Genomic DNA, 225,796 nt, shown 5'->3' with positions numbered 1-225,796 from the left:
GCAGTGCTGAGCCGGCCCAGGAAGCCCGGCGGCGGCCTCCGCCGCGGATACGCGCGGTGGGGCATCGACTTTGGGTGTGGCTGTTTGCACCGGAATTTGCCGGTGGTATTTTGCTATTTGGTCTGAAATTACTGACTCTAATGCTAAATGATATCATGAAAAATGCTAAATGACATTAAAAAAAAAAAGGCAAAACAGAAAATTAACACTAAGAGGCCAAATTGCCAACCCGCGGCGTGGACAGGAGGAGTTTGTATGACTCAGCTGGACTTCAGCTCTCACCTAAACCCCCGTTTTCCTACATTCTGCCAAGAATTACGTTCTCTCAGTACGGTCTTGGCCGTTTTAAGCTGGGTGAGTAAACCTGAAGTGTCTGCTTGAACTCGAATTCTTGTAGAGAGCACTAATACTGACACTGCGTGAGCAAGGGGCTGTAAAGAAAAAAAAAAATCTGAGATCCATTTTAGCACCGCTTGAGAGGGCAGAGATTGCAGCTTTAACCAGAGCCTGAGGAAGATGCCGCTGTCCGGATTCCAAATCGAAGCTGTCCTTTTCCTCCTCGAGATTTAAAACACAGACAGGCCCTGGCCGTGAGGTCGTTGTGGGGATGATTTAGCCGCGGGAGCAGGTGCCCGCGCTGACGGGAGAGAAAGCCCTGGCCCTGGTTATGGAGCGTGTTCTTTTCTTTGGCAGAGATGAGGATGATTTCCAGTCTGCTCGGAGAGAGTTCTTTGCTTTTAGTCACAGGGATTTGTCACACTACAGAACATTTTCTTCAAAATAAAAAAAAAAAAAAAAAGATGGGAGGGGATTTGGTGGGGTTTTTTTCTTTTTATTCCCCCCCCCCCCTTTTTTCCCACTTCTCCCCGCCCCCTTTCTCCCCCTCCTTTTTTTTTTTCCTTTGTTTTTTTTTTAATCGCAAACAGCTACTGTGCATTTCACGGACAAACACCGGGATTACTCAGTCCCCGGGGGGGAAGCTTCTTGGGATCTCGTGAGGGCCATTTCTTGTGGGGCCGAGCCAAACTCACTTACCAGGGATGCTTCCAGCGCTTGGAGCCGGACGCGGTTTCAGAAAAATTCGACTGGCCTCACGGCAAGCAGACAGGGTGGCGGGGTGCCGCAAACCCGAATCCGCGGGACAGGAGCGAGCTGGGACGCCGGCGGCGCTGCTGAAGGAGACACGGTCATGCGGGGCGAGTCGCAGCCTTTCCTGTTTGGCCCTTGGTATTTGTGTCACCGGGGTTTATGTGTTTTCTTTTGGGCACCGTGCATGACATTTTGGCCTGTTAGTTTTATTCTTGTTCCACAAGAAGTGCACAATCCGGACGTCTGCACCTGTAAAAGAACAGAACAGCGAGTTACTCCGCAGGGAAGAGCCCCAGCTGCCCCTTTCCCTCCTGCTTTGCATCGAACAGCAAGGTGGTGCGGGTATTCACAAAATCAAAATTAAACGTTACATGTAAATAAATTAATCTCACGTGTTTCAAGGGATGTGGGTCCTGGACTTTCTCTCCCCTGAAATAAAAACCGTGCCGGAAAGGCCAAAAGCACCTTTACAGGAGCCTCAGCCTTTGCTTTTTAGACAGTGCGAAAATAAGAAGCAAACGGCTCCACCTGTCTCCAGATCCCTTCCCGAATTTTCCTCCCCAGCACGAGCCTGAGCCCACCGCAAGGGCAGTGCTGGGTTTGGAAGCGCTCCTTCCAGGATCCCGGACACAGACGGAGGATGACCGGGGCGAGGATGGGTTTTCCTGCCGCCTCGCTCCCTCCCCGCGCTTCAACACTTCCCCTGAGGCTCGATCCCGGTTGCGGGTTTTTAGGGAGCGTGTTAGTTTCCACAGAAAAATATGTATGGAAACCATCCCATAATATTTACTGTTACAAAGCACTCAAAACACACTTAGAAGAACCTTACCTGAAAATACCCCTGACGCTGTGCAGCCACAGCGTCGAGCTGCTCGGTCCGTCTCTGGACAAACGGTTTAAGGAAGAGCGCGTGTCCCCCTCCCAGCGCGTGCACCCTCTCCGGGGCACAAATCCAGCGGCTCCCGGCACCCATGCGGGACCCCCACCTCGGGGTCCGATCCTGCGACCGCCGACCCCAGGGTGCTTGGCGCAGAGGTAACGCGTGCGGCACCCGCACGACCCGTCCCCCACCTCCGGGCGCCCGCGGCTCCGTTGTTTGGTTTGTTTTCGGTGCCCCCTTCGCTTTGCAGCGCGGTGCGGTGAGGAAATAAACTGCTGGCGCAGCCACGCCGCCGCAGCTTTGCCTTGCCGGGCTGCGGGAACCCAAGCCGATAGGAAAACCAGGCAGCGCGAGCGGTGGCTCCCGAAATCTCCTCTCTTCTGGGCTGGGAACGGGTGCTATCGTGCAGTTTCTTGTGACCGGCGCCTGTTTTGGCCGGTTTTTCGCCTAAAAACACGCTCTGGGAAATAAACCAGCGCACAAAGCGCTGGGCAGAGCAGAACCCGTGCCAGCTGGGTGAAAAAACGAAGAAACCCCGCGCCGACCGAGCACGGCGAGCGGGGATGTGGGGCACAAGCCGCCCCTCGCCCACCTCGGGCCTCTCCCGCTCCTGGGCCGCCCATCTCCCACGATGAGGAGGAGGAGGAGACCACCTACCCAGAGACCCCCACACCCCGCGGGCAGCCCAGCCCACGACCGACTCCTGGCACCGCGTTCCCGCCTCACCCAGTCGCCACAAGTGGCCCAGAAGCCCCAGCCGTGGCCGGTGGGTGTCCCCACGGCCTGGCTCTGACCAGGCCCTGGCGTGCTCAGCGGCGTGGGAGGGACGGGTGCGTTTTTTTGGCACACACACACACATTTTCCTCTGCTGAGGAAACTTTGACAGAAATCTTGAGCGCAGGGCACAGAGAGGGAGGAAAAAAAAAAAAAACCCAAATCCCACGCACGCAAGGACGGGGCCTTGGTTTTCCTTCTCAAGGGAGAAGTGGGATGGGGCTCGGGGATGGGGATGCTCGAGCAGGGGTTCGGCTTCTCCCTGGGACGGGACGGAGCGAGGAGGGGAGGAAGCCAGGGCCGGCGCAGGGAGCAGGCCGGGGTGTGCCCTAAATCCGACCCCCCCGGTCACACAGTCTGTGCCGCTGCCGAATTTCCTGGGGTTTGGGGTTTCTGACTCAGTTTGGGCCCTTTGGTTCAACACAAATGGGAATGGCGACGGAAGAAACGGGAAGGGTGGTGCAGCTGGCGACAGAGCAGCTGCAGATAAACCCTCTCCGGAGGCAGCCGCCGCGCCAACTGCAACCGGCGTCGGGATCCAGAGGGGAAAACGGGATGAAATCCCCTTCCCGCCCAGCCGCCAAGCGGGCTCTTCCTCGGGCAAGGGCTCGGCGCGAAGGCTGGCGCCTCCGGGACGCCTGGGCTCCCCTCAGCCCCGCCGCGGGGCTTCGTTCCCTCGCCCGAAGCCCGTTTCCCAATTTCCGCGGCGTCTCCGACGCCGGTGCAGTGGAGCAGCCACACGTGTCTCCGTCACCGCAGCGCAGTCGATGGGGGCCGTGACCCACCCGGCCACGGCGTGAAGCCGGCGCTGAGGCCGGCCGTCGGCACTGCGACGCCGGGCCCCTTCACCGGGCGCAGCTCTGCGCCCTCGTTTCCCCAAAAAATAACGGAACCCCCGGCTCGGGCCGGACGGCCCCAGGCCCCCGAGAAACCTCCCCTCGGGGGGACGCGGCCAGGGCCACCGTGGGGCTGGGGGCTGGAGCCAGGCCGTGCGGCACTTCAGAGCAGCACAGTGCGGTTTGCTGCTGGCTCCGCTGGCCTTTGGGGGTTTTGTTGTTTTTCTCTTTTCTTTTTTCTTTTCTTTTCTTTTTTTTTTTTTTTTTTTTTTTTTCTCCCAGGCTGGGGCTTTCTGGTGGGACCATTTTTGGCGCTGCAGGGGCTTTTCCCCCTCACCGGCCATGGGGCAGGGCGGGCAGCGCTTCTGCTCACTGCGCTCCCTCTGCACCGCTACTGTTTATCAGTGCGCTTTTTAATTGTATTTTTAATTTTTTTTTTATTTTTTTATCTTTTCTAGTTTTTTTTTCTTTCTTTTTAACTGTTTTTTTTTTTTTTTAGGTGGGGTGCTTATTTACTTTTTTTTTTCCCCCTGCTTTTTAAACTTTTGTCTCTTTTTTAAACTGTTTTTCCTTTAGTCTTTATTTTGTCCTTTTTTTCCCCATCGTTCTATTTTTAAATAATCTTTTTCCTTTTTTATCCCGTATTTGCTTTTTTATTTTAATTTTTTTTCCTTTTTATTTCTTTTGTCTTTTCTCCTGTTTTTTTTTCCCTTTTTCCTCTTGTTTTTCTTTGTTCATCTGTTTTTTCCTATTTTTTTCCTTTTTCCTCTTTTTTTTATTAATTGGGTTTTTCTTTTTTTTTCCTTTTGTTTTTCTTTATTAAATTGTTTTTTTTTCTTTTTTTTTTCCTTTTTCTTTTGTTTTTCTTTATTAAATTGGGTTTTTCCTGTGTTTTTTTTTCTTTTTCTTCTTGTTTTTCTTTATTAATTTGGGTTTTTTCCAGTTTTTTTTTTTCCTTTTCCCTCCTGTTTTTCTTTATTATTGTGTTTTTTCCTGTTTTTTTTTCCTCTTCTCTTTTTTTTTTTTTTTTTTTTTGGCAGCCCGCAGGTGCGCGCACGCCGCCGCTGATGCGAAAGGGCCCGCAGCTGCGGGGGGCGGGGCTGGGCCGCGCTGGGGTCCCACTCCCGGCCGCCCCCCCGCTCCCTCGCCCCCCGCCCCGGGGGTCGCTGGCACCGCCCGCGGCCGCGTTCCCCGGTGGCGGCGGCGGCTCCGTGCCCGCGCCCTGCGGAGCGGGGGCTGCGCGGCGTCCCGGGCCGGTGGGGAGCGGCGCGGAGCGGCGCGGCGGGGACGGTGCGGGGGCGCTGGGTGCGGGGGCGCTCGCGGGGCGCAGGAAAGCGGCAAAACTTGTATTTTACTCTGGTTTTTGCCTGTTTCGTGTTCTTTTTTTGTCCATTTTTACTGTTTTTTCGCCTTACTCTCGGTCTCTTCCAGCCCTGCGCTACGGGTGCCGGCAGTGACGCCACGAATGCGCTTTCCCGTCCCCGCTGCCCCGGCCGGTGCCAGCCGCGGGGAAACCGCCCCTGGCGCTCATTTTGCTGTTACTTTCTGTGATTTTGGGGTTTTTGTTTCTTTGTTTTCTTTCCTTTTCCCCCGGCCACGCCGCTCTCCCGCGGGGCGGGGCCGCCCCGCCTGGGCTCCGCGCCGCCTCGCACCCGGGAGTGACGTCACGGCCCGCAGCCAACCAGGGAGAGGTGGTTTTTTGACGCTCCAGTGACGCCGATGAGGCGGCGGGCGGCGGGACCCTGGGCGGCGCCTGTCACAGGAGTGGGCGGGGCGCACGGCGCGGCGCCGTCTTTAAAAGACGCCGGGCGATGTCTATAAAAGGAGTGGGCGGGGCGGTGGGCGGGGCGCGGCGCACGCAGTGGCGGCAGCGCGGGGTCCCGTCCGGTCCCGGGGGCCGAAGCCCGCGGTCCCGCGCCCCGCCCCGCCCCGGGACAGCGGCTGCGGAGGAACCGAGCACCGGAACCGCGCTGAGAGGCGCGGGGAGCAGACGGGACCGGTACCGGGGAGCGGGCGGAAACCGGGCTGGGGGGCAGGCGGAGCGGGGCGCTGGCGGCTCACCCGGTGCGGGGGCCGGACGCGGGCCGGTTTGGCCGGGGCGGGGCTGGGAGCGGGGTCTTGGGCCGGATTTGGGCTCGGCAGCGGAGACCCGGTGCTGCGTTTGGGGGCTGGAAGCGGGGCTGGTGCGGCCGGCGGGGGTCACGGGGATGGGGGGCTGCGTGTCTGCGCTCGCGGACGGGCTCGGCCCGGTTTGGGGGCTGGAGCCCGGCGTCGCTCGGCCGGTGCTGGGGTCACGCAGACCCAGCCCTGGGTTTTGGGGGCTGGAGCCCGGCGTCGCTCGGCCGGTGCTGGGGTCACGCAGACCCAGCCCTGGGTTTTGGGGGCTGGAGCCCAGCGTCGCTCGGCCGGTGCTGGGTCACGCAGACCCAGCCCTGGGTTTTGGGGGCTGGAAACCGGGCTCACGGGGTCAGTTTGGGGCTCACAAAGAGAGACCGAGCCCTGCGTTTTGGGAGGCTCTAAACCAGGTCCGTCTGGCCAGATTTAGGACTGAGGAACAGACCAAGTCCTGTGTTTGGGAGACTCTGAGCAAGGCTCTTAAGGCCAGGTCTGGGGCTGGGAAGTGGAGACTCAGTCCTGCATTTTGGGGGCTTGAAACCAGGCTCGTTTGTCTGGGTTCAGAGCTCGGAACCACAGACCAAGTCCTGTGTTCTGCAGCTCCAAACCAGAAACGCGTCCTGGGCCTTGAAATGGGGGTCGCTCGGCCAATTTTCAGGTTCACAGAGACAGATTGTGTACGTCCTGCATTTTGGAGTCTTCAAACCAGGCTCACACAGCCAGATCCAGGGCTCAGAAGTGGAGACCGAGTCTGGAGTTCTGGGGGCTTGAAACCAGGCTCACGTGGCCAGTGAGGGCTCGGAAGTGGGGACCAGGTGCTGCGCGTTTGGGCTCAGAAACACAGACCCAGTCCTGCCTGTTCCGGGCCTGAAGCCAGGCTCAGCCACAGAGACCAGGTCCTGAAACCAGAGCCACTGGGCCAGCTTTTAGGCTCACACACAGAGAACAAGTCCTGCGTTTTAAGGGCTTGAAACCAGGCTCATGCGGCCAGTTTGGGGGCTCACCAAGAGAGACCACGTCCTGTGGGCTTGAAACCGGAGTCACTGGGCCAGTTTTTCAGTTCGCACACAGAAACTCCAAGTCCTGCGTTGTGGGGGCTCACAGCCAGGCTCACTGGGCCAGTCCAGAGCTCGGAGACCCAGTCCTGCGTTTTGGGCCGTGACACCCGAGTCACTGGGCCAGTTTTTATGTTCACACACAGAGACTAAGTCCTGCGTTTTGGCGGGTCACAGCCAGGGTCACTTGCCCAGTTTTGGGCTGAGAAACAGAGACTAAGTCCTGCGTTTTGAGGGCCTAAAACCAGAGTCACGAGGCCAGTTTTTATGTTCACAAACAAAAACTAAGTCCTGCATTTTGGAATGCAGGCTCATGGGACCATATTGTCTCTGTTTCCAAGCTAAGTCCTGCGTTTTGGAGCATGAAACGGGGCTCACAAGGCCAGCTGTAGGGCTCACAAAAAAAAAAACCTAAGTGCTGTGTTCTGGGGATTAGAGTCACTAAGCCAGTTTCACAGCTCACCAAGGCAGACTAAGTCCTGCGTTTTGGGGGCTGGAAACCAGGCTCATTCGGCCAGTTTGTGGGCTCAGCAAGAGACTAAGTGCTGCATTGTGGTGCGTTGAAACCAGGCTCATGTGGGCAGGGCTGGGGCTTGGAAGTGGAGACTCAATCCTCTGTGTTTGGTGCTTGAAACCAGTTTCAGAAGTGTGGATTAAGGCCTGCCTTCTGTAGCTCAAAACCAGAAACTGCCCTGTGTTTAGGGGGCTGGAAAGGAAGCCCACTTGGCCAGGGTCACAGCTTCAAAACAGAGACCAAGTCCTGTGTTTCGGGGGCTTGAAGCAGAGCCCCAGACTGTGTTTTGGCAGCTCCCAACCAGGCTCGTGGCCGGGGTCAGAGCTCAGCAGCCGAGCCCAGCGCTGTGTTTTGGGGCTCACAGCCAGGTTTGGCTGGTCGAGGCCCGAGAGATGCAGAGCCCGCCCCGAGTTTGGGGGCCTGAGGCAGAGCCCAGCCCCGCGGCTGCTTCCGGGCCCAAACCCGGCCGAGAGCGAGGGGCCGGGCCCCGGGGCCGAGCAGCCGCGCCGCCGTTGCCGGTCTTTCTTGAACGCCTGCACGGAGCCTTTTCGGCCTTTTTTCTGCTGAGCCTCGGCTGCCCCGCGGCCGCAGCGGGACCGTACCCGGAGCCCCGGCCCCGCGCTGGCAGCGCCCGCCGGACTTAGGCTCCCGCCGCCGCTCCCCGCCCGGGGCCCAGCTCCGGCTCCTCCTGCTCCGGGCCGGCGGGGCCGGGCTTCGGGGCTCCATGCACTCGGTGCAGGCCGGGCCCAGCCGCGCTCCTCCAGCCCCAGCACCCACCCCGCGCCCGCCCGGGGAGAGGCGGCCATCGCCGGAACCAGCACGGCCCGCGCTCCAGCGCCGCGCGCCCGCGAGGCCCCGGCCCGACCGAAACCCGAACCCCGGCCCGGCCTCACCGCCGTCCCCGGGCTCCGCGCAGCCCCCGGAGGAGCCCTCGAGCCCGGCCGGCGCCGCGCCCCGAGCCCCGGATCCCGCCCGGCGCCTCCCGAACCGGTTCCCGCCTCCGCCACGAGCGCTGCCGGCGCCGCTCCCGCGGCAGAAGAAGCGGCGCGTGCGCAGGGCGGGCCGGAAGGGGCGGGGCCGCGGGGAGCGCATGCGCGGGGCGGGGCCGGCACGGGTGCGGGGAAGCGGGCGCGGGGGCGCGGGGCGGGGCCTGGCGCAGGTGCGCGGGGCGGGGCGGTGCCGCGGGGCGCGGGCGCGGGGCGGGCCCGAGGCCATTTGAGCCCCGGCGGCCGCCGGCGCCGCCTTTTCTCCGTTCCGCGCCGGTGGCGCCGCTTGCGGCCCCGGGGCGGCAGCGGCCGGGCCGCGCTCCCCCGGCGGGGCCCAGGTGAGGCGCGGGGGGCTCGGCCCGCGGCCGGCAGCGGTGCCGGGGCCGCTGCGGCGGGGAGGGGGCCGCGGCCGAGCCGGGGGGCGGCGGGGCGCGGGCGGGCGGGAGAGCGAGCGAGCGAACACCGGCCCCGGGCGGCCGCGCTGGCGGCGGGGCTCGGGGCGCCGGGGAATAAAGCCCGGAGGGCCGGAGCCCGGCGCCCCCGGCCTGTCCCGAGCCGCCCGGGGCCCCCCCGGCCCGTTCCCAAGCACCGCCCGGGCTCCCGGGGCCGCCCCGACACCGCAGGCAGAGCAGGGGCGCTGGGGCTGGGCGGGGGCTCCGTCCCTGGGGAGCCGGGGCTCCGCAGCACCGGGCGGAGCGAGCCGGGCCTTTCCTGGCGGGAGAAGGGAGCTGGAGCCCGGCTTCCCAGGGCAGGGGCCGAGCCCCGCGGGCTTGGGGTCAGGAACGGAGCCCCGGGCGGGTGTTCCTGGGCCAAACCCCGGGGCTGGGGGCAGAGGGGCGGCGGGAGGGCGCTGGGGCTTGGGGGGCCGGGAGGGGGGAGGGCGCTGGGGTTTGGGGGGCCGGGAGGGGGCAGGGCAGGGTGCGTGGGCCCTCACCGGAGGTGGGGGCCCGGTCGCGTTGGTCCCCGCAGTGAGGGAGGCCGGCATGCACCAGGCCGAATTAAGCGCAGGAGATAGTCTCTGGGCGAAAAGGCCCTTTTCCCCCGTCCAGGCCTGCACGGCGCCCGCAATCGGCACTCCCCAATAAACGCCAGCTCGTCAGTGTGCGCGCAGTCATGACATTTATTATTCATGTGTGAGTCGTGACAGTGATTGATTTACGACCTGGCCAAAAGCCAAGATCGTTTCACAAGCACAAGCTGGAAAGGGTGGGGGGTGAGCTGGGGCTGGAAGCCTCCATGAACTGGAACCAAACTGGAACTGGAGAGCAGCTGGGGCCGGAGCAGCCCATGGAGCTGCAGCCCAAACTGCACTGGAGGTGGAACCGAGCTGCAGCCAGAGCTCAACTGGAGCCGTCCACGCGCTGGACCTGAAAAACACAGGGGCACAAACAAGGAGCTGGAGCGGCGCACAAGCGGCACCAGACACAAAATGGAGCCAGAGCTGCGCTGGAGCTGTCCAGGAGCAGGCCCTGAAACAAACGGGGCCCAAACCAACACACAAACCGAACAAATGAACACAAACAGGGGCCAAACCGCCCACCTGAGCTCGCAGCCCAGTGGAGCTGCGCAGTCCCCGCAGCATCGGCCTGGGCGCAGGCAGCCCGGCTCCTCCTGGGGCTCCTCCGTCCGTCCCTGCGCAGGGAGAGGTGGGACAGGCAGCTCCCGGCCCAAAGAGCCCCTCACCTGCTGAACAGCGAACACAAACGCACGAGTGCGCGTGCGCAGCGCTGACAGCTCCCCCCCTGCACCAGTCACGGCAGCGATGGATTTCTGACCTTGGCAGCGGGCGCTGGTCCTTGGAACGAGCTCAGGCTGTCCTGGGCCGGAGAGGAGCTGGACACCAAGTGGAGACGAAACCGAGCTGGAACGGGAGTCGGCAGGCGGCTGGAGGAGATGAGTCTGGGCTGGAGTCTAAACCCTGCTGGAAGCTGGGGCCGTCCGTGAGCTGGACCTGAAACAAACGGGAGCCCAAACCAGCAAACACAACAAAACAAAAAAACACAACAAAACAAAACGAACGGGGCCCCAAACAACTGACCTGAACTCCCAGCCGAGCTGGAGCTGCGCAGCCCCGACAGCGCCACCGGGCAGGCAGGGCCGAGCGGGCGGCAGCATCGCTTTCGGTGCGGGCAGCCCGGCTCCCGGGGCTCCGTCCGTCCGTCCGTGGGCACGGGGCCAGGCAGCTCCCGGCAGCGCAGCGCGGCCCCGAGAGCCCCGGAGCTGCCGCCCGGCCGACCCCGCTGGCTCCCGGGCACGGGCAGCTCTGCCCGGCCCCTCGGCAGCAGCGCCCAGCTCCGCAGCCCCGGGCCGGGAGGGGAGGGGGAGCCGGGGCCGCCGCACCGCACGCGTCCCGGTTCTGGGTCGGCCCCCCGCCCCCCAAGCCCGCCGCCGCGGGGCTCTCACCTCACCGGGCGCCGCCTCCCCGCCGGGGTCCTCCGGTGCTCCTGGCCCGGGCGGCGGCACAGCCCCGCGGCATCGCCCGGGGAGCGGCCCCTGCTCCCCCGCCGCGCGTCCCGGGCTGGAAAAGAAGGAGTTCGGTCCCGGAGGGCCGGCCCCGGGAGGAGACGGGGGAGCAGCCACCGCCTGCGGGGAGCTGCGGTGGGGCTCACACCGGCCGCCGGCAGCCGCCTGCGGGCGGGGCGCGGACCGGAGCCCTGGCCCAGCTCGGCCCCCGGAGAGCTGCGGCCGCAGCCCCCCCGGAGGAGCCCCGGGACACCGGGGCCCGCCGCGGCAGCAGTCGGTGCCAGGCACCGCCGTCCGCTCGGCCCCGAGCCCCGCAGGGACCCCGCCGCCCAGAACCCAGAGCCCCCGCGACCGGTACCGGGATCCCGCCGCCGCCGCCGCCGCTCCGGCTCCTCCCGCCGCTGCCGCTGCCGCTCCGGCTCCTCCCGCCGCTGCCGCTGCTCCCGCCATGGCGGCGCCCCCTGGCGGCCGCGCTGGGGGTTTTGAAGCCTCGGCGATTCCCGCGCACCTGCCGCCGCCGAGGCACGTGACTGCGGGGGCGGGCTGCGTGGCCGCAGTGCGCCTGCGCGGGGCACCACCCTCAGCGGTTTGGCCCCGCCCGGCCGCCGTTTGTCTTCCCGCCTTTTTTTTCTTCCCGCCGTTCCCGCTGTCGCGTGCCCTGTGGAGGCAGGCCCCGGTGCACTGTGGGATTCGAACAGCCTCGGCCGCGCCCCCCAGTGTTTGTCGAATCCTTAAAGCAGTTTTTATCTCACTGACAGCTATTAGCTAGCGAGTTAAGAGTCACTGGTAGTGAAGTACCATACTCATACCCAGGTTATGGCCGTGACCAATTCACCGCCTGTCCCGCACCCAGCGGCCATTAATGGGCAGCCGGTGCCGCCAGCTCCTGGAGCGGCGCAGAGCTTCACCCTCCTCCCTTTCCAGCCTTTTTTCCACGTTTGTACCACGCTTTCTGCGTTTATCAGCTAAATATTCCCCATGTGTTCAGCATTAAAGCCAAATATTAATTTTCAAGGGGTGGCAGCGATTGGTTTTCCCCCTCACGTTGCACGGTTGGTACCGTGCCCCCGCCCCGGGCGATCAGCCAGCCCCCGCGGTGAGACCCCCCCGCCCCTCCCCATCCCAGCCCCGAGGGCCCCCCGCCGCGCTCCCCGCCGGGGTCGAGGGAGGGGAGGCGCAGGGAAGGACACCCCGCTCACGCTCCGTGTCAGGTTTAGAGTCAAACTTTACTGTGGCGCGCGGCGAGACGCGACAGTGAGCACCCCGCGTGACAATCCGTGTTCCTGCCGCCCCCCACAGCCAGCACCGCCCCAAAAAGAACCCCCAAATATTGAGCACCAGGGTTGCAGTTTGGTTTGCTGCAGGGTTTTGCCTCAAACAAGGCCTCTCTCCTCGCGTACGAAACAAGATGTCGCTTTTCTTGCTTTAGGACTCCTTCTTGCAGACGGTCCCTGCTGCTGCCCGCCGGCTGACGCAGAGCCACCCCTCCGTGCCGGGACGGACGCTCACAGTGTCCCCACGCTGCCCCGCCGCAGGCCTGGGCCTCCTCTCTGCCCCGCCGAGGGAGGTGCCGGGCGCCCTGGGCCACCCTTTGGGAAGCAGCAGAGCCGGAGAAGCGTGGTGGAGGCAGGGATGGAGGATGCCGCAGCGCCTGCCCGGCCCGGCTCCAGCAGGAGCAGAGGTGAGCTGGAACCGTTCCTCCTTCTCTCAAGAGTATAAAAATACCAGCGTAACTTTTCTTAGCTTTTCTTTTCTTTCTCTTTTTTTTTTTTTTTAAATTTATAAAAAGCTTTTTACCAAACCAGAGCGTGTGCTCCATTAAACTTCCGTTCCGTCGTGCAAATCGCTGTGGACTTTGACTTCCAAGTTCACCTGCTTCACCTTCCTGCCTTTCCCCTGGCAGACGCCCCCGCTTCCCCCGCTCTCCCTCAAGATATTGATGTTCCTCACGGTGCAGTACCGGCTGTCCAGGTCCCTGCCTCTGGGCAGCTCCACCTTGCTGTTCAGGGGATGCTCCTCCGGGGCGGCTCTGGCAGCCTCTCGTTTCCTCCGCAGCTTTCGACACTTTCTGGCGAGGAGGCAAATTCCGGAAAGGACCAGCAGCAGCAGGCTGACGGCAGCGAAGGCGCTCCCCAGGGAAGCGCCCGTTTGAGATAAGGAGGCTGCGACGGCGCCTTCGTCCCTCTCCAAGATCAGCGACTTCATGTTGGTGCCGTTCTTCAGCTGGTCGCCTTCGTTGTCGTAGATTAAGGAGTCGTCCAGCATCAGCCTCCCCTCGCTGTCGACCAGGTCCCTGCGGCCGCGTCCCCAGCGGCGAGCGAGGGATCGCTGAACGCGAGGCCCTGCCATGCTCTCGGGGCCGATAACGTAGATGACCTGGAGGTACCACTGGTGCCCAGCTTCCACCTTGAAGAAAGGGAAGGCAGGCACACAGGACATTTTAACTAAGATCAAGCGATTTTGTTACGTAACGGCAGAGCTGTGAGCGTTTTGTGTCCTGTTCCTTGACTCGTGCAAATATCAACAAAAACGCTCAGTGTGTTTTTAGGAGGGCCTGCACATTTATCACCAAGGGAGGTGTTCCGTTTTGTTGCCTGTCTTTGTCAAATGCAATAATTAATTCAGGAACTTTAATAACGTGTTTTTAAAGAGCTTATTTCCTGGGTGCTTTGGGGACAAAGGAAAAATAAAAAAATTAGTCACCATAATAAATTCCTTATCTCCATTTTCCGTGCTGGAGTTTGCTGCTTAACTGGCTCCGTCTTTAATTTATGGTACAATCCCAGCAATGCCAACAAGCCCTTTAAGCAGGGGTCACTGAGTTAGAGAGGGCCGGGCCTCTCTGGGGAGGGACAAAAAAGCCCAGAAATGAGGATATAAAATTCTGCCCTCAATCAAGAGCTTCCTCTGCGTCCCTCCGCGGTCTGCTCGGCTCCGAGTGCGTACTCGCCAGCCTCTGCGCACAGAGAGGAACCGCAACCGGAGGTCGCCCGCCCCTGTAATTGGGAAGGGGCGCGGAGAGCTCTGAGCTGCGGCTCCCTTCAGAGGACGGGACAGCACTGTCACGCGCTCTGCTGCCGAACAGAGGCTCTGCTCTCTCTCACCTCGCATTTACACCCCGCCAAACCAAGGAGCGGGCGGCTGGGGTACGATCCGCAGATGCAGATCATCGTGTGTACGTGAGGCCACCTGGCACCCCCGTGTTGTGGGAGGGCGTGGAGCAGCACCTCCCGCTGTGCCACCAGAAAAATTGGCTGAGGGTTGCCCTTAAACCGCGAAACAACTACCCTAGTGTAATTTGGTTTCTCTGGGCAGTGCCAGGCCTACAATTCACAAAGAATTCGGGACATCCCGGACAGAGAAGTGAGTTTTGGGCTACCCGTATCACGTGGTACGCACCTTGTAAAGAGCATCCACCTTGAGGGTAAATCCATCAACTCCAGGCATGCTGCTCACCGAGTGGAACTCGGACAGCTCCGAGGCGAAGTGGGCGTCGAAAGGCACGTCCTGGAAATACTTATCCGTCACTTCTGGTTGGTTTCGGTCCTGGAAATCAGAGAAGCCAGGTCACTAAATAACCCCTGCCAGCTGCTGCTGAAATCGAACCCAGATGTCCCGTCTCCACACCTACAGGTGGGCACGGACATTTAACACAGAGCTCACTGCATTTATGACCTCTATGATCTGTAGACACTGACAGCGTTGGTATTAGGTTCCCTTTGCGGTCAGAACCTGTTTGTAGTCAGGGAAAAAAACCCAAACCGAAAGCAGAAGCAGAGGACGGGTTTGCAATCAGTACTTCAGACCCCTCCCAGAGGAGGGAAGCCGGGTTCTGCCGGGGGACGCTGCAGGACTTCGTGGGGTTTGGGGGTGCCTGGCAAGTCAAACGAGGCCATTTAGTTCCCAGGTCTGTTGGGTCGGCAAGAGGCTGAGAGACCAGACTTCTCCGGACACGATCACACACAATACTCCACGCCGCGGTTTCGTCCACAGCAGAAGACTCACCAAGAGGAGAAATCGGTGTTTGAGGTGTTTGTTGGGTTGAATGCAGCCATACTGAGGCCCCTCGTTATAGACGGTGCCCGTCGGGTCAAAGAAAGGCACGTAGCCGTCCCTGCCCGTGCACAGATAGACCTTCTCCAACTGCAGTTTGTACGCGGCATTTAGGTTCTGTTCGGGGTTCCAGAGCACACGGCCATACAGGATTTGCCCTGAGGAGGTTGGGAGAAAAACGGCCAGGATAAATTCTCCGATTCAACAAGAGAACCGTTGTTAAGAGTCAAATGCACCAGACTGCACATGGCTCTGGGTTTTGATTTGTGTGTGCAGGGGACAAAACACCACACCAGAGCACGTTCTTGTCTTGTTATGCTGTTACGGGGCCGTAACGTGCTCATAATGCCATTTCTTGCTGTAAAAGAGGCAAACCGAATCTGCGCTTTACGCTTCTCTTTCAGAAGAATGAATTGTCAAGACAGAAATATTAGGTACAGGCAGAGCAGGGGAAAAAAAAAAAAAAAGGAAATAAATCCTACCCTTTGAAAAAGCCCCTTTGTAATCCATTTCTGCCAGAGACATCTCGGATTTGGTGGGGTCCATCAGGAACACCTTCTCGTTGTTACAGAGCTGAAACTCCGTGTTTAGGGAGTAGACGACAGGAACCGGGCGGTTCGTCTGCTGGAAGGCAATCGGGATCAAAAATCTAAAATTGGGAGAGGAAAGGAAAAAAGAGAGGTTTAGTTTGGCCACATCTGAAGTTACACGCTGGTGACCTATGCAATCTGCTTCACCTTTCCTCCCTCCCACTTTATATTATAAATATATATATTATTATCTATATATTATTTTATATATATCCTATTTGTAGTCCAGCAGCCCGTACTACGGTGGTATTTGACCCTAGATGACTTGTGGCCCCTCAGCCTGCCCCAGTTTTCCAGTAACGGCGCAGAGCTCTGCACCCCTCCTCCCAACAGGTTTGATTTTCCTTCTGTCTGGGGACAACCGAGGGCAACGCGGGCCTGAAAGCCGCCGGCCGGGAGGGACGACAGCCCGGGGCAGCCCCTGCTCTGGGAGACCACAGTCTCGCCAGGAGCGACAGAGGAAACGCGGGCAGCCCTGAGGGGGTACGGTCTGGGTTGCAGGGGGACCTGAGCCCAAAGGGAGGTTCCTCCCCTCCGCTTTTCCCTTCCTGCTGCTGTCCTGGCGCGTCCCACGCCTGCTGGGACCATGCAAACAGCCCAAACAGGCTGAAGCCGTCCGGCTGCCACGATGTCGGGGACTCCTTACCGCTCGGGAGCGTGAGCCGTACAGGGCAGGGGCTTGTCTCCAGGCTCCACCCAGGGCTGCGTGGGCTGCACGGTACAGGGGATTAAGAAGATGGTGTACTCTCCAGAGTAGTCCTTCCTGGGAACACACAGGAGACACTGCGCTCGCCAAACGAGACCCCTAGCTCTTCGCCCAGCTGACGTGTTTGCCTAACATCCCCAATTTTCTAATTAGTGTAAGCAGGCGAGACTAAGTTCACAGCAGGACCTCTCCCTTGCCCCAAGAAATGTCCATCTACTCCAGCAGCCACAGGAGGGACAAATTTGACCCACGGTGTTTAATTTGACCCTTTGTGCAAGGAACACAGACTGTAAGAATAAACAGTCACAGACAGAACTAATAAAATGATTCTTTTCAAAAAGTGAACCAAACATCCTATGTCAATGCCAGGCCTGGGATTGAAACGGCTGTGCCGCTGCTGTTAACTACACACGCGCTCGTTGCTTAAGAGGAACATCGTGCCGTGGGAAGCTGCTGGAGGTGTCCTCACCTGTTGTAGGAGCTGGTGGCTCTCCAGAGCTGGTAGGGAGAGTCGAAAGTCTGAGCGCTCCACAGGAGCTGCAGGTCAAATTCGATCCCTCCCAGGTGCTCTGGAGTCATTAGAAAAGACTTGACGTCTGGCAGGCTGTGGTGCTCCATCACAAAAAGCCCTGCGGTGAGGACAAGGAGGTGACGGGTAAGGCAGAGTATGGGGAGAGCTCCTCGTGGGAAGAGGGACTCCTCTTGCTACCTGTGTTTTCGGAACAGATCTGGTTCTGTTCCTTGATTTCTTGCTCTGTCAGGAATAGCGCTCTCACCTCTGAACTTGGCCTGTGTCTTGAACTCGATAACCAGCCGGCCATCCTCGCGGATGTAGATCCTGATTATCTGCAGCCGGGCCGAGAGAACGCTGTCCGTCTGAATCCCTGCACGGTGCAGCAAGAACAGCGTCACTGGGGAGGGCCAGACGGCACAGCTGCTCCTCAGGTGGGCTCCATCGGTCCCACGCAGCCCCAGAAGCATTTGAGGGAGCTCCAAAAAGGCACGGTTTAACTGGGAACAGCCTCCAGGGAGTCAGATAAACGCTTTCTCCGTTATCCACACGCGCTGCTAAGTCTCACTCAGGCACAAAGGAAGTAAATATACTGAGTCCCCCCCAGCCTGTGAACGCAACTTATTTGACATAAAAAAGTTGCAGATGGTTCTTTCTGGGTACTCCTGGCGATAATTCCTGAGAGCCCTCCGTGACCAAAGCTCTACGAGTCCCTCCTCTACAACACTTCGTGTCCACTGCCTGCTCCTCGGAGCCCTGCTCAAGGCTGCAGGCACTGCTTCCCAGCACACACAGGCTCCAAATACTGTGGGAAAGGAAAATCAACCAGCTGGAAACAGAAGCCTCGCAGGCACAGGATAAATCACACACAGACACACGGATGTTAGCTCTTGGATGCGACCAGCAGCAGAGGGTAGGAATTATCTAGGGCTCGCTGCTGGGACTGTCGCTGTTTTAACAAACGAGGGTTTTAATGAGAACAAACCAATTCTCCCGTACCCCTCCAGTCCCTCGCACCTACCCGTCCGCCAGAGAACAGTGTCGTAGAAAAAGGAGAACTCCATCTCCGTGTGATGCTCCAGAGAAGCCCAGCCTCTCGGTGCTGTCACGTAGATGTAGGACACGTAGAGCGGGACATGGACTGTTAAGAAGGACTGAGCGGAGTCCCGTACCTGTCAGTAAAACCCAAAACCAGCGGTTACGCACTTTCCGAAGGAGAGACACCGGCCCAGACTCACGGCCCCCGCTGCATTCACCCTCTGCTCTGCAAATGTGGGGGAAAAAGCCAGAGTACCTGCAACGGGAGACTCGTTTCAGTTCTGGACTGTGGATGGACTTTAAACTCAGGTGCATTTTCAGTAAGTGCTAAAGCACACCGGTATTGTGGTACAAAAGGAGCTGCGGTCGCTTCACCTCAAAAACCTCTCAGTTCCTAGTTCGGTGAATTAAAAATAAGCAATTCTGCTTGCTCAGGACTGGCCCAAGAGTACGCGGACCACCGCAGCTCCCCGGCTGTACAGACACCAGTTACCATCTGCGGGGCGCGGCTGCCCTCTGCCAGCCCCGCGAGAGCGCACAGACATTCCAGAGCGGCTGGTGCCAGCCTCCACGCGCTGAACGACGCAGTTGTTTGGTTTAAGTAGCTTCTCTGGGTTTGTGCAAACAATTGGAGCTATAAAAGGAAAGTTCACCAAGTATTCCAGACTGGCGGGGATGAAAAGGGACGATGCTGGCCATCCCATTCTGACTGGGAATTGAATACAAGAATCCAACATCTGAGCGAGATGTGTGTGTGCAATCCATCCATGAGAGGGCAGCGAGCCACATCTGGTAGCAAAAGCTGCTGTTTCGTAGAAGAACGTGTCTGGCTTTTGGTCTGCCAGCTGGGTAATCAAAAATTTACCTAAAAATCCCCATGACCTCGCTCCACTGAGGAGTACGAGCTGACATGCTTCTGCTCTGTTCTTTGCTCATTTATTTTGTCTAAAAATACAGTTAAAATTGTAAACAAACAGAGCAGAAGCGAGAAGATTTTGTACTTTCAGTACGTCCTTATATTTAAAAAAAAAATTTTACTGGTGCTGTGAAGATTAAGAGAATAAAACCTATGTTACCCCAACCAAAATAAACGCATTAAATGCATTCCACAAAGCACGGTTCTTTCCCAGGTAAAAGGAGGAAAAAGCCCCACACTCCAGTTGTACTGAGCAGAGCAGCCCACACACCTAGCTCGTGTTCATCAACACTACGTGGAGCTTTCCCTAAGAACTGAGAAAGACCTGGATTACCTGGAAGAGTTCTGGATGCAGCATCTCACCTGGAAGTCAGCGGTGACGGAGCCTCCGCAGACGTCAATTAATTCAGTCATGTCGTAATACGCATCAAAAGTCCAAATGCAGCTCTTCAGGTTGAGGTGCTTGTAGAGCTGGATAGTCTTCGGCTCCCTCACTGCGGGGTCGAACTGGTAAGGGCGGTCATAGCCAGGACCGAGAACGATGCTGCCGTAGGTCACTTCATCCAGAAACCCCGCCTCTGGGATCGACAGACATCAGGACACCCATCACCCCAGGTTTTAAAGAGCTTGAGGACAAGTACTGAGGTCCCATTTTCACTCCCAAATCATGTCAGTGACTTTGCTGCCGCACGGGACACCTCAGTGACACAGATCCACTTCCTGTAGATCCCTCCTTATCCGCACGGATACCGCACGGCACATTTTAAACAGCAGAAAACCACCAGCGTGGTGTGAACCTACATCCTCCTCAACCAGAGTAACGCTGCTTAACCCCGTTGTCTTTTAAACATTCCCGTGCCTCACATCTCATCTTTAACAGTCACTGCTGTTAGTACAGGAAGATTCATTGTTATTGGCATAACATCACGAGACTCCAGGGGAAGACAGAGCTTTCTCTGCATTTCTTTACTGGTTTCTCCCTACCCCCAAGTTCAGAAAGCAAAAGTCGCCTTTAAAAATTACCTGAGATGCCTCTCAGGTCTCTGACGGTGACCAGGTTTGAGCAGACGTGCTGGTGCCTGTAGATGGACTCGGAGAGAAGGAAATGCAGGTTGTGCAGCGGCAGGGTGGAGATGAGGGGCAGCATGCCGTCCTGATGGGGGATCTGCACCGAGATGTGGATTCTGGAACAAACAGCGGATGAGACAGCAGGGAACAGCAGCCCTGGCAGGCGCGGGAGCCTTGCGCGCTACCCCGCGCCCCACAGCAGCGCGCACAGACAGGGTGAGCCTGCTAGCGGCAGCTTGATCTTTAATTTCAGCTCCATTTCCCACATTTTTTTACACATCTGCTGCGTAAGCAGTCCCGACTTCCATTTCTGGCGGGGAAGGGCACCTCCCCAACAGAGCAGGGCGTGAGGAAGAGTGGGAGCGCTACCCTCAGCACCCTGCGCTGCAGGGAGGGTTGCGATTCAGACACACCTTCGCCTCTTGACCCAAACCAGCTCTGTAGCCCCCGGGGGCTCGGCGAAGGACCGCGCGCTCCCCTTCCCCAGGCTCATACCTGTTGGGGTGCTCCTTGTGCTTGACATCCAGGTACTTCAGAGTGGCGATGAAGGACTGCGCCTGGAACCCTCGGGCCGTCCCCGCCACCACGGGAGTGTGACAAATGGCACTGTCGGTGCCTATGGTAACCACGTTGCTCCGCAGGGGCGTCCCCACATGGCCAGCCTTGTCCACAGCCTTGGCCACGCAGCGCACGTGGAACCGCCGGCTGAAGTAAATGCTGTCCAGCACCTGCAGGGAACGAGGAGGGAGAAACACGCACGTGGGTCAGGCACACCAACGTTCGCAACATCTGAGCGCGTAGCAAAAATCCCTTGGTGCTGGTGTTCTGAGGCAGTGGGGAGGCGAGGCACACGCAAACGCAAACCAGAGGCACGCGCGTGCCAACGTCTGCTTGGCCACCTGGGCACGCCGGTGCGGTTGGCCTCTTGTCACCTACGCTGCAGCAGATGTTGGGTGCGTTACAGCTTCCTAACTCTGCCCACACACTGAGGGGAGGGGAAGAGGGAGCCTGAGCTGTTGTGATCCGCCAGGCTCCATCTGTCTCCTGCCACCAGGGATCTACTGAAGTGTCTGAGTGCTGACAGCTACTTCCCACTTCAACAGAAGTGATGCTTTTAGCAGGCTCAGTGAAGAACAGCGCTATCATTTCTGAAGCCAAAAGAAAAAAGACAATCCCCAAAGAAGCGCCCATATGTCTCACGTCAATTCCCAAATCCGAGGAGAGCAAATCGGGAGCAATGCAGCAAAGCGAGTGCCTGACGGAACAGCGGTTCCTAACTTGAGCTATGCTCTCCCTGCGGCTCGAGCAGGACAGAAGGCAGGCAGACAATCCCACAGCCAAACCTCGGTGACACAGGTCACATCAGCGTGCTGAGCTCTTCTTCAGGCACAGCCACTTTTGCAGGTGCCTGGCTTTTTAGCTGGAGGAACGCAACCAAACTTCAGGTGCGAGCTATCACAGAGTACACAGCCTGACAGAGGTGCCCCAAGCCCTCACTGACTTATGCCGCGCGCGCTCTTGCAGCTTCGCCACGCCGCTACCTAGCCCCGTACCTTGTGGTTGACGCTAGTGAAGGGTGTGTTGTCAGTGATGGTTTCAAAAGGTGATCTGGCTCCGTTCCCGTCCGTGGGGGTTGCTACCTCCCAGCTGAACTGTATGGAAGACTGGTTGATGCCAGCCTCGCTGCAGCGTTCCTTCGTGACCGCGTACTTGGGGAAGTGAGGGTCACAAGGAGTGACGCAGATGAGCGGGTAGCCTGGGGAAGGGGATTTCTTAGCGCCGTCCTTGGTCACTTCTTCAACACGGTCGTAATCAGCCAGGGTGACGACCTGTACGGATGCAAGACGGCAGCATTTGCCTGGGGCTGAGGGCAGGGGCAGGAAAGGCAACCTTCCCCCACACTCCAAGCCTGCTACGCCACTGCAACTCTTCATTTTATTTCAGAAACCCCACTGGGGTTTTCAGTCCGTACTTGAAGGGTACTAAATCACACCCACTGCAGCGGGCAACTTACCACGGGAGGTGCTGGGAGAATCAGGCTCCCTGCTGCCTCCTGATCCAAAATAGTCACTATTGCCGTGCTGGTGTCTCCAAGAACAGCTTCCACCGGGTCATCGGGACCCAGCACCAGAGAAAAGGACTCGTGCCACTCCCGGTCTTCATTGGACATGATCTCCACCTTAAAGATGATGTGGTCCACACCTGTGGGAGGAGATGCAAGAGAAACAGAGAGAACTTAATTCACCATCAAGTATTGCTCTGAAGTTCTCAGAAAAAACCTGCACAGCTGGTCTAGTCTATGGCCATGGAAACATTATGATAAAATCACATTTTAAATTTGATTTCCACTCATTGCTACTAAGAATTTAGCCCCATGCACACAGGAGTCTACTCTATACAGAGAACTCCAGCTATGATCCAACTGATCAGGTGATAGATTTGCTAGCCGACGCCTTCTGAGGCAACCCCCAGACAAACCAAACCCCAGATACATCTCATCCAGTGTGGCACTGCGAAGGGACGGAATGTTCTACACCAGAGAAAACACGGCAAGATGTGGGATGGCCTTGCCAGCGAGCAGAAAGTCTCAGCCATCTTGCTGTCTCCTTAGGCATTTACAGTCTGCCCAGTAAAGAGGACACCAAGTCCGGGCTTTCATTCCCTCCTCCTTTTCACTGCCCCTCTGCTTGGGCAGCAGCTTGGCACTTTGCTTATCAAGCGGAGAGCGCTGGTGCTCAGAACACCAGTGGGTTTGAACAGGGAATGATCAGGCAGCCAGAAGGGGAGAGGGAGGAGGACATGTCTAATGCAAGGAAAGGGGAAACATCTTCCATCCCAGCTGTAACACACTGAAGAGCTGGATACTCCTTTCCGATACACACAAAATGTCACTGGTGACACCACCACCTCTAACCCTCCCCACAAAGACCCTTTACCTGGGCTGAATTTGAGCATCCGACTCTTGGGATAGTAATCCACTCCGGCCTGAGCCGAGCCATCGCGGGTGCTACAGCGGACTTTGGAGGTCCTGTTCTGGTCCCCTCTCCGGACCACCTTGATATTTAAAACAGCAACACCCTCTGGGCCAGGCGGCTCCCGTACTTGGTAGGCAGCTTCTTCAAACTCAATGGTGGGTGCTAAAGAAACAGCAGTGGAGAAAAAGCCCCAGGTAAATGAAGGGCATTCAGCAACCGGGGTGAGCGAAGCTTGGCTCCTTTCAGACTCTACCTACACATTTTCAGAGCACGGGGCTCCTCAAAGAGCAGCCAAAACTGCGGCTGTAAGGGTTGGATGCAGATTAGGGCAAGGGGTGAGGCAAAAATCCAACACGTGCATTGGGCTACAGAGGATGGCAAGTGATTCTCCCATTCCCTGCCTCCCACTGAACCCCACGCCCTCAAATCCCAACCTCGTGATGGTGCTACAGCCCCCACTGGCAGAGGGACCTGGCGTCCCCGTTCCTCCCCACAGATCTCTCCAGGCTGTGACACTGTGGAGGGAAGGCGACATCTCCCAGGAGAAGCACAGCAACTCCCTGTGCGACTACAGGGGAACGGGAAATGGGACAAACGGTGGGTTCAAGCCACTGCTATTCAATCGCTCCCTGAAGACCAGTTCAGTGTGCGAAGCCACCACGTCAGTGACCTGCACACAGAGCTGACACCATGTGCTGACTACCTTGAGACTGCATCCAGCACTACAACCCCTACGTTCTTGTGGAGTCCCGTCGCTTACCATCTTCGTCATTGGTGACAGTTACGGTTGCCATGTCCATCTTCCCAACCCGAGCTCCGCTCCAATGGTTTCCAAGCGGGCTGCCCAGATAGACCTGGAACTGCTCTTCTGGTTCGAAGGCAGAGTCATCGCTGATATAAACACTGCAGTTCTTCACCTAAAGCAAAGTAAGCAGGAGAAAACAGCAAACATTCACAAATCCCCTGAAGCCAGTTAAAGGCCACACTGGGGTTTAATGGGGGCACTGGGGTTTAATGTCTGAGTGCTGTCAACCCTGGAAGAACCACTTCTATTTTTAAGGCTGCTACTTCAGCGTGGACAAACCACAGGTACGTGACGCGACACAGCAGTGAAGACATCTACTTCCACAAACTGACTGCTCTCTGCTACAACAATCCTGAGTCCTACTGACACAGGGGGTTTGCACTTCATGTATTAACCAGTTTTATTGTGAAACAAACCACCCCGTCAGAGTCCAGGACTAGAAGAATTTGTGACTTTAAACATCTACAAAAACAGTTCGGACAGCCTCTGTCACGCCCTCTGACTGCAGGGTCGAGGAGGAGGAGTGAACCTCTCCCATCAATGGTTCCTCATTCTCCCTCTAAGCCAGCTTCAGCTCACCTTCTCCCCTTTCAAGAAAGTGATGCGAGACTCCTCCGCGTTTCTCCTTTCTGCAAAGTCCTCCATGACCTCTGCGGTCTGGCTCTGCGTGTAGCACCTGACCGAGGACTCATAGCTCAGGTCCCCGGTGCGGAAGATGGGGATGTGCAGGGCACCCTCCTTCTCCTTCACTGTGTACGCATCCTTGGTGAACTGCATGCTTGGTACTGCGGGAGGCAATGAAGAGTCAAGTGTTCAAGCTCCACAGAGAGACAGGAGCTAACTGAGGCACACGCACCCTAGAACTGCTGCACGGAGTCTGACAACCAGAGAGTAAGATGAAACAAGGACTGAGGTCCGAGCAGAGGAGTCCAAGCATGGCTGAAAGTGAGGGAACGCTAAGACTCCAAGCTCTCGCGGACAGTGAAGCATGGAAAGGAACAGGGCGGCCAAATGGAACGGGAATATCCCAGAAAAAAACAGGCCAAATCCAGCCTAGAAATAACCTAGCTTGGACTTGCCTCCTGCTGCGTGGGAGTGTGAAGGAAGAGGCCAGGATGGAAGGGACAGAGCCGCCACGGGTAACTTACCGTCCTGAAAGATGTCATTAATGGCCACGATGGCTTGGAACGGCTTTGTCAGCTCCGCTCCGTGGGGTGAGCTGAGATAAACAACAAAGGTCTCCAGCCCTTCTATCACCGGGTACTGCGCATCGTCCAGGATTGTCAGAGTGCAGAACTAGAAGGAAAGCAGAAGTCTTGTTGCTTTCAGAGGTGGAAGGCTGTCGTCCTTCCCAGCACTCCCATTTGGGTGTCTAATGTGAAGCCATTAATCTGAATTCATTAATCAATGGAAACAATGTTCTAGATAAATCCGGCGTATCATTTCAGATAACAGGCAGAGACCTTTAAGCTGGGAGAAGTGGCCTGACCACTGAATCTCTTCTGGCTGTACTGCTGATCAGACGTGAATCTGTGCCTAGCAGATTCCTTACCAATTCTCAAGTGGCCGTGAGATGATTTTTAAAACAAGCAAACGGCAGATACGAATGGCAAATGGCAGATACGAATGGCAAATGGCAAGTACGCACACAAACAAGAGACAAGTGTCACCAGAGAGCAGACTCATCAGGAGTCAAAGTGGCTCCTCACCTCTTCTGTCTTGCCTGGCCTGAACTCGATTTTTCTGGAGCTGGGGACATAATCGATTCCCGGGCTGGCAGACGGAGGGTCTGACGTCCGAGTGGCACACCACACCGAGACGGGGGTTGAGAGATCAGGTCCCTGTCGGAGGACTGGAATCTCAACGTTTCCTGCATCACCAGTTGCACATGAGAGAGAACCAAGATGAGAAAGCAGCCACATAGCACAAAGCCACTCCTTTCCCTTCAGCATGCCCTTCTCCCTTCACTGCTCCTGCACTCAGCACAGGCTGGCGCAGAGAACAACCCCCAGCCTTCCCCACAGGGGCAGAGGGAAGAACAGAAACCCTCTGCAGATCTTTTACAATTCTGCTGCTGTGCCCTAAATTGCTCCTTCTGACACCTCTTCCTGGTGAAAGCATGCTTTCATGGCAAGCACGGTGCAGAACAGCCCTGAGGGAGCCCCCTGCTACTCTTCACCTGCAGCCTCGCTGACGGTAAAAGTCGCGTTCCCCAGGAACACTGTAGAGGCATCGTTGGGTCCGCTGATGAAGACGCTGGCCGAAGCCCGGCTGCCAATGCGTGCGTTATCCGAGGCATCGGCCAATACGATCTCAAACTCCTCCTCTTCTTCGTATTCACTGTCATCGACCAGCGTGATGTCACACGTCGACACGGTGACACCCGGCCCAAAAACAATGCGGCTGTCATCCGTCATCCCCCGGGACTTGAAGTCGGAGACGGATTCCAGCATATAAAGGCTGCTTCCCTTGGCTGACTTGGGGACAGTGTAGCAGATGGCAGACACGGTACTGCTGGTATCCCCTAAGGCGCAAAAGAAAAGAACCGTAACTCCATGGAAATACTTTTATTCTATTTGGTGGAGACACCATTCACTTAAATAATAAAGCAGCATTCAGAAAAGAGGGTGAGGAGTAAGAAAGGACACCATCCCTGCTCCTAAGCTTGAAAAAAAAGAAGCCATCTGCCTCGCTTTGTTGCTTTTCATTTGAGTTGTGCCACAAAATTAAAAAAAAAAAAAAAAATCCAAGAATCACCGCAAAATCACAGACAAGCAAACCCCAAGGAACACCACTTGTTCCGGGGGTCACTGTTATTTGCCTGTCGTTGGCCGGAGCCTGGTGAAGAGATGTACCGCAAACAGTCCTTGGCAGCTTTGCGGCAATCCTAGTTCTGCGATGAAAGACTGCAGGGTACAGGCACTAAACCGCTTGTATTATCCATAAAGCACAGAATTAAAATCCAAGCTCTTCACAGTCTGTCCACAGCTGCTTCACTTGTCTCTGGTCCCAGTTTATTGTCGGGCACACTCTCCAGGGCCCCCCACCCACCCTCTGCCGTGCGGGCTCAGGCTCTGCACGTCTCACCCGCGGCAGTGCCTGCGGAGCCGCTTTCCCTCCCGAGCGGCAGAGCCCCACGGGAGCGCGGAACGTCTTTCTGCTTGGCTCGACCCACCTTTCCTTTCAACAGGAGCCGAGAGAAAACCAGCGCTCTCGCTGACGTGGTACGCCTTCCTGTCAAACTGCAGGGTGGGCTCGTCCTCTGCGTCCGTGATGGTGACCGTGGCCCGAGTGACGTTCCCCAGCAGAGCGTAGGCCGGCATGCTGAGCTCCACAGCGAAGCTCTCTGCGCTCTCGAAGACGCTGTCATCGTTAATGACGATGGTGCAGGCCTTGGTGTCCTCCCGCTCCTCAAACTGCACCTGGAAGGCAGCAAGCGGGCTGCTCTCTTCGCAGCGGGCTCTCTGACTTTCTGTCCCTGCCTTACCCTCGCCTGAGCCACACACGCTGCGCATGGGCGGCAGCACCCACCTTAACCAAGGGAAAATGGCTAGTGGAGAGCAGAGGCGGCAGCAAATGCAGCGTAGGCCCCTACCCCTTCTGATCTCAGTCATGGTTTTTAGCTTTTGCATGATCAGGAGTGACATTCCTGCTCAGGCAAGCCTCTAACATTTGTGGGCTGTCAGAACACTGCTGCAAAGCCTATCTGCCAACATAAAAACCCCATGAAAAAAGAGACCCTCTTCTGAAAGCAAATAAACCACAACTTTTGAGAAAGGAAATTCAGACTCCTTTGTGCTTTTATCGTTTTTTTATCAGTTCTTTCATCCAGGCTTGATGGTGTGCATGGTCAGACCTTCCCCTCCCTGGTGTCCCCAACCTACCTGCCCTGCGTACTCCACGTAGTCCTGCTCTCCCAGCTGCGAACCGGAGCCGGAGGTGGCTGTTCCCTGCTCTGTGCGGCACAAGACAATCGCGTACTGGTTGAGGTTCCCAGTCCGCCTCACAGTCACGCTCACAGAGCCTGCGCTCTCCCCGACATGGTAGCTGGAAATGGATCAAGCAGAGGTAAGTAACAGGCTGGGGAGCAAACCCTCTGTGTTTACACTGACACCGAGCTCCACCGACTCAGGCTGCCTCCACGGAAAATCTGAGGGCAGCTATTGAGCAGAGGGTGGCTATTCAGCAACCCTGCTCCATGGCTTAACCCAGCAGGGAATTCTCACTGACACACACATGAGTTCCCACTTCCCCACTGGCTGCTGTTGGCTCACCCCCCGTCTCCCTAGGAATCGAAATCCTTAATTCAACAGGAATGCCACGTGTGGTGCACAGCAGTGAGACCTCAGTCCTGACACGGACTGTGAAACACAGGCAGAAACGATGGTACCTGCCCCAGAATTTCATTTCCGTGCTGTAGGTCCAGTCGTGTATGGCAGAGCTCACCCTGCCCTGCTCCACATAAGACCCCGTCTGTCAGAAGCGTGCTGTAAACCCCGCGCCATTTACCTGGGGTACATAAAGCTAAGCAGAGACCACCGGATGTGGAAGATGTTGCCACTGATGACATTGGGTTTGCTGTCCTTCACTAGGAACTGAAAGCTGTCCATGGTCTCCTGAACCTTCTCCTCATGCATCACGTACTGAATGAGGCCCTGGTTCACATCCTCTGCGGGGAGGAGACATCCAGTGAGCCAACCCAGAAATTCAGCAGCAGTTTTACAGATGAGCGGTGAGGAGACAAGCATCCGCATGGCTGCGGGGATCGGGTTCTCCACACACCCTTTATGCTGCAGTGGCTGCGAGTCACGCTCAGCCTGCCTAGGGGAGTCTGGAGGGAGCAGCAATCGGCAGGAGCACAGCGGCGTAGGAAGCGGTTATTTCCTCAGCTCCCCTTCCTAACGGAGAGCCCTCAGTCCTGCAAGAGTGAACCTTCCACACGTTGTTCACTCTGCACTGCTGGCTAAACATCTACCGGATCTTGTGGTTACCAGATCCACGTGCAATATCTACAACTCCTCTTCACTGTTCCAAGTCAGATCTCCAGCTCTAACAAGCCTGGAGAAGCTGGGCGTGCTACAGCACACAGCTTGGCATCTATAGGAAATCAGGGGATTTCTGCAACTGAGAGCAAAGTTCAATTCTTATTTTTGACACACCTTTGAGATTTGCCCCTTATCTTCTCCCCTCTCACCTTTTTTTTTCCCCACACATAAGGGATCTCAACAAACTGAAGCAGCTGAAAGAAAAAAGCAACAGCATGCAGCCCAGCGTCCATACCCTGTGTGAAGGTGGCCACAGCTGTCCCTGGTTTCAGCTTGTTCTCCACATGACCATTTCTGGGACCAGTGGTTATCTCATAGATCAGCTGCTTGTCATCTGTGTCAGGATCTGTCGTCAATAATTCCTTCTTAGTGATTAGATTAGTTGCCTGGATTAAAGCCAAACCAAGGGAGTATTAACTCTGGAGATCCAGCACTGCAAATCTGATTGACCGTTCATCCAAAAAGCCCAGCCACCCCTCTGCCAAACAGTGCTCCGCAAGGGAAAAACTAGGGGATGTAAAAGCACAGGGCACGCAGAGCGGCCTTCAACAGCCCAAGGTGTTTGACAGCACAGGAAGGATTCCAATTCTGCCTAACATCTGGTTTGTTTAATAAAAAACCATTGTGGCTCAAGGAAAAGCAAATTCAGAACAAACTGCCCAGATCTGTCTAGCTGAGGCTAAAAGCTGGGACCTCTTTCAAACGATCTCATACGGATGTGCCTCAGTTCTGCCAGGTTTTGCTTTCTCTTTAAAAAGAAAACACCTTTAGCAGCAGGAGAGAAAGAGAGAATTGAATTGCCTGAGTCTGCAGGAGGGCTTTTTCTGAAGTCAGGAATTTGAGCTGAGATAGCCGCTTCCTAATACAATTTCTTACTACAGGGTCTTCCAATCCTTTTTCCTGGGAAGAACCCAAGTACTTCTTTGCAGATAATGCTGGGTCCTCAAAAATAAGAAGGAGAGAGAGTTCCTGGGTTTTTTTTTTTATTTCACCAAAACAAAGGCATGTCACAGCAAGAAATCCCTATATGACATTTTTTTGAAAGCCACGTATCTCTACCATGGCTGCTGCGGCACACAATCGAGACTTCTCTGCCTCCAGCAAAGCTGAAAATATAGCGCCCTGGGGAGGAGGGCCAAGGGCAGGAGCTGTACTGCACTGCGCAGCTCCTGCAAGAGCCAAGAACCACCAGGCTTGGCTGTCCTGCTGATCTAAAGGCCCAGGAAGCAATTCAGTGCCCTGAAGCCACAGTGCCCAGTTTTGCTACTGGAGCTGCAGCGCAGGCATCCCTGCACACCTCTGCCTTTTCCAAGACACGTCATGGGCACAGAGGGACAGCTGTTCTCCGTCACAAAAATAAAAATGCTGAAGGATCAGGACGTTCTCCTGTGAAGCTCCTTCCCGTGGAACAGCTCGAGAAAAAAAATCTAAGCTGAACCCAGGCAGGCGGTTACCTTGTCATCCACGTACTCCAGCCACTGCAAGCCCAGATTGGTGACAACCCTGGGTGTCCCATCATCCACAGAGAGGATGTCCACTTTGAAGCGCTGCGGTGCTGCTGTCACAACCTGGCAAAAGTTCAGCGAGACGGCTGTTACTTTGGGAGTCAGATCCTTACCCACCGTATTACCGACTTTGCTTCCTTCGGCTCCATCGGGATCAAGGTCCTGGGGGGAGTTTGCACACACAAAGGCTGGTACATGAGGGAAGAAGCACATGGCATCACGTAACTGAGAACACTCAGCTCTTATCTTCAGTGGAGCGACAGCAGCTGAGTCTCCCCTTCTCTGAGAGGAGGTAGCTATAGAAGGACTCCCTCGCATCCCTTCTCCTCCCCTTACCTTCTTCCCCCCATCCTCCATAACGAATAAGGGATTGGTCCCATCGGAGACAGTGAAAGTGAAGCGATCCTTCAGCGAGTTGCTGCCATCATGGCTGTAGCTGATGCGGTTCTGGTAGATGTCGTCCATCGTGAAGGTGGTGGCTTGGTGGTAACGCTGCCCATTGCTGGTGCGTTCAATCAGGCCGTGCCGAGGGGGCTGCACGACTGTGAAGGTAATGGACTCAGCCTGCACCAAGGAGACAGAGTGGCAAAGCTGACAATGTGACCCCAAGGACTGGGACAGGCAAGTCCTTGCAGCTCGAGATACCTGGAGAGGGACTCCACGGCCAGACAGCTTTCCTAGCGCAGTGTTTCCAACCAGGGGCTGAAACGCAGCACCGCACGCTGAACCGATTCACCCTGAGCCCTGCCCTGTCACTACCCCTCTCCCAGGGTGGCTACCTACAAAGCAATCCCAATTAGGAGAGCTAGGCTAGACACATCACACCAAACGGTTCAGCTGGTCTGAGATGGCTCCTGCCTTCATGACCACCTCTCGAACGCAAGAGCAGTCCCTCGTTCTGCAGCCATTCCAGGCAACGTGCCCCTTGTCACTGCTGTCGGCGTGGAAGCAGCGCTAACCTTTGGGGCAGGACCTTTGGCTCAGGGCAATAACAGGCAGCCAGGGGCTCTCCTGCTGCAGGGAAACCGTGGTGCAGTGAGGCAGAACCAGTGTGACTCCGCTTCACCTCTCGACAGACCCAGGAAGAGGAAGAGGAAATGTCTTTTTCATCTGCGATAGGCATAAACTCAGCTTCAGGGGTATGCATGAGCTCAGTTCAAACCCACAATGTTCAGAGAGAAGGTGGGACAGGGCAAGGATTAGCTCTGATCACAACTTTTTAATGTTTTCCGTGCAGGTTTGTTGCTTACGTGTCTGAGAGACACCCTGGATGAAACCATTTCTGAACCAGGGCTCTGCTTTGCTCAAACATTCATTCATCTATTTATACACAAAGTGGGCCTCCCACAAGCTGTTTGATGCTGTGATCAGACAGGGTATGATCAAAGGGCGAGACGACACTCACTACAATGTCTGTCTTGGAACACAAGCCAGATTCTCTGATAGCCCAGATGTGCAGCAGAGGAGGGGAGCGAAGAGGCGAGGGGGAGTCCTGCCTTACCTCCGTGTCAGCATCTGTTGCTTTAAGCTCAAACTCTGTGATGGTTTTTCTCAAGCCTTCCTGAACGGTCATCCCGAGGCTCTGCACTACGGGTAAGGAGTCATCCACAGGGTTTATGGTGATGTCAAAGGTCTGGCTCACCTGGAACAGGAGGAAAAGCCTCTCTTGATGAACTCAGCCTGCCAAGAGCGCAGCTCCATTGAAACAGCAACGCTTTAAGGAGTGATCCACTGCGTCTGGGTCACTTCATTTTGGCCTTGTGTAGTGAGTAAACAAGAGCTTCTAAGCTCAGACCTTGTGAACATGACCTCTTCTATCCCTCCCCACTAATTTATTCTTCGTCTTTCTGTGCTATTTATGGACGCCCACTTTTCCCTCCCTCCCTCCTTCTACTTTGTTCCTCTCCCTCTATTTGCGGCTATTCTTCCCTTTCAGGAAGGAGAGAGTATTACTGTGCTTCTGTCAGTGCACTGGATCAAAGCCGAGCTCCAGGAGACACTGAAATCTTGGTAAAGCAGTCTCATGAGGCTACATCTCGGGTGGCTCCCCCTTACCTTCGCAGGGCTCGCTCCCTTCCCTGGGGTACGGAAGATCTCTCACAGTGGGGGAAATACGAGCACCCACCGCTGCCAAATGACAAGCCCACATGCGGCTTGTTTCATTTCCTTTGCTACGTGTAGCACGCCAAGGGAAAACGGACTCCCATCACACCCTACAGAACCAACGGTCCGCTTTGACTCAGGTGAAAAAACCTGCAGGGACTTACTTCATTTGTTCCATCCGAAACGGAAAAGGTGAACGCGTCCGTATGCTTCTCAATGTCACTGGTGTGGACGTACCGGATGCTGCGAGAGGCCAGGTCTGCCTGGCTGAAGGAACTAATTCTTGTCCCTAGAAAGAGAACGATAAGGGAAAACGTGCCATAGAAAGAGCGTGGCAGGGGAAAATATAGGGAGCTAGCTGGATATCTCTAACCGATGATCGTCTGATCTAACAGGGCATCACTGAGTATGGGCCAAAGGCTTCCTGGCCTCACAGCAGTTTTCAAAAATGCCTTCCAAGGCTCTGCTCTCTTTTCCCCTCCTTGGACCCCTGCATTTAGGAGAGACCAAGCCCCATTTTCAACACTGGCTTACAGTGACATCTTTACAGGTCATCAGGTGTGACACAGACACAGAAAGGTACCCAACAAACATTTCAAAAACCACTTCAGCCTCGAATCTCACCACTGCGTTTGACAATTTTACTGCTTGTAACGACAAAAACCCTGACAAAAAGTTTTTCATCAGCCAATCATGTTAAATGGCAACTGACAACTATCGGCCACACGACAAAAGACACTGGGATCTGAGATAAATGAATGAGCCCAAACTGGACGATTAGCTAAGGTTTGCGCTCACTAGCCTTAAAGGTTTGTGTTCTCTTTTGACCACTCCAGTACTCTCTTCTCTAGGCTTAGGTCACTTAAATCACGAGAACAACTCTTCCACAGTGTGCGACTCTGTATCTTTCCTAGTCCATCACAGACACGAAAAAGCACAGAAATCAGAACCATCACATTTTGAATAACAGGAGAAATAAAATCCTTAATCCAGCCCTTTCAGGTCTCCAGAGTACAAGATTCACTGTTCAGTTTGCAGTTTAGACAAAAATATTGCAAGTTTTTAATTTTCTCTCAGCAGGGGGTTTGCTTATTACAACTTTCATTCATTATTCCCACCCTCCCAACGCGTTTGCCAGACATCTCACACTGGGAGAAGATGAGGCAAACCACACGCTAAAACTGAGCTGTACTGGGACTGTCCGCATCTTGAAAACACGCAGCAGTTATTTCCATTTTAACCTCACGTTAACGAAAAATTTAATTCTAACGAGAAATATAATCTCGGATGAGTATAATGTAAATTAGAAGAGTATGTTATACGAGAGTATAGATTTAGATTAATTCAATCGGAGAGGGGCAGGACACTTGTAGGAACGGCAGGCAACTCTCAAATTCAGATCACGTTTGCAGGTAATTATTTTCTGAGTTTCCCAGGACTGACCAATCCCTCCTCTCCGAACTACCAGAATTCATTACCCAGCAAATCCATCACACCACAACGGAGCTTTCTTTTAAACTAACGCGGTGGTTCCTTCCCTTGCTCTCTCCAAAGCACGGCTGGGACACGAGGCTGGTGTTTAGGGATCAGGGGACATACTGGCCAAGAGGGGGACTGAAAGCAAGCTGTCTGTCCACCGAGGTGGGCTCTGCTACCACGGACATTAGGAGATGGATTCTTTTGGGCGTTGCACTGTATGTGGTTACAGAAAGGCTGAAGGTTTGCCCGTCACGGAGATGCAACAAGTGGTCCTGAAAGAGCAGATTCACAAGCTGGACTGATCTGCAGAGTCCACCAGGCAACGTTACCCAGAGGCTGAATAAATCCTCACCTGTGATTATCGGGCTGCCTGGCCTCCACTCACTCTACTCTCCAAATCTCTGTGCTAATGACCATTTGATTTCTAACGGGAAACATAATTCTGTGCTGCTGCCTCCAAGCACATTTTTCCTGCAGTGAATCTTCAGGGCTCAAAAGCCCTCCAGTGCTTTGCTGCTAGGAGCACCCAAGCGAGTGAAACACCACCCTGCTGACCTGGGGAGGCTGCGTGCTCCAGCTGCCCCAGCTGTGGCTGCCTGGTGATCTTGTACCGCAGCGGGGTGGGCTCGCTGTCCTGGTCAGTGGCAGAGAGCTGGAGGGTTGTGATCGTCTTCGCCGAGTTCTCATCCAAGACTAGCCCTTCGTTAGCGATGATGGAGGGGGGAAATCTGTCCTCTACAGGGTTAAATACAAAGCTGAGTTAGGAGACAGTCTCCCTTTTTTCCTTGGTGTTATTCAAATGGAAAACAACATACACACCAACACCTCCCAGACTGGTAATTCCAAAACAGGTACTCTGGGCCTTGGCACAGGGGATGGTAACATTACGATGGCTTAAAGACAGTCTAGACAGTATGAAGATATTAAGGGGAACTTTTCTACCTTTTCCAGTGACTTTGTCAGAAGCCAAAGAATGAATCCTTTGGGCAAACTCTCCCCATACCCCAAGCTTAAAAGGCCTTCGAATTAACAGCAAACAAAAACTGCATCTCGAGAGTTACGTCTTAACTTGCAATGCATGTGGGACAGGAATCTACGAAGGCCTGAGCTTCGCAGCAAAGAAAACGTAACTTCAGCGCTATCTTTTACCTAATACACTAATATAAAAAAACTGGTCTGTCAGTTTGTTGTCGTCTGCATCGATCACATCAAAGGTGAAGGCAAAACTTCCGCCAGGATCCCCTTTCTTGTGACTGTACATCACTCGCCCTGGAGAGAGGGACAGGAGAAAAGAGGTGCTTTATTACAGGCTGCATCATTTCATTCTTAGTTTGGAACCAGGCTGGCATCATAAACTGAAGGACGTGGGGCTTGACAGAGCTCCTGGATTTGGGTTTCATTACTTTTTTTCTTTATTAGTTTTCTCCTGCTGAGAAAGACTTTTTAACGCCTGCATAACGATACGTGTTTCTGCTCTATCATAACAACCTTATCTTACTTCTTTCCCTCTCCCTTCCCTGCTGCAAGTCATCCTCCCCCTCCCATAAAGATCACAGAACCACAGAATATCTCAAGTTGGAAGGGACCCATAAGGATCACCGAGTCCAACTCCCTGTTCCTCTCAGGACTACCTAAACCAGCCACGAATTACTTGCCGTGATTATCTAAAATAAAGCACTCTCACCTTTATTTATGTCAGCCTGGGTGAAGCTTTTGACAGGTCCTTCAACAGAGATCTGGACAGGATTATCAATTTTGGTCAGCTGCAGACGGCCCACGCTGGGATCCTTCTTCAGCACAAATCTGATTCTTGTCTCATCTGAATAAATAGCCGCCGCTTTCAAGTGCTGATCCGTGAGGTGTGCTGCAGAGCCTGGGCCAGAGAAAGAAAGTCCACAAAGCTTCAGCCAGTCCAGCTAAGCGACTGGTTTAGACTGGACCGTATAGCAAACACCATTCTCCTCCCTCTCCCCATACCAGCCGGGAGCTGCAGGCCTCTGTTGACAGCTAATGCGAGTGGCTGCTTCTTCGGCAGCTCCACGGAGAACTCCAGCCTCCCCGTCTGCGTGTAGAGACCGTCCGTGATGGAGAAGCCGAACTCATCTGTTTGTGCTGCTGCACCGCTCTGAGTGTAAACGATGAGCTCATCCAAAATGTCCTGGTAGGTGAAGGACGAGCTGACAGACAGCACCTGTCCGTGCTCCGGGCGCTCGGCAGCAGTCTGCCTCCGGCGGAGATGACCTGACAAACGATAGATGGGTGAAAATTACGGGAAGAAGATAGCCTGCTGGCAACTCCTTCCACGCCAGCTCTCGGTGGGATGCACAGAGGTGGACACAGCCTTACTGGAACAAAAATGAAGGAAGTTATCTGCTTATTGCCCAGAACTGGTAAGGATTTGGCTACGTACATGAGATCTGAAAAGGGGTGCGTAGCCCTCACTAGTTTAACATGACTCTAGGGACAGCTCTCGAAGGGCAGGTCTGTTCTGAAGCACAGTCCCTCTGAGGCTGCTGGTCCAAACACAGATTAAATGTGCTTTATACAAATACTGCAGGCTCCGCTCTCACATCAGGGGCTCTTACGCACACAGACATAAAGACACACAGACACACAATGACACGCTGTCTCTCTCTCTCTCACTCCTCCAGCCTGTCAGGACGTACCGTGCTCAGGACTTTTGGTAACCATGATGACAAGCTCGCTGTTCTGGGTGTCCAAGTCCTGCAGGTTGAGGGAGGCGCTGGTGATCACCACACCCGAGCCCTCACGCACTCTGACAGGCTCCAGCACCATCTTCGGGGGCTCATCGTTCTGCCGCTGCACGGGTCGTCCCACAGGCACACGGGTGAAAAAAAAAAAGAAGGGAAATGGCCATGGGGAACAGACTGCTGCCCACCTGCACGAAATACAAGCTCCCAAACGACGGTATCAATGCTGACACGTGGAGAGGGGTCTGGCAGCCAGCGAGCACAGACGTACCTGAATTGTGATGTTAATGCTCTGCACCTCAGACTGGCTGAAGCCATCGCTCACGTAAAAGCTGAAAACATCACTTGTTGGCTCGATGCTTTCGTGGACGCTCTGGAAGTAGTAAATGTTGTTCTCCAGAACATCTTGAAGGGAAAAGGACGTGTCTGTGGGCACAGTAGACTCACTTTGCGGGCCAAAACTCTCACCTGTGAACGAGAATACCACTAGCGAAAGGATGACCAATGCACTGATAAACTAAAAATAAAAGTAGCAGGATTAGGAGAAGAATGCCACATCGTGAAGGGTGCAGAAGGATGTTCATTCCTGCAACGTGGCTTTCACACATCTTGTGACTTCTGTAGAAACCAGCATCTGCTGCATTAAAGTCAGCATTAGGGGAGCTGCAGTTATACACATACTACACGCAATCCCATGAACCAGAACTATTTAGGCTTTCTCCAGAGATGAGACCATGGCTAACGTGCCACCTGGCCTCAACAAAATCTCTACACCAAGCTTCACCTCACAAAACTAAGTCTAACACCAGAGAAAATCACCCAGCGAGAGCCAGCCAAGCAGTTTACCTGTCTTGGTGTTTTCAAGGTAGCCATACACAGGCAGGGTGAGAACCGTGACCCTCAGGTCCTCCTTGGCAGCAGTATCGTACTCAGCAGCTAAGTGGTGACGAGCCAGCAGCGGGACTCTGCCCCCCTCATCCACCTGGAAAGCAAAAACATGTGACAGAACTGCCAACAACGCGCACAACATGCAGCAACATGCAAACTGTTACTGAAAAGTCTCTCCAGTCCTCGCAGTGTTCTCGCTTCTCTGAAGTCCTGTCCCATCCTCCCCCAGATCTGTTAAGCACGAGAACAGCTGGGAGGTGAGGTGGGATGGGAAGAACAAAGCCTGCCTGACCCCCAGGAGGAGCCTGACTGTGCTTTATCAAGGCAAAAAGAGAACCGGCAGAGTCACGCAGACCTCCTGAAAGGCCAGACCTGCATTTCTTGCTGAGGGGAGCCTTCTGAAGGCAAGGGAGGGGGAATGCAAAGCTGGAAAGGAGGGAGAAGACTTCAAAACGCATTGATAAGGAGTCTGAAATGCTGTGCATCAGTCCAAAGCACCAGATGTTTTCAGACTTGTCTTCTGCTCACCTTTTACACACTAGCTCATGAAGTAAGGGACAAAAAGTCAGACTTGTTCCACTGATATCAACAGGACACCCTAGGGAGAACCCAGCTCCTGACTGGAACAGATGGGAGCAGATGAGGTTCAGAGATGTCACAGTACTGTCAGCCTCCTCTGGCCTCCAAGTAATTTTCTAACCCTCTGCGTTCACACGATTGCATGTGCAACACCATGTTTCTTCAGTGATTTCCCCTCAGTCCAGGAAAACCGTGCAGCTCCTCACATGTAAGACATTCTTGTCACTGCTCCTAGTATCCTGAGTAACCACTTACAGCGATATGGTCGGCAAAAGCAATGAGCGACGGCACTGTCCGGGCAGACGTGATCGTGACGGTGAACATCTGCCTGTCAAGCCGGTTGTTATCAGCATCCAAAACAGCGAAGTGGAAGACGTCCGTAACCGGCTGATTGCTGGTCTCAAACGTGGTGGAGTAGCTGTGAAAGTCAGAACACAATCCAGGTCAGGGAGTTTCACCGATAGGCAGGCAAACACCTCTCCTCCCTGCATTTAGAGGTGAACACAGAGCTCTCGAAAGAGAGCCGATATTTCAGTTCCCAACCCTCCTTCACCTTCATTCCCTGAGCTCTTTTACATCGTCATTTTAGGCATGCCTACCTAAAGTATCACCGCGACATTGCAGATACAGAAAAAATCCCATAATTCGAAGCTACACCAGCTACTGTCATTCCAGACATGCAGAAACACCTAATTCCACACACAGGAAACGCTCGCATTTATAATCTCACAGGATACAAGAGCCTAGACAGGAAAAACTGTCTTTGACAGACTGTACTAACATAACATAGCCCAGACATCCCTGCAGAAAGTCCACTGAGCTTTGAACTGGCATGGCCTGAAGGAGAAGAGCTCTCTGATACCTGATCCTCTGGTTGTTGATGTCTTCCATGGTGAAATTATAAACCTTGGAAAGCTCTTCATCAGGAAAGCCAGACGTCCGTAAGAGGGTGCCGTATGCAGGCAGAGATATTAATTGGATTCTTATCTCCGAGTCGGGAGAATTGTTGTCCTAAACACGAGGAAACAAACCAAATCAAAACAAGACAAGATCAGCTTGTGTCACATCAACACCATCTCCCAAGCAAAAACCTGGTCTTTTTGTTTCTGAATTATTTTACACCAAAATTTAGCTGATAGCTGGCAGAGGGAATAACTGTTGCCCACCAGTGCTCCAGACAGAGATACAGGAGTAAGCTCAGTTCTCAGTAAAACCAAGATTAACGTGGAGCAATGCCGTAAAAGAGAGATTAAACTAAAAACCATTAAACTAAAAGCTGCTACTGGCTCTTTTTAACTACAATAAGTATAACCATCTGTATGATATCCTAACTCAGACGTCACCTTTCTTCTAGAAGTTTTTGTTGGTTGCTTGAAAGGTAAGACCCAAAGCAGAAACGTTCATATCCTCAGCACATGGGTCAGGAATGAAATCCTCTTTTCCCTGCTCTCTCAGATTAAACCTGAACAGCTCCCTTGTCAGCTTTCCTCCTTAAGAGCAGAACAGAACAGACCCCAGACTTACATTCAGACTGATCCCTCGGAAAAAACATTCATCTGCCTTCTTAAGCTACCTCATCCCCTGCAGCTCCCTAAATTATCTCTCTGACAGCCACCACCTTAGGGCTCTCCAGCCTCACACGTGCACGGCAGTCTCTCCTCGCTCCTCCGTAAGGAAAGGAAATTTGCATACCCAAAATCCACTGCTAGTGCATTTGCTGCTACATCATCTGCAAGGAGGAAAACACCCTTCTCCTGGATTTCACCAGCAGGATAACTCTTGTATGACACACAACCCCTGGGACCACCTCCAAGCTACTAAAGAGTGGAGCACCTTCAGTTACTTAAATCCCCCCCCGCTTCAAATATGTCTAGAAAAGAACCAGGTGATTTTGGAAGGAGGGTGAGGGGGCTGAAATTGTCAAGGGATTATCACTTAGCAAACCCACGTGCTTTATTAGCAAGTCTGTTTGACACAGAAATCCGGGATTAACTCAGTTCTCATGTTTAGCGTGGCAGTTCACCTCTGCTTCAGTCAAACAGGGACAGCCTTAAAACCCTGTTGGACGAGAGTGTCTTTTATCCCCTTTTTTGGCAGCAGTAGTCAGGACACGGGCAAAACTCGAGCTCTCCGCCAAGAATCCACACTGGCAGAGGGGTGTGGGTGGCGAAGGGTCTGTGGGGGGACAAGGAACGGGAGGCTGGCAGCACTCATTGGCTTTAGAAACAGATGAAAGCTTACCACATAAGCGAGGTGCAATCGAGAGAGAGTCACAGAGCTTTTACTGGCCACGGTGATCGCCAACAAGCAGCCCGGGGCCAACTGCGGACCATTGTTATCCGGCAGGGACACCTCCACCCTCAGCACCGTGGTCACTGTGGTGACGCCGTCGGTGACGGAGATTTCCATGCTGTCCTCGGTTGCCGACGAACCGTCGTGCACGTACTGCAGAGCATTTCGAGTGACGTCCTCGTAGGTGAAGGTGTCACCTTCCCAAAGAGAAAACGCACAAGTCAGAAAGACTCTGTTCAGAGCACAAATCCTGTTCAAATGACCTAAGGCTCCAATTTAGCAAAAGCCTTAATCATGCACTAAACTGGCGTTTAATGCCATCCTTACAGGGATGTGAGTTATGAGGACATTTATTAAGGAGCTAGTATATATGCGTGGCAGAGGAAAAGCTGTAACCTTCACAGTTTCACAGACACAGCGACTCTTCACGATTCTCTGGGAGTGCACAGATACTCCCTTCTTCCCAGCTGCTTCGTAAGCTCATGCCTGCCATAGCTAGATACAGCTTCCCTTGCATCTTCTGCTTGCTCTGCTCTCCTACCGTAACCCTTGTTCATCTGATCACACACTGCAAACTGCTGCCACCATAATCAACCGGAAAACTCCACAGGAGCTTTTGACGGCTGCAGCACAACAGGTTTACACACACTTCAGCAGAAATGTTCGCTATGTTACTTCACTAAATTACTTCAAATATAATTATCACGTAAAACAAAACATCCCTTTGGATTAGCAGCTGGTTATGGTTTTCCCAACAGAATGGCTGTCAGCCAGCCTGCGCAGACTTGGTACAGGAAATGCACTGATTCAGCCAGGAACTAAACAGCAAATGGGAAACGTCTTTCAGGCACTCCCGCCTGCAGTCACACCCTTCCAGGCAGGAAATTCACACTTGTGGATGCAGCCACGCCTGCCAGAAGCATCTGTCTCCTCCTGGTCATGCTGTGTGGACAGGCACACACTGACAACTCTCCTGTGCCGAGGAAGACTGCTGCTCAGCTCACCTGCTCTCATGCGCTCCTGCATGCCTGCGCTGTACTTGAGCACCATGCCGTGATGGGGAGGTTTCAGCAGCTCAAAGAAGAGACCCTCAGGAGCTGTATCGGTGTCGCTCACAGCTAGCTGGATCCCTGGGCCGGGGAAAAGACAGCACAGGCTTCAGCGTCCTCAGACACTACACCGGGAATATCCCTTAGCTTTTGCAATCTACGCTTGTGAATGGAGCCCAAAATCTGTAATTCAGTCAATATCTGAAAAGTCAAATAATTCTGGAACGGTTCTAGTCCAAGGGCTTGCTGCTTTTACGGAAATAATTAGTTCCCTGATGCTGCTCAGATTAGAGGTTGTATCAGAGAACTTATTGCCAGTATGGCTCACAAACAGCATTGAAAGAGATGCGCAGGTGTTCATACAGCAGGGGGGGTACTTACAAAACCCCCAGAGGATTCTCTCACACAATCAGAAAGTGGCTCACCAGTGTAACGGATCACACCACTAACCAACAGTTCAGCTACCACAGAGCAGCCTAAGAGGGAAAGAGGAGAGAAGCAGCAGGTCTCTGATCCCGCTCTCCCCTGCCTCAGCCAACACCTGCTCACACTGGAGGAGTACTGCCACGTCCCCACTCACCAATGGTGGCTTTGCCGCCGTGGCTGACCTCCAGGAACGGAGCCGTGATCTGGAAGACTGGAGGCTGCTGCTCCGCAGAGAGCAAATGAATGACAAACACCATTTCCGGCGTCGTGTGCTCTCCATCTGACACTAGATACAGACAAAAACCACACCTGAGTGTAGGAATGTGTTTCCAGGGACTCACCTGGGAGATTCACCTTTCTGCACAAAGTCCCCACCCCACATCACCGACTTCTCTCCCACCTCGTCAATCCACAACTCTGTCTACGGACACAACTCACACACAAAGTATTATATTCATACATCTATCAGGTGCGCTCACGGACCTCTCCTTGTGCTGGCTCACGTTACGTACCTGTGCTAGAAAGCACATGGAAAGGGAAAGATGTGTTAAACAAGCAAGCAGCTTCTCAGTAGCAACCAAAGAGTGGAAAAGTTTCCATGCCACATTAAAAAAAAACAGCATAAAACTGATGTCCTTGTTTCCACTGGGAGAAAACAGGAATTAATCAGGCTTTTAAAACAGATTCCAGGCAACTACTGGAAAAAGATGTCTGTACCAAGCTGCAGCTTGGCTTCTCTAAAACACTGTTGGGACACAGATGAATTGGTATTCCCCAGGCACGTGTGTTTCCAGAAATTCCTACCGAGTGCCCATCGGTACGCTTGAGCAGAGAAAAGGCCAAGGAGTAACAGGTAACGTGAAGGGCACAAGGATAAAACCTACTTGGGCCAAGAAAGAGCAAACGGTTCACATACCTGTGAATCGGAAGTTCACTGACTCTGGGAGACCTGATGGGACAAACACAAGCACGTGTGTTACCACAAGTAATTGTGGTCAGGACAGGAAAGCACCTTCTGATGTGGATTTGAACAACTTTTGGAGAAAGCAAATGCTGACACTGAACCAGACCGCAGTCTTTCCTCACCAAGGAAAGCGCTCTTTCCTTACCTTTGCTCCAGCTAATGAGAGATAAGGTGCTATCCCCTCCTTCAAACTGTGAAACTCCTCTTCAAACCTGTGCATCAACTGGTCCAACGTGCTTGAGGTTTGTCCTATTTTTGCCCTTCTACCACCTGCTCCCGATAGTTACTCCTCTGATGGTGGATATCTTCTAATATCCTGGCTAAACTGTTTCAGTTTGTACTCATCAAGTGTAGTCTCAGCCTCAAGGACTAAACCTGCAGTGCAGGAAAGATCTCAAGCATGGGAGGGGCAACAGCTCCTAACCGCAGCAGCAGATCAGCAGCTCGCTCGGTACAGCACCCACTATCAGCACTGGAAATGCCAAGTGCTGCAGTGAACGCAGCCATACCCACAAGGGAAAATCTCGCTGAAGTCGCAAGAAACAGGGGAACCCTTGGTACGGTTCCCCAAGGCAGATTTCCATCTCCTTTGTACTGTTCAAGCCTCATGCCACAGCGAGCGTGGACACAACCACGAAGTCATTTCAGGACTGGAGGAAGACGGGCAGTCCAGCTACCTCCACCAGTCTGACCCGGCACTACAAAGAACATTCAGTTCCTTACCTGCAAAGGAGAACGCCATGATCTCTCTCAAGTGAGGAGCTGCAGTTGGCGGACGATAAGCGATCCTGCCGTGGTTTATATCTGCTTGAGTGAAATACCTGACCGGGGAGAGAGGCCTGTCTCTATGCTCCACGACACCTAGGGAGACAGAGCGCAGTATTAACAGGAGGCATCAATTTTATGTTTAAAACAAGATACCAAAGGCCGCAGCTTCTTTTCCTCTCCCCTAGTACTTTTATGTCTTCAGTGGTTCCTGAATGAGTCAGGTGGCTGTAAGCGCACCAAGGATGGGTTCCCATGACATGAGAAATTAAACAGATTCCTCACTTAGTCATCTCTTCAAATACCTCTCACTAGAGAGGTGGAAAGCAAAAAGCCACGGGGCGCAACATGCAACGTATTCCAGACAGTAGTAAGAAAACTGTCTGAGCTCTGCGGCTTACTCCTAAACAAAATCCAAGAAATGAGGTTAACAACTGAGGTATCTGAAAGCTAAAAAGGAAGCCAAACAGTTTAACAGATGCCTCTGCAGAACAGTACTCTGAGGGAAAAATTAGAAGGGCTCAGAACGCGTGACAATTAATTCAGCAGTGAGCTGCCGTGGTGTGAACAGGTACACTTGCCTTGGCCGGGAAGGAGAGGGACAGTCACGTTGAAGAGGATTTTCTCACTGGGAATCTCCGGGTCTACAAAGGAGAGGTGATGGGGCTCAATCACTGTCACATGGTCCTCCAGCACCTCAACAAACACATTAGACCATGAGCATCAAGGTCAGAGACAGGGGAAGATTCACCCAAAAATGCATTGAAAGAGAATTTGCTTTGCTCTAGGTAAACATAAGAGTGTCTTTGACTTTAACGGCCTGGTTCTTAGAGCTAAAACTGACAAGGGATGGACGTGCTGAACCTTTCCAAGTCTCTCAAACTTGTACAAAATAGGGGTTAACTTGGAGGAGATCACAGAAGGCAGCAAAGCTTGATAATGAGTAAAATCTGCTAGAGTCTTACAGGCCATGTAAGCTCACTTTCGCCTCATCTGTAAACCAAACCAAACGCGTAACACAGAAGCTGGGTGCGATCACGATCAACAGAAGAGAGCTCTACACAGGTCCACCTCTGTTAAGTCCTTTCTGAAGAATAAGAAGGGGCTCATAAACCTATGAAAAAAGAGAACATCTCTTCCTTCATAAAACCATGAGCTTATCTCCACTTTCAGGCTGTCCAGTCTGATGTGGCTGGACTGGATTTGCTTTTAAAATAAATCATGAAATGACTCAGCCATTTCCATTAAAACCCAGAGGAATCAAAGCTTTCCCTTCTGTTTTAAATCTGTCTAAAAATGTTCTGATCCTTCCATTACAAGATTATCATTAGCCAAAGGCAGGCAGTGTGTTACAGGAATTATGGTGCTGCATGAACAGACTTAAGTGCACAAAGGCAGTTCACTTGCATGTGTCCACGAACCTTAATCCTGCAGGATTAACAGCTACAAGAAGTCATGGAATTAAACAGTTCAGCTAGGAAGCATCCAGCTCATTTCATAATCACGAACAAAATAATGGAGAAAACGAGCCAAATTAAGTACACGAGCAATTAATTCATCCGCTTTGGAACACGAAATGATCAGGTTCAGGAACAAATTATGGGTTTCCACCAGCCACATCAAGTGCAGCCCACTGGATTGTGCTGGTTACACATGTGTGAGGCCACCCTGTCAAACCTGTGTCGTTCTGCTGGCCTTGGGTCACAGACCGGACGTTGGCCTGGACACTGGCACGGCAAGGTTTCCTGACGACAGCTCAGTACGCCACAAACACCACTGAACCCCCAGTTCATCCCTCTCCGGTGTTTTTCACCCAGACACAGAGGAGAAACCACGGTCTATGAATCAGTGTTGCGAAGCAACATGTAAAACCTTGTCAGTCCTTCTTAGACGTGAAAGTGTCACGTATCTAACTGGAACCAAACGCTACAATGCTGATTTGTGTTATGGGCACCGCTGTACACAGCTCTGTTTAAAAAGGGCAGGCCTCAAATGAACAGCGGTGTCCCTTTCATCAGCCACTTTGGGAAAGGGAGTGAGGAGCACCTCCGTGTGCTTCCAAAACTCTCCTTCACAAACCCAATCTCAGTTTGCATTCAACTACAGCAAAGCTCAGGCTCCTTTTCCCAGGAAACAGGTAACTGGACTGAAGAAAAACCAGTCCAGATGTTACGTCCAGTTTAACCACCAAAGAGCCACCAAACTTCCTCTGACTTTTCTCAGCAGGACGCTCAAAGACAAGGCTGGAGCTATGGGAAGACTTAACATTTCGTGCTTGCTCTTCAGCCAAGAAGCCAGTCTAATTGTGAAGGAGTGTGAAGATGGATGAACAGAACTCAATCATGTTGATGCGAGGAAGTGCAATTTTATGATGAAAAGATTTAAGGTTATGGTTGCTTCCGAGTTGCCTCCAAGGCCTATTTGTCTCTCCCAGAGGTAGGACTTGCAGGTTGCGAGGCACCCCTCAGTAAAACTTGTTTTATGGCACTATTGAATTTTGTGGTGTGTAATTAGCTATAAAATCCAGCTCTGCGTGGCTCAGCCAGACATCTCTCCCATCAATTTTGTCAATAATGACAACAACAAAAAGTGAAGAGCAGAAAGATACATCACACTGGCTATTGCTCCGAGCAGCGGTCTGGGCATGTTTGATTATTGCCCGTGAAAGGTCACCGCTATTTAAAACCCTGACAGGGCTGCTGTGTCGTGGACTTTTCACTAACCCCTCTCCTGATCCCGTGCCTGGCAGGCTACGCTGTCCTTTGCCTCCCCTTAGGAGGCTTCTCCCAGGAAAGCCAGCCTTCACCTACAGAGGTGATGGGGATACTCGGCGAAGGCACACACCAACGTCGGAGAGCTCCCAAAACCGACTTTAAACTTCAAGCTCATATTTTCAATTAACACAACCGGAGAAACAACCACATCAGAGAGACAACTCTCATCAAAATGGTCGTTGCCAGAGTTGATGCCGCAAGAAAAGGCAACTCAGTTCCACGGACGCAGATATAATGGGCTCATCTGCATGTTTTCCACACGCATTACAGCCTCTGCTCCTGATGTCGGAATGATGGATGCAAACTTTCTAACGTGGGCAGGCTACAGCTCTGGTAAAGTTTACAGCGGAATTACTGGCAAGATCTATTCATTACAGCCTCTCTAACCCACAGTTTTTCACTTTGCCATTCCTAACGGCTTCTCAGGAAAGGGTAAGAATTCCATTAAAAGATGTTAAACGTGTTTTTACTTCTCTTTCCCCCTCTCCTTTCTCGTCTATATATCCATCACTTTTAATACTGCGTTTTTCAACTTTTTAATGGGTATTTTCTCCCTCCCCACCTCCAACCATTTACTCTGTCTTTTTTTCCACCTCTGCTCCAGCTATTTATCTGGTGCACGGGTTCACACTTACAGCCATGTGCAAAGAAGAGCCGAGGGAAAGCTGAGGTGCTCTGGGCGTCTGTGGGAGAACGGCAACGTTGAACACGTGGCTTTCCAAGCCGGTTTGTGGACTGGCAGAGCCAGACACCTGGGAAGGAAAGATCACACGAATGGATCCTTGACAGAGGACATCACTGCATTTCTAAACCAGTTTCTTGCTTCCCTTTCCTCTCCTCCTCCTGGTCTGGGAAGGCAAAGACACACCTTTTCCAGCGGATAGCAGCCCAAAGCATTCCTGGCTGGTAGTTGCTGTGAACTAAGGCCTTTAAATAGCAAACACTTCCTCCATTTTTGCCTATACAATGCATAAATGGTTCACCTCTTTATTAATGTTTAGAAAGACAGCTGCTTGTCAACTCCCTGCCTGCTATTCGTTCCTGCTTCCCCTAGTCACTGCCGTAGCTTTGCTGAATTTTACTCTAACTCTCTGCACAGCTTGGCATAACTTCTCATCTCGGGGACAGAAAAAACAATGAGTTTTTAAACCTTCCTCCTCCCCTCGACATGTCCAGCAGTCGTGCTGACAAGGCGAAAATAAGTATCCTTTCAACAACAGCACTGGCTTGGCAGTGGCTCCCGGTGATCCCAACAACTTCCAAGACAGGCTGTGCTCGTGTTTCACAGAGACCCAAACAGATTTTTCATACACCGCCAAAACACCAAAGCCAACGGCATCTAACTTGTAAGAGCAAACCTGCAGTAACAACATATAAAGCAAATAATATTCCATTTGTAAAGATTCAAAGGACCAAAACCGTCCCCTAGAGATAAGCCTGCAAATGTTCGCAGTAATCCTGAAATAAGGCAAGCACCCCAAGAAACACAGCCCCCTTTTTTGTCGGACTCAGTTACGACTTTATCTTTCCGTAGGTATGGAAGTCCGCACTCGAATTCAATAGAGCACTTTGTGAGCAAGAACGGACCTCAGCAGAAGTTTCATCTCAAGAAAATGCATAAAAACGCGTGCTCTGCTGAAATGGATGAAATTATTATTGCCGGCAATCTGACCAGTAATTGCCAAAATACTGATGAAAACAACGCGGCGGCCCGTTCTGAGATGCCCCAGCCCACGGTTCAAGACTCGGACAGATGCGTTACGGTCTCCTGATGTCACCCAGGCAATCGCACCTTCCTTTCGCAGTAGAGCTTGCCACACAATTACTGCTACCGCTCCAAGATACTAAAACCAAACATTTAGCTCATGCAAAATGCATACCCTGTAAGAGGAGTGTAGCAATTAAGCTAAAGATTAGCTTGTTCAACAGTGATACTCACAAATTCCTCATTATCACTTATGTTAATTACTTTAGAAATTACCTTAATTGCCTCTCCGGTGCTACAGTAATCGCTTCTGACTTGTAAACCAGATGTAACAAACATTGCATGCAAGTGTTCGTGTAGGCCTGGCATTACGGGAGGCTCTTAAACCTTCCAGGCAAACAGCGAGGACCTGTCTGAGGAATGCTACGGCCACTAACCCTGTGGGGAGGTGGGATTTATTTTAGTATTACATCTGCTGGGGAGTATTTATACCTTTTGGTCTCTTTGCAAGGAGTACTCGATAGCAAAAATTAAATCATGAGCCGAGGGACTGCAGAAAGTAGGAGGGTCGCTTGGTTTTGGGGCTTGCAAAACAAATAGTTTAAAAAAGGCGCATTTTGCAGTTGGAGTAAATATTACAGGTTTTATGAGAGGGTGATGTATTTGCCGGGCAGTACCAAGGGGTGTGAAGTGCAAACAGGGCATCAAAACACACCGTGAGCAGGAAGGCTTTTCACAGAAGTCTGGATGGCGGGGACGCCTTAGGAGAGTGCGGGCCAGAGGACATCTGTAAGGATGTCCTCACGCAGATCTGGCACTCAGCTGGAGAATCCAAACGCGTGGGTGTCTGCACCCACCTCCCCACTTTCGCCCTGTCCCCGGGGACCAGCCTCATCTCAAAGAAGGGTGGGGGACAAGAGGCAGCAGGTTACAAGGGCGGCGGGAATGCCCCTCTCTCTTACCTGCTCTGTTATCTCTTCTCAGGACTGCCAGGCAAAAAAAACCATTTCCTGTTCCTATTTCTTCCCCAAAAGCTAGGCCAAGCACATCAGTAGGGGGTCCCCACAGGCAAAAGGCCTGTATTAAAATGTTGGGTTACAAGATACAGGGAGTGGCAGACTGAGTAATCCCAGAGAAAAATGCCAGCGGAACTGCTCTGTGACACCCCTCCGCTGTGAATTCGATGAGGAATACCTGGAATTGGAAGGAGTCACTCTCCACTTCCGATCCGGAGTGCCTGTACCACACAATGCCTTCGTTGATGTCCTGCTGGGTAAAAGAGGTTGTAGGTGAGGCCGCTCTTCCGTCAGGCAAACGCCGCCACGAGTCTGCTGGGCCATCTGCCGGCATTGGGACCAGAAGGACCACTTCACCTGGGGACAGCAAAGATGAACAGCCAGGGCACGACGTGGGAGAAAACAAGGAGGAACAGATGCCTTTTCACCAACTAATGAGCATCCAAGACAAGTGTCCACTCACTTTTTTTTACATCTGGTGTGACCAACAGAAATAGCAGTAGGGCTCCTAAAAACCACTAAAGGACCTTGCAACATCCCACTGAGATAGGGAAATTCTATCTCCTGATTTGGCGAAGGACAGATCACGTAACTCGTGCAAGTACACAGAAGAAATACGCGGTCAAACAAAGAACAGGATCTGCAACTTTAAACTCTCAAAACGTCATTCTGCCCCTTGAAATGTGTCCGTTTGATAAACTGAGCAGAAAACCAGACGCAAAGGGCACTTTGCCTCATTTTCTGAAGCGCCTGTGAAGGGACAAGAGAGAAGTGAGCCGCAATCAGGGTTAAAAAGCACTGCAGCAGACTATCCATCTTCCCCTCGAGGGTACAACTTAAGTATTAGAATACAGCATACTAATTTTGTCAAGGTCAGCTCTTTTGGGTGCTTATTATGCCAAAAAGTATACTCAACCAACTTCTCTGAAGGGAAATCTTCAACTGATTCTTGAACAGATTTAGTAAAGGACCCCAGTATCACAGGCTGTACAGAAAGTCTGTATGCCCTGCTCTGTAGCTCTTACTCCAAAGAGTAGGTAGCTTTTGTATCTCTAACATCCAGCTTATTTCTGACTTTTCTATTCGAAACAGATTCTCTGCTGGACTTGTGGCACGTCCCACTGGCTATCAGCTTTCCTCTCAGACACCTGCAAGGGCTGGATTCTGATGTCACTGCTAACGTTCAACAGGCTTTACTCCAAAAGCGTCATTCTACTAGAATTACTCGAAGAGCCAAGTGTTACCCACCAAGAGCAGGGTATCAAAACCTCGGTCCTCGATTCCATCGATGTGAACATTTTTCCTAGCCACATACATAAACAAAATTAAAACCTGACAAAGAGCTATAGTACAAAAATAAATGCCGTATTTTTCTATTTTGCAGTGCAATTCACTTGTTTGGGAGTCAATATATTATCTGTGAAAAAATGATAAGCTTCCCCTATGTTTACTACTCTTGACTAGATATAATTTAGTTGTTCTTTAAATAACTTGTTAGTTGTACCTTGTGCTTTTCTACCAGCCTTTGACGGTACCCCTCACGGCTACCAGTTCCGAAGCCACACGTATTATCAATCACTCCAACTCTCCTTACAGCGTTCATCATTCTGTTACGCAAAATACCCATCATAAGCTCTCCCAGCTCATCTCCCAAAACCACCCTCAAACAGCGGGAGTAACAAAAAAATAATTCAGCAAGCCGCCATAGCACACTTCCATTTTATCATCAATATGCTAATATTCCCTTATCAGTGCCCTAACGAGCGCCCATGGAGCAGCTTAGGGCAGAACAATACCCACTCATACAGAAGTGAATATTTTTTCCAGGTAACGGAGCTGTGTTGAGGCATCCTGTGTGCTGGGAGGAGAGCCAGGGAAGACGCCGGTTCTATTCCTAGGGACAAACCAGGAGGTGCAGCACAAAGAGACCCTCAGGAAGACCAGCTGCTCCCCGGGGCCCAGTTTTACAGAACCAAATCATGCCCTGCAGAAGGAGGGGATCCGGACAGAGATCTCCTTCCCTAATTATATCCCTTTCGCTTGGTTTCACAGTCCTGAAATAAAGGGCAAGGAGCCGCCTTTGTCCGTGCACTTGTGCTACAGAAATGCAGTAGATAATTCTAAAGTGGTTTTCTTTCCCATCTAAAAATCAAATGGCACATTTCCTACAGGTATGAGTAGCTTCTCCGTGACTCAAATACTAAGGTAGGCAGCTAAGCGCTCCTTGATTAAGGACCCATTTTCTACACTTCTCTGTCTTATTTTTTCCTCCCTTTCTGTGAAATAACATTTTAGATAAAATTTTCAAGATTGTTGATTTCTACTGCTTATTCCTCACCTGCAGCTACAAACCCATTTGTGTTATTGCAATTAATTACAGTAGAGATAATTATGGTGATACAAATACAGGATTATAAATTTTGGTTAGGGTTAGGCAGCAGGAGACAAGCTCCTCAGGGAAAAATTCTTGTTTTCATGTAAATGCTTATTATAAATAAGAAGACAGTCCTTCATCGGCAGAAAACTAAACGGGGAATACAAATTAATTACTTCTCTTCTAAATTCCAAAAATAACATAATCTGTTTCCATCAGGTACCGGCAGCTGTTGTGGAAACCAGGCTGTCCTTACAGCAAAAGGCAAAAAACCAGCACTGATGTGGCTAAAGGGATCTTCTCATTTTATCCGGCTCAGTAAATTAAAAGCAATGATATCATTTCATAGGAGTGCACAACATATTATTTAAAGACACGGTTCTAGTAAAGAAAACGGTGATGCTCAGCGGGAAAATAACATTTTTCCTTTCTGTCCATATTTCCTTTCCCTCCATACATATCATCTTCGCTTTTCCATCCAGTTTCTTTCCATTTGTATCTCAGGCAACAACCCCAATACCTTCCACACTCCTCCTTGCCCTGGCTGCAGAAGACATTCCATAAACTGCAGTGCGAAGCATGGGGTCGCTTGTGAAAGCCGTTACTCTGCGAGATGAGATCAGAGCCTCTCAAAAGGCTTTTGGAGACAAGAATTATATGGATGCAAATGTCACCGATTTCCGTTTGAGTCAATAACCCTGTCTATTTGTAGAAATTAAATCAGATGTCACGGAATTTAGGGAGTTCTCCAGCACGTCATGGTAAACCTTTGCTCAGCAGTTTCTAGAGGCAGGTCTTACTCTATGCTCCTCTTAAACCAGACATGAATTGTAGAATATTCTCTTCTGACAGTGAGTAAGATTCTACTCTCATAAGGCTGTAAATCCACCAGAATTTCCCTACCACTAGAGAAATACAGTTGCAGAAGTTCAGATTACTACGCAAAGTGCTTCGTTACTTTGCTTGCCCATCTGAACTGGAAAAAGACGAGGCTAGCAGTATTTATATTCCCTCAAACACTATTTGTTGTGGGTAAAATACCATGGAAAAATCACATTCCCATGAGACTGTGAAGAACATCCTTTTCCCCAGAAGTAACCAGAACTCTGAGCTTTTATTTAGCGGATGGACACCCTGGGGTGAAAAGCCACACCCTACAGCTGCTTTTTGACAACAAAACCCCAAAGGTATTTACCGTGTCTTGGCTGGTCCTTGCTGATGCTGTAGGTTATCTCAGAGTCACGGGCACCGGGCAGCTTGGCACGCAGAATTGTCTTGGAGATCTGCAGCATTCCTCCCTGGGGCACCCACACCAGGGAATTTGTCACCAGCTGAGGGCTTCTGTCATTCTGCACACACGGGGACAGCAGAAAAAGGCTTAACAATGTCAGCAATGCTGATGGAAACCAATTTTCAAGAGAAAAGGATCGAGCAGAGTATTTTGGAATTTCTTACGCATTCGACCCTGGTTGTCTGCTTCAAGAAATGGCTCTGCATCCTTCACCTGTGCCTCAGACCCAGTTCTCACCCCGAAGAACTTGTCTTCCAGTGTTTCTAAGTTCTCACATTAGCCCTTTTTGGCTCTAAATTACTTTGTTAGCTCACGCTCTGTTGGACAGGCCACCAAAATCCTTGTGACCTCTTTTGTGCCATGGTTCTTTCTTACAAGCCTAGTAGCTGTAAGCGTGACTTCGCTTCTTGATTTCTGCAGAGTCACCTTGAAACTGGCTGTGGTGAACTGCATCACCAGTCAAAATCCTGACTGTTCCACGTAAGTGATCATCTTCCTCCTCATTTACCACTCCACATAATCAGGTGTCACCCCAAAACTGATAAACAACTTATTACTACGTTCTTCTGAATCTGCAACAGACGGTAGAGAGAACTAAAGAGATATTTGCAAAAAAGAATTCCATCAGAGGATGACTTCCCATCTCAATTTTGACACGTCTGCTGCGCAGCTTTCACCCGTTTCATTTGCACTACACCTATTCCGCACAGCGTTAATTTTTAAACGCCTCACGATCTTAGACCGCGTTAGGCCAAGAGTTTCCCAGCACAATGGTTGCTTTATTTTTTCAAAGAACAGCGACGAAGAGAACCAGAGCCTGTGCCAGCCAAGAGAGCCCTGCCAACACATACGGCAGCTTTCCTCTGACCTTATCGATTCCATCACATCACGACACATACACGCCTGGCAGAGCACAGCTCTGCAACAGGAAACAAATGACAAAGGTCACAAAGGTCCCTGGGTTTATCGTGTAAGGAGAGAAAAGAGAGACTAGTCACACTTGAAAGAATGGCAGGCAAAATGCACTGTTTGAAAAGAAACTATTTCTAATAACGCTTAGAATTAAACACAAGGTCACGATTTCGCTATAAACACGGAACCTTTTGGCTTTTCGCTAATTAAACGATTGGATGTTCCCTCACTGGCCACGTCAAACCAGTCTGGCGCTTTGTAATATCATTTCCACCTGGCTTTGACGCTGCAATCCTGCTTGTTAATAAGAGCACATTCATGAGATAGCTCTTTTTGCTTGGTAACGTTTAAAAAATATATATATTTAGCGACAAGCTATTGTCTGATCTGGGTGCTCACCAGATTTTTTTCTTTTTACTAATACTCGAGCAGACAGTTAGCAAAGTGTGGGAATGAATTCACAGCGCAGGAAAAGTGTTTTCAGAGAGCCTGGGGAGGTTAAGAGGCTCCTTGGTCCATGCTTCAGTTACCTGCTCCCAAGTAGGGCAAGACGCAGCGCCTTGCAAATATCTTGGAGACCTCCCTTAGCTGGATCTCCTCCAGAGGTCCAACACACCCCTAAAATAAACATCCTTTGTCTTTTTCCTGCATTCCCTCTAGCCTGTCAGAAAATAACGGCTTCCATATCCCGCAGCAATGGGCACATCACACATGGGTAGGCCTGACCTCCTCTGACTTACAGTCTGCGGTGCTCTGCCAAAAATGAAGCATCAGCAGGTCTCAAATTAACTTCACGGAAGCTGTAATTGTTAGAGAGCGTGAACAAAAATATACAGCAGTGCACATGGTTATTAAGAAGGCTCAAAATAGAGGTCAGCTACTGCAGTAGGTCAAACGAAGTGTTTGGATGGGGGCAAAGAGGGAAAAGCAGGCTGTTAGCAACCAAGGGGACTAAAAAAAGCACCTGGCAGAAAACAAGGCACACCCCTTGTGAAGAAACAAAACCCTGGAAATCATAATATTTGGAAGGTTAGGTTGTCCTTCATTTGGGTTTTCACCCTTTCACTGCAGTGCTCCTACAGCTTAATGTCTGAGAATTCTCAGCTTAATGTCTGCGAATTCCACCGTCTGAGCCCGCTGAACAGGAATCCTAGAAATGTCCTTTCACACCAGGGCTTGCTATCTAAAACCAGCCAGCAGCACAGCGTAACAAGCTCCGCGTACTCAGAGAAGTAACGTGGTTAAAAAACCCACACCTTCAACTCCCACACCTCCAGCTGGCATTCTAGCAGGCTCTTTAGCAATCTTTGGATGTAAACCAAGGGGAAAAAAAACGCAAGTGTCTTCGCATGTAGCACCTTTTCAGAAACAAACCCTGCCTGCCTCTCAGCTCCCAAGGCTCCTCCACCGAGAGGATAATTAGGCTGAGGCAGGAGCTGGGTATCCGCCAGCTCTGCCCTCACGACAAAATCCGCCCCGCTCTCACCTCTATCACCACCTTCATTCTTCTCTGGAGCCAAACGCTGCGCTGAGACGCTTGGAAAGATAATGACAGACAAGGGAGCACAAAATGGGCTAATAAAAGAAACTATACGCAGCAATTCGCCCTCACTGGCATTTAAAAGAATCTGCTTAAGCAACAGCAAAGCCAAAATAAAATGTGTTACAAACAACACAGAGCAGTGGCCGGGTAAGTGACCTGGGTAAAGCAAGCTGCTCTTATTCCAGGAGTCTAATAACTCAGCACCAGCCTCGAAAGCCAGACTGATGTGTGAGTCGTGCCACTAATTGTCATTAATTACCAGCGCAGCTCTAGGAGCACCCGCGGGGTCCAAACGGGCTCAGTCCCTCCCTGTCCTAACTACACAGGCGCACGTAGCGCTTGTAAACCTTACTTGAAATTGTCATGCCCAGCTTGCTAAAAAGCATCTAATACAGCAGAGAGGAGGAAAAAAGAGGGATAGCATCATCTCCTCAGCTCCATTTCAGAGTGGAAGTACTCAAAGATTGTGTTACTCTCAGATCCATACATAAGAAGAGCACAAACAGTGGACAAGTTATCTGACAGCTCTAGTTTTCATCACTCTTTCACATGAACTAAGGGATAAGGAAATTTTCTGCTTTTTTCCTTTTGTTTCATTACATCACCACAATATCAGAACTGAAATGCTTGCAAGCACTTCAGTAAATTTTTTTTTTCAAGGCTCCACCACACATACCGTACACATTTCATGCCTTGTTTGGCTGGGGTTTGTTTCATAAACAAATGGAAAAGCACCACTGCTTCTAATGTTACTGCTGTAATCTCTATAAAATTTAATATCAAGTGCTGCTCCATGTCCAAATACAGAAGAGACAAACAATCGTTATTTAATAATGAACTGCAATAAAAGCCAGAAATAAAAATTAAACACTACTTAATAATTTCTGAATTTAGGCATCTGCGTCCTGTCCTTAGAGAAGTTATCAAACGGAAAGATGCATCACGTGAAAGATTTCAGCGGAGCAACGCTGAGCGAAGAGCAGAGATCCTGACCTGGGGAGACACCACCACCACCACCACAGCACCATGTCAGCCAAGTTGTTTAGCTCACACGTGGTCCTTTTCTGTCTCCCGTCGCACTCCCTGCAGCCCGGGGACTGGTTTGCCTAGCTCATCAGCCCTCTCTCCCTGCTGTCCACTCATTCTCTACTTCGTCGCCCTTACCAGCACAAAACTCTCACCTGCAACTCCAGAAAACCTTTTTATCAAATAACTATGGACTTTGAATTGTCAAAGCAGCATAATTTGAGCTGAATCATTCCTGTCACAAACCAAAAATTCAAGCGACCTCCAAAACTCAATCAATCACCCACTTTCTCCTGTCTCTAACCACAGCCTGTCAGTGATGCAGGATTAGTGACACCTCAGGGACGCAGGGATACTTCTCCAGACTTCAAATACGCCTGCGAGGGTTTATGTCACAGCACGTACCTTGGGAACAATCTTAATGTGGAACAGGATGTTCTGGAAGTGGTACCCGTCGTTCACTTGCAAAAGAACTGCATCATCCCGGGAGTCAGAGCCATCGTGAGCGTAACGCAGCAGTCCGCCCGCAAGGTCGTCCAGGTGGAATATGCGGACGGCAGAAGCTGGGTCTCCAGGAGGTCTGATCAGCCGCCCGTGATGTGGGGGCTCTAAAACCATCAGCACAACGTCCTGAGGATTGTCACTGTCTCTCACGCCAAGCAACAGCTCTGTTAGAGTTCCAGTCTCCCCTCTGCGGACTAGGAGGGCCTCATTTCTGAACACATATGGCGCCTGGAACACAAAAAGCAGCTCTTAGGTGTTTGCTAAATCATGATCAAAGTCCAGAATGAAACACGTGGGGTTAAGGAAATTAGCTCGCTCCATCCCTGGAAGCTTCCCATTTCTAAGCAGCAGAGACTCACTCTCCACACCTTCTCCCCCAGCGGGCAGATCTAAGAATAGCTAGCAATTTCAACTGATTTAGTTACATTAAAAGAAGATTCTCATGCCCTGCAAGCTTCGGAAAGGAAAAAACCCTAGGACATTTACAGAGAAAGCAATTTAGTTATCAGCTAGAGCCTGTACTCCCTTTGCTGTCTGCACAGATAAGAGACAAGGGACATAGCTTTGCCTTCTTAACATCCATGGAAATTCAAACGGAAGTGCAGACTCCAACTGTTTTGGAAGGTCTACATGTTACAGGTACACCAGCAGGCGCAACTGGAACGCAGGCGGCTGAGAAGCTGAAGATCTATGTATGTGAATAACGAGATCAGGGCGGGCTGGGGAGGGAGACACAGCACGCACTGCCTGCGTACAACCTACAGCTTCGATAGCCTGGACATCTTTCCCAGCACTGATTCTTGAAAATAAGACTCCCCACAACCTGTGTGTGCCCAGGTTATCTGTTTAAAATGAGTTGCAGAGAGGGGGAAAAAAGGAAGCAAGGGAGAATGCCAGGAGAGGGAGAAGAACCTACACAGGATACTAACAGCAGTGAGCCAAACAGAGGCAGCAGCTTGAATTAATGCTTCTAAGCAGAAAGGAGTCAAACAACAAACCCTGAAGGATGTGCTTCTGCTTGTCTCAAACCGACAAAGTCCAGCTCAAAGACAGCAAATCTGCGTGTCGCCAGCATCCTATTTATTTATTTTCAAAGACTCCGCACAGCCTTATTCATCCTAGAATGAAGATCAGCTGGACTCCACATTTCTGCTGGTTTAAATTAGTTCTCTACATCTTTGCCATCAAGAAAGTTCAAACCTGCAGTCTCTATTGATCCCAGTAAACACCATTTGCCATCGGTAACACCTTGCCTCGGGAGGGGAGCAGAGACAAAGTCAAAGCCCCGGGAACACTCAACAGAGAGCTAACTGCTGCCATCTCACCTGCGTACAACTTCTCAGGGTTATTAAGGATCGGCAGCCAAAACTGCCATTATTAAACCCCACTTATGTATTCCGGGGCAGTGACTGCAGCTCTCACTTAGGTGACTGTCCTACCGAGGTAAACAGGAGATTAGATTGAGTAAAGACTTCAGCACCAGCCAGAATCAATATACACGCAACAGGATCAAAATCTACCGTTTGTGTTACGCTGAAGGACAAACTAGAACACTTCTAATTTCCAGAAGTTATGGAATGTCTAATATGGAATATAATGATTAAAAGCAACAAACTGCAACCAGAAAAAACCCCAAAATCTGAATCCTGAAGCTACCACCTCTCTATGATCTCAAAATGGAAAAAACCCAAGCAGTGCAAAGTCTCCAGAGAACCACAGAAGTTATGCATCTCAGGAGGAGCTGTGTCCTATAAGGAACACCAGACCCATTAAACTGCAGACCCCCCACAGGCCCCCAGCATGGTACGTAGCCAGCGAGTCAGCAGCTCACCATGTTTTTGAGCTGCTGCCTACACTCCCACTATACTCAGCATGAAGCACAGAAAAGCACCGGCACCTTCAGACACAAATCCACCACCACTGCAATAATTACAAGAAATTAATTTCTTAAATTACTCTTTGTGAGGACGGATGCCGAGTCAGGCTTGTAGACAGGAAGGAGCCAGCACTAAAAGAGAAAGGATGATAGCCAGATTTCCAGTTACAGCTTTATCAAGCCATTGAACATCCCTCTGAGGATGCAAACGGGCTCCTTGTATCTCACACACCTCTCACGTCTTGCCTTTCAGAGAGCCCGCCCTCGAGAAGGAGTCACAAACCTACTGCCTGTGTACCACCTCCTGGGTGAGGCCCCTCCACGGTATCGCGCTACGGACTTTAAATAACAACAATATGAGAGACACGGACACTTGACGGCACCATCACCTTGCCTGGAAGTACTAAGCAGTTTACGAGACACACTTTAAACAGCTCACGTTGATTTAATCCCAGGCTGTCCTAGAACAGAGCAGTTCAGTGAATGCTCCTGACTGTCAAAGCATCCCTACCACAGGGATCAGTCATCGTTCAATCGCTCTGCAGTAGGGGCTGAACTAGACCATCCACGGATCCAAAGAATAATTTCAAGAGGAGGGACTCCTTAGTCCTCACCGATAACTGCTCTATGACCGCACAGGTACAACTCCCCGCACAAGCAAACTCACACGGGCCAGCTTCTTCAGCCACTTACCCCAAGTCCAGCTCTTCCGTGTGACTCTCGGCTGCCTCTCAGCTGAGCGAGAGTTGAGTCTGATCTGCCTAACCGGAACTCCAGCTCAAGTTCTGCCCAGCTCCTTTGTTATCACCGCAAGGAGCCAGGGCTGCAAATGGCACAAAATTTGTTGTTCCTTCCAAGCTTGGTTACATTACCTGTGTTGAAAATGCTTGAATGTTGACGACTTCAGAATGGGAGGAGAACTGTTGATCGCTGACCTTCAAGGAAAACTGTCCTTTCCTAAACAAGTCCCCAGCAAGCCAAAATAGAGGATAATATAAATTAATGAAGTGCTCTTGCAGGACTCAATAATGCTAGAAATATTCTATAATCAGTAAAAATGACTAGCTCAGTGACAGAAGCTTTAGCTCAAGTTTTTTCCAATTATGTTTTTATAGTATTTTTCCTGAAGATTCACAACAGTCACAACACGTAATAAAATACCTTTAACTGGGTAATAATACACCCTCATTTCCCTTTAACTGATGTTACCCACATAGGATGGCATCTCCAAGATAAAGTACCGCTTCTAAATGTCAGCTAAAGAAAAATGTCTTATCTGGCTTCGGAGCAGAAGCTCCCACTTTTCAGCATTTTTGTTTCCTGTTTACTTTTCAATAATGCCACCCAATAACCTTGAACATGAAGTAGCTGTGTTTCTCAAGACAAGATCCTGACATTTCACTGTGACTAGAAGGCAGACAAAAAAAAACCACGATACAGAAACCCATGCCTTAAGTCTAGTGAACATGAGCTGTCCCTCGGCATCAGCAGGACACCCTGAAAGCCTTACTGAAAACAACGGATCCAAGAACACCCTGATCTACACAGGCAGAAATTTCGAACAACTCCACTGATATCAGTCTAGTCCCAAGGCTTTAAGGTGATGTAAATCAAGTGTGAAATTTGGCAGGATGACTGGCTTATTGCCTGGCAGCAGGAAAAATCTGCTTCCTTGCAACATGCTTGCCGCGCGAGCATTGCCAGCTACTAATTACCACTAATTATCCCAGGACACTAACAGAGCTCGTATTGCAGGCAAAGCAGCAACGGCTGAGTGCAGATTATGCCACAGAGCACAGTTGTTACATCACGTGAGCATCTTCCTGGCACTGCCAACAAACTGGTGTAAGAACCAGGCTAACATGCCAGTTTTACCCCACAGCACAGCATCCTAGAGATGAGACAGAGCCCTGCACCCCCAAAGCCCTACAGGTTTGGTAGCTGGACCACAGTGACCTCTTATCCCATTAACAGACTAGGTTTGCACCATCATTTATACTTTGCTGCAGTGTAAGTAATATAATATAATGTAAGAAAGGCAAGAGCTCTGAAAAAAGTAGCCCCACAGTCACCTGGACTTCTCTTTGCTGTGCACAAAGTGGACTCTCTTCTCCTCCACGTCCCTGCAGCTGAAGTGGTCGCCTTTGCTCAGTGGCACCTCTTTGCCATCTGCCACCATCATCAGCCTGCCATTGGAGGGAGCGCTGTCGATACGGAACGAGAGCTGTCCCGTGTCACCGTCCCGATCACGCATACCCAGCAGGGAGAGGTCTAGGGGCTTTACCCCACCGATTCCTACTGTGAGGGTACTGTTGACATGGAAGCTGGAGGGATGCTTGCTGGCTAAAAAGAAAGAAGGGAAGAGTATTACTGAATGAATTACAGCCACGGGCTGGGTTAGCGTCTCGCCTGTCACGACCACCTTTTTGTAACAGAGCAGATCCTTCTAATGCCCTGTTCATTACTGACCAGGATGGACAACCACTGTCTCTAGAAGAATCCCAATCCATCCCAACCCACACCATGATTCTGAGAGGCTTGTGAAAGTCACTTCCCATCTGGAGCTTCCCAGCACAAAACTCAAAGCCAGCATCCATTGGCCTGCCCTGCAGACGGACTACTACGTCTTCATTTCAAACAAAGAAAAGATAAGCAAGTACTACAGCTGATTTAGTAAGAGATTTCCCCCAAGACAGTTTTTCATTTGTTTTACGTTGATGATAAATGATGCTGCGACTGGAAAAACACGCCTCCCTATCGTACTAGGTAACTTCACTTAAAAAATCAGGTACATGCACATATTGTGAAACAAAAAAGTTGGGAGAAAAATAGCTGCCAACTTTCAACAATTAACACAAAACTGCATAAAAATGAATTCCAAAAATGCCACGGAATGAACGCCACTTCTGGCCTTAAAATCTGCTGGAAGCCTGCCAGCTCGTTCGGTTTATCATGAGACACACTCACCTTCTTCACACTCTCTGGTCCGTGTATTGCCATAGAAATCCTGGCCACAGGCAGAAACACAAATCTTATTCTGCAGAAACGTGGTGCTGTCGCAGAGGTGGCACAGGCTGTCGCTGTCACACTCCAAGCATCCCGGAGGACACGCTGAATCGGATGGAAAGCACAGCTGAGACACCGCAGTGAGACACTACAACAACAATGCGGCCGCTGGTGCGCAGAGCTGTCACCACGGGCCAGAACAGGAACACCACTGCTGTTTGTGTCTTACCTACCTGATAGAAATTATCCAAAAGAAGGAGCAAAGAGACAAAAGAGTTGTTAAGAAGCTCCTTCCTCATTTGACCAGTTTCCCATTGACTACAGAGAACCTGAGACGATCTTCCAAATGGAAGAAACGTATTTTTAAGTAACTGCCATATAAATTGGGAAATTATACTCCAAATAGACATTCAAGTCCTACACGGCTTGTGAACCCACAAATACAACCGAAACCTTTCTAACAATGTGGTTTTCACACCTGGTTTTGTACACACAGTGTGTACACACATACACGCATGCCAGCAGCCACCTGCACTGAATCTCATTCCTCCTGAATTAGGCACAGCCAAACGCAGATCCAGCCCGTTACCGAATTCTCAGGTGACTGCATCACCTCAAGAGCAAGTTTGACACAGCATGTAAGCACTTCCTCTTCACCTCAGCCTTGCAGAGAAAAAGCAGCGCACAGAACACAGACTACAGCCCTGCTCTCTCTCCACCACACCACACTCACTTTGCTTACCTGTGCATTTTCGCTGCGCGTGGTCTGCATAATATCGCCTCCCGCATTTGTGAACACAACGAGCGTTCAAGAGGAAAAACGGGGCTTCGCAAAGGCCGCACTCATCTGGTTGGCGACACTGAAGGCAGTGTTGATCGCACCCTAAAAGTCATACGTAAAGAGTTCAGCTCAATGCCGCTTTCCACTCCTTCCCACACCGGAACCGCAGCTCTACTGCGTGCGTGTTGGAGGGCAGCGAGAAATCTGAAGCCAGAGCGTGCCTTCGGAATGCAAGACGTGCACAAATTGGAGACAAGCAAGGAAACATGTTGGCAGCAGTGATGAGAAGTAACGCTCAAGAAGAACTCACTCTGGCACGTGTCTGATTCCCTGTAGAAAGCTGCAGGGCACTGTTCCACACAAGCTCCTTCATGGAGAACGTAGCCCTCCATGCACTGCAGGCAGTCGGTCCTCTGGGGGCCTTTACAAGCATTACAGCTCCAGTCACACTCTGGAAGGAAAAAAACGTCAGTGCAGGGCAGCCCTTGCTGGGATGCTTAGCGCTTGGGGTCTACAAGCGTTGGGAATATAAGCCCTAGGAGCCAAGAGCACAGCAAAAGTCGTTAGACATCAAAAAAAAGAAAGTACGATTTGTACTGAGTGACTTATTACAAGTCAAGATACGTTTTGTTTTGTTTTTACCCCCCCGCCCCCTAGACTTAACATGTTCTAACTATGCCAAATTTTAGCAGGCTTGGCTCTTGTTCAGCATTCAGACCTGCTAACACCAGCCCGGTTTTGTTGCCCATAAAGCCTGAGTTTATCCCGTAACACTGAGCCTGTTGCTCATCAGCAATTATCCACCTCACTTCATCAATCTCATGCTTTCGCACGACTCTAACCAAAAGAAAATGAAATCGTTGTCCCTCACAGTCCAGATGTCCCTCTGGAAAGTCCACTGGCCAAAAACACACTGGATCCAGCTGGGATCAGATCTGCCTCCACACGCCCTTGTGCTATCTCCTCTCCAGTCTTCCGCAGAGTCCCAGCCACGCACACGTGCTCAAGGACATCTGAGGCTGCCAACACTACTGCTTGTTTTTTGGTGGCACTTAGAGCATCCGTATCGACAATTAATGACAGACACGCTTGGCTGATGAGACAGACAAATGGACAAGAGCAAGAGGGGGGGAAACAAGGTCTCACTGAGTTGAGCTGAACTACTCCAGTCCATGCAGCGTGTCCAAGACAAAGCCAGTACAAGAGTCCTGCCTCATTCCGACACCCTAAACACCAGACGATGTCACGCCTCTGAAGAACGGCGATGCTAAGGGGACAGACGCTGCTCAGTTAAGCTAGGCTCAGGTATGGAGAGAGCCAGCTAGAAATGAACACTGAACAACAAGCATTCGTATTTATCCTGGTCTTTGTGGTGTTAGCTGCAACAAAGCCACATTGTGCTCGCTTGTTTCCATTATGGAACACTATTCCTGGGAGTTCTGCAAATCTTTCAAGTCATGTGTGTTTTAAATCACGCCAAACCGTTGTTTCTGCAGTCACCCAGTGATGCACTATTTAGTAAGACACAGAGACACAAGGCCCTATAAGCACTCTGAAAAACATCCAGCCTGGTAAGCGCACTTGTTATTCAGCCGACCCATGACTAAATAAACTGCTGGACCTGACCCTTGAAAAGTTTGCTGGCTCACTTACTAAATCATTTACAAGAGAAGGATTTGCAATAATCTGATTTCACTGAAAGGCTGAAGTATGTGACAGCAGGAAAAAAACGTAAAAACCTCTCAAGTGCTCTGTCACTGACCAGCTCCCCCCCTCAGACGCACTTTTTAAAGCAAGCTGCCTGCACAGATCGTGCTGCAATGTAACGGATTCTTAGCCAAGGCGCTTGCAATTTTTTTTTCTTTATTTCCCTTTAAACCAGCAATGTATTTTTCACCTCTGCAAGTCTTGCTGGAAAAATCCAGGTAATACTGCTGAGCACAGCTCTCGTACTGGCACTCTCCAAACAACAGGACCTTCGTGGGGTCTCTGCAAGACGTGCAGCCGGCAGCCGATTCACAGCTCAGGCACTGGCTGTTGCAAGCTGCGGAAAGACAAAGACACAGAAAATAACTGTAATTACTGAGGCACCAGCCAACTGTACAAGTGAAAACGGTATTACCCTGTAGCCTCGCCACTCCTCGTCCTCTTTGAGAGACACCTGCGGAGACTTCGGAGTTTTTGTTTCATATGTTCCTTTTCACAGCCTCCAAAATGTAAAAAGCCTCCTTGCATTCGGAACAGACTGTTATGTCTCCTCACGCTGCTTCTTACTCTGCTCTGGAGAGCTCAGGGTAGAACACTGACCTTGAACTCAAATCCCCAAATAAGAGCTTTTCCTGCCTCTTTTTTTCTTATTTTCTTTAGCCAACCTGCATTTCATATGATTCCAGACCTAACTCATAAGCACACAAATTTGGAGACCACAGCAGACGGCTGCAACCCAGTTAACCATCCTTGGTGGGACCAAAGGCCCAGTTAACTTCACTCAACGTTTCCACCTCTTTATTTGCACACAGTGTGAAACCTTGGAACAGCAGAGAGCAAATAAAGATGCCAAGAAAAAATAATTCAGGGATTTACTGAATGTAGGATCAACGACCAGAGGTTCAAAACATTTCACCTTACCTCTTTGATGTCCAGGGCCTAAACTTCTCAGGAGGCTGTGCTACCAGCCAGGCGTACTCAGCGCTGATGTCAGAGCCCTTCGCTAATTCACAGCAGAAGATTTAACAGCAACGTGCTATGAAACATTGAAAAATACCTCCTAGCCCTTTGCCTATGCACTGAAAAGCTCCCTCTGATTCTGTTGAGACGAAACTTTACAACGTTCAATTTGCTTTTAATTAAAGAGAGAGTTTTATAACCACAAAACCTCAAATACCAAAGTAAATGTGAAAATCCTCGTGTTGCTCTCACTGAAGCAACAACTCAGTGCCCTTCAAAACAGTCACTTGTTTTAGCTCATCTGAAAAACGTCGCAGAAGGTCTGTATTTTACTGAGGTACAACTGATTTCTATCAAAATATGTACCTAAAGAATCTAGTAGCTGTCAGCTGGTTTTCAGTGCTCTGCTGCCAGTCTGATTTCACTTGACTTAGCAATATGACAAGGAAAAATGACTCTTTTTAAGTGCTATGAAAAGTCAACTATTAAAAGTGGGGTAAAACATTCCACATGAGGTGTAAATCTATAGAAATAAGGTTACCCACGGAGGCATGCCAGAACAGTAAGCAAAAACTGCATTTGAAAGCAATCCTGTCTGCTTGTTTTATCAGCGTGACTCTAGATCTGCATTTTTAAACCCAGGCAGAGTTTGTTACGGTTTGCGCTGTTCCTCGGCCAGTATGTCACAGAGTTTAAAAATATCTCAGAAAGCCCGTACGTGCACTCAGCATCTCTCTGAACTTCATTCCAAACCAGAGTTCCTCAAAAGTGCAATGCGACTAAAATAAACGTTGAAGAGAGATCAGATTTTTCTCAGCCTCACAGCCAACCTCAGTTTAAATAATTCTCACTACCTCTAAGTGGTCCAGCAGCCTGGGACAGTTTATATCTATGTGGCTTATCAGCAGTACTTCACTTGAAAAGGCACAAGTGACACTTGGAATGACAAAAATCCAACGCACCAACACACTTTGCCCTGAGCCTCCTGCCACAAGGATTACAAAAACTTCTTAAAAAGCCATTTGCAATAAGGAGATTAGGAAAGTGTCATTGCAGTTCAATGTGCTGTCGAAAATCTATTTGCATTTGAGCTACTAAACCAAATTCAGGAAGGGTATAGTCCTCAGAACATTCCACTTCTACCACGGCGTCTTGAGGGAGAAGCTATCAGTATGAAAGTTTTCACTAGAAAGGGGCATTTTAATTAGGAAGGGACGTGTTCTTGGTGTAATTAGCAATATGAGAATCCATACTGCAGGAGAGAACAGTGCGTATCTTGTAGAGCATGTAGGAAAGCAGCCAGGACAGTGAGAATCCCATTATTCCTTTTTTTTTATTCATCTTTCTTATGATTTCCCTTTTTTCATTATTATTGAATAACCTTTTTTTTTTTTCTGTCAAGGGAAGAACGGTACAAAGTCTTCCACCTATTTCCTTGAACTTATGCAGGGTGTCTCCATTTCTGCTGACAAGACGGCACTAACAGTTTCAGGAGACCCATATAGTTCAACAAAAGGCAGGTAAAGCTGACAACCACATCAGCTTCCTCCTCTTAGGACCTCACCAGTGAAGAAACTGGGTCTAGATGGGATGACACTGATACCTATACTCAGTGCAGTGCAACAGAGTTATTTTATCATAAATCAGGACAATTTAAATCAGGGTAACGCAGGACTTAACAGATCTCAGAGTTCAGGTTCACAGCAACCAAACCACTTAAGCACTCACTCATTTTCAGGTGTTTGTAGGTCAATTCAAGCAGGGTTTTTTCATATTTTTTATGTCTCTGGCCCATATAATTTTGCATTTTGGAACATCAAGCCCAATAATTATGCGATAAATAATCCAACCGATGTCAGGGCCAGAGCAAACAGAGAATAATAAAGGAGATTCACAAGGGACAGTAGGAGTAGGATAAAACATTACCGGCTTAACACCGAATCAACTGCATCAGATCATTAGGAGGTAAAAATATCACAGCCCAAGTCAGCTGGGGCCGCTCCTACCAAGCTGTACCTTGCTTCTACTGCAGTTTCAGATGTGGAAACCGTAGCACAAATGCTGCCGGCTTCAGACAGCTTCCCTGGCAGGTACTGCCAGGTAGGGCAGTGGGGAGGGGGTCTGCCTCAGTAAGAACTGATTAAAACTAGTCTAAACTTGGCAAGTTTTCACAGAGCCCAGAATCCACCAGTACTTTTGGCCGCTTCTCTATGTAGCACCTAGACAACTTCACAAGAAAGCCTACTAAACTCTCCTGCAGATTTTTGCTATGGGACCCAAAGCCTCTTGTCTTTGAAGTCCACAACAAAACTGCAGCGGTGTTCAAATTTCAGCCATGCTGCAGGCTCTGTTTCTAAGGCAATCACCTCTGCCAACTGACATCGAATGATACTTGAAATCTGTCTTTTCCTGGCAAGAGAACAGTAACGGAAAGAACAACAGACGACATGTCAGTGAAAACATTGCAGAAGGGAGAGATGGCTTGGAGAGAGACACTCACGTCTGCAGGTCTGCCTGTCATCCCTGTAGTATCCCGGGGAACAGACCGGCACACACATGCTGGTGTGGGACAGAACCAGGCTGGCGTTGCAGGAAGAGCAGGAAAAGGGACCTCCGCTGCTGCAGGTTTTACACGAGGGGTGGCACTCTGCAGGGACAGCAAGAACAAGTGTTTCTGTTCAAGGAAAAGCAGATCTTTGAGCAAGTCTCCCAAGGTTCAGCAGAAGCTCCCTCAGAGGCTGTTGCTCACCGTACAGAAAGCTGTTCACTCCCCACATGCGGTCCTGCTGCCCTTCCCTTCGGAGATGGCCAGAACTGCTCACAGCGCACAGCTCCTTCAGACAGCAGCAGAAGGAATTCTTCTATTCCTCCTTCCTTTTGTACTAGCACCTAGTATTTGGCTTGCCTTTCCAGGGTTGCTGAACGCTGGGATGCCATTTTCTCAGGCTGATTTATCACTACTTCAAGAGCATGGCAAGGAATCCACCATTCTGTACGTGAGCCTAGAGCCAGGCATCCCTGCGTGCATCGTTACACCTGCCTACACCAAACTTACACCTCTTGCTTTGCTGCCCAGACACTTAGTCTTACAAGATCCTTCTGCAATTCTTCATAGCCAGCAAGATCTCTGACTGCCTTGAATAAGAAAGCACATTACTACCTTTTTGTTTCCCTTTTCTAAATTTTCTTTCCCTGTTTGCTTTCCATCCCTTAATCTCCCACTTCTTATGCTTCTTATTCTGACTGAAGATCTAAATTACCACAGTGGAGAAGGCCAGTGTATCCTTTTAATTTCTCTAAAGGGGGCACATACTTATAAAATTATTAATCTGTTTTACTTCTTGATAGGCCTTTACCTGAAGATTGATGCCATCATTACACCTCTCAGGACAAATTAATCATGAGTGAAAGTGAGCGAAGAAATCAGAGAAGCGACTGCATTACACTGTACTGGAGGTCTTCAAAGCCAGCCCAAAATGTAATATGAGCTTTGACACAATCTGAATAATGCAAAACTTATTTTAAATGAAATCTTTATACCAAAGGGAAGACATGTTATCCCCAGGCTTGAATTTCCAGGAAGGCAGAATACCTCTCTCAAAGGTCTCTGCAGTTAAATGACACAGAGTCTGTTTCATGCGTCTCCGAGATGTCATTTGTCAAACCCAGGTAAATAAACACACAGCTCCCAGAGTGCCTGAGAGGAGCTCTGAAACATTAACCACCAGTTGTTAGACTGGATTAGGGACTGTCACTTCCTGCAAAGGGAGCATCTACTTCTTTATTCTCCTGTGCAGAATTTCTTGTCTGGATTTCTTTCTCTCACAATAAACCATAATACCCTTTGCTCAGCACAAGATGCATTGGGCTTTAACGCGTCTCTGTCGGCCACATAACAAGAAAAGCAACCTACTTCCTTCTAAGAGTCCAAGAAAGATAAAGCAGCTCAGACAAAGATCGAAACATGAAACCACATCAACAACAAAAACTGGAGGAGATCCAAGCACAGGTGAAGGCACAGAAGGCTAGAGAATAAAATGTGCTATTAGTGCAGCTTCACCCACATGGCTGGAGTGCTGCACCTATCACGCCAGTCTAAAAGGCTGAATAAAATTGGATTTTGTTTTTAGAAGCTGCTATGAATGATCACCTTTTGGACCATTACTGTAGCGAGACAAGTCTCACTGAGAAACCTTAGCTAGGACGTTCCATCTCAGGGTGCAAACTTCCTCAGAAGTTGCTACCACCTAGAGTTCCGCGTTCTGTGAGCAGAAGTTGCACAGCCCTTCAAAGCACATATCCAGAAAGTATTTTCACACTTTAGCATCCCAGAACTGTGCTGGTACCACACAAACCGGAGACTTGGTGATGGGCACACGAACAGCCTCTGTTTGAAGTTACCATCTCTTGTGCTTAAGAAGCCCATCTCTTCCCAGGAGTGATCTCAGGGTAGCAATCCTACCCAGAACAGTGTACTGTCATCCTGTTCTCTGTGCCACCACGTTTGAGAGATGAGATTCACCAGAGAGAAAGAGAAAATCTCATCTTCACCTCCTCCTCACGAGCATACTGCTGTCTGGTACTCAACACACTTGCTAATTGCATTGCAACGGCGGGCTCGTGACAGTTCAGCACTGTCTGTCTCAAAGAAATCCGGGTGTGAAACCAAGCACGGATTACGGGGAGCAAGGAGAGAGTGTTCCCAGGTGGCTGGCAGAGTTACCAGCCGGGAAGGACATCTCTAGCTCGCAGCGCAGCGTCCTGCCAGCTGGACAAAGCTTCTCTACTAAATAGGAACCATTTCATGGAACATCTCGCAAGGATCCAGGTGGTCTCGTGCTCCTACCTGAGGTATCTGTAGGGACTACTCACTTTTGCAGGCACCGCTCTCCGCATAGTATCCCACCGGGCAGTCAGGAATGCAGCGGTCCCCCAGGAGCAAGTGTCGGGGGTTCTGGCACTTCAGGCAGATGCTGCCGGTGTCCCGCAGGTTGGCCACACACTGACGGCACAAAGGGTGGCAGTCTAAAGGAAGGAGGATATAACGGATACCGGGATCACAGACGGACAAAACAGAACTGCTAAGGGGAAATATTTTGCTGGAAACTCAGGGAAGGCATTAGGGACATAACTTTCAGAGCCCCTCACCGCTACCTGGTGCACAAAGGCTGGGACCAGGTGCTAAACACTGCACCTCCAGATGTCTGCGAGAGAGACGACCAGAAATTACCGCGTTCGAGGATTTTCCCACACAAAGGAGACATCCATACCCTGAAGGGGCCACTGCAGACGTCCAAGTCAAGCCAAAAGCGGCATTTAGAGTTGCATGAGAGTGCCTCAAAACCTTTTCCTTTTTTTCATTTTTCCGCAGCAGCACACAAGCTCGTGTCTCCTGACCTCTGCCTGAACTTAGGTGCTTCAAAAGGTTTTACAACAAGCCTTTTGTATGCACAACAGGGCAGTGTAAGGCAACCTGGAAACCAAATTAATCCTCATTATGGTAATTCAGAAAATTATAAAGGAAATGACAACTGTCTTGAAAGAAATGTAATAATGAGGCTTGATTTGAGTACCTGGCCTCTTGTCAGATATCTAGTGAAGGTTCACCTTTCTGTCCTTTGTCTCTTGTGACAGCATTACTACAGATTGTCAGGCAATCTAATTTTACAAGCTGAAGACAGGCTCACATCAGAGTCCAGAAGAATTCTGCATCTGCACCTGCGAGAACGTAACAGGGGCTGAGTCTAATCCCAGCCTGACTTCTATACATCACTCACAGAGGATTCTTACCCAACGCTGGCGGAAAAGCACAGATGCAGCTCAGAAATGAATGCAATTCTGACTGCACGCAGGGATTCAAGGTCCTTAAAGCAGCTGCGTCCTTCACCTCCTGACTTTACAGGGTACGTAATCTATCCAGTTTCTGCCTCACACTCCAGATGGGAAATGAACAGCCAGAGGTGAGGAAGAAGAAATATTATGCTTAAGATCGTGGCCCTGTAGGTTCTCAATCCATCGCTGTCAGCACAGTGGGAAGAAAACGACTGACTGTTCTAGTTGAAGACATCCCTGCTCCTTGCAGGGGGTTGGACTAGATGACCTTTAAAGGTCCCTTCCCAGCCTAACCATTCTGTGATTCTGAACGCAACGTTTAAAAAGCTAAGTATCTACAAAACAAGGTGCTGCTGCAGTACAGTTTTCTCTTTCCAGCCTCTATGTTTGTTCCTGTGTATTGAAGGAGTTATTTTTCTCAGCTACTGCTTTAGAATAAATCAGCCCCATCGCTCTCTTGTTCCTTTGCTGGCCAGGAGATCAAAGAGCACACAACACCAAACAACAAAACCAGAACTGACGCTCATGGTGAATCTGAAGGACATTGGGGAACTACTGAGAGAGTAAAGGAAGAACCGCAGTGCTTTGTTTTGGGAAAGACTATTTAAATTTTCCACAGCAGGCTGCCTTTGAAGCAAGAACTAACAGAAGCAAAGTGATTTCTTTATGCTTCTCAATTCCGCACAGCCCTATTTGTTTCCTGCTTCCGCCGTCTCCTCGGCAATCCCAGGTTAGTTGCAGGTCAGTGCCACACAGTTACCTGATTCCCTTCGACTTCTCCCAGTATCCAAATTGGATTCTGCAGGGCAGCGTGCCACCACCTCACCTGTAGGGTCAATGCCTCCCTACTCATCTTTTTGAGACTACTGACTTGCTTCCCACTGTCCAAACAAAACCTCTTCCTGCTCCCCTTTCCGCTGGCTCTCATTTTCTCCTTGTCAATTCACCTCTATGCAAAAAAAACCTCCCATCCACTTTACCTGTACAGCAACTTTCACTGTGAAGTATAATACAATTAATTACACAGATTTCCATTTCTAGAGTTACTTTACTTCTACATCCTCTTTAGCTTTCTCTCAGCAGGCAAAGAAAACAAATAAAATAGTGCCCTCTATTATATACTGTTCCCTTGTGTGTCAAGAGAAAGGCGGCTGTCTGGGGAGAAAATAATCTCTAAAGTGTCTGTGAACGCTCCTAAAGGAAACCAGAGGCATTTCTACCTCTCAGTTCCACCATTTGCTAAGCGATCAACCACTTGTATTGTTTAAATACACCTCCCCTCTGAAGGGCTCTTCAGAAAAAATCTCCCTGATGCAAGTTTCATATTCTACTCTACAGTAAGCCATGAGTTTTCCAACAGAGCACCACTTTAAATCAGCACTTAAAACACCGTGTCATTTACAGGCATGTCAGCACGCACATGTGTTCTAGCACCTTAGAGGAAATCCAGAGAAAAAAATCAGTGCGGTTGATTCAGAAGGACACCGAGCACTGACCACGATTTTGGGTTTGATTCGGTTGTTGGAAGGGGGTCTTTGCCTCTCCTTTGAAAGACCTGAAAAGGAATTTGTCACGTGTGAACTCCTGGTGAAGTGCAACCATGTTTACAGGGATCTGCCCACATCTTCTGAAAAGGGTGGGAGCTTCTCTAGGCAGCCTAAGGTGGGAAATCCAGCCTGACGTTGCCACGTAGGGAAATGATCTTCCATTTTCCTCCTCTGGCAGCTCAGCTGTTAATTTCTGTAGGAGGCTGCACGCCAGCGACTAAGTGGAGCTAATCCCCCAATTTCCCTCTTGCTCTGCTCAGCGAAACTCCAGCTCTTTGTGATGATACCAATGTCTCTCTAAGAGTACGGTAAGAGCTCACTAATTTTACAAGGAGCTGAATGCATTTCTTGTTCTCAGAGTGTCCCTTCTGGAATTTTAAGAGCAAGGCAGAATGGCTTGTTACAGGCAACCTCCTGAGTGAACCCTTCTGGTTTATCTTCGAACATTTTCGCAACTGCACATAGCCCAAGAAAGCAAGGGCCCGAGGAGCTGAACATGGGGACTGGGAGCTCCCTTTCAAGGAAGATGCAGCTGGAAGTGCAGATAGGACCTTGGGGATACGGTATCAGTGGGTGTTTTGAGTTTAACTTCACACCAGCTACCCTTGCCATCCAGAGGAACCTTGACAGGAGTGGGTCCGTGCCAACCTCATGAAGTTCAACCAGGCCAAGTGCACGGTCCTGCACGTGGGGCAGGGCAATCCCAGGCACAAATCCAGGCTGGGCAGAGAATGGATCGAGAGCAGCCCTGAGGAGAAGGACTTGGGGATGTTGGTTCATGAGAAGCTCAACATGAGCCAACAATGCGCGCTTGCAGCCCACAAAGCCCCTGGAAGAGGGTAGATACAGACTGGATGTAAGGAAGAAATTCTTCCCTGTGAGGGCGGTGAGGCACTGGCCCAGGCTGTGGGTGCCCCAGAGAAGCTGTGGGTGCCCCACCCCTGGCAGTGCCCAAGGCCGGGTTGGACAGGGCTGTGAGCGACCTGGGCTGGTGGAAGTGTCCCTGCCCAGGGCAGGGGGCTGGAACTGGATGAGCTTTAAGGTCTACAAGATTCTCTAATTCTGGCAGGTAGCCCTTCCGATCCTTTTACCCCTTAGCTGAGCACCCAGTAGAGCTCCGTTTGTGAGCTCCTTGCTCTGGCCATTGCACAGTCCCTCTGCATTCTTCCAACTGCCCTTCCACTGAGTCAGGAAAAGATCAACGAGGAAGCCTCAAGATCGATGAGGAAATCTCAAGGCAGGCATATGATTATTCAAATCAGAAAAGTAAGGGCAGGACAGCAGTTCTAGCCATGGTGCTATTTTTTAGACTGGCGACTGCAGCACTTCCTGAAGCTGAGCTTGTCTGGGGTAAGAGAGAGGGAAATCAAAGAGCGTGTTCAAACTGAGAAAACAAAAAGCACAAAAGCCCTGAGACTCAACTGAGGAGTGCTAAAGCCACAAACACATTCTTGCACATACACTTTAGCCATAAAACTAATCAATCGACCACTCTCAAAGAAGATTTGCACAAATTAAATGTGCCAAACCAGAGCTTAGAAACTCATTGATCTTCTGAAACCTGAAGCCATTTTGTCATTCTGCTTACATCTGAAATGCTTATTTGATAAACTGCTGAAACAACATCTTTTTTTTTTCTATTAACAAGGCAAATGTTCTAATCCTCATTCAGGTAACAGGTACAATAACAACATTAATTCCCAGGCAATGGTTTCAGGTGACAGTTGGTTTGCGCCATCCTGTATGAAAGATTTTCCCCTGCAGGTCCATGAAGTATGGCAGGTGGCCGTAACGCACAGCAGTGCCTTTAAGTCCTAGCACAGTTCTGCCTGGAGGGTCAAGAATTAGAGATAAATGGGAATATAATTGTAAAAAAAATATTGCTTTGGGAAGCAAATGAAAAAGCTTTGTTAGATTCTGGTCCAAATCATATATTATGCAAGTGTCAGGGGTTTTCATGTTCTCTTTTATGGGACAGCTGCTCTTTAACTGGCAATTAATAACTTGCAAGGGCAAATTTAGCATTTCAGTCGGTGCTGAATGAAGAGAATGAGTGAAACTTAACAACCTGGACGTGGAGCTCTTTATCTCCAGCAGAAGTGGCAACACACACCCTTTGCTTAAACATCAGACATGAACTTGGCACAAAGAGCAACACGCTTCAGACTGCAGATCCAAGGCCAAGCACAACTCTTTTTCAAAGGCAACAAAGGACTACGTTCCTTTACAAGGATTTTCAAAACTTCAGTGAGAGAAAGAAACATTAATGCATCTAAGTGCAAGACCATGTGAAGGTTAAGAGTTCTCATGTTACAAGGACCAAGTGAATATCTTTACCGGCCTCTTGAAGGCTGGACTGACACGAGTGAGTCACACAGCAAGACTAAGGTCAGAGCTGGGAGGAGGGAAGGAATCTCCGAAAGCCCACGGTGCGTTGTACCTGGAAAGCCTTCTCTCCTGTTTAGGAGGCACAGATCCAAACATTATTGGCACTCAGTGATGCCAGACGCTGTGAACAAGCCTTAAAACCATATTTCTGCTTTGAGAAGACAACTCTCAAAACGGTGGACCATGTTCATGGCCCAGAGGGCTTCAAAATAAAGCTGGTTAGTTTGCAAGGAAAGGATGCATCACCAGATCGCAATTGCTCTGGAGCCCAGAAAGCCAGGCAAGGCTCTTCGCAGGTGATTCATCACTGTCAGCGTAGCATTCCGGAGGTCAAAGCGTGCCCTCCACACTGCCTGTGTGAGCCCACCGTTTGGAACTGCTGCTCCTCATTATCGCCAGGCACCGTGACGTCTATCTAACCACCTGGGATTTGGGGAGCACGCTTCCTGCTCCACGACACCTCACCAAACTTACAGGTAACAGCAGCCTGAAGGGGCTGCAGCAAGCAGCATGCAGCAAGCAGAGTAAACCCTCCTCAGAAAGAATCCTGGTTCGTGATAAATGATACTAAGTTTTTCCAATAAAACTTACAGGTGGAAAACCACATTTCCACAGGCCTTTCTCCCAGGAAGTATAATGCAAAGTAATGTGAAGATAAGGTGGAAGAAATAAAGTGCATGCAGCTATGACGCTACAAGGCATTAATAAGTATCGCTGTAGCCCCTGAAATTTTACAGGGCGGAGACAGCGGAAATGTGGAATTATTTCCAACCTGGCTGTATGAAACACCTTGATTCCCCAGCCTGATCTGTTGTACACCTAAGGAGCTGTACAAAACTTTTAAGGTATTTTCCTACTCCTCAGATACTTTGTTTCCCCCCCTCTCTTTGTCTCTGCAGACAAAACCATAACTGTTGTTTAAATGGAAGATGAAGAAACAGTTCATAAATCTGCAGAGAAGAAGGAAACAAGTCTTTCATAAACAAAAAACCAACTTGTATATGTAAACAAAAAGAAGTGTCTGTGAAAGGGAATCATCTGTATTAAACTGAGAACAACAGCCTCCCAATGGATAGATTTATCACATCTAATGCACTCATTCTCCTTTCTTAGGATTCTTTATCTCATTTGGAACTGTTCAGCCTAGCCTAAGCCCCACAAACCATAACTTTTTTTTTATAAAGAAAAAAAAAATGGCTTGATAAAGCTCAGAAATTTTTGGAGCACCTCCTGGGCTATGTTTATACATGTCTGCATGATGGATTAAAAGTGATTTTTCTTTTTAAACAGGTACATGCAATCCGTGGCTTCTGATGATAGGCTCAAGGGCAGGCACTGAGCACCCACAGAGTGTCACCCCTGTGTATAAATCCTGTCACCTCTCTAAAACGCACACATTAACGCTGTCCCAGTTCTTCTCTGCTGATGATGCTCTGATGATTCCCAGACATACTGGTCCACGCCCGTGACTCTCAAGTCTTCACAGGAAACAGTGCAGCAGCAAGCCTGGCCCAAGAGAGCCTGGTCTCCCTCTCCCTGCTACCCCCCTTACACAATTTGCCGTGGACTTCATGCAGCTCCAGTGAAGACACGTACAGCGGGAGTGGCAAGCAGCTTCGCTGTATACTACGCACACTGGAGACTTCCCCAACAGTATTTTCACCTGTGTGACATTTTACCCACAGCAAGCATTTTGATTTCTTCACGGCGTGTGCTCCAGCAGCCGGTTAATGCCACAGAAGGATCCTCACGCTGCATGACCCAAGCCATCTCCTCGGACTTACCCACACAGTATCCCACCAGGTTGAGATACTGCTCCTCCTTGCAGCTGGTCCTGCACCTTCCGCCAGCTAGAGTCGCGTGGGGGTGGCAGGTCAAGCACTCCAGATCAGAAGGGCCGTGGCATGTCTTGCAGGACGGATGGCAGGCTGAATAAGAAAACCAACACTTGTTGTTACGCTCTTGGCATAGTCTGCCTCACACTCTCCCCTCCCCAGAAAGCCAGCCCCTAAAATAATAGCGTACTCCTGCAAAACACGGACATAAAATAATTGAATAGCGTCAGTGACTGCAGAGTTGTGCTCTGAAAGGCTCTTACAGCCCCATTTTGAATAAACAAGATGAGAAATGAGTTGAAAATTTTAAAATGTGATTTGTTCTGTGCATTAATCAAGGTACAGATCTATAGAAGATATAAAGAGATCGGCCCTTTTAAGCCTCCATTGAGCATATGCTTGTGCATATAAGAAACAGAGCGGGATGCACGGGGGAGATAAATTAAACATCTTGGGACTGTATGAAAATTATAGTGGTGTGAGTTTGATATTCATGAGTGGAAAATCCAGCAACGATTTCTGCACAAAGCCCTCCCAAACTGAAACCTGTAAAACCTGAATGCCATGCCAGCTCCTTAGCTATTCTGTCACAAGCTCAACAAAAAGATTGCAGAGAAAGCGGTTAAGATTGCTCAAAAATATTTCACTCGGGCTGCTTTGTACCCTTACACCTTTCAAGCCAGATGCCATATGACTTCCACGCTACGTGTCTGAGGGAGACAGAAATACTACAGCTAGTGATCTCTAAAAAACTCTTAAAAACTACTTTTAGAGCTCTTCTATGAATAAAAGCACACAACTTCAAAGTATTCCACCTCAGGACTCCCCCAGGCTACGTACAATTGCTGACTCCCCACATGGAAGCCGGCATTTTGCAGCTGCTGCAGCAAAAGGTTCCAGTGTTTACGAGCTAACGCGTCACGTCCCAGTGCTTTCTCCGCTTCTCAGAAATCCTGCCTGTGAATTCAGGGCTCAAAAGAAGTAATCAATGTTCTAGACACACCTATATTAACTGAGCTTCGTTGTTCAAAACCAGCAGGAGATCCAAGCTGGCAGCACACAGAAAGATGGCACTTCCCTGACACTGAAATTTTGTTTCTGAGACATTTCCATGAGCCGGAAACGGCATAATGCAGCACTCAGCGGCTACCTCAGCGCACAACCTCAAACTTGATGAATCTCTACAACGGCCTGCCAAGTAAATGTATTTATAGAGTTGTTCCTTGGATTAATACAGTGAACAAACAGAGCAATGGGCTTTAGAAGAGGTTTCTCTCTCTAAACCCGAGGCCTGCCGGGGAAGCGACCAGTAAATTTCTCCTGCTGCCAGAACGAATATATGCATGCCTGACCCAATGAATCCACCATAAAGCATAAACAACTTTCAGATGACCTTCAAGGGACTAACCAGATTTCAGACACCTGCATTTCCTCACCCGTTGTACTTAGCAGCTAGTAACGAACGGCGTACCCCAAAGGGCACCACTTTCTGCAAGTGGCAAAGAGGGTTTCATCCTTGCAGTCACTCAGAACGGCAGCAGTCACAGCTATCTGCTTAGAGGAGATCAAACCAGCTGGATGAAGGCCACTTGCTGACTGGTGGGCAAGGCTGAGACACAAATAAATAACGCTGGCCACACTACTGATCAGGTACATCCACAGACATAATGGCTTTTCTCCTGTATCTGCACAACTCCTTCCTTCTAAACCCAGCCCTAGAGCCAGCAGCGGTTTAAAAATAAAGCTAATGCATACAGACAAATGCTTATCTAGCTGAATAAAAGCAGACCACGCTTCAGTGCTGTCCAGTAACGACCTCTTCTGCCACAGCGTGCTGGCTGAGAACATCATATCCAAGCCCAGTGAAATGAAACGCAAAATACCTTCAGGGAAACAGTCCAGAGGAGCAAAACGGATGGTAATTTATGATTCAATGTGTACGCCTCTCTCTCATTAGGAGGAGATTCCATTTCCTGAAATTGGACTATTCTATTCTCCCCTGAAAATACTTAAATAGCCTCATATAAATCTGACAGCATTTCTAATTATATTGAGAAACGCGTTACAAAACGCGCGTGCAATGAAATTCAGCAGGACAAGCTGCAGGTGCCCGCACTATGCACTCACGGGAGCAGCGATCTTCGTGGCGGAATAGCCCCTCCGGGCACTCGGAGAGGCATCTGCCTTCAAGCAGGACGTGGGAAGAGAGACAAGCTGTACAGTCCTGGGAAGTGCTCCCCATGCAGCCCGCACAGGAGGAGTGGCACTCTACAAAAGGGAAAAAACAAGAAGACAGAGTGAGCCAAATGAGTTCCTAGCTTACCTTTGTTGTCACTGTCCTAGAGTACGGCTTTCCCCCCGATGACGACCGGAAGGTATTTCCTCTACAGGACTCTCTGCTTGTGTAGGGTGGAAAGGGCAGGAGTACAAAGGCTGCGTAGCACATTTCTTGACAGCAAGGAGCGACCACAGCTAGCCACATATTTAATCTCTCTTTGCACCCACGCAATTAATTTCTGAAGTGGAAAGCTGAGATGCATAATGCCGTGTAATACCGTTCTCCTCCCCATAAGAGCTCTGGGGTTCTGCAAACTTTTCAGATTCTGAAATAATTTTTCACAATCACCCTGCAGTTACGCCAGGAAGGATTTTTCTATCCAGCATCACTGCACAGTTAGCATCAGCCATTCTGGCGAAATAAGAGCAAGAATGAAGAGAGTGCAGTTAGGCTTCTTCACCTTTACCGGTACTGATCCTAAACCACGCCACCGTAAACTAAGCAATCCTACGAAATAAAGATGGGAACTCATTAGTTAAAAGCCTGGTATTTTTTAGAACAGTGACTCGAGGCCACAGGTTCCACTGCGTGAGTCTGTTAAACACAAAGAGAGACTTCCTGCTCTCTAGGGAGACAAGACAGACACCGCGCTGGAGAGAAGAAATGAAATGAAATAAAATTATTTATACAAGTACACTTAGCTGTCTGTCAGAGAGTCAGGTAGAGAAGTCAGTGATGTTCATCACAAAGGCAATGTCTCCAGATCTATCTTTGGCTCAAACAGCTCAAAGCAAATCAGAGGGAAATTTCTTACAGCTTCACCCGGGAAATCTCAAGCTTGAGAAAAACATGGACAGGAATATTTGGGCGGTTTGGTGAGAAATTCACAACCACACAGGCAAAACTTTAAAACCTACCAGTATAACCTACACAGGAACATACTTCTGCTCTGCACAGACACTGCAGGCATGGTGCACAACTCTACAGACTGCTTCCATCAAGTCGAGATGAAGAGGTAAAATCAAAATAAATGGATGTTAAATTATATCCACTTTCAGAAAGTGTTTTTGAACAGGAAGAAACAGTCACCAGTAGCACTGCTGCAATTGTTATTACTATTACCTTACCTATTACTTTCCACACAGGGAAATCACTGCCGTTTGTGAAAGCATCATTTCTCCTTAGGCTTAGGCCGGGCTGTGCTGGCACCAGCCGTTCAGTCTAACCTCTCAGCCTGCTTTTCTCCGCATTATTTTCAAGATACTGCAATATGTCTGTTGTACAGACATCCACACCGGCTGCCACAAGCTCTGTACAGCCAGCCAGACTTGCTGATCCACCCAATAAACGTTCTTCGCTGAAGTCCAAAACAATTTTCTCTCAGTGAGTGGGAAACCACATATATCCCTAACGTACACCACATCAGGCTCTTCTCCAAACTCTAGCCTTCATGGAAACGCTGCCTATTTGGTATTTCAGGAGCAGCGATGGCACGGGTGCTGCGGGGCAGGTATCAGAAGAGCTCCCTCAAAAGAAAAGACTGCTGTGGGATATCTTGACCTGCTGCAGGGGCTAAATAGGAGACAGCTCAGTCTTTTCTGAAAAGGATTTAAGGATTGATCCCGCTTCAAAACACGTCAGCAGTAAAAATCAAATACTGAACTGCAGTAAAAAGAAAGCTAAGCTAAGCTGTGCAGACTTGAACATAGTCATTTAAAAAAAAGGTACTGAATTATATAAGCCATAAATTACATTTTCCTTCAAAAGTACTAGTACATGCCGTTCTGAAAGTTACTGAGTTTAAACATTCAGGACTATCACAAGGCAAATGCAGGAGCTCAAAGCACGTAATAATCAAACACCGCAAAAGATCACCCTAAACACTTAAAACCCAGCACAGCCCCAAGCTGCGGGCTTTGAAGAGCTGCTCCCACGCTCTACTCACGTTTGCAGACTCCTGTGCTGTCCAGGTAGAAGCGGGCTTGGCAGTGAGAGAGGCAAAGGCCACGTACAGCTCCTTCCGCGTGCTGGTCAGGCTGCAGTGCGTCCTCTGGCACCGTGCACCGCAGGCAACGAGAGGCCCCCGGGCCATCGCAGGTGCGGCACGATGGGTGGCAACCTGTGCACAGGTCAAGAGAGCAGTCAGAGCCCCAGCTCTCAGGCCAGTTTTCTCAGAGAGACGGACAAGGCCATCTGGTCGTGAACATGAGAGAGAAAGGGGAGAAAACCCTGGTTTGGGCCCTCGTGTTCACCCTTCCATCCAGTTTTCTATTGCTGCAGACAGCCTGATACTCAAAGAGCCTGCAAGGAGCATACTCTTTGCAGCACCTCACATGCTAAGAAATCTGTTTCATGGAGAGCTGAGGTGCTGTATTTTCTATAATGGAACGGGGACTTTAGAAAAATACTTTGGCATCTTCTCTGCCTCCGAATAACAGCTCTTTTCTTGAATAAAGCTGATGAACAAATAATGTTGGCGAAAAAACTGCAGTACTGTGCCACAGGCAGCCAATTTTCCTTTAATTTCGGGAACTGCAACAGTGAACACAATCTGACTAGGAGAGACAGCAAGAAATGACAGTCTGAAGGGCTCACAGGAAGCATAAATTCATCTTCCAAGTTTTCAGGTTTTCCATTGCTGCAAGAATGACGTCAGTTTTAGCAAAACTACTAGGTGTGTTCAGAACTTCATCCACCTATTAACTCGCATCAAGAAAAGCTGTAATTGATGTACGCCTATTTCAATAGCACGGAGAAGAAAAAAGTCTCCAAGGTAACTAAATCCAGAGGGTGTGAAATTAGAAAACACTTGAGAAAATTTGCATTTTCTAAAAGTGGGAAACAATCAGTGAGTAAACACAGGAATTGCTCATTCCCTGACCAGTTCAGCAGAGAATAAAGGATCAGCATCGTAGCTGGGGACTCTGAGCACCGCCCGACAAAAGCCAATCTAGACACAGTGGTTTACAGCAGCTGGGAAACTCACTCCAAGTACACAGCTCACCCTTGCAGACGTCATGATCCTGGTAAAAACCCTCTCCACAGCCCTGCAGGCACTGGCCCCAGTGTAAGGCCAGAGGACGGGAACAGGAGGTGCAATGAGTGGCCAGGGGTCCCTCGCACGTGGAGCAGGAATCATGACAAGCTGATAAAGAAACAGAGCACACGGAATTGAAATATCCCATTTTTTTCTCCTCGTGAGTGGTGCTGCTGACTACAGCCTCCTCCAGCCAGCTACGAAAACTCCCAGCTGGCATGATATTCAGCAGAAGTGCACACGTATTAATAACTAGTAACAGTAATAACTCCCACGCACACACTGTTTGGGGTATGGTATCTCAGCTGAGTATCTCAGCATGCCCTAATACGCTTTGCAAAGCAAAGAGGTTATTTAAAATACTCTATCGCAAGTGAACCAAAGAAAATAAAAAATCAAATTCCCAGTCCCCGCTCTCACTTCTGCACTCTTAACATTCCCTCCCCACAGGCAAGGATCTGTGGAAAATAAGACAACACGCGGAGGGTGCCTTGAGAGCCTCACAAAAGGTTACGCAAATATGGCTCTTACCTCTGCATCTTCCATGGCTGCTTGGGAAATATCCGCCCGGGCACTCTGAAACACACTTCCCATCGTGTAGCAACCTATCTGAAGCACAGGTCAAACAGCTGGGTTGGTCTGAATAGCAGGTTGCACAGGACTGGTCGCAAGCTGCCAAAGAGGACAGCTCATTAATGAAATGTGGTCATCAAGCAAAGGACAACAGAGCCATCAACCTGGCCACACGGATAAAACAAACTAACACAAACCACATCTTGTCCTTTCTTTATCAGAAAGCTATCTTCAGATGTTCCTCTCCAGCACAAGCAACCTTTCCCACTTCCCTGGAATAAGCAGTGATATTCACGGAGGCAGACGTGTGAGTGCAGACACCTATTCACTGACCTGTACCCCATCTCCGACCCTAATTACAGTGACCAGGAACGCCTCTACACCAGCACTGCCACCACTCCTGACACAACCTCCTCCAGCTAATGTAATATTTTTCCCCTGTTCACCAGGAACGTGATGTTTCTTACCAATTCCTGAGGTCTATATGCTCCCAGGCAGTCATTTCTGAAGTTAACGGACCTGTTGTCTAAGAGCAGTGTGAAACTCTAGCTTCCCTAAGTCGGCAGCACTACTGCTGCTTTATGTCCAGAAGGGCCAAGCATTTTACTTAACCAATCTTTGTTTCTTTCCACCAGTCAGACAGCTTGCAGCTGTCTCCCCTTAAAACAGCTTGCAGCTCTCCAGTTGGGTATTAAAATGCATGGCCTTGGTAGAAGCTGAAAGGCCTGAATCCTAGACGTGGTGAGGAGCAGCTATGCAGTTATGAGAAATCACTGGCAATAAAAACCAAAACTATGGCCAAGCTGCATCTAAATAATATTTCCTTCTGAGTTTAAATTATTTTCAGCTACAGATGGAAGATTTCAAGTCTGCACACTTCAAAACACCGGTGAGTAAAATTTACTGATATAGACATCAATCAAACTGAAGAGGAACCCGGTCATCCAGAAACGGCCAGAATAGCAACAATTTTGTCAACACGCTTTGGGCATCAAGCCCCCTCTAGCTAGCTGAGGCTCAGCAGACCTCAAGATAACCCCACATCGTTTCTACTGACTATGCCGGCCAGCCCGTAGAGCAGCTGGAGGTGGCCGCCAGCAGAAAACCAGACTTGACCCGAATGGCTGTGGCAAATTTTAGCTTCTTTATTTATTTGAGACTGTTTTTCCCTTCATGATCTGTTTCACTTGGGTCTTTAATTCCCCCCAGTCCTCCCTTCCTCTTCCTCTCAGCAAACCCTCCCAGGCCTCATCTGTTGAGCAGGTATTAGTTACTGTGATGCTGAATCATAATCAAATTTACAGAAACCTGCTGGCAAGGGCCGTTTTTCTTTCCGCACACAAATGGATTTGTCAAGCCCTCAGAAACAACTCAGGTAGGCTTTCAAGCTGCTCAGTGAGGGGAAAAAACCTTAAACCTTTCAGCATCTGATTAGCTTGAATGAATTCATAATCTTACACACAAACAGCAGCTTTCCTCATCCGATATTTATGCACAAGGTGCATCTGGCTTCTTAGACATCAATAAAATCTCAGCTGCTGCACAGCTAAACGAAATATTGATTCCCTTTTTGCAGAGTGTTTCTCAAACTTCTTGCAATTGGAGGAAGTAAAAAAAGGTATTTACCGCTGCAGATGCCATCCTTCGTATAAAATCCCTGTCCACAGCTGGCCACGCAGAGCCCTGCTTTTAGCACGCGCGATGTGTCTTTGCAGGACAAACAATTATTCTCAGCAGCCCCCCAGCACGAGGAACAGGACTCATGACAAGCTGCAGGGAAAAAAAAGGTGAAGGATTAACAAACAACCAACTTCCAACCCTCTCTTGAAAAGGAAGAGTTTGCAGCAATTCACTTTTTTTGCAGTTTTGTTCCTTAAATTCACAGCCATTCACTGCTTCAGAAGAGGAAAACAAACCAAAAAAACCTGATTGCTTTTTTTATGTTAGCTCATTTGGAGAAAAGGAGGCTGGGGGGCGACCTCATTGCTCTCTACAGATTCCTGAGGAGGGGAAGTGGAGAGCGAGGTGCTGATCCCTTCTCCCTGGTATCCACTGACAGGACACGTGGGAACGGTTTGAAGCTGGGCCAGGGGAGGTTCAGACTTGACATCAGGAGACACTTCTTTACCAAGAGGGTGGTCAAACACTGGAACAGGCTTGCTAGAGAGGTGGTTGATGCCCTAAGCCCATCAGCATTTAAGAGGCATTGGGACAGTGTCCTTAGTACCACGTTTTAACCTTTGTCAGCCCTGAGTTGGCCAGGCAGTTGGACTAGGTGACCCTTGTAGGTCACTTCCAGCTGAAATCTTCTATTCCAGTCCGTTACATCCAAGCCACCTTGGGAGTACCATTAACACCTTCATTTTGTATGTGCAACATGACATGTAGTACACACCAGAGCCGTTTCTGTAGCTGCAGTCAGACTAGGAGGGGTGTTGGTAACACACTGCACGTCTTTTCCTTGACACTGCCCGCGGAACAGAGCGATCCTCGAGCAGGACGACATCTTACAATTCAACTAATTAAAGTATGGAGATCAATTCTGCCTCCCAAAACAACTGTTGCACAATCTGCCTTATTCAAAACTGCACAAGTTCTTTTAGCTATTAGATTTTTTCCTCTATTACACCCAAATATGTTCCAACGATCTTCTTAAATGTATTATTTCACAATAAGGCAGGTACATGCTTGTGCTCCCAGGCTTGTGCACCCACCCAAGAAAAGCGCGTCTGTGAGTGTTCTCAGCGTAACACAGGAACAGTGGATGCAGCAGCAGCTCCTCCACATAACTAAGAGCATATTTACAGACAGAGCGGTTACAGAAGCAAACACCTTCCTGTCAAAACAAACCCCCTAAGTGAGAGACAATTCATCCTGTCCCCAGTAACGGGTCAGAGTGAAAGCGTCTGCAATCCAGGGAGCCGTAAGGAGGTTTACAGCAAACCAGCGACCACCACTCCTCTCATCTCGCTCCTGTTTTGCATGTTATGCTGCTCTGTCTGCTTGAGGCCGTAGTTGCTCTCGGGTTTGTTAATTAACAAGATGCAGCACCTACATTTGTGCATATACATGAGTCACACTGCACAGCGTAAGAGGGTGCTCACCCACACCCCATCTTAGAGGTTCTCACTGCTCCCCAAGGCGGAGAAGTGTTATCGTCTCCATCTCACAGGCAGGAACTGAAACACTGAGATGTGATGTGACACGCAGTGGGTTAGAGAAGGGAGCGCTCAGGGAGCCAAGACATGGGACATTTGAGTTCACGCCCAGCACCTGGTCCTTTGGATGTTCCTTCAGGATGTGCCTTCTCCACACTTCCACCTTTGTTTATTTTCCCTTTTGTCATCTTCCTCTATTGCCTTGTAACGAGCTGTTTGCTTTCCTCCATCTCACCTTCCCGCATCTTTCCCCCCCCCACCTTATTCCCGATCTCTCCAGCATGCTGTGGCTCTTCTACTTCCTGAAGACTCCTACATGAGGAGTGTTTCATGAGGACACCGGGCATCCTGCAACCAAAAGGATCTTCCCCCCCAGCTCCAGCGGTAAGTGCTGTCACCGCTATCAAGCACATCTAGTTGTGGCTGAATCACAACACAATGAATACTAAAACATCCCGTCCCGAGGTAAGGATTGTGCATGCTTTTCTGCTCCAGTCGATAATTTCCCTTGCTGATAAAAAGCTGCATCTCATTCCAGCTCGGATGATTCTCAGGGCACGTCTACACTCGAAAGTTAACTGCAGAATACGCTGTAAATTCCTAAGTACTGAAATGTCCTCACTTCACCTTCCAGCCACGAATGTTTTGCTCCTCTCTGAGCTCACTCTAACTTTCAACGTCTTTTTGGAAGAGTGGGCACCAGGATTCAGTCCATCTAATTGCGGACTTTCCACTGCACAGCTTGACCCCCTCGCTGTTACCCTGCCTAAACATGTTGACTCATCTGAACGTACCCAGTTATTTGCAAAAATTCTCAAGTCCTCTCTGGAGATGCTGCCCCTCTCCAAGGGACGCTTTTCCCTCCTTGCAGCCTGGCCTCCAGACTGTTTTTAAACAGGCAGCCTTGCGTACAGCTGTATTAAAAATGCAATTTTGAGGAAAGCCAGGTCAGTTGGGCAACTGTCCTTTGTCTCCCGCTGCACGCCATTTGCTGTCTGCACTAGACCAAGTGCTCTCAAGCACATCCTCACCTCAAGTCTCTTCTCTCAAGCACCTCCCTCAAGTTGTCCCTCTGTGCAGGTCAAAATAACGTCTTGACCTCCTGCCAGCACCGTACATTTTGCTAAAATGAAGCCTACCATAAACAATATCCACACTGGAAAGATCTTTGGAGTGGCTGGACTCACAGCCCAGGCTCATCTCTGGAGATGGAGCCCAGCAGTAGTGCCTCTCTGCCACGCTCTGTGCACAGTCGTTCTGCTGGGCTTTTGTCACGGCCACTGCCGCCCTTGCCCGCAGCCAAAATGTTACTCTAAGCAGAGCCACCAAGAAAGGGAGTGAGACAAGAAGGAGGGGTGTTTTAGAGGTGGGCTAAGAGCACTCCCAGTGCCATTCTTCTAGCGGGAAACCTGTAATGTCTAGGCTCAAGCCAGGTAAGGACACGAACCAGCACAGCCTGCAGACCGGAGGGGTTTAAGATCCTGCTTCACTCCCTCCAGTTGCCATCTGGCCCTTGGCAAAGATCCTGCAGATCCACTCCTGGGTAGCACACCAGCTTTCAAGTCCCTCAGTAAGGCAGCTGTCGTGTGTTAAAACTGCACGTTTTCCTGGACGGGGGATGACTTCTGTGCTATCTCAGCTATGGAAAGGCTACAGTGAGAGAAACAAAGATAAAGTACAACCTACCAGAGGTCATCAGAATTTCTGAGAAGCTGCAAAGAGCTGGCGAACTGCTATGAAACAGATCCTCTGGACTGCAAGCTACCCGAGAGAGATCATGCCCAAATGGCGGCTCTGAGATAGAAAGGGAGGGGATCTAAATAGCAGGGTTTGAAGAAAGAGGCAAAGGGGAAAGAATGTAACCTGATTTTCAGCAAGATAGACACATTTAGGATTTGGAAGCAGAGCAAGCAACTGCAAGTGCAGGATCGATGATAATTTTGTCAGGTGGGCCAACGGAAAAAAAAAAGTTTGCTGCAAGAGACGCAGTTCTGATGCGCTGCTCCACTTGCTAGCTCTGCTTTGCAAGACCTGCCCAGGCAACGGCTCCACACTCCTCTGACGCAGCCATTTCTGTATGCGAGGTGGCAAGCGCCTCCAGGAGCCATCAGCTGCCAGCCTCCAGATGACAAACACGCACAGCCTGATTCATGCTCCTACAGATACAATCCTTCACTCTTCCTGCTCGCGGCGACAGGCACCGGGCAGTTTATTTTCACGTGTCTTGAGGACTTTTTTGTCATGAGTTCAGCAGCTACTAAATCCCAGCAAATATCTCCACTCTGTTTGCCATCAGATGGCACAACCGCAGCCGGAGTTGTAAGCATCAGACCCTGAGCCTGTAGGACTTGAGTTCAGGCGCTGGAAGAGCAGCCCCAACCCATTCCTGCCCTCACGCACACCCTGCCTGCAGAAGCTTCGGCTCTTTCAGGGCTGGACCACCGCCAGACTCAACAGCTGCTCCTGGCCCGAACAGCCCGTCACCAACTCCACTGAAAAAAGCAGGGAAAAAATGGAAGCATTCAACGAGGCACTGTCAGCTAAAACATCTTTGCCTCCAGCAACTAAGTGGTTGTGTGAAAATAAATCAACAGAACTGACTGCATGGCCAGGAAACTGCTTTCACCCTTCCTTGCTCTGTTCAGATCACATTTTTAAGGGCTGTTTTGCATTGCCTTCTCCCTTCAGTATCGATGCGAGACACACATGTAAGAGCCTGCAACTTAACCAGGCACTGCTGCTGAAGGAAAGATGTTCAAAAGAATATGGTTGACCTTCCACTCACAATGGGGTGTGCAATGACTCTGCCTTGGCTGGTGCGATGGTATTCAATAAGCTGCAGTAACGTGTCATTCCAGAAAATCCTATGTTAAACAGACAAAACTGCCGGAGTTTCACTTCTTGGTTGAAGCAAGAGCGCTCTGGCCTGCCCTCCTCACCCTGAGCTGGGCAAGCCCAGCTTAGTCACGTTCAGCCCTTTATCCTCAAGGTGAGCCTCCGCAGCCAGGCACGGCAGAGGAAAACAACACGTCCTGAATAAAATGCAAGCGCTTTGCTACAGAGCGAGCTGGGTCCGTTAGTGTCAAGTTACACATTTCAACATCCGCATTTTGGGAGATCAAAGCAGAACCATTTGAGTCCTGCCTAGGCTTCTAAATAATCTTGAAAACATAAATAATTAAGTTAGAAAAACGCAGTGAGAGAGCACTGAACACTGCAAGTCCTTCGAGCCCTTCTGTTCTGCCAGGCAGACATCTTTTATTTTTGCTTCCCTTCGCTTTGCCTTTGGTGGGGGGTTTCCGAACTGTTTCCACAGTCTACTTCTGACGAGGAAGACTTCATCTGCCGCTCTGCTCTCAGCCTGATACAAACTGATCCACGATCTCTAAATACACTGCTACATAACTGCACCTATTGCCTTTTATTCTCAACTTTAGTTTCTCTTAATGGTTTTAATACTTTACAGAAGCAGGTGGAGGGATGGAGGCAGGAAACAACCCTGGTGTAAGATTAAAACAGGGGAGAGATGAAACAACTGGATTCCAAAATTTAAAATAGATTCAATTAGATCAGGTGTGACAAAAATGAACAAAAGGAAAGATTGTGTTTTGTTACAACACAGACAACAGTGTTTCAATGATAGGATGGAGTAAGAAGCCTGGTCTTATAGGTCCTTTTCATCTCCAGAGCTAATTCCTCAAGAGGGAGTTTACTGGAACTGTAGCAATTAACACAGTCTAGTTCATCCGTTTGGTGATTTTGGAACACGCTTATTGCAGATGTTAAAACCATTATGAGAAAAATATTTCTGAACAGTCTAAGGCTCATCTGGACAATCACATTAGAGATTTGTAAAAATAAAGAGGAGACAAAGAAAGAGTGAATGGCAATGAATTACGGACCGTATCTGAAATTTAAGACTTTCTCCACCGGTTTGACTTTATGCAGAAAAGGCAGCCAGGCAGAACTAAAGCAAATTGGTTTAATTCCCTTGAGGAAATAGGAACAAATTTTCCCAGCAACTTTAAGCTACAAGCATGCGTGACTGCAGATTTGGATGGAATGTACAATCAGCACTCTACAAATCAGTAATAAAATGAAACATTAGCCTTTCTCTACCACTTCAGCAGTACATGGGCACTGCCAATTTAAACACTAGGAGCAGGTGGAAGGGAAACGGTAAAATAAAACCAACTGAAGTAGAAGATTATTTGATACTTAAGTCTATAAATTCTTTCGGACTGAGTCTCTCTTTTCTATTTATACATGCACAATGGGGCCCTGGTCTATAGTCACTGCTGGAGGACAGAGGTTTTTCAGACTTTCAAAACGTGAAACAAATAGTCAGCTCTTCAAGTAAAACCACTTCAGAAAAGGAAGCTGGACTTACAATCTGAAGTGCTTTCCCCTGAAATCTGCCAAAAGCCTTAGGCTTGTATTTAATTGTAAGCAGGAGGGCTAGTTCCAAAGAAACTGAAGTGACGGCTCAAGGAATTAAGGATGTGCTCCACCCCTTTGCTGAATTAGAGCTGCAGAAATAACTGGAAGTCTTCTAAAAAGGCCAACATCAAGAAGAGAAAAGTGTTAACCTTAGAGAAAACAATTAAACTGTCATGATGAAAAAGCAGCTGCCTTACAGTTTGGGAAAAGTACAAATATTTCAGAGGAGCAGGGGAAGCTCATAAAAGCACTACCATACTTCCATCAAAGAGAAAATTTTAACTTCCCAATCTTATCTTCAGTTTTTCCAATCGCAAACATATAGGATTTAGACAAATCTCAGTGTTCTACAGAATTACTAATTTACTTCGTAAACAGGCTTCCAAGAACAGTTCAATCAACTTTCAAGTTAAGTATTACAATGTGAAACAAACGAATGGCAAAACAAAGCATAAAAAAAACTCCAAAAAGCATTTTCTGTGAGCTTTTCTGAGTCCTATCGATCCCCCATCCCTCCAAGCAGTTTTCCAGGCACCTCACAGTACTGTCTCCTGAGAGGTCTGGCGTTAGCAGCTGCAGTCAGTCTGCACTGCACTCAAAGAAAACCCCCACGGATCAGACTGCCAGGCTCAGGGTGTTACATCTGGGCTACAAGTAGTGCGCATATCCTGCCGTGTACCCTCAACACCACAAAACCACAGCCACACTTCCAAAAGAGAATCCTGAACTGAAATTGGACAGTGGTGAAAAACCTCAGTTTTCAAAAGCAGAATGTTTTACACCAATAGAACTGACCCTCAGCCGAGGAATTTTAATGAATATTTCCCCAAGCAGTAATCAATTTTACACTGAATGACTTAGCTCCTCTGCTCACTCCCTTTACTCTAGGGTGAACATTAACACCTATGTCAACAGCAGAACCCTCAACAGAGGGGTACCTAACAGCTTTTGTCTGCTGGTTTGCTATCACAAACTACTGCAGTCTTTTTTGCTTTGAGCTACCTGTGCAGAGGAGCTGATCCTGGAAGTATCCCTTCCCGCACGCAGTCACGCACTGCCCGTTCTTCATCAGCAGGGATGCTTGGCACGAGGAGCACTCAAATCCATTGGTACAGGCTGAGCATGTTTCGTTGCAGGCTTCCGAGAGAAAGAACAGAGAAGAAAGACATATGAATCTCAAACGTCTTGATGTACCAAGACTCCCCTGCTCTGATAAACGGAGACAATTTTGCCTCATTTTGGCAAAAGAGTTGGAGAATCTGCTTTTTTCAGGGGCTTCCACCTGAAACCTCCTGGAGTCTTAAACCCACGGTTACTACTCAGTATGCGCCTGAACGCTTTTCCACACGAAGCACAGCAATCTCTTTATGATAAGCCTGCAGGATCCTACAAACAAAAGCCCAGCGAGCCGCAGAGAAGACAGTCATCTGAGAGGGTATAACCCCTTGCAGAAATTACCTAAGCAAGTCTGCCCGTCCTGGTAAAAGCCCGATCCACACGTCTCCACGCAGCGCCCATTCTGCAGCCGCCTCCTCGCGTCTCGGCAGGCGTTACAGTGATCGAAGAACTGAGAGCAGGTCAGACAGTCTGGGTGGCACTCAACTGGCAGAAAGAAAAGACACAAAGGTAAAAACCATCAGCAGTGCTTTCAATCAGGAAGGCACAAACCAATGCATACACCAAAACCAAAGTGAAACGTATTACTTATTTCTGTTGGTGTTTCAAGGTGTGTTAGTTTAGGAGTGGGTTTTTTTCCAAGATGGCATTAAAGGGGCTAGATATTGTATTGGTGTATTCCAGCACATGAGAAATTATTGCATAGGCTCAGATTTTATGTATTATTGATAAATAGGATATTCATTTTCCACATGGGTTCTCAGCAGTAAAAATCCTAAGTCATCAGGAATTAATGGTCCAAAACAACCTCAATTTGAGTTTCCTTCAGTCAAACCCTGGAATACGGCATGCCAGGTCAGAGTACAGGTGGCAGACCACTCCCCACTCTGTCGAAAGCCTGATATCACAGCACCGTAGCAAGCCTTGCCTGACCACGGGTATTTTCTCAAACAGCACGGCTGCTCTCTCTGCAGAGGCCGAGAGAGGACTACTTTTGCTTTACTACTTGCTGGAAGAAAAGCTGTCTGTTCCTTCCTGACAAGTCAGCAAAAAAGATCCCAACGCTGAAAACTCTTCTTGATTTATACTAAATAACCTGCAAGTTTCCAGGGAGCTGTAACTAAGGAAAGAATCAGGAATCAGGAGCTACAGAAGACAGACAGTTGAAGGTAAAAATGAATCCAAAGTGACAAACAAGAAGAATGAATAGGAGGCTCTTGACTCTAACCATTTGTTTCCAATAACTTTCCAAAGGTATATCCATCCTTCCGGACTGACAATGAACTGACTACTTGGAGAGGTATAGCACGGACAATTTTTCTCTAGGTATAAAAAAACTCCCTCTGCTTCAACCCGAATGTTCTCAGGGAGAGGGTGGATTTGCTGGTTTTCACATAAATACAGCTATACTGACTGAGAATGAATGGGTTCTCTCTGCTTGCTTCCTCCAGCACATCTGTGAGGAGCAGCAATAAATTTTTACCGGCTTCACCGAAGCAGATGCGTTAGGGACTGATGCTCTGGGCTCACAGATTGAACTGCTGCAGGCTGGATTTTGTATTTGTTTCTCATTCCGTCCAACGCAACGCAGAAAAAGGCAGAGGACGCAGCAGGCTTCAGTAAATGAAATTGCCATTTACCTTTTAGGACACAAAAGTGCAAGTTTGGCTCTGTATGTCCAACACCACAACTTCGAAGCCTGTGTTTTCCAAAATGCTAAACAAAGAAGCCAGATTTTCAAGGGTAACCAGTACACAGTGGCACTCTGTGATAAGGAGGAGGACAGACGGGTGCTGAGAGCACTTTGTAATTTGTTCTCTCCTTAGAAGCCTGTGCAGATGCTGCTCCCTTTCAAAAATCCAGGACAATTTTATCTGAACTGCCCAAAACCCATTTTCCTCACTTTTCAATTTGTAGTGCTTTGCATTTTTATTAGCATGCAGTAAATAACAAGCTTTACAACATTAACATGGCAAATGTGCCAAGGCACTCCTGCAAATGACAGCATAATTAAACTGTGAAGCTATTTGCTTTTTACTGAGATAAAACACTAACTGGAGCACTCCGATAAAACCAAAGTTCTATGGACGCAACAAGAAGAGCTACCAACACGAAAAATTAGCAAACCACGGCTAAAGCCTGCCACCTATGAAATGCAAATCAAGGAGAATGACAATATCCTGGAAAAAAAAATGAATTTATATGCAAAATTAACATATAAGCTAAGGCTATCCTAGTCTTTCCAAACAATTATTAACTGGCAGCCATTCAGCCCCAGGTGAGCTTGTGACATAACAGCATAAGCAGGTTCTTTCTTCTTTCCACTCCAAATAAATAATCAGGAGCCCATAAACTCCAAAACTCATGTTAGGATTCAGAAAGGAGCAGCTCCCTGCCTTACAAAGCTCACGTTGAAGAAAAAAGAAAAAGACAAAACATTTCCAAAATACCAACCCCAAGGAGAAACCCTTTGGTCAACAGAAAACCACCATCTAAATCAGGTGAAGTCAGTGGGAGCCTTTGGATGGAGCCCTAAACTTCTCTAAGAACCCTAATTAAATTATACAGACACCAGTTAATTAGCAATTGGAGGCTGAAGACGAGTTAAAAATTAATGCAGATATTAGACAGGTACTGGGGAAGTGAGGGCCTCGGGGGTACCAGAGCAACCCCGGTGCCAGAGGTGTAGGTGACGCACACGCTCCCACCCAACGATAGTGACGAGAAGAAACAACTGACCCTGGGCCCGTACCTGGCTCGCAGCGCGGGCAGCAGTCGCCCTTCGCCTCAACAGCCAGGCTGCCCAGCGGGCAGGGCGGGCAGGAGCGCTGGAAGCAGGTCACCTCTGCGTCGCGGCACTCGCATTCTCCGCACGGCCCTTCTTGCCATTTCTCTCTGTTCTGCAGAAGAAACACCAAACGGCCAGCATCAGCATCAGTAGTGAAAGAGAGCCTTGGCATGACATGGAACTGCGTGCCCTCATACCATTAACCCTCTTGCCCTCCTGAGCACACTCCCCCCAAAGCAGGGTGTTTTCCAGTTACCAGTAAGTCCTTTCTACTTCTTCACCTCCCTCCATTTTCTCTGACTCAAAGCATTTTCTCCTGTCTCCAAATTTTGGCGCCTCACTTACCCACTTTTTTTCACAGCCCAGTAAGAAGTGCTTGAATCTGCTCTGTACCTGTACAGATCCATACCCAGAATCTGTGTCTTTGCATAACGACCTTTTCGTCACACTTTACATCCCTTTCTAACCTCACAGCATTTTACTTTCTCTCCTCCTCTCTTCTATTGCCTTGTTTTCCATCACCAAGTACTGACCAAAACATCCCAGCAAGGAAGAGGTATCACGGGCTTTCTTCAAAGCTACCATTGCACCTGACACCTGTCTACTTGTGCTAGTTGATGGAGGGAAGACATTTTGCACCCACTGCTCCCCTCCCGTGATCTGCAGCCTTGGCTCTGCTCAGAAGGCCACCAAAGCTGGCCTTAGCGGCCAAGGCTCTGCTGGCACCACGTGAGGAAGTCAGAAGGCAGAGAAGAGAGAGCAAGCATTTTAAATGCCCGTGAAGTTTTTGCACCAGTTCCTCTCTTAAAAGAGATAAAGCACAAAGTGGAATAAATCTGACACCTTAATATGTTTTACCTCACTTGGGTCAGAGAGAGAGATGTGGGGAAGGAAAGGGAAGCATTAGCATTTAAAAATACAACAACACAGTATCAAACTTCCCATTTCTCACACCCGTTGGCAAACAGCAGCTATTAGCTCCAGTCCTCATTTGTCAGAGCAATGAAAAACCCATTACTGGTGTATTTAAACCACCATACTTAGTGTTTCCTTTTTATTTAACTTCAGAAAGAACCTTCCTTGAAAATATTAATACAATAACGGACTTCTGTTGCAGCAAAAACTATAATCAGTGGGAAACGCAGGAAGAAAGCTACACATTGCCCTAGCCTCTACTTCATAGGATTAAAGTCAGGCATCTTTAACTCGATGCGATGTGCAGGAAACCTATCAGTACGTATATTAAATATTAAAGGGAAATGATCGATCATACCACACAAAGGAAAGCAAGGCAAACTTAAACTCTGCAGACAACAGTAATGGATTGTTTTCCTGCTACGCTTGCGAATAATGCCAGTCTCAGAAGTGGAGAGGGAAAGTCAATTACTCCAAACCTTTATGAGCGGAACTCGCTATTATGTGCTCTGAAGTACCAGGATACTCACAGCTTTGGTATGTTCTCTGTAAACACAGGAACTGTTCCTTGAAATGCATTCAGGACAGCACTTCCCATCTAAGTGAACTAATTCTTCCCCCTGTGAAGAGAAAGGCTGCAGCAATTCAAAGGGAATCGACACCACCAAAAATACTGTGGAATGCAGAGGCAGAACAGCTCTTGCCCTGGAATGCAATCTTCAATATCTTATTTCACCTTATCTTCTCTCTATCCTACTTCATCTCTGCAGGCACAGTCTGAAAAATGTGCTTAGTGAACAGTGCAGCTGCGGAACAGCCTTCAGAAGAGGCCAGGGAATTCAGTGATAAGGCCATTATTTCAACCCTAAATCCTGCAGAGAAAGAACTCCCCAGTATAACCCTCCGCAAGCACAGAGAACAGGAATGCCATCTTTTATTGTGACTCACTAGGATTTTACAGGACCACTGTCAAGATTTCAATGCGTAGAAGCTTACCTTCATTTTGAATGTTCCGCTTTTTTTTCCCCAAGAGAATTTCAAAGCACACGCTCTACTTATCCTGGATGCAAAAAGCCTGTTCTTTGTTACAACTGTACAACTCCACAGAATCCACTTAAATAACTTTGGTTTGAAGATAAGAATTTAGCAGCAGAAGGGAATCAAGTGCCCTAATTTGTCACAACTTTTTGTGCCCAAGTAGAGGCTGAATATCTAGAAAAGCACGAGGCTCTGTCCTAGGGAACCAAGGCACAGCTCAAAAGAAGCAGCTTTGATTTCCTGACCTGAGTAGCTTTTCTGGACCAGATTCTCACGCACTGTACACACAGGCAAGGTAATACACACTAGTCAGAAACCAGATGTACGTATAGAAAACCACTACAATAAAGTTTCACCAAGGTAGAACAACGAAGCCAGGTCACACTCTGGCAACGCTCAAGCATCTCTCAGAACGGGTAAGAAAGGAGAAACCGTATGGTTCTTAGTCTCTGAAGACCACACACAGTCTAAATCTCTCTCTGCGGGTTCTATACATTTTTGCTCTTCAATCATTCCTTCAAAATGCCACTGGCAGTGGTTGGATCTCATGTCACTTCTATGTACTGTAAACTCTCCCATCCCCATCCCCACCCACGCACATAAACACACACCACAGGTAAAACTGAGAACAACTAGCCTCGGAACATGGCTCGCCCAGCCAAAAAAAAACGCAACCACGCTGCTCTGCCAAGACCCAGAAAAGGGAGAGGCTGTGTGAGATAACTCGTGGCTTTGCAGAAGACAGATTCTTCATCTTCCAGGCCGAGAACACTGAAAGGCAGCGAGGGGCTCGGAGGCAGAAAAGAGGAAAAAAACGTTTTCTGCAATCTCTCTCAAACATGTACACACGTACATCCACATGCAACACCCTAGCTCCATTTCTCCTAAATATCAGAGAGACTTCTGCAGCTTGTTGGCCCCCACGAGCCACCCTCCCCTGAACATCGCCACAAGCGTGCTCACTTAGCTGGGGTGCCAGCAAGAGGTCCAGCAGCATTATTTGATGCGCTGACAGTTTGAGTGGTTTCGGTTGAGTGCGTCCACATCCACAGCTACCCCAGCCTGTCACGTGGCTTGTATTCCTAGCTCATCAGTAACTGCTGAAAAAGGCTTTTTGAAGATTAGGTGAGAATCACCAGAGACACCTTCATTTGGCCTTTGCTGGCCAGGTTTGTTTGAAAGGCTTTATAAGCTAAACCTCTACCCTACTCTCACGTAATGCTGCTATACCGTGTCGAGCTGTCTAAGATTTGCAGTTCGTATCTGTGGCCTCATTACACTTTAAACAGGAGGATGTGACCAGAAAATTAATAGTGCCTTAATGAAGAGATGAATCCAAATGCTCCTAGCTTCGCATCAGCTTCGATTTATTGATGGCAGGTGCCTAAAAAACAGACCTGCAACTCAAAAATGAAAAAGCAAAGAACGAAAATACTTCATTTGCTTTCTGAGTAAGTATTTTATTGTAATTAATTAACGCACACCTTGTACTTACTGAGGTAAACTATGACTGAAGATGACTTGAGGAAGGTAGTGTATCTTAATGGAAGTGACACAGAATAATAAATCCTTGAATAAAAATCTTTTATCAAGTGGGACCGCAACTCTTGTCTACAACAAAGGACACGGTCTTCCTCCTTCTGTCCTCTGAGCAATCACGTTTCATTCCATTCAGAATTACAGCGGTTCCTGCTCTGACAAATAATACCACCTTCTTAGATGCTCAGACTTTCAGATGAGTGGTTACCTTTGAGAGCGTGAGTTTGAAAAACTGCTGTGTGAATCATGCTACACTTCTGAACCCCCCAATTTCGAACCACACATGTTAACACGTCCAGCTGTTGTTCTGTAAAATATCCCTGGCTTTTCTGAATAATGGACTCTTTGTCAGTACCCAAGATATGAGCATGAATATTAAATAATTCTCCTTACTGAGCCATGACAGCGTGCCATCATCATTAGTGAAAATGATCCAATTTACGGCCATAAGCATGCAGGAAGCTGACTGAAACAGATGCAAGTGCACAAGATTTTATGACAACCACGACTTTACACCCAGTAAAATCTCTCCACGCAGCTTCAGGTCAGCTGATTGTCAGCAGTACTACACCAGTGACAAGAGTCTGGGTTCCACACTCAATGCATTTTTGCAATTTCAAGGCACCAGCTCAGATGAACAAGCATAGACTTCTATTCCTAGATACATCCTCTCTGCATTAGCATCACTTGGGACTCTGTGTGTGGATTCTCACTTTTCTGAACACTCATTCAAACAATCTAATCCAGTGAATCCATTATGTCCAGATTTTGGCTGGACTTCAGACACAAGACAAGGGTGCAGCTACTCAAGATTTCACACGCAAGCGGTCACCAGAAAAGCTCTGCCACTGAGCGAGAAAACTCCGAAGGCTACAATTCCTTCCCTTTTCTTCACTGACACTGCGGAGTAGCAAGTGTGAAGCACATATCAGCCCACCAATTAAAACAGATGCAGTGACAAATAACACAGAAGGCTTATCCCACTGCAAAAACCCAATTCCAAATACCTGTGTGTGAAGCATTCAACCCTATCTAACGCCGTTTGCACTTTCACTATAGAGCAAATACAACACAACCTGGGGGACGATTTAGTTTTGGAGTAAACAGCACTGGGAACAAAATACCTTACCAGCTTCACTGTCCTGCCAAGAATTGTACGGAAAAAATGGAGAAAAGTGGAATACCAACTTCCATATGCAACTACCTTACTGAAGCCCCCAATAGCATACAGAATGAAGATAAAAGAAACATTTGTAAAGCTTTTAACTGTATGTGAACTGTCCATCTCTCCCCACGTTCAGCTCCTGGTAAGGCCGGCGGTCACTGAAACCTCTGCGTGTCTGACCCTCCATTATAGAAGGCAGACAACAGCGTGGGAGGGAATCCAAGCTAAATTAGCCACTGACTCACGCTGGCTTGCTTCACAATGCAAGGCCACTGAGCGGTCAACCCTGCACGGAAAATCTAAAGTTTACTCTCCTTTCCTCTGAAGTGTTTTCAAGGTAATTGCACAAAACGAGCCCCGAGAGAATGGCAGGTTCTTCGAGTGTCTCGAGATGTTCAGCTGAGAAAAAAAAAAAAAAAAGAAAATCACAAGACTTGACAGATAGAAGAAAACCTTTCCTACCTTGGCACACTCCACTTTGGCACACTCCGCTTCCTGGCACGTGACCTGCCCTTCATCACACACGCAGAAGTTACAGTGAGTACTGTTCCACACCTCACTGTGGTACCTGACAGTGCCATCATACAAGCAGCTTCCCTTAGAAGACACGCACTCCTCACAGCACTTCCCAGGACGTTGCACTTTGTTTTCCCCCTGCAAAACATCAGCAACCATTGAGCAGGACTGCCTGAACCCACTGGCATGGGCACAGTGATATGTGCAGCCAGAGCATCAGAGACAAAAGACTTTTAACTACCTTCTCACAGTTAACGGAGTCACAGGTCTCTCTCAGACACCTGACTTCCCCTCTGTGACAAGCACATGCAGTGCAGGCATTTTTTTTCCACTGTTGGCCATGCTGTTCCAAAAGAACACATATACAATTGTTAAACACTCTTTGTAAATCACCAAATTCTTTCCAGATATCTGTCCTGCTTATGGAACGTGATGGATCCTTCTGCATGTCTGTATCTGATAATAAACTCTTCTTAAAGACTCCTCATCTCTACGCAATCAGCAAACAGATGACGTCGTGTGTATTTCTCATTACTTGCAAGCTAGTGACATCGGTGAGGCCTTAACTACTATTATTAGGAAGAAACAACCATTAACAGAAATTCCCACATACGTACACTGATTAAATAACACATTCAATTAATTCCAGATGATACAATGAAAGCTGTAAACACTTGGACCTTCACCACTGCTTTCTGCTTTCCTCCTTCAAAAAAGTGTGAAAAGAAAGTGCCTCATCTGCTTCACCCTGCAAACTCACTTTCTGCTTGCCAGCAAATTCTTATCTAGTCCTAATTTCTTTCAACTCTTCTGGCTTTCCAGGAAGGAAAAAAGCAACGGTTGTACTAAGCTATCAGCACTGGCTGAAAGTCAGATGTCGGGGAGAAGGGAAAGAGAGATGTGCCAGAACTTGTGAACAACCGTCTTTGCGGCTCAAAGGTTACCTGGTACACTCTTCCCAACACCGAGCAGGGCTTTGGAACACATTCTGGGCAGCATTTTCCAGGAGACATAACCATAACTTCATCCTAAACAGCACGCGGGAGAGACAAGTGAAGTAAGAGCAAGAACAGATAACACGGGGCTCAGCATCCCTGCCTGGAATTCCAGGCATTTACAAAACATCTGTGTGATAACCCACAGTCACTCAAGGCTTCATTATGGCACCAATATCTGGGGGCACAGCAGGAGATCGGTGTAGGAAGCTAGAAAGATTTTTCCTTCATCTCATTTTCTGAGCTCCTTTGGATGACAACTGAGGTCCAAGTACACAGATACGTAATACAGAGGCAGATAACACCACACGCACGTGCGGGATCAAGTACATACGTTCAGGTATACAGATAAAGACAAGGAAAAAAAAGTATATATAAAGAAAGCTATGTAGAGAAGCACACTAAAGCATGAGATGGAGGGAAGAAGAGGGTTTTTTTCCTGGTACTACCACATTTTGAGGCTTTGAATGTGTGACTTACACTCGCCATCTCTCAGGTATTTTCACCACTTTAGTTCAATCCATACAGCAAAACTGTCTGTACAGGTGTTAAACTACGCTTAAAACCGGATTATCCGAAGTTAAACTTTTTCATGACTGATTTAAATCACATTGGAACAAGTTTGCACTTCCCATCAGTACAACAGTTCCTGCATGCCTCAAGTCCACCCATACAAAACGTGTTTGTAATTCCTCTGCTGCAATTTCACATACGTGCAATGATTTGGAATCGTATTGTTCACCAGCACCTCCAGCCACATCGGGATGACCGGAAGAACGACTTCTGGACTGAAAGTAGTGTAGAAATGCCAAGCACTATTATCTCACTCAAAGAAAGAGTGGAGGACTTTGCATAACAGTTATAAATGACACATCTCCCAGCAGAGTGAAAAGAACTCTTTCACAGATTTTGGTGGCATATGTGGTGGGACACGCAGGTGCACTCCTGCATGCAACTAGCAGATCTAGAACTAGAAGATCCTCTCCCTCAGCACCGTTATCTTAAATACGGAAGATGAGAGTTTATTACTGGGAGAATTTACGTATTTGCTTTTGACAGGGAGTGGAAAATGAAGAAAGTGACAGAGGTAAAGGCAGATGCAAGAAAATGTCAGGTATGCTTGAGAGCAGAACAGGATCCTTGCGCATCCTGCCAATGTCCCTTCCACCGGGCACCGTGGTAGGAAATATCCGAAACATCATCAGAATTGGCTTTCTGCTGCGCTAACTTGGATGCTCTTAGCTGATTACTCTCAGATACATCACAGCAACACCACAGTCGTTTCTGTTTGCACGAATTAAAGCCTAATGATTATCTGATTAAACAGTAGTGCAATCAGTTCAGCAGGTAACATCAGTCCATTTGGAGGGGGAAAGCACGAACCTAAAGTAGGCATAAATTTTTTTTAATGCGCAGTACTTAGTCAGTGAATACTAATTGAGCATCTCAGGACAAAGCAAAACACAATTAGCGTGCACAGAAACAGGTGGGCTTTCCTTCTATCAAAAAAAAGTGTTAATTGTACAAACATGTACATGTGGAGTACTGCATACCTTTACAAACCACGTTTTTAACCCTGTATACAGTCTTGTAGTGTTTTGGTTGGGTTTACGACTGCACAAGTGCTAAGAACTCATCGTGTGCCCACAGCAAAGACCTTAGAGACAGAAATGTCCCAGTTCTCCCAACTGGACCAAAAACAGTGAGTCCCAACTTGAGCTTGCTGCACTTATCTTACCAGTTTTGTGGATTTTAAACACAAGTACACATAAGGAACAGTGCTCCAAGACTTTTCTTTCAGCTGAAATTATCTTATATTTCTAAATTATTTAAGTCAAAAGGGGAATTTCATCTGCATTTGAATACTTTCAACTGAATTTCTGAGTTCTGGTAAAAAAAAAAAAAGTAAACAAGACCTGCAAACTGCATTTGTCAGCTGCAAACCAAACATTGAAGTTTGTGAAGATAAACCCCTACTCTTGCGCATCCACACAGAATATATAAATATTCCCTGATCAACCTACGTAATTTTTTTTAGTATAGAACAAAAAGAGTTTCTTTAGTTGGTATTTGTGCTAATTAGCCAGTAAAGGCATAGCAGTAAAATGGTGAGGAAGGAACATCTTGAGGAAGAGACAGATAGCATGACATGTATCAACAGACTCATCTGTCGCTCTCTATTTCAACACACCAGAACTCCCTTTTCCAAATTGCCCATTTGTCCCACAGAAGATTTGCCTGCTGATTTGTACACCTGCATGAGAAATGGATCTCGCCAAGGGAAGGAAGACAGTCCTGAGCAAGGTCCCCAGAAGGTCGACGGGTCCTGACCTGGCTGCACAGCAGAGGCTGGCAGGAAGCTGTGAAGCACTGCGTCACACCGTCCCGGCAGACACATCTGGAGCACCGACCGAGGTGCCACTCCTCACCATCCCGGAACAAGCGGCCGTCAAAGGAGCAGGGCTCTAAGAGATATTAAAAAATTGAGCAATTTTTTTACACCCAATATCCCTGAATCCCTTTCCGTCACCCATAATTAAAACATAGATTTTGCGCATCTCAGAATTCAAAATACCGGTTTATCAAAGCAGGTAATGACAGTAACAATCCCACCAGTTTTCACAGGCTTTAGACTTGTGAATCAAGAGCTCCGGATGCACTTCTTCCATGGGACTTTTACGACAAGAGGTATCCAACAGCTCAGGCATTTTTGAAATTGCAGTCTGAGCCTGCTAGTGCCAAAGGTACCCTCAGAACACAGAAAAGATCTGCATGGTTTTTTCTCCAGATTCTAATCTCCAAAATAAGTACGCATCAGGTGCATCTGCTCAAAGCTTATCACTTCCTATTGGCCTATGGGTGAAGCTGTTTAAAATGTCAATATGGTAGCAGGACAGAAAGAGAGTTAAGGGACACGCTTGATCCCAGTGTCTTCCCAACAGACCCGAAAGAGAAAAGCTTTCTAATGCCGCATTCCCGTGCGATACTCACCGCCGAGGCCCACACACTTGGGACAGCAGGATCCCTGAGCGGTGTACTGCAGCTCTCCCCTTCCGCAAGCGAGGGCTGGGCAGACCGTGGGGGTGCAGCTCACCTTCCCGTGGGCACAGGAGCACCAGCTGCATCCAGAGCTGGCCCACTGTGTGCCATGCTGCAGTGCACAACGCAATCAGAGACACAGAACACACACGCATGAATCCAGCTGCCAAGGAGACCTGTAAATATATCTTCTCCCTTTCAAGTCCCTCTACACTTGTATTAACTTCACTCTTTCGCAGGCCCAGTCAATCTTTGCACGTCGTAGCCCTTACTCTTGGCTGCACTGTTGGGGCAAAAACTAAGTTAATACTGGTAAAGTAGCAAACCTGGAGACCAGCCTAATTTTCCCTCCAGCATCCAGCAACGACCCACTGCAAAAGACGACCAGGCTGCTGGATATGCCCCACTCCACTACAGTTTCTGTAGGGCAAACTCTAAACTGAGACATGTTCTCTTTAGAGAAATATTCAACACAAGGTGGTCAGGCGAACACTGCTCACCCCAGATACTTAACGCACTTCAGTAGGAGTAAAATCTCATTAGGTTTGCTTATTCATTAACGTAGAAACAAGTATCTCCTGAAGCACAGTAAGGAAAAATTAGCCCCAAGAAGAAACATGTTGGTGTACTGCAACACTCTCCAACAAAAAGAGGATGTTAATTTTTACAAAATATGCAATGTCAAATTAGGCAGGCAGTAAAAAAGCTCTTGCCAGATTAGGGATATAGACTTTCTTCGATGGAGCTACCACTAGGGCCACTGTTCCCAGCTACATTTTTGTGGAATGAAGGTCAAGTCACAAAGGATTACAGTGGCTTCCCGACAAAAGAGAAAACATCCTCCTTCACGAAACCTGTGCCAGCCATCAGGATGAGACTCTGCACTGACAAAATACTGTTTAGTGACCACCCCACAGTGGAAGTGGCGTGTGACATATGCACCTATAATCCCCGTGGGGATGCCTACTTGCATCTCAAAGAACAGGCTTACAGAGAGCCACAAGACCAAAGCTGCAACAAGAATACAACATAGCAAAATGCAGGAACAGTAACAAGAAGAAGAAATACAAGTAATGCGATATAATATAGTATCACCCAAACCACAGGTACAAAGAAATACGAGAAAAGGATGGTGTGCTGTCCCTTCTATCCCAGTCTTTGTCTAGCTCTAACAGATTCACGCCGGTCATGCCTCCTGCTGAAACAGAGGGTTCCAACAGGGTAAGATCCAGATATTCAAATGCATCTGGGCTTTTTAGCATATTTCTTCAGACTGGGACGTGACTTGCCTCTTGTCAAACAGAAAAATCCCTAAGAGACCAGACTTGGGTTCACGGTTAAGCCGTTTTTCTACGTTTGCTTATTGTTCAATATGATTCAATATGATTAATTAACTACTACCCATGAATCTTTTTTTTTTTCCTTATCTGTAGACACTTATTCTTATTGTTTTGGACTTTCAGCATCCCTAGGTGAAACCACATCCTGGAGCCTGCTTCTTGAATAATTCAGGATTACAAAACACGTAACCCAGGTCGCACAACAGCAATCAATCTCTACCAGCATAGGTGGCTGCTGAGAGAAAAGCTGCCTTTCAGGATACCTAATACATAAAGTTTGATGTGCTTTGCTCCCCTACTAACATTACTATATTGTCTCAATCACCCACAGAAACAGCAAAGTGAATGAATGAGGGGGAAACTTTCTCCCCTTCAGCCAAGCAGGTACGCTATTGCTCAGCGACATCCCCTTTTTGCAAATTCTGATGACCAAACTCCCGTTACATTACATTATCGGATAGCGACAGAGTATAAGCCCAATGAACTATCCCTCTCCCGCCCGTCAGCTGAACAGCCTTCACCGACGTGAATCAGAGAGCTAACAACTGGAAAGGATCGCCACTGCCGAGGAAGAGGACAGAGCACTCACGCTGTGGATCTGTCCTTCATGCTGGCAAAATCCTTCAGCTCGGGACACACACTCAGGGCAGCACTTGTTGGGGGCTATTTGAAGCACTTCTCCCTAAAACGACAGAAGAATCCAATCAGTAGTGCACACGGAATAGAGTTTAACACAAAGGTATGGACACGGCGCCTTGCTGGACCCAGTGCTCTCAGTTTAGAGAGGAAACTTATTGAGTGAAATATATAATGCTGCTACGCCAGATCCCTTTGAGAGGTGGCACATGTTTGCTGTGTTTGACATTTTACCATCAAAACAACAGTAGGACAACAGCTTTTTTTTAAATCACACTACCTCAAAATCAACTGAAAACTACTGACCACTGCCAACCACAGCACAGTCAGGTGATGCCACCACCACTTTGCTCTGCATGTTCCAGGGGCTTAGCAAGCTGACCACTGGCTATGTCCTGTTCAGCAGCAGGGAAAAAGATAATGCTGATGGAAGCAACTCATCAGACAAAGGGCAAAACACATCAGCAAAGACATCAGCCAAGGATGGGAAGGATCTTAGTATTTTCCTCCCACAGCTAACAACAAAAAAGGACCAAACAATTTTACTGATGTGAGCATGGTGGCTGGAGAGCGAGAAAAAAGAAAACCAGAGAAGAACATGTCAGGCTTGGGAAGTGAAATGTGGAAAGTTTTTATCCACCAGGTCACCTTCTTCAAAATACGGCAAAGGCGTTTCTCGGGAGACACAGTCCATCCTTTCCCCTCGGAAAGGGTACAGCCAACCTCTAAGGGATTCCTGCTCAGAAGGGAGTCATTCCTTGTTTTGTTAGAATAAAAAATGAAGACACTGTGACGCCAAAAAATTCTCTTACCTTTCACCTCTTTACTTGTATGATAAAAGCAACCAGAATAATTTGAAATGTCTCAAGTTTTCTTTCTCTGTTTTCTGAAAGAAACATCTTGATTTTTCGAACAGAAGAAAGCTTCTTACTTCAAGGTTTCCTTCACTGCCGTGTGTTTTAGGAGGTGGGAAACAAAATTAAATATTTCATTTGGCTTAAATCGTTAAACCCTATTCAGCTGTGTTCCTGCTGTACAGAAACCGTTCTTGGTTGTTTTGTTTTGGTTCACACAAGAGAAATAACGTTTGCTGATTTTCCACCTACTCAGAGCACTCGGTACGCACAGCAGTGGGTTTTACACACAAATGCTTAGAGCACCACTGGGTATGCTTTTTGCAAAGACTGCCTGGTTTTGTTTATGCCTTGTCGTTGTAAACAAGATCAGCAATATTAGCATAAATCTCGTAACAGGCAGATAAGAGACAAACCACGGAGAGAGGCGGTGATTTCTGACCTTGCTCATCAGCGGTTTGTTTATGCTTGAAGGGTGATTCGATTTTTTTTTCTTCTGCAATCCTTGATGATCCTCTTGAACATGTAAACGGCCAGACCTTTTCGGGACACTTAAACTCTGTCTTGAAGATTACTCATGTCCAGGAGTCATAAAGATTCACTTCACACTATAAATCTATTTTTCTTTATGAGCTTTAAAGTTGCCACCTCTTCATTTATCTATTTTTTTTTTAAATTAAGAATATCTTATCTAGCCCACTCATTGTCCAAGTGTGCCACGAGAGCACTCTTTTTTTATTTCTCTCATTTTTAGCATAAAAATTCTTACTATTTCAGTCTTTCTTTAATCAATACACAGTGATAATAATGGAGAAAACCAGTAAGAATCAAAATTATTTCCTCGTTAATGCTGTCACATTGGAAAACATTTCAACCTGCTTCATAAAGCCATATAATTATATTGGCAGTGCCTCTTTAAAACACTCATTTTCACTGTCAGTCATGCATCCTACCCCAGTAATCCAGACGCTAATGCAAGACCAATTGCATGGCCAATTAGCTGTAACCACTAATGAAGGCTCAGACAGAGAAAGATAAACAGGAGACAATGAAAGCTCAACAGCCATCACAAGGCAGAAGAAACTGAAAGACAGACAATCTCAGCTCTGTTGTTGTTCGCCAGAGCGGAAGGCGTCCATCTGCATGTTTGAGGGAGACCCAGCTCCACTGTCAAATGAAGGGTGACGGGACGCTGGGCTCATGCTGGGAGGTCCAAACCCAGTTCAGGGGCTTCCTTTGGGGACCAGACCGCCCTTGGAGCACAGGCGGCCTGCAAGCTGTCCCAGCACCAAGCCTCTGGGACGGGAAGGAGACAAAGGCTTCACACGCCAGGTTTTGCCCGTGCTCCAAGGGCGGTCTGGTTGGTATTGCAGTTGTCACTGCGGTGTACAAAGATAAGCAACCAGCTCACCTCTGCCAGCTCCTCCAAGGAAACACCTCATGCTGCACTCTCTTTTTGGGACCTTCTTAAGATAAGAGGAGCTTTGCTTCTGCAGGAACTGTAGGATCAATTACCTCAACTGCTCCCGCCATTCCTTTACACGTAACACAGCGTGGCGGACCCAGACAAGCATTTTGACATTCCAGGGGCTTAAAGTGGGGGAAGGCTGGGAACTCCGGAGTGACCTGACATTTCTCCCACCACACAGAACGTGTCAGCTAGCACCTGGACAGTTGCAGCCCCTTACCTTCTGAACGTCACACTGAGGGCGTTTGCAGATGACAGGTTCACAGGTGACAATATTGCTATGACAACGGCAGTCTTGGCATGAATCTGGCTTCCAAATGGTGTTATTCTGCAAAGAAACATAAGTTTTAAATTAGGCCCATAGAGCGCAAGGTGTGTGCTGTTCTACACAACAGCAAACGGCTCAAATAGCTCAATATAGACAGACAGGAAGGGTGAAGTCTGCAACAGAACACCCCTCTCTCCCACACGCTTATCAGGCACAATACTCGTTCGATAACTTCAAACACACAGCTGAAAGACAAGGCCACGCACGGCAAATAACCAACTCCAATGGCAAGATAATTGATAGGACATATCCTCCAATAATCTCAAGGTGATGATAGCCATCTGTGGGCAACTTCTCTGTAATCAAGCTCGGCCCATCCAAACCACAGGTACTGCTATGAACACAGCTTGTGCTGAGGCAACTGAGATAGCTTTGAGGCTCACCCGGTCCTGGACAGACAGCTGCAGCACCGTACAGCACCCCGTGAGCTGATGGGGAACGCAGGGGAACACGGAGATGCTTGAATGCAAACGCACTGTTGAACATAACATTGAAAATTTTCAGTCCGCAGGATCACAGAAACAAAGAATTCTAATGTCAAAACCGTGATGTACGCTGTGCTCATTACATTAGGCTGTAAGATGGAAGGAAAGCTCTGAAGAGCCTAAGATGCAATTAAACTGATTTAGTCAGAAATGCTGAACGCATTGCCAGGAATGACCAGGCTCTACCTGGTCACATGTATTCCAAAACGCCACAAAGGGGGCTCTGACCAAGCAGACAGTCCAACAGACTTGGGAATAGCTGTCGCTACCACTCGATCAGTGCGCCCAACTGGAACACCCACAGCTAATTCACAAGGGTTTTCACCACCCCTGCTTGACCCCTTTCCATTCCCTCCACGCTGAGGTCGTGATCCCACGCTGCCACCATGCTTTCACAAGGCAGCTCCGGCCCTCATCCTGTTGCCTGGACACTTGCCAAACTTCTCCTTCCCTCCTGCCAGCTTCCCCGAGGTCTGAGCAGCCACTTGGGACTCATTACTTTCAGTAGGATGCTTGGAAAACAAAGCCTTCCTTCTCTTTACTCCTGAACACTGACTTCCAAATATCCTGATATCAAACAGCACCAGCAGCATCCCAGAGCAGCAGCCCAGTCCGCCCGTCACGTTTCTTCCTCTGCCTGCCACCCTCTTTCCTACGAAAACGTCACTCAGCTCCTCTGCAGTGTCCCTTCACCCATGCCAAATATTCTTTCTCGGGCAGTTTAAAAAAGCAACCAGTAACTAAGTACTGAGGTAATCGGAAGGATATAACTGCTACGTCCATATCTAATCATCTGGTTTTAAAAGCCTTCAGAGAAACCATAAGAAAATGGAAAGAGGACGTTCAGTTTCTCACCAGAAAACTCTTTCCCACTGGACAGCCACTGTGCGTACAGCGGTCTTTTATGCCCTACGGGAAATTTTCCTGTGTAGTACAGACAGCCGCTATCCAAGCCATTAAGCCTCATTTTTAATTTATTTGAAAGAAGATCAGGCTTTGCTACTCATTTACATGATGTAGCAATTTACTCCAATAGGTCAATTTACTCACAGTGTAAAGTACAACGTAGGCAAATGAAGACACAAAAAGATGATTAACAGTTTACTACTACTGGGTAAGATACCAACAGGACCAAGAGAGACGGCAATTTCTGCTCTGGTAATACAGCTGGCTCCCTTCTCATACACACACGGCTCTGGCTGTAGCACAGAAACCTTGACTTCATCTCTGCCAGCAGATTTACAGTGCAGTTATGGAATAAATTCCCGTTAAGTTATGTGTGTGTCAAGCTTTAGCTAACACACATGCCGTAGTTAACTCATTCTGCTCTCTTTAACAAAGCTTTATCACACTCACACCCACCCTAAGACTCCTAAAACCACAATAATAGCCAGAACTCTTTAACATCCTTCCACTGGCAACAAGTGACGTTTAATCTGTTTGACAAAACCATTTGATGTACCTATTTATTCCTTCGCTTTTTTGTTTCCAGGTGGAAGGAGAATCCCAAAACAGTGAGTGGCAAAGGGGAAAATCTGTGCAAGAATGAGGTCAATGCTACAAAGCAGTCTGCATTTTAAAACTGGGTGCTCACTGGTAAGCACTCGGCACAGGGAGCCGAAAAGGAGAGAGCAGATTTAGTGGCTCATCACTTGGCTCACCTAACCCTTCACCTAACCTGTGCCTAAACCTGCGGCCTCTCTTAAAGAAAAAAGAAAAAGAAATATTTCCACATTGGACTAATAGGCAAAGGACCACCCACCACTCACATTCTGAGACTTAAATACTCAAGTTTTTGATAAGAAATCTCTCTCTTTGGTCTTCTCCCTCCTCTATTTCCTACGAGAGTCTAAGCAGGCTGGCTCCTGCCTGTGAGCTCAAATCAGCTTTTTCCAAATCCACCTGGTTGACGCTTGGAAGCATCTGCACGCGTCAGTGCTTTCCATTTGCCAGGTATCAGATCAAAACCAGCACATCTCTGCAGAGGTTTTAAGAATTCAGAATCTAGTTAACAGTCAAGAAACTACCACCTGATTTTCTGGATGCGAGAGTCTTCCACGCAGTTCATGGGTCTCAGCGTTCAGCTCTTTTGACAGTTCAACATTTAGCTGAAGATCCGCGGCTACGGAGCGACAGACCTAAACTCCAACTTGAAAGGTCTGGCGACAACTAAGTTTCCTAATTTCTCTACAGAAACGTGAGGGGTTTATTCTCTGTAATGCTAAATGTCTGAATGTTACAGTCCCAATAAACTGAGCAAAATGCAACGCTCTGGCTATTGGCCATTTGAAGTGCAAAGCCATTTAATTCCTTTGAGATGCGAGAGAAAAGCAGCACGCGTACTTCATACACGTGGTGGAAACAGAAAACAGAGCGGGGAGGTTATTGCAACAATTACTTTGGTGGTATTCCTGGGTGCTGACTATTTCAGGATCACATGTCAAACTAATTTTAATGTGCTCCCTGTTTACATGGAAGCACGCAGCTAACAGCTGCTAATACAGAAAAGCATAGCAAGATTTATTGATGCGTATGCAGAGGTCTTACGACCTGGAGAACACAGACTGCTAGTATTTTCGTTATGCTTTTTGGCTTTTTCACTTCAAACGTGACTATTGCTAAGGCAACCACTATGAGACAACAGTTTAAGAACGTTCTTCCCAGGTTTGCCCCTAGCTAACTGTGAGATCTCCGTCCACTTGATACAGGGTAACGCGTTCAGAAGTGACACAGAAGCCCCAGTATCAGAAGAAAGTCACTCTGTGGATAGGGACCGAGATACGAATCCGCCAGCTACAAAATGAGGATCCCACCTACCTTCTCTGCATGCTGCAAGGCTTCCATACTATTCATCCAATATTTACAAGGACACCTTGAAGCTCCCAGAGATTGCTGCTTTAAACACAAAGCAAGACTTCTCAGTAGACACTTAAAGAACTGCTGTAAATCCGCCTTACATCTCCTCCAAGGCACCTCAGCAGACAAATTATCTGGTACAATTTAACACCGAATTCCTATCCTGTTAAGAGTGCACTTCTATCAATGACAATTTAACGGGCTTTTTCCTTACAAGTACTAATATAATTAACAGTATAAATAATGAAATACTGTGCACAGAGCACTTTGAAGATGGAAAGCGCTTCTTAAGCGCCAAGTAGTGCCATTATAATTTATTAATTCTTTGGATTTCCCTACATCAAATGAAGAAATGATACCCAATTCAAATGAATTTCAAAATGCCACACTGCAAGATGAGATATCTACGTCACTTGGTTGGTTTGAGGAGCAGAGGCCAAAAAAGCAAGATACGCTCACAAACCTTTAGAGCTTGCAGGCACTCGGACACAAGAGGAAATAAAATAAAACCCAAGACACAGGAGCACAGTGCAAGCACGTACTGGCTTTGGAGAATACTGATGAGGATTTAGTAAAGGCAGGAGAGAGAGAAAGAGCTGTGCATTAAGAAAAGGCTAAGAAGAGGAGGAGGCAAGAAAGCAAGCAGCAGCAAAAGCAAAGAAGGGCAGCAGCAAAGAATAAGCTAAAGAGACAAAGAGCAGACATGGTGCGGAAGTGGGAGCCCAGAGCAGCTGTGAGCGCTCGTGGTTTGCTGTTGTCACACCGTCATATTAACCCAGGCGCAGAAAGACCTAAATCTCTTAGACCATGGCTTTTTCAACTGGCCATCATAACTTCATACGGCTGCACCTGTTCCTCCTCTATCTCAGGAAAAAAAAAACACCCCCACAAGTAAAAAATTAATTAGAGTCAGCTATTAATACGTAACAAGCCCAGTAATTTGATCAGATGCTGCTTAACATGGGTATCAGCAGACGAGATAACAATCCATGCTCTATTCTGGTGCAGTGACTGTGGAAATAAGAAGCACGCAACAGCTGGTTTGTGTCCTCCCCCCAGCCCTATTTCCACTTCTTACAGCTTCATGGAAATATTCAGTCGATCCATAAAATGTCACCGGATGCTAGGTTGTTCTCTGCAGCACGCCAGACTTGTAAAGCTGGTCATCCGGTCGGTGGGACTGCTGCAATTACGGAGCAGGGCAAAAGCAGCAGTCTGCAGCTGAAGCCTTAATGCCAGCCAGGAATCGAGCTTGAAATTTTTACCGAAAACAAGGCAGTTGTTATTGCTTATGATGTATCCTACTAATTACCTCTCTTGCTTTTATGAGAAAGCAGTAAAACTCATGCAATTAACTTTCAAAAGGCCCTAGGCCCCCAGATGCACGCGAGGGTGGCACGCTCGCTTCGGGCAGCAGGGAGGCCGCACCACGGGGCTGCCGCTCCGCTGGGAGCGATGCACCAAGCGAGCGCCCGGCCCAAGGGCTCCCCAACAGGAGCAGCGCGTTGGATTTACTTCACAAGCCGTCCTCCGCTGGAGACAACTGAGGCAAGGCAGGTATCGGATGTCTGGGAGGAGGAACACCAGGCTGCTTTGTTGAAATCGTAGGCAGAGCCCAGAGCAATTACATTTTTGGTAACAATCACCAGCATCACCCACCAGCTGCCAAGTGAGGAGACTTGGCAGCTCAGTAACTCTGCTTTCATATATCATTTCCACTCCAATTAGTTGACAATACCAGGCAATTGGCAGAATAAACCCAAACGTAAGGGAAGCTGAGAGAGCGCTACGCGGTCTGTGGGGATATCCATTAATGGAGCAATGAAGAGATGAAAGTAATTCAGAGACACATAAAGGATTCCTAGTGTCCACTCGGGTTTAGACTTTATGTTTTATCTTTTGCAACAGGGAGCTGTTGCCTCTGCCGAGTATGTTTTCAGATCGGATATGTGCTCACATATAATAAAAAACCCCTTGGAAACGGGCTTTTAATGGTCTTATTCCAGCACGCCCACAAGCGGAACAACGTCGGAATGGCTCGGTCTCTGAAACCAAACAGAAATTCAGCTCAGCTCGGTGGAAACAGTTTCAGCCCTACACTTCTAGAAGGGAACAGGGCCGTTAGGGCACAGCGCACAGCGTGATTACAACACACTAACACGAACACACTGTTTCAGGAACTGGGAACTACTTTTCCCCTTCTTCCAGCTAGGGAATTAAGAAGTTACACAAATTAAAACAAGGCACTAGTGCCATGGTTCATCAGTCTGATGCTTTTCTACATTTTCTAACTGTTAAGTCTTTTACCAGTTGTACCAGTCTTGTAAAAATCAAGTCTGCAAATAACATTTCCCAGTAGTCCTAAGCTATTTCAGGGATGGGAACACTGGGATATTCTAATATACCTTTAACTTACTTAGTTGCTGTTATAATCTTTATCCTATCTTTCACACAGACAGAAAAGCAGTTTCTAGGAAAGGGCTCAAACGAATCCAATGCACTGAGCAAACGGGGTAGACGAATTAAAACTGTTTTAAAATCACTGGTTCTCATCACGATTTGAATCGGCATCTGTAGTCAAATATACGCTTTATACTAAACACTGCAGCTGTTGAAATTGGACAGCTGAGAATACAAATACAGAAAATGTTACTTCTTCCAAAAAACAGCCTCCATGCAGTTTACAGCTCAGTGACTTCCCAAGTCAGAAGTTGAGTTTCTACATTTAATAATTCTCATGGCTTCCTCCTCTGTGAATTTGTCTGCACCGTGCTGTCATGAAAAAGGGACAAAAATGGGGGTCAGGCAAATAAATGGCATAATACACCGGATCCTTGCCAAGAACAGGGATTTTTCTCAGTTGGCAGCTTAGAGTAGGAGGGGAGCAAAAAAGAAAACAAAGAGAAAAACCATGAAGATCTACACTCAGTTCCTGTTTCTGCAGATGACTACCAACATCTCATCTCTGCTGAACCGCACACACCAGCAATTCTCCTTAGCATCCAGAATAACGTTTGGGGTCCTCCTGCTGGTTTTTTTCCCCTTTACTCAAACATCTCCTAACCTGACAAATGGAAAATTTCAACCATCCTCCTCAAAAATGACTTCTGAATGGATATCAAACCCAGAGTGTTTGACTGAACAGCTGTGGAAAAAAGGGAGGTAAAGGACTAATTTAACCTAAACTTGATCACGGCTTTAATTATAGCAGTTATGACAATATAATGGCTATTTCTGGAGCAGCGGGAGTCACAATCTCCACTGTGCGATGCTCCGGTACACGTGCAAAGCACAGCTTTACCTGTCCAAGAGCACCAAGGAGGTTCCCTTCTACCCCCTTCAAATGATGCTGCTTGTCTCAGATCTGAACCTGTGAAAGCTGCCAGGACTTTTAACGGTCAACACCAAACCCCGAAGGCTGCGGAACTGCAGGGAGCAGCTGTCAACTAGCGCGCACAGAGTCACAGCCTGAAAAAAAAAAAAATCACAGATTTGAAATTGGCCATTAAATCAACTTAATTCAGTGCATCTATTAGAAAGGATTCCCTGCAGAGCACAGCCTGACTAGATCCTCTAGGAAACACTGCTGGTCTTTTGAGTGGGTTTTTTTTTATGTTTTCAAAAGGAGGAGGGAACATCCTCTGTAGTCCCAACACAGATATGTCAAATGATGAAGTAATATTGCCAGCAGGATGCATAATTTCAAATTCACCCTGTCGCGCTGCTGAAATGCAAGCTATGTTAGGCCAAATGCTTCCATGTTAACTGTCTCTAGCCGGGGCAGAATGAACAAGACAGGCTAAGCTTTTTATCCCATTTCTAACAAAAAAAAAGAAAAAAGCCACACTAGGGCATGAAAATTCTTGCAGCTCAGCCAGCTGATTCAGCAAAGAAAGAAAATATCCCTCAGAAGTACTGTACCGGGTGAAACATCACTCTGTTTCTATTTCTTGAAGGCAACAACACACTCCAGAGCAATTTTGCTAGCCACTTTAGCAAATATATAGGTATCTCCAGTTCCAGGCTGGATATTTAGGAGGTATTCTTTCCAAGTGCAATGCAAGGAATTACGCCCCTCAAATCCCATGATTGTTACTGTGGATCCAAGCACAGTAATCTCTCATACGGCTCCCAGAAGAAAATACAGCCCTTTCTGTCCTTATCTTCTATCTCAGCTCCTGGTGCAGCAGATTAATAAACTGGTTCTCTCTTTCCTTCCAAGGGGGAAGGGGACCCCTGCAAAAGTCCTGCAGAGTCATTAATCTTCGTGAACAAAGACTTCGTTACTGAACACGACTGATTAGGAGAGGCCTGTAGAAAAAGGGATTGCGCAGGCTGTCTTCATCTCCTCTAGTATTGTTGCAAGAGCCTCTGGTTCACCGGTAGCTGTCAAGATTTAACAAGGTGGTAATTTTAGGACTAAACAAATTGAAATTAATGGCAGCAAAAGGTATGCAACAGCTTAATATTTTACTCAAATGCAGAGGCTTAGTGTTGCCTTCTGTTACAAATGATTACGTTAATCGACCTTGGCACATAAAAACTACAGGCTTGAAAACAAAATTAGGCTTAAAATATCTTGAAAAGGGCAAAGATGCTATACCTTTTGTGTGCTTCTTTTAATGAAAGAGGTCTTTGTGACTGTTTTTCATAGGCAAGATGTAATAAAAAACATTTGTTTGTTAAATGCCTCATACCACCCATCTTTTGTCTTATTTCCTCTCTATTTTATATCAAATTTTCTGGAGAGCAGTGATGCTGGCACACAATCAGCATGTCTGGCAAGAAAGAGGGAATTTCAATCAAACAGTTGGTTCAGCAACAATATTTGCACTGACGGGCAGTACCAGTGGAAGGCTGCAGCAGCAGATGTAGCAGCAGAATGGATCTCAAAGCCCTGGCAAAGGGAGAAAGACAAGTTTGCCCAAATGATCAGGGTAAGCATCCTACAATGAAAGAAATTCCCCTAGTAAGCGACTGGAAGGAAAGGGAACCGGTGCTGGAAGGAAACAGTGGGGTGGGATGAGGGATACTACCTTGTGACAGGTTGGTATCACACCTGAAAAACAGCAACTCCTCCAGCAGTACATTTTTTCTTACTACTGTTTGACTTAGGGATTACATCTGTCCAGTTATTACCTTCATTATCAGCACATTTGACTAGCTGGACAGCATGCACGAAAACATTACACACAACCATTCCACCTTGAAACATAACAGAACTGTCTTTCTTTCCTGGCTGACTTAAAAAAAACCAAAAAACAAACCAACAACTCCACACACCGCCAACAACAAAAAAAAACCAACCAGGTAGAGACAAATATTTTCAAAAAATCAAAACCTCCCACTGTAATTTCAGATTGTAACTCCCAGCAAGGTTACTGCTGGACAAGTAGGAAAGACATGAAGAAAGCCCTGCCTGTGCTCACCCCTCCACCCATGTACACCATAATGAAAGCAGTAATCTCCCCTCTCCCCAGCTACTTGTAAACTATGCAATGCCAAAATTGCTATCCATCAGGGTTTTCCCTAAAGGAAATCAAAGGAGACTGACTTTGGATGCTGAAAATACTGACAAGATCGGCCGGATCGGGTCCAGCCCTTCAACTGCAGGTTGGCACCAGGTGGTTAGCCCCAGAAAAGGCAATAAATGTTCAAGCGGAGTGAGTAGGTTGAGGGAGCAGAAGCAAAAACTGCTGAAGAATGCCTGCGGGGGAGTAGCCTTTGCACATGAAATAACAAAAAATAACTACAGGGCTGGAAAGGGCGGTCGGATGAATCACAAACCATTGCCTTTCGGGAGGGCAGGGATAAGAAATGGTTGCGTAAGGCATTTCAACTCCCTCTCGTGAGACAGATAAGAGAAAAACAAAAAAAAACAGGGCACGGTCGGTCTCAGCAGGAGAAGTACTGTTGTGTTAATTACCATGACTGGCCATCACTCAGAAATAAATCACATCATCCATTGATAAGTGGCAGCATACAACAGGAAATAAATTGCAGATATCTTTGAGCTTGTGCTGGAACATCTAATTTTGCTTTCATTGTTCAGAATCAGTGCCTAAAAGGTCATGGCAAAAAGTATTTATTGAAAATTAAAGCCCTATAATCCCATCTAAAGTACATTTATTTTTTCAATGCATAAGAATGCGTAACACCATGATTCTATGAACTGCTCTTCCAATATAATGCCAGGGAGATGTCAGGAGTTGCTCTGAAAAGAAATACAATCTGTACTTCGCACGTCTGTCCAATTTGCGCCCTTTACTACAGTTTTTCTCCTATAGAAAAATCAATATTACAAAATTTGACCATCCAGAATAGAAGCAAGCTGAGGGATAAAGATTACCATAACCTCTACAGCTCACGCACATGAATTCCTCTCTCCCACCTCCTTCTCAGTACTTAACATCTTGCTCAGAATAAATCTGCGGTAAAAGCTTGGGAACAATTTATACGGCAAGCCCGTAACGGTGACTGGAGCAGTAAGGGTAAGGAAGAGCATAAGCACTTATTTAGACTCTTGAAAACAGACCGGGTGGTCCTTAAATCTCTCTGACGCTCATCGTTTAAAAAAGAGACAGTTTTAAATCAAAGCATTTTATTCCTTCACTGTAGTGCTGTCTTAATCTACAGAAACTCCTCTCTGAAATACTTAGCAGAGGCAACACACATGCATCCCCTAACTTCAGGCTGAAGAAGAAAATGTATCTTCCCTCCATCCTCAGGCACGCAAGAATAGGCTGAATATTATCCAAAGTAACACCTGAGAATTTGCTTTTGTTAACCATTTTAATTCTGTTTCCTTAATAAGCTGAAATGAATGCTTGCTAACGTGTTTTTCAAAGCACATCTCTTGGGCCTATAAAGCCTCAGGCATCAATGTCCACACGCATTCAGAGACAAGAGACTAACGGAGAGCTTTCATCACATCACTCTCAGGGCTGCCGTGGATATTTGCCAGTCTGAAGATTGCTCACTGACATGGTGTGAGCTAATTCTTCTTGTGCTACTTCACGCTTGGCTAGAAATCATTGCTGCCTCATTACAAATTTAATAATGACACTATGATACAGTATAGCTCTTCTTTGCAGTTTTCTTCTTTTTTTTTTTTCTTTTCTTTTTAAAGAATGTATGAAACAAATTAACTGTTACACAGCCCAGGTATTTTTAATTAATTTTTCCCTCGCAGAAGGAAATCCCATTTTTCAAGATTTTGCTCAAGTTTTTTTACAAGGCTTAGGAAAGACCTCCACAACGCTTTTAACTGCTGGTTCCTGCAGGACCCCGATAAGGTTTTTAGTTTTCCTTCATCTGCATCACCTACTTTGAGAAAATCTGGGACACATCCCAGGCTTGAAGGCTGCACATACCCTGAATGATTCACAGCTTCCCTGAAGAATGAAGAGATTTAGGAAGTGACACAAGAAACCCTCTTTAGGGAACGAATGGGTTAAGAATGAAAAGTCCAGCATGGAGAAGGCATTTCCCATCCCTCTCTCACCTGCTCTCACAGGGAGGCGTACAGTTCAGAGTCCAAATGAAGACAGCTGCAGGCAGAGCAGGGCATTAAATCTGCCTTGCGCTTCTACCACAGCCAGCCACAGGCTGTGAGAGGGTTACACAGCAGAACAGCTATCACACTCCTCCTCTTCTCGCTGTAGGGAAAGATACAGTCCTGCAGGTAAACGCACGCTCTGCCAAAGACAACAATCTGATGAGAAAAGGTTATGGTGGGTGGATGCTTCACGGTCGCCTCTTCCAAGTCCACAAACGGATAACACCATTTCAATAGTCAAGACAAAACTGAGCTTATCCGCTTGCTGTACAAATGACAGCCCCAGCATCTTGTCCACCTTGCCATTACTCAGATACTCAGAATAGGAAATCTGGAAGTGTCACTCCAATACACATCAAAAAAACCCATCTATTTGCATTTTTTGGTCCTTGTCTTTCAAGTTTAGGCCAATTTATTTCCTGATCCAAGTTTCTGCTAACTCTAATTAGTGCAGAGCAGCCAAGCAGTAACGATGTAACAGGGCATGCATCATCAATTCCTAGGCACGCTGTCAAGCAACTGTCAGGAAGCAAAAACTACTGTCCTCACCAAACAGGTGAAATAGCTTGGCTGGCTGATGGGGGCAAAGTGCTCTGGAAAACAGTGACGTTTTTAAGAAGGCTTAGTCGTCCAGCATCATCAGCTGCAAATGAAATACAGAGAACCAAACCAAACCAGCAGTCAGAGAGAGAGTGAACAGCACCAGATGGTCCAAAGGCAAAGTACAAGCAACCCTGCAGCAAGTAAGAAGTTTGATCAGCACGAGCTGCAGCAGCTCATAGCCACGTAAAACATCTGACCCTCTTCTGGAATCTCAGCACCTGGTCGGCTTCAAAAACCTCCTACAGCAATGACTTCCATCCAGTGGCGAGTGATACTGGTTAAGCGAATGCGGCACGTTATTCCCTGCAGCTTTAGTTAGTTTTATCTTAAAAAGAAAAAAGGAAAGTAATGTGGGTCACAGGAGTGAAGCTCACAGCCAGGCTTACTCCCTTCCTGCCTGCAGGGAAACAACCATGACTTCTCCGTTCAGTACTGCCTGCATGCGGCACAGCTCCTGGAATGCACCAACACAAATGAGATGCTTCCCATCTTACCTCAGCACCAGAGCCAGGCCACCCCACTGTTCAGGTGGAGAAGGGGACAGCTATGGTGGTATTAGTTGACCATATAAACAGCAGGTCGTTCTCATCTCCAAGTGGCATTCTCCAGATGGCCATTTTTCACCTGAACTCAAGAAACTTTGCTTCTCGTGAGCTGCCCAGAGTAAATGAAGTAACAGTGGAAAGCAGATCTCAAATCACAGCCTTGAACTTGTGCCTGATGCATCTGACTCAGCGCCATGAGAAATGTTGTTTAAGGCTCTGGAAAGAAACTGCCGTAACGTACAGTCATGGTGAGACTGTTTTTCAGTGGCTCGGGAACATTAAGTATTTCAGTGCTCTCTTCTATTCTGCAGTAAATATCGCACTTTAAATCCACCCAATAGGTGTTTAAGTCCTGCTATTAATCTTACTTTCAAGTTCTGGGACCTGAAGAACAGATTATGGGTTTATTCTGCAAGCTGAGAAAGCCTGAAAGAAGCTATCATAAAATGTAGCCCTCCCCAATTACCAGGCAACAGCCTAAACAAGAACGTTTTGGAGCAGGGCAGTGTCCCTGCCGTTGTTCCTTGGCCAAGGAGTTCAAGCAGTCCCCTCTCTCTAGAGAAAGAAAACACTAAGATCACCAGGTACTAAGTTTCTGTGCCTTCACGCAACGCAACTTTAGAATCAGCTGCGATGGCACAGCACAGTTTGGCATCAGTGGTACACAGGGCTGTGACTTAGGCATCCGGCAGTGTTGACTCACCAGTTTCATTTTAGGGTTGTCTCCTATCTGTAGGAATATCCAACTGTCCTGGCACAAGCACCAAAACGTTAAACAGAGGAAGCGCAGTGACAGACGAGCAGGAAGCGGTTGCATTATCACCTTCCAGGACAAATGTGTTAAAATAGCAGCTAGCTCAAGTGGGAGTAGCACCTGTGAAGCCTGAAGACAGCTATCTAGCATCCTCCCCTTGAAAACACACACCAGGCAGCTTCAAACAGAGAACAGACTCCTAAAAACAGAGCGTTACAGAAATTAAACCCGCAACTCTTCCCAACACAGCGCACTAAAAATTCTTCAGCTTCCCCCTACCTTCAAAGGGGCGTCAGTCTTTTTGAAGTCTACAAAGCATGGCACGTAGCTGAGGGAGGATGCCTGCACGCAACACTTCTTTCAGCTGATGAAAGATGCTCGATGAAAGCCAGGGCTCTCCCTGCAAAAGCAGATCGCTCAAGGGAAATCCCAAATTCCCCATCCCATACCAACACCCACCGGGCTGAGACATTAAGACAGCCAAGCCACACTGTGCTGGGAAACAGGGATCTACTGAGGGATAAAAAATTGTTTCTTATCCCATTATTAATCTGCAGAGCTTTCCCATCCCCTGAAGAGGAACAGAGAGATACAGAATTTCGGAGCCTTGCTCAGAGCATAGTTGGCTCGAAAGCAAGCCAACACACAGATTTTTTTTACTACCCTTACCAACATCATTAATCTGGGTGCCACTCCCATGTCTGCAGACTGAGTATGCCAAAATTAAAGTGCCCATGAGCTATGCGCACAAGTCATATCATGTCCACCCCACCCCTTCCCACCCCACAATTTGCACTGTGAAAACAGGAGTTTTATAAAATAACAGTCTCCTCTCTAGGAAGAGGATTAATTAGCTACCCCAATGTAACTTTTGTAGCAGAGGCATCCATACATTATCACAGCTGCATTTACACACTGGGGATGCCAGGAAAGGATGGGGTTTTACTCATATTGCCACGGTAAACTGAACTTATCTGGCTCCAAGAGCAAAAAGAAAGAAAATCTGGGGCAGAAGGGACAGCAAACAGGCCCCCAGCTCCCTGAGGGCTCTCCAAGCCATGGCCAGGGTAAAGAAAAGGAACCGGCCCTTCCGACAGTCTCCTCCAGCTACGTCACCTGCTAGGAATCATCGGCACACGGTTCCCACCACGCAGCAGGGAACAAGAAAAGATCACACAGACCATCTGAAAACGAGACCCTGTTGAAAATGTTAACCCAGCCTTACACTGTGACCCCAAGAAGCCCTGCTACGCACACTTAAGGAACCGAACTGAAACTCAGATGCCTGGCAAGGTGCTGGTTTGGAAAAAGGCAAAGTATCTTCAGAAAATCAATGATGTCAGAAGTTATTTCAAATCCTTTGAATATCAGGGAGGGAAGCATTTTCCACATCTTCCTATAACGTCCTTCTGTCATTTTTCCTCTCTTCTCCTTGCTGTTTTTCCATTTCTCATTGCCATCATGCATTAAATTCTCAATATTCAAGTCATTTTACTTCATTTACCCTTTCCCACTTGCCCCTGCACTCCTTACGTTTTGTTGGTTGGCTCTGATACTTTCGGTAACGGTTCAAAACTTTACTGGCTGTGGAAAGTCACATTGTGACAAAAGGAATAACCAAATTTTGCCATCTTGATGCCATCTCATTATTCAAATATCTTCAAAATTTTCAGATTACAAAGTCTCTGAATCTTTAAATTTTTAAGGTGATGACATTTTAGTGCTGATTCGAGATACCTCTGAGGCAAACCACAGTGAAGTATTCCAGCGAATCATCTTGTCTCATGAAAACATCTGTTTCCGAACCCTAACTGTTCAAAGCAAGTTCATTTTGGACAGTGTTGTATGGAACTTGGTTAACACCTAGCTATAACGCAGTGGTAAAACCCTCAGTCCCTAACTCATCCCACGATTTTGGTGCAGCTAACTATTCACTGAAATATCACAAGAAAAAAATGCAGGCAGCCTCAAGGTAACCACTGGCGCCATGCTGTCACCCAGAGCTGGCAGCCAGGGACTCTTTCTCAACGGACCAAAGCGTAAGGCAGACCCAAGCCTGTCCATTTCGCTGACCCAAAACCCAAGAACTGCAAGCAGCCATTGCTCTCAATGAAGAGTCGCAGCAGTCAGTAGAAGAAAATCTGAAGCTCAAACATGCTTAGGGTGAAAAATAATATTATCTTCTGTCTCCAAAATGTCTCCTGTGGATGCTGTGCTCCCAGTCCAAGAGCAGAGATTTTGATTTGAGCCATGCCAATGTAATGTAAAACACCTTTAATATTTCAGATGGATGGGTCTGGCAAGTCCCTTCCTTCCAGATGTCATTTAAATTTTATGGAGGCATGAGAAAAGCGATTTATGCAAGACGGAAGTCCTAGGAGGAGCCTGTCACACACAGTACTTGTACTTCGTCCATTGCTCCAATCTAACGGCAAATTGCACAAATTCAAAGGAAGGAGACAGCAGGGAACCATACCTCTTAAGAAACTGGCAGAAAAGCAGGGCTTTCCACTTTTGTTTCAGGAAGCTGGTAATGAATGATGGTCATTCCTGTTTGGTGGCCTTCATAAAATGAGCTGGTAGCGTCAGCTTTACTCCTACGTGGTCATATCTGGAAATAAGTGTCCCCTTAAATGACAACTTAAGCAAAATAGATGAAATTAAATTAAATCTTACGAGGATGAATGGATCTTTGATACCCACAAAGCACTTCCATCAGAACAGACAGGAGCAGCCAAAACTAAGCTATCTATGGAAGTTTTGGCTGAAATATGCCACTCGTTCGCATTTTTTTAAACAAAAGCATTAGGCATCGATGATTTTACTAGTGTACTGTTAACATAACTCGCTTGATCTCTCCAAAATCCCCAAATCCCGTCTCTAGGAGCCAGATATATTTGCTGGCAACTCAAGGAGAATGCCGGCTGTTCAGTACACCTGGCACAAGCCGCGTGCCACTCTGAAACACATCGAAGTGCTAATAGATAGGAGGTAATTTAGAATAGTGAGCCAAACCTCCTTCCTCATAAGGCGATCTTCATTACGCCAGTTGAGAAAAAAACCTTTGAGCAAGACTGTAAAGAGGAACAAGAGAAGATGCTCCACAATAAATTCTTTAAAAGGGACCACGGTAATGGCAGAGAGTTGCCCTTCTCAAGGCCATTTTAGCATCTGTCAATGAGCAAGCCAGAAATAAAGCAATCATTCATCACTTTTTAAATACTGGCATCTAACAAAGTCAGCAGAAACGCACACTTTACTCCACTGTTAGATTTTCTTCTTTCCCAGCAAAACGATTATTCCTGCTGGTGTTCATCCGGGCAAGCTCTCCTCCCTCTACCTCCAGCTAATGAGTCAAAACCAAAAGCTGCACTTAACAAAACCCACGTTTGACCCCGCATCAAAGCTGTACCTTGCCCTGCTTTGATTCTCTGGCAGATAAACAAAACAAACCAAGTCTCTGGGCTACAATCATCTCATTTCATCCTATCCTCCAGGCAAACTGAACTTCAGTCCTGCTAAGGATGGGGGCACTAGAAATGCCCTTGTATAAACATTTGGCTTGTCTCAATTACTTGATCTTTGTGTGTTCAGCATTTTACAGACGCGTGAGCAAGTACAGGCTTCCTCTCTTCTTTTTCTCTCCTTCCCTATTCATATCTGGTTAAATTCAGGACAACTAATCCTTCAATTACAAGAGGAGTTAAAGAACAGTCGCAGGGAAAATGGTGTGTGAAGTGTCTGTTTACATCTGCAGATGTAAACGAGCGAATCATTGTCATCCATCTGGCTGTCACAGGGCTTTGTATCACGGGCCATTAGGATTTAATTCTTTCACACGATATCTAAAAGTCCTTTACTTGCAGGAACTGGCAATTAAATGCATCACATCAACCACAGTTGTTTGAGTTGTAACATTCATTATCATAGTTGTTTGTCAGTCCTGAAACATAGTTCCATAATTCCATTTGAGTAAGTGTTCAGTGTTTATTCTGAAGAATAATTCTGAATTCAGTTTGATCTGAGGCTGGTCCAACAGTGCAGATGTGATCAATAAGACTCTGCAACATCATCTCCTACTGATTGAAGGCTACTGAACACCTACACACAACCTCTCCCCAAAATAGCTTTCTATGCTGCCTGCAAAGTCCCCAAAATAACCCGGTTCCCCTTCTCCCAACAAATCCCAGGGTTACGGGTGTGGAGTTAACTAACGCGAGGCTCCAGGGAAGTGGCTTGTTCTGCAGCCAGGGCTTTATTCTAAGCCAAGCGGCAATTCCCAGGACTCTGAGGCTGCCTTCCTCTCCACTCGTGGGCAGCAGATGGGGCTTGTTACCTCCTACCACGCAGAGCTGCGAAAATATAAGATAGAGCCGATGGTGACTTCACTGCTGCCCAGAGCAGCAGAACGTGTTCCAGTGGCTAACCAGATCCATCAAACCCCTCCAGTTACTCAGCCCCGCAGAGCACGCCTACAGCGCCCTCCCTCCTTTAAGTTTGCATCTCCAGCACAAAGCACTAGTGTCAAAACATCATCAGAAACAACCCTTTTTAAATTACTTTTCATTTGAACGTTTCCTCTAATTAGAGACATTCTGAAGCTTCCCAAAGGCAGGTAAGAGAGATGCAAATTCAGAAAGCTTTATCCAGAAGGCCAGAAAACCTAGTTTAGTCTTCTTAAAGCAAGAAAAAAAGAACTGATTCCAATGTACCAAGCTGTTCTGACAAGAGACTTCTCGGAAACCCTCCAAAAGAATTCCATGTTTTACAGTTTTCCAGGGGCAGTGGGGTGGGGAGCATTTTGTCCTGGCTGGGATCTCAGTTCCCGGCAGGAGTTTTCCCAGCACCTGCCTCCCTATCAGTATATAAAAGTCTGCCCAGTCGCACTCTGCCCTCTCTGCGTCTACGACACGGTGATCTGCATGCACTGCTGTCCTCCCACCTTTCAAACTTCAGCAGGATTTTTCAGACAGATAGGAAAACAAAGACTGGTGGTCCCAAATAACACATGCAACATCCCATTGCATTCCCTGTACGTTCTCTGCAATCAAAATATAAGGCAATACCTTAAGTCTGACAGCAGGCTTCTCTCTGGCAAGGACTCTCAGGATGTTTTTAACGGAACACTGCTGAACTTAGAGGGAATTTTTCGCCTTTACAGACTTGTTTCTGGTCGGATTCTTGATTTGAAGGTTCTTTGGCACTCATCCATCTGAAAAGCATCACGCTTTTACATCTAGGAGATTGTGGTACCATGCTGTATCTGCCTGGGTGTGGTACCAACAGCTATTCTGTGGAAAGAACTGTCCCAAAACAAGAATATCTGCAGGAAAAAATGAAGTGGAAACACCAGATGTAGATGCAGAGACATCCAAGTCACAGCTCATTGTGAGGTGTAACCTCTGCTAACATCTATCTCTTGCTACAGAACCCTTTCCTCTCACACAAATTCCTTTTCCAGACAAACAGGAGCCAAAAGTAAGGGGGGAACCTTTTCTCCTGCTGAAATCTAACCCTGCACATTCCAGCCTGCATCAGCTCCCATCCCACTCCTAACAGCCTATTCTCACCTTATACTGCCACTTCAGCAGCACGGCTTCTAAAATGGAAGATGAATGGGGTATTTGGGTTCGGAGCCTGCACGCGCACAGTCTCACTTCTCCACTGAGAATTCAAAGGAACTTCCAGGAGAGAAATACAGTTCCCAGCAGCACACTACAGAGTACCCACTGCTCTATAAAGACTCAAAAAATTAAAAAAAAAAAAAACCCAACACATTTAACAGACACCGCAAGATGAAACAAATTTTAAAAATATCTTAAAAATTCCAATGCAAAAGATATCTCACAAGAAGCACATGTGGGGTCTGCTAACAAAACCAGAAGCTGAGGAAAAAAGATGAATGACAACAAAGGTAGAGTTTATTATTACCAACTGCTAATGCCTGGATAATCTTTCAGTGTAATCTTTGCCAAAGACGAAGGTCTACAGCAGGACCCAAATAAACAAAAAGAATGTCCAGTGGGCAGAATGAATCAAAGCCTCCTAGAGTTTATGCAGCTTATCCCTAGAGGTGATGGCCATGAAACACAGAAGCTCTCTCAGACGCTTTCTTGCTTTACACCCAGTGATATCTACAAAGGAGGAAAAGGTTTCTGAATTTTACCCACATCCAGGAGTAGTCTCAGAATGCAAGACAGCACAATTTGATTCAATGCCAAAGGATTACTCAGACTGCATTAAGTCCGACCCTATTCTTCGGTCACCCAAAATAAATATATTTTATATAAAAAGAGGAACATGAGATTTTGCACTTCACAATGAGAAAAATCCATGCTTTTAGCTAGGTTCTTTTAATGCTAACAGGGTTATCTTTCTCAGGGAAATGCGACAAGTCACGATTGATGAAGATAAGGCCAGCTATCCCTAGGTGTCTCACTGAAATTACCTATGCACGGCAGCCTGCCCTTGTTGGTACGTTTGCCCGGATGGGAGAGCTTTACCTGTGATCCCATTCAGGGCTCTTATGAAGAGCAGGCTGCAGTCTGACCCAGATGGTGATTTATGGCTCAGCTTTCCATTGAAGAGTTGCCAATATCTGTAAGCTGACCCTACACCCTTCATTTTATTCTGTCATCTGTTAATTGCGCTGGACATTTTGCACACAAAGTACCTTCACAAAGCGCAAGCAACAAGCAGAATTTATTAGACACGAAGGCTCTGGAAAAAGAGGGGTCTCCAAAAATCACTTAGTGCTCTTCCTGGTTCCTAATGAGAGAATCAGTTCTCAACACACAACAAACGGCCCGCTTGTATTTCACAAGACACAGTTATTTCTCACCTTGAGGATATTAGCAACTGGCAAAAAACTGAGTGAGGTCTACGCAAGATTTTTCTATTACCAGGAATACCCCTGAGGTGAGGCAGCTGATATGAGAACAAAAAGACAGAATAAGCTCTGCAATTCTTGTGAATAATTAACTTCAGTACAAGAACATGCTCTTCTTGGAAAATACCTTTCCTGAGCAAGCACAACTCACAATGATACAGATAACTCCAAGTAGCAGGAAGGAGAAGGTGTTAAACAGATGATGATAAACCTAAGATTTCTCCAGGAACGTTCCTTTTCAGGCCATCTGCAGAAAAGTATTCACTGGGTTTGACACAGACCTCACACACAAAATAAATACCTTGGCAAAAGGGAACGAAGCAGTGTCAGGACACGACGCACGCGCTCCGAGGCGGCCACCCCTAAGCAAGATCAGCTCTGATCAGAACAAGTCCTTCATCTTGCAGACTTGCACATTCCTTACCTTAATGAATGAGGGACAACAAAATGAAGAGGAATAACGATACAAGTTAGATCTTTGCAGCATTTAGCACAAATCAATGTAACTCCACACAATAATGCCATAGATACAATTATGCCTTTGCATACCATTAAAAAGTCTGCATTGTGCCCATTTATGCAAGTAAGGTTACTATAAAAATCTCCTCTTGGCCTATATTCCCAGTTCCTAACTGCAGGAATTTTAAAAGCAGGAAAAAAGGCCAAATGCACAGCTAGCTGTTGAGTCAGGTAGGAGACAAGGCGCTATGAAGTCCTGAATACCAAACAAGCCTGTTACAAGTCCTGTCTTTCGATTTCAGTCTGAGAGATGTGAAACGCTGTACTTTTTCTGGCCAACTGTTACAGCTACTAAACGCTCAAATATTTTCAGCCACCGAAGTGACTGGCCTTTTTCTCCAGCAGCCACAGGTACAGAAAGGAATATCGCAAGTCACAAGATAAACATCTGTACCAGGCCTGAGATGCAAGCAAGGTTTCAAAAAATGTATGCTGGACGCCAAACTCGCTGAGCTGACAGCAAACAGGAGGCAAACGGAACATTTCCAGGCTCGCTGAACATCGTTCATTGCTACACAACAATTCGGAGTAGGGCTGGCACTTCCAGTGGCGGCAAGCAGGTCAGCCACAAAGCCCCACGTACCACGCATCAACGCTCCCTGCGATAAAACAGCTTCATCCGGGGTTAGCCAGCCGTGCGACAGACCAAGTAAGAAGCGGGATTTCCACCTAGGTCCTCTGTGGCTCAGCTGCTAACATTCGCCAGAAAGATTCTGGAATTCGCCATCCATTCCCACCAGACTTCCTGTTAGTGTCTAAAATAGCTTTTCATTCCTATTTCCCCCTAATCCTTAGAGTCCTTTTCTCATTTTAGGTACAAAGCACACAAAAATGAAATGTAGAAGACTAAATGTTTGCAGATACTAATCCATCAGTCCTTCCTCTCTGTCCTTGTGGACTTCTGAACTGTCAGAATCAGATCCTTCCTTCCTTCCTGTTGTTTTATCATTCCACCTTTCATCAGCTCTGTTTTTTACAAGTCTGTTTCCTAAACAAGAACTTACAACTAAACGTAACTCGATCAAGTCTGGAGAGCAATTTAGTTGCCTGCATGCATATAAAATGCTATGGGTTTTCCTCATTATGGCTTAAATATGTTTTAATTTACCTTAGCTTTGCAATTACATCTCTGGTATCCAGGCACAAGGAGAAAACAGCTGAGAACAGATGCATTTTATAATCCCCAAATTTGTAAATAACATGTGGAAAGCCAGATTTCTCGTCTTTTCCCTACTGAATCACGTCCATGGTTTATACAAGAATTTCTCCCTGTTCGAGAACCATTCTGAGTTTTACAGACCTACAAGAGCACCCACGTAACACCTGCCCAGCTCCCTGCCCATCTCCGGTCAATGCAGGCCTCGCTCCAACAGTTTAGCTACGCGATGGACCCAGAGCAGAAGGCAGCAGCAACAACGTGCAACGTGAACTGCAGGCTGTAACAGGAAAGACTTAGCAAAGCCATTTTTAACATCCCCTCTGCCAACAGAGCCCTGCTTGGGAACCCGTATTTCTTGGGCAATCATGTTTCTTGCTGCTCCAATACAAAGGGTGATTTCTTTGCTGACACTTCATCAAACACCACACCATCCCTGCAGTGAACAGGAAGTTGTTAAAAAAAAAAAAAAAAAAGAATAAAGACCTTTCCATCATTATAACCTCTGTAGAAACAGCTTAGAATTGGAAAGCAACACTGTTGGCTGAACCATCCAACACCCAGACCATGCAGAAACCACAGATACAGTTTTAAAAGTATTTCCTGCAGCAGGAGTCTTGCTCTGAAAACTTGCAAGCTCCTGTAATTTGCCATTTTAGGACCATTTAAAATAATTTTTCTCACATAAAACAGCCTCTGCCCTTGAAGCTTACTGAAGTCAAGTACTCGCTAGTGGTTGTAGGGAAGAGACAGTAGTTCAAACCATTACCTCATGCACTTGCAAACAAGGATTTTATTGTCTGTTAACCTCTGAAACGTATCGTTTTATGTTAGCTTTAGAAGCAGTAATTATTACAAAGGGAGAATTTCCACCAGGCAAGAGCCTTAAGAGCAATCTGTCCCACGGTCATGCCTGGAGACTATGTGCTAATACTGCAGAACACCGCGGTGCCACGTGCTGTAAAAACCAAGTTTTGTAAACCTATGAAACAGCAAGAGAACCGGGAGAAATGTAAAATCCCTCATCCCTCTGGGAAAAGAGCCACAACACAGTTCATCATTCCATGCGCGCATGCACAGAAGTGACCCAGCCATAAAAAATCTGAGTGGAAAAGTTCAAGGAAATAGGCATGAAGGCTGCAGAATGGATCAGAAGTTAGAAGAGACAGGTTTTCAGCTCCGTCATGGACTGCAAAACGGCTTTGGGCAAATGGTTTGGCATCTCAGCAGGTCACCTGGAAAACAGGACACACGTTCTGTGTCTGCCTGTCTAATCCAACAGAAAATTCTTACTGTAAAGTTTGAATACATAAAACCTGTCCCGAAACAGTGTCTGCGGACAATAATATCTGTCACAGCAGTAGGCCACGGGGGGAAAAAAGAAAAAAAACTGTGAAAAAAATTCCATCTTCACTTTTCCTAAAGCTCAGGACCATTCAAAGTCATTTGCAATTCGGCTGGATTTGGACTTGTATGATTTTATCATTTTTGGTACTCTAGGTGATTGGCCGCTTGCCTAACTCATGGTCTTAGGAAAGCCTTGTCTGTCCCAGATGAAAAACGAGGTAACAGAGATCCCATTGATCCTCCACCCCTCAGCTTTGTAAAACTACTCAAGTTTAATTATAGACATGCGCACAAAACACACATGGACTTCCTGGGCCGTACCCGAGGAAAAGCAAGCAAGGGAGGAAAGGAACAGGCAGCATTCTTGTGTTTCCTACTGAAAGAAGCATACGTAACCAGCTACAAAGCATTTTCAGAGCAAGCCTGAGGATGTCCTTTAGTGGAACAGCTGTGAGAGGAAAAGAAAAAGGAATTTTGCAGCACTTTGTGACAAATTATAAATAACCCAACACTTCACCTAAAAACCCACCAAACACAGAGACTATATCACGTTATCTGATGAGGCTCAAAGACAAAAATATCTCCTCAGCTGCATCTAAACCGTGGAGAACCAGAAGCAATTCCTATGAGCACTGACCTACAAGCTAGTGCAGGGTCAGCCTTCTAGTCCTGGGTTCCCTAAAGAAGACTTTAAAGACAAAAATACATTTAAAAAAAAAGCCCTGACTTAATGTCAGTATGAAAGCTGAATTCACTGCCCAAAATTTACCTTTATTTAAATGGTACAACTTTTGTACTTGCCTCCTACAGCGAAAAGCAACACTAGCAAGACTGGTTTTGTTTTTAAGCACTCCTAAATTACAAGGCGTAGATTACATTTCTAATAGTCGATATTTTCCATAACAAGTGAGTAAAGTCAAGCTCCTAAGCCCAAATATATGCATCAAAATGTCCAGTGTTATTCTCAAAAATACTATGTTCAGCTGACCCTTCACAAGTCCAAGGGAGCCACCGTACAGCTAAAATAGCAGAGAGAAGACTCAAATCACAATCAAGATCCCTAAATCCACAGCCTAGCTTTAGCCTCCTGATCCCGAAAGAGCCACACAAGTCACCACTAAAGCAACTGTCCACAGACAACAGGGCATATTAAAAGCAGAAGTACTTCAAAGTAGAAGCTTGGCTTTTCCTCCTCGGTTAATGCTCCCTGTCTGGAAAGTAAAAGCCCAGTTAATTTAACTGGTACTTCAGTTCCTCACTGCTGCGATAACTGAGTTGCTAAGGGTGAAATTACAAGTTACAGATGAACTAATTCCACTGTGGCCTCCATTGCGAGCTGTCTCCCCTGACCGGTCCTCCTTCGTGCCCTGCTTCCCAGCCTCAGCGCCGCGATCCATGGGACCCTCTACAGAGCAGATTCAGCTTCCTAAATCAGCAGAGAATTATTCACATTTCCCTTATTCAGGCTTCTGCCCCTGAGGCAGGCATGCGAAAACGTGCCCACTCCCGGTGCAATATTAAAAGGCACCATCACATTACTGGTGACAGCTAGCACATGGTGAACTTGCGTTTGCTGGACTTTTCTTTAAATCAGAGAATATCGCTTATGATGTCAACATACAGAAATGCCTAACTTTTAGATTAAAACATGAACTTGCAACCAAAGTCCGAATCAAAGCCTCATATAAACCCCGTACCATAATCAACCACAGCAGCAACAACGAAGGTGATCTTCCGTGATTTTTCCTCTCAGATTTCCACAAGCAAGAAAGAATCGATCAAATACGTGTGGTGGCGGAATATCAGGAAGGATTTAGCATATCAGATAAAACAGGACTTGCTGACTAAGAGGGACTCGGCAGACATTAGCAGAAAGTTGTTATTAATTCAGGCTACCAAGGCTTTACCAGATAAGAAGTTTAAAAGCTTGTGGTTTAAAATTCTACCATTAAAGCACAAGAGGTAGAAGAAATTGCTTCAGCGGATTTAGACGCTGAAGATTTTTTTCAACTTCCTACAGAGTACTTTCCTTTTCTACCCTCGTCATCCTATCCTATTTCTCACAGATTAGAGCAGCAGCGCCACTGAGTTTGTTTAATGAAGTTTACACAACATTATAGGTACTTGATTTAGCTGTCACAGCTACCATCTGTAATTAATCCTCCCAGGAGCTAGAACGCTGCACAGCTTGTTACCGCGAGCTGTGTTTCTAATGTGGAACGAGCTTATAACCTCTCTAATTCTGGTCCCACATCAGTTTTACGCCGTCATAACTTCTCTGCATTCATGTGGCCAGTCGCACCAGCCAGTGGAGAACATGACCCACAGGAAAAGGTTGTAAACGAGTTGGATGCTAAGGGTAACGGCAGGCAGAAAGGAATCCTTTCCCTTTTTTCTTTCCTTTTTCTTTCCCTTCCCTTTCCCCAGAGCAAGAAATAAAGCAGCACACAAATGATTTGACCATCCATGTTTGCAGTTGCGATTTAAGCATAGCATAACTCTAAGGGGAAAAAAAACAACCATGATTTAAAGATTTCTAGTGATACAGAATAATTCATAGCACATCTCAGGAAATTGTTCCAATGATTCCTCATCTTCACAGTAAAAACCTACCTAATTCCTAGGCTGAATTTATGTAGCTTTCATTTTCTGGCTACTCCATTTTCTTACGGACAGAGCAGTTTCATTTATAAGAACTTCTGTTCTCTCTGTAGCCTTCTACAAATTACCCCTTAACCTTCCCTTTGAGAAATGATTCAGGCTGAACTCAAGTCTTTTGTTATGAGGAATCATGCTGCTCCTCCCGATCTCCTGCATCCTTGTGCATCATCCCACGTCCCCCCACCCCCAAACCAGTGTCCCTGAGCAGTGAAAAATCAGAGCAGCATTCCTACAGCTGTCATAGCAATGCCAAACACCCAGTTAATATAACACCGTTCCTCCTGAGGCGTGAGCCCCTAATATTCGCAGAGGAATTATCTCATCCCTTACCTCTCTGGTGTTAACACACCAGGAGCACTGAAATGTTTTTCAGAGGCACTGCTGCCCTGCTCAGACTTACACAAGACAGCAGGTAAAAGATGGATTTCTCGGATCTGCTCTCTCCTATGTCTTACAGACAGATTTATCAAGGCCATGTTCATAGACACTTTTCTTTAGCAGCACACTTGAACTCCTTAAACAAGAAAAGAAATGAAACTGGAAGTGTCCCTAAAGTGTGTTACATCCTTTCACTGAGGAACAAATAAAGGAAAAAAACTGGAGGAGTTCGTTCTTTGAGAAAAGGGAAGCGTGACTAGGTGGGAAACAGGTCAAATGCTGCATGCCTGAAGACCCCGAGCAATTCTCCTCTAATTCATCTCTGCCTGCAGCCAGTACTTTGGCAACAGAAACAAAAATGTGCAACTGGCCCTGGCCTCTGGTGCAAGATAAGAAGAAATGAATGCTTTTGTGGTAGGTTCCCAAGGTAAATTGTTATGCATGCCCAAAGGAGTCATGTGCAAACATGTTTATTGACTCCACACAATAAATCACTGCTTTCCAAAGCAAATCCAGCTTTGCGTTTCTAGTTCATGGGTTTGGCTGAGACAAACAATGAGGAGCAACCCCTAAGATACTGAACCTCTCCATAGTTTGTCCGCTCGAACAAATCACATTTCATCTCCTTGGGGCTGGCAAACGATCCACGCTGGACAAATGCTTGATGCAAATGACACGTGAAGGCTGAGAGACAGGCTGCTTTCATTTACAGAGTCGCTACTGAACAGAGGCGCGGGCTTCCCTCTACACCCATTTGAAAGGAACCATGACCGCCTTCTGAAGCCACTGCAAGATGCCAAAACACTGACAAACATCTGAGTAAGGGACTTTGCCAAATCAGTGCCTTGGTCTTTCCTGCCCCAGAGGACAAGAGCAAAAAAAAAGATTCAAAGGGGAAAAAAAACCCCTTGTTTCCCAGTCTGAAGAAACTAAGACAGAGGTTAAAAGAAACGCGCAAGAAGATTCAGCTCTGATAAAACTTTCAAAGTGAGAATAACAAATTCTGCTCACCAAACATCTCTGCTCACCATGATGTCCTCAGCAACTTTTACTAATAACTCCTACGTGTGTTACAGAGTTCGGAAGACCCAAACGGGCTCAGGGTCCCCTCAGCCTAAGTGCTCTGCACAAACAACAAGCACTAGTTCACGTGATCGCCGCAGAGATAACCTAAAGCTGGGAGAAAGAAGGCCAGTTCAGCTGAGAGACGAGCAGGGACTTTGCTCGGCTACTGGCAGGGTGTCAGTGACAGAGCCAAGGCGACAACAGAAGTGTTTGCTTCTCTCCCGAGTGCCTTCATCTACAGCCCCAGCAGAGCGGACATGTTTGCCAGAGCTGATCTAAATACCCAACCAAAGACTTGCAAATAAAAAACATCTTGAAAACAAACAAAAACCTTTACGCACAGCCTCTTTTGTTTGGACTGATTAATTCTGTAGGTTGGTTTGTTTAAAGTTATTCCAAGGAGCCACCAAACATATTGTGTTTACCAACAATGACATTTCAGATTTTGTGTGCAGAAAATAAGCTCAGCAAAATGTCTGGCAGAAAACAAATCTCCAGTAAACCTCAGGGCACAAAGAACATAATCAATCACCTTTTTGATCAGCTTCCAAGTTGTTTATTTTAAAGGGTACACACACCTTTCTCAAAAACCTGCCACATGATGCGCATACCTGCTTTGAACACTTCAGAGGTTTGGGGTAGGTTTGATGGATTCCGGACACGGCAGTAGTTTCCGCAAATGGCATGCTGTCCAAAAGCCTGCTGGAAGCTGAGTATCACATCTCCTTCCCTCCAACAGGGCTTATCTCAGATTTAATTCTGCACTGCAACTAAGGGCTCTGGGAACAAAAATCAGCTTCGGTGCTTCTGAATTCCCAGGTGTGCTAGCACCTTCTGACAACAACCACAACGCGCAGTTTTGGTTGGCATGCAATTCAGCTTAATGGTGTTTTGCTTAGTCGTGTAATGGACGGTTGAAAGACAACGGCAAATCAGCTCACTGACACGGCATTTCAGCATCGATGCACAGAAAACACCTGTGACTGCGAATAAACTCCTCCTAACACAGGTACCCCTCTTAGAGGAGTTCAGAACAAGTACTACTGCAATGCCCTTTTGTTGATCCGTCTTCTACAGGACTCTGGCATCCTCTGAGCGTGTAAAGTCCACAGGTAACAGTGTGGAGATGCTTTTTTCCTCCCTAAGTCTGTAACAAAGTCTGAGAAAATTTCAAACAGGCTCCTCTAAGCGCAGCTCTTTAAAAGTACTGTGCAAAAAAGTATGATGCCTGCAGGAATTTATTTATTCATATACATGCTCAGATTAAAAAGCCAAGAAAACACTAGGAGAAAGAGAATGGGAGAAGGGAAGGATCCCAGGAACCTCCCTATTAAAATACCTTGTCCCTGATAAATTTTTACTTTCTCTTCCACATTAAGGACAGCAAAAGACTCCAGCACACCAGTTAACGCTGCATTGCTTTCATTTCAAGGTCACCATATGGGCAACGTAGTCAATAAACTAGCAATTGGAACACAAGGAGGCCAAAAGCTCATTAGAAAATCCTCTGGAAGTCTACGTAAAATGGTGATTAAGAGAAAGGGGAAATGAAAGCGAGGGGAGATAGAAATGCAGTTGTCTTCGGATTCCTAAAACACCATCTCGCGATTCCTTCAGACCCATGGGGATCATCACCTTCCTAGCAACCAAAGTGACTGTGCCAAGAAAAAAAATAGACCACAATAAAAGACCTCATTTGACTTCTCAGCAGTCACAGCAACAGGCTCGCCAGGAAACTGAGACACAAATACAAAGCAGAGCCAGCAGCTGTTCCCAGGGAAGCCAGAGGCAAAGCACGGACGGATTTCCAACACTCCAAGTGCCTGGGAAGGCAAGGATAATCAGGCTTGATTACAGCAACGGTAACCCCACTGAAACTACTGCAGAAATATGCACAGAGCACAAAACACAGCCCTTTCTGTCAAATTCACGCAGTCACAAGAACCCCAGCAGGACAGAGACTGTACCCATGCTGAGGACACCGGAATGGGTGATTTGAGGGCCTATCAAATCCCAACACCTCTGCTTCAAGGGCTCCCCTACTCCAACCCGGACTACAGCCTCTGGATGCCAGAGCACGCTGCCCAGCATGCACCATCAGCCCCAGTGTCAACGCAGAGCCTGGAGTCACTCAGATCTCAACAGGCATCAGTAGCTCACCGATGATACCAATAAAGGCAGAGGGGTAACACCAAAAGCATCTCTCGAGGCAGTCCAGCCCACAACTCAAGCGTTCAGACACCTTCAATCCTGTGCAATGCCTATAAAAGCCCAGAGTACGTGAGCTTTACGCTTTGCTCACTAGTCTATTAAAACCCACATAACAATCGTTTTGGTATTTGGAAGCTGGCACAATGAAGCATTACCCCAAGAAAGGGATGACTTCATGACACACAGAAGAAACACAGCACTGACTGGTTTGAGAAAATAAGGAGTTGGCCCAAATCTACCAGTCAAGCTTTAGAGTTGATATCTTCAATGGACAGTAAACAGCACAAAGAGGGAAGGGACAAGTTAATGAATAACTTCTCACATCCCTCCCACCAGCTACACACTAGGGCAGATCTCACACACTGGTCAGTCTGGTAGCCCCTAAGTAAGATTGTATCCTGCAAGCAAACTTGTAATGGATTTGGGGAAAAACCCCAAGTAGCCTATACATTTATCACTACCCTTCACTTCAAACTGGCCCACAAAAAAGGTTAATAAGCGCAAGAGTAACACAGGGAACTGCCATTCCCAACAGGGGTAGCAGAAGTTTAGGGTGTCTGAAGACGGTCAAGTGAAGAAAATCTCAATTCCACCATCAGTACATCTGCTTTAACACATTCCCCAAAGCTTCCTCTGCAACCACTTACTCATATCCAATGCTAAATCATTTCTGTACATGCATATGTGTGAGTTTGGCTCTAAGGAAAGGAGCCAAAACTGCTTGTGTAGGGCCAAGGCGAGTTAAGAACAAGAGACGGAGAGGCGGTTGAGCTTACCGCAAAGTAAAGTCAAAAGGTAAACTCATGCTCTCTTACCACACCAAGTGGTAAACCAGTTGCCATTTGCAGCCTTGCTTCATGTATTAAATAAGCTCAGTGCCTCCAAGGCTGACTGCCAGCGGTAGGGTCAAATGCTCAGCTGGTAAAATGCCCAGCTCCACAGACATCAAAGCATTTACAGTAGCCGAGGACCCAGCCCTCTGAAGCTGAAGAGTACTGGAATGTGGGCTCCCCAAATAGAAATATGCTGATCACATTTCCACCAGTGGCTCTGGCCTCACCTCCAGCTTCTCTGCGACACTGCACACAGGCAAGTCTACGGTCACCATCTAAATCACACCAACATCGCTTTCCAGAGACCGAAAGATTAAGAAAGAGATCAACTCTCCATGCCAGCACGGAGCAGATACTTCTCATTTTTCTGACCTGCCCAACAACCCTCACACAACCCCACTCTGTCACTCCAGATAGATGCCGCTGTCCACATCGTGTCAGGGAGGTTTCCAAATACGAATATCAACAAATCATAGCTTTCTTGCAGCCACATCATCGTGCAGTCAAGCATCAGGGTAAGCCTGTAACGAAAATAGTTCACTTCCATACTGCTGGGAGAGTGAATACTGGAAAGCATCCCCTGCACACAACACCCAAACCTGCACGGGATGAGTTATATCCTTACAGGGATTACACAAATTAGATCCTTACAAATTACACCCTTACAAGGAGCACTACCGCACCACAGGCTTCCTGCCACAGGTGTGACAACTGTAGGAAAGGACTGTTCTCCCTCAGACGTCCTCCTCTTTCTGGTCTGCGATGCAGTCCCAGCATCGGTCACTCCAAAAGCCATAAAAAACCAGCTGATCTACAACACGAGTATTTGGGATCTCCCGATCAGGGATAAAGGGAAAGATCACATTCCAGATGAACCCGCCACTACTCATCTGGGGGATTTCCCGGGGAGAAAGCAAGTTCTGCAATGAAAAGCCAGCATTGGCATCAGCCCATTCTTAGCTGCAGCAGGACAGGGAAGGGACATAACGTAGCTAGGAGGGAACAAAATCCTTACCAACTCTCAGCTTAGTATAGGGTCTTTCCGTGGCTTTAACCCAAACCCAGGTAAGTCCCTGTCTTCCTATACAAACCTGGTATCCTTTCCTATAATCCTGTCACGCATTTGGACTGAAGGGCTGAATTCAGTCCACCTGTGGATTTGCTTGCACAGACCGGTTTGGAATGCCACAGAAAACAGAGACGACTCCAGAACAGAAAGAAAACTTTTTTTTTAGAAAAATTAAAGCTTTGGGATGCATTCTTTATTCTGTTACAGTAAAACAAAAGGTTATGAGCAGACGTCCCTGGAACTAAGTGCAAGCTGAAACGTGTCTCTGTTTTTACAGCTCTCATAGCCGACTTAGGCAGCTTCCACTGCAGAAAAGCACTGCGGTGACACTTACGGCACTCTAATTATATTAAATATCTAAAGCCTTTAAAATATTGGTGTAAGCATCTAAAAGGGGAAAGGCTCAATTACCAAAGCTATTTTTTCCTATTTCATCTAACTGAGAATAACCGTTAAGAGGTTGTTCTACAAGATGTGATGGATTTAACCAGATGCTCTCATCATTTCTACTGCAGTGCTTGAAAAAAAATAGCTTCTATAAATATACTGAAAAGCCAATGAATTACAGAAGCATGAAATGACTTCAGTAAGGTTAAAAACATGCTGGCATCATACAGCATGCACTGAAAATATTAAGTATAGAGACCTCATTGCAGCTCTGATATAGGCAGCATTACTGCTGATTTTAACAAGGAGGTTACTTATTGAAGCTGCCATATGGGAAATTATCATCTCCTCAGTCTGAACATGTGGATTTATCAGCTATTTGTAGAGGCTAAAGAAGGCATCTGTGTAAACAGGATGCTGAGTAAAAGATATGACCTTGAAGGTACATCAGCCCCCTTTGCTCGTACCTGCAAAACAAAACACGTATTCACAAGCAAGACTAAAAGGAGGGAAACGATCATATATTAACAAACCTCCGTGGTACACGGTGCTAGACCTCAGTATTAGAGAAGGGTCTAATAAAGCACACCTGACCTATCCAAGAGTTGTTTAGCTTCTAAACTGAAACAAGCCTAACAACAGATAGGCTGAGTCCACTTTCTAAACCAGAGCTGCCTGCATTTTGCGTATTCCTAACAAAGCCGCAGGCTCAGAAGCATCAGGCACTGCTTGCCGATACCTTCCCGATAAGCAGTAGAAGCCCAGGAAAAATAGTTTGGTTTGACTTTTGATACGAATACTTGCTGTTTTTATTAGGGAAATCAGCATCACAATAATAATTTTTAAATGCTGATGAGAGGGCTTCATTTTACAAACCAATGCTTCTGACAGCCTGAACAGGTACGTGCAGCATGACACGCACGCCAGGTACCCACGTTCACCTATTACTAGACAGAAATGCCATACCGAGTGGTAACTGGACAACACATAGGATGCTACTCGTAGCAGGAAAAGCAGCTTAATTGCGCAGCCCCCTCCTAGGATGCAAAATATCATGGCTAACACCTTTTCCTAGGGATTTCAAGAGGCTTGCCTCTGATTTCACAGATATTTCTCTGCCTGAAGCGAGGGAAACCCGACACTTTTACATCTTGCATTTTCCCTCTCACAGGAAGTGGGATTGCCTTCCCATCTGAAAACCTGTCAAGGCAAAACCCAGCTCCCTGCGCTACAGCACGCTTTTAACCGTGCTCCCAGCACAATGCCTTACCGTTCCTTTCAACGCTTCGCCTGCAATTTCTAGCAGAAAAGCCAAGATGTTCCTGATAATGTTTACATTCTAAAATAAAGTCTGTAAGGTAAGATTCCTCCCTAAATCAGTCTGACAGCACCGAGCTTCCCGAACACAAACACAGTCCATTTGTGGTGACAGACGAGTCACACGCGCTGAGTAACGCATACAAAGTGCTCACGAGCAGAGGGAGCACGCTGCGGACTATTTAAGCCTCTCTTGCACAGTAACACTGCATCTCAGCTTTTCTCCGGTCTTTGTCCATAGAGAGATTTGACTTTATTTCCCAAGGTAATGCAAAGTTAAATTCTGGGACAAATTCTGTTCAGTTTCTATTTGACCGTATCTCAATTAGTTCCATTTTATCCGACACAACATCTCCAGGTGTCTTTCAAAGTAAAACCTTAGACTTTGTTTTGTCCTAAGGATTTCATTACATTTAAAACAGATTTTCATTACGTTTATTGTTTCATTCAGGGAATCTTTGTTTTAAAAATAACACGGAAGAGAGACTTAAGAATTACTCCGTAGGTCACTGAAGGGAAGCACATAATTCACTTTTGTTCTGGAAGGTTTCCCCACGACAGTAGATTGAGGCACTTTTAGGTTCCCTTTCCCTAAACGTGATGATCCCAGTTTCACTGAGGAACTGAGGTAGAAAGGAGTAGATGCAATTTTTAATTCTCTCCAATTGAAAATCAAATCTAGGTTTTCAAAATAGAACACTAAAATTCTGATTCTTTAAAACAAACAAACAAATCCACTGGAATAAAAATGCAGTAAGTTACCTTTGCTCTGTCATATCAAGAATTTAACTGTAAATTGACTCCTTAAATACTCCAGAAAATCAGGCTTTTTACATATACAGAAGAAAATATAAAATGCAAAAATATGTGGGAAAGAAATGGCTAACAAGTTTGCTCATGTTTTCACCTGAAACCGCTCTACCAGGCTCAGCGCATAGAAGGATTTATTGCATCCACTAACTCAGAGCTGGCTATTAGTGTGTCAGTAATGACAACTCTGTCAAAATCAGCGTAGGTTTTCAAGTTCATAACTACACAACCGACCCTGTGTTTCCTCTGAAAATACAAATACCCATGAACCACAAATTAGACCCGACCTACAGCATATCGGTCTCGTGCTGGGCAAGCACTCAAAAGTAATTATTCCCACATGACTATGGCCAAATCTATTAATGTAGGACATTAATAATGTAATGAAAAGGTTAAATTTTTCAGGAAGACTACATTCCCATTAGAAATAAGACGTCTAGTTTGATAACTGAGATAAATAAAAGGGTACATATATAGCTGCAAGGTCCAAAATTTCTCATCTTCGTCCTCTCACTGCAAGACCCTTTCAGCTCCCATTGATGTCACTGAAAATATACGCTCAGTATCAATCTTAAATTAAAATCTCCCAATGTTGAGCCTGCAAAAGTTTAATTTTGATATCCATACAACACACAGGAAGCAGTTTATGAAACTTTTTAATTTTTTTGAGCAATGAAATATCTGGCTTAAAATTCTTCAAATTAATATAGGAAGAACTCGGGTCCAGGAATTGTAATTTCAGCGAGGAATGAGAGCTTTTGTTCCCCTCAGCGATTCTCAGAAACACAGTTAAGGGTGTCTGAAAATGCCTAGGACTCTCCCTCAGCCGTAGTATTCCAGCTGGTAGTATAACGCTGCTTCTGACGCCGAGCTCAGGCGGTTAGTTAGAAGATTCATTACCGAATGATTCTGAAGTAGCTACAATGATTACAAAATTGAGTGCGCACTGAGTATTTTATCCTAACGGGTCTCCTTAATCTATGGCTCAACAGTAAATCACAGCACTAGGAGAATTACAGTGGTCTTCCAGTGGAAGTCTGCTTTATATATTCCCACTGGAAGCTATTTAATATGCATGGCAGAAATATAGACATCCTAGCATCATAAACTTTAGAGCATCACAGCATCACGTGGCTCTCTTTACAGCCGCTTTCAAGGCTGACAGGTCTGAGCAGTGATAGAAAATCAATGCACCCATCTGGAAGAGCCTCATATTTGGGATTTTTTTCCATTTATTATATGTCTCCCTGAAAGCACCAAGGAATATCTTAGGGTTCTCATGAAATTCAGCAGTTACAATAGCAACAACTGGAGAGCTACTGTTTACTGAAAAGGCTCAGAGAATGATTTAACCTGCACAGCTTTGAATCAATTTATTTAACAAGCCTGTGCAACAACTGTAACGGTGAGGGGGTTTCATACTGGCATTTCTGATGGGGCCATGATTTACTCAAGGAGAAAAAAAAAAGGGAAAAAGAAACACAGGAAACCAACCTGGAAGATAAAAAATTCTACATGGCACCACTGTCCAAACACAGTAGTCTGATTTTGCCTAAGGTTTGTGATTAATTAAAACACCAGTAATCTCTTTCAAAAGACTGAGCACACATTCATCAGTTCCTTGTCCAAGCAGTTCTGCTTCGACCCCTGAACCACAGCATGCCAAGCCCTGCTGTTCAATACTCAAGGCCCTTTTTCACAAAGCTTAACCTTAGTAGACTTGTCCGGTACTTTGAGAGTCAGTTGAAAAGATCCCACCCAAACTATGTTTTATATATTCGGTGTCATTTTGTGTAACACAGATCCATCTAAACCAGGCTGTTTCATTTGTCCTGACTCATTTTTGTGTCAGCGGACACTGTACAGCAATGAGACAGAAAGCCGTTTCTACAGGACAGACAGAAGAAATTCAGTCTGTACTAACAAACAGTTTCTTTTCCATTTCTAAACAAAACCAGCTTGGTTTAGGTTTATTTTTCTCTGTAGAGGGAGAAAGTTTCTTGCTGATACACACTAAAAGCTTCAATGTTTCTAAAAATTAAGACTAGGGTTTTCCTACACGCTTACTAGAAGAAAGCGCACAATTTCCAGTCAATGTCAACAGGAACTGGAGATTCCTTTTCCTCGGTTATCTTACAAATTCAATCCAGAAGTTCTTTGGAGGTCACCCAAAATGTACAGTGAAGTTCTATTATTTCTTGGCAGTCATACCTGGGGACAATTATTTTTCAAACTACCAAAAAAATCCTAGCCAAAAATACGTTTCCCTTATCTCCATTAGGAGATATCAGGAGGCGAAAAACAGTATCTTTTCCAAATTCCCTGTCTGGCAGCCTCTCTCCAGAAGAAAATCAATGTTAGAAGAAAACAGCCCGAGTTCCCAGATCAAAAAGCCTTCAGCAGGACTTGCCCACACCTGTACAGAATGACACGCAGAGAGAATCTATGTGTGTTTAGGAAGTTGGAAGTACATCTCAGACACACACACGAGGGCAATTGCCTGCTCCAGTGAGCCACAGCAAATAAAGCAAGCAAACACCTCAAGTTCTTTTGCTAAACTAATATGTTCTGAAAGCACAGAAAGCGTCAGACAACTCCTTTAACCTCTCCCTCCCATCTGCTGGGCGCAGGATGTACCCACGTGTCATCGCAGCGTACGCTGCAGTCACAGTAACGCAACAATCCTGTACCGCATATGCCACTGAGAAAGACATACGCAAAGAAACCGCTGCTTCGCGGGGACTGGCAAGTGTGTGTGTGTGGAGCGGGTGCTAGCAGAAAGGGAGACTGAAAACAGACTTGCTCTTATACCTCTGGCTGGAGGTTACATCCCTCTCCCTCTTTCGGCTACAAGCAAGAGAGCTTAAATCACCTTCAGTGGGCTCCTTTCACGACAGTACACTTCCAAATTTCTTTCCAAAACACGTTCTTTTTCTTTCTAACACAAAATAGGAACCACAAATTCTCCTGACTGTTTTGCTCCAGCCTTCTACCTTCATTTTCTCTCTCCTAAAGCTACTGATGTACACGTATATTCAGAGCGTAAACACCACTTCCGTAAAACGTTGTCTGGGGATAATTAAAATGATATTGACTTTCTTGATCTGTTCAGAGACCTTTAAAAGTTATCTGATGAACATTAACATTATGTCCCTGGAATACGATTACAGATTTTTGAGTAACCCATAAAAATGGTAAGATGACCATCTGCAGAACTCTGCCCCACCGGGTGATCTCTTAATCTCTGAATTACTGCGCTGAAGAGAGGGGAAAAATCAGTTTTTGAGTGAGCTGTTATTTATGATTTACACAAGAAAGAAGAAAAGAATAGCAAGTGCTGATCCTCCAAAAGGAAAACCACGTTTGACACAGAAAGATACAATTAAATCCCTTCTGCAAAAGAAGGCTACGACTTCCAACCCAAACACCCTCCTGCCTTTTCTGTTCGTGGCACCAAGGTCTGCCACCGCCTGCCCTTCAGAGACAAAGGGGCCGAGTCTCAAACACGTGTATGTGCACATAAACCTAGCCCTGCCACCCCTGAACAAAACTGTTTCTCACCTCAACCGCAGACGTACTTCACTGCTCCACACAGAACAGCGCTGCTTGTGCTTTCATAAGCACCAGCAGAATATAATAAATGTACACATTTGATGAGTACCATTTTCCATTTCTGTGTTTATCATATAACCCACTACAGAGACAGCTATTTTGCTGTCTCCCAACACTTTCATCAGCTGTGGGACACTGCTTCCAACTCCAAAGCTGGCACTTGCACTCCGAAACGGAGAACAGGAGAGTTTTCAAAGCAAGGCCCGGGTTAGGCACACACACCAGTATGACAATGGTTGGCTGCCAACTTCAGCCCAGTGAAAAACTACATTTGAGGGAGGTCCCCAGGTGATATAAGCTGTCATCTTTCTAAAGCTACATTACTTGGCACTGTCCACAGGTCTCCACTTTTAATGCATGATAGGCTTTTTCCGCTGGCAAAACCTGATTTCTATCATTTCTCTAGACATCGCAACCCCCTACTCTAAAGAGAAAATGCAAATGGGAAACCTGGTCAAGGTTTTGGCAGGGTTGAGGAGAGGGAAGGAATGAGGAAGCACAAACAGAATTAGTGAGCTAGTAAAGGAAGAAAGGAATTTTCCATGCTGTGAATTTAAAAAGGAAAAGTAAATGACAAATTATAAGCAATTATTTCCTAAACAAGGCTCTTCAAATGCATCCAGAAAGGCTAAAGGCAGAATGACTTGTGAAATTTATAAATGCTGGGTAACTGTTAAATTGTTGTCCTAGTGAACAAATTCATGAGAAATCCAACATCTCCTGCCAAGACTCTGGCATATAGCTCCTATAACTGTGTTATTAAATGTTAATCATCTACTTAAGTCAGTGTTTGCGGATGAACAGCAACCATCCAGTAAGACCACTGAAATGGAAAATGTGGAACAGGACAGCTCTTGTAAAGACCCTGATCTCCAAACAAGGCTGTTGCCAGATCACCTCCCACGACACAGTGAAGATTAAAGTCTTTCACCAGCCAGGACAGAGGATGGAGAGGAAAGATCCCTGAAGCAGAATACTACAGCCAGCAGACACTCACACCTTCCAGGAAAAGAAAACCCCACAGGCTGCTGGAAATAATTGAAGAGGGGGAACTGGATGATCAATTTGGTGTATTTGCAGCCCACTGCAGAGAGAACTGTGGAATACCTATGTGAGGTAAGCACGGCAGATAAACCATCTCAAGGGTAAGCAAAGACACCAGCTTCGTGCTTCAGTTGCCCCAGGTTAAATGTTAAGGCACAGTGCTCGACAGAGAATAGCCTGCCTCGCCACTGCTTCAGGATTTCGTGAAAAGGCATGTCTCTTTTCTCTTACAGAGCAGCACCTGGAGAAACCAAAGAGATGCCCCACTAATGCAACCTGCTGCTCCCAGACACAGGGGCTGCAGGGATGGAAACTCCTGCCCAGCTCCAAGCACAGGGGGAATTAAAAGATGCTACTTCTGTAAGATCAACAACAGGTCCAAGCTGTAGGAGAAAAGTGCCTGGCCCCAGAGCCAGAGCTAGCCCAGCCACCCTCTGCCCCCTCCCCAGTCCCTGTATTTATCTCCTGCATCCATTACAGGACAATGTACAGGCAGCTGTTGAACAAAGTTTGTGTTGTATGAATTGGTCTCTCTTACTACGAACAGCCCTTCAGTTGCGACTTGTGTCAGTTGCTGCTGTCCTCATTGAAACAGACATATAAAGCAACAGCAGCAACATCTACCCTTCCACCGGCAAAGCCAGAGTTCATCTCTGGTGTAAAAAACACCATGACAGCACTCCTGAAGTGTGAAAACCTCTGAAAGGCAACACCCCATAGAGCTGTCAAAGTGCTCTGGCTCAGGGCCGCAGTGTTGCAAGTGAAGTGTAATTCACCTCTGCTTACAGCAGGGCAGGGGCAGATCCTTCGGGCTTTTTAAAAGTTCTCAGCACTTCCTCAGCTAGTAGTTTTTAATAGAGTGCATAGCTGTTTAGGGATGTTAGAGCTCCACAGGACTTCTTTTCAGAGGTAAAAAATGAAAAAGGAACATAAAAAACCCACTGAAACAGAACCTGTACTGATTTGTATGTACTATGTCAAACCTTCTATATCGAGATATACAACTAACATGATTAAGTTCTCAAGTTTTTACTATGTGTTATTTGGTATTCAGAACAAGTTTCACATTGCTACAAAACAAAATAAATGTGATAATTCTAGAAGACGCCAACTCTCAGCTATGCTAACAGTGTTGTGTTTCCTTATAAAACATCAAAAAATGACTTTTGAAAGTCTTCTGTATGAGAACCACTAACATATAAAAGAAGAATTATTACATATTGAAATGCGTGTCTCCATCCACAAAAAAAAAAAACCCTCCTCTTTACTGATTAAGAGACAAGAATTCAATACATCCTCAGGAGAACAATCTTCATCTTACACCTGAGTTTTTTTTACCTGGTACCATGAAATAAAGAGTGTACTGCCCATTTCCTCTATATTATACTGTTATTTTCAAGGAACACAAAGAAAGAACACAGATGTAATAAATGCTTTATTCAAAAAACATTTTTGTCTTTATTTTTGATCTTGGGATGATCTCAGCTTTCCGAAACCCACAAGCAGATGGGCTTTCCTACATGAGACACATCTCATTATTAGATTATTAAACCTTAACTGCATACCGTTCGTGTACATGGAGAGGTCTATTTCCATCACCTTGCACTTCCATTCACAGCCACACAAAGCAAGGATGAGTTGGTTATTAAGCCCTACACACAGTAAAACAGTTATTCAGTGTCACGCACCTGCTCTAAACAGGCTTAAAAGACTGCACAACAGCACTGCAGAATCAGGCCCCCGCTGCACCAAATGCCCCCAGTCTTTCCGTCACTACTCTTTGAAGTCCTGGGAGAGTCACAGCATCTAATTGTATCTGTTCAATGAATAAAAATCATCACACATCGGGTATTAGTCAACTTGTGTCTATCAGGATACATCCACCCTGCAACAGCAGGGAAAAGCGACCTCGATTGTGCAAGTCTAACTCAAATAACTCATTACCTCCCCACTACCCACGTCAGTGTGCGAGACTGCAGAAAAGCAAATGAGGAGTGGGGACCGCAGGCTGCTCAAAGAGGAACCCCCCCCCAGCAAACTGGATAATATCACAGCGTTCTGAAAAATGCTCATTTGAACATGACACAGGAGGGAGATTCATGCTGCTGTAAACTAGAGTTTAGAGCTACCGAGTGTTAGATGCATGTTATAAACAGAAATTTACAGCTTTGGTCCCTGGTGGAGCTGAGGATGCACCTCCAGGCTAAGCAGTGCCATTTACATCACATAATTTAGAACAAAACCAAAAACATTTTGACAATCGTAAAAGTTAGCAAGCAAAACCTTCGACTGAAATCTTCAATTCTAATCTCATTTTTCCAGTGGTAACTTGTTATCCTTCTAAAGAAATTAAAGTGAAGCTCATATTCCATTGCTAATTTAAAGTATTCCCTAGCCAGCAGTGCTCTGTACCCGCTAGCATTTATTTTAAATAGTCACTAAGTTTATTCAGAAGAGAAGCTATCTAGATTGGGAGATGTAAAACTGGGGAAAAAAAAAAAAAAAAAAACAAACATTTTCTATTCATTATATTTCCCCTTTCATTTCTGACTCAGCACAAACTACAGATGGAAGCAGAAATCTTAGTTTAAAAGCATAAAATCAGCCTTTCTTTAAACTTCTGACAAAAAAAAAATGTACACATTTAACTGCAAGATGTTATCAAGTTTATCAGAAGATTTAAAGGATACTTTTTTATTGACCGAGGATGTGCTCTATGCAGTCAGTCACATCAGATACTTGAAACTGTTTTATTGTCACAAACTTTAAACTTTTAGCATCAACACGTTCATGCACTTTTTCCTTCACACACAGAACTTGAAGCTCACACTTCACTTCTCCACTCTGGTTACGCTTGCCACTGAAAGGAGCTAAATATGCCCAATGTAATTAGGTAAAAAAAAAAAAAAAAAAAAAAAAATCATCTCTGGAGCTGAGCAAGCAGCTACCTCTAGCATAACACAGATCCATGTCTCCACCATTTAATTTCCTTATCCTTTGCTGGAGTTCTCCCGTATCAGTCAGGCTCCTTGCAAGTGTTTATAAAAAATACAGTTAATGCATACATGAAATGTATGATCTGATGTATAATAGAGCTGACAGAAGTTGTATTTATACAACAGTGATCTATCAACATGTGATTTTTTAAATTATTAGTATTATTTTGTGACCTCTACCATGACTGATTGCAGAGCAGAATTAAAAAGATGAAAAGTTGAACTATCTGAAGAGCTACAACAATTATTTTCTTTCCTTTTCTGGAAAAGGCACATTGCTCTTTTGACTGACTGCTAAACCCAAAATTTCTTCAGATCTTCCAGTCAACTAAGCATTTCAATTAACTGGAATCCTTGTTCAGGCAGTTTCAAAAGGAAAAAGGGAAGCAAAATTTTTGGTAGAAGCACAAGTACAGTACCATTTACTGAGGATTAAGTTAGGGCTTTTTCTTCTGTTTGTAATTTTCATTCTAACGCCAAGATTAAAAACATTTCCTTCCAAGGAAAGCTGCTCGGCTTGTTTGGTGCTTTATAGTGTCCCATGAAAGTTCCAAAGGCATCTGCCAGTGCAGAAATTCATCCTTACGTGCATTACCAGCAGCTGCTGCAACAGACAACGTCCATGTTCTAACACAGACAAAGTAAAAATTTACTGGAGATCGCTCAGCTGGACTTCTCCTTCCTTACTGCAGTGTCTGCCAGACATGAAGTGTCATTTGTCAAGTCACACTTGCCATTTAAACCAACTCCCACTTTAATTCCCAGCCCCGTGCCTCCCCTCTCCTCCCAGGGCTGAAAACCCTTCTTAGCACAAGCCAGCTGCTCAAAAGATGCAGACAAGGACTTGGATCAATACCTCACCCACACATTTACTTTCATTGTGGCATGAATGTCTCCTCATCCCCACCTACACTACCCTCTAGCTAAGCAAATAATAGAAAAGTGTATTTTGTTCTTTGCTAAGTAAACGAAGCAGCTGCACTGGTTGCGTGGATCTGAAAACTCCCTCAAAGGTGAAGACAGGGGAAAGAACACAAACCTCTTCAGCACAGCTGGAAATCAAACAAATGAACACAAGCTGACCCGTGATGCACAAGCAGCTAAGTCAGTCAAGCAAGATGCAGAACTTTTACAGCATTAACAATTCAAGCAACTCTGCAGTGTCTGCATTCACTACACTTAAATGTTTGATTTACGCACCAAGGATTTTTTAAGTGACTCCAGAGTTTGGGTTTGCAGCAGGAGCGAGCAGGACTTGCAGCAAACAGCATTCCTATTTACAGCATTCCTGTAACCACTTGCACAGGAAAAACTGAGAGAAACGTTGAATTACAGGAAACACTGAAGAAAACAGTGTTTGTCACCATAGCTTAAAACATGAAAAAGTTTCTACAGATTTCTCTTGGAAGTTGTCAACAGCTCTGTTAGTGCCCCAGGCACTGTGATGCTGCCAGTCCAGGGCGGAGCCATCAGGTGAGGTTGCAGTGTTTGGCCCAATGCCTTCTTGTCATTCAGAAAAGCTTTCTTTCCAGTGCGTAAACGGTCTGCAAGCAAACACACCCAGAAGGTACAGTCCTCCCCCAAAATAGATTCTATAAAGACGACATCCTTAGCTTGCATGTTTGTCCTGTCACTGGGATTTCTTCACTGAACACATTCTTTCACGTGCAAGTTTCCAAAGCCATATAGAAACGCTAAAACCACAAAATTACGCCCCAGTCTGCTTCTCTGCTCCCCTCTGTGCACACTGCAGCAACACTAGTGAGAAATCCCACAGTCAAACTCTGCTGCCACATCCATCCGTGCTCTGTCAGGACCCCTCAGGGATGGACGAAAGGAGCACCTCAGGTACGGACGAAGTCACTCAGATCCACTCCCGTCACCCACATCCAACTCAGCCACACAAGGCAAATCAAGCACGTACCGCTCTGGTACAACGCTGAGGGAAAGACTACCAGAAAAATATCCAAATGAAACCCCTTCCCTATGCTATGTAGTCTTTATGTACAAATGCCACGGCAAGGTACTACTGAGGTCCACATTAGCATTTCAAACACTCAGAAGCAGTGGGGAAAACAAACAAACAAAGCCCCACCATCAGAACACCAAGACAACACAAAATGAAAAAACAAACAAACAAAATCAGTGACTGATGCCAGTGGCAATGAGTGCCAGATAAAACCCTTCACGTGCTAACCCTTCAGCACTGGCACTGCCCTTACGGAGCTGCAATGCTCAGCACAAAGTGACCTGTCATTGTCATACAGTTCACTGAAGTCCAAGTCTGGACAAACTTTCCAGCTGCTGTTAAGACACCAGTGCTACACAGCACACTATTAACAGGAGCAAACACATTTAGCTTGTGTCAGCTTCCTCCCAAGCTGCCCACTGAAAACATTTGCTTCCAGTAATTTCCTCCACATTCTCTTCTGGGAATAGAAAAACTTCCAAGACCCTAAATCCATTTTGGAAGGCCAAAGGAACCACCTGCATGCAGTTACTTCCAAGATACCCAGTGGTCACATGTCACACACACAGAGCATACGTCCAGCTTTGCTGGAGAGCTCCAAGAGAAATAAAAACCCAGGCTTTCTCCGACAGTTGCCGCACACAGCCTCCCAGCCTACGGTAACTAATACCTGAGCAAGTCTGCTGTGGGCTTGGAGGCAGGTACAGAAGCACTCCAGAAATGCCAAGTTGCTCAGCCATTTCCTTTTAGCCCAGAGTACTGAAGCAAGGCAGACAAGTGTTACACAAAAAACCACCTTTTATAAATTGTTAAAAACTGTGATTCTTGTACAAAGATATTCAAGGATTACATATATGCAGAGGAAGACTATAAAAGAAAATACTTAGGGTTTATAAAGAAGAGTCAGGCTACACAGTACTCACCGTAATCAGCTGAGAGAAAAAGGTGTTCAGTTATTGTCATTAGTAGCTTATTAATTCAGGGAAAAAAAAAAAAAACACAGAGCATATCCTGGCATTACAGTGACATTTTACAAAACATAACCTCTATCCTGCCTAGGACTGCACATGTGTCATTCATACGGCTTCCAAGAGCCTTGCAATCCCCCACATTTTTTTCACAAAGGAGCCACAGTTAGAAGCAAGCAGAGCTGTGCTGAGGAGAGCGCTCGGGTTCAAAGGCCCGGGGAGAATTTCTAACCCCTCTGAGGGCAATATTTATTTTGCTGCTGTTTTCCAGCAGGCTGAAGGCTCACAGCTCTGTGACCTGCCGCAAGATCAGCCATCCGAGTTGCAGGGGTGACAAAAATCAGAAACTAGAGTCAAGTTCAACAGCACCTTCTCAACTACTTCCCCAGCATAACACATTCAAGTTGACCTACCTCAAACAACAAGCCTTGGTAGACACAGGCACCTACGGGACAAAAAAAAAGTAAAACAGATTAGAAACGAGTAAAACCAGTACACTCTCCAGTGAACCTCCTGCGTAACAGTACGAGCAGCACTGAGCAGCCACCTCTGGCCATGCACTTGCCAGCGACAAAACAAATGCAGTTTTGGGGCAGCAGGGCAACCCCTCGGTGAGCATCAAACTGTAGCGTCATGGACTCTGGCCGAGATAGACTCAAGAACTTGAAGAGTGGCACAAACAAGGGCAGAGACAAAAGGGAAGACCTGACAAAATAATGCAGCTGATCTTCAAGAAGGGGTTAGCACCTGCCACTGCAGCACCTCACCACACCGATGAAGGATCACGGCATTATAGTTGCAGGAAGTCACCCAATCTTTCTCAGACTGACGTCAAGGGCACAGACAACCATCAAAAACATGGGAGAATAGGAATAGGCACGGGTTGATACCAGCTTCGTAAGGACCTGACCGCACCATCGGCAATAATCACCCACTTTTGAACAGGGCTAGTATCACAATCAGTTCCCACAATCACCCACACACTCTTAAGATGGGTGAGAAATTCAGACATTTGGTGCCACTGGTGCGAGGGGCACACGTTCCGCCCCTCCACTGTGGTAACAGCTGCCCCCAGTAAGATGGGGATTCTCACAATACAGACATAAGACGAAGCTCAGAATTGTAGCTTTGAATAATAGCCCGAGCTCTCACTGAACTAAAGGGAAACCACAGCTATTCAAGGGCAAAATATGGCCCTTAAAAATGCGAGGTTACACGGCATTTAAACTGCATGCTGAAGAGCAGTCTCTTCGCTGTGCTCCTGTAAATCCTTTTACCATTTACAGGATAAACAAATAAGCACATGAATATACACATAAAAATGAAGAGTCAACGTGAATTCTCGTTCCTAAATCACTCCCCCATGGGCAACGGGTCACATTTCACCCAACAGGCTCACAGGACTCTGCCTGCTTCACTCTTCCTACTTCTCACCACTGACTCTGCCAGCTAAAAGGTTCTCCAATGAAGTGATGGAGATATACACCCAGTCAAGCATACTTTATATATTCTACTTCAATAAATCAAGTAAGAGGTTTGAAAATAAAACCATTATTAAGTTGAATGACAGTTCCTTCATTGATTTTCTGGGAAATAGCCATTGTCGAACAACTATACGTATCTGTCTACTGAAAACGTGACAAGAATGTGAAATCAAAAGCAACCCAAGAAACTCAAAGATGAAAAGAAAAGAGAACGCAGGAAAAGCTGCCTCAAGGGACCACCCAGAGAACGAAGAATTTCCTCGAAGAGTGGTGTTTCCCATAAAATGCAGATTAGACAAATCTGTACAGAACTAAACTTAGAGCTACACTGCTTCGAATCAAAAGCTCCTCCTTCGCACCAGTCTTCAGCTCTGCTACAAGAGGTTGCAGAGGCACCATGGGGAATTATTTTCCCTTGCCAAGAAGATGAGCCACAAGAGCCCAACTGTGTTTCTCTCAAGTTCAGCAGATACCTTTCTACTCATGATCACAGTAAGCAAATCGAGCCCTACCCATCACAGCCACGGACTGAGCACCCAAGAGGAAGGACATGCTGAAACACCGGGTTTCACTCTCACATCCGCACAGTTCCCCACACGCCGCCCCACGAATACGGTTAACCACTTCCCATTTGACAAGTGACCTCTGCACGTTCATGGTGGTGCCAAATTACCTGAATGCAAAGACTCAGACTCTCAGCAATTACCTGTTCATTTACTTGACCTTTCATAGCAATTTGTGTTTACCAAAAACCAAACGAACACTCGACCATACCTGGACTTCACGTCACTGCACTGATCTAACAAAACAGCAATAGTTTGATACCCTGAAATGTGAAATATGGTACGAGAGTGCCCACTGAGGATTTGAAAAACCTTAAAGAGACAGGGGAGAACTATCGACAACAACAACAAAACAAGCATTTCCTACTCTTGCTTCAAGGGGTTGTAACTTCACCCAGGGCCCTTTGTGCCAGGCACTATAAACACATCATGGAAGTGCAATCATGTGCCCAAAAGCTCATCACCTACACGGCTGCAACACAGAGTAAGGACCAAGGCAGCAGGGCAAGAGTAGCTGCCTCAAATAGTCCAGGCAGGCAACAGCAGGAATAAGACAACTTTGAAAATGTCTCTCTCAGCTCTCCAGCCTACTCCCTCCACTGCAGAGGCAGGCTCACCCGAGCCCACGTGGGACTAGGAAGCAAACACAGAAAGTCCGATTATTCCTCACCATTAAAGCAAAGACATAGCTCACTCCCTCACAAGTTACCAAGGGGAATACTAGGATATAGCCCATCTTTACAGGAGTTTGAAAATTCTTAGTTACAAATACCCTTTAGCTACTTTTTATTCCCAATCATAAGCGAGCCCGAGACACTACACGCACGTTAAGCAACATCTCTCTTTGTTATAGCGTGCTGGCTTTGCATGCAACTCCAAGTCATCAGCGCAATTAACAGCTGTTTGCAAAGCTCACCTGAAAGGATCACATTGCCTTTCACATACAGAAGAACTTTGGGAAGAAATACCCAAACTTTTTGCCTTGGTATTTTTGTGTTGGGCATCTTGGATACAGATGGTTGGTAGGGTAGTTGTCTGGTTTTGGGGTGGTTTTTTTTTGGTAAAAGTTAAGTCTCTCAGAGTACTGCTCAACAACTTACTACCCTGAATTCATATCTAACAGCTCCTGAGTTGGTGCACGCATAGCTATTTTTAACTACTGTTATTCACTAAGACAACTATATCAAATGGGAATCACAGCGTTACAGTGGGAGCGGTTCTTTGGGAGTGTGCCGCTCTGGAAACCAACAACCTACAGTCGCACGGTCAAAAGAAAAGCTGGAAAACAACCTAAGCATGCAAATGCAGCCACACTGCAGTCCCAAACTCAAAAGATCTTAAACCTGACTGCCTGGCAGCATGGTACGATGATAACCTTGCATTTTTTACAAGAACACTTTTTTAATGACAGAAGAAAGCAATGCTTGTTGCGGGCTGAGGCTCTCCTAGAGCACTCCTACAGCGACATCCACACACCCCACGGTGAACTTGGCCCTCTTCTCCCAAAACAAGGAGAGGTGGATGACTGCTACCCGCTCTCCACAGCTCCTGTCACCGCTGCCCAGGCTGGCAGCGTTTCCCGAGCCCCGTGGGCTTCGCCCCCACCACCGCCACGAACACCCGTGGAGAGTGTGCCGGGACAGTTTGAGGGCTGGCTCAGCACCTCACACGCGTTTTTTTCCGTGGGTTTGGATAACTAAAACCCACAAAAAGCTTTGTTGGGTAACCTCACCCTCAGCTTAGCAGGGGCTTTACCACCGTCCCGGGCTACCCTCAGGAGAAGGGGTGGAGGGTGAGGAGAAGCCCCGGACCACCCTTCCCGCCTTTCCCCCCACCCCAAACGGGACATATTCCTCCATCCCCAGCGTTTAACGATTTCAGCGGCTTGTGGGCACCCCACGACCGAGCGGGAAAAACGGGGGAAATGACGGACGAGAGAAGGGCTTCGCCCCGGGCCCCCTCGCCCCGCCTGTGGCGAGGCCGCCAAAATGGCGGGGGGGCGGGAAAGCGGACCCCCGCCCGCCCAGCCGGGAAGAAGGGGAAAAGAAGGGAAAGATGCCCCAAATCCCCTGGGAGAAGGGGGACGTTTAGTCATCGGAGGAGCTCAACTTCTCCTCAGGGCACAGACCGCCCGCGGGACGGGGAGAGGGGCCGGGGCCCACCGCGACGACTCACCTGAAGCGGCGGCCAGCGCCGCGCTGAGGAGGAGGCACAGCCTTGCCCAAGCGCCCATGGCCCCGCCGCGCTGCCCCCTCACCCTCCGGCGGCTGCGGGGAAAGAGGAGAGAAGCCGCCGCGCCGAGAAAGGGGAAGGGAGACGGGGGTTGGGGGGGTTGGCCCCGCCGGCCCCCCTCGGCAGGTGCCGGGGCAGCGCCTGAGCCCCCGCCCCGCCGCCAAACTTTCCCCTCTCAGACAAAGCGGCGGCGGCCCCCGCCAGAAATGCGCCCTCCAGCCGCCTGCCCTCCGCCCCGCCCGGCCCCGCCTCGGGGCAGCGCTTTCCCCCTCCTCCCACGGCACCTTGCACAGGGTGGTGGTGGGGAGGGGGGGAAAGCGGAGCCCAGGGCCGGTACCGGCAGCTGCCTGCCACGGCCCTGCCCCACGGGTGGGTGCGAGGGGAGCCCAGCCGCCTCCTCCTCCTCCTCCTCGCTGCTACCTGCTGAAGCAGCAGCCGGCGGTAAATCCGCAACCTGCCCTGGCTGCGGCACCCACAGCGGCTGCAGGCGGGGGAGGAGGCACAGCAAAACGCGGGCAGCGTGGCGGGAATGCACCCGGAGGGAGCTCCGCGGCACAGGGGGCTTTATTGGGGTCACAAACCATCGTCTGCGTTTGGAAGCTTTTTATTAGATTTGGACTTCACTTGTGTTTGCAGGATTAAAAAAATATATATATAAAAATAAATTTATGTAGTGAAGGGGCATGGGCTGTTAACCAGAACAACTATTTTCTTCTGTTATTGGTCTACATTCAAAAAAATCTTTCAATTTCTTCCTTCGATTTCAATTCCCATTATACAGATTTCCTCTTTAAAAGAAGACTCAAACCTAAGCAATCACAAATCCAGCACTCAAACTAAGAAAAACTACCAAAACACTCAAAGCTTGAGTTCAAACTCTTCCCGTCACATTTTAGGCACTTCCCCACACACACACACTTGACCCGTGGCACTTCTCAGCTCCTGCCCAGTCATAAAAACCTTAATTTTTCACACCTTCAGCACTGCACACTCAACAGAAGATACTGGAGCCAACTTTTCCAAATGCTTCCGCAAGATGAATATCGAGTTCATTTAAGTCACTGGATCCAGAAAACCAGACAAAGTTTTTAAGTCAGAGCCATTAAACTGCTACATGCAAAAGCTTAAAACTGAAATCAACCAGGAAAGTGATCCTAGTTTTACCGGTCTGTGAACAAAATTGTCTTTTTCAGCTGATTTCAGTGGGTCTGGTTCCCAGCAGTATCCCAGTTACCCTGTAGCAGCCAGCGGTACAAGGTTGGCCTGCTGCAGCCACCTTCTCCCGCTTGCTTTACGCAAAGTCTGATTAAATGCAACTATGCCAGCTAAATTTAATAGTAACTCTGTTCAATTTTGATTCACTTCCTAATGAACGCTACTGTCTTGAACTTCAGGTTGGAGGTCAATTTTTTTTTCAGGATTCTATGTCACTAATTACCATACTGTAATTCCAGCATCTAATGTGAGAAGTGAGATGTACAGCATGGCACTGATCCAAGATCCAAACAGCAATTTGCATGATGAGTTTTTAGTGTTTTAGCTACTAGCAGGAAGTAATTTTTATAAAAAATAGGAGCAGGAAAACATAATAGCTACCACTACACACACAAACACTAAAAAAAAAAAAACCCTAATATTTCATGTTAATTTCAAATACAGTAGAAACAATGACAAGAATAAACACACAGACCCTAACTCACTTCTAATTACTCCAGTGAAATTCAGGAGAACTTGACCAAAATAAAAGGAGCACTAACAAGGCAAAACAGGTGGAAACAGGGAGAGCAGCCAGCCCCATATGGGGTTCATTAACTTAATAGATATGTAAAGTCCAGGAGATGCCTGCCAGGTGGAGATACTCACACCAGGTGCATGTTGAACAAAGCAGCAACTCAGCAGAACATTTCTAGTTTCCTCCTGTCCTCACTTTCCATTAACCACGTGTAAACCCAAGGCAACCAAAGACAACGCTGACAATATTTGCTTGCCATATATCCGCCACGCCAAAATGCACAGCTCCTTTCAAATCACCGCTGCAGAGCTGTCTGGCTCTTAGCTTTGGATCATCCCAACACACGGAGAAACACAGCCTTAGACATCCGCGTGTTTCAGGCAGGGCAGGAGAAAAGCTCCCAGAGACAGCATAACCTATTACGATAGGGTATTTCTGATTGACACCACTCCATGTAACAGATGAAACAAAAATTTATCACCTGCTCATGCTCTCAGTGAGCTTGTGATTCTTACCAATGCCTTAACAGAAGCAAGATAGCTCCTGTTAATATTTCCACCCTGTCCTGTGGGTACAGTTTTGCCACAGATTTTTTTTTTTGTCATCTTGATTTATTTCTGCTCTATCTTCTTTGAGAATAAGCAGATCTGTTGAAGTCCAGAGAGTGGTATAACCAACTGACAGTCTTCAATGAGTAACAGTATCAGTGCTGCACTTGCACTGGTCAGAGCTTTTAGCATCTTTTTTTTTTTTTCCTCTCTCCTCCAAAAGTAGATGGCTTCCTCCATAGAGAAAACTGAGGGTAAAGGAAACAATAGCTAAAAGTATAAACATTTCATAAACAATGAAATTACACTGTACCTGCTTGCCTTCCCTGGGGTTAAAAAGTACACCCCAGATGCAAGTCTCCTAATCAATACTGAATAGCAAAGCCAATTAATAACAGTGCTTCGCTGAATTCCAAGCAGCAAACCCTGTCAGAGCTGAATGAAAATCTCTACCAGTGGATGTTTTACTTGGCACAGAACAACTATGTGCCAGAGGCTGCAACTCTGCCATAAGGAATTCTTAGTTCTCACATGAAAAGCAAACAAATGCTGTATCAAATGGCACAAAGTTTTCGGGACAGGACTTAACTGTCATTCCCTACCATGTCCAGACACTATCAGGAACCAGAAGTTTGGCTAGACATTAATGTGTTCACAGTTGTTTACAGATGGTATTCTATTACCCGGAAGGATTAATTTCTTTAATTTATTCAAGAAAGCATTTTTTGTTATCTAAGTGTGAGATCAAGCACTGAATGGGTTTTATCTGGCTAAAGAGGAAAGAACTTCCTTTCGTAACATTCCGATGCTGTGATAAGGCTAGGAGATTAAATTCTCTCTCATGCCGCATGAAGCCCGATACACCCTAGCCATCTTTGACTACTACGTCTTTTATTTCACAGTCAGTCTTCTGTCAGAGGTAAGCAGAACTGCTTTATTTACCAATACATGCATTTGGAAGTGACAGATGTGTTTTTAACATGATGCCCTTACAGTTACTCCTCCAAGATGATTAATTTTTATTATTTAGTTTTTTTATTAATAATTATTATTAATTTGACCTTCTCCCCACTTGGTCCATCTCCCTCAGAAACATTAAAATATACTTTAAAAATACCAAAATGTCTGTACCTCCATACACACATACTAGGATACAAAGCCTGTCCTTGATTTTAGTTTCAAGTTCTCCAACTCGCTAGGTCGCCTTTACAACACCTTTTTTACAAAGGCTTTTGGAAAGGAAATGGTAATTTGAAGGCTGACACTCTGACACACTTTAAGAAGAGTTTGCATTTCAGAGTCTGGAAGCTGTACATCAAGTAGACATTCCAGCCCTTCAACATCATGTCCAAGACCACAAATGATTACTGAAACAACGGAAATTCAATCCTTCCCCAATGTCTCTGCAAACAGGCAAGGAATAAGACGCCACTTCTATACACTACATACAGTAGTACAGATTTTGTTAATAAAGCATTTTTAAAAGACAGGGAGATTAGCCCATTAAAAAATGCATCTCTTTCAAGCCACTTCCCATTGAGAATGGATGCTCTTAAAGATTTGGGGGAAAAAAAAAAAAAAGTATCCAAACTAGTTTTCTTGAAATATGAAGAACTCTAGCTTTCACTGCCTTCTCATCTACTCACAATCCTGTCAGAAAGTCCCTGTGAAGCAGAAGAACGACCCTTCTGCAAACCGAGCGCCCAGCAGAAGATCACTTCACTTCCCTGTGCAGGCATGTCCGCATTTCAGTTTGGTACAGGCAATGCCGATGTGCACGTACGGGTGCTACACAGCACACACAGACCTGGTCTTCAGTTTTGGGGAAGCATGAGTGGCCACACTCTTGAAGCACACCTTCCCAGCAGAGCTGCAGTCAATGTACAAAGGACACCAGGCAGTATGTTGGTAGTAAAGCCAGCAGGCATTTCCAGAAACGTCGGAAATAGTAAACGTCTTGATGCTACATGGCTCATGTGTAGACTTAGCTTCAGCTAGGATGATGTCCTTACATTTCACTGTCCCAGTCCCCAAAATTCACCCCTTATCCCCAAGAAACATTGGGAGCTGAAAGCAGGTGTGCTTAGGAAAGCCTGGTGACAGGACCCATTCTCACAATGGCTCCAAGACCCTGAAATAAAGCTTTATTTTTTCTTTACCTTAAAGAAAAAAAGCTTTGCCTTACTTCTCTTTCATTCTCGCCCCAGTCACTTCTCCTTGTAGTCCACGCTGCTAGCAGTGTAATCACAGGACTCCTCCTGCTGGCAAGATGAAGCTTTCAGGAAAAAACAGGGTATTTTTAATCACCACCCTTTTCACTGAAAACATTTACACTTCAGGGTTTGGGTTTCTTTTTAAGCCTTCTTTAGGCTGAAAGAACAGTCCCTCAAGTGTTTCTGACTTTAAAAAAGACCTTTACAACTCCAATTGCAAATAAATACAAGTAACAGGTTTCCAATATAAAAATGGCAACTGGAACATCACACAGGCTTGTGAAAGATCTGCTACCCCACTGAAGATCACCCCAAAGCTTCCCAGTGCTGCAGCCCCTGACATACACCTGTCTAGCTCTGCCAGTGACCAAAACGAAACGGCACTGCATAGTCACCACGTGCAGTTGCAGTTTATCTTAACCCAGCATCTCCCAGTACCTGGCAATTTGGGAAGACTGGATTACCAAGTACTCTTGGAGCTAAAGAACTTGATGTTTAACTTAATAGGATCTGATGCCAAGAAATTAAATACTCTTTGGATTACTTTCACATTTTTCACAGGCAGTTTTAGCAGGAAACCTGATCTCTGTTCACAAAACCTTCACAAATGAGGCCTTGCCTTTGCTAAATGGTAGAACACTGCCCACCAGGGGTAAAGGTAACCCTAAAACCAAGCAGCTTGTATTGAAGGCCACTGATGGAAGGCAGTACAGAACCTCAGAAGTCAATGAGTGTACCCAAATCAAATCTCCCATGAAGTCTCCTTGTCTCAGTAGGATGCTGATACAGATCCCTGACGGACTGATTTCCATGCTGCGTATCCTCATGGTGGAATAAAAAGCTTAATTTCCAAAAACAGTGATGGGAAGTAAGGACACTATTCTCCTCCCAAAGTAGCTTTCCATCTGAACAACATAGCTTTTCCCCCAACATTTAAGCTACTTGCACGTGCACTGAACGCTAGCCCAGCAAGGTACAACCATCAGGAATTCACTCCGACAACTCCCCCTTCATGCAGTTGTGGGATGAAGCCTCTAGTCACCTGCAAGCCCAGGTACTGACAGAAATTACTACCTGTACAATAACAATGTTTATCCCTGGCAGCATTTTTATTCAGTCTTAACAGCTTTGGTTTCTTCCTCCATCCTGTTTAAGTCAAAACAAGTTTTACTACACAGACAGAACTTAGGCTACGGTATTCGCTTCACCCCAAGCCTGGAGGCTGACAATAGCAATGGTATTGCAGAACATGGAAGTAGTAACTCATAATGCCTGTCTCAGAATTTAGAAACATCTTACCTGTTGAAGGCACAATTAGATTTTTAAACAAATTTTATCAGTGACATTGTCTGGATGAGCTTTGTGCTCAGCCCAGGTCTTTCCAAGCAGTTTTGTCTGCTTCAAATGAAGTGCTCAGCCTGACATCTTAGAGCAGCTTAAGTTCCAGAGCAGAGGCAGACACAAAGCTGAACTTGGTGGCTCTGTCCCTGGGAAAATTAAAATCAGTGTCTACACCTGACAAGTTGAATTCAGGAGGTATACAAGGCTGATCTGACTTCACATTTCTAAGACTACACTCAGCTGCAGTACAGCAGAACAGCAACTGTGGGACTAGTGCTAATTCCAACTGCCAGCACCCTGGAAAACCCCCGGGCTAGCCTTCCTTACATCAGTTTTGAACATGGCATTCGTAGCATCCCTGTCCTGCTCTTCTAACTTTACCACCATGCCATAATTTACAGCAAAAGCCCCATGAACTCAGTTTAACCTATACAAATTCAAAGGTTTTTGAAGTGCAACTCATTCCCGTACAAGTCCAGGTTTAGGGTGAGTATCAGTCTAAACTCTTAACTCCCCACAGCTGCATGTATGCCTCTGTGACAATTTCTTCCTTCTTTGGGCAAATGTTTCTGTACGCACTAACTATGAAAACAAGTTCATTGCCTGCTTCTCCTTACTTAAACTAACAGTTTCACATAAGACAATTTTAAAAGCAATCATACATCATCTGCGTTACTAAATGTATTGCAGCACTCCTTTTTTCCACAAGGAACGTCAGTGAACTTTTTCAGGACTCATAAATCGCAGGGATTCCAAGCCCTGTATATCAACTCCTGCTTTCTCACCATCAGTAAGAAAACACTTCTAGAGGCAAAGAAGCTGTGACCTCAAGTGCCGTAACACTATACTTCCCTGAGAAATATTTTCAGCTGAAATGAAGCTGCCAACCAAACACAGCACAGCTTGGATTGTGCTGCTAAAAGTTAGGCAGCAGAGAACGAAGGGTAAATGCACTGAAAAATACAAAGCCCTTTGGGAGAGAACTGGGGCACACCGATCGGCCTTCTTCACTTTTGTGGTATAGGGGAAGACGGTCTTGACCTTCCAGCCACCCTCCCAGACATCTCCCCCTTCCTGCTGAGGGCCAAGTGTGCACAGCACGTGGTTTGTTAACAGGCGACAACATTTAGTAACTCATCAGCTGCTCTGCCGGAACCAAGAGCGTGCACTCTCATGCCCAAGTACGTGCAGTGTTTGCCTAGGGTACCTTTCACTATGGAGTAACTTAGGTGAAATAAGTTTCCACTTACTGCAGGTAACACCTCACGAAAGCAGCTAGCGTGGACTGGTTAAAGCCTTGTAGCACATCCTTTCTCACTTCACCACGTATCTGGGGTCCTGGGATACTGCCATTTTGCCTCTGCTAGAAGATATGTGCTCTATTTACCTACCAAAGGAGTATTAAGCACTCAGTAACCGAAGCTCTCGTAAAAAGGGTGCCTCTTATTATACAGTACTCACAAGAACATAACATTCAGGACAGAGAACCTATTTATACACTGCTCTACCTCATCAGAAACCACTCAAGGATTTCAACCTCATGCTTGCAATGAGTACATTAGGATTAATTTCTAGAAGTCAGCAATGCCATTTTAGTTATGCTTACTGTAACAATTAAACTGGTTTCTAAGGCATATTGGCACAAGAAGCACAAGTACAACAATTCCCACTCTGCATGTTTTGAGACTAAGCTTATTGGAGGGGAATAATCTCATGTTGTCTTCCTCCCTTTCATCTCCCCTGCGTGCAAATCAAGCGTTTCAGCATAAAAATCCCAATATACTCATCAGCTTCTATACCACTAAGTCACTATTACACACACCAGGAGCACTATTGCTTTATCAATTAGTAGCATGGTAACATGCATTCAGAACTGCAGGATTACACCCATCAAAAGCAGCTGAAAACTTGAAGTTCATAAGCTACTTGTTTTGTTCATCTGACTTCTAGAGGTTCAGATTTACAGTACTCCCACAGTGTTCAAATTTTCAAAGTATAGATCTCTGCAGGAACATTTGTTATTTCACACTTTCAGTCTTTGAAAGTACACTCAGCAGTCTGTCAGCTTACGATTTAAATTCACCTGTACGTTTATGCTTAAGCACCACTTTTTTAAAAGCCACTCATCTCCAACAGGACAGGTCTACCTTTTTCCACAATAAGGTCTTTGAAATAAGCCAACAGAAAAGAGAGCAAGAAACCTACGCATATTAAATAACAAGCCTTGTTTTTCTACACCAACAGGTAACTTAGCCTCTCATCATTCCTTCTGGGTCGCAAACAGCACATAAGCATCATAATATCTCATCATATTCCTTGTATATGTAATTCATTAGTAATAAAAAAATCACTCTTTGCTTACATACAGGCACAAAATGTTATTTACAGGGTGAAACAACATTCCTCTAAAACAATATCCTACCTTTTGCTAAAATGCAGTGTTAATCAACCGCTTGTGATCCACCTAAGTTAAGAGCCAGGTCTTAAAAGCGAAGCACGCTTCCCATTGCTTGACCTTTTCCGTTTACGCAAGCCTGCATCCTCAGCACAAACTACAAGTAGAAAAAGGTTACAGCACAAGTGATGTACTTGCAGAGGTTGCTGTACTTGAGCTAACGAAGCTAAACATATTGTAAATGAGGAGCTTAGGAGGCACAGCATGGAGGAGGAAAAAAAATAATGTCACAAATTCAAAGCACTTAACAAGAGTTTCCTCTTGATTATCTACTCTCACCTACCTTCTGAAACTTGCCTGGTGCTCCAGACTAGAAATTAATAGACCTAAGTAGTACAAAGCTAAAAAAGCTTTACTCTATAACTTTAACTTCTGCAGAACTGAGGAAGGAGGGAAGACATTATCCATCCTAAAGATACTTAAAAATAACTACTGTTATCAGCCTCCTCATCACCAATTCCTGATGTGAGAAGATTTGGACCAAATGGAATGTTTAGGGCAGTTAACATCACTGAAGGCATTTCCCAATATTTTTGCCAGTCACATCAGCTCTTAACTTTGAGAAGCAAGAGATACAATTTTCTTGTTTTTATCAGACAGATGAACAGTCCATAGTATAAAAAAAAAGAAAAATTCTGATCAAACTGTAAGCTAAACATCCACCATAATAAAAAATAAAGCAGTGTGGCCTCACAGTAATCTGTCAAGCACCCTGACTGAGAGCAGCCTAATGCTTCAGGCAGGAGGTACAAGAATTTCTACGCAGACAGATATGGGTCATGTCTTTGAACATGAGCCCTGCCTCCAACAACAGGAATTTTTTAAGGTCCTAAACACAAACCACACATAAGCTCACCCCTTATTTAAGTAGCCAGTGGTTTTTGGAACAATCTTATATTTTAGGGTGCAGTTTTACTAATGGACGTTTAGCAACAAAGTCAAAAAAACCCCTGTGAAATTGTTAACTAACACCTCTACAGAAGGGAACAAGAATGCCACCTGCTGGAAACAACGTGGAAAAAAAAACGGGAAAGAAACTGCAGCAAAGCTAAACACACCTTTAACAGCATGCATGCAAAAGGTGCATGGATATTTATGCTGGTCTCCATTTTATATTTCAAGAACTACACTGCAGGAAAACTAGGTAAGCAGGTTTCATCCCAAAACTTCTTAAGCATAATTTTTTCCAGGATAGCGCAAACCAACCACTAACTGATTAGATACTCTGAGAGGCATTGTATCAGTTAGAGACAGATGAAATAACATTATTTGAAAGTTAAGGTGCATGATCACTCCTCCCACAGAACACATCCTGGTTTTCCTTAGAAAAACTTCACCCATTCCAATCTGTCACAAAGACTAACCTGCACTCAGAGGCTCAAAGCAGCAGAGCAGTAATCCTCTGTACACCCATCCAGCACCTACGTACGCAGATTAAGGGAAAATAAAGTGAGATATCACAAGCATCACACAGATGTTACTCCCACCATCTCAGAAGGAACACCGTCTCTGACTTGGCAGAAAAATTGAATGGTAAATAAAAACCAGCTTCCTCATTGGAAAGTTATACAGCAGCTTTCCACAAGTTACTGCATTAGTTGCTCTGTGGGGGACCGGGTCAAGCCAAGGAAAACCACTGAACATTCTGCAATTTCAACAGAGTAAGCAGCCCAGCATCACGGATATAACACGCTCACCTTTCAGCTGCAACTGTGGGAACTGGATGGCAATACTTCAAAAGTTACAGAAATACTTTTATTAAAGTAAGAACTATTATGTGCAAAGAAAAAAAAAACCAACACACAAAACAAGCATCTTTCAGCTACCAGCAAAAGGAATGGAAAATGTCTTGGGTTTTGACAAGACTCCTGTCTGTGACAATGTTTCTTGTTTCACAGAATTTACAAGTGAAATTCACAAGGTAGATTTATTTTTTCTTTTCATAAAGTATGATTCAAAATACGCCAGTTTGCCTTCCAAGCTTGATCATCAGATCTGCAAGGAAAGACATCACGTAGTAACAGGTTCTTGGACATGTTTTTCTTCATCATCTTCTGCATTTTTTTCTTTTTCTTCTTCTTCTACTTTCTCCACCTGAGGTAGAAGTCCATCAAGGTTCAATAGCAAGCCTTCACTGGTTGAAGACCTAATAACCAACTTCTGCACAAAAGGACCTAGAAAACAAAGAAAACCACCAGTTCTGTCATTGTAGCACTTCTCATGTCTCCAGGCTGATTCATCTCAGTATTAATCCACACCATGTCAAGCACATGACCAGGATCAGAGCTATACATGTGAACACATCCCTTCAGCACAGAGAGTTTAACATCCACCCTGGCAGATCGGGCTCAAAACGCAACTCACTCCGGTGCCACCCAAGGTGGTAAATTGATGGCTACCTTATTCTTTCAGTACCTCACCAGCAGTTGACATCACCGGTGCCCCTGGGCGTTAGACCATACAAGTTGAGCTCCACACACACACACTCCTCCAAAAAATTAAATACTGGTGAACTCACTTTGGGAAGGTGTCTTGGTTGGCCAAATACGGGTGGGAAGTTCATTGATCACCCAAATATTCACACATGACTAAGAGCACAAAAGAAACCATTTCTAATTCAGCATCGTACCACAAAATGCTGAGGGAACTACAAAACCAGTCAGATTTTTTAATGGAAGATTAAATTTATCTACATTGTACTCTGAGAACATCTGCCTGGCGGTATTTTCAGTCTTGCATTAGATCAAGTGACTCTCAGAGGAACGCTGTTTAGTGGTAATGCATAGCTGCACAAAAAGACGGAAAGTCTGAAAGGAAAAAAAATAACAGCAATCTACAACTAGCTGGTCTACGTGACTGAGAGTTAGCAAGCATATCTAGACTCCACGGTTGTAAAGATACATTAACCGTCAAGTTTGCCTCCTGTAAACAGCAAATATTTTTAATCAAGCCAGTAAGAGACCCACCATAAGGATCAAGCTTGACACTACTAAATCAGTAAAACTGCTACTAAGACAAGAAGAGCTTGCCCTTACTGAACTAGGTTGGTGTAGTTCACATATAAACTCATTAAGGACAAAAATACCACCACTTTCTGCTTCTATTTACTTGTATTTCAAGTCAACCAACCCCTTCTACTTATTAGTTGGGCTAAAATGCTTCTAAAGGCAGGTGTACTTGGCTTTTCGTGGTCTGTCCTCTGTACAGTAGTTACTACTAACAGCATCACTGAAAGAGATGCAAGATGATTCTTTTTGCAGACGTTAAACCAATATTATTATTAAAACTTGTTTCCTTAGCTTTAACAAGACTATTCTTGCACAAAATTATATTCATAAATCATCATTTCCACTCCAGCTAAGCAAATGACATTTGTTTGAAGTTTACCTCATTACACTAAAGAGCGGATCACGTACTAATCGTTCACATTCTTTGCTCACGACAGCGAGCAGAACCCACAGGAATTCACATCTTTAGTCCTTTGTAACCTGACTCTTTTGCTAAGGAATTAAAAAAAAATTAACAGCTTTTCCCTTGGAGGAGGAGAAGTTTTAAAGCTATCTTGGTAATAGAAAAAAAAAATAAAATAGAATACAGTGGTATACCTTCTAACAGGGTAGCTAACCATACTAGATGTTAACTGAAGCAGAGGTTTTAACTAAGGCACCTGCAGGTGGACTCCGCGTTCAGATTCTTTGCATCGAGGCACAACAGGTCACATCAGCAGGCTAAAACCAACACACGCAGGTGCTGACGACCTCCACATCTCGTAAGGCTTTAACCTATTTAAGCACCAAGCCTGCAAACTTAGTTTTGTACATCACCTCCTTTCCTCACACACACGCTCATGTAGTGCCGCAGCGCAATCAGAGTTCACACCAGGAACAGCAGATGCTGTTCACGCCCTTACAGGCTGTCAAGTCCTTAGGTCTGGATTTACTGAGCTGCTTCACAGCTCCCTCCTCCTGTCCCAAGGCAGACAAAACAGCCAGGCTGTGTAATGACAAACCAGTAAAGAACACTTAGTTCTGAATTTGGTTTTCTGTGACTTCAATTACCACATCAGAAAAACAGCTGCTTACCGTACGACGATGGCTTGAATGTGCAGATATCGTGGATAACTGTTTTCAGATTGGCAACTATCTGCTCAGTAGGCATATCCAGCTGAAAAACGATAATGCATAGTTAGCCATGGTGATGTTCAAGCCTAGATTAATAAATCTGAAAGCACTGGGTATATATTTATTGTATGTCTGGATAGATTTTGTTTCTCTGTGTTTCCCGTTAAGGAGTTACAAATCCCATTAACAGTCTTATCCAAATGACCCAAAGGAAAAATTATTTTATACATAGTTATATGCTCATCATTATTCTCCTTATTTCTACTCAGAACATTAAATTCTGTAGCAACATGTAGCCTAAAAGTACTAACAAGTCTTAAAAAAACAATATATGCACGAGTGTTTTCGCAAAAATTGTATTAAAATAAAGTATTTGAGTAAAGAAGCTTCAAGAAGTAGCTGTCAAAGACCACAAAACAGATCAGCTGAAAACACACAAGCATCTAAAATCGAAGGCATTAAGAAATTTAACAGAACCAAATAAATACTTTAAAAATTATTAAATTTCTTTCCCTTTTCCTTCCCATTTTAACATAGTACATAGGATTTCTACTTTTTACATAAAGTACATGGAAGCATTGAGCTCTGGAACATATACAATTTCTGTATGTTTTTTGGGGTTTTTTTTTTTTGGGGTTTTTTTTTGTTTGTTTTGGTTTTTTTTACACACACCCAGGTTCCCATCCATGACATTTTTGACCTCTCAACAAAAAAGGTGGATTGATGGCTCCTCCTTCTGCCCAATGCCCTCATCTAAAGGAGCACTCCAGCACACCTCGCTTCCAACACCTTCGTAATTCTCACCGGACCAATCACAGATACTTGGAAGTGAACAAACACTCTGGCCAACAAATTAATGTCTCCGTCTTCCCTTGTATACCCATCACCGTAAACCATGACCGTATTCATCTCATGTGGACTCGCTTCAAGAACGCGCAACTCATGATCAAGAGACACGCCAACCTGAACACCCTCGCATGACAGCAGGACTGACCTACCTCTCAGCTCCTGGAGAGCTTAACACGTATTTCTCATACTTACTGTTCAGCTGCTCTAATGCCTTGCTGTGTTTTATTTCATTTGCTATCTGGTCTCACTCACATCATCCCCATACCTTTATCCGGATGAAAAACCAAGTTCTTTTTCTAGAGGTTTCAGCTATGGAATTAAGGAAAGAATAGTATCTATTCTCACAGAATTAACTCAGTTCCAGGGGAGCGTACAGGGATCTCTGGAGTCTCCTCTTCGTCTCTGTCACCTCCCAAAGTAGGATGAGCAGATTTTATTAATATCTCACTCATCTGTAAACGTATGCATTACTTTGCAATAGAAATACTGTTATACCTGACTACTCTCCGCCCAGATCTGGTCCATTAATCTCTGCTCTTCTGGCAGACTTACAGTCCAAATGAAGTTCCTCTGTTACAGAGGCCAGAATGCATTTGTCTTCATCACTGTTAGGCTGATTGCAATGTGCTTAATCAGTCATAAATTAACAGATGTATAAATCTGTTCGTTAATGCTGAGCATTCCACTTCGCTGACAGACTCACTATGCTGCACCGAATTAAAGGAATACTCAGAACCATTTCAACAAAACAATTCATTGGTAATAACTAATTAGAAACTATAATTCAACTGGAGGTTCAAATAGCGTTTGCTTCCAAACCTTACGCTGAGTTCTGGTCTTAAGCAAACCTCCAACTGTACAATTTCAGTGACCTGCTCGGCATTCATCATCTGCAACAGTCTAGAAGCATTCGTAGGATACAGAATTCGCAAGCTGCTCTAAACAAGTTACAACTTCTTATAAGGATTCACAAGTACAACACATTATGAGACAAGACCCATCTCAAAATACAAAGACATGAGTTAATATTCTGTGTTTGTTAAGACAGAAAAACAGGAAAGAGTGACTTTCATTCGGTTAGATAACATCACCCAAGAGATCACGTACCAGAGCTTACTTGAGATGCTGACAGCTCCATAATGAAGACAGGTAGTGCTCAGAGGGTTACAAATATTTCAAAACAGCTTCCACATCCAAAGAAATATTCCAGCTTCCCAGTTAAGTATTCCACAGTACATCCTTGTGTATACACAGTCACTGCGTATCAGCACTTCGCTATTTAGTTTAATTCAAACCTTCGCCAAATTGACACAAGTACTTTGGACCTGATTTTTCAAGGCTGTGCAGGCTACTCTGTTCACATCGATTGCAGCGAGACTTAAAGATCTTTAAGTCTTGAACATAACACACAAGTAGGGAATGGCAGTGATGGCAGGGCAGAAACACTTGGCAGAAGATGAGAAATGATTAACACAAAATGATGGACACTCCGCAAAACAAGACTATCTAACTATCTAATTCAATGCTTTTAAGAACCAGAGGGCAGGAAAATAAACCCAGAAAACAGCCAGTAAGGAAACCCACAACTAGATACGGCAAAGTAATTCTTCACGGCAAAAGCAGCATGGAGTGTGCGCATCACATGGGATAAAGTAGTTACGCAGAGAAAGGAACCCAGCAGTCCAGCCACTCAAGTTCAAGAGCACAACCAACCTCCTCTTCCTCAACGGTGGGACTTTTTCACCCCTCCTTTAAGAAGTTCAGAAGGTAAGGATCCATTACTCTTGGCTGGTTTTTTTCCTTCTTCAAGGGACACTAACACTTCGGGCCTTCAGTCAGATGCTCCTTTTAGTGCAAACTGGCATTTCTGCTTCCTGCCTCGACTCTCATTTCCATGCCCCTGCATGTTCTGTGTACCGAGTCTGAGAGATCTCTGGCTCAGTACTCATCTCTCGATACTTCTGACCTCATGGATAAAACAGTACTCCTGCAAACATGCCCCCTCATAGAAAAATACATCCTTCTGAACAAACTTTGAAGTCTCACCTCCTGAAATCGCCTTACTCTTCTCCGTAGAAAAACTATTTTGCAAGCAGCTGTCTGCACAGATAGGAAGATACACCAGAAATTCCTCCCTAGTGTCTCATTTGGACTCTGATTTTTCTTAAGACAACTCCAACTTGGAAAAAGAAAATTTTGCAACGAATAAGAGCACCCTGTCTGGACTCAAGACTTACGCCAAAATCCTCAAAAAGCCAATTTTAAGCTGCCCTCTGCAGACAGCTTGATTCTGAAGGAGATATCCTGAGTGTCCTCATGTCTCCCCCTTCTGCTTTAAACTCCACGGCTTAAAATAACATTTTACATTCTCAGTTTCACAACTTCAGATCTACTAATTAAACTTAACTGCTGCCAACTTCTGGGCTTTTCAAAGACATCTCAAATACTGCTGAGAAAACACCACTGGGGCTGCTGACTTACGTGGGAGCACGCCATCACATCAAGTCACCGGCCGTCATCGAACTAACAGGCAACGCGAGACAGCAGCACTGAAGGGAAAACATCTCTTTGAGAAACGCCGGCTTGGCAGACTCCCAGAAATATCTATGTTACTGTTTGGAATACAGCAGTAGATCTTTGTGCTTCTGTGTAATTCATAAATTATTATTTTCTCCCTGACAAGATTTACATTTAAAAAGCTCTTGATTTAGTGGTGAGCAGATATACATAACCACTCAAGGCGCTCTCAGCCTCCCAGAGCCTTGCCCGCACTCGATTTCCTTCCAGCGCCGCTGCGCAAACAGTAGGAAAAGTAGGTCAGGTAAATGATAGTAGCTAGAAAGGGTGGAGACATTTTACACAGCCTGTAAGCACCAAGTCATCCTTCTGCACACATTTCAATACAGAAGTGTGACAGAGCATGTCACGGGGTGCGAGCAGCGTTAAGAGTCACCTCAGCCACGCGGCAGACGTTAACTTGGCACGTATGAACTCTGTCTGTAAGTAAACCCTCATCGTACTGTTTCTGATCCAAGACTTAGAGTTCATCCACGAGAACCTATCATTTACTTGTACAGTGACATCTCTGGCTGCACCAAATCTTCTGGAATGCCCTGAAACTGCCGGGCTGAGCTGCCCAGACACAGAACCTAAGGTCATCTGTAACACCGACACCTTCCATCAGTAACAGGACGCGGTTTTAACGTTAGCAACTCTAGCCACAGCTGCAGGACACTACACTCAACAGAACCAACTGCAACTGCACTGAATACTGTCAAGACATCAGAGTTCTTCACCCATCTTTGTTAAAAACCTGATTTTTTTTTCTTTACTACTCAAGAAGAAACTTTACAATAAGTTCAATTTGCAGACTGATCCATGGATTTGGGGCGTTTCACACTTTACCAGAACAGTTCCAAGAACTTCAGGTTTTGAGTATCGTATAGAAGAGCAAGCCCTTGAAATTCACGTGCATAACTCAGAGCAGAATCAATAAACTTGCTTATCTCCAAACATTACCAGACGATGCTTCAGGGGTTAGGCATCTTGCACGCTTCCTTTCTCTACCAGTATCAGTTAAAGGAAAACTAAAAATCAGGCATGAGTACAAATAGACAACACAGAACTGTAACAAAAAAACCCCACAGTCTGGAGCAGAGAAAACAAATTTTAAAAATTGAGGGAAAACACATTAAGGGCCTAAGCTGTTTGCTCAGTATAGAAAACTTAAGAATTCCATACACAACTTACTCTTGCTATTCTTGTCTTGATTACACGCTCATCTTGTACCACATACTCCAGACCTTCTCTGAAGAGTTGCACCATTTTGGGAATATCATGGCCCAGGGAATCTAAGATGGAGAAAAAAAAAAAAAAAAACCAAACCACAGGAGGAGGCTGTGCTAAGGAAAAGCATAAATAACCCCGTTTTTGAGTAGCAGCAAAGAGGCAGAAGGAGCAGTAGCAGTCAGGAAGCTGGGATCCAAACAACTGCACAACAGTTTGACAACACAACTATCTCAGTGAATAGCGTTTTTTGAAGTTGTTTCTGTTTTCCTGGTTAACTTAACAGTACTATTACGGTTCATCAGGACTAACAAGCATAATGGCAACTAGTAGGTAATTCTAATCCCACATTTGCCTGCAGTAGGAGAAAAGCACAGTTCTAGATTCCTAAAACTACTCTTACCCAAGACAAAACAAGTTGTTCAGTCACATACAGTCTAATACTCAATGTAATCATGCACCCTCATCAAAAAACTTTCAGCATCACCTCTACAGTCCAATCTTGCTCAGTACTTGAGATTCACAAGACAAAATTGCTTCTTACTTCTTTTTGTGCTTGGGTATTTTCGTCTTAGTTTGTTCCTTAACAGTATTAGCTTAGGCATTATTTCAGGAACAGCTACATAGAAATCCACTTGGATTTCATCTTCCAAAATCTGCAAGGGAAAAAAATGAAACATGTTTAGGAATACAATAAATGACCTCGGTATGCAAATGGACCTACAAGCACGTGCAAGCACCGAAACTCATCTCTCACTCTTCATATTGGCTTCTAACTTCAAGCTAGAGTTTACTGGACATGAGGTTTCTTGCTCCCCCTCGACCCAGTCACTGTTTAAGTTAAGATATACAAATAGCTCTTAAAAAAAAAATAAAATAAATACCCATTTGATTAATTCAATTCCTCCCACAACAGCAGCTCCATTCTCTCGAGCTATTTCAGCTTCTTGCTCATTCTGTTGAGAGAAAAAAAGAAAAAAAAAGTAGTAACATTTCTACTACCAATTGGTCTCTGTCAGCAGCACTGTATAGGTGATTTATCTTGGACAACTGGGTATAAAAACAAGCTATTTACAGGTCAAGAGGGAAAGAATGGTTTAAGGCAAACAAAAATCAAAACCATTTAATGTTGGTGTTTTAATATAGGAGCAGCAACTCCACTTCAGTCCAAGTCCCAATAACAAGGAGTAGTCAAGGCTCTAAACTTCTACTGGAGAAGGAGAAAAGCCCATCCCATTTGCTGAGGAGTTCAATCAAAAGCCCTTCCTGTCCCATCTCCACCACCTGGAAACTACAACGAACCATCCACTGGATGGAGCCAACATCTTCCTCTAAGCTTAAAGAACAGCAGAGAACATGCTGCTCAAACCCAGCATAAAATAAGGCTGTTAAACCTCCGAACTTGGGCTTCAAAGAGCGTTCAGAAGTTAACGTCACCTGCAAGGTTTCACTTTCAATCTAGCTCAAGCTTTTGGCACAAGCTCATATTCACGAAGGCAGAATCAACTCCTCCTCACAAAAACAAGCTGAATAGCTCCACGCTTCCATCCAAAAGCACTAGCAGGTGTTTCAGCCACTCACCCTTTCTCCACATACACACCTTCACAAGGCAGGGGATCTCCTATCCCACATGAATTTGAGCAGAGAGAGAATGTCATGAGATACAGCACCTAAGAACCTCGGCACTCTGTTCGGTAGAGAATTTTACAAAATTAAGCCCCAAGGGTAGTCGGCTCAATCGGTGACAGTTCTCTGGGACAATCTCATACAGATACAGGTATGTCTCTTCTGTTAGAACAAGTAACTGGCGAAGGACAGCAGCAGAGGCTGAAATTCATCTCCTACAGATGCCACCACTGCTCTACACACCATTTTGCGTTAGAGAACCCCTAGGAGAGCTGACAAAGGGCTTGGGGCAAAGGGCTGTTTAGCTGCTGCAGGTTTTTGAGAATAAGTTACTTTCCCCTCCTCCCCCAGAGGTATCCTGTTCCAGCACGAGTTACTGTGCGTAACACCCGCTTCCGACCCGCACTGCCTACAGAGGCTTCAGACAGCGGAGCCTGACATGGCTGCTACACCAAACCATCTACCCATACTACTAAAAGGTGACAAAGGTTTTACTCCAGAAATGCACTCCTTAAGCGCACTGCCAGAATAATCCACATGTACGTAAACCTATCAAGATGAAATAAATCCTGTCAGATGCTTGTTAATACATTACGACACTGCTGAAGGACTTAAGAGTCCTGTAAAGCATTTGCAGAGTCTTCTTAATAAAAGGTAAAGTACTTGCATGGAAACTATTTGTGTTCTAAGAGCACGCTAGACACATAAAACGTATAAAGCAAGTAATTCAGGCTTACCCACCTCTGTGAAAACCAAGACCTTATTCGTTTCATCCGTAAAGCGATACGGAAGAAGAACAGTGCTTGCAAACGGATCCACTTTTTTCTAAAAAGTAAAGACAGAAAAATATTAAAACAAACAAAAAAAAAGAAATAATGACTTAGGATTAAGCTACACAATTGCACGGAGTTTAAGCATGAACTCATTTTGTAGCGCTAGGGGACCCCCCCGGTACACCAAAGGCATCTTTAGTCACACCTGCAAAGAAACCAACTCTGAAGTGGCCCGAATGCTTTCCCAGTTATGGGGGAAGCAGAAGGCATTTTAGCGAAAGACTAAACTGGGCTAGACACTTTTGAATCAAAAAAAGTCACAGGCAGAGAAGTGACAGCATACTTTGAAGGAACATTTATTATTAAAAAAGATAAATCAACACAAGGTGAAGGATAGAGGCGGGAAGAAGCTTGTCTTCACACTTGTCCTTATAACAATCATCCCAGAACATCCCGGTAAGACGTCTTTAAGTGGAAATCCCAAACAGATTCAAAGCTTAGGGTGATCAGCTCTGTCCAAACATGAATTTGGTCACAGAACAGCCAGTTTTCTAAATCCTCAACGGTGCTACCTTCACCTCAGGAGCACGAGGGATGTTTAATAACAGACAAAGGCACAAAGCCTCCTGCAAAAGCACACGTTATTCTGATCATTATTAATCAGAGGAGCTGCAAGAGGGAGCAGAGAAGACCAAGAGGAACATCTGCTGTGCATTAAAATCACAGCCTTCCCATGTTAAAAAGAATAAAGCGTCAAAATTTGTACACGCTTCCAACCTACCTTCTTCTGCAGCACCATATCTAGGAATACGTTAATATAGACAAACTGTTTGGGGTAAGTGAAGTCCAGCTCCTGAAATTTCTTCAGCATACCCACAGCCTCTTCCACATCATAGGATGGTCGCTCATAAAGCCACGTCAAGTAAACATCATCCACCGGCTTGCTCATCAGCGGCCGCCTCCTAGGTACTTGTTTCTTTTTTGTTTCTTCCTGCTTGGTCTTTTGGGAACCTTTTTTTGCAGTTCTAAGACAAACAAAAAATATTGTTGGGTCATCAACGGACTAGCCTGGCATGTGTTCACAGAGAAGAAAGTAGGACCTGGCACGTGTCACTTATTAAGTAACAACGAGTTAATAAGGAAGGTTCTGCACAAAAATGAACACATCCCTAAATTCAGCCCAATTACTTTTCTCAAATAGCCAAGGCAGAAATCAACCATTCAGAAATCAAAGGCTCTGAAGGCAATTAAGCTTCTCAAACAACACAGCCACATTTGTGTGGCACAGAACCAAGTTAATGACTTCCTACTGTAGCAAAGCAAAACCAGTTTAAGATTACACCTAACTTTCACAGGTCCTGCCTTTCCACGGGCTGGTAGCAGGTACTGTGCCTGAGCTGCTTCTGAATCGAGCAAATCCCACACACCTTCCTTGTAATCAGAAAGAGCCACACCTGCAGGGTTCTTCTGCTTTTTCTTATAGTGGTTGCCAGCAGTCCTACCTTTCAAAATAGGTTTCTCCTCCCTTTTCTGTACCACTTTGCACGCGGTTAACAAACACCAGACCCAACCCTTTTTCTCCTACCCATTTTCAAAGGCTCTCAAATCAAGAAGAAAAAAATACTTAATTGATACTTTCCCCATAACTGTTACGTTCATTATTACAAAAGTAACAGAAAAACAAGTCCAGCTTAGATACTCTCTCTCCAGGCTGTTTCTGTAGGAGCTAGCAGCTTACAGAAAGCCACCACGGCCAGCTCGGCCGCTGGAGCAACACTGCAGACACCGAAACTACCGCACACTCCCCTCACCACCACCAGGACACCTCGACATTTGGGACAACCCACGGCCAAGAGAGCCGCCTCGGGTGGAAGGAGACGCACTCACTTGGCTGCCGCAGCGTAGGGCCGGGCGGCCGGCGCGGCGCTCACCAAGGCGGGGGCGGCGGCGAGGCGCTGGTCGAGCGCGGGGAAGACCCACCCGCGACGCGGGGCCAGCACTGCGAGAGAAAAAAAAAAGCAAACACCGCCTCAGATCAACGCCCCGGCCTCCCTTACCTCCCCGGGGGCCGGCCGCCCGCCAGGCCCCACAGCCCCTCAGAGTCGCCCCCTGCCCCGCGACCAAGGGGAAAGGCGCCGGCTGGAGACAGAGAATAGCCGGCAGCCAAGGCCCGCGCTTTGCCGGCGGGGAGATGAACAGCAAAACCCCTTCACCTCTCCAAAGGCAGCGACCCGCGGCCGCCGCCATCTTGCAGAGCCGCCGCGGTGCAGCGTCGAAAGCGTCCCCCGCGGCGGCGAAGAAAAGTTCCGGCGGTGGCCGGACCACCGCCTGGTGTCCCCCTCACCGCCGTCCCCCCGGGCGCCGCTGCCGGCACCCACCGTTCCGGGGCTGCGCGGGTCCCCCTTCCCGGCTTGTGTGCGCTGCCGGGTAACGGCGGCATTTCCGCGGCCTCATTAAAAGTCTCCGTCCCGGTTCTTAACCGGCCTGTAAGGCGTCTTCGGCACAAACCCGGGGTTGTCCCTGCAGCCCCGTGAACAAAACTGACTCCCCCTAGAAGGTGTTGAGTGGGCAAGGCCTGCCCCAGAGAGACCCAACATGGCGGCTGGCGGCTCCTGCGGGCCGCGGGCAGCCAGAGCCGCTTCCCTCCAAAACTGGGGTGTTTCCGCCTGACAGAAACATCCGTGTGCATTAACGTGGGCTGTCTCACTCTTTACATTTTTTGCTGTGAGTCCCAAGTAGTTCAAGAAACCGATTTTCTGGCTGCCATCACTTGTTCCCTTGCAAATAGGTTGGGAAAAGATCCGCCTAGGTTGGTTTTTTTTTTTTAATATTTGTAAAATACTTGACTAGTGATGACACTATGTGTTTTCCTGTGGTGCAAGATGATTCGAACTTCCTGCAGAAACAGCAATGTTTGCCTCCACGGGGACCACGGGCGCTGCGAAGGCCCGGCAGCTGGCGGATGTTTCCATCTCACCTGAATTCTCCGAGTCTTGAACTGGAATTGTTATTTTTAAATCAGGCATACGTGTATATGTAAAACGAGTCGTAACAAAACTGACACGCATTTGTCCAATGTAACCATATGCGCAGTGTCCCAGAAAAGGATCGAGATGAGGAGATGTGAGGGTGACAGGAGGCAAAAAAAAAACAAAACCTCCTCGGTTAAAAACTCTCGGTGAGGAGTGAAAAAGTGTTAACTGAAAACACAGAGGCAGAGCGAGTTTGGGGGAAGGGGTTCTCTTCAGATGGGCATTGGGCAGGTATGTCTCCTGCAGTGGTGGCAGATGTAATACAAGACTCACCCCGTGGCTCTGTTTAATGTGCGCTTGCGATCGGGTAACGACCTGCATCCGTTACGGTCGTCCTCCACGACTCCTCAACCCCCTTGCGAGCCTCCGAGTTGTCAGACACGAGGTCGCTGCTGCGGATCATGGATTTTGGCCCTGGCAGGGAAAGGCAGGCTCACGGTTAACGTGCGCCCATTCCCGATTACTCGCTCGCTCTGAAGCCCATTTCCTATCAAAACCCCGTCCTGTACCGCAGAGGCTCCCCCTGCGCTTCCCGCTCTCCGAGCATAATGGAGCTTTTTCTGTCCAGCACAAGTCCAGGCAGCTGCAGGAGAAAGCAAATCCGAATAAAAAGCACTTGGGCCTGATCTGACAACAGCTCTTATCCCACCTCGCACCCCTCGGCTGCATGCTGCTCCCTCGGACCCTTCCCCACTCCTCTCTGGTGGTTTTTTGGTTTTTTTTCAGCACCATTTTCCCACCTGGGCTGTCCCACAGCAAAGACCTGCATCCCTTCCCCGCCCTTGCCTGCTGATTTATTTTATTTTTCAACCCATCTTTCCCTCACGGTAGGCCTGCGTTCCTCCTCATCGAACGTGGAGACGGCCATCAAAAAGATTTTGGCATGTCGGAAAGAATAGATGGGCTTTAACACTGGAGTGACGTTTACCTGCTCTTCCTTGCTTCACCTTCCCAGAAGAGCATCCCTCCTCTCGCAGGGGTCCGCACAACTGAAATTTGGATGCTGAAAAAAGATTTCCCAGAAAAGGAGCTGCTGCCTGCAGAGAAGCAAACGCGACCGACGCCGAAGAGCAGACGCCTGCGCCCTCCAAGAGGAGGTTTTGCCTCCGCGGCCCCCCAGCTTCACTGGCGGCCATTTCCCTTTCCCCCTCTCCCAACCCGGGGGGGCGAACAGCCCCCTGACTCACCCCCTCGCCTTCCTCGTTTTGGGGGTGAGGGGGCAAGCGGCCCCTTAGAATTCACCCCCCAAAACCCAACACAAGGCCCGCAGCCCTCCAAACGCCAACCGCCTCCTCGTTCCCCGCCCCGGGAAGGTGTTGACACCGGCTGCGGGCGGTGACAGGGCCCGGCCTGCGCCTGAAGTCCCCCCCGCCCCGCTCCTCCACAACCTCGACGGCCCCGGCACCGCCCGCCTCCCGCCTCCCCTCGCCCGCCTCCGCCTTTCCGTCTCCGCCGCCCGAGCCCCGGCCCGCTCCACCCCGCCGCCGCCGCCGCCGCCGCCCCGGCCCCCGCGGCTCTCCCGTTCCCCGCTCCCCGGGCGGGCCGCCGCCTGCATGTCGTTACTGCCCGCCGCCCCGCCGCCCCGCCGCCCTGCCGCCGCCGGCCCCGCCGTCCCGCCGCGCCGGATGCAGGTGAGCGCCGGGGCCTGAGCGGTGAAGTCGGTGGAGGAGTCGGGGCGGGGGGGGGGGGGGGGGAAGAGGGCCCCGCGCCGCCATGTCGGGCCCCGCCGCCGCCGCCCCGCCAGCACCGGGGCCAGCACCCGGGCGCGGCCTCCGCGGCCTGGGCCGCCTCGCAGCCCCGGCTCCTGGCCCTCAGGGACGCGGGGGGGTTCGTGTGTGAAGGAGAGGAGGGGCTGCGGGTGTCTCCCCGGAGGGGAATAGGGTCCGGGAGCGTGAGGAGGGAGCGGGGGTCCCGGCGGTGGGGGATCTCTGGGGACCGGGCCGCGGCGGCCTTGGCAGCCGCCCCTCGAGTCGGTTTTGGGGATGCCAGGCTGAGGGTGAACCCCAGCTGCGAGGCGAACCCCGGCCGTGGGGCAAACTTCAGCCGTGGGGTGAACCCCGGCCGTGGGGCGAACACAGACACTTGGCCCCGATCCCCTCTGGGCTGGCCGGCGTCCCGTGATGGGACCTTCGCCTGGCGCCGTGGATGGCCCGGGTAGGCGAGGGTGTTTTTGGGGAAGCGCGGGTCTCGCCGCTTTTTCCCCCGTGTTTCGCAGCGGTCCCGTCCAAGGAAGATAGCAGGAATGTCACCTGCAGTGAAAGCTGGACTTCAAGCTTGGCAGCTGGTGCTTCCAAATACAGTAATGCACCTAAACACTGAGTTTTTGTGACAGTTTGGGGCACGATTTTGAAACTTAAGCACTCTTGGTAAATATGGTAGAGGGCTCGGTTGCTTTCTGGTGTTTTGTGGCCCCCCCAAGTTCTATCTGACCTTCTGAAATCTTCAGACGAGTAACCTTTATCGGGCCATTTTTGAAAGTTTGAATAGGCTAAGTGTTTGCTTTGGGGAGTTACAACTTCTCGTGAGCCAGCCTGCTGATAAGAATTTTAGATGGCCTTGTCTGAGCGACGGGTTTTGCTACAATTAAATTCATACCTGTGCCATCCCCTCTCTGCGACGCACAAGCGTGCTGCCCCGGCAGCGTGCAGCTAACCTGGAGGGGAAAACACCCCATCCCGAACTCGCCTACGGTTGTACTTCTTGTGCGTGTAGACCCGGCTGATAATGAAAGCGATGATAATGTCTCTATTTTTAGCCACTGCTGTTCCTTTGAGATGTTTTTGCCCCAGTGCTTTTTTTTTTCCTTCCTCTCCTAAAAATAAAAGTACATTATTTCTAACAACAAGGTCTTCCCTGCGAGACAACGTAAGGAATTCCTAGAAGCTGTATCCCAGTTTGGAGGGCCAGAAAGCTCTGACGAAAGTGGAGCACGACCTTTACAAACACAGCACTGCCAGAGTTTTTATTTCTATGTTCTCCCTATCAAAATAGGAAGCGACGGTGAAATTCGTACTGCCAAATGTTGCTCTTCCAAAACGCAGCCCGCTCTGGGTACAGCCACGTGCTGGCGATACCTCAACAAAAGGTCGAGGCAGGCTTTACGTTTGAGGTTTACTTGGCGCTGCGTGGAAGTGCCGCAGCCTGACCTGACTTCCTGTACGTAGCCCTTCTCCTTTCCACAGCCCCGCGCTTCGGACGGCTTTATTCATTATTGAGCGCAGGCGGGTTCGGAGGCACCAAAGCGCTTGCCTGTAGCTTTCTTTTCCCCCACGGAAAAGTGGTGGGAGTTTATTTACAGCTTGATTTTGTAATTTTGCTCCAGAGCAGATCGGCAGCGTACGCTTCTGACATCTTGCTGCTCCGTGCTCTGGAATAACGATACGCATCGCCGTACGCGCGACCCGCGGCATCGTGTCGATTCATCCAAACAGAACTGATGTTTAGGCGTCAACTCGGGTGTTAAATCTCCTTGCCTGCTGCCTTCAAAGGTGATTAAAGATGACGAAAGCCCTGTTGCAGTTTGACTGTTCGGTCTAACTGAACAGTGGGAATTCTGCAGTGCTTTGCTGTCTGCTAAACAAATCCCGTTAAACACTTTCAGTTTTGTTCTTACTATTAAAAGCGAGGGCGGTCTACCCTGAGCGCTAAAGTACAGCACAATTTAATTTATTCCGTTTCATCTTCTCCTCCTACAGGGGCTCTTTCTAATTTAGTTTGTGTATGCAATTGAAGAATAAAGTACAATGTAAATGGCTGATAGGTATTGCCACGTTCCTGAGCTAAGTTTAGCTTTCTTCCGTCCCCGGAAGCCGAGAGCCTCACGTGTCAGCAGCACAGGAGTAAGACCACCCGTCAGCAGCCTGTTCGAAAAACTGAGTTTGGCAGCAGCACGAAAAACGTGAAACTTTGCAGATTCATTTGGGCGACGGCTGAGTTTCCCACCAGGTCTATAGGGCAAACTTCTGCTGGCACAGCTCTGTCTGCGAGCGCTGTGACGAAGTGTGACCCGTGACTGACATAGCTGTGCCAGCAGAAGCCCCAGCTGTAGAAGCAGTTATCTGCAAAAGTGCACTTTTACTGATATAGCTTGTTTTCGGTTTTAAAGGGTGTTTTCCCGATCCCGGGAGCAGCGCAGCTGCCGGTAAAGCGCCGTGCTCGCAGGGATGTAGCGTCATCGGTCATTTATTTGCCTGCCTTGGAAGGGATGACCGGCCAGGGTGTGTTTTCCAGGGTGTGTGGCTCTTCTCTTCCCATCCACGGTCTGTAGGAGCTCGGTCACATTTGTAGTGGGAATTCTCTTGTGGAAGTAAGTGATGTTATGGCAGCTGCTTGTTTTCTTTCCATCTAAAGGTGTTTGTAAAACTTCCATTTCCTGAGATAAGCTGGGATTTATTTGTTTTTCCATGGGGACTGTGGTTATTTTTTATTAACAATCTTGTTTTTTGCAAAAAGCGAGGCAGGCTTTGACCAAGTTTGCCAAGCACAGTGACATTTACTTTTCACACCAGTCTTGCGAGAAATAAGCCAGAAAGTGATCCCAAGGTGTGTATGGGCTCTACCAGTAAAATGAAAACACACCATTGGGGAAAAAATAATACATTTCCTCACTGAGCTAAGTTTTTAATTTAAATCTAAAACATTGTGAAGAAAAACTTACATTTAGCTAGATCGCCACAGCTGCTGTCTCTTTTTTTTCAGAGTCAGTGTGCACAAATGGAGAGGTGTATTTCTTTTTTGTTCTTAAAATCTTTCCGAGGGCATTCTGGTTTTAAGGGATAAAATTATGCGTCAGTAACATGCGTAATTTTAGAGCAGACTTTCTTTAACTGCAAAAAAAAAATACTGCTGAGATCAGCTTTAATCTGTTGGACACTTTTGGGTTACTTTGGTTTAAAGAAGGAGATAAATATGAATAAATGGCTTGCTTACTATTTATTGGAAAGAACTTTTGGATGCCAGAAGGGCACTCGAGGCACTGGATGCGACGTGCTTAGCAGAACACTGAGAAAGCAAGTGTAACAGTGGAGCTTAGTTGTTTGGGAGCATAAGATTGCATTTCAGAAAACTTAAAAAAAATAAGAAATGTCTTAGGCATATTTAGATTCAGGAGGATTTGCTGTGGATTTACCACTTTAGAGCATTAAATGGTAAGCCTCTTGTAATATTTTTTTTCCTGAGTTCTGTGGATCTCCTGGTGATAGCCTGTAATCAAGGCTCGGGCGCTTGTTACTTGCTTTCTTCAGTTTAACAGAGCGTTTCTCCTGTTTCCAGCAGATCTGCTAGCGCCGTAAAGGTGCAGATCGCTCTCCTCCGCGTTTGTCTGCGTCCCCTGCGCGCCGTTGGCGGCTCGGGCTAGGAGAGCAAGCTGCCTTTGGTGCTGCACTTACCTTGCTCAGGACGCCCCGCCGTCGGGTCTTCCATCGCTCAGCCAAGCTGGGTAGAAATCGTGGCTAAAGCCGGGAGCCGTGCGTTCTCCTCCGTTTCTCAGGTTATCGGTTAACGCACGTGTCAGAACACGCAGCAGGCTGGTTTGATGGTGCAGCTGGCCCAGCTGAGCTGATTGAGCTTTGCTGGTGCCAGAAGGGGAAGTGCTGCTTTGCTCCCAGCCCTGCCACGCATCGGACCCTGTGCTGAGCCAGTTTCGCTCGCTTACCTGACGGCAAATAAACAAAGAAAACAGGAGATGGAGGCTGCAGGGTGTTCACATGTTTAGAAGCGTTGGTTCTTAGATCGGCAGTGACAGTAACTTCACCTTTTGGTTAATTCTTTTGTGTTTCAGTGATTTGTCTGTACAGCTTGTCCATCTCACTTGTAATGATAAAAAAATACTGTCTTAGGGCATTTCTTTATCAGTATCTTTAGCTGGTGACAAGGTTTCTGGAATTCTTTTGCTCTCCGTCCCCATCTTAAAATGCTTGTGCACCTCAGGTCCGTGCCAGCAAACTTCACAGGTGTACCTCCTGCCACAAGACACCCTCCACCAAAAAAGATAAAACCACTTAGAGGGGACAAAATAAACGCTGGAGCACCCCGCAGGAGTTGACAAAAAGTCTTTATATGCAGAGGATTTACTGGATCCATTTGTCCCTCTTTCTGGAGTGCCTTGGAGGAGATCTCAGAGCACAGTGCGGAGAGGATGATTTAAGGCCTTTAGCTGAACGTGCTGACTGGCTTTGTTTGAAGCTTGGGAAGTTCACAAGAACGGCAAGGTACTGGAAGTGAGTAGGTTTCTGTTATTTGGGAGAAAGCTCTTCTGTTAGACTTGCAAACAAGGACAAAAAAAAATGCACAGGAGAAAAAAAAAAGCCACTAAACTGAAATTACTCTGGGTAAAAGAGAGCACTGGAAGAAAATCTCTCCAGAAGAGTTGCTGTGGAATCCTGTTTACAAGAACAATTTTGTCGGTCGCTTGCACATCTCCCTACAGAGGATCAAGTAGTAACCTGACAGTGTTCAGGCACTACTAGGGTTTGGGAAGTGCTCACTGCAAATAGGATTGCAGGTAGGCAGAAATGCTTTTATATAAAGCAGAAATGCATTGTATGGTGTTCTACAAGGAGGAAAAAAAAAAAAAAAATCACTTTCAAGGGGAGGTGTTAAACCAGCAATGATAAAAATGCTCTAAGATTAAGAAAAAACAGCTCCCAACAGTTTCACCTACAACTCGATGCAGTCAGTGAACAGGGGTTTTTTTTTTTCTGAAGCTGTACAAAGTCAGCACCCAGGGCCGAGGAGCAGAACCCCGTTTGGCCATGACGTGTCGTGCACACGGGTGATTTAACCAAGCTTGTAACCCGCGTGTGTACACAGGGAACAGATAAGGCCATGCACGTTCCCCCTTATTGCGCCGTTTCCCGATGTAAATGATTAATGGCGTTTTACGATTGCACGGCGTTGTAGCTGCTTATGCTTGGCGTTTAGCTAAGTGGTTTATTGCCTTTCACCTTCTGCTTGCCTGTAAGAGAGCTTTCTGTTTGCTCTGAGAAGGGTAGATCAAACGAGACTGAAAGGGCTGTAGGACTCTACCTGCAGATTTCCTGGGATACGAAATCTGTGGTATAGGTGCATATTTTAAGTTAAGTTAACACTGCTTGTGCGTTGTCTGCAGCCGGATTTCACAGGTTTACAACACCGTGCTGTTAACAAAGGTGCTCTGCGCTAGCAGCAGAGAAATTAAATACTTTCCTCTTTTTTTGTCAAAACTATACAGGTTAGGGAAAGCGAAACTTCCACTTTGAGCAGAGCAGTGAGAGGAGGGCCAGAGGACAGGGGAAGAGGAGGAGTTTTCGCTCATGGTCTCGCTACTGAAAGCAAGTTGAGGCTCGCTTGTGACACTAACGGTTAAAAGTGGTGCTGTGAAAAATAGCAATCTGCGGATCAAAACAGCAGCACTGCTGCCCAGCTCCAATTCAAGTAGGTCCACTTGAGGGAAAAGTCTAGGAATAAAGATGACAACCCTCATCAGGGGGAAAATACTTTCTGAATCCATGGGGTGATGGATCTTCAGAAGGGTTTTTAGTTTTGGGTCCCCCCCCCACCCCGCTGCAGTTTGCAGCTTGAGGATTGCTAAATCTTTGACTGTTTACAGACACGGACTGACTAATCCTTCAGAGCACCCTGCCATCATCCCTGCTGATGTGAATCAGGATTATTCCTTACCCTAAACCAAGCGTAAAGGCAAACCTATTGTGCCCCGGGCTAGGAGCAGCAGGAATTTTTATGGCTGGAAAACTACTGGAAGCAGCGTTCCTCCAAAGAGCCCGTCGGCCTTCGCCCTTCCCGAGTTATGCACCCACCTGCGGTCTCTGGAAAGCGGAACCCAAACCAAAGCTCCCGACTGAGGGTCCTTGATCCTGGCCACCAGTCCTTGCGCGACTACTGCTGCAAGTCAATAGCTCTCCAGTCTCCTACTTGCAACCACCTGAAAAGAAAAACCCAATTAAACTGTCTTAAATGCTTTTTGAAGGTAAAAAGTATTTGTGGGTTAAGGCAAATCTGCAAGTTGCAGAAGAGAGGAATGTTTACCCTCACGTTGGTGTGCAGGGAGGTTTTGTTGTCCACTTTGGGGGCAGGTAGGGAGAAGGATGTCTCAGCAAAGCGAGGGGGAAATGGAATTACCTTCTGTTTAGTGACACACATGCCATGGCTCACGGCTACAGACAGAAGGGATATGTAGCCTTCACCTTGCGGGGTCCCAGTATTGAAAAGGGAAATTTCCACATGTTAAACACAGCTTTGGTTTTCTTCTGAAGACATTTTGAGAACTCCAGGAACCTCCTTTACTGACAGATAATTTGAAAATGATGAGGTTTTTATGGGCTGCTATGCAAAGTTCTGTGAATGCTAAGATGTTTGCTTTTCAGGTAAATTTTCAACCCAGAAAGCCTCTTTTGTTTTCATTCTTGGAGCATCCACTACCAGTTGAAACTACCCTTAGTGAGTTTCTTCTGAGTGGGGGACCTCAACCTTACATCAGGAGCAACAGTGACCCCCTCTTCTTTCTGTCTTCTTGGCTTTGGTGTCAGGGTCCGTTGAATGTATTTTTTAGTTCATCAGATCTCAGAAGCACAACGATAACTAGAAAAAACATCCGCTTTCGGTCAAGCTGTTAGTCAGGATTTCTAGATTGTGGTCAAGTTTGCTGTTTACCCTTTAGGGTAGCTGAATGAAATGATCGGGTAGTTTTCCCCTTGCTTTTCAGGAATGCTTCCATCTGACTGAACATCTTTGTGCCTTCTAATCACAAATTAGTTTGGGTTTTTGGTTTTTTTTTCCTTCCTAAGAAATCAGTCTAAAGGCTCTCTCAGAAGGTTCTGGCTTGGCTGTAAGTACATAGAGAGAGAAGCGTGTTGAGAAAGACTCCCTTCTGCAGACTTTTAGCTGTTTTTTTCCATACAATACTTGCAGGAAAATTGAGAAAGGTGGAAAGCCAAAAACATGCTTTGTGTGCTTTAGTGGATATTACCATCCTGTGTTTTTTAAACAGCAGAGTGGAAAGGTCCTGCAGATTTCTCAGTTTTCAGCTCTGTGGCCTACAGTTGTTCCCGCTCCTGGTGCTTAACGCTAAGATTTCATGGCCCGAAAAAGTATTTGAGAGCTTCCGATGAAGAAGTCGCATTCAAGCACTCCAGATACATTTGTCTCTTCCATGCAAGCTAGGGAGTTTGCTCTTGGAGGGGCGGAGGAGAATGGATACTCGAGACTTGCTTGCTGTATGTTCTTGCGTTAAGTCAATAAGCATCCCGATGGCACAAAGGGTGTCTGTCTCCCTCAAATAAATGTCTTTAATCTTGAGAATATCCTTTGCTCTTCTCATCGCTTCAGGCTGAGAGCTGGAGCAGAATTAAAACGCTCGGAGGGAGGCGTAGAGTTGTCACCCCGTCATCTGCAGCAAGAAACACCGATAGGAACGGCTGCCAGCGCCATGAAACTGCCAGCGTTTCCTGGCCTTTCGGAAAGGGCTGGCTCGCTGGCTCCTTGTCGGAGCACGTATCGGTATGCGCTGCTCGGGCTTTGCAGGCACGGCACAGGCTGCGAGATAGAGAGAGCTTCCTGCTGATACAGATAGGGAAATTAAAACTCATTTGCAAGGGACAGAAAAGCAGAGTAGTTGTCAAACTGTGCTCTCCAGGTAAAGCAAAACACTCTTCTTTGCATTTTCTTAAACTCTTGGAACTTGCACCTCCAGGCCGGAAAAGGCCAACTGGGGCAGTGCTGAATGCAGTTCCAGAAAACTGGTTACTGCTTCCTCTGTGCCTTAACTTTGATTTTATATTTATTGTGTTACATGAGTTTACAACTGGCCCTGGAAGTGGGAGAGAGCTAGCACAGGATGAATTATCCGCCCAGCAGAAATTTCCACTTGTGAACGCCTTTCCTCTAATCCCTTTTTGTTTTGGAAAGTTAAGAAAGCAAAAGGAAAACGGGGCCAGACAACTTCTCACATACCAGGATAAAGTCAAAGTGCCAGGAAGAGCCAGGTTCAGACTGTCAGGTGGCCAGTGGCTTGCATTCTTTCCTCCAGCCAGGTTACGTCTTACCCTTGGGAGTAGTTTGATCTCTAGGTACATTTTTGTACCTGTGCAGGGACCCTCTGCCTTCTCCTTAGTCTGGAGCAAAAGATTGTGAGGGAGTAGAGTTCATCAGATGAACTAGGAATATTTTCAGTGCGTGACAGAATCCCATATATAAAGTATTTCAGACCTGTGGATAGGGTTTGGGTTTATTTTACTAAAATCTCTCTGAAATGTTTCAGATTGGAAGCCTTTTTGCAGACTTAAGTAGCAAAATTTGAGTGAGGCTGTGACCTCAGAATATGTTTCATTCTTTGATTTATTTTTTGGTGTATGGTTTGACTGCAAGATTAGACAGCAACTAGTCCTGTGGTGAACTGCAAGATTTTTTTTGCCTGCTGTAACAACTCCTAGGTGCCACCAAACAAAGCTCCCCGTGTACGTAAAGGTGGTACGGTTCCATTTTAAATCGATGGCCCAGTATTTCATGGCAGCTGCAGGCAGGGACAAAACAACCCTGGACATGTGTGTGAGGAGATGAGTATAACTCAGAAGTATTTCCTACTTGGAAAATTACGTGGTTTAAAACCTCAAGCTGTCAACAATGCTACAGCATTCCTGAACCCGTACCTGCCTCTTCCGCATGCCCGCTGCGTCTGTGCTCTTGCTTTAGGCTCTGGTTCTGTAAAGCAGCGGCGTGTGCAACCCAGCAATGAGTGACACTGCGTAGCACCGGGGCTTTGCACTTAATTTCTCCTCTTTAACTTCCTTTCAGAGATCATTATCTTCTTTGCAGGTTTATACAGTACTTAGCGTCATGAGTGCTTGGATCTCCTAGCACCGCAGTGTCTTCAAAGCCAGCGTCAGGGCCACAGCTCTTCTGACAGTGCCTGATGGCTTACGTTACTCCAAATCCACAGCGAAGGGTCCGTGACCAAAACTCAGCGTGACAGAGAGGGACGAGGGACCACGAGGAAGCCTTTGCAACCACCAGCACTAGGGAACTCTTGAATTAACTTCTCAGGTGCTAGCACGTTGAGAAATAACAGAAAACTGACCTGTTTGAAAAACTTCAGCAAAAATCGACAGAGTTATTCCCTGGTTAGGTAATGCACGCACTTTAGATGAAAAATCCCTTCAAGTGGCTCAACAGAGGCATCCACCCAAGTTCAGCCTGTCTTCTGGCAGAGGAACGAGCGCAGTTCCTGTCGGCTCTCGGCCGTGCCCCCTGCCAGCCAACATACATCTCTCATATCTCTCTTCCTACATGGCCTACTTCCCTCAAATTAACTCGATATTACAGTGATCGTTGCGGGCAACAGAATTAGCCTTCTGCTGATTTTGGTTTAGAAAGCAGGATACCTCCTGCACTGGGTAGCCCCTTGGCCCGCTGGAGATCACAGCTCTTGCGTATCTGCTTGTGGCCAGTTTTCGTAGATGTGATGAGATGCTCCACATGCCTGCGTCTCCCTTTGCTGTTAGAGGTGCACCTCCTGGTCCCCACAGAGATTGTCTAGGGCTACTGTTGCTGCAGTTCCTCATTTTCCACCTTGCTGGAACACAGCTAGAAGAGTGTGTGTTACTCATCAGCATGGATTTTAAAACCAAATCTAGTGTCTGGAAGTTAGTGTAACTGCACATGGGAAAGATTTAGATAATCAGATACAGAAGCAGCTGGACTAACTGTCTTTTGATATCCAAATAATATGCTTTTCCCAGGCTATCAGGCAAGCTTTTTTACTTCCTTGATTACATAAGTTAAGTATATTTAAATATACTCTACCGAGAAAGGAGTTTATGCCTATCAACCACTTCATTTTCAAGAGATCCCTTTTCTTTCTCCTCCTCTTCTGAGCATACAAGTCGTGCCACTTTGAGCACTAGCGCAGCATCCCGTGGCCTGTTCAAACTGATCTGTGACATGAAAAAGCTAATTTACTGTGGCGATTGCGAAACAGTTTCCGCTATTGCTGCGTACTTTTTCCTCTGGCTTTTTTATTTTTTCCCCCCTCCTTTCTTGTAAAATCTTGAGCTTTGACTCATCTAAATCTACCTGTCGTTGAACAGGGCAGGCCTTGTAACTTTAAAGCGATCTGAAGTAAGTTTTGTGGTGGCAGGCTTCTGCGTCGTTAATTATTGCTCCAAAGAGCAGATTGAGCGCGATAAGCTGGCCGTTATCTTTCTGTCATACAGGGAGAGTAGCTGAGGTGCTGCTGCACTTTGCTTATTTTGTTCAAGTGTTGGCAGCCTCCCACTTAAAGGGTAAGATAACTTCATAGCTGTGGAAATAGTCACATTTTTTCTTTTCCGCTAGCACAGACTTTTCTTTGAAGGATGAAAGGTTATTGATTATTTGAATTGTATTTTAAAAGAAAGGTTCGTTGAGAAGAGCGCTTCAAAGTTGCTGCAAGTGGTGTGCACAAATTAATAATTCTGGTGTAGTTTTACTCAAAAAAAAACCAAACAAAAAAAAAACCAAGCTCAAAACAAGTCGATAGCTGGATTCTCTCCAATTATTGATCCTCAGGAGTTGAATGAGAAGAGAAGCTGGCTTGGGGCAACCTGAACTGGGTCTTTATCATTTTTAAGCGAGTGACTGAATGAACTGAGGTGTCGGCTTAGGCTTGTCAATAAAACAGCTCTTTCCCTCGAGGCTCAGAGGAATGCTCCCACACCACAGCACTTACAGCTTACCCTGTTCTTGGTGTTGAGAGTTTTCTGTCTCCCCAGTCCTATCGCTGTCAAGCCAGTCCGAGGAAAACCTCCTGCTTTAAGTTGTGGCCATGCACGGCTGCTTTTCTGCTGCGCCCAGGACAGCGTTTTGTCTGGATGCTCGCTGCTGATCCGGCACTGCCTGCTTCCTTCCCCAGACTCCGGTGACTTCAGTCCTTAATCCTTTAAGCCACTCTGTCCTGTATCTCATTAAAAGACCAGCGCTCTCCAGGGGATGGGGCGGGACGGCAAATGGGTCATCTCTTTGAACTAGTGTGGGATACTCCTGTAAATAAATGTACTATTTAAACCCTCCCTCTGGGGGCTCCTGATTAGATTTATTTACAGACTGTTTGTTCAAACTCTTCTTGCCCTATCATAGACCCCTTGTATGCATTTTGTTTAAGCAGAGCTTAGCTTTTGAGGAGCTACCTACCCTGTGTTCGGATGTAAACTGGCCCCCAAGAGCTCCTTTGAAAGCAATAAGGATAAAACCATCTGCAGACAAAGGCAGGTGTTAATCTATAACTTGGTGCAGATATTCAAGAGGTGTCAGGTACGCAGCGAGAGGTAACAGACTATTTCAAACAGAGCAGAAACTCTTCTTTTGGAGTAAGGACTGAAATGTTCACTAAGTACAGAAATTAAAAATAACTAGGTAATGCTGCATCATGTTTCCATGCAGCAAATAGCTCAGCTGTTCTTGTAAGTGGGGGTGTGACATCGAGGAAAAGGAAGGGTGGAAACCTGGATACTCTTGTGTTACCTGTGATTTAAGAAAAGACTCTGTGCTTCATTTAGAGGAGATGAGGAAGCAGGGGGAAATAGCTAGTGGGTGTATGTCAGTAGGACAATTAGCATTTCCATCAAGTGAGTGCCAGTTGGCTCTAGAATTCATCAAATAGAGCTCGTTCCCTCCCCTCCCACTCCTCCCCTTTGCTTCTGTGACTTTTCTGTGCTTCCGTGGGCTTTCATGGTCTTGGTGGAAGTGATAATGTGAAGCGCCGTGGGATCCCACTGCCACTGAACTTACTATCAGCTGCAGGTTCTTGGTCACCTCTTGTGTTATGCCGTTCCCACCCTCAGCTCGCATTTCCCTGCGCTCGGGCCTGTGCCGTGTGTCAGGACAGGCGGAGGAGGCGAGAAGCCTCGCAGGATGTGGTTGCTGAACATCGCTGCAGCCGGTTGCACATCTTTTGCTTGCCTTACAGGGGCTCAGCAGCACATGAGCAGCTCCACAAAAGCCGAGGTGGTACCCTGACCGGTATTGCTGGGCATAGGCAATTCCTTGCTGGAAAGGGAGCAATCTGTGTAGTTCAGGTAACAGCGACGGTGTTCGCAGTCCCTGAAGAGGGTCTCTTTGTACAACAGCCGCTAGCGGGTCGCTACGGACTGCCGCACCTCTCACACGATGAAGAACTCGCTAATGAGCAAAGAGAGGATCCTCTGTGAAACTGAGCCTGCAGAACTTAAATAGTCTCCTCTTGTTCAGCCTCATCTGAGTACCGCATGGAATAAAAACTGGAGCAAGGTATGGGCTAATTCCATCATAGTGTTGCTGTGCTTGTTGGTGACACGTCCTTCTCACCACGCTTCTGCGTTCCTGCATGCAGGTTTTCGCAGGGTTACCTCCACTGCGGTAAGGATGGCAACACTTTACAAATTGTCAACCGAGCTTTTCAAGCAGTAGTGCTCCTTGCCGACCCTGAAGTTACTCCGTGAAGATGCCTCCTGTCTGTGCAACCTTGGTCCAAACCTGGTAGATGGCTGTGAGTTTCCCTTGACTATGGCAAAGATAAAATGGCCAGGCAGCAGCCGCACCGTACTAAGAGCCAGTTCCCTTCTGCTTCTCAGCAAACGTGCCCCTTGACCAGTTACAACTTAGAGGAACAGCTTTTCATCCTCTCAGCATCAGTATAGAGTCCCACTACTTAGGCCTTGCCACTTCTGCCTATTTTGCCTAAATCAGCTGCAAAATAAAGCTACAGTCCTTGAAGATCTGCCTTGTGATGGGTACAAGGAAGGACTATGAAAATTAACTCCTGAAGCTTGCTTTGTTGAAATATTTTTTACATCTAATATTTACCTTGATCATGTAGGAGAGGTGATGGTTTTATTAAAACATTCAGCTTGCAGTGTGTGTGAAGACTTTAAGTACTGAACCCAAGGCTAGCAAAGATCTCTTACTCAAGCAAGTTTGGTTTTAGACACAGGACTGATGTGGTTCAAGAAAAGCCCCGTGTTACCTTGCTGTGTTTTTAAATGCATTAGCAGATGAGAAGAGTACAAGCTGATGTAATTTTCTAACAGCGTTACACAAGTAAGGTCCTGTCTTTTTCCCGCTTGGAGCCCAGATTATTTTAAAAAGCAAACTGGGCTGAGGCCCTGTCTACAAGTTACTTCAGAGGCTGAGTTTCTGTTGCTACAGACTTGAAAGGAGATAGAAGTAAATGACCTTAATGCTCTAGATTTCCACAGTTCTCCTAACAAGGTAGTTTTGGACTCTGCTAGAGAGGAGATTGCTAGCGAGTAGAGATCAGCAGTCCTACTGAGTTCGTGTAGAGGAGCCCTCTGCACAGTAGAGTCAGTGTGCCTTCCCACGAGGAAAAAAAAATTTTTGGGTGGATGGTATGGAAATAAATACATCTTCTTACAGATTGATGTCTTTTTTTTTCAGTTGTACTTGTGGACTTAATATTTTGTTGCTAGTTCCATGGTGCTAAGCTTAAAATTTTAGCTGTTATCCCTTGCATTTAATATTCACTTGGAATTTCACCTCTTGCCTTGCAATTTATTTCCACTTACTGTTTAACTGTCCCCCTGCCTGTAGGATACTTGTGTCCAGGTAGTCTCTGTTTATGTACTTGGATTATACTTTCCTCAAAAACTGTTTGAAATCTCAGAATTGGGAAATGACAGTATCAAAACACTTATTCCCTCTTTTTGATAGAAAACTGTGATGAGGCTTTTTTATTCATTTCACTGATAATGTTCATTCCCAATCAGGCTACTTGGAAAAAGAAACCAAAAAGAGAACAGTACCTTTGTCGGCAGACTCACGGGGCTCGTCGAACTCTCGGTAGAGACAGCGTATGCAGAGGTAGTTGAACATGTTCCTGCAGGAAAGCACAACGAAGAAAATTCAGATCCAAGCAAATCCTCACACACATTTCTCACTAGTATGTGCACACTAGATACTGTCTATACTGATATACTAAGTAGTTTACCTTAAGCTAACACATATATACATAGCCTAGTATTAGCAGTTTTGTTTTAAAGCCCCTTAAACAATCACCTTAACTTCTTGATCTTCATCCCCCTGAAGTTCTCTCAGTCAGTTTTTGCATTTGTGGGTACTTCCCCTTCTCCTTTGGGAGGCTTCTGTCAAACACTCGTATGAACACAGAGCACGCTTGTTACAGACCAGCAGCCCTCCTCTCCTCCCTTTGCAGCCCTTCAGTCCTGGTTACAGAATACAGAGATAAAAACGGCTCTGTTTTCCAGTTTGTGGGCCAACTTTCCAGCGTTAAATAACACGCGCCTGTGTGCGTACACGCGCACACACACGCTCTGGCCTTGCCAGCCAGCAGGATTTTTAATTCCCGGGAGGGACCACCGTATGGAAGCGGACGGACAGTAAGCTGTTACTGCGCAGCAGAAGGAGGAATGATTCAGGGCCGTCTGCTGGATCATTTTCAAAGTGCTTTGGCAGTTTGACTCATCTATATACAGAGACTGACAAAAAATAAAAAAAATAAATCACAAACAATGCCACTCTGCTGGCAGTGAGGATTCCGATTTGTGCCAACATACCCATGAGCACAGGGCTGAAGCCAGATGAAGTTGCGGCTCTTTTATTTGCTCCCTCGTTAGAAACAGACAAGTCGTTAATGCATTGAGGTACGGAAGAGCTTAAACAGAACAACACACTCTAGTCACTGTAATTTAAGAAATGCATCTCCTAACCTCTCGGGGGAAGGAACTGGACATTATTTTGCAACAGCACATAGCTTTAAGGGACTTTGACCTATCTGGCTTCAAAGTCCCCCTGTAACATAGATGCCAAATCATCTGGACAGCTTTGAGCGGGCTTTCTCTCTCTGCTAACCATACGTTAATCCTTCTGCTTGACGGGGGATGTTTGCCTTTGGAAGAAGAGCTCTGGCTTTATTAAAAATTCTAGGGATGCAGTTCGTCTCTCCCAGCGACCCTGAGACAGTTACTTTGGTCTGTTTGGATGTCCTGTGTAATGGAAGAGATTTTCTGTGTTCGCAGCTGCTCTTGATTTCCCCCACCCATACAAAAAAAAAAAAAATACCCTATGAGTTAAGGAGTTTCCTAATCCCTAGCATAGCATCCTTTTTTTATCTCATTGTGTTGATGGAATTTGTAAGGCCGCCTTCAGCTTCTCCCTAAGAAAAATCACATTTTGTATTTCATACTGCTCTATCCTCCCTATCTCGTATTCTCCACACCTGTGTAACTTGAAAGGGTCTTAGATAGCTACAGAAGAGCAGTGCTCTTCTCTCCGATTACCTGGTTGTTAGAAACTCCTGCAGAAGCTCCTCTTGTTTGCTGCCCACAAAGTGCATCTTCAGAGTAAGAGCCTGCAGCACAGCCTGAGAGCTCAAAGCTTTTTTCTTTGACACTCTTCACACCTTCAGTACTGTTACATTTTTCCTCTTTTTTTTTTTAGCTTTGATGGATGGCCAGCGTGCCTGACACACAAAAGCCCATAAATACAACAAAATATGAAAACAAAAGTGCAAAAAAGGCAGCAAGACCTACAGCTTGCAGCACTTCCAAACCAAATAAACTCCCATTAGCCCTTTTTATATACAGCTGGGCTGGAGCTGCTTAAATCCACCTGGGACCGTACTCAGGGTTTCAGCTGGTGACCCCGCTATGCCAGTCATCTCCAGGCTTTTGGGGATGGACTTGTAGCCAAAGGCTTAGCGCATAAGCACGATGTTTTTTAGGAACTCTCAGGTTTTGAAGTTTGTTCGGGGCTTAAATATTGTTCCTACCAATGCACTGATGTTCTCATATTCAGGTTTTCTTTAATTTACACAGTATCAGGGTCAGACTACGTCAGTGTACATGGTTAGATTTGTAGTGGAGAGCAACTTTAAGTAGCTTCAAAAGTTTTCCGAGGGAACTTGTTAGAAGGAAAGCTAGCAAGAATATTTTTTTGGTCCTGCTTGAAAAGCAAAGAAACTGAGTGCACATATTCTGCTCACGTCACACCTGTGTTAGCTGGATTTTAGCAAAGGCCTCGCTCGAACCCGCAAGGTGCAACTCCCAACAGCTCAAGCCGACCTAAATCAGTCGCTGCTTCAGTTCCCACGTCCCTGGTGGGGTCTTTCTGCTTTGTTCCTTGCGAGAGCGCTGATACGCGTCCCGTTCGGGGGTTAACTGATTCAGCGAACTCAGTGTAGCTCCCTGAAGACCGAGCAAAATAGGTTGGGATTTTGGGATGTTGGTTTAGTTCCAGGACAAGCAGAGGGGGAGATGGGAACGGTAGGAGTTGGGAACCCAGGCAGAATCCATTTTCGCTTAAAAAAAATACATCTGGTGGCTTTCAACTCTTGCTCAATGTTGTTGTTACGCAGAAGGAAAAAAAAAAGTATATTTGATCTAGGTTTATTTTCCCTTTTCTGTAACTGTGGCAATTGCACTGATGCTCGTTTGACTCACTACTATTTCAAAATAATGCTGAAGTGACTAATACCTGAAAAATGTGCGTGTTGACTCGCAGTTCAGGGCTCATTTCATTGCAGGGCCTCTGGCTGCGGCAAATTGCTTGAAATTGGCAGGGCACTTCTCATAACGAGCGATATTTCAACATAATTTAATTGGGTTCCCTGCCAAGGAGGCAACTGTAATCCTGAAGCTTTTTTGATGGCGTCACCCGATCAGTGGTCGTCTCTCGGCCTGCGGGCGGGTATGGATGAGCACGGGGTGACTCAGATGCTCTAACCAGCATGGTTTTTAAGACTTCATCACCAGGCCCTGAGATATTTGTCCGGCTTCTCCCCCGTTGCGAGGAGTGGAGCTGCTGGGGTCTGGCACTGGGAACAGCGAGCCCCGCTCTGGTTTCCAGCGAGGCTGCTCAGCAGCTGGAGGAGACCGCTGCCGCTTGGAGGCTTTGAATCGGCACGTGTGTGACAGCAAGGACCTTCCTGAGCTGTTAGCCATCTGCGCCTGGCTTGCGATGAAACGGCCAGCAGAAACACAAATCATTTCCCGCTTGTTTTTTTAGCTGGAAAAGCACCTCGAGAAGCCCGTAGGAAGCAACCGCGGCCAAAGCTGTTGCCAGCAGTGTGCAGGGCAGGGAGGAGTTTCAGAATGCAGAAACTGAAATGTAAATCCGCCTGGGTCTGGTAGTACTACAGCATTATGCTGTAGGAAACGGGAATGCAGCATCCTGGGAAGCACAGCGTGTTTCACACAGCACTCAGCCTGATGCCGAGGCTGCGACAGCAAAGTTTGCCGTGTCCCAGGTCCAGATGTGGTACAAGTAGGGATTGTTTTAAGATATGACAGATTAAAAAGCAAAATGAAGACCTATGCTGGGCCAGCTCAAATGTTTGATGATTAAGACTTAAAGATCCAAAAACCTCCCTCTGCCATAAATCCTTAACCCTTTGTTCATATTCTGCTTGATTTTCACCACCCACCTTTTAGGTTTCTTCCTTCTAATCTGCAGCGTGCCTGGCAGAGGGAATAAATACTGACAGGTAGTGAAAGCTCATGTTCTACTAAAGGATCGCTGCAGGTCATCCTGTGACGGTGACGTGACAGCAAAACTAGCTTACTGCTTTTTGGCACAGCCAGCCTCGCTCCGTTTACGCCATGTCTGGGATGCTGGGACCGTGGTGTTGTTTTGGGGGTACATCATGTAAAATCCGTGTTGAGTAGTAGGCCAGATAATACACTTGAGGCAGTTAGGCTTTGAGACGCAGTGCGGTAGCGTTGTGATGTGTCTCCTCGCCGGCTTTGGGATTGGGACCGTGCTCTCTGCGGCTGCGGGGGACTGCAAGCTCTCCCAAGGCTCGAGCCCTGGCCCCCCGTCCCAGCAGCGAGTCACGGCTCTGCTGGATGTCTCTGATCGGCCCCAGGGGTCTAGCAAAACCCAGGATGAGCTGTGCCGGGACTCCTTGGAATGTGGATTAGTTTCACACGTGTCTAAGGGCAAGGATGCCTGGGAGAACAGGTGAAATAGGGCTCTTGTGGCTCTCTGTTACGGGGGCTGGGGCTGCTCCGTGCTTCTGCACGTGCATGTACTGAACGGCGAAGATAAATCCAGCAAACCCCGAGAACTGGAGATTTAGCACTCCGGAAGCGTGTCCTGTAACTCTGATTGTGTCAGGAAGCGTCGTTCCTGATTTTGGGGTTCTGAAACGAGGATTGAAGGATTTGGGGTCTAATCCCGTGTCCTCAGTAATCGGTTTCATTCGTCGCCTCACACTGAATTGCTGCGGCTGAGCAGCGTGAGCGCGGAATCCTCTTACGCTGTAGCTTTCCTCGCCGTATGACTTCACCTGTAAATAGAAGTCAGCTATAAATAGACGTGGGCCTCGCATCTGCCCTGCGCTTGCGACAGGGAACCTTCATTCGGCGTGAAGGGAATTTCCTTGGGTGTTTGTGGGGGAAAGAAGCACCAGCCCTGGAACTGAGAGCCTTTGCAGGGGACAGCCCTGGCAACTCCTGCTCCTGCGCGAGGCCAGAACGCTGGTTTGCTGTCTGCGTCGGTGGAAAAAACTGTACCTGACGCTCGTAGAGGGGATGTGTGATCTTTGTTTAGTGGAACGGGCTGAAAAAAAACCCTGAACTAGTTTCCTCAAATTCTTCCTAGTTTTCTGTCTTGTCACTTCAGCAAACCAAACGAGCTAGAGTTGTTTTAAGAGCTTCACGGCTATTGCAGCCACTTGAAGTAGAGACCTAGGTATGAGGGAAAAAACGCGTGCTGGATTGGTGTAAAATCCAGGTTTGTGGATTTTGTGTGTCTGGGGAGCAGAAGACCAGTGAACAGCAAATTCAGCTAACCTCATGTTTTTAAACCAGACAACCCCTCTCCCTTCAGAGTCTTAGCACAATGGTCTGGGGAGATGTGGAGGGAAACTTCTCCCCGTCTCACGTGGAAAGTGTATGTTTTTTGAACAGGACATCGGAGCTCTCTCCTGACAAGAATCTGGGAGTGAGATGAGTTGAATTTGTGTGTGCACAAGCTCCCCCGTAAGACATGAGCGCATCTGATATTAAAGCTCTGGACTGGGCTGAAGCCTCGTACGCGTAAGAACAGCTAGTGAGAATTTTACCTGAGCTCGTTTTACGTCTCCCAGGCCACGAGGAGTAAAACGGTCTTGACTGATACCGAGCGTGAAAAAGCACAAAACAGACAAGCTATGTAGTTAATTGAAAAACTGAGCTAGTTCCCCTCAGACTGCAATTTCAAGTCTTGTCTAAGCGGAGTGCAAAAGTAGGACTTTGTGTGTTGAAAATAATTGCTGGAAAAGCAGAGAAGAGCCTTCCCTTCAATCGTGGGTTCCCTGGGAAAACTACAGGAGGGAGCAATCGGTGTGCTTTCGCCGGGAACAGCGAAACGCTCTCATCTCGTCTGCAGGTTCTACACATGGCAAGTAACTCAGCGATGACGCAGGTTGTGCTTTCGTCTAAGGGATAAACTAGGAAATCCCGAAAGTCTGCACTGGGGCAGTACGAGGTAACGCTGAGGATAACTGCAGAAAACTAAACTTTGTGGGAAGAAAGGCCCTTTGCCGTTACGGGCCCGTATTCCACAAAGGTCTAAGCACTTGCCTGACTCCACGTGCTGGGAGCAGTTGGGCTGACATCAGCCTAATATTTATCGTACATAAACTCCAGGGCGTGTGTTTTTGCGGAGTGTCACTGGGAAAGGTAATCTCCTGGCGGGCTAGAAACGAAGAAGTGTTGTCAAATGGCAGATGGTAACGTTGTGGTGGTCTTTCAGACTAACAGGGATGCCAAAGGAAAAATATGATCCTCCAGATCCTCGCAGAATTTACACCATCATGTCAGCAGAAGAGGTAGCCAACGGGAAGAAGTCGCACTGGGCTGAATTAGAGATCTCGGGTGAGTGGATTTGGGGTTGAATTTTGGTTTGGGGGAGTTGTTGGTGCCCCAGAATCACACCATACACTTTGAGACAGGGGATCCTGTTGTGAAAACAGTTCTTCTGTTTTCCTCTGAGTTGGAGGAGAATGAGTAGCTGACTTCCCAGATTGCCTTTGAGCTTGGCTGGCTGACATTCAGCCCAGTTGATTAAAAACACTGACTGAGATTGGACGCGAGTTTTTGGGTAGCACATCTGCTTCCCTAGACCCGTACCTCTGTCTCTATCCTTTTATCTGAGAGGATTAGATAATAATTTAAGGTCTGCTCACAGAGAAGATACCCCCAGGTATCTTCTGCAAGCGTCGCTGCGTGTTCCAGTGAAGCCATAGGGTTTCCACACTGCAAATCCCGTATTCTGGCATGCCCCGTAGCTTGCATCTGATGGTTTGAAAATGCAAACCTGACTGAGGAGATGGCTGTTCGCTTTTCTTTTTTAGGTAGAGTGCGGAGCTTAAGTACGTCGCTTTGGTCGCTGACGCACTTGACTGCCCTGCACCTCAATGACAATAACCTTACTCGCATTCCACCTGATATTGCCAAGCTTCACAATCTGGTTTACCTGGATCTGTCATCCAACAAACTCAGAAGTTTACCAGCAGAACTAGGAAACATGGTATCTCTCAGGTGAGAGAAATTATTCCGGTTAACTTTTCTAAACCCTGTATTCTGGGATTGGGACTGAGAATTTTATTTTACTTTTCATTTAGTTTTGTGGTTTGGGGTTTTTGTGGCTTTTTTTTTTTTTTCCTAATGAAAGTATTTCGGTCGTGTTTTCAAACGGGAAGGTTGGCATATCTTTCCACAATACAAAAAAAATTCAGGGTGAAAAGTGTCATCTTTGAAGGTGAGCAGCATATAGCACGTTAGGAGTTTTCCTCTGAAGTGATACTCATCAAAAGTGTTTTTTGCATTTGCTGCAGGGAATTGCTTTTAAATAACAATCTGTTACGGGTTTTGCCTTATGAACTTGGACGGCTCTTCCAGCTACAGACGCTGGGTTTGAAAGGTGAGTGAGTTCTCTGCGGTTAAATATTCCTAGGAGTACTCTTGAATCACTGAGGGGGCTGGGCTCGAAAGCCTTGTGTGTTACCTCGACGTTTTCTTACAGTTTATTTCAGACAGTGAGCTTGTAGCAAAAATGGCCAGATAGTTTGGAAAACGATGTTTTTCTTTTTTAAGGATATTAAATTTCCTTACCAGCCTATTTCAAATCTGAGGATAGGTAAATAAACCCTTTAACCTACTGTATTATTGATCGGGGTGAGCCAAAGGGAGAAAGTCTGTGTGCTAGCTATTTCTATAGCATCTGTTACTGTGGTGCTCTACAGTGCCCAGTTAAGCAACCTAAATATCTTCTGAGTCAATTTGTCTGCTCTCATTATGGGAGATTTTCTTTGGGTTGGAAAGCTTCAAGAAAGTCAGGCGGCTAATCACCCAGTTGTTGTTTTGTGCCGTTGGCAGGCAATCCTCTATCACAAGATATTCTCAGCCTCTACCAGGATCCAGACGGAACTCGAAAGCTACTGAACTACATGCTTGACAATCTAGCAGGTGACAGCCCTATAAATCTGATGGACAGAAGTGGTTTAAAAGCATGCATTTCTGACAGTATCTGCTGCTAAAACAAGAATCTGAACCACTGAAGGGAGAGTATTTTCTAACGGCTTTTGCGTTTTTGTCAAGGGGGTCTGGTCGTGCACACAAACGCACGCTCACCCGCACTGGAAGAGCTTGACACACGTTGCTCAGCTTTTCCCCTGATACCATGCTACAGGCAGTTGTGCCCACTGTTCTGTTTGAAACCCTTCAGTTACCAACAAAATGCAAAATCTTCCTTGCTGAAGCCTTTTGAGATACTCTCCACTGGAAATTATAATCCAAATGCAAGCAGGATGTCCAATTTAGGTGCAGAAATATCAATTAAGATACAGCACCTGACTTAAATCCTGCTTCGTGGTTCTGTAACTGAGCTTTCTGTTTTGCCACTTGATGTCTACTAAGTTAAAACACTGCAGGGATGATGGATAAAGGGAGAGGTTCTTGGAGGAAGGGAGTACAGGATGTCTGAACCACTTCAACATTTACCTCTCCTTCTTCAGCAGTACGTTCAAGGTGCAGGTGTATTTCAGTGGTGCTCCTAGATTTGAAAGCAGGAGACAAAAACAGTCATGAATCTTACACTGACAGATTTGCTTTTACTCTAGCTAGCCATTGAAATGATTTTTGCCTCTTCTGGAGTGTAAAAAGACTTGGGGAGTTGGGCTTGCAAAGCACCCTATGGAACGATATTGTTCAGTTGTCGTTTTGACTTAGAAATTGTCGCTTACAAATATAAACCCTGAATTAATCATGGGTTTAATTTTTTTCTAGTTCATCCAGAGCAGCTGCCTCCAAGGCCATGGATTACTTTAAAAGAACGAGACCAAATTCTGCCCTCAGGTAAATCTGTCCTTCTTTTCCCTATATTCACACAATGATGCGCTGAAAAACTTTTCTTTGGCTTTATTTTCAGAGAAGACTTCAGCCTTACATGGATCAGATAGAAAATAGCAATTTGTACTAAAACAAATAACATATGGCTATGCTGTAAATATAAATTTGTAATTTGAGTGTAATGCCGGTCGTTTCTTTTCCACGTGAGGCTTTTTCATAACTGTTCCAGCCACTGATGGCCAAGCAAAAGAGCTTTTTTTTTTTTAAAATTAATTTCTCACAAATAGTAAGAACTGTAAAATAACTGCGTACAAATGCCGTGTCCATGCACAGGCTGGCTGAAGCGAGACTTGGCGAAGCCCCTGCCTGCACTCAGCCCGTGAGCTGAAGTTAGTTTAATGCCCTCTACTGCTGCTTTTGGTAAAGTGCAAGAGGCAGGATTTCTTCAGGCTGCCAAATCCAGTGTCTCTTCTTCCCTTGCACATCCTGAATATGGCCCTCAAAAAGCACCCGTGACCTTGCGTAAAGAAGAAAAATGCTAATAATGTTATTGCAGAGAAATGGGACCAAATAATATATTAGGTGCTTGCTTATTTATGACTTCATTGCTCCTTCTCTTCCCTGCCCTCGCCCAGCCCTCTCTCTCCCCCTTAGACTTGCCAGACACAGAGAAAACTTGATACAACTTAGAAATGTTGTACGGGTGCTGGGAAAATTATACAAACGTTTTGGAATCGGATTGCCTAAAAACGAAGCATCCTAAAGCAGCACTGCTCTCTGAGGCTGTGGCATCGTGACACATGATAGTGACAGCTTCTTCAGCAGCTTGGTGTGGATTTTGTACTAGGACTATACAGGTCACCGAAGCCTAAAGGTGCTGTTTCGAGGCACCTCATGCAATAAATACTGGGGTTTGACTCCAGCGCTGAAACGGCTGCTGCTTCCCCTCTCCTTACCCCCACATCCAGAGAGAGACTGTTCCCAATTGCTGCCTACCCCTAGATCTCCCCTGCCCTCAAAGGTAATCAAGAATTGACTGCAAAATGGGATCCCATTGCTCTGTTACGCAGATGACACCATCATTTTGGTAGCAATGCTGATTTTTTTTCAGGAATAGTTTAGCCTTACATGGTAACTGCTGGCTCAGCAGTGGAATAAGCCCACTGACTTGTGTTCCTTAGCCACTCCAGAATAGACCACGTAAGATTCAGTATTGTGGCTCAAATAAGTTCAAGTTCAGCATTTGTAATCTTCAGAGGTTGATAACCTTTCCCTTTCTTTCTCTCCTTTCAGCTTCATTCACAGTTATGTGTTACAATGTGTTGTGTGATAAATACGCCACCCGGCAGCTCTACGGCTACTGCCCATCTTGGGCACTCAACTGGGAGTACAGAAAAAAGGGAATAATGGAAGAAATCGTCAACTGTGATGCAGATATCATTAGTCTTCAGGTAATTGGAAGATAACCATCTTTTTCATCAGAAACAGAAAATACTGACTTCCACTTTTAGAACAGAAACACCATATTCACCTGCTTGCTAACCGATTTTGGGACTTACCAATACAAGCTGTGCGCGCAGCTCCTTGTTTATGCGTCGGCTTGTGTTTTATGAAACAAGACAGAGTGAGTGAGATAAAATTAGCGAAATTGGTAGGTAATTCGCATTGGAAGATCTGGGTCTTTCCCCCCTCGGATAAGCATCCTAAATATTCTCCCTCTAGGTGTGTGGGGTTTACTGCAGAAGGGGAGAATGTAGCTATAAGCCCACATGCCACTGTTCCTAGTCCATTCCTGCTTGGTACAGCAGGTTAGTCTCAAAAATATTCTCATTAGCAACCAAGATGACTCTCGTGGTCACAGTTAAATATCAGTTGTCACTGGTATGTGTATCCTGCTACGGTATTAGACGTTTATTGCTGATATTTAGAACAGTTGAATGCCTCCGCCTTTCAACTGATCTTTCATTTTTTAAAGCAAGTTCTGGGAGGCAAAAAATCTTGCACAAGAACAGAGTAGTTACCTTGGTCTGAAAACCTGAAGAGCTCAACCTCTGAAATCCTCTTGGAGAGCAAACGTTGCTGCAAAGAGAATGTATTGTTACAGAACAGCGAGAGACCCCTGTGCCAAAGAGCTCTCCAGATTAAACATTAATTGCTGCTGGATATCTGTTCACCTCTCAGAAGCTTTACCCTAGCACGGTATCCACGTTCAGATGTCAAAAATATCAGGTGCAATCTACTGCTATTCAAAACACACCTGTCCGTTCCCTTTTGGGGAGATTCCAGGATATCCAGGAATGCAAATCTCTTTCCAGCAGGCCGTTAATCTAGCAAGTGACACAGTTTGTGCAAGCAGAAGCTTTTCGCTTTGGTGGCTGCAAACCAAAGCGATGGGAAGGGTTTACCTGACTTTGTTAGCCTAAGGTATTTGTGTTCAATTCCAGGAAGTGGAAACAGAGCAATACTTCACCCTTTTTCTGCCAGCCTTGAAAGAGCGAGGATACGATGGATTCTTTTCTCCAAAGTCACGTGCCAAAATCATGTCCGAGCAGGAGAAAAAGCATGTGGACGGCTGTGCAATATTCTTCAAAACTGAAAAGTAAGGGGCAGGAGCAGCTTTTCAAAATTAAATTAAAAGCAGCTTGATTTAGGTCGGAAAGTTTTCCTCTCTCAGGGTGCATGGTAACCAAAGTACTGTGCCTTTTGCTGCTCTACTTGTGACAGAATCCTTCAATTCCTTTCAAACTATGAACAGAGCTTTCTCTTCAGAAACGTGGAAGTTGCAGGAGAGCTAGTATGAGTAAACATTTACACATTTCGTGTGTGCATTTTTGGCAGATCTAGTAAATACCTCATATTCTCTACAAACTTTTGCCTTCCTTAACAGACGTTTCATCCCACTAATAATAACCTTTCAAGATCTAAAAGCTGTCCTTTAGGTATTAAATCTTCAGGTACTACTGCCAAAGGATCACAGAATATTCTCTGCTTTTGTGAATCAAAACGTTACATTAGTGAAATACCTGATGCCTGCTGGCACTCACGCGTCTCGTTTGTGCGAGCTGCTCACGGGTTGTACCGCACCGAGTGTCCCTCTGAATATTCCCTCAGAACAGTTTCCAGTAATTAGAATGGAAGTTTTCCAAAGCTTTAGCTCCCTGTCAGAGTTTTCATTGTTTCCAGAAACAAAAATACACCTTTCAGATCATGCATACAAACAACTCAACTGGTTTGAATAGAGGAAGTGTGTGAAAACAAAAAGCTGAGGTCTTTCAAGCCTTCAGTACAAGGATATATATAGAACTGGGTATTATGCTGCGGTTCTCTCAGTTAAAAAACAGACAAAAGCCTTTTTTTTTTGCCATTAATACTTTTCTAAAATTTTAAGAAGATAAAAAAAAATAATTTCAATAGGTAGCTTTCAGTTTGTCCTGAAGCAAGGCATTTTTGGGCATCCCATGGCTGGAAAGAAATTGAAAGCCAGTTTCACAGAAATATTGGCGGTAGCTAGCTGTTTGAAAGAAGCCGGAGCGCAGACAGAAGCCGTGCCTTTTCACGTAGCCGTACGGCACGTGTTCACATGCGATCCTTTTTCTTTCATCAGGTTTACGCTGGTGCAGAAGCACACAGTGGAGTTCAACCAGGTGGCAATGGCCAATTCGGAAGGCTCAGAAGCTATGCTGAACAGAGTGATGACGAAGGACAACATCGGAGTTGCCGTGGTGTTAGAGGTGCACAAAGAATTATTTGGAGCAAGTGAGTACGACCGTGGCGCTGTCGTGGATTTTTACCTATAGTTGTCGGTGATGTTCAACTTTGATTTTCGGCTCTCTTTTTCCCCTTGATTGAATCCTTCCACCCTCCCCCAGTGGTTATATGACAGTGCTGACGTACTGGCAGGCAGGGAAAAATGAGATTATCGGGTGTCTTTTCATGCCACATGATGGACTGACTGCCACATTTTCATTACGTTTGATCAGATGCAGTAGACAATTTCAACATACTTTAAATTGCCACCCTGCTCCGTCTGCGTGTTGGGTTTTTTGATCTCTGCTTTCCAGCGTACTCTCCAAAGGAGCAGAATGTCTACATTACAGAGCTGGAAGGAGCTGCCTGTGACTTCATGCCTCATCTTTCCGAGTACTCTTTCTCAGATACAGAGTCAAACCCAGCTCTAGCGATTTGCACCAGCTAGGTTCACTCTGCATGCCTTTAGGCAGGTTGGAGTTTTGTCCCAAGGGAACAATTTGCTGTACTGTGGCAGCTGAGGGTCAGGAAACTCCCTTGTGCCTTAAACAGTGAGAAGCGGTGCACGCTCAAGTAACGACCACTCGAGCAATAGGAGAGGAAAGCCATTGTAACTGTGTCAGATTTTGCTGGCTATTTCTTTCCTATACTGGAGAGATTTAGTCACGTAATATATAAATGCTGCTAATTAAGAAAGGAGTACTGGTTCAGGTAATATGTTTTTTCCAGCAATACAAGCACATCCATCAGCCGGAGTGTCTGGCTCGGAGCCCTGAGCAGCTAAACCCTGAACGTTAACGGGGGGAATCTGCCGTATCCGCACAACCAGCCTTCCGCTGATCCAAACGCCTTTGTTTATCCAGGTATGAAATCACTTCACGTGGACAAGCAGCTGCTCATCGTGGCCAATGCCCACATGCACTGGGACCCCGAATACTCAGACGTGAAACTCATTCAGACTATGATGTTTGTCTCTGAACTGAAAAACATCCTGGAGAAAGCCTCAAGCAGGCCCGGTAGCCCAACAGCAGATCCTAACTCTATCCCTCTGGTGCTGTGTGCGGATCTCAACTCGTTGCCTGATTCAGGTGAGACTGGTCTGGGCTTATTTTTTAACTTACATTTTTAGAAGGTTTGAATCCTCTTTCCCTCTGAGGGCAACGGGGTGGTTCACGCTTCCCCGGGCCGGTACGGATCAAAGCTTTCTCAGTAACAGCAACCACTGTCTTTCAAAATCTGGCTGAAGAGAATGCAAGTCCTCCGGTTGAGTAGAGTGTATTTCGTGATCAGTTGTACGCTCCAGAAAAGTTGGTTATGCCTGCAGAGATGTAGAAGAGCAGAAGTAGATCATTAGATAAATAGCCATGCCTCGAGCAGCACTAACAAGTAGGAAAGACGCGAGTTCATGATGTAACATGAAAACATTCTAAGGAGCCGGGTTTGCTGTAGTAATGATGACGTTCGGTACCGTAGTATCAGGTGTACGTACGGAAGCTGCCTCCCTAGCACCCGTCACACGCGTACTCGGTACACGTACTGTGGATTTACTGCCGTCCTCCAAAAACAGGGTCAGAACCGCTGGAGAGCCTCGGTTTTCTGACAGCGCGTCGGAAAGGCGTGTACGGCTCAGGTGCGGACCAGACAGCTGCCGAGTAGGTTTTCCCTTAGATGAAAAGCTCTTTTCCGATCTCCTGGGGGGTTTATGGGTGTGTTGGTTTTTGACTCTGAGGACAACGTTCCCTGAGGGCTGTATTTTAAAGCAGCTCCCTGAATTCCTTTGCAAACAGGTGTAGTGGAGTACTTAAGCAATGGCATAGTAGCTGACAACCACAAGGACTTCAAGGAGTTGCGTTACAACGAGTGTCTCATGAACTTCAGCGGCAACGGCAAAAACGGGGCTTCTGAAGGAAGAATTACGCACGGCTTCCAACTCAAGAGCGCCTACGAAAACAACTTGATGCCTTACACCAATTACACTTTTGATTTCAAAGTAAGCAGTGATTTTTCTGAAATGGCAGGCATTGACCTGGTCTCCCCAGGATGCTGTCTTAATGTTCTGACCGTGGGCTGTCTTTCCCTCTTTTCCTGTGCGTGTTTCATCACTGGTTCCTACGCTCGCTGGACGCTTTCCCTACCGCGCACAAATCCTTGCTTTGCCGGTGTTTTTAAGCTGCCGACCTGGCTCTGGCCGGTGACTTAACGGGAACGGATGCAGCACTTAGACGGCAAAACGCCGCGCGCGTTTCTTACCCCAGTTCCAGCGCTGCGCCTCTTCCCGTGACTCGCAGCCGGCAGCCGGTCGAGCGCAGGTTGCGCGGAAGCGAAGTCTGTTCTCACTCTCGTGTTTCTCTTTCTCCCTAGGGTGTGATTGACTACATTTTCTATTCCAACACTCACATGAACGTGCTTGGAGTCCTGGGGCCTTTGGACCCTCAGTGGCTGGTTGACAACAACATCACTGGGTGTCCACACCCTCACATCCCTTCAGACCACTTCTCACTGTTAACACAACTCGAACTCCATCCTCCGCTCCCGCCTCTTGTCAACGGTGTGCACTTGCCTAACAGGAGGTAGTGGAGCCTGCCCCGTCGCGGGCGCGGATCTGTCGTTACGGACCTGTACAGTTGTAAATCAAAGTATATCGGAGTGAAGTATGGCCAACCTTAAGATGCTTCTTCGAGCTCCTTTCCTTACGTGTTTGATAGGAGATTTTGCACATTTTGGTGCACATTGGTATCATTTGGCATTAGGGCTGGAACCAAAGTATTGTTCCCTTTCCAGGTTTTTAATTTAATTTAAAAAGAAAAAAAAAAAGCAAGCTTTTTCTTTTCAGTAGGAAGCTGCACTTATAAATGGAAATATGAGTTTCAAAACTTGCGTATTAAGGTATTTCAAAAGAATGCTTTTTTCCAGAACGTGGCAGAATGAGCCAACCTTTTAGGAGAAAGAAAAACAAAACCAGAAATGCTTGCTTTGTGGGAAGAGTATTAGAAATACTGTTTATTTAAACCCAAAACGGAGACTGAACTCTGCATCCAAAATAAATTTTGCACATTAGCAAAGCACTTAATACCTGACTATAAGTGATTAGCAGTGTGGCCCTGCCCCTCATCTAACTAATATTAGAAAACCAAAGAGAGCTTGAGATCTGTGAGAAAATTTGAGGTCTAAATTCTCCTGATGGGATTTCTGGGGGAGATTTCGCAGGGATCCCAAGGACCTCTGCGAAACGGAGCTGCCGCTCCGCTCCGGCAAGCCGGGGAGTCACGCTGTTCAGCAGCACACTTTGGGAGCAGGACTTAGACGCGGTAAGAAGTAGCACTTGAAGCGAGCCGTTGCAAGCGTTGGGGTTCCGGGTGAATAAAGAATTTGCAAATCCGTCCTACGTTCCCCTTTTCCGAAGTTCGGTTGCAAAGATGGGAAACTTGGGATTAACCGCTTTAGCGTGGGATACAGGAAAAAGCCGCTGGAAATGACCTTCCTCCTGGCTCCGGAGAGCACGCGGAGCGGCTGCCGGCACGCTTTTTCACTGGGGGAGCGCGTGGTGGGAGCCGTAGTCATTCCTTGGATTATTTTTCCTGACCCTAGTTGCCAAATAGCCATCACACTTTTTAAATAATCTTTCTTTTCTGTTGTCGGTCAGGGTCGAATTAAAAAGCTGCTGGTTCATTCCCAACTGTTAATGCTCTTTGGATGTGTTGGAAATCCTTTTTTTTTTTTTCCTTTCACGCTCTAGGTGGCCAGTTCAAAACCTTGTGCCTCGAGAGGCGTTAAACGTAATGCAATTCTCTGAAAAATTGGTTGGCTGCTTCATGTTTAGAAGGAAATGGCACAGTGATAGGAAAAGGTCGTGTCTGTGTTTTTAAGTTTTTCTTTATTCTGCTTTTTTGCTGCTATAAGATTTTCTTGAATTTATATTTTAAAACTTTTCATGCACTTTACTGTTTCTAGTCTCAAAATGTGATATTTTTAATAAATGAAAAAATTTTCCATTATGTGAATGAAATTTTTAAGCAGATTGATAGCCTATATTTATGTCTCATTCGTATACTTAAAAAAAGTCAAATTTAAATTGTGAAATTAGTTTTAAATACTAAGGAGCCATCTTCTGTCTTGCAAAACTGCTAAGTCAGGCTGTTCCTCTACTCTTTGATTAAACATTTCCTTTGTCGTTTTAAACATAGGAAATTATCCCTAGGGGGAAAAAAAAAAATTAATTGGATTTAGAGTAGAAACTGTGCCCTGACTCTTGTTGGGGGCCGGGGAGGGGGTGGCGTGGGACAGACAGCAAAAATCGGTTCAACGAAACGACAACTCCCTTTTATAAGAAGTGCCTAAAAAACGGAGGCGTCGCCTGTTGTCGACTATAAATTGGAAGCGATCAGAGCTGGGTGAAAATCTTGCACTGCTATTGCTCTGTGCAGCACCAAAAAAATTAAAAAAAAAATAAATAAAAAAACCCAAAAAACTCTTTCTAAACCGACAGATTTTCGTCTAGGTGCAGGTATTCTCTTACCATACCTCGGCGTTCGCCACCGAGCCGTCGCAGATCAGCTGCGAAAGCGATTGGAGAGTATAGTACTGGAAAGTAGAATAGCATGAAAAACTTAATTTTGTGGACATCACCTTTCTGTAATCAGCTGCTGTATCTTTTTTGGAGGGGGGCGCCCTGCTCTGGAGCTGTGCACTAACAAACCCGCTCCTCCCTCTCCCACACGCGCGTTAACGAGCAAGGTGAGCAATATTTCCTACCATACTTCACTCCCAATATTTTTTGAGATGTTTGTATAAAATGGAATTTAAAATTCACCTATGATTGTATATGAACTGCAGAGGAGCCCATTTATTAATAAAAATCAAAACCGACACCAATCTTTTGTAATAGCTGGGTGGGAACGGACGGGGATGAAAACAAAAAAACCAAAACCCACCTGGCAAACGTTGTAAACCGCTGACGTCGGACTTGCCTTTGGCGTCTGACCGACTGCAGCGTTCTGTTGCGCGAAGGTGTTCCGTTGGATTTTCTCTGCTGCGAAATGCACTTCCGAGCGTCCATTACGCTGTGTGATTTTTTAGAATTATTCTAACAGATGTTGCACAAAACCTCTGGATTTGACAAAAAAAAAAAAAAAAAAAGAAAAAGAAAAAAGAAAAAGTCTTGTTGATGTTTCAGTCGCTGCCGGTAACCGGGAGACGTTTACCCACCTTCCGCGGGGCTGGCTCCCTCCTCGTTTGCCTTGTTGTCTCCCTCCCAGGCAGGAGCAGTAAGGGAACGGCGTTTTTTTTTTCCCCAGCCGAGCAGAAGCGCGGCTCTCCAAAGCGATTTTCTGCTGTAAGAAGAGAGAGAGCGGAGAGCAGGCAGCCGCCCGCCTCGCGCGCAGGATGAGATCTCCTTCGGCAAACGTAAGGACCGTGCCGATGGCAATGCGAATTTTCTTTTGATGCAGCTGGAAGCTGACGGTAGGGGCTTTTCTAGGGGAGAGGGGGTAACACAAAGCAAAATATCCCTGACCCTAAGCAGCGATGGATGGGAAACCATCGCTCCGCTCCATCACTGACCCTCGGGTCCCAGCACGTTGTATGCCCTCGCAACCGACGTCTGGGGAAAAAAAAGCTCTAAGCCCGTCACTGCTCCTCGCCGTCTTGGTTTGCTTTCAAAACTGTGGTGCCTGGTGTCAACTCCTAAGCAACAGCACTGCCTGAAGCAAGCAGAGAAAAACAAATCCAACGCTCTTCTACAAGCAACTTTTTAAAATACAGTATGGTAAATCTGTTAGACATGGGGTTTTGTGTGTGTGTGTGTATATATATATATATAAAAAAAAAAAAAAGAGAATTTTGTACAATGTAGCTGAATATTTTGGTATCCTTCTTTCGCTGTGAGGAGCGTGAACGTTTGCGTACCGCACGCTGAAGTCAGGTATGGCACAGTGGGGCCCGAGACCAGCTCTCCTTCCCATTTGCCGCGTTCAGAGCTCTGACGTCCCTTTCTAGCCTTTGTTGAGGAAAGGTTTCATTTCATCGGTAACCTTTCTCTGACTGTCGGATGCCACTCCGACTTTAGTCTGCAGAAACGTTCATAAAAGGACTCCTTACTCCTAAGTCCTCGCTGTTCTGTGTTTTATAGACTAGAAAGCCAAAATCTTTGACTCTCAACCTTTTCAGGAGCACCTGCCACTGACCTAATGCAGCTTTCAAAACCGCACCGTGCTCTTCAGCGTTCAGGTAACGCTGCGGATGCCTGCGGGTCTCCCCCCTCGCTGGCTTTGCTGCAGAGACTCCTAAATCGGCGTTCGCTCGCTGGAACTCCCCACGCCCGCTTCACAAAGATGCTGAGCATCTGCGGCTCCCGGTTAGTCGCGAACATTGGACTTCTGGAGACTGGTTTCCTGCACCTGACTCGTCAGACATCAGGTCCAAATCACGAGTGAGAATTTGAGACCTCAAAGGTTCCTATCACTTTTTCCTCCGGGGTTGGTTTTGGTCAGGTGGCGAGGGGGAAGCCGAAAAGGCTTGGTGCAATTCAGTTTCTCGGTTAATGTAGAAGACAGGTTGGGGAAACACGTTAGGGATGCCTACAGCAGGAGCGCAGTAGTCACACCTTCGCGCTGGGGAGCAGGAGTCAGAAGGGGCTGCTGGTCCTTACCTCCCAAAGTCCAGACTTAAGCCCAGCAACAGCAGCAGTTACCTCATTCCCACAACGCATTTTCAGCTTCTAGCGCCAAAACCTTCCTTTGGCGTGAAACTTGGCATAGCGGGGTGCAGTGAAAGGTCCTTTAGTCCTATCCAAACCCAATCAATAGACTGCGTGAGAACTATCACAGGCACGTGATACGCACCCTCTTACTGCTTTAAAAGGGAGCTTGATCACAAATAGTGGTTGTCCTCTCCCCAGCGACCTCGGCTTTATACGTAATTACCATTCCTCTGTTCTTGCCTCCTGCGCAGAGCTTTTTCTTGTAATGGCAGTGGAGGTCTCAGGCCAGATTTAAGCCCAAGGAAGGACCCTCTCCCTGTCCTGTGGGGAGATGACTGAGGTAAGCGCATCCTTACCTGCCACGCTGGAACGCGAGGCAGCAGCAGGAGATGGTTCAGCTAAAACCAGGCTGTCAGCATCGGAGAGCAGCAGGTCCTGGTCCCACTTGGTCACTGCAGAGGTGCCGTGTTCTCCCGGGCAGCCTTCGCAGCCCAGACTGCCCGGTGGGAAGAGCAGCGTACACAGACTTGCTGAAGTTCACGTTGGATTCAGAAGGTTTCGGCACCAAACACGCGCACTGAAAAACTGCGCCTGCTTAATTTTGCGTCTCCCGAAAAGAGCCAAAGGGCTTGGCCGTGGAGGGGTTTTACCCAGCGGGGCAGAGGACCTGATTTGTGAAGGACCAGAAAAGAAACGAGCGCTAGCTGCAGAGAGGTTTGGGTTTTTCTGACAGACGCTATTATTAGCTGGGTCTTTCCATCTCATAGCAAGGAAAAGCATCTTGCAGTATGTAGATCATCAGTTTTTTAATAAGATTACGGAAATACAGTCACGTACTCTCCCTTTCTCACCCTTCTGTGTTCAAAGGTGACACAAACCCTGAGAGAACCCGGTGGAAACCCTTCATGTCTCGAGTCTCTACGCCAAGCATCAACCAAGAACACACTTAAAGATTAAAAATTATTTTAGAAGGAGATTGTAAGGCTCTAGATCCAGGCAGAGTCCTAAGTGATACGCTGTCTTCTCGTGTCACCTACTCTTTGCACCGACACCAACCCCGGGTTCGCTTTTCCTCCAGGAAACGAGAGCAGGGACAAAAACCGGAGCGAATGAGGCAGGTGCAGGCAGAAAAGGGACAAAATGAACACCTTCATCCTAAGAAAAATGATTTGACTATGTAAAAAGGTATTAAGAGGTGACAGAGCTTGCTGGTGTGGCTGTGCTCAAGGATGACAAACATCAGGAGCACAGTTTCTTGGGGTAGATCTGAAAATGAGTGTGAGGATAGAGAAACACTCCAGTACTTGGTACTTCAGAGCGTTTTAAACGGCGTTGACGGCAAAGCCCGCCAAGTGCTGCGACTCTCTCTCTTCTTTCCCTCCCCCCTTGCAACCGTACGGTGTGTTCAGCTTGCAGAACCTCTCACCGTGTGCGCGGTGGAGGTTCGAGCGATCCTGCTCCGCGGGCTTACCCTCTGTTCCACAGTTCCTACAATTCCGGCGTTTACCGAGTTTGCATTTGTCTGTATTTGTCTTTGTTCCAAAGCAAAAAAAAAAAAAACACCCAACCAAAAAAAACCCAACCTCGTGGTGGCTTTCTTCACAGGTGACATGTTACATGGCTTGGGCTTCGTTTTCCTTTTTTACCGGTCGCATCGTGTGTTCGCTGTCCAAGCAATTGAAGTGTTTCTGTGCCCTTCATTCATCACCTCACAGACGGGACCAGAGCGGCGGCGACGGGAGCCCGGCTCCCCCTCCCGCCCCGTAGCACAGCGGTTATTTTGGGAGGCCGGGGGGTTTTTTAGCTGGATTCTCTCTCGGGTGTTGTCTTTGCAACCGCAAGGTCCTGTCCCTCAAAAGACGGAAGCACAGGTGGGAAGGGGGGAAGCTGCAGTGTCACTCCCAGCCGTGCGCACACTGAAGTTTTAGGGGGTTTACATCTCGTTTTGTGGAAACGGTGGCTTTGCTTTAAATCGAGAGCGTGCTCAAGGCTCTGGGATGGGGAAACCGCTGCTTGTGGAGGCCAGAGCTGCTGCGGGCCCCCACGGCAGCTCCGCGGCACCCGGCGAGGGCCCTGGGATGCCGCCTTCCCCAGCAGCCCCAACGCCAGGACAGAGCAGATCTGCCATGCAAAAAAAGCTTTGGAAGTTTTGGCACCAGCCCGACACACAGTGCTAACAGGAGCGGCAAGCTTCAATTCAGACCCGAGAAAAAAAAAAAACTTCAGTAACTTGCTTATTTCACATTTCCTGAGAGAATAAGTACGAAGAAACCCTCTCTCCAGCTCTCTCCTTTGCATTTACAAAAGAATATTTTTTTTCTGTCCCTCTGAAAAAATCTCGTGTTTTGGAGAAAGTGACATGCCACACTGCAATCCCCCCCGCAGTTATACTTGGCAATGAAAAAAAAAAAAATCACTGAAAAACCAAATTCCCATCGAGCGAGGACCGAGGCAGGGGAAGAGCTGCTCCCCTGCAGAGCCCCGGCCTGGACAAAATAATAACGACCGCTGAGCTCCACAGCCGCTTGACCTTCGGGCAGCCCACCAAGGGGAGAGCTCCGCAAAACCCTCAGCTGTTACTTTTTTCTTCCCTTTTAAATTTTTTGAAATTTTTTGTTAATTTAAGCACACACACCAGCACAGTGAGGATGGGTACGGCTCACACGCGATGGATGGAGCTAAATATACCTGCTTGTTTCTTCCCACCTTCGCACTTCTGTTTCCTTTTGTGGGCAATAAAACAGCCGCGTTGCAGCCGCTCCTGGCCTCTGCCGTGATTCCCGAGAAGCCCAGGGCGGGAAGGAGGGGGACACGGGGACCGGCCGGGTGTTTGAGAGCTCGCCACCGCCCTGGGACACGCTTTGGGCAGCCAGGATGGTGGGGTGGGTGATGCAAAATTGGATTCCTTCCCTTTCGGGGAGAGTCCCAGACCTCAGACACCTCCTACCAACGCGACCAAACCAGATTTTTAAGTGGTGATAATTTTGCGGAGGGTTGCGATTTGCACCCACGTCGCCTCAGTCCGCGTGGCCAAGAATCATCCCTGTGCCCTGCCAGGGTCCCCACGGGATGTGCGCGTCCGTCCCAGGAAAATGGGGGTCCTCAGAGAGCGCCTCAGCCTGGGGTGCTGAGGACATTTCCCAGTATCTCCTGTTCTTGCACAGCTGGGAGCCAGCACGGTGGGGCTGCAGAGCTCAGACCCCATCCAGCTCCTGCCAGCATCCCATTGCACGACCCACTCCTCCCAGGAGCCGACAGAAAACAGCACGGAAACTTGGGGCAGAGCAAAGATGGCGCGTAATCCCCTCGCCCCCAAAATCCCCATTTTCACACACGTCCATGCAGAAAGAGCTGCTGCAGCCACGGGAGGAAGCATATTCATCCTTTTATTGATGGCACCCAGGGCAGGCTGCCATCGCACGCGGGAACAACGCAGGGCAATGCTGGGCATCCAAGGGGAAAGCCTTTTTTTGGGGGAGAGCGGGGCAAGGCTCCTACCCCCTGCCAAAACGCCGGGAGCAGCGCAAGCGCCGGCGTTGCGCCGTGAAACCCGACGTAGCTCAACGCGGAGGGATCGCATCACTCCCGTCCCCGCAGAGGAGTAGATAACCACGGCCGGTCACTTATGTACCCGGACACAGGGAGAGACGGAGCAGGGGGTCTGCGAGGGCGCCGGCACCACTGCTCCGCTCCCCCAGCCCACCGCGCTGCTGCCCGCCGCGGCCGTGCCGCTGCTTCTTTTTTGGTGGCGCTCCTGCAGGTTTGGAGGGGAGAAAATAAATGGAAAGAAAAGCAGTTGGGAAGTGGGGATAGTCCGTTGTTTTTGGCGGCTGGGCGCTGCGTACCTCTGCATCAGCTTGTAGATGAGCAGCTGGATCCAGGGAGCCTCGGGGTCCACGCACACCTTCTTGTTTTTCTTCAGGGTGAGGCTGCAGGGCGATGAGACCCTCTCAGCCCCACGCGCACCCCTTCCCCAAAATCTCTCTAACCATGCTGCTGTCTGCGGAGAAAACCCCTCTCCCTCCCCGGCACCGTTACCAGCTGGGAGACAGATGGGATTTTTTGAGCCTTGACCTCGGCTCCGTGAGCCACGCCGGGGGTAACCCCCATTAAAATGGGCAGCAGCGTCCCATACAAGAACCTGCGCCTTGCACAAGTCGCCACAAGATTTGGGATTTTTGGAGAAGGTGCAAGCGCCCCTGTATTTTTTGCACCGGTACGCGAGCAAGCGATTTGCAGGAATGGGTTTGCAGGCTGTGCACTTACATGATCTCCTTCCTCCTGCAGTGAATACCCGGCGGCGTCACGTCGATGGCGAGGATCAGCCCCAAGTTGATGACCTGGGCGGTCGATTTGATGCACTTGCACCTCATGTTGGTCAGCAGGCTCTCCAGCGACAGACCTGCGCCCGACAGCAGCCCACACCCAGGTCTCACGGGGACACCCCCCTCCCGCTGCCAGCCCCGTGCCACCGTCCCGTCCCCTCGCCAGTGCCGCAGGGTTGGGTTTGTGTTAAGGGGGTTTGCAGCAGTGCTGAAGCAAGGCTAATCCCTCCCGGCGCAGCCTCAAAGCTTTCTTTCCATGCATATGGAGGAGGTTTATCTCCAGGGTTTAAAAATTTAACCAATATTTTACAAAATAAACTCATCACCCACCCACCAAGCACTTGAGTTTCATGGAGGCCTTGAAGAGAAGCAGCTTAAACCCGGTAGACAAACCCCACCCTGGTCCCAGGTCCCATCCAGCTTAGCCACCGGGTTTAGGAGATAAACTCAAGCTCAAAGATAGGCAAGAGACAGATCTGAAGGCTTAGAGGGGCCCGTGCTCAGCCCCCGATGCCCCTGCCCGTGGGTTTTGTGGGACGAGACAGCCGGGCACCCTGAGCTCACTCACCGCTCCCCGGCCCCACGTTGCTGAGGAGCAGGGCCAGGGCCAGCGCCGCCAGCAGCAGCCGCATCCTCGCCGCCCGCCCCGAGCTGCCCTGGGGTCTGCTGTTATAGCCGGCCCCGCCGGGGATTTCGCAGGCTGGAAAAAGCCGCGGGGGTGGAACGGAGCTGCCCCGCACTTCGACTTCCCTGCCGTCGCTTCCTCCCATCGCACGTGGCCCAGGCTGCCTCCCCGCCGAAAAAGGCGGAAACCACCGCGGCCATCTCCTAAAACCTCCTTCTCGCCTTGCGTTTCTTGGGGGAGAAACACCCGTGACCCCTACTCTGCTCCCCGCCCCTGGGACTTGCTCCCCCAGCGCCCCCAAGGCCCCAGCACGCCGCAGGAAGGGATGCAAGTGACGGTGACCGAGGGACCGGCCGCCAGACCTTTATTGGACCAAAGGGGCCACCCAGCACATGGCTGTGGGGTGGGAGGGCGGGGAAGCAGAGAATGGATTTTCAAGGGCTTAAACGCATAAAGCACAAAGGAAAAAGGGGTTCAAGGCACTACGCAGCAGCACGCTCCCCTCAGCACCGGGGCAAGGCCACAGCCTTCCTCCTTGGAGGAGGGGAAGGGGTCCAGTTTTGGGTCTGGCCCATCTGGCCGTCCCGCCGGAGGCAGCTTCCTCAGCGGGAAGCCTCTTTCTTCCTCCTGCCAGAAGCGGAAGGTGGGAGAAGCATGTGAAAGTCGGTCCCCAGGGGATGCCCCCGGTCCATGCGCTCGGGGTGGAGGGGCACTTACAGGTTAGGGAGGTCCTGCAGGAGCTTCTTCACCCAAGGGGCGTTTGGATCCACGCAGACCCTCTCCAGGCTTTTTAGCTTAATCCTAGAAAACACACGGGGTTTCAGCACTGTCGCCCTCCCCCTCCTGCATCGGGGGTGCTTGAGCAGCCAAACTCCCCCTGCTCATCCCATAAGGAAAAAGTTTAAATGGTGTGGGGAGGACAAGGGGGGAGCAGGGGGCTCACAGCCCCCAGAGGCACTTACACCACCTCGAGGCGCCGGCAGCTGCTCCCCACCGGCCGGACCTCCACGCTGCTGTATTTCCGCGGGGAGATGAAGGTCCTGGTGGTCTTGGCGCAGCGGCAGCTCAGGTTGCCATTGGCTTCCAGGAGAGCTGGAAGGGCAAACAGCCGCGCCTCACGCACCGCCCGAAAACCCACCACTGGCCCCAAACCCTTTCTGGGCAACACATCTCCTCCCGCCCACCATCCCGCCAGCATCACCGCACCCGCTTGCAAACGAGCCTCGGCTGTATTTCAGCCCCGGAAACGGCAACAGGATGCCGCCTCCGAAAACCTCCCGCTGCTCCCGGCATCCTCCATCCCCACGCGTCGGAGCACGGGGAGCCTCACCCGCATCCCCGGGGCGGTGGGTCACCAGCAGCGCCCCCAGCAGCAGGGCCACCCGCGCAGCCATGCCGACCGCATCCCCGGCCCCGGCAGCATCCCGCTATTTGAGCCGGAAAATAGGAGAAGTGAGGCGGCAGGGTGGGAGGCCCTGGGGTCGGGGTGGTTTTCGCCCGTCTCCGTTCCCTTGCTGACGGCGCTCGCTGAGTTTGCAACGCTGCCGATAAAAAGCGGCTCGGGGCTTGGCGGGGGCCCGGGCTTCCTGAAAGCGGCTCCGTTTTCCCCTTCCTGCAAAGCGCGCCTTGGCGAGTTATCGGTTGTTTCCCCCAACGCTCATTCTAACCCACGCGGCCGCACAAGCCGGGAGGTGTTTTGGGGTGCTTTTCTGCTCTGCACGAGCAGATATTACTCATTTCTCCCACAATCGCATTTCCCCCCCTGCAAGGCACATCCCAGGCTGAGCTTTGGTGGCGGGTGCTGCCCTCGTTCCCCACCTATAACTGAAATACCACACGCGACGTATTTTCAAAGACACATTTTAATGCCTGCAGCGCATCTGGGAAAGAGCGTCAAGAGCGCTGGATGCAAACGATGGTAAAGTCAGCTCCAGGAAGGCTACGACGGGGGGGTTTAATCAAAGCTCTGCCAAGTTTCTTCGAAGTTAGGAGACCCAGGGAAAATACAACAGAAGAAAAAAACCCAAAAACTGGATTTTATTTTGAGTTGAGCTCTCAGGGCAGGACACGCCACGCTGTGTAGTAAAAAATCCAGACACGCACGCTTCGCGCGGAAAGAGTCGCAAAGTCGTTCCTACAGAAACGGGAGCAGCCCCAGCCTCACAGTCTACGGGCAAAGTCAGTAATAAAGGAAAGGTTCGTATTCACACTGATCCAGGGACCGAGTGCAGGGGGAAGCCCCCCCGAACCTGCCGCGGGGCTGGGGTCAGCAGCGAGCCGTCCTTCCCGGCACAGCCAGACACCAGGCTTTCGGGAAAGGGGGGAAGCAAGGGTGAAGTGAAGAGCGGCCAGGTTCACAGGCCTGCGCGTCACCTGCCAGCCCATCTCCGGGCTCTGAGCGTCAACTTCCTTAGCAGGAAACTTACTTTTTCTTCCTGCGAAAAGCAGAAGGAGGAGAAACGCGTGAACACGGAGGAAAGCAGGTCCTGGCGGGAGGAAGCTCCTGCCCGCGCTGAAGGAAGTTGCCGCCGTTTCCCCGGAGCAGGCATCACTCACGGGGACATCTTGCGGCCACCCCTGTGCCACAAACCCGGGCACGATGGGGGAGGGCGGCTTTCCCAGCTGAGCATCAACACGCTATGGCACTCACAATGAGCAAAACCTGCTCCTGCCGTTTCCACCTCCCCAAAAAATACATTTTTTTTTTTTTCCCAAATGGTTTTGTTTGGCACCAGCCAGGGAAATCACAATGCACAGTTGGCCGCATCGGCGTGCTGAACTACCAAAGGCTGCTCCACGCAGCGAGGTCTCGCCCCTCATCGCCTTGGGAGCGGGTGCCTCAGCCCCCCGGCAGCCCCTCCGAAAGCCCTGGGTCCTGCGGGTGCTCCCCGGGACCACAGATGGGACGGGTGCTGCCCAGGGCCACCTCCGCCAAAGGGTTTTTCCATCCAGAGCCACTTACGTGCTAGCGATACGCTTCAGCAGTTTCTTTACCCAAGGGGCGTCAGGATTCACACACACCTTCCCTGAGGTTTTCAATTTAATTCTGAAAGGCAAGGGGAGTTTAGGAGCATCACCCTCCCCCCTCCAAAGGCAGGCGTTCGAGCAGCCAGAGCTGACCCGCAAGACTCAGCTTCCGTTTACAGCACCAGCACGTCACCAAAAGCTGCCAGCGACAGAGGGAAGCCACAGGGTGGTCAGGAAAAAGCAAGACACCCCGCACCAGCACGCTCCCCGCTAAGCACCGGCACGAGGAAATGGAGCTTTCCCTGGCTGGAAAGTCTCCGTTGGGTCCTGGGGACCTCTGGCGCGTTGCCTCGAGCGCGTTTCCCTCACCAGAGGTGACCTGATACTTCTCAGCCCGGAAGCACGAGCGAGCATCACCGGCCTTTTTGCAAAGCTTTAGTTTTTAGCAAGGCAGCGGGGAAGCAGGGTGGCTGCAGACGAAAAGGTGCGGTGCTGGCCCTGGAGCCAGAGGAGAAGGCAGCTTTCTGCCCCCGCAGCACTTACATGATCTCGGTGCGTCTGCAGGTGCTCCCCACCGGCCTTATCTCGATGCTCTCGTATCGCTTTGGACTGATGTAATCTGAAGTCGTCTTGACGCACCTACAGTTCAGGTTTCCGTTCACCTCCAGGATGGCTGGAAAAGAGAGAAGGTGGCGTCTTACAGGGACAACACTTCAGGGACCACGAAATCAAAAGATTTTTTTGTGCCTCTGCCTCAGTACCCTGCTCACACACAGCTCCTGAAAGCTGAACCAGCTCCTAGCAAAGGATGATGGTCACGCTCCTTATCTGGCTACCAGAAAAACCCTGGGCTAAGCAGCCAGATCCCAGTCCCCCCCGGTCCCGGTGACGCCCGCCCGTCGCGAGGACCCCGGCGGGCTGGGAGCTGGCAGCCGTGGGTATCCCTGCAAAGACACCGGGAGCTCACCTGCGTGGGCTAAGCGGGACATCACCAGCAGCAGCAGCAGCCACGGGAGCACGGGGACTCCCGTCCCCATCCCAGCCGGCACACGCATCCTCGCGGCAGGCTCAGCCCCGGAGACGGACTGAAGAACCGGGCGGAGAAACAGCCCTATTTATTTGGGAGGGTCACGCTCCGGCACAAGCGGCGAGATTCAAACTGCAGCAGTGGCATCTGACCAGCGGACCGTGAAAGGAGGTGACGTAACTTCTCAGCTGCTCCCCGCAGCCGGGTCAGAAACCGAATTTACAATATTATCAATTGAAACCAGCCACTGGGACAAGGTGCAAATTTGGATTCCCCACGGAATCTTCCCCACACCCTGCTTCTGATTTGCCGGGTCTGTACCAACATCACCCTTTTTCACATTTACCCCTCCACTACGAAAAGAGCTCAGAACAAAAATCAGAGCGTAAACCCCGGGTAAGCAAGGGGTTTTTTTACGTGCTCAGATATTTACATATTTCTTTATTAAGGCTACAATTCCCCCACGCTATTTCTGCTGTCTCTTACATCAGCAAAAACGCCTAGCACTGTACGGTGGAAAAATAATAAAGATCTCTGCTAGAGGTTTCCACTCAGACCCTTCAAATCCAGCACTTCTCTGTACCAAGTACCTCCTACCTGGTCCCATTTAGTATCCCATCACAGCACTTCGGACCTGAAATAGTCTGGGCTTAGTTAGAGGTGTCCTGCCTGCTGGGTGTTTCAGGAAAAGCAGCTTTTATCACGTTATCAACTCAGAAATACAGCGTGCTACGCAGTTGGTGAGCCCGTTCTCCATCACTCATGGCAGGTACCATCAAATGGCAGCGGGCAAGCAGTTGACACCAAAGTAGACGCGTATCTGGCAGAGAGAGACTGGAGGGCGGTCAGACCATGGACATCCTCACAATGCTGTAGAGCCACGTGTGTGCACAGCTTTATTCTGGGAACATGGGGTCCTGCAGGCCTTACACGCAAGGGAACACGCCTGCCCATATGAGGACCGTCGGCTGGCGCCTTCTGCTCTGCACATTTCACAGCGTCCTCTGGGTTTCTCTCCAAACGAGCCATTGAAGGACCAAAGCCATACATTTTGGCAGGCGAGTGGCCAAGACCTTCGCAACTACTGCAAAGCAATGGCCACAGCAGCACCCCGCGCGCTTGGGTTTTTATAAGATGTTGGGTTGCCCTGAATAAGGCAAAGTCACCTGTCAGGAAGTAGAAGGGGAAGGGAACACATGGCCATGATGGCAAGGCAAGGAGGAAGGAAGAGGGCAGAAGAAAAATGAAGTGGTTGTGTGATAATGCTGTAATTTGGAGCTTTCGAGTCACCTCAGCATTTTATGAAGTGACAAAATGGTAAACTAAAAAAAAAAAAGTCTTTCACTCAAACTGGCTACGCATCTTTCTCTCAAAAAACTTTAAAAAGTCTTGTGAAGACCTTGTTCAAGAGATCAAGGTCAAAAATGGACAAGCGAGGAGTTTAACCCCCTGTACACCAGGGTCACAGAGAGGCCAAGGGCAATTCCCATGCGCTATTCCCAAAGTCCTACGGAGGGAACAAGTCTTGCTGCTACGACAAGGGAAAAGGAGATGGCTTTAAAACTGGGTTTTGTTCAATGCTTTCAAAGTTTGCAATTTCCTTGCAGGGAGTTATTAGAAGGAGCCCAACCTAGGACTGGTTTAAGTGGTTTTGCTGAGTCGTGGCAGGGGTGTCTTCAAAGAGAACATTTGCAAAATGGCGGGGAAGGCAACGACTTACCGGCAGAGGATCACCTACTCAAAGTGCTACAGAGCCACCAAAGAAGCGTCAAAATCTTTCTGAAGTTCAGGATTTCAAAATGATCCTTCTTTTATGGCTGGGGAAAACCAAGAGAAGTGAAAGCAGCTTTCCCCAGAGCTGCACACCGGAAACAACGGAGTCGGGGCACGCGGCCGGCACTCCAAGCGCGGCTCTTCAATGACCAAGGGAAATGAACACCAGTGCTGGCGGGGCTTGAGGAAACTGGAATGGGAAGAAGCTACCCCCCTCGCAAGCACTGAGGAAGTTGTCCCCTTTGCAGAGGTGGCCTTGGCAGTAGCTCCCCTCCAAACAGAAGTCAGCGTTGCCAGGACAAAACAACACCCTCACCCTGGGGCTGCGGGGAAGCAACAGCCATCACGGCATCCTTTGGGCAGGCAGTGCTGCCCAGCAGCGTCCCGGGCCCGGCCTGTGGGTGCTTCTGGAAGGACAGCCCGAAACGTGGGCTCAGCTCTGTGCCTTCAGGCAGTGGGGTGGCATGGCAGCCGTTGCCTACAGGGCTACAAAGACAAACAGAGCAGAAGCAGCGGTTCCCTTGCAGACGCGCCCTCTTGATTCACGTACCTGCGCGGGCCCAGCGCCGGCTCCATCTCTGAAGCGATGCGGTTGGGTTTCCCCCAGGACGCCGGGGCAGTTTGGTGAATCCCCGCCGCGTCGCCTCAGAAGACGGGCATTTGCCTAGCTGCTCCTCAAGCCGCCACAAGTTTCTGCTTCGGGTAGGAAAGGCGAAATAAGGCATGGATGCGGCAAGAAAGGAGAACTTGACAGAAACACTGTGATCCCAGGGTTTCCGAATCATCTTGACAGCAGCCGCGGTGGTTTTGATGTGTGACTAATGTGTATATTGATCAACACTGCGGTGCTTGCTCAGGAAGGAAAAGCCTGCAGCCGCTGTGGGCGCCTAATATTTGTGCATGCTGAGCGGTAATTATCAAAAGGGAGAAGGAGGGTGAGGATCTAGCCTGCAACTATATTTAAGCTAACCGCTTCCTGGATGCCAGTAATTCAGAAGAGCAGCCCTTGGGTATTGATCGGTGGACTTATCCAGGCCAGCAGCAACTGAAACATTAGAAATATTCTAACAGCTTCTGTATTTTCCGCAGCAGCTCCACCTTTGCAGGCTAGAGTTCGATTTGAGTCATCTTTAATTTCTGTGATTTTTATTAGATTTCTTAAATCTAGATCCTCCAGACATCCTTGCCATGGTACCTAAATCAAAGGCCTACAAAAAAGCGGTGCAAATATCTCCCAAAGGCCACGACCCCGGCAGCAAAACCGCTAAAAAAAAAAAGTAACTAGTGGCATCAAGCCGTAGAAAGCCTCAGGCTGGTCCAGCAAGGTCGAAGATCGCTTTTAAGACACCAAAAAATAGGTGATGGGAAATGACAGAGGAGGTAGGTGAGCCACGTGCGGAAAGAAAAAGAGCTCATGCGTTCTGGCAGCGGGGAACGGGAGGTTTTACACGCCTGAGCCTCCTCTGAAAGGTGAGGGTGGAAAACCTGTCACAGCAGCTCCAAAGACATGAGCCAGGGACAGAGGGAGAACTTCGTCTGTAACTGCAAGGCAGCTTCAGAGATGAGTAGAAAATGACCTGAGCTAAGTGGAGCAGGAAGAAAAAATAAAAACAAAAAACCCAAAAAACCTTCTCCATGATAGATGAGGATGGGCAGAAACCCAATCCTGATGTAAACGCCGTGGAGATGCCAGGTCTCCAGCCCTTCAGCGAACACCCGCGTGCTCCACAAGCAAGCGCTTAAGGATTTGCACGAGGCCGCGTCGGAGACACCTGCAGCCAGCAAAGCTCTCGGCCACAGCCAAACCACTAGGCTTGTTTTGAGAGAAAGCCAACTTTCACCACACCCCTCCTTTCTCTCACCCAGTGCTCCTTGTGGGAGAGATCAAAACATTACCCCCCCCAAAAACCCCAACTGCAGTCAATTGTCACCACTGCGGTTTGTGGTCCGTCATCTGCTTCAAAGATAAAGGTGGCTCTTGCCGAAACCTGAGCGAGCGCGGCACCCGCACCTGCTTCAGCGCTGAGCAGTTCAGCGCCGCGTGAAAAGCCAGG

At 47.5% G+C, this 225,796-nt stretch overlaps 6 protein-coding genes and 2 long non-coding RNA genes across 14 annotated transcripts; 2 read left to right on the top strand and 6 right to left on the bottom strand.

Moving 5' to 3' along the window:
• Positions 1-5,501: 5,501 nt before the first annotated feature.
• LOC147600776 (uncharacterized) lies at positions 5,502-7,564 on the top strand. Its single transcript, XR_015258450.1, has 2 exons — positions 5,502-5,578; positions 7,452-7,564. It is a non-coding gene; the product is annotated as an uncharacterized LOC147600776 (long non-coding RNA).
• A 1,787-nt stretch (positions 7,565-9,351) lies between these two features.
• On the bottom strand, positions 9,352-11,110 carry LOC147600775 (uncharacterized). Of its 4 annotated transcripts, none has more exons than XR_015258461.1 (3): positions 11,071-11,110; positions 10,025-10,200; positions 9,352-9,616 (listed from the first exon to the last, which is right to left on the bottom strand). It is a non-coding gene; the product is annotated as an uncharacterized LOC147600775 (long non-coding RNA). The 4 variants fall into 4 exon arrangements; XR_015258459.1 differs by having other exon boundaries at positions 11,065-11,105; XR_015258458.1 differs by lacking the exon at positions 11,071-11,110 and adding an exon at positions 10,653-10,795.
• An 812-nt stretch (positions 11,111-11,922) lies between these two features.
• On the bottom strand, positions 11,923-155,859 carry FRAS1 (Fraser extracellular matrix complex subunit 1). The gene is made up of 74 exons (XM_086746873.1): positions 155,735-155,859; positions 151,926-151,957; positions 107,373-107,480; positions 104,784-104,876; positions 102,807-102,966; positions 102,147-102,280; positions 99,765-99,848; positions 99,062-99,163; positions 98,767-98,958; positions 95,093-95,182; positions 93,612-93,759; positions 91,202-91,345; positions 90,746-90,880; positions 83,772-83,915; positions 82,104-82,244; positions 81,540-81,680; positions 80,481-80,654; positions 78,385-78,525; positions 76,207-76,350; positions 69,528-69,680; positions 67,156-67,302; positions 63,886-64,032; positions 62,299-62,439; positions 61,950-62,090; positions 61,169-61,312; positions 60,274-60,544; positions 59,074-59,158; positions 56,227-56,553; positions 52,245-52,398; positions 48,854-49,032; positions 46,590-46,706; positions 43,762-43,876; positions 43,139-43,276; positions 42,368-42,400; positions 41,606-41,737; positions 40,981-41,106; positions 39,926-40,173; positions 38,547-38,695; positions 37,940-38,102; positions 37,064-37,199; positions 36,489-36,685; positions 36,173-36,326; positions 35,484-35,747; positions 35,191-35,379; positions 34,656-34,775; positions 34,062-34,241; positions 32,192-32,316; positions 31,426-31,566; positions 30,261-30,488; positions 29,874-29,987; positions 28,655-28,805; positions 27,884-28,043; positions 27,259-27,421; positions 26,550-26,796; positions 25,554-25,898; positions 25,084-25,244; positions 24,523-24,670; positions 23,954-24,159; positions 23,330-23,486; positions 22,531-22,731; positions 21,609-21,796; positions 21,148-21,423; positions 20,090-20,322; positions 19,550-19,710; positions 18,890-19,104; positions 17,594-17,744; positions 16,838-16,945; positions 16,531-16,690; positions 16,002-16,118; positions 15,248-15,414; positions 14,718-14,923; positions 14,112-14,258; positions 12,301-13,118; positions 11,923-12,258 (listed from the first exon to the last, which is right to left on the bottom strand). The coding sequence occupies exons 1-73, from the start codon at positions 155,790-155,792 to the stop codon at positions 12,531-12,533; spliced, it is 11,979 nt and encodes a 3,992-aa protein (XP_086602999.1). The 5' UTR covers positions 155,793-155,859; the 3' UTR covers positions 11,923-12,258; positions 12,301-12,530.
• Positions 155,860-165,988: 10,129 nt separating this feature from the next.
• MRPL1 (mitochondrial ribosomal protein L1) lies at positions 165,989-177,519 on the bottom strand. 2 transcript variants are annotated; one of them, XM_086747223.1, is made up of 10 exons: positions 177,449-177,519; positions 177,123-177,234; positions 176,017-176,260; positions 175,204-175,287; positions 173,721-173,792; positions 173,381-173,492; positions 172,801-172,901; positions 168,163-168,244; positions 167,991-168,073; positions 166,133-166,254 (listed from the first exon to the last, which is right to left on the bottom strand). In XM_086747223.1, the coding sequence occupies exons 1-9, from the start codon at positions 177,480-177,482 to the stop codon at positions 168,030-168,032; spliced, it is 885 nt and encodes a 294-aa protein (XP_086603349.1). In that variant the 5' UTR covers positions 177,483-177,519; the 3' UTR covers positions 166,133-166,254; positions 167,991-168,029. The 2 variants fall into 2 exon arrangements, with proteins under 2 accessions (XP_086603347.1, XP_086603349.1); XM_086747221.1 differs by lacking the exon at positions 167,991-168,073 and having other exon boundaries at positions 165,989-166,254.
• A 2,195-nt stretch (positions 177,520-179,714) lies between these two features.
• CNOT6L (CCR4-NOT transcription complex subunit 6 like) lies at positions 179,715-212,178 on the top strand. Of its 3 annotated transcripts, XM_086746092.1 has the most exons (13): positions 182,375-182,573; positions 185,856-186,233; positions 199,985-200,106; positions 200,586-200,772; positions 201,069-201,154; positions 201,610-201,699; positions 202,519-202,587; positions 203,875-204,032; positions 205,026-205,180; positions 206,186-206,337; positions 207,192-207,416; positions 208,116-208,318; positions 208,690-212,178. In XM_086746092.1, exons 3-13 carry the CDS (start codon positions 199,995-199,997, stop codon positions 208,900-208,902), a joined length of 1,650 nt encoding a protein of 549 aa, XP_086602218.1. In that variant the 5' UTR covers positions 182,375-182,573; positions 185,856-186,233; positions 199,985-199,994; the 3' UTR covers positions 208,903-212,178. The 3 variants fall into 3 exon arrangements, with proteins under 3 accessions (XP_086602220.1, XP_086602218.1, XP_086602217.1); XM_086746094.1 differs by lacking the exons at positions 182,375-182,573; positions 185,856-186,233 and adding an exon at positions 179,715-179,898; XM_086746091.1 differs by lacking the exon at positions 185,856-186,233 and having other exon boundaries at positions 182,376-182,573.
• Positions 212,179-216,394: 4,216 nt separating this feature from the next.
• LOC147600774 (C-X-C motif chemokine 2-like) lies at positions 216,395-217,982 on the bottom strand. Its single transcript, XM_086747467.1, has 4 exons — positions 217,919-217,982; positions 217,292-217,427; positions 216,871-216,954; positions 216,395-216,779 (listed from the first exon to the last, which is right to left on the bottom strand). Exons 1-4 carry the CDS (start codon positions 217,980-217,982, stop codon positions 216,605-216,607), a joined length of 459 nt encoding a protein of 152 aa, XP_086603593.1. The 3' UTR covers positions 216,395-216,604.
• Positions 217,983-218,409: 427 nt separating this feature from the next.
• Positions 218,410-219,393, bottom strand: LOC147600773 (alveolar macrophage chemotactic factor-like). The gene is made up of 4 exons (XM_086747409.1): positions 219,306-219,393; positions 218,938-219,067; positions 218,693-218,776; positions 218,410-218,602 (listed from the first exon to the last, which is right to left on the bottom strand). Exons 1-4 carry the CDS (start codon positions 219,367-219,369, stop codon positions 218,578-218,580), a joined length of 303 nt encoding a protein of 100 aa, XP_086603535.1. The 5' UTR covers positions 219,370-219,393; the 3' UTR covers positions 218,410-218,577.
• A 597-nt stretch (positions 219,394-219,990) lies between these two features.
• On the bottom strand, positions 219,991-222,026 carry LOC104483193 (interleukin-8). Its single transcript, XM_010124899.2, has 4 exons — positions 221,910-222,026; positions 221,486-221,615; positions 220,938-221,021; positions 219,991-220,410 (listed from the first exon to the last, which is right to left on the bottom strand). The coding sequence occupies exons 1-4, from the start codon at positions 221,995-221,997 to the stop codon at positions 220,398-220,400; spliced, it is 315 nt and encodes a 104-aa protein (XP_010123201.1). The 5' UTR covers positions 221,998-222,026; the 3' UTR covers positions 219,991-220,397.
• Between the last annotated feature and the right edge of the window lie 3,770 nt (positions 222,027-225,796).

This window comes from Chlamydotis macqueenii, chromosome 4, assembly GCF_036417535.1.
Source record: "Chlamydotis macqueenii isolate bChlMac1 chromosome 4, bChlMac1.mat, whole genome shotgun sequence".
In the NCBI taxonomy this organism is placed as follows: domain Eukaryota; kingdom Metazoa; phylum Chordata; class Aves; order Otidiformes; family Otididae; genus Chlamydotis; species Chlamydotis macqueenii.
Note: the sequence above shows the minus strand (reverse complement) of the source record. Positions and strands in the feature narration are given on the sequence as shown.

Bases quoted from the DNA above. Each gene is read 5' to 3' on its own strand.
- FRAS1 (XM_086746873.1), bottom strand. From the start codon at position 155,792: ATGGGCGCTTGGGCAAGGCTGTGCCTCCTCCTCAGCGCGGCGCTGGCC. The intron at 28,044-28,654 runs GTATGGACGCTG...TCCTCCCCGCAG, and splicing joins TGTGGCCACCTTCACACAGG to AGGATGTGAACCAGGGCCTC. The intron at 22,732-23,329 runs GTAAGCGACGGG...CTGTTTCTTTAG, and splicing joins TGTCACCAATGACGAAGATG to CACCCACCATTGAGTTTGAA.
- MRPL1 (XM_086747221.1), bottom strand. From the start codon at position 177,482: ATGGCGGCGGCCGCGGGTCGCTGCCTTTGGAGAG. The intron at 168,245-172,800 runs GTAAGTTGTGTA...ATCGTTTTTCAG, and splicing joins TCAAGACAAGAATAGCAAGA to CTGGATATGCCTACTGAGCA. The intron at 166,255-168,162 runs GTAAGCAGCTGT...TTTGTTTTCTAG, and splicing joins ATTCAAGCCATCGTCGTACG to GTCCTTTTGTGCAGAAGTTG.
- CNOT6L (XM_086746094.1), top strand. From the start codon at position 199,995: ATGCCAAAGGAAAAATATGATCCTCCAGATCCTCGCAGAATTTACACC. The intron at 200,773-201,068 runs GTGAGAGAAATT...CATTTGCTGCAG, and splicing joins GGAAACATGGTATCTCTCAG to GGAATTGCTTTTAAATAACA. The intron at 208,319-208,689 runs GTAAGCAGTGAT...CTTTCTCCCTAG, and splicing joins ATTACACTTTTGATTTCAAA to GGTGTGATTGACTACATTTT.
- LOC147600774 (XM_086747467.1), bottom strand. From the start codon at position 217,982: ATGCGGCTGCTGCTGGCGGCGCTGGCCCTGGCCCTGCTCCTCAGCAAC. The intron at 217,428-217,918 runs GTGAGTGAGCTC...TGTCGGGCGCAG, and splicing joins CAACGTGGGGCCGGGGAGCG to GTCTGTCGCTGGAGAGCCTG. The intron at 216,955-217,291 runs GTAAGTGCACAG...ATCGCCCTGCAG, and splicing joins TGCAGGAGGAAGGAGATCAT to CCTCACCCTGAAGAAAAACA.
- LOC147600773 (XM_086747409.1), bottom strand. From the start codon at position 219,369: ATGGCTGCGCGGGTGGCCCTGCTGCTGGGGGCGCTGCTGGTGACCCAC. The intron at 219,068-219,305 runs GTGAGGCTCCCC...TTGCCCTTCCAG, and splicing joins CCACCGCCCCGGGGATGCGG to CTCTCCTGGAAGCCAATGGC. The intron at 218,603-218,692 runs GTAAGTGCCCCT...CGCTTCTGGCAG, and splicing joins CTGCAGGACCTCCCTAACCT to GAGGAAGAAAGAGGCTTCCC.
- LOC104483193 (XM_010124899.2), bottom strand. From the start codon at position 221,997: ATGCGTGTGCCGGCTGGGATGGGGACGGGAGTCCCCGTGCTCCCGTGG. The intron at 221,616-221,909 runs GTGAGCTCCCGG...TCTCTTTTCCAG, and splicing joins GTCCCGCTTAGCCCACGCAG to CCATCCTGGAGGTGAACGGA. The intron at 221,022-221,485 runs GTAAGTGCTGCG...CTTGCCTTTCAG, and splicing joins TGCAGACGCACCGAGATCAT to AATTAAATTGAAAACCTCAG.